This window comes from Lissotriton vulgaris, unplaced genomic scaffold (assembly GCF_964263255.1).
Source record: "Lissotriton vulgaris unplaced genomic scaffold, aLisVul1.2 SCAFFOLD_454, whole genome shotgun sequence".
Classification (NCBI taxonomy): domain Eukaryota; kingdom Metazoa; phylum Chordata; class Amphibia; order Caudata; family Salamandridae; genus Lissotriton; species Lissotriton vulgaris.
The window spans coordinates 833,983-1,122,340 of record NW_028241547.1 but is presented as its reverse complement, the minus strand read 5'-3'; the positions used below and the strand labels follow the sequence as shown (position 1 = coordinate 1,122,340).

The following is a 288,358-nucleotide window of genomic DNA, read 5'->3' as shown; positions in this document are numbered from 1 at the left end:
AGAGACAGACCCTTGTGACAGCGGTGCTGCCCCTCAGTGTACACTCCTCAGAGACAGACCCTTGCGACAGCGGTGCTGCCCTCAGTGTCCACTCCTCAGAGACAGACGCTTGTGGCAGCGGTGCCGCTGCCCTCAGTGTACACTCCTCAGAGACAGACCCTTGTGACAGCGGTGCTGCTGCCTTCAGTGTACACTCCTCAGAGACAGACCCTTGTGACAGCGGTGCTGCCCTCAGTGTACACTCCTCAGAGACAGACCCTTGTGACAGCGGTGCTGCTGCCCTCAGTGTACACTCATCAGAGACAGACCCTTGTGACAGCGGTGCTGCCCCTCAGTGTACACTCCTCAGAGACAGACCCTTGCGACAGCGGTGCTGCCCTCAGTGTCCACTCCTCAGAGACAGACCCTTGTGGCAGCGGTGCCGCTGCCCTCAGTGTACACTCCTCAGAGACAGACCCTTGTGACAGCGGTGCTGCTGCCTTCAGTGTACACTCCTCAGAGACAGACCCTTGTGACAGCGGTGCTGCCCTCAGTGTACACTCCTCAGAGACAGACCCTTGTGACAGCGGTGCTGCTGCCCTCAGTGTACACTCCCCAGAGACAGACCCTTGTGGCAGCGGTGCCGCTGCCCTCAGTGTACACTCCTCAGAGACAGACCCTTGTGACAGCGGTGCTGCTGCCTTCAGTGTACACTCCTCAGAGACAGACCCTTGTGACAGCGGTGCTGCCCTCAGTGTACACTCCTCAGAGACAGACCCTTGTGACAGCGGTGCTGCTGCCCTGAGTGTACACTCCTCAGAGACAGACCCTTGTGACAGCGGTGCTGCTGCCCCCCGTGTCCACTCCTCAGAGACAGACCCTTGTGACAGCGGTGCTGCTGCCCTCAGTGTACACTCCTCAGAGACAGACCCTTGTGACAGCGGCCCTGCTGCCCTCAGTGTACACTCCTCAGAGACAGGCCCTTGTGACAGCGGTGCTGCTGCTCTCAGTGTACACTCCTCTGAGACAGACCCTTGTGACAGCGGTGCTGCTGCCCTCAGTGTACACTCCTCAGAGACAGACGCTTGTGACAGCGGTGCTGCTGCCTCGAGTGTACACTCCTCAGAGACAGACCCTTGTGACAGCGGTGCTGCTGCCCTGAGTGTACACTCCTCAGAGACAGACCCTTGTGACAGCGGTGCTGCTGCCTCAGTGTACACTCCTCAGAGACAGGCCCTTGTGACAGCGGTGCTGCTGCTCTCAGTGTACACTCCTCAGAGACAGGCCCTTGTGACAGCGGTGCTGCTGCTCTCAGTGTACACTCCTCTGAGACAGACCCTTGTGACAGCGGTGCTGCTGCTGCCCTCAGTGTACACTCCTCAGAGACAGACCCTTGTGACAGCGGTGCTGCTCCCTCATTGTACACTCCTCAGAGACAGGCCCTTGTGACAGCGATGCTGCCCTCAGTGTACACTCCTCAGAGACAGGCCCTTGTGACAGCGGTGCTGCTGCCCTCAGTGTACACTCCTCAGAGACAGGCCCTTGTGACAGTGGTGCTGCTGCCCCCCGTGTCCACTCCTCAGAGACAGACCCTTGTGACAGCCGTGCTGCTGCCCTCAGTGTACACTCCTCAGAGACAGACCCTTGTGACAGCGGTGCTGCTGCTCTCAGTGTACACTCCTCAGAAACAGGCCCTTGTGACAGCGGTGCTGCTGCCCTCAGTGTACACTCCTCAGAGACAGACCCTTGTGACAGCGGTGCTGCTGCCCTGAGTGTACACTCCTCAGAGACAGACCCTTGTGACAGCGGTGCTGCTGCCCCCGTGTCCACTCCTCAGAGACAGACCCTTGTGACAGCCGTGCTGCTGCCCTCAGTGTACACTCCTCAGAGACAGACCCTTGTGACAGCGGCCCTGCTGCCCTCAGTGTACACTCCTCAGAGACAGGCCCTTGTGACAGCGGTGCTGCTGCTCTCAGTGTACACTCCTCTGAGACAGACCCTTGTGACAGCGGTGCTGCTGCCCTCAGTGTACACTCCTCAGAGACAGACGCTTGTGACAGCGGTGCTGCTGCCTCGAGTGTACACTCCTCAGAGACAGACCCTTGTGACAGCGGTGCTGCTGCCCTGAGTGTACACTCCTCAGAGACAGACCCTTGTGACAGCGGTGCTGCTGCCTCAGTGTACACTCCTCAGAGACAGGCCCTTGTGACAGTGGTGCTGCTGCCCCCCGTGTCCACTCCTCAGAGACAGACCCTTGTGACAGCCGTGCTGCTGCCCTCAGTGTACACTCCTCAGAGACAGACCCTTGTGACAGCGGTGCTGCTGCTCTCAGTGTACACTCCTCAGAGACAGGCCCTTGTGACAGCGGTGCTGCTGCCCTCAGTGTACACTCCTCAGAGACAGGCCCTTGTGACAGTGGTGCTGCTGCCCCCGTGTCCACTCCTCAGAGACAGACCCTTGTGACAGCGGTGCTGCCCTCAGTGTACACTCCTCAGAGACAGGCCCTTGTGACAGCGGTGCTGCTGCCCCGAGTGTACACTCCTCAGAGACAGGCCCTTGTGACAGCGGTGCTGCTGCCCTCAGTGTACACTCCTCAGAGACAGACCCTTGTGACAGCGGTGCTGCTCCCTCATTGTACACTCCTCAGAGACAGACCCTTGTGACAGCGGTGCTGCTGCCCTCAGTGTGCACTCCTCAGAGACAGGCCCTTGTGACAGCGGTGGTGCTGCACTGAGTGTACACTCCTCAGAGACAGACCCTTGTGACAGCGGTGCTGCTGCTCTCAGTGTACACTCCTCAGAGACAGGCCCTTGTGACAGTGGTGCTGCTGCCCCCCGTGTCAACTCCTCAGAGACAGACCCTTGTGACAGCGGTGCTGCTGCCCTCAGTGTACACTCCTCAGAGACAGACCCTTGTGACAGCGGTGCTGCTCCCTCATTGTACACTCCTCAGAGACAGGCCCTTGTGACAGCGATGCTGCCCTCAGTGTACACTCCTCAGAGACAGGCCCTTGTGACAGCGGTGCTGCTGCCCTCAGTGTACACTCCTCAGAGACAGGCCCTTGTGACAATGGTGCTGCTGCCCCCCGTGTCCACTCCTCAGAGACAGACCCTTGTGACAGCCGTGCTGCTGCCCTCAGTGTACACTCCTCAGAGACAGACCCTTGTGACAGCGGTGCTGCTGCTCTCAGTGTACACTCCTCAGAAACAGGCCCTTGTGACAGCGGTGCTGCTGCCCTCAGTGTACACTCCTCAGAGACAGACCCTTGTGACAGCGGTGCTGCTGCCCTGAGTGTACACTCCTCAGAGACAGACCCTTGTGACAGCGGTGCTGCTGCCCCCCGTGTCCACTCCTCAGAGATAGACCCTTGTGACAGCCGTGCTGCTGCCCTCAGTGTACACTCCTCAGAGACAGACCCTTGTGACAGCGGCGCTGCTGCCCTCAGTGTACACTCCTCAGAGACAGGCCCTTGTGACAGCGGTGCTGCTGCTCTCAGTGTACACTCCTCTGAGACAGACCCTTGTGACAGCGGTGCTGCTGCCCTCAGTGTACACTCCTCAGAGACAGACGCTTGTGACAGCGGTGCTGCTGCCTCGAGTGTACACTCCTCAGAGACAGACCCTTGTGACAGCGGTGCTGCTGCCCTGAGTGTACACTCCTCAGAGACAGACCCTTGTGACAGCGGTGCTGCTGCCTCAGTGTACACTCCTCAGAGACAGGCCCTTGTGACAGTGGTGCTGCTGCCCCCCGTGTCCACTCCTCAGAGACAGACCCTTGTGACAGCCGTGCTGCTGCCCTCAGTGTACACTCCTCAGAGACAGACCCTTGTGACAGCGGTGCTGCTGCTCTCAGTGTACACTCCTCAGAGACAGGCCCTTGTGACAGCGGTGCTGCTGCCCTCAGTGTACACTCCTCAGAGACAGGCCCTTGTGACAGTGGTGCTGCTGCCCCCGTGTCCACTCCTCAGAGACAGACCCTTGTGACAGCGGTGCTGCCCTCAGTGTACACTCCTCAGAGACAGGCCCTTGTGACAGCGGTGCTGCTGCCCCGAGTGTACACTCCTCAGAGACAGGCCCTTGTGACAGCGGTGCTGCTGCCCTCAGTGTACACTCCTCAGAGACAGACCCTTGTGACAGCGGTGCTGCTCCCTCATTGTACACTCCTCAGAGACAGACCCTTGTGACAGCGGTGCTGCTGCCCTCAGTGTGCACTCCTCAGAGACAGGCCCTTGTGACAGCGGTGGTGCTGCACTGAGTGTACACTCCTCAGAGACAGACCCTTGTGACAGCCGTGCTGCTGCTCTCAGTGTACACTCCTCAGAGACAGGCCCTTGTGACAGTGGTGCTGCTGCCCCCCGTGTCCACTCCTCAGAGACAGACCCTTGTGACAGCGGTGCTGCTGCCCTCAGTGTACACTCCTCAGAGACAGGCCCTTGTGACAGCGGTGCGGCTGCCCTCAGTGTACACTCTTCAGAGACAGGCCCTTGTGACAGTGGTGCTGCTGCCCCCGTGTCCACTCCTCAGAGACAGACCCTTGTGACAGCGGTGCTGCCCTCAGTGTACACTCCTCAGAGACAGGCCCTTGTGACAGCGGTGCTGCTGCCCCGAGTGTACACTCCTCAGAGACAGGCCCTTGTGACAGCGGTGCTGCTGCCCTCAGTGTACACTCCTCAGAGACAGACCCTTGTGACAGCGGTGCTGCTCCCTCATTGTACACTCCTCAGAGACAGACCCTTGTGACAGCGGTGCTGCTGCCCTCAGTGTGCACTCCTCAGAGACAGGCCCTTGTGACAGCGGTGCTGCTGCACTGAGTGTACACTCCTCAGAGACAGACCCTTGTGACAGCGGTGCTGCTGCTCTCAGTGTACACTCCTCAGAGACAGGCCCTTGTGACAGCGGTGCTGCTGCTCTCAGTGTACACTCCTCTGAGACAGACCCTTGTGACAGCGGTGCTGCTGCCCTCAGTGTACACTCCTCAGAGACAGACGCTTGTGACAGCGGTGCTGCTGCCTCGAGTGTACACTCCTCAGAGACAGACCCTTGTGACAGCGGTGCTGCTGCCCTGAGTGTACACTCCTCAGAGACAGACCCGTTTGACAGCGGTGCTGCTGCCTCAGTGTACACTCCTCAGAGACAGGCCCTTGTGACAGCGGTGCTGCTGCTCTCAGTGTACACTCCTCTGAGACAGACCCTTGTGACAGCGGTGCTGCTGCTGCCCTCAGTGTACACTCCTCAGAGACAGACCCTTGTGACAGCGGTGCTGCTCCCTCATTGTACACTCCTCAGAGACAGGCCCTTGTGACAGCGATGCTGCCCTCAGTGTACACTCCTCAGAGACAGGCCCTTGTGACAGCGGTGCTGCTGCCCTCAGTGTACACTCCTCAGAGACAGGCCCTTGTGACAGTGGTGCTGCTGCCCCCCGTGTCCACTCCTCAGAGACAGACCCTTGTGACAGCCGTGCTGCTGCCCTCAGTGTACACTCCTCAGAGACAGACCCTTGTGACAGCGGTGCTGCTGCTCTCAGTGTACACTCCTCAGAGACAGGCCCTTGTGACAGCGGTGCTGCTGCCCTCAGTGTACACTCCTCAGAGACAGACCCTTGTGACAGCGGTGCTGCTGCCCTGAGTGTACACTCCTCAGAGACAGACCCTTGTGACAGCGGTGCTGCTGCCCCCCGTGTCCACTCCTCAGAGACAGACCCTTGTGACAGCCGTGCTGCTGCCCTCAGTGTACACTCCTCAGAGATAGACCCTTGTGACAGCGGTGCTGCTGCCCTCAGTGTACACTCCTCAGAGACAGACGCTTGTGACAGCGGTGCTGCTGCCTCGAGTGTACACTCCTCAGAGACAGACCCTTGTGACAGCGGTGCTGCTGCCCTGAGTGTACACTCCTCAGAGACAGACCCTTGTGACAGCGGTGCTGCTGCCTCAGTGTACACTCCTCAGAGACAGGCCCTTGTGACAGTGGTGCTGCTGCCCCCCGTGTCCACTCCTCAGAGACAGACCCTTGTGACAGCCGTGCTGCTGCCCTCAGTGTACACTCCTCAGAGACAGACCCTTGTGACAGCGGTGCTGCTGCTCTCAGTGTACACTCCTCAGAGACAGGCCCTTGTGACAGCGGTGCTGCTGCCCTCAGTGTACACTCCTCAGAGACAGGCCCTTGTGACAGTGGTGCTGCTGCCCCCGTGTCCACTCCTCAGAGACAGACCCTTGTGACAGCGGTGCTGCCCTCAGTGTACACTCCTCAGAGACAGGCCCTTGTGACAGCGGTACTACCCTCAGTGTACACTCCTCAGAGACAGACCCTTGTGACAGCGGTGCTGCTGCCCTCAGTGTACACTCCTCAGAGACAGACCCTTGCGACAGCGGTGCTGCTGCCCTCAGTGTACACTCCTCAGAGACAGACCCTTGTGACAGCCGTGCTGCTGCCCTCAGTGTACACTCATCAGAGACAGACCCTTGTGACAGCGGTGCTGCTGCCTTCAGTGTACACTCCTCAGAGACAGGCCATTGTGACAGCGGTGCTGCTGCCCTCAGTGTACACTCCTCAGAGACAGACCCTTGTGACAGCGGTGCTGCTGCCCTCAGTGTACACTCATCAGAGACAGACCCTTGTTGTGACAGCGGTGATGCCCTCAGTGTACACTCCTCAGAGACAGACCCTTGTGACAGTGGTGCTGCGTCCCTCAGTGTACACTCCTCAGAGACAGACCCTTGTGACAGCCGTGCTGCTGCCCTCAGTGTACACTCCTCAGAGACAGACCCTTGTGACAGCGGTGCTGCTGCCTCAGTGTACACTCCTCAGAGACAGACCCTTGTGACAGCGGTGCTGCTGCCCTCAGTGTACACTCCTCAGAGACAGACCCTTGTGACAGCGGTGCTGCTGCCTCAGTGTACACTCCTCAGAGACAGACCCTTGTGACAGCGGTGCTGCTCCCACAGTGTACACTCCTCAGAGACAGACCCTTGTGACAGCGGTTCTGCTGCCCTCAGTGTACACTCTTCAGAGACAGGCCCTTGTGACAGTGGTGCTGCTGCCCTCAGTGTACATTCCTCAGAGACAGACCCTTGTGACAGCGGTGCTGCCCTCAGTGTACACTCCTCAGAGACAGACCCTTGTGACAGCGGTGCTGCCCTCAGTGTACACTCCTCAGAGACAGGCCCTTGTGACAGCGGTGCTGCTGCCCCGAGTGTACACTCCTCAGAGACAGGCCCTTGTGACAGCGGTGCTGCTGCCCTCAGTGTACACTCCTCAGAGACAGACCCTTGTGACAGCGGTGCTGCTCCCTCATTGTACACTCCTCAGAGACAGACCCTTGTGACAGCGGTGCTGCTGCCCTCAGTGTGCACTCCTCAGAGACAGGCCCTTGTGACAGCGGTGGTGCTGCACTGAGTGTACACTCCTCAGAGACAGACCCTTGTGACAGCGGTGCTGCTGCTCTCAGTGTACACTCCTCGGAGACAGGCCCTTGTGACAGTGGTGCTGCTGCCCCCCGTGTCCACTCCTCAGAGACAGACCCTTGTGACAGCGGTGCTGCTGCCCTCAGTGTACACTCCTCAGAGACAGGCCCTTGTGACAGCGGTGCTGCTGCCCTCAGTGTACACTCTTCAGAGACAGGCCCTTGTGACAGTGGTGCTGCTGCCCTCAGTGTACACTCCTCAGAGACAGACCCTTGTGACAGCGGTGCTGCCCTCAGTGTACACTCCTCAGAGACAGACCCTTGTGACAGCGGTGCTGCCCTCAGTGTACACTCCTCAGAGACAGGCCCTTGTGACAGCGGTGCTGCTGACCCGAGTGTACACTCCTCAGAGACAGGCCCTTGTGACAGCGGTGCTGCTGCCCTCAGTGTGCACTCCTCAGAGACAGACCCTTGTGACAGCGGTGCTGCTCCCTCATTGTACACTCCTCAGAGACAGACCCTTGTGACAGCGGTGCTGCTGCCCTCAGTGTGCACTCCTCAGAGACAGGCCCTTGTGACAGCGGTGCTGCTGCACTGAGTGTACACTCCTCAGAGATAGACCCTTGTGACAGCGGTGCTGCTGCACTGAGTGTACACTCCTCAGAGACAGACCCTTGTGACAGCGGTGCTGCTGCTCTCAGTGTACACTCCTCAGAGACAGGCCCTTGTGACAGCGGTGCTGCTGCCCTCAGTGTACACTCCTCAGAGTTTGGGTATACATTTTTCGGAAAGTAGGATTGCTCCTGTATTTTGAGATGCCCTCTGTAGAGTAGGGATTGACAGTATAACCTGTGCTCATGCACCAGCTTGCGTTTGGGGGTGACAGATGTCACCATATCTGGCCTGGTAAATGCGTCCTCAAGAACCACCTGCACACTGACCGTGCTACCCAGAATTCCCAATTCCGGCAGAATCTCCCATTTCAACCAATCTGGGTTTTCCATGTATCTCATCCTGAGAGCCCTGGCGCCTTCACTGAGGACTGGGGAGTTCACCCCTACCCAAGGTTTCACCACAGATGCAAGGGCGAGTGATGACCCCTGAAAGAGGCCAGTGACCTCTTTGTCTAGCACCTTGGTGGCCTCCGCCTTGAAGGTGCTCCTGCTGGTCCCATCAAGGCCTGGAGCCCTGGAGTCTGCCTGGCCCCCCAGGGCTCTGCCATACCTGGGCCTGCTTCTGCCTCTGCTGCAGCTGCTCAGGGGGCTTCATAGAGGTTAGACTCTGGTGGTCTCCGCCTTGAAGGGGCTCCTGGTGGTCCCCTCAAGGCCTGAAGCCCTGGTGGCCAGTGGGACAGTCTGTCAGGGTCCTTCCGGGCTCTGCCATGCCTGGACCTGCTTCTGCTGGTCTCATCAAGGCCTGGCGGCCAGTGGGACAGTCTGTCGGGGACCTTCAGAGCTCTCATTTAAAATAAGAAACCCCTTCAGAAGGGAAAGGTTTCGGGGGGAAAGGGAGCTGGTTCCGGAGGTCCAGGAGCTCGTGCTCCTTGTAGCAATTACAAAATTCAATAACAGGGCTGGTGTTCCTTGGTAAAACTAGAGTGTGGAGAGTGCCTGTGCCGGGGTAATGAGAGTGGACACCAGTGGTGACTTGGAAACTATCTTTTGATCTACTTACTTATTTGATTTCCGATTTAGAATTCAGATTTTGATTTTAAAGCTACAAGCTTCTCATACAGTTGTAAGTTGAGCAATATTGTGTTCATGTTATTTATTTTGGGTTGCAGCCCTGATGAAGTCATTGATGCACTAACTTGTGCATGACGAAACACATGTTGGCTGCTGTTAGAATTGGAGGTCTCTGGTTGGCGCCAGTATTCACTTGTGACAAGCAGGGACCCTCTCCTCTAAACCAGGGCAAGGGACTTACTCTCAGAAATAAACCCTGCTCACCCTCTAGGCGGCATGGCACGAGCAGTCAAGGCTAAACTTCAGAGTACAAAGGGTTAAGCATTTAGTGCAGCACACACAATCAATCATCAACACACCACACAAGGACACAAGACTGTAGTTTTGTAAAAATATATACTTTATATATAAATTCTTAAGCAGGCTTGTAAATACAGCCTTTAGGTTTCAGACACGATTCCAGTTACTCTTTAAAATGTTGCCACACTGCCTAAATATAATGGACAGTACTAAAAATGGCTTCAATTACTTGAAAACGACTTCACGGTACTTAAACAGTTCCAGCTTAGGGTTAAAAAAGGATTCCACAATATTTAGATCAAGATGCGGTGCTTTTTGGCAATGTTTGTTAAGGTTGTACACCTCGCAGAGCTCTTGTGCGCCTCGTACGATTACCTGCAAAAGGCCCTACTGAACCTCACGCATCCCGTGTGAGACGCGTACGCTGCCAGCGAACCAAACTGGGTGTACAAGTCGTACCAGACTTGTGCGACTCGTTCTATGGCAGTTCTGAGCACACGCGCCGGACGGACACTGCAGTCCGGAGCGCGGGATACGACCAGGCATACTGGGGACTAATTTGCGCAGAGCGAGGCAGGGAGAGCTGTTGGCAATGAGTGAGACTCGCCCCTGGTTATGGCGTACAGTACCTTTTGATCATAGGTGTGCGGGCGGACACAAGCAGGCTTAGGGGGGTCGTCCCTCATCGCGGTGCGGTCTTCCTTTGTTGGCGAGCGACGTCTCGTGGCTTGGGAGGGGTGCGTTGCGTAGCGGGCCGGGTCTTTCCTGCAGTGTGCTCCAGTCCTGAGAAGAGGGGGCAGGGCCCCGGGAAGCGGTGTGATGGGCGAACAAAGGTCTCCAAGAGTGCGGCGCATACTCCTTCTCTCCACGCGCCGCTGCTGTTCACGAACGGCGGCGGCTGCGGATTTCAGGCCAGTTTCACCTCGGGGAAGACGGGCACAAGGCGGGTCCGTTCTTGCGGTGCAGACCACAGTTAGGCATGTGGCAGTCACTGTGCTTGGGCCAGCGGGGCTGGTCTTTGCGGTGTAAGCTGGGGCTTGTCACATAGTAGTTGCTTTGCTCGGCGGGACGGGGGTGCCCAAGGCCTTTCAGAGGGCACAGCGATTTCCTCACGGTGCGCTCAGCTTCTCCTTGGTAGAGCTGCGGGGACCATCCAAACTCACAGCAGCTTCTCTTTTCAGAGGTGGTAGCGCCCAATGTTCCTGGGGTGCAGTTCATGGGGCAAGTTCACCAGCAAGCCCTTGGAGATTGTTCAAATGCACAAGTTGAATTTCAAAAGTCTCTCAGTCTTTTCTTCCTCTCTCCTTCTTGCAGCAAGGCACCCACCACAGGCCAGTCTCTCAGGATTAGAGACAATAGTCCTCCATGCAGCTTTTCCAGGCCCTTCTCTTCAGGCAGAGTTTCTTCGTGGCGTAAACAGGATCTGATTTCTTAGGAGCAGGGCTCCTACTTTTATACACCATTTCTTTTGTTCTTGCAGGCCAGGGGGGCCTTTGCCTAATCCAGTCAGTCTCTTGTTTTTCAGGCCCTGGCTTCTTCTTTCAGTGTGCAGGGCAGGGACATCATACGCTACGCAGGAGGTGGAGAAAGCATTGTGATGAGAAGTATAGTCAGGAGCACTCTGTTGACAGTCTTCCCTCTTCCTGGGCCAGGTGCAGGGCAGAGTCATCAGTCGCTCCCCAGGGGGCGGAGCCAGCATTGTGGTGGCAGAGCACAGTCCTATTCAGAGTCAAGGGGCACTCCCACCACCCATCCTGGTGTAATCTCTCTATTCACCACCTGTCAACCCCAGCCTGTCCCCTGGAATTCCCCAGCCCTGTCACACAGAAACCAGACAGCAGATACACATCAGAGCAGAGGCAGGCTGAAATGGTTAGGCAAGCAAATACTAACTTTCTAAAAGTAGTATTTGCAAACACAGGATATTAAAATAAACTTTAATAAAATAAGTATTTTATTATTCTGAGTTCAGGCATACTAAACTTGACTTTCTACCATGCTCTCTGAGTCTGTTGGGATTATAGAGTGTAATAATTCCAGCAGCCCATTCTGGCCTATCAGAACAGGTAGCCTTACAATAGTGAAAAACGAAAAGGCTGTAATTCACTATTAGGACATGCCACACTCATCAGGGCTTGTCCTACCTTATGCTTACAATGCACCCTGCCCTAGGGCCTACCATAGGGGTGACTAATATGAAGTTACGGGAAGGTTTAGGGACTGGCAAGTAGGTGTACTTGCACAGTTAGCATGACAGTACCAGACTGCACGCAGGTTCTGCAATGGCAGACTTTAGGCACATTTTACTAGGCCGCTTCTGTGGGTGGCACAACCAGTGCTGCAGGCCCACCAGCAGCATTTGTATTTACAAGCCCTGGCACTCCTGGTGCACTTTACTGGGGACTGACAGTAAACCACATAATTCAATCATGGAAATCAATCACATATACATTTTTATACAGGGAGAGCTGTAATAAATTGAAGTCCATAAATCCAGTATATGTAACAATTTAGGTTTATTGTAGAATAAAATCAGGTCAGGTAGATAAATAGAATAAGATTGTATAATGATAGGAAAGACCCCACCAGGAGCAGATGGACTTCAGCTCAGCCTCTAGATGTAACTGTTCCTGCTTTCAAGCAAATACAATTGGAACACAGATGACATCATAGAGACATGCAGAGATAGAAATGAGAAACACTAAGGAAGGACAAAGAAGAAATGAAAGCAGGATGTAACACATCTCCCCCCTTGACAAAATAAAATAAGATAAGAAAACAAAAGAGAATAAAACATTGATAATAGAACATATAGCATATACACAGGAAGAATTATGGTAAAGTAAAAGAAAGAGATAGAACAACAAAAAGCGAAAGTACAATAGAAAATACTGTAACCCTCATGGTACAGAATCCATATCACAGAGCAAAAACACAGCTCTTAAAACACACAACAATATGAACACCTCTAAACTTAGAGCACTTAAAAGTGGTTCAATAACTAGATAAAAGATAGCGAACACAAGAAATTCTACAAAAGAGCAACCTGCGGCTCTTTAAACATCAAAGATAGCAAACACTTGCTATTCTACAAATGAGCAACCTGCGGCTCTTCACATTGAAAATAAATGAAACTCCTCCAATATAATAGAGCGCTAAAGCGGTACACATCCAAGTATAGAGCAACTTTCACTCTCACAAAATCTGAATACCTGAACACCTCTAACAAAGTTATAGCACATTGTGGTTCAACAAAAAACTAGAACTCTTCAAAATTATGTAATCTCATGAACATGGCTCATCCTAAGATGCAAGCCGTAAACACATAAAAATACAATGAAAAATGGCAACTCTTCAAAATTATGCAATCTCATGAACATGGCTCATCCTAAGATGCAAGCCGTAAACACATAAAATTACAATGAAAAATGGAGCACCTCAATAAATGAGCACAAAATGTGGCCCCCTTCAAAAATACACATGTACACATCCCATGCACATGTCAAACATGCAATCTACAACGGATTTAAATAAAACACTTGAGCACCTCAAACAACGTTGAGCATAAAAAATGGCTCACTCCATCGAATAACTAACACACCAGAAATCTGAATAGAAATTACAGAGCACCTCAACATACGTTGAGCATAAACATGGCTCTCACATTAAGGACGATACTATCTGACTGTAGTGTAACTAAACACCTTGCAAAATTAAAACGATACTATCTCACTGTAGTATAACTAAACACCTCAAGCATCATGGAACATGTGTGTTCTATCAGTTCCAGAACACACATACAAAGTACACACATGCAAAGTACATACATGCAAAGTACACACATGCAAGCAAATCATATGAGAAGCAATACATGGCAATAAAATGATGCGCAGTCCTCCCCAAAAATACATATATGAACACCTCCCTCTGAAACATAAGAAAAGTAGTCAGATGCAGACGCAGCGATGTCTTTCTGCAAACAACAACACATGAAAAATGTACATCAGCTGTGTACATCAGCGAAGTAATATCTTGTAAAAGAATTGCAGACGTCGAAACCATGAACCAAACTCCCCAAATGGTGAGAAACGATCCTTAGTGTTCCAAAATAAATGTTCCAGAATAACGTTTACACAGATCGTTGTGCCATATCTTCTTACAAAATCTACTTTTTAAATGTGCAGTTCTCTCTTCACAATGTACAAAACAGTACCTTTTCCTTCAAATTCGTATTTCAAGTTGCTGTCAGGATATTATTAAACGCGTTGATGCTTCACGACGCGATGTGCAACAAATATGTCCGCCAATGACGTCATACGTTTTGTTGCGTACGCGGTGCCGCGCACGCAACGTTGATGACATCAGCTGCTGCCATGGACGGAGAGAAAACGGAGAGCACAGCGTTGTCAAGGTGATGACCACGCTCAGAAATCGTTGCGAGCGCTCGAGCCATTGCTCCCGTAAGTCATTGTCATTATTATTTAAAAATCGCCAAAAGAATTGAACAGCAGGAAATGTGCAAAAATCAACACTGGGCCTTAAAACAATACACAGGTTTGAAACATTTGAAAATCCCTTGTCGAAGCCACAGCAGACACCGCACACAGTGCTCTGCTCACAGATGCCAGCGTCGAAAGTACAGCAGACACCGCACTCTGTGCTCCGCACATAAAATCCAGCATTTATCTTGGAGAGCCCAAAGCAAAACTTTATGTCCATTCTCACGCTGTTCAACTTCTTTAAAAGTCTAATACAAATGAATGTTGCACCTCCATTCACCACAGCAGATGGCAAAGGCGTGTCTCTCCCAAACATGGCACACATCTTTCCTTTTAAAAGTTTCTTGACAATTCAGTCCAAATCAGTTTAAATCTTAACATTTTCTTCAAATCATGCAGTTGTAATTCCTTCAAATCAAATCGTGCAGCAAAAATTCTAACATCCTGGGGAAACAGGCTGTCCAGATCACACAGGACACTGGTGGGGTTAATCAGGGTGCTCTCATAAAATACCTTTTCCTCCTCTTTGCTTGAAAAATTCTTCAGTTGCAGTAGTTCAAAAAGTCCTTAGTTCCTTATTCTTTAAGTTCTTTAGTTGCAGATCTCCATTAAATCAGTCTTTTTCCACGCACAGGTTCTGTACCTCGTCGCCAAAATTGTAATAAATTGAAGTCCATAAATCCAGTATATGTAACAATTTAGGTTTATTGTAGAATAAAATCAGGTCAGGTAGATAAATAGAATAAGATTGTATAATGATAGGAAAAGACCCCACCAGGAGCAGATGGACTTCAGCTCAGCCTCCAGATGTAACTGTTCCAGCTTTCAAGCAAATACAATTGGAACACAGATGACATCATAGAGACATGCAGAGATAGAAATGAGAAACACTAAGGAAGGACCAAGAAGAAATGAAAGCAGGATGTAACAAGAGCATATGCACTTTAGCACTGGTCAGCAGTGGTAAAGTGCCCAGAGTCATTATGTAGAAAGGTAGGGCCGTTTTCGACTGAGAACCTTTAAGTATTGCCCGGCGTTAGTCGCCTCTCATACCACTCGGAATTATCAAACAAAGAGGCAGGCGCTGGAGACTGGAAGGCAGGAAACAGGAGTTTATTCCAACGGAGCAGAACACGTCAAATCAGACAACAGTGTATCTTCTCGAGGTGCTCTAAACGCATCTCTGAGGCCTGGCCTCTTATACACAGGTTTATGACCTTTATTACAGTTTATTACATGTAGCACATTCTTGTAAATACTTTGAAGTATGGAAAGACATCCTCGGAATCCCCGCTTCAAGCCCGTTCCCACACACATTTACAGTAGAAGTCCCCACCCTGATCTCAGTAGGTGATGACTGTGGCGCAGCTGGACATTCCGCCGGTTCCCGGAATGTGTGCGGTTGATCGGATCTCATGGGGTGGGGCTCTGATCAGTTGTAGCTCCTTTGAAGAGATAAGCTTCCTACTGTATGGGGGCAATAAACTGCATCCGCAGGGCCAGGTGGTGGCCCGGGAATGAGCAGGACAATCGGGCACAGAGGAAAGGGGGTTCATCAAAGGAAGTATGATCATGAAAGGGATGGAGGGAGGCGTTGACTGGGTACGGGATGTGGCTCCGAGGTCACGCTGAAAGGGAGGTTTATGGCTCAAGCATGTGAGAGCGGCGGCTGTGTGCGTGCGGGGGGATGCTTGGGAGGTTAGAGGGAGAGAGAGAGACACGCTGGCTATCGACAGTGGGCAGAGAGGCCATGGCATTCAAAATGGCTGCTACTTACGTGCACATATGAGCCTGAAAAGAGACAAGATGGTGCTGATAATGTTGATGTCGCAAACTAGATTTTAACAGTCCTCCCTTTTCAACATATTTAGCCAGCTTGTCAATCTATGTTTATCCCCATTATATTCCGGACTTCGACTTCATACATAACTCTCATGCTTTCGGCTTCAAAATCCAAAGTCTTGGGGCAGATACAGTTAGCGCAAAGTGAGCACAGGGGTGGCAAGCATTGAACACCCAGGCAGAATCCACATATTATGACAATCGGTATCAATATGATCATAAACAACCTCCACCCCCAGTCCTTTATAGCATTCCAGAACCAACTCCCAAGCGACCATTCTTCTTGTTCCTGATGAACTTCTGAGGAAAGTCTGTGGGGGTGTTCAATAGCTTTGTTCACTGAGGGTGAATTGTCCTGTATGTAGGTGCAACAGCTGGACCCAATGATACGGCATGCTCCTCCACGATCCGCTAGAACCACATCTAGAACAAGGCGGTTCTGGAGAGCCACCAGGCTGACCGCCTGAAGCTCGGCTGTATTGTTTGTGAGGATGCCAGCTGTAATGTTCATTGTCGTTTCAACTCCCTGGGTCAAATGTCGGAAGGCACGGCTGTTCGCCATCAATCAATCAATCAATCAATCAGTGACACTTATAAAGCGCGCTACATACCCGTAGGGTCTCAAGGCGCTGGGGGGGGGGGGGGGGGGGAGGCGCTACTGCTCGAACAGCCAGGTCTTCAGCTTCTTCCTGAAGGAGAGGTGGTCTTGGGTCAGGCGCAGGTCGGGAGGGAGGGAGTTCCAGGTCTTGGCGGCCAGGTAGGAGAAGGACCTTCCTCCTGTAGTCGCTCTTCGGATGCGGGGGACGGCGGCGAGGGCGTGGTTGGCTGATCGGAGGTGGCGTTTGGGAGCGTAGAAGTTGACTCGGCTGTTGAGGTAGCTCGGGCCTTGGTCGTGTAGGGCTTTGTGTGCGTGGGTGAGGAGGCGGAAGGTGATTCTTTTGTTGACGGGGAGCCAGTGAAGGTCTCTCAGATGTCCGGAGATGTGGCTGGTTCGTGGGATGTCGAGGATGAGTCTGGCTGAGGCGTTCTGGATCCGCTGGAGTCTCTTCTGGAGCTTGGCGGTGGTACCGGCGTAGAGGGCGTTGCCGTAGTCCAGTCGGCTGGTGACGAGGGCCTGGGTGACGGTCTTCCTGGTCTCGGTGGGGATCCACCAGAAGATCTTCCGTAGCATGCGTAGGATGTTGAAGCACGCCGAGGAGACGTTGTTGACTTGCCTGGTCATGGAGAGGGAGGGGTCCAGGATGAAGCCCAGGTTGCGTGCATGGTCTGTCGGTTTGGGTGCGGTGCCCAGGGCGGGAGGCCACCAGGAGTCGTCCCAGGCGGAGGGTGAGGAGCCCAGGATGAGGACCTCCGTCTTGTCCGAGTTCAGTTTCAGGCGGCTGGTCGTCATCCACTCGGCTACCTCTTTCATCCCTTCGTGCAGGTTGGCTCTGGCGGCGGCGGGGTCGTTGGTCAGGGAGAGGATCAGCTGGGTGTCGTCGGCGTAGGAGATTATGCTGAGGTTGTGTTTGCGTACGATGGCCGCGAGGGGGCTCATGTAGACGTTGAAGAGGGTGGGGCTCAGAGATGATCCTTGGGGGACGCCGCAGATGACTTCGGAGGCCTCTGACTTGTACGGTGGTAGGCGGACTCTCTGTGTTCTTCCGTCGAGGAAGGAGATGATCCATTCCAGCGCCTTGTCCTGGATTCCGATGTTGCTGAGGCGCCGTACTAGGGTGCGGTGGCAGACCATGTTGAATGCCGCGGAGAGGTCTAGGAGGATGAGGGCCGCTGTTTCTCCATTGTCCATCAGGGCTCGGATGTCATCGGTGGCGGCGATGAGGGCGGTCTCGGTGCTGTGGTTGGCTCGGAAGCCGGACTGTGATGGGTCGAGGGATCCGTTCGTCTCGAGGAAGGCGGCCATCTGCTTGTTGACGGTCTTCTCGATGACTTTGGCTGGAAACGGGAGGAGCGAGATGGGGCGGTAATTCTTGAGGTCGGTGGGGTCCGCTGTTGGTTTCTTGAGTAGAGCGCTGAGTTCGGCGTGTTTCCAGCTCTCAGGGAAGATGGTGGTGTCGAAGGATGTGTTGATGATGTCTCGCAGGTGTCGCAGGTGGGGTGCGATGACAGCGTCGGCCTTGTTGAAGACGTGGTGAGGGCAGGGGTCGGTCGGTGATCCGGAGTGGATGGAGTTCATCGTGCGGATGGTGTCTTCGGTGCTGATCGGGGTCCAGGCGTGGAGGGTGGTGGTGGGGGGTGGTTGCTCGGTCATGGTGTGCGTTGGTTGGTTGTTGAAGCTGTTGTGTATGTCCGCGATCTTGTTGTGGAAGTATGAAGCGAGGGAGTTGCAGAGGTCTTGCGATGGGGTGATGTCGTTGTTTCCTGCGCTGGGGTTGGAAAGCTCTTTCACGATGTTGAAGAGTTCCTTGCAGTTGTTTGCGTTGTTGTCCAACCGGTCCTTGAATGCTGTTTTCTTGGCGGCGCGGATCAGCTGGTGGTGTTTCCGGGTGGCAAGTTTGAAGGAGGTCCTGTTGTCCGGTGTCGGTTCCCTTCTCCAGACTTTCTCGAGGGCTCGGCAGTTCTTCTTGGAGCTCTTGAGTTCGTCGGTGAACCATGGGGCCTTCTTGCTGCCGGGTCTGCTAGGCGGGGTCCTCAGTGGGGCGAATTCGTCCGCGCAGTTGCTGATCCACTTCGTGAGGTTGTCGGCGGCCTGGCTGGGGTTCGCTGAGCTGGCAGGAGGGTGCTGGCTCAGGGAGGTGGCGAGCTGGTCTGCTGTGATCTTGTTCCAGCTTCTGCGGGCGGCCTGTTGCTGGTGTTGGTGGGTCGTCGTTCTCTTGAAGGTGAAGTGGACGCAGCTGTGGTCCGTCCATTGAAGCTCTGTGGCGTGGCTGAAGTCGATGTCTGTGCTGGAAGAGAAGACTGCGTCGAGTGTGTGTCCGGCGAGGTGGGTGGGGGTGGACACCAGTTGCTTGAGTCCCAGGTTGGCGAGGTTGTCGAGCAGGGTGCTGGTGTTGCGGTCGTTGTTGTTCTCCAGATGGAAGTTGAGGTCTCCCAGGAGGATGTAGTCAGCGGAGGGGAGGGCATGCGGGCTGACGAAGTCGGCGATGTCCTCGCTGAATTGCGTGCGTGGTCCAGGGGGTCGGTAGATCAGGGTGCCTCTGAGGGTGGTGTTCGGGTTGGTGTGGATCTGTGTTGTCGGTGCTGGTCGTGAGACGGATGGTGCTCCTGTGGATGATGGCGATGCCTCCTCCCATCTGGTTGGCGTTGCAGTCCCTCCGGACGATCTTGTAGCCCTCTGGGATGGCGATGGCGATGTCGGGAGCTGAAGAGGCGTTCATCCAGGTCTCCGTGAGGAAGGCAACGTCAGGGGCTGTGGCGTCTAGGAGGTTCCAGAGTTCGATGGCGTGTCTGTGGACGGAGCGGGTGTTGAGCAGGATGCACTTGAGGTGGGTGCTGCTGGTGTTCGACTTGGCGGGTGCTGGTGCGAGGCTGGTCCGGATGCAGGTGAATTTGCAGGCGTGGCAGCTGAAAGGTCCGTGGGTACGTCGTGGAGTGGCTTGATGGCATTCTGGGAGTCGGCCGGTGTTGAGAGCAGTGAGGGTGGCGGCGGAGTACGTCAGGCGGGTCGGTCGGGGTCCTCGTGGGCCAGGGGTCCTGGCACTGGGCGCGGTCCAGGCGCGGACGGGCGTAGACGGGCTTACCTTTGGCGTGCCTTCGGCACACAATCGGCGCGCCCGCTGCGCGTGACCGCTGCGCGTTCGCACGGTCGCCATTTAAGGCGAAGTGCGCGGGTGGGCGGAGCAGCTGGGAGGCGGGAGCGGGGAGGGTACAGAATAGAAAAAGGGGCGGGGAAAAGCGGCGGTGGCGGGAAGGGAGGGCGGAGGGCGGCGAGGTAGGCGGACAACAAGGAAGGAAAACCAAAACACGGGGAAAATGAAATAAAACAAGAGTGGACCAGAGTGGAACAAGTCCCTTCATTGCGTCGAGGAACTGTGCTCCGGTGGAGTCGGCTTGCTCAATGTCTTTTGCTCGTTTTTGTCGGTGATGGTTTGCTGGAGCCACATAGGTCGGAGGAAGGATGAAGGCAATGTAACAGGTACCCCCCCCAGCCTTTGGGGAGCCAGGTGTAGGCTTTCGTACCACAAACAAAGTACATGTTCGGAGAAGTGACAAAAGAGGGTGGATCAGTTGAGTCCAAAGTTCTGGTGATGCGGCAAGCGCTGTGGCCTACCAGCTGTGTCCCAAGGCCTTCAATGCATACAAGGCCCAAGACATTGACGACAGATAGGGCCACAGTCAGGGTGGCAGCTGTTCGTTTCCGGAGGTAGGAGAAGGTGGGTCTTGCTGGGTTGTTGAACACCTGCATCTCAATCCGTTCTTTGGCAGGGATGTCCATATGAATAGAGTCGTTGGATGTCAGAGGACAAAAGGGGGCAGCAGTTCTTACTGTTTTGTTCTGCCAGACCCCATGATAGAAGTGTGCCATAGTTCTGCTGGAAGTGGCATTATCCCTGTAGCTTTCTTGCAAGAGGATCAGCCAAGCAAGGCAGGAACCCTGAACAGAGAAAGGTGAAGGAATGAAGAAGATGGAATGTCCGGTGGCGTGGGGTAACAACCCACAGATCCAGCAGTTTGTGGCATTGGCGGCAAGGTTGTGTTGGTGCAGCAACTGCACGAAGGAGTTGTTCCAAAACTCCTTACGTCTTTCTCGGAGTTGTGGTGAAAGAGAGACCAGGTAGTGTTCTTTCATTGTGGTAGACTGTGCAGTGGTTAGAAATGTCTTATGAGCTGGTGTGCTCTCTTCCACTATCCAGAGAGTGGTAATGAGGAGGAGGCAAAAGAGAAGGGCGATAAAGAGAGCAATAGTCTTTGAGCTGTGTATTTTGTCAGTCTTTGGGTTTCTGTAGTGGGTCTTCGGATGTCCGGTTGCTTCCATCATCTTCGTGTTGGGGGCTTCCATCATCTTCATATCGGGCTCTTCCATCACCTTCAAGGGGCTCGGTAGCGGGCAGAACCACAAACCTTGTTTGGCTTCTCTCCTGGTAGCCTTAGTAGTGTTAGACCACCGCTCTGAGAATTGTAACTTAGTCAGTGGTCTGCTTAACCGAAGCTCCCTCCTTTCGTCGCAGGTTATACCCTTCTCTGGATGGCACAGTGGGATCGGGGAATTCTGCCAGTTCAAGTGTCTCTTTATCAGGGTAACAGCTCAGGGATGGTCGGTCTTTGTTCAGGAGCTCTTCTTGGGTGGCCACGTCTTCGGTCGTCGTCAGGGTTGAGGAGATCTTTTTGCAGTGGTGCGCATGTAGCCAGTTCCGCTTTCCTTCCACTCGAAGAGCTGTTCGGGTGGTGATCAAAACTTGCCAGGGGCCTGTCCACCGAGGTTCCAGACTCTTTGCACGCTGGAAGTTCCTGACTAATACATAGTCTCCGAGTCGGGGCCCCTGGAAGCATCAGGAATGGCATGCAGCACCTGTTGATGGATAACAGACAGTGACTTAGTCAGATTGTACAACTAGTCAGACATTAGGACGTCCGGGACATCGTGAATGGATGTCGGTTTCGGTGCGGACCAAATGCTCATTGGTCGGCCGAAAACGACTTCGTAAGGGATCAAATGGTGTTTTGTGGGGGTGGAACGCATTGATAGCAATGCCAGTGGGAGAGCGTCTGGCCATTTCAGTCCTGTAGTAGCCACTATCTTAGCTAGTTTGAGCTTCAGTGTGGCATTGTGTCGCTCAACTAGTCCAACAGATTGGGGGTGGAAGACTGCGTAGAATTTTTGTTTTACACCCAACCCCTTTAAGATGAGTTGGATAACCTCGGCTACGAAGTGGGGGCTATTGTCGCTCCACAAGATTCGACAAAGGCCGTAGCGAGGGAAGAATTCTTTCAGTAGTACTTTTGCAGTGGCAATGGCAGTGTTGTCGCGAGTTGGATAGGCTTCCACCAGCTTGCTAAATGCGCACACGACAACAAGTACATATTTCAGACCTTGGCATCTTCCTAGTTGGATGTAGTCCATCTGCAGGACTTCAAATGGATGATTGGGGACCCCAAACCCTCCCCGGGGTACTACAGTTCCTTTCCCAGGGTTGTGTTGCAGGCATATCAGGCATTGTTGGACCAGACGTTTAGCTGAATCTGTGATCTTGTCATTGTGCCAAACTTTGGAGACAAGTTTGGCCATAGGGGCAGATCCTATGTGTGCAGGGGAGTGTGCCATGGTCAGTATGAGGATCAGGTACGAGTTGGGTAGCAACCATTTGTTCGTGTCTTTTGTCCGCCAGCAGCCTTCATCGTCTTTCAGTCCCACCCGTGCCCATTCAGTCAATTTGTGTGGTGAGCTGGCCATCTGGATGTCCCTAATAGTTTCCCTAGCGTCCGTCCATTTTTCTGCTTGTGACCTGGTCACATACATACGTGTCGTTGTCCTATTCTCGGCTGTGGTTCAAGCAGTGATGTCGGCCAGTGCATTCCCCTGCCCAATGATGTCTGTCACCTTTTTGTGTGCCTGGCATTTGATTACAGCAAGTTGCTTGGGAAGGAGGACCGCTTCAGTCAGAGCAGAGACTAGATCTCCGTGTAAGATGGGTGTGCCGTGTGAGGTCAGGAATCCCGTCTCCTTCCACAGGAGCCTAAAATGATGAACCACCCTGAAGGCATACTGGCTGTCGGTGTAAATATTTGCTGTGGTTCCTGCTGCTAGGATACATGCTTGTGTGAGGACAATCAGTTCCGCTGCCTGTGCAGATCGCTGTGTGATGCGGGCTGTCTCAACTACAGTTCGGGCTGTGGTAACCGCATAGGCAGCTGAGGTGGTGCCGTCGGGGAGTTTGATTCAAGAGCCGTCCACCCACAGCTCTCCGTCAGGGTCTGGGAAGGCAGTGTCTCGGAGGTCAACCCTACTCCTAGTCTGTTCATCCGTGAGGGTCACGCAGTCATGTATAGGGGACACATTGGGGTCGTTCTCAGGTAGGGGCAACAAAGTGGCCGGATTCAGCGTGGTGCATCTTTTCAGCGTGATGTGGGGTGCAAGCAGAGTCAGTTCGTACCCAGTCAGTCGTGCACTAGTCAGATGTTGCGTTTTAGTCTGGTTCAGGAGGGTGTCGACCGCATGGGGTACTAACACCGTGAGGGAGTTCGAGAGTATGATCCCTTCACTTTGTCGGATAGAGATAGCAGCGGCAGCTACAGCTCGAAGGCAGGCAGGCAAAGCTCTGGCTACAGGGTCAAGAGTGGCAGAGAAGTAAGCGCATGGGCGTTGCTTTGGGCCAATGGACTGGGTCAAAACGGACAAAGCGCATCCCTCCCTTTCGTGAGTCTAGAGGGAGAAGGGCTTTGTGTAATCGGGGGTTCCGAGGACAGGGGGCTGAGCAGAGGGCATCTCGTAGTTCTTTGAAGGAGGATTGGCATTCAGGGCTCCAAGGGAGCGGGAAGGGGACATCTTTAGCCAGCAGGGAAAGCAGTGGTTTCACAATGAGGCTGAAATTTGGCAACCACTGTCGGCAGAAGGAGGTGAGGCCTAGCAGGGAGCGGACTTGTTTCTGTGTTTTAGGAACAGGAGTTTTGAGAATGGTCTGAATTTGATCGGGTGTAAGCTTTTGCCCATCTTTGGACAAGAGGTGGCCTAAATAAGTGACCTGGGGTTGGCAGAATTGCAACTTCTTCTTGGAGACCTTGTGGCCATTTTCTGCAAGGAAGTGCAGGAGTTGGATGGTGGCTGTGACTGCAAGTGGAGTGGTGTCGGCCGCCAAAAGAATATCATCGACGTACTGTATCAACACCACTCCATCCGGTAACTGGACTGCGTCCAGTTGTCTCTTGAGGGCCTGGCTATAGATGCTGGGGCTTTCAGTGCAGCCTTGGGGTGCTCGACAGAATCTATACGAGCGGGCTTTTAGTGTGAAGCCGAAGAGGTATCAGCTGTCTTGGTGGATGGGGATAAAGAAGAAAGCGTTCTGAGGAAATATAAATTTTATGGTCGAGAAATGTTCCCTAACGTACCCCACCGTCTCCATGTACGAACTTAAAGTGCATGTAACTTCCCTCCTGTGCCAGCTATGAAGACACAAACACATTTGCGTCCAACGTTAACATGTCCTCTTTCAGACCCACCCTGAACGGGTTGAATATTCCGTTTCTAAGTATGCCTTGCCAACGTCTTTCTGTGGTGTACTTTACACGTTTTTCCGGCCCAGGCGAAGTAGGCCCTGAATTCTGCCATCGAGCCTTTCCCTGCCTTCAGATTCTGAAATGCCTCAGCCTGGGCCGGCCTCTGTACCCGTGACCTCTGCCTTACTCCCTGCGCGGCTCACGGCGCTTAGCTCAGCCTGTTGCCTGCCAAGACTGTATTCAACCTTCGAATTATCTGTTCCGCTCCTCGAAAATACATTCCTGCCTACTAGTTTAAGTAAACATCCTTCCAGCTGCAGAGCAAAGGGCCCGGCCTCACTGTCTCCGTCCGAGTAATTCATAGTCTCTGTTACCATGGTAGGCCCATGCCCCCTCGCATCTCATGCAGACACCTAGACGCTTATACACGCACTCACAGTCAGTATAGAATAGCCTCTGTCCGAGAAACCTTTTCCTTCTAGATAATATGGTTCCCAAACATCAGATACCAGATATGATATAGGAACGAGTTGATCTGACATGCCAGACTTCTGTCTCTTTCCTCTAGTGTAAATGTCAAGTCCCCTGCACCCTCCAACTTTACGTCAATCACACGTCATGCAGCTGCGCGCGCATCCTAGCTAACGATTCCTGCTGACTCTGCACTATTCTGTCATAGAGCCACCCACTTCTGACACTTACATGTGACGTTTCTAGAACACACCTCTGTGCACGCCTTAGTTCACGCCTTCTGATTACGTATTGCCAACACGTGTGTATTTTTATCTTGTCTCTCTCAGCTGTTTCGCCTTCTGCATTGACTTCTATTGTGTATATTAAGTATAAAAGTAATGTAATGTCAATAAAGTATGCTCTATCCCTTCCTGCACCCCAGTGGTGGCAGGAACCCGATATCCAGTACCTGACCCATTCCTTTTTAAGGAATAAAACCCCTAAGAACTCTAACACCACGGACTCTGCCTCTTTCTTTCCGATTGAGTTATTTTTGTTTAAGTACTTACCTGCATAGAAATTAAGACGGTAAATCAAATATTTACCACATTATTCTGGCGCCCGAATAGGGACCCCTCCCCCACCCCACGCGCCGGTTGGTGCGTTGCAGCTTTGGTCCCCTGCCACAGTCGTGACGGACACTACGCGTACCCGCAGGATTTCCTGTATCTCCCTCAGGCCTACGGAGGTGACGGAGACTGCGATCAGCACCCAGACGAGGCGGTGAGGAGTGCGGAGGATCCCGACCAGAGCCTAGCCGAAAGAAGCAAAGTCCGAGGTGTCAAGAGGCCCACCAGTTCCGAAGTTCCGAAGTATTCACGTATCGAGTCGAGTTGAGTCCAGTCCGGTCCAGTCCAGTCGAGTTTTCCGAGGCCTTCTGTTCCGTGCTTCCCGGTGAGTACCGTTGCTGGGGACGCATCTAGACGGGTGCATTATTATGTATCTGGTAAAGACGGGTTTGGGTACGCAAACGCGGTCTGCACTGTTTTAGACAGTGTATCTGTGCTGTTTAGCAGTACATCTAGCATCCAAGTTCTTGCACTGTTCTCAACAGTGTATCTGTGCTGTTTAGCAGTACATCTAGGATAAAGGGTAGTAATATGGGTTACATTACTGTTCAAAATGTTTCATGTGATTAATGTCGTGGTATGAGTGACTGTTTTGTGTACATTACTGTGTTTTTGTGTAACTAGCTGTGTTCAGAAGTAAGTAACAAGTATCGAGTATCCAGCACTAAGTAACAAGATGCCGCTTTTCAATAAGTTAAGACAGATAGGAACTAGGAAAGGGATGCTAGAGGAAGAAATTCCTATCCCCCCTAGGGACACTCCTGGAAATTTTATGTATCATAAGCATGGCTTAGATGCCATACTGTACCTAGATTTATGGGCGATTATACTAAGCACCTAGAAGAAAGACACAGATGGCCCGTTACAGGAACATGGGATGCCGAGTGCATCCTGAAAGTAGAAGAAGCGCTATGGAAAAAGAAAGCCAGACAATCTCAGAAAGATGCCATAGAATTTTGGCGTAAAGAATCACATAAACGTGCCGAAAAAGCACTCCGAAGAGAAGACAGACATAGAGAAGAGTCGGATAAAGTCCGAGAAAACGAATTAGTTAATGAGGGGATCCGAGTAAAGGCAGAACAAGTAGACCGCATGCGAAATAACCTTGTAAATGGCATGTACTTAGTGACCGAGGGTTCGCCTGAAGCCACTTCAGAAATACCGAAAGATCTGCCACCGCCATTGGTTCCAACTAAAGTAACTCACAGAACTACAAAGGACATATTCCTTGCCTCCTATCTAGATGATGTAGCTCCCGCTTACACCAATCCACCTGCCCAGGTACCACCTGCTGATGGTGACGGAGGTGGCAACCCACCCCAAGACCATATCCCGCCCTTACCACAACAAAGTTCACCCGTCCGGAATCCTATTCCACCTATTCCTCCACCACTTCCTACACCTAAGATGGATACTCTGAATCCGTTTAGGCCTGACCCTGGAAGAACACCAGTTCAGTTACTTACACAGTCCCCACAGACAAGTCTTGCTCAAGCCTCCGCCTCTGGAGGTGCGACAGGAGGTCACCAGACCCCGCCACCACAACATAGGTTAAACATAAGGGACATATTAAAGAGCCGTACACCCCGAACTTCAAATTTCGACATGCTTAAAGAACCCCTCCCAGTTTGCAGATATGATCCAGTACCCGGTAAAGACGATAGGATGTTATTAGCATCTCTACGCTTACGAAAAGTCACAGATTACTTAATGCTATTCCCAGGAATGACTGATCACCTAGATAGAATATACCATTTTATCCAGACTGGGGAAGATCCTGACTGTATTAAAGAGGCCCTGGCTTACCAGAAAGCTGACACTCAAGCTTGTATATTACGCTTCTTCATAAACTGTCTAATAAGAGAACGAGACAGGCCCGGGGTAGACCAGGACGAATTGGATGCACTAAACAAATGGGGCCAGAACATAGCCGAGGGAAAACACGATAAACAGAATTGTATAGCAAGTATGTACAAAAAGATCAGGAAAGAAGTAAAAGAGATACACGAAAGAAAGAAACAAGAAAGTGAAGCAGATAGCAACCGGCTTGATTCCTCCGAGGAGGAAGACCAAGAGGAACCCGAACAACAACCTAAAGAAACGATAGCGTACGTAGGTAAGGGAAATTACCTTAGGAAAGGTATCCGCCCAGAAAGCAAGAGAGTTTTTATGTCTGGTATATCAAAACCGAATTCTTCTGAATATCTGTTTCAAGATACTGATAAAATGCTTCAAGAACGAATGGGGTACCATGTACTCAATTCTATGGATGAACAAGAACTAGCCCGGTCAGCAGTACTATGGGCTGACAATCCTAGCATATACAATGATGACACCGTAGCACAGACATTTCTGAATCTTTCCCCAGACGAGCAGAAATTAGCGAGTGTATACATGATCCAGCATCTTCTCATGTTATACAGAAACGAACATTCGGACCCAGGTCCCTTACCTGATACATTAGAAGCACTACTTATGAATAGATGGAGAGGTCTAAGTACCAAGTTGATTCAAATAATTCTAGAACAACGACACAGATATAACGCTTTCTTAGGCCCACAACACGTTTCAGCTCCGCCCCCAGAAAGAAAAATGTTTCATTTGGAGCATTTGGACAGACAGAATCCTTTACGAGAAGTACACCCAGTCATGGGTACTGATAATACTCTGAAACGCGTGTATGTGTACACACCTTTGACGAAGTTAGAATTGTTAGAAATGAAGAAACTAGTACCCTGTAACGATAAAGACCCTGCAGGTTTTCACCGAGAACTTAAGGATATGTTACTCATGGGAGACTACACATATACGGATATTATGAAATTGTTAAAAGTACTGTTGCCTACTGGCATCTACGAGAAACTCAAAGAAAAAGAATGGGAGAGAAAAAGATTATATGGGCTGAAATAGAGGACGAGGAAAAACTCCGTACTCCAGGGCTAGGCCTTGGGGAGAAAGCTAAAGCATTACCAGGTCTGATAGTACAGGTTTTGCCAAGATTATTGACAACTAAAAAGGAAGACTGGGACGCGATCTCAGCCTGTAAACAGAAACACGATGAAGATACTAGTGACTTCTATTCAAGATTCGAGAAATGTTTCATTATTAATAGTGGCCTGAAACCAAGTAGCGAGTCATACCCACACCTTTTTGTAAGTAAATTAGTAGAAAATTCCCTAACACAGGTTAAGAATCGTGTATATAAAGTCGAAAGCACATGGCAAGCGAATACGCCATCCCAGATGTTACAAATGTTACAATATCATCAGAATAGAATTAGAGAGGAACAAGAACATGAACAAAAACGTATGAAAGACACGAAAATGAAAATACTAGTTGCCCAGACAGTCCCAGCTGACGGTCAGAAAAAGGGTGGGACGCAGACAAACAATTCAGCAGCTCCCGTTAAAGGGACATGCAACTATTGCAAGCAGCCAGGCCACTACGTAAATGAGTGTCCAGTCCTGAAACACAATATAGCGACAGGTAAAACTAAAGAAAGACCGCGTCAGCCTAGACAAGACCACCACAGACAAGGTCCAGCCACAGACTTCACAGAACACACAGCCTATGCATGCTTCATCACACACCGCCCAGACCGTAGCGGTATCACAGCCACAGCCCATTGCCGCGACTCAGCAAGTTTCACAACAAATGTATCAGTATGCCCAATCTGATTATCCCGATTATCAGCGATACACATGAAACAGCCTAGAGAGGGAGGTTGGCTTGCCCCTTATCGAGATTCCTGTAGATCAAGAGGGTCCTTACGTACATAGTCAGGTATTGGGAAAAGACAGAAAGCTTTTAATTGACACAGGGGCAAGCCGCACAACAAACAGCCATGATGAAGTCCCAGGGGCACCCCTCTCAGGCTCACAGAATGTTTCCCTTGGTTTTTCAGGAAAGACTATTGTAAATGAAGTATCAGAACCCGTCCCCCTAGCAGTAGGTCCATTATCACGTGTTACAGACTTGTTACTCACGAAATCATGTCCAGAAAACTTGTTAGGAATAAAGACACTGAAGGCTCTAGGAGCTGTGATATGTTGTTCTCCGGAAGGAGTTAGACTTTTCCTGCGTGACTTTAAGGGTCACTATGTATTACGAGATTTTGATGTCAGATTGAAAAATTTACCAGAACACCTGTGGGCACAAGGCCCAACCGATGTAGGTTGCATGCACATTACACCATACCGTGTTACACTCAAACCAGGAGTTGTTTTACCCCGAATCAGACAATACAAGTTACCACCCGATGCTGTAGTGGCTTTACTGGAAATCATTGAAGAGCTTATTGCCCAAGGAGTGGTCGTAGAGACCGACTCCAATATCTGTAATTCCCCTATCATTCCGATTCTTAAACGTACTGATCCCAATGCACCGCCAGTATATCGGCTGGTGATTGATTTACGAGAACTGAATAAATGCATTGTTCCACAGTACCCTGTGGTTCCCGACATCTCATCTTTATTGACTGCTATTGATTCAGAAGCGACGTTCTTTACTGTAATTGACCTCAAGAACGCCTTCTTCAGTGTGCCTATCGATCCGGAGAGCCAATATCTCTTCGGATTCAGTTTAAATGGACGAAGTTTCAAATTTTCACGCGCACCTCAAGGATTCACAGAAAGCCCCAGCATCTATAGTCAAGCACTGAAAAGACAACTTGATTGTATCCAAATGCCAGTTAACACTGCCTTACTCCAGTACGTCGATGATCTGCTGATCACCGCACGAAGTGAACCCGAATGTGAACAAGCATCATTGACAGTTTTACATTTTCTGGCCGACAAGGGACACAAGGTGTCTCCTTCGAAGCTACAATTCTGTGTTCAGCAAGTTGTGTACTTGGGTCACTTGCTGTCCAAAGTGGGGAGACAGCTCACTCCTGACCGCATCCAGTTAATTGTAAATATACCACAACCCCAGACACAAAAGGAAGTGCGGGCCTTTATAGGCCTCACCTCGTACTGCAGACAATGGATTCCCCAGTATGCATTTCTAGCAAAACCACTCATTCAGTTGACAACACAGGAGGCAGCGACTTCGACTGCCCTTCCTTGGACTCAGGAACATACACAGGCTTTTGAGGAATTAAAGAAAGCTTTATGTCAAGCACCAGTTCTAGCAACACCATGTTACAGCAAACCTTTTACACTTTTTGTTACAGAACGTGATGGTACAGCGTTGTCTGTCCTCACTCAAGACCAAGCAGGTTCACATAAGCCTTGCGCTTATTTTTCGAGTACATTGGATTCAGTAGCCCAGGCACTCCCTGCGTGCTTAAAGTCAGTCGCAGCGACAGCCTTAGCAATCAGACAGAGCGACTCAATTGTATTAGGACATCCATTGACAGTACAAGTTCCACATTCTGTAGAGGTCCTTCTAAACCGAACCCAGACTCAACACTTGACTATAGCACGGTTGACAGGTTATGAATTGACACTATTCCAGCCTCACATAGAAATCAGACGCTGTAACATTCTAAATCCTGCCACATTGTTACCTTCGATTATAACAGATTCAGCCCCGCATGATTGTATAGAGATCATTAATGCAGTAACAAAGCCCCGACGAGACTCAACAGATGTTCCACTGACCAACCCAGACCTGACACTTTATGTGGACGGTTCATGCATGAGAACAAGTACAGGAGAGTTAGTGGCCGCGTACGCAGTAACCACTGAAACCGAAGTCAAAGAAACACATCGTATTGACACACTGTCCGCTCAAGCAGCAGAGCTCATCGCTCTGACCCGAGCCTGTATACTAGCCAAGAACAGAAATGTTAACATATACACTGATTCTCGTTATGCTTTCGGAGTCGTACACGACTTCGGAATGTTATGGCAAGAACGAGGTTTCTTGACTTCCCACGGAGCCAAGATTCAACACGGTCTCCTCATTCAAGCACTGTTAGAAGCAATACATCTGCCTTCGGGCATATCCATCATGAAGTGTAAACGACATACTAAAGTTACAGATTCTGTTTCCCAGGGTAATGACCTGGCAGATCAAACAGCAAAGCATACAGCATTGACTCACACCCAGACAACTGATGTGACAAAGATTATAGTACCGACACATTGTATGACTGTTAAGGATCCCACACTGGATGTAATCGATATTCAGACACATGCCACTGCAGATGAAATCAAGAAATGGACTGAACTAGGAGGGATCCAGACAGATCAGGGATGGATGACGAAGGGAAAATCTACATGGTTTCTCCCCGATTCTATGGTTCAAGTCATAATAAATACAGCACATAGCCCAGCTCACCTAGGAGAAAAAGCCATGTTAGACAGTTTACAGAATCTCTGGTACAACAAACATTTACGAGCAGCAGCAAAACAGAAAGTGCGTACTTGCATGATCTGTTGTCAGTTCAATCCAGGTAAAAGCGTCCCTGTAGAGCAAGGTGGATTTCATCCTCCCGATCACCCTTTTGAAGTCCTCCAGATGGATTATATCCAGATGGACCGATGTCGAGGATTTAAGTATGTCCTCGTAGTTGTTTGTGCACTTTCCCGTTGGACCGAAGCATATCCAGTTCCAGACTACACTGCTCCGACCACTGCCAGGCAGCTGGTTCGAGAATTCTTCCCACGGTACGGCTTGCCTCGTATCGTGTACTCAGATAACGGACAGCCCTTCTCGTCCGAGCTCATGAAGCAGGTTTCACTCCTGCTAGGATATCAGTGGAAATTCCATTGCGTCCGACATCCCGAGGCAGCTGGCCTTGTAGAAAGGCATAATCAGACACTAAAGACCCGCCTTGCTAAAGTTTGTAAAGAGAAAGGGGTCGACTGGATAGTCACCCTGCCAGTAGCATTATTCTACATGAGGCTGGTTCCTCATTCGAGATCAGGGCTATCCCCGTATGAGGTGGTTTTTGGCAGGCCACCAAATATGTGGGGGACGCCCATGCCTAAGAAAATAACTGATGTTGATTGCAATATGCTGACAGATTACCTTGCCTCCTTGATGTCTGCACTCCAATCATGTCGTTCACAGGTTGCTGCAGCCTTTCCCGACAACACTGATGTAAAGCCACACGATGTCCGTCCAGGTGACACAGTGTTGATCCGCAACTTCGATAGGAGGAGTCCGCTGGAGCCCCGCTGGCAGGAGCCGAAGCTCGTCCTTCTGACCACGAGGACCGCTATCAAGGTTGAAGGCCGCAAGGGGTGGATCCACACGAGTCATATAAAAAAATGCAATGAACTTTTACCCGAAACTGACTCTTCCACCCCCTCAAAGGACTGCCTAGAATCTAGTGACTTTAAAGTTGCCAAAAGAGAAAAAACTCCGCAAGAGGAGTACAGAACTAAATTATGATCTAGCAAGTCAGACAGTTTAATTGTTTAAGTCCTCCCCTAGGTGAATCGGTTAAATTAGTTTCTGACATGTATCCCCTAGATCGAGATAGAGAGAGAGAGAGACGACTCAAGAAACGTGCATATTGTAAATCACTCCGTAGTCACTGTATAGTGACATTATTGATTTTGTTTTTTCTGAGCCTTCTGATTATTGCTGCTAGTATATTGCTGCCTGTATATTACCCTATCTTCAAGCATACACAATCTGCTTACAATGTCTCTGCCGAACATTCTTTTAGTGAATTACCATTACATGAGTTATCTTACAGACTTGCGCTGCGCAACAATACATTCATTAGTATGTTACATCACTCCCATCAGACTAACAATGCTACCAACTGTTGGATATGTGGCCGACTCCCTCCCTACCAGAAATACAAGGGAGTTCTGCCTCTTTGTCCGTACCCGTTCACTCACAATGGCTCCTGTGGTGCATGGTTCAGATTAATTAATTCTTTAGATTCTGATATTGCTATTTTCGAAGGAAATTGGGTTTGGGGAAACCTGAACTTAGTCTTGCTTAACGCCTGCTACCCTGACAAGTAGGGACTTCCCACTAGGACAGGAACCGATCTAGAAAATGAAGTATATGGTTTAGGTAATTACACAATTAACCTCATGATTCTTACTGTTGAATCCGAAGCTGCACCAGTTCTCCCTGCTATGTCAGTATTACCAGTCACTGGTGATTTATGTCTCAGAAAGAAGGGTTCAGTACACTTAGGTCATAGTAAATGTACCACTGTGGTCGAATTCAGTGATCAGGGCAGATCTACATTTAGAGCTACTCGTCATTCCTATTTTGTTTGTGGCCATACCGCATACATACGCTTACCTCTAGATTGGGATGGTACCTGTTACATTGCCTTCCTTCTGCCCCCTGTTTTCCTAGCTCCTCCTGATTATCACAGAAATACAAATCTAGTGAACAGTAGACTCAGAAGAGATCTCCCAATTGTCGACTATACTGAAATGGCATGGGAGCAATATACAGACTTTAATAAAGGTTTCTTCCCCTACTTAGGTGCTGTTTTTCAATAGTAAACTGATACGCAAATTAACTAGAACCCTCGAAGCAGTAGTGAATGAAACTACCTCCGCTCTAGGCAACTTAACAGAAGAGCAGTCCGCCATGCGGGTTGTTGTTCTTCAGAATCGTCTCGTTATTGACGTCATCTTGGCAGATAGAGGCGGAGCTTGTAAGGTCATCGGGTCAAGTTGCTGTGTTTTCATTCCACAAAACGCGCCAACTGTATATAAAGCTATCACACGTCTTCATAAAATTGCAAGTTTGATACATCAGAATCCAGGCACCTGGACTTGGTCCGGTTGGTTCTGGACAACGTTGACTGCTTGGGGATGGAAGATCCTATCCTTCCTAGGCATTGCCCTTCTCATAGTATTCAGTTGTTGCCTATGTCTACAATGTGGGCCAGCGATTTGCGGTCTGTGCGCCACATCATGTATTCCGCATTCCAGTTTTCATGCCAAACGCGAAAAGAAGAAAGAAGAGCAAATGATGTTACGTGAACAGACTGATCGGTTCATGAGGATCGATATATCATGAAGGGTCCGTAGGGAACAAGGAGGGAATGAGGAAATATAAATTTTATGGTCGAGAAATGTTCCCTAACGTACCCCACCGTCTCCATGTACGAACTTAAAGTGCATGTAACTTCCCTCCTGTGCCAGCTATGAAGACACAAACACATTTGCGTCCAACGTTAACATGTCCTCTTTCAGACCCACCCTGAACGGGTTGAATATTCCGTTTCTAAGTATGCCTTGCCAACGTCTTTCTGTGGTGTACTTTACACGTTTTTCCAGCCCAGGCGAAGTAGGCCCTGAATTCTGCCATCGAGCCTTTCCCTGCCTTCAGATTCTGAAATGCCTCAGCCTGGGCCGGCCTCTGTACCCGTGACCTCTGCCTTACTCCCTGCGCGGCTCACGGCGCTTAGCTCAGCCTGTTGCCTGCCAAGACTGTATTCAACCTTCGAATTATCTGTTCCGCTCCTCGAAATACATTCCTGCCTACTAGTTTAAGTAAACATCCTTCCAGCTGCAGAGCAAAGGGCCCGGCCTCACTGTCTCCGTCCGAGTAATTCATAGTCTCTGTTACCATGGTAGGCCCATGCCCCCTCGCATCTCATGCAGACACCTAGACGCTTATACACGCACTCACAGTCAGTATAGAATAGCCTCTGTCCGAGAAACCTTTTCCTTCTAGATAATATGGTTCCCAAACATCAGATACCAGATATGATATAGGAACGAGTTGATCTGACATGCCAGACTTCTGTCTCTTTCCTCTAGTGTAAATGTCAAGTCCCCTGCACCCTCCAACTTTACGTCGATGTGGAACGGACCCTGCCCCTACCTCTATTGGGCGGTGGCTCAGTACCGATTCTTTGGGCTCCGTTGATGGTCCCACCGCGTCCCTGGCAACCCGGCATACTCCCCTTTCTCTTTCCATGCAGGAATCGAGTACGAGTGACGACAACCCGGAAGCAACTATCGCTGACCCCGGAAGTCCCGCCTACGATCCCGGACCGGAACACGGAAAAGGACGCCGCAGAGAAGGAACAGAGTTCTTGACGGCGGACTCGTGGCAGGAGACAGCAAACCAAGAACTGGAGGCGGTGGACGGAGATAGCGGAGGCCAAGGAGAAGTGAAGACCGGAGGCGAGGAGGAAGAGATCTGGAGCGAGGACTGGTGGAGTCCCCAGGAGGTGGCTGGAGAGCGGCCGCAACTCGGAGAAGAGTTGCGGCGGGGCATGTGAGTACCCTGTCTCCTGAACTGCAGGTCGACTTGTATCATAGTGTATATAAGAAATCCCCTCACTGTATAGCACTCCTAGGAACACTGTATATACGCGCACTTCCCGAGCCACTGTATATAGAGAATACCGCCACCGGACCCCTCACTACTTTCACCCTTTTCCTTTCCCGCTTGTATCCCCTTCCGTCTTCGACCCTTCCGAACCCTCCTCACTCTCTCCTCTGTCCCATCACAAACCGGGTGTTGGTGTCATCGGTCAGTACTCAACGTCGAGCACTAAACGGCCCTATTTTGTCTCTCTTTAACTCCGAGGGCCACCGGAATCTCAAGTCGGAGAGAAGAAGACGTACCACGCCAGCTCATCGCGGATCACTCCTCCCTGACGACTACCTTCCAGGACCTTCCCTCTCCAATCCTTTGGTGCCTCTACCTCTGCAAACTCTATATCTGTGTGTGTCAATAAAAACAGCTAAAGACATAGCTCACTACATACGGCCTCCACGCCTGTTATTCCGGTCCGCCCATACCCAAAGCCCACAGGTGGTGTCAGAAGTGGGATACACCGGAAGCATGGAGGCTGCAGTAAAGAAGCTGGCCGAATCCCAGGAGCAGATGGGAAAGCTCATGGAACAATTCCTAAAGACTGCCGAAGAGGATCGTGGACAATTACACGATGTCCTGAAGGGTCAAGGTACGGCCCAAGACCAGGCCCTAGGAAAACTCACTGACGTGTTGGGACAACAGAGGCCCGTTACTTCCCTTCCGTCGGTGGTGCTTCAAAAGTATGTTCCAGGCGAAGACCCGGACTTTTTCTTTACAAACTTTGAACGCCTGGCCCACGCTGCTGCTTGGCCAGCCGACCGCTGGGGTCACTATTTGGGTCCTTTGCTTACTGGGGAGTTACAGGCGGCCTACCAGCAGGCCAACATCCAGGGGCAGACCCCGTATGCTGATATAAAGGCATGCATTCTGGAGCGGCTAGGAATCGACGATGAAACTTATAGGATACGCCTCAGACAAGTGAAGGAAGGGCCACAAGAAAACCCCAGAGCTCTTTCCTTCCGTATCCAGGATTTGGCTAATCGTTGGCTGAAACCCGCCACCTCCTCCAAGGACGATATTTTGGCTAAAATATATCTGGAGCAATTTTTGGCTTCCTTGCATCCCTCCACGCAGCAGTGGGTACGCCAGCACGCCCGCCTAACGCTAGATGCGGCCGTGGAAATCGCCAGCGCTTTCAATCGTGCCCAGGAGACTCAGAGGATAAAGGAGGAGCACCCAACCCGAGGTCATCACCCCAATCACATCCGAGCCCAAAGATCTCCACTACCTAGAAAACCAGAACCAACTCCCCTATTTCCTTACCCCGTCCTACCACGACCACCGAACCCCGGACCCCAATGCTACCATTGTGGGGGTTATGGGCACATCGCCAGAGTTTGCCCCCAGAGAGAGGAACCCATGGAGGTGGGGCTGGTTAGGAATCTGGTATGTGACACCCCGGGGATGGAACCCCCTCGTTTTCACTGTCCGGTGAGAATAGACGGTCAACCATTACGCGCTCTGGCTGATTCCGGTTGCCGGCAAAGCGTGTTGCGCCCTCAGGAACTACCCACTCGCATAGGACCAGTGACCGGTACAGTTGCCATCCAGTGCGTACACGGCGACACCAAGACTTATCCCACTGCTAGGGTGCGGGTACAACATCATGCAGACCAAGGAAGCCTTCTGAACGTAGGCTTAGTACCCAATTTACCAGAACAAATAATACTGGGCAGTGACTATAGCGGACTTCCTCATCTCCTCCAGAAAACAACCGATTCCCTTGAGAAATGGTGGGCAGAAGCACCATTTCCCCAAACCAGTAATGATGCAAACCTACCGATCAAACCGTACAAAACCAAGAGCCAAAAGAAGAAGGAGAAAAGAAATCACACCACCGCGTATCCCGTTCAAGTGAACGACCATCCTTGGGAATCTGATAGGGAGTTCCGGGCGGCTCAACAAGAAGATCCCATGTTACAGAATGCCTGGAACCGGGCTCTGGACAATGAAGACCCTCTTCAAGTAGGTCCCTACTTCTATAAGCGGAATGGACTATTATACAGGAAGGGCATCCCTCAGCAAGCTTCGCAGTTGTTAATCCCTGGTCCCTTTCAGGAGAAAGTGTTGTTCCTAGCCCACAGCCACCTACTAGGGGGACATTTTGGTGACGTAAAAACGGGACAATCCATCCTCGACCGGTTCTATTGGCCGGGGGTCTATCAGCAGATAAAACGATACTGTCAAGAATGTCCCGTGTGCCAGAAAAATAGCCGATATCGCCCTCCCCGGGTACCCCTCCAGCCTATGCCCCTCATAGACATTCCTTTTAGTCGGGTTGGCATGGATCTTATAGGTCCTCTGCTTCCTTCCAGAAGTGGGTGTCGATACGCCCTGGTTTTGGTAGACTATGCCACTCGTTTTCCAGAAGCAGTGGCCTTAAAACAGCCTACCACCCAGAACATTGCAAAAGCACTTATTTCAATATTTTTCCGAGTAGGTTTTCCCCGAGAGATCCTAACGGATCAAGGGACACCCTTTGTCTCCTCCCTTATGAAACAGGTATGTTCACAGCTTGGTGTAAAACAGATAAGGACCTCGGCTTATCACCCCCAGACCGATGGCCTAGTCGAACGATATAATGCCACCCTAAAGACTACGCTTAAGAAACTGCTGGCCCTCGAAAGCAAAAGATGGGAAGAGATGCTGCCCCTAGCCTTGTTTGCAATCCGATGCAAGGTCCAAAGTAGTACAGGTTTCTCCCCCTACGAACTTTTATATGGGAGGGCTCCCCGAACCCTGTTGGACATGGCAAAAGAAGCCTGGGAGGCCGAACCTGATCGCACCAAACCCCTCCCAGAATATGTTGCTAACCTAAAAACCCACTTAGGACAAATACGAGAGATTGTGCGTCAGAACCTGTTAACAGCACAGGCCTCTCAAAAACGTCAATATGACAAGGGAACTAGGTCACGTTCATTCAACCCAGGTGATCTGGTACTTCTCCTTCTGCCATCCTCAGACCATAAACTACTGGGTCAGTGGCAGGGCCCTTTTGAAGTCCTACGTCAGGTAACCCCTGTGACCTATGAAATTGAGTTGGATCCTCAACGAGGGGTTACCCAGATTTACCAAATAAATCTTCTAAAACGATGGGAAGGACCCCGTCCTGTTCTGTCCGGTCTTGCTACGCCAACAGTCCTCCCTTATGAGGTCTGTTTTGATCCCGACTTACGGGAGCCCCAAAAAGTAGATCTACGTGCTGCCTTGACCTCCCTTCAGCAGGTGTTTTCCTCCTTACCAGGCCATACCTCGGTTATAGAACACTGTATTCGAACTGAACCTGGGAAAACCGTGAGACAACGGCCCTATCGAGTTCCAGAGGCTCGAAGGACGGTGATCAAGGAGGAGACCGACATGATGCTAAAAATGGGCATCATTGAGCCGTCCACCAGTCACTGGAATTCCTCTATTGTCTTGGTACCGAAGCCGGATGGCTCGGTACGATTTTGCATAGACTTCCGGGAGGTCAACAAAGTCTCCTGTTTTGATACATACCCGTTACCCAGGGTAGATGAAATGGTAGAACGCATAGGCAAGGCTAAGTTCATCAGTACCCTTGACCTCTGTAAAGGCTATTGGCAAATCCCCCTCCGCGCAGAGGACAAAAAGAAAACAGCCTTTTCAACCCCGGATGGCCTGTTTCAATTCAAAGTGATGCCCTTTGGCCTTCACGGTGCCCCCGCCACCTTTCAGAGGGCCATGAATCAGGTCCTCCAACCTCATTCCCAATACGCCGGGGCGTATCTGGATGACATTATCATCTATAGCGACACCTGGACCCAACATCTACAACACTTACAGAAAGTCATCTCCTCGCTGGGAAGCCATGGCTTTACCATCAATCCCTCCAAGACCACACTGGCAGCACAAACTGTAAAATATCTGGGTTTCCTCCTGGGCGAGGGTGTCATCAGACCCCAAAACAAAAAAATAGATGCCATACAGTCCATCCCCTTCCCACAAACACGGAAAGAATTAAGGGCTTTTCTGGGCCTCCTGGGTTACTACAGGAGGTTCATTCCCCGTTTCTCCCAAACAGCTGCTCCCTTAACCGATCTCCTCAAGAAGTCCACAAAAGCCGAAGAGGCCCTCTCCCATCCAACCCCGGAGTTGCTACATGCCTTCAGCCAACTGAAGCAGTCTCTGGTTTCCGAACCCGTTCTAATCAGTCCCGACTACACCAAGGCGTTTATCCTTCAAACGGATGCTTCAGACCAAGGTATAGGGGCCGTACTATCCCAGAAAGACCGGGACGGTAATGAGAGACCAATCCTCTACCTAAGCCGAAAACTCTTTCCCCGGGAGCGGAATTATGCAGTAATCGAAAAGGAGGCCTTGGCTATCAAATGGGCCGTAGAAAGCCTTCGTTATTACCTGGATGGTCGTGAATTCATCTTATATACGGACCATGCGCCATTAGAATGGATGGCCAGAAACAAAGGACACAATGACCGTGTTCTGCGGTGGTTCCTTACTCTTCAGCCCTACAGATTTAAAACACTACACAGAAAAGGGGTGGAGCAGGGAAATGCCGACTACTTGTCTCGTTACCCACCCCCAACAAACTCTAGTAGAAAGATGGCTAGGGGAAAGGGATGTGGAACGGACCCTGCCCCTACCTCTATTGGGCGGTGGCTCAGTACCGATTCTTTGGGCTCCGTTGATGGTCCCACCGCGTCCCTGGCAACCCGGCATACTCCCCTTTCTCTTTCCATGCAGGAATCGAGTACGAGTGACGACAACCCGGAAGCAACTATCGCTGACCCCGGAAGTCCCGCCTACGATCCCGGACCGGAACACGGAAAAGGACGCAGCAGAGAAGGAACAGAGTTCTTGACGGCGGACTCGTGGCAGGAGACAGCAAACCAAGAACTGGAGGCGGTGGACGGAGATAGCGGAGGCCAAGGAGAAGTGAAGACCGGAGGCGAGGAGGAAGAGATCTGGAGCGAGGACTGGTGGAGTCCCCAGGAGGTGGCTGGAGAGCGGCCGCAACTCGGAGAAGAGTTGCGGCGGGGCATGTGAGTACCCTGTCTCCTGAACTGCAGGTCGACTTGTATCATAGTGTATATAAGAAATCCCCTCACTGTATAGCACTCCTAGGAACACTGTATATACGCGCACTTCCCGAGCCACTGTATATAGAGAATACCGCCACCGGACCCCTCACTACTTTCACCCTTTTCCTTTCCCGCTTGTATCCCCTTCCGTCTTCGACCCTTCCGAACCCTCCTCACTCTCTCCTCTGTCCCATCACAAACCGGGTGTTGGTGTCATCGGTCAGTACTCAACGTCGAGCACTAAACGGCCCTATTTTGTCTCTCTTTAACTCCGAGGGCCACCGGAATCTCAAGTCGGAGAGAAGAAGACGTACCACGCCAGCTCATCGCGGATCACTCCTCCCTGACGACTACCTTCCAGGACCTTCCCTCTCCAATCCTTTGGTGCCTCTACCTCTGCAAACTCTATATCTGTGTGTGTCAATAAAAACAGCTAAAGACATAGCTCACTACATACGGCCTCCACGCCTGTTATTCCGGTCCGCCCATACCCAAAGCCCACAGTCAATCACACGTCATGCAGCTGCGCGCGCATCCTAGCTAACGATTCCTGCTGACTCTGCACTATTCTGTCATAGAGCCACCCACTTCTGACACTTACATGTGACGTTTCTAGAACACACCTCTGTGCACGCCTTAGTTCACGCCTTCTGATTACGTATTGCCAACACGTGTGTATTTTTATCTTGTCTCTCTCAGCTGTTACGCCTTCTGCATTGACTTCTATTGTGTATATTAAGTATAGAAGTAATGTAATGTCAATAAAGTATGCTCTATCCCTTCCTGCACCCCAGTGGTGGCAGGAACCCGATATCCAGTACCTGACCCATTCCTTTTTAAGGAATAAAACCCCTAAGAACTCTAACACCACGGACTCTGCCTCTTTCTTTCCGATTGAGTTATTTTTGTTTAAGTACTTACCTGCATAGAAATTAAGACGGTAAATCAAATATTTACCACAGTTCTTGAGGTCAATGACAGTGAAGGGGGTGGCAGTGGAAGGAATCAGAGTCAGAATAGTGGTGATGTCTGAGACTACGGGGTAACTGTGGTACAACTACTTTGTTGACCTCTCGTAGGTCGATGATGAAGCGGTATGCTTTCTCATCTCCCTCACCTTGCTTCTTTATAATGGGTAGGATAGGGCTGTTGCAAACATTGCTAACTACTTCCTCTACCACTCCTGCATCTATCAGGGACTGGATAATCTTTACCAATGCCTTCTCTCCCTCGGGCGAGATCCGATATTGTGGAATTTTTGGGAGTATTGCGTCTTGTCGAACAGTTATGTGCACTGGGTCGATCATCATGCGTCCTACGTCCGAGTCAGTCTTGGCCCACAGATTTGGAGGTAGAGTGTCAAGTAGGGACAAGTCAGCATCAGAGATGGAAAACATGCGTCGGGTGGGACAAAGTCTGAGCAGAGTCGGGTTATCATACAAGAAGACTCGAACTCCGTCTTGTGAACACCTAATAGTAGCTCGGAAATGCTTCAGTAAGTCAACTCCCATAATGGCATCAGGGGTGTTGGATGAGAGCAAAAACGTCGTGCCAATGGTGTTATTTTCCAAGTCAAAGGAGATCGGTGTAGACAAGGGATTAGTGGATGGCGTTCCATCGAAACCTATCGATGTTTTTTGTGAGCCAGACAAGGGTGCCCTTGGAATCAGTCGTTTAGATAACGTACTACGTGTTGCGCCAGTGTCTACCAAAAATGGAGACTTCGTACCTAGGAACTTAGCTGTGACATAAGGACCTTGCTGGTCAACATAGAGCTCGACTGGATCCCTCCCTTGCCCTTGGCAGTCCTATGCGAAGTCGTGAGTGTTGTCGCAGTCAGACTGCTGGTACTGGTTCTGTTGGGGACGGTCAAATGTGTTCGGTCTGCCTGGCCTGTCGTTATTGGTGTCGTTCGTAGACTCTCGTCCCTGTCCTCTGTTTCTAGGCCCACCCGCTACATCTCTTGTGTCCCTATTCTTATTCATTTCTAACTGGACCGGACACTGGGATTTCCAATGGCCGAATCCCTTGCAAAATGCACACTGGTTCTCGTCAATGTCTTTACGTCCAGCATAGGGTGCGGGCGTACGGTCTTTAGGGGGTGGATTTCAAGGAGCATTCAACTGGTAATTTCCATTGTACTGCTCCCTTCCTATAGTCATTCCCTGCAACTGTGCGATCATCACCCTTTCCTTCAGGTCCTTTTTCTTTTTCTCAGTCGCCCTATCATTCTCGTTCTTCTGATGCTCATAATACTGGGCCATCTGAAGGATAGCCGCAGGCTTGGAGGCCGCCCAACTACTCTCGCTAGCCTGTAGTTTCTGTGAGACCTCCTGTGACAGACTTTTAACATAGTTCTGGACAAACAGATGATGTCCGGTTGCAGTGGTCATGTCCTGGCCACTGTAATCGGAAAACACCGTCTCAAACCGGGAGAAGTATTGTCCGAACAGCTCAAGGTGGTCGACTTTCCGGATTTGCTTCCACACATCAGCTGGCAGACATAACCCGAAAAACAAATTGATGTCAGCCAGGGTCATAATCGTTGAACCTAAAGCTGTACCTAATTCAGTGTAAAAGGCCGTGGGGTTCTTGCGTAAATCAGGTAGGGATTTTCGGAACGTCAGGATATCTTGTCGATCCCATGGTTGGTAGACCCAGTTATAAACTACCCTCCCTCTCGCATCTTGATGGTTAACGTCATCATGCGTTCCCAGTCCTCGTGGGGGAACCCAGTAAGGAGCGGCCTCCCTTATAGGCATCGTTGTATTAGCTTGTTCTATTCGAGGTTCGGTCGCTACAGGAGTCGTAGTTTTAGCTTCCAACCTCTGTTCAGTGAGATGGCGGAAAACTTCAAGCGTGCGCGTGAAGAGGTCCGTCACGTCACACTCGCCCTCATCCCCAATGTCAACCTTTCTATACAGAGTTGTTAGGCTCTCGGGACCTTTGTCTCGGTATCGGTCCTCATAAGCATTGAGGGTGTGATAACAAAATCGCATTACAAAGTGTCGTCTGTTGCTATCGGCACATGAATTGTACATGACCATTACGTACTCCTCGCGCTCTTTCCGTTCCACCAGTGTCTTTACTATCTTATCGATCCCTGCTTGCTCCTCCTTGCTCAACCTGTTCATTCTAGTGGAATCTTTCTTTTGAGTTTCAGGGTTGTCTAATGCTGTTGCTTGCGCTGCGCTGAGTACGAGGGGTTCGGCCGGCACGGAGGCCGTGAGGACCGAGGCCCTGGCACTATCCTCATCTGTACTTGGGGGCTGCGGGTGCTGTACTAAGGGTTGGGAAGGGGCGTATGGAGGGGGCATGTAGATGATTGGAGGACCTAGTAATAGGTCATCGTTCGCTCGCTGTTTTGAGGGTAACTCGGGGTAGAGCGTAGAGGGTGTTCTAACGGGACACTGGCTCGATGTTTCTGACTCTTGCTTCTGCTTGGCTTCCTCTCTTTCCTTAATCTCTTCGTCTAACTTTTTGGCAGCTAGGTGAGCTGCTTTTCATAGCTCTTTCTCTAATCTAACTTCGTTTCTCTTTTTTCGTTGTTCTGTTTCTTTGCGCCACATGCCGAGGCTATCAAGTATAGTGGGCGTTGTCTTATTGTTTCGAAGGGCTGTTTCCAGCACGTTTATCTTATCTTCGTCGAAGGATCCCATCAGTGGCCACTGACTTTCCTGATCCTTTCTCGTATACTTGTGCCATAGCTTGTTATAGGCTATAGCGACTAGTCCATGCTTCATGAACATGTCCTTATTAGGGGTGCCTTCCAGTGGAGCTGGATGGTTCATCTCTAATAAGCGGTCCGGGCTGAACCAACTACCAATCAGTGGGGAGAAGATAGGCATGACAGATTACAATGGGGGACAAAGGTCTGCACTACCTATCCTTCACTACTTGCAAAGACTAGACAGAATATTTCTATTCTACGTTATTTGCAAACAGAGAATATCTCAAAGAACCAACTTCGAACAATCAATGTTCGGACAATCAATCAATCAGTGGGGAGAAAAATAGGCATGACAGATTACAACGGGGGACAAAAGTCTGCGTTACCTACCCTTCACTATCTGCAAAGGAAGAGAGAATATCTCTATTCTTCCCCGTTTGCAGACAGAGAATATCTCAAAAACAATCAATGAGCAATACTAGTATTTTCAAACAATCGTTTCGCAATTTGTCGTGTTACACAACCTTACCCGGACCGCATTGACAGTTTCTCGTTTTCCGCTTCCAGAGCCCGATCGTCCTCTATTCTCCGTAATTGTCACGGCACTCCTGATGGTTCCCAGTCAGGACCGTAGATCACTCGAGAGAGGTCTGCTCGGAACCGGTGAAGTTCGGATGATCGGCTGCCAGACGAGGGTCTATCGGGCAGGTGCACTTCCCAATCGTTGCAGTCGTTCACTCTGTCGTCAGGACCTCTCCCACTGGACCAGCGTGTCGCTGATGGGCCCCACGTTTGGGACGCCAATTGTAGAAAGGTAGGTCCGTTTTCGACCGAGAACCTTTAAGTATTGCCCGGCGTTAGTCGCCTCTCATACCACTCGGAATTATCAAACAAAGAGGCAGGCGCTGGAGACTGGAAGGCAGGAAACAGGAGTTTATTCCGATGGAGCAGAACACGTCAAATCAGACAACAGGGTATCTTCTCGAGGTGCTCAAAACGCATCTATGAGGCCTGGCCTCTTATACACAGGTTTATGATCTTTATTACAGTTTATTACATGTAACACATTCTTGTAAATACTTTGAAGTACGGAAAGACATCCTCGGAATCCCCGCTTCAAACCCGTTCCCACACACATTTACAGTAGAAGTCCCCACCCTGATCTCAGTAGGTGATGACTGTCGCGCAGCTGGACATTCCGCCGGTTCCCGGAATGTGTGCGGTTGATCGGATCTCATGGGGTGGGGGCTCTGATCAGTTGTAGATCCTTTGAAGAGAGAAGCTTCCTACTGTATGGGGGCAATAAACTGCATCCGCAGGGCCAGGTGGCGGCCTGGGAACGAGCAGGACAATCGGGCACAGAGGAAAGGGGGGTTCATCAAAGGATGTATGATCATGAAAGGGATGGAGGTGTCATATGGATACTTCATTACATATATTGCGTTAAGTTAGCATGAGTGTATTACATGTTTAAACAGCCGGTTTGCCTTCGGCTTCAGTTTTGCACACGACACATACTTGTTGTTGTAGCTTTCACCCTAGAAGCGGTGAGGTGGTTTATTTGAGAATAATATGTTATTTCTATGCTATCAGCTTTGCCTGGTACACTTGGTACAACTGTCTGCACACTGAGAGCTGCACACTCTAAGATTAACCTAACACAAGGTTGCTGAGAGGCCTGATCCTCGCACCACATTAGACATAACACAAATAATGTTGATGCCAACATTTTGGGCTCTACGCGGGTTTAAGATAGAGTTACACGGAATGAACGTAGACACTTGGTGCTGCGCATGGAGAGAGCTGGTAGCTGTTGATGTGAACTGCTCCTACTGACATTGAGAGGTATGGGGCCGCCCTGCTAAAGCCCGAATGAGACCTTCTTAGATATAAAATAATATGCTAGATAGGGTGCGCGAAATATAGGTGATATCGATTTCTATAGGTTTTGCATTATAACATGCTAGCACCTTTTGCTTACTATGGATTAGTGACTATGCTGCTGACTCTGATTATTATAATCTGCATTTTGGTATTATACAAGATACTGCGTTTGAGAACTTTGCATTGAATAATAAATATTTCAAACTTGCACTTGTGTTCTTTGACTCCCAGTTTTGGTTTGAAATGATTATATAATGAAAGAGTGTTCATGTGTTCCACGATTCCTGAGGTATTCTAAAGATCATGTTCTGGTTTGTCTAAGACATGGTTCATTCCATAATGATCCATGAGACACTGTAGCTAGCTAGGTAAGGAGATTTCTGACACTGAGATGAGTTTTGGATCATCCTAACTCACTGAGGTTCTAGATCTCTATGCACAGTTCTGTGGGAGAACGGAAACCCTGCTACATGGCGCCCAACGGATTGGTTGGCCGTATTTCATGACACTCGAGTAGTATATCATTCAAACCTTAACACCTTCATTCCAGTTTCCGGTAAACGGTGGTGTCGGAAAAACCTACCTATTTTTGAAATAGGTCTTTTCAAGCTTGAATTCTACTTTAAACGGTTTCTTTGAATTACTACCCAGTTGTGCTACAAAGTGTTCTTTGTCTCTTTTTTTTCACTTCCGGTGCTACCATGGCCGTGGACATAGCGCAGCATAGCCGTGTCGCGGTTCGCGACCACTTGCGGGCATATAATGTCCCGGCGGAAGGTTTGGCTGTGGTTCTAGTGGTGAGTGCGGAACACGCGTACCCGTACGAATTGTTTTATTCCTGGGTGACGTTTCCGGAAGTAAACGCTAATTCGGGCGTCTACCATTCATACACTGCCTCGGCTGTACCGGCGGCTTATGCTCCGTACAGGGCACTGGAAGTACCTATCGATGCTTGGCAGCACGGAGTTTGGTTTGGTGGCGTCCTACCCCACTCTTTAACGGCTCCGAGGTTAGGTCCGTTGTCCATTCCGGGCACAGCCTGGCCCGCCTTGGGCGGATTTACTCCTCATCCTAATCGCGCCACTTGTAATGTGGGTGATTTGCGGCGTCTGCATGATGTCGCGGTTGACGTGATTAGAGCGCTTGTTCATTACATTGGTCGTAATATACATGGCGCAGCCCCCGCAGGTGCGCAGCTTCGAGCGGAACAGGCTGGTTTGAAAATCAGTCCTGTCATGGTGAATTCCGTAATGGGCAGAAAGCCAGAAAATAAGGATGATTTTCCTTACTGGCTTGCCGAGAAATTCGACCAGCTGGAGGCTGTGTTTCCTAATACGACTCCGGGTGAAAAACACCGGATTCTTACGCTTAGTTTACCGAAGGATTTAGCCCCTGAACTTGCTGACTGTGAATCATGGGGTAAGACTTTTGCAGCGGTTTACTCGAGGTGCTTTGGCACACCGACAGTGTCGAACCTGTCTGCGATCCTCAAACGTGTTCAAGGTGATCACGGACCTGAGTCGGCGGTTGAGTTGGGTATGCGCCTGAACGGTTCATTTGAGACAGTTTGCGGTATTATCCTTGCCAATGTAAAAGGGGATGCTGTGAACTTTCAGGTGGCCAATGGTCTGGCGTTAATTCCCGATGCCGAGAAACCCCGTCAGCTGGCAAAAATTATTGTGGCGGCTTATAAAACGGTTGGCCGCAATTCTAAGGGTGCAAAGGTTTTTCTTGAAAAAGAAAAGGAGCAGCCCCAGGGACAGTCTTCGGAAACAGGTGGACAGCCCAAGTCCAAAAAACAAAATTGGCCTAAAAAGCAGAATCAGGGTAAGCAACAACAACAACAGACACAGGTTTCGAGTCCGGCGCCTTCACAACCTGCGCAGTCAGAGCGAGTTTATGAATTGCGCGATCGCGCTACGATTAAATCGCCTGAAAGATATCAGGCATCTGACCAACGCTCTCCTCGTTCCTTTCAGGACTCATCGGCTCCGTCAACCGGTGGTGGAGGGGGCGGCAGGGGCAGGGGTGGCCAGCAAGGACGTGGCCAGCCCCGCACACGAAGTGAAGGGGATCGGCGGGACGACTCTACGCCAAAGAGACCGCAGTTTGCCAAGAAGAAAGTCGCTGCCTTAACGGCGCATCGATATGCCCCAGATAGTGAGAACGCGGCTTCGGAATCTGACGTGGGCTCTGACCTTGCTGGACAGCGCGGCGGAGATTACCATAGTGAGAGAGGCCCTCCGTCCACTGTTGAAGGTGACAGCGACTGAGACTTTTATTGTGATTGAAACAGCTGATACACATGTTGCTCCCCCTGAAAGACTTTTTGAAATTGTCCTGTTACTTGAAGGTGACATGCAGCGAACTGTAAAAGGGGTATTTTGGGAAAATCTTTCGGATACGTGTGACATTTTGCTTTCGGAGGCTGACTGGCCCCCACCTTTTGTTCTCGCAGCTCCGCGAGGGGAGGAGGTAATCCTCCCCAGTTTCGCGCACACTGTGCCGAGAGTGGAAGCGCTGCATTTTGCAGAAGAGTGGGCTCTGGCGCTTGCGCCAGCTGTGTACCGGAATCAATGTGGCTGGGATAAATTGTCCCCTAGCCATGAGATTCCGTTACGGTCACAGCCGCAGCCACAACCCCAATATCCCATACGGCGTGAAGCTAAAGCTTCGGTCGCGGCTATCCTTGAACAATTGGAATATCAAGGTGTAATTGAAACGTGTGTGTCACCGATGAATAATCCCCTTTTTACTGTTAACAAGCCGGACGGCTCATATCGTCTGGTTTTGGATTACCGGCATTTGAACTCGCATTGCCGTAACTGTGCAGTACAGAATACTCACGGCTCTGCCCTAGTGAATAGTCTTGAGCGTAAACGGTTCAAAACCACGCTTGACATTTCCAATGGTTTTTATGCACATAGATTAGATGGTCTAAGTTCCCAATGGACCAGTTTTACGTGCGGCGGCGTACAAAAAAAGTTTAATCGACTCCCAATGGGATATAAAAATAGTCCTGGAGTGTTTTCCGCCCGCATAGTCTCTCTTTTAGAGAGTTTCGATCCAGTTGCATGTTCATATGTGGATGATATTTCTCTCACAGACGACGAGCTTTGGGTGCATCTGTGTCGAGTAAACAGCATAATTTGTAACTTTGCAGACATGGGTTACAAGTTTAACTTTGCAAAATCGCACATTGCGGAGTACACAGTGTTGTTTCTAGGTTATGAACTTAACCATGAAGGAAAGGGATTGGCTCCTCAGTTCCTGGAGAAGTGCGCGCAGTTGCGCTCTCCGACAACGCTGAAAAAATTACAGTCTTTGCTGGGTTTTTTAAATTTCGGGAGGACATACATTCCGGAATATGCCCAGCGTATCAAGCCTTTATATGCCTTGGTACAACCATCTTTTTCCAAATCATGCTGGCTGCCTGAGCATTCAGCCATTCTGCAGTCCTTGCAGGCTGATATGCTAGCTTCTGACTACTTACAGACTCGTGATAACCAGACCAACCTGGTGATAAGAATTATCCCTGGGACGGTGGGTTTCACGTACCTGACTTTTAATGAAGGGGATACTGTACCTATTGCTTACAAGTCACACTTGTACACTTCGGCTGAACTGCGTTTTTCCACTGTGGAGAAAGTTTTAACGGCTGTGCAGATGGCAATTCTTAAGGAACGTGCCCTGTCGCAGGGAAAGCGCATGTTGGTTGTGACCCCGTGTCCAGCCTTGGAGGCGGTCACGAAAGCCAGTGTACCTAATTCTAAAGCTTTGCACCCTCGGTGGATTCAGTGGGCTACATCCTTGACATCTCAGGATGTCACGTTTATTTTTGACGCCGCCTTACGGTCGCAGGAGTATTTACAGTATGAATTTGTTCATCCTGCTCCTTTAGCAATGCGGCCGTTGGAGGATTTCCATTGTATCATTTACACGGATGGTTCGGCGCAGGTTGCGCATGGCTCTAAACACGCCTACGTTTCCGCTTGCGCCATTGTGGTCGGTGCCATGGTGAACGATGAGTTCAAGTCCAGTGTTGTGCACACGCAAACGCTAGGGGACTGCACCGCACAGTTGGCAGAGCTTCGTGCTCTTATGCTTGCATTGGAGTACGCTGATCCTTGTGTGACGACTTTAATCGTAAGTGATTCTTACTACTGTGTCCAGTCTTACAATGAGAACTTGTTCTTTTGGATTCAGAATGATTTTCGTGATTCCAAGGGTAGCACAATAAAACATAAAATGATCTGGGTCCGAGTGGCGGAACTTAAAGAGAAACTGCCGCTCGTGTTTGTGATTCATACTCTCGGTCACCAGCGCGTGGGGGTCCACGCTGTTGGCAACTCGCTTGCTGATGAAGCAGCGAAGTCAGCGGTATCAAAATACTTAGTTGCAGCAGTCACGAGGTCCAAAAGCAAAATAGATGATGACATCTTGGCGGCTGTTGCTGCCACGGCGAAGGGAGGTAAATATCCTGCGGGGTTCCCTTCGAAGTACACATACCACTTAAGTCCCGATAAGGTTCCTTATGTGAAAATTCCTGAAGTTGGAGAGCGTTTAGTTCCTAACTCGGATCGCAGAGCTTCTCTGATTACAGCGGCTCATGAAGGTGTGGCGTCTGCGCATGCGGGCGTCTCAGCCACTGTATCTCAGCTACAACAGAGGTTCTGGTGGCGGGGACTGTACAAACAGACGCGCGATTATGTCCTTATGTGTGACATTTGTCAGCAGATCAAGCCTTCTACTGCTGCGCGTCCGCCTCAGACACAGTTGTACATCTCTAATAAACCACTTGGATGTGTTTATTTGGATCACTGCGGTCCTTTTTCTTCTGATACTGCGTATAAATACATCTTAGTAGCAGTTGACTCATGCACACGCTTTGTATGGGTATGGCCGAATCGAAGCGCTGATTCGCGAACTGTCATTAAGGATTTGCGTGTCTTTGTGGGAATCTTTGCTTGTGGTACTTTCCATTCGGACCAGGGTCCGGCTTTCGCCTCTAAGGCGTATAAGGATGCTATGGTTTCGTTGGGAGTACAGGTGAAGTTTTCAAGCCCCTACAGGCCTGAGGGCAATTCTGTAGTAGAAAGAATGAACCGCGACTTAAAGCAATCTTTGACAGCCCGTGTTATAGGCACTGGTAGAAACTGGCTGACCCACCTCTATGGCGTGCAGCGTGCGCTTAATAATCTCCCTAGAAGGTCTCTGGGTGGGCGGACCCCATACGAAATGCTCTTTGGTATCAAGATGTACGTCCCTGACCTTGATGGTGCAGACTGCCAGGCCCAGGCCGCGGCCTTTGACGTAGATGAACATTGCAATGTTTTACAGGATCTACAAAAGACCAGAGACAGTCTTGCAAAGGAACACTTGCCCTCCACATCGGATGATGCGTTGCAGATCCCGGTAGTTGGCTGGCTACCCCAAGTTGGAGAACTGGTTCGAGAGAAGATCGATAACAAGAAAGAGTTTGGTCCCTCATATCGACCCCCGGTTCGAGTCCTTGGAGTGAAGGGCACAAGAACAGTCATTTTACCGCCACTTCCAGGTCGTAAAGAAAACAGATTTATTTCTATTGACAATGTCAAGACACACAGGGTGGCCGATTCTTCATAGCATGACACCGGCTGCATCCTGTCCTTCCATGGTGAGGAACTCTGTGCTGGCTATTACATCTGGTACAGATCAGGAGGTGTCCCTCGAGATGCCTGCTTTATCCAGTCCTTTATTAAATACTATTCCTCTTGCTAACATTGATGAGCTGACCTATGCAGATCCTGCTGATTTATCTATGTCCGACCTACATGCCCGTTTGGCTAACCAGTCCAGATTCTCTTTTGACTCTGATTCGGAACTTTCAAAGAAACCATCGACTATTGCAAAATATGCCACGTTGTTTAAAAAACATTTTCTAATTCCACCTTGGACATACGTTTGGCTGATACTATTTTCATTTTATCTTTTTATGTCAATTGGTTTTGTGTTTTATTTTTTCCGCTTGATCGATGGCCATTATGTGATAGAAAGAACAGGAATTCGGTACCTTAATGGAACATTGGCCCCTCTGTCCTCCTCACATTCAGTACACAGACTAAAGAGAGACTTACATTCAGTACAGATTACTGCTTGGCCAGTCCTTGATGGGATTGTGTGGGATGCGGTTAGGTTTCAGATACATGGCCCCACAGAAGTTATTAATGTTCCTAATGTGCTTAGAGTAAACATGGGAGATGTGATTAAGCAAAATGTTCGTTCTGATGACTGGGATCTTCAGGCTGTAGAAGCATTGTTCTCTGATTTGAAATATTATGCGGCCTTTGATGCTGAGGATTTGTACTTAGATTCTGTCAATTATGGTGATTTGTTTTGTTATCAACATTATGGGAATCATTTCTTACACAAGACAAGTTCCAGGAGGGTTCCTGTGAATTACACTCAGTGGGAACATTGCCCTACTCCCTTACAGGGGAGCTCAAGTACATTTCTGGGAAAATACTCTTATTTTACAGATTTTAATCAATCAAATCCTGAATCGTTTTATTTTAAAGTGAACCAGAAATTCATACCCAAAGTTAGACTTACAGATACAAAATTGCTGTATTCAAAGTCCTTTTTAGATAGGTTATCTGTGGATGGCTATGAGTTATGGAAGGATGCTATTGACCTTAAATCGGTTTGGGGTACCAAAGATTGGCAGGTACAAGGCACTGAGGCTTTGCATCGTGCATGTCTCATCCCGAATCACATGTTGTTTTTAAATTCTACTGTTTCTCAAACAACGTGTTTTGGATTGGCTACATCTAAAAAATTAAATACCCCTACTATCCCTGACTTAGAAGAATATTCAGGTTGGAGTAATTTCACTACAATATCCATCAATGAGGTACAAGCACTTTTGCAGAATTCCTCCTTTAATATTTCCCATTTTGATCCGGAGGGGTGGCTTTTGTGGCAAAGAAGCACTGATGCTTGCCAACGTAGGTTTTTGGGTTTGTCTGAAGGTTTTACACACATCAGGCCGGATCCCAGGTTTGAAACGGATCACACTGTTACTACTTATTCAGTAGGCAAATTGTGTCAGAACTGGTTACAACATTCCACTTTGGCTGCAGTTAAGCTGCATCTGTCCCAGTTGAATGAAAATATTGACCTAAATGATTTTATAAAAGGCCCAGCTAGGGGTAGATCTAAACGCTTTCTTTATTCTATATACAATGAGATTTGGAAATTTTCACAAGTTGAGGCAGCTAAACGCCTGAGAGCTATTGATCAAGCAAATTTGGAAAAGGTGCTTGCAGTGGTCGATAACAGTATTAACATGCTTTCTTCCAGAATTTACACATTGGATAATATTGTTTCTTCTGTTGTTGATATTGTACATGATGAAGTGTCCACGTTATACCATGGTCAAAATCAATTGCGTTCTGTAATGCAGTTTGCCTGGACTCTACAGACTATTAAGGCTGGTCGAGTTCCCTGGACCTCATTGAACGTTTCATCCCTTTTCGCCCCTTTTAATCTTACTGAAAAACAGCGCATGCTTTCAATGCGTGATGCATCATTTTCTATGTTACATATTGAGAAGCTAGAATCCTTGCCTTTTTCTGTTGCTGAAACCACTACTGCCACGTGGCTTGTTCATGGTTTAATTACATTACCATTTCCTTTATATAAATTTACTAACTGTATGCGGTATATTGCTATAGGACGATATGAACCACTAGGCAATGCATTCCTACATGAGGCATGGTCATTACCATACACATACAGATGTCTGAAGGATGGGAAAGAAGTGAATCTTAATGGTGAGGAATGCACACAGTCACCTGACCATTCATTAATATGCAGACACATTCAGTTACACGGTTCTTGTAATCAGGACCGCCCAAATTTAGCATGTGTTTTAAAAGGCACGCCAGTTCCAGCAGTGGTTCCCACATTTACATTATTAGCTAATGGTAGTTATTTGCTTTTAAACAACGAATTATGTTGTGGTTTATTAATTGGTGTGGCATATGTGGTAACTGTATCAGAGCGTGTAGTGTGCTGCAAGAATGTTCTATACCCACCCACGCATGGTTCTTCAGATGTCTCCATCTGGCCACGGATTCCAACCTTGGAAGCAAAATTCAATGGTTTAAGCAGAATAAGGGCCCTTTTGTCTCAAAAACAAGTGACCCTGAGTTCGGCCCGGGAAACTTATGTCCTTCACATAGCCAACACCCGCACAGAGGTGCAGGCGCTTTTAAATACTGATTTGCCGTTTCATTTCTGCGAGCTGGTACACCAGATATTTAATGCTTCTTCAACGACTGGGCTGGCACATTTTTTCAAGTTAGTCAGCAGTGGCCTCGTGACTACGTTTGAAAAGGTTTTTGGTATCATTCCCACGTTTTTCCACACTATTTTTTCGAGTTTGTTTGGTGGATTACCTGTGTTACTGGCTGTAGCCGCAGGCATTCTGTTGGTGTTTTTCTTCATAAAACATGGATGCCCATCCTGCGCAAGACGCCGTTCAACGCCTCCTGACACTGTGCCGTAATCGGATGCTCAATTACTATGGAACATTGCCGCTTGCAGCATTAAGCACGGCCTATAGATTGTCATTTCGGTTCACCGACTTCACGTGTGTCCAACCTGTGTTTCACTGCCTGAGCTGCGAGTTCGATTGGGCCATTGATTTGTGCCTATGCTTGAGAACTGCTCCTGACGTCGATTTTGATCAGCTAATGCGTCCTGTGGTGGCTCATGAGCTGATCTGTTCTGGCGAGAGAGTTATGGCCTTGGCAGCGATAAATGGAGTTCTGGGCCAATGGGAGATTTCTGCAGCGGCGGATGCCTTTCTGACACACAGCGATCTGGTGAACCCACCGAGTTGTCCTCTGACGTTACAGGAGGATCCGATGCTGGAGGAGCACGTATGTTCTTTCCCATTGCTAAATTGGATTGCTGAACTATTTTCGGATGATGGCAGTGATTTCATGCTGGAGGCTGTGGCAACTTTCTTTGCATATACTTTCCAATCGTGAGATGCCTGGGAGGAATACTTTGTTGTGAAATATGAGTTTCCCCTCGCTGGATAGGAGGGATGGACTATGTTCAGCTGATGGAGAGTACAATCATGTGATGTCGCTGGGGATAACGTCAATGTGGCACATGACTTTGGAAATCGGATACGTGCCTTGTTTTTTCTCTTCCAAACATTTGAATTGATGAAACCTGGTCCTACGTTTCATATTTTTGAGACCTGGTGGATGACTTTTGGTTCAAAAGTTTTGTTTTTATTTTTAGATTTGAGGCCACTGTAGGCATTCATACATATTCATTCATACATATTTTTAGCTTATTTTAGCTCAAGATTATTGAACTTTGCTTTCAATTGTTGTGTCTGATTTAGTATTGCCTTTTCCCTTATGTTTGACGGTGCTCGGACCAATGGGGGGGTGTCATATGGATACTTCATTACATATATTGCGTTAAGTTAGCATGAGTGTATTACATGTTTAAACAGCCGGTTTGCCTTCGGCTTCAGTTTTGCACACGACACATACTTGTTGTTGTAGCTTTCACCCTAGAAGCGGTGAGGTGGTTTATTTGAGAATAATATGTTATTTCTATGCTATCAGCTTTGCCTGGTACACTTGGTACAACTGTCTGCACACTGAGAGCTGCACACTCTAAGATTAACCTAACACAAGGTTGCTGAGAGGCCTGATCCTCGCACCACATTAGACATAACACAAATAATGTTGATGCCAACATTTTGGGCTCTACGCGGGTTTAAGATAGAGTTACACGGAATGAACGTAGACACTTGGTGCTGCGCATGGAGAGAGCTGGTAGCTGTTGATGTGAACTGCTCCTACTGACATTGAGAGGTATGGGGCCGCCCTGCTAAAGCCCGAATGAGACCTTCTTAGATATAAAATAATATGCTAGATAGGGTGCGCGAAATATAGGTGATATCGATTTCTATAGGTTTTGCATTATAACATGCTAGCACCTTTTGCTTACTATGGATTAGTGACTATGCTGCTGACTCTGATTATTATAATCTGCATTTTGGTATTATACAAGATACTGCGTTTGAGAACTTTGCATTGAATAATAAATATTTCAAACTTGCACTTGTGTTCTTTGACTCCCAGTTTTGGTTTGAAATGATTATATAATGAAAGAGTGTTCATGTGTTCCACGATTCCTGAGGTATTCTAAAGATCATGTTCTGGTTTGTCTAAGACATGGTTCATTCCATAATGATCCATGAGACACTGTAGCTAGCTAGGTAAGGAGATTTCTGACACTGAGATGAGTTTTGGATCATCCTAACTCACTGAGGTTCTAGATCTCTATGCACAGTTCTGTGGGAGAACGGAAACCCTGCTACAGAGGGAGGTGTTGGCTGGGTACGGGATGTGGCTCCGAGGCAGGGTCGCGCTGAAAGGGAGGTTTATGGCTCAAGCATGTGAGAGCGGGGGCTGTCAGCGTGCGGGGGGATGCTTGCCAGGTTAGAGGGAGAGAGAGACGCGCTGGCTATCGACAGTGGGCAGAGAGGCCATGGCATTCAAAATGGCTGCTACTTACGCGCACATATGAGCCTGAAAAGGGACAAGATGGCGCCGATAATGTTGATGTCGCAAACTAGATTTTAACAATTAAACCAACAAAAACAGGTCAGAGAGAATGTTGGAGGAAGGCAAAACGTTCAGGGATGACCCTGCCAAGAGGGCCAAGTCCAACAGCTGCAGTTCGGGATTATTTGGCTACACTTTGGAATTTTATATATATCTTTATTGGTTGAATATTTTGGACCATTATATACACTTCGATTGGAAGAAGATTTTTTGTTGGACTCATCTACATTTCGAAATATGATTAACTAAGAAGGACTTGTTGTGGAACTGATAATACGGCTGTACCTATATTAGAAATGTATGGACTGATAAGCAAATGTATTACTATTTGATGATGTTTGATGTTTGTTTATTTTAAGTGTGCTCAGGGAGGAATATATTAGAGTCATACTATGGACGAGATGCTTCTGATCTTATGAATCTTTTTGCACAGATCATTTCTACTAAATATGATGGTTGAGACGGACAAATCAAATAGAGCTTTGTTAAGTCGGACATTCCAATAGAATCTCCAACTACTTCTGTGCCCTGAAGAAATCCATTTGCATATGGACCAAAAATGTTGGCTGGTTTTTGCTGTGTACATATGAAGCAGCAATAAAGAGAAGAATTCTTACGGATTCTGGAATTTTTTGATACATGTCTAGCTTTTATAAATATTGCAAATGTGATCCACATTTAGTGTTTATGTTTACTGGCACAGTAGACCATGGTTATAGCGAAGATAAAAAGATGGCCCTGTTAAAGTATCAGTTAAAGGAAACTCTTACAGCCAGCCAGGCTGAGCTGAAGGAATGGGACAGCTAGAAAGATAGTTTTGGTCGATGTTTTCAGGTTCAGAAGATCCGACCCACAAGCTCATTTTCTGACCTCTTTCAGTCAAATAACCTCTGTATGAAGGTGGAGTCTGACTACATGGTTGCCCCCACTTGTTTCCTGGTGTTTTGATGGTTTTTAGCTTAGTTTGGCAGGGAACCTGCAATTCAGGTCCCCAGCCTATCTGCTTCCTCTCTAAAAGGATTCCATGTACTTTAGGTACATCCCAGTTTGGTTACTGGGTTACCCTTGTGAGCCCCTTGTATATGGTACCTTAGGTACCAAGGGCATAGGTACCCCATAGGCCTACCAGGGGCTGCAGCATGTATTATGCCACCCCTGGGCAGCCTTCCAAAATGACACCACAGGTCTGCTACTGCAGCCTGGGTAAAGTGGTGTATGCACCCCTTTCTTAGTTATAGGTTACCTATATCTACCTTAAATCACTACACATATAAACCTATCAGTCACCCCTATGGCAGGCCTTATCAATCCTGAAGGGAGGGTGCTGGGTTTTGTGTGAGAGGGTGCCCATGCATGAGCAGGGTCCCTCTGCTTCCTTCAGAATATATTCTCTGGGGTTGTTCTGTGATGCAGCCAGACCATATACTCTTAAGTGCATTATAACCTTGCAATAAATGCTAACTTTGGAATGGCTGCATGGAAACATGTTGTTTTTGGTTTTAAACACTTTGGTATCATTCCCCCCGCCAGTCCTGGCGGCAGGGGTATGATTCCACCCTTCTAGAGGGAGAGACATGTACACACTAGTACACCCGGTACCATTTTAAAAGAACCCTGGCATCACAAAATGGATGCTATAGCCACAGACACGAGTCTGACCTCCTGCTGCTGGACCAAACTCCGGCAGGGGAGGCATGGACAATAAGATTCCTGTCACAGGAGGGTGTCATCACTCCCAGACAGGCTATAGTGTATTAGGGCTGGGTGGGTTCACTCCAAGAGTGCTTTGAAGTGTGCACTGGGGGCACATTTGGTGTCCCGGTGCATAGTCCAGTTCAAGCCGGTTGCAGGGGCACTCAGCCCCTGCTCTGACATGAAACTGGATAAAGGAAATTGGTGTAGCCACCCCTCTTTCCAAACCCTCCCACAGGTGGGTCCACAGAGTATGTCTGACTCCTTCCTTGGGTATAAGAAAGGAACCCCTGACTACAGGACTTTAGATTACACCTGGATGAAACTCTACTACAGAAATCCTGGAACGTCGATGATCTACATGACTAGATGACTGAAGAATCTCCCTTGGAGTAAAGGAGTTACTCCCCTGCTTGGCAGCAACAAAGACGCATCTGACCGGTTGGCATCTCTGAAGCTCCTGCCGGACTCCGAAGTATTTGCAACACAGGAGGTGAGTTCCCAGACTTCCCTGAGACTGACCTGAGTCCCCAGCAAAGCTGAGACCCGCAGCCTTCGTGGGTACTGTGGAACTGGAACCCCTGGACACCATGCACATTTGCGAGTGCATCTGCTTCTCAATGTTCCTTGAGGCTGTGCATTTGGTTACTTGTAGCCCAGACTCCAAGCACCTTTTCCACTGAAGATTGCTGACCTACACTCCACAAGTGTTCCGTGAGCCAGCCCTTTGTGATTTTGCTTGAGGTACCTTCGCGATCCCTGGTCCATTGACTGATGGGTCCCTGAGAAGGCAACCCAGACTTTCTTGGGGCTTCCCTGGTTGCTCCCGACGTGCCCTGACTCTCCACCACTTGATGAGTCCCCCAGACCTTGCTGATCCACACCGAAGCATCTTTCCTCTTCCTGCGTGGGTTGCTGTTGCTAAGGCTTGTTGGGTCCAATCCAGGCACCAACACTGCAGCACTCGACATCCTTTGGCGGGACAGCTTGAATCCAGCTACTAGTTGTTGTCAACGCCTCCTGGTCCTCGTGGCTGTAGAGACAAGCTTCACCTCTTCACACCTGGATCACCAGACATCTGTGGGCATTCATCTATTGTGCCCCTGGTCACTGGCTAGTGACCTAGACTCTGTCCCTTCTGCTTTTAGGTTACTCACATCTTCGATCCAGGCTGGGATCACACCGGACACTTCTCTCCTCGACAGCAGCAGCCCTTTGCAGATCACCATTGAAAACTACAACGATTCCCGACACCAAAAGACACCTATGCACCCAGCTTCCTTGGGTGAGGTAACACGAGTACTATGGTACTCTCGTAGGTGTTGGCCCTAGAACCCCATAAGTCTAAAGGGGTTTGCTCAAAGTCCTCTCCTTAGTGTCCCTAATGATTACATTTCAAACCGCAACTTTTCCCATAGCAGCCAGCGGCGAATCACGGCTTTGTTCTCACACTGCAAACGTCCCCGTGGGTCCCCTGTGTCGCTACCTTGGGTGGTTCCTTGTGGTCCCAGTGATTCTAAAGGCTCTAGGCCTTGTGTCCAGTCAAGTTTTGATTCTTATACCACTTTCTTAATATATGGTTTGGTTCGCCCCTAGGGCCTAACATATATTGTGCTAATTTACTGTGTGATATTAAGTGTAACGTATGTGCTTTTACCTCTAGCCTCATAAAGAGACTAGTAGGGTGTGTTTAGAATAAATACATATATTTTATATATATACCTGTTGTGGTTCTCCTTTCATTTAGCCATTCAAGAGATTATAGACTGGTAAAACAAGCTGCTTTACATTCCTTCAAGACTTAGCCTGAAGGCTGCTCTCCACAGCTACCACTAGGATAGCTTTCAAATAAGGTTGTCTTCAACCTACCATCGATAAGGGGTTGTTTCGACTGGTGCAAGGTGCCCACTATAACTAGTGGACAGCATATGCCAGGCCATCTTCTCACAACCTCACCCTGAACTGTCTTGAAAAGGCTCCATAAAGGCAACAATCACATTGATACCTCAGCTGCTAGTAACCCTGCAGGAGGATTCCCTGAACATCGGGTCTAGCCATACCTCCGGAAGGATTCCCTGATCGGGTCTAGCCATACCTCCAGAAGGATTCCCTGATCATTAGGTCTAGCCATACCTCCAGGAGGATTCCCTGATCATCGGGTCTAGCCATACCTCCAGGAGGATTCCCTGATCATCGGGTCTAGCCATACCTCCGGAAGGATTCCCTTATTATAGGGTCTAGCCATACCTCCAGGAGGATTCCCTTATTATCTGGTCTAGCCATACCTCCAGGAGGATTCCCTGATCATCGGGGCTAGCCATACCTCCAGGAGGATTCCCTGATCATCGCGTCTAGCCATACCACCATGAGGATTCCCTGATCATCGCGTCTAGCCATACCACCATGAGGATTCCCGGATCATCGAGACTAGCCATACCTCCAGGAGGATTCCCTTATTATCTGGTCTAGCCATACCTCCAGGTGGATTCCCTGATCATCGGGGCTAGCCATACCTCCAGGAGGATTCCCTGATCATCGGGGCTAGCCATACCTCCAGGAGGATTCCCTGATCATCGCGTCTAGCCATACCACCATGAGGATTCCCTGATCATCGCGTCTAGCCATACCACCATGAGGATTTCCGGATCATCGGGTCTAGCCATACCTCCAGGAGGATTCCCTTATTATCTGGTCTAGCCATACCTCTAGGAGGATTCCCTGATCATCAGGACTAGCCATACCTCCAGGAGGATTCCCTGATCATCGGGGCTAGCCATACCTCCAGGAGGATTACCTGATCATCGGGGCTAGCCATACCTCCAGGAGGATTCCCTGATCATCGGGTCTAGCCATACCACCAGGAGGATTCCCTGATCATCGGGTCTAGCCATACCTCCAGGAGGATTCCCTGATCATTAGTACTAGTGTTAGAAATGGGATCCCTGGCTGGCCAAGGCTAGCGCCAAAGTCAGTCAGAGGCCACCACTCTAAGTCAGGGCAAGGGAGTTACACGCCAAGATAACCCCTGCTCACCCTCTAGGTAACGTGACGCGAGTAGCAAGGCTAAAGTTGGAGGCTATGTGAGTTAAGTATTTGCGCACGTACCCCAGCAACAACACCCAAGACCCACCACAAAGGAAACTCCACACAAGGTTATATATAAAAATAGCTTTTGTATTACACCAAAACACATTAGATAAAACACATACTTTATAATGTGCCAACAGGCACGGGCAGAATTTACAAGGGATATGTACAAGACAGGGCCGCATGGACCACTGTCAGGAATAGTCACTTTTAGAACTAGCACTTAGAACATAGAATTTAAATCACTGTAGCACAAAATAGAAAATAGCGCACACAACCAGTAACTACTGGTAACAGGTAAGGACCACCTATGCAACTCTAACCACCTTAGGAGAACATTACGCAGGGAACCTGGACCTCACTAGCAACACCTGTACTAGCAAGAACAACCACCTAAGTATCACCATACATTTAGGGGTATAGGCAAGAACACATAGCACATTACGCATCAAAACACATTCAGAGGTGCAGGGAGGGAAAACACATGATGCCTAAAAACATTCAGAGGTGTAAGAACAATTGCGCAGACATCACATTAGTCACCACCTGTGACTGTCCCTAGGCCAACTGGCCTTGCAGGGGCTAGGACGCCCTGTGTCCCAAATGTCAGGGGCCTAAACGTAGCAGCTGCCCACTAAGTGCTGGGCAGCTGTGAAGACAATGATGGGCCAACGCTGGAGCCTCACAGGCTCTGGCCAAAGTACTCGTGTCCCCCAAGAGCCTTGTGGCTCTAAACAAACAGATTGGCACTCCAGAGCCACTCTGGGGCTCTAAATCAACTGTGGGCTGGGAGCCTCGCAGGGCTCTACAAATATGCCCCCAAGAGCCTCTCTGGGCTCGCACACGAAATGCCGCCTTTTCGAGCCTCTCCGGCTCGTAAACCAACTATGCCCCCGAGCCTCTTCTGGGCTCCAACCAACTGTGGTGGGGCAACAGGGGAGCGGCCCTCTGGCAACCGGGGCCGCTCTACCCCTTCTCGATATTGCCCCCAACCAACTAGCAACACTGGGGAGGGGCGGGCACCGGCAATGTGCCCCGACGCCCTCCTCCCTTTGAAAGCACAAACGGCCCCACTCACCGGCTCGGCTTCCCGGCTCCTGATCTCGGTGGTGGCTGCAGGGGAAGCTCTCTCTCCGCTCGGCTCTGCAACTCTTCTCCGCTTCCCGGTAAGCTTCTGGGTGAAGGCTCTTCTCTGGGGCCGCGGGGCTCTCTTTGAACTTCCGAGAGCCCTGCGCACGCCTCCCTCACTTCTCTGTTTCCTGGGTGTGTGCAGGGAAGCCCTCGGGGCTTGGCCAATCCCTGTGCGGCCCAGGAATGGCGCAAAGAGAGTCCCTGCGGCCGAGGACCAATCACAGCGCGGCAATACTTTCTCCGGGGCCGCCAATGGCAGCGCGGCCCTAGGGGGATGGAGGCGGGACAGCGCCTCACAGCAGATCCACGGGCCGGCGGCGATGATTTTTGAGGGGTAGGCTCCCTCGGGAATTAAATCATAAAACAGGGCAAATAAGCAGCAGGAACGCGGGGTGGGCTCCCGCTAGAGAAGTAAAGAAAGGAACTACGGCAAAACACGGCAAATGAGCGGGTTGGGCTCCCGCGCCGTGAATCAGGAAAGGGGAATGCTCACACCGGGGAATTCCTCGTAATGGGGATCCCGCACCAGCGGTGCCACGCGCTAGTTCAGGAGGGGGAGACCAGCACTCCCCAGGTGGAAGTCCCAATTGTCCAGGGACCAAGTAAAAAATGCCAAAATTCAGGTAGGGGGCAAGGGTGGGGCCAGGGGCCAGCTCACAGGGCCCTCCAGGCAGGGAGGCAGTCCCAGTGGCGGTCCTCCTGGCCTCCAGCAGCAGCAGGCCCCCCTCAGGATAGGATCCAAGAAGAGAACATCTTGTAAGGGGACACAGCCCCTTCTTATACTAGAAAATCATTTGTCTGGCTTCAGGGTGAGGGGAAAAACCAGTTGCAGCTGGTTTGTGAGCACTCTTGATGTGCTCAGCCCCTCACTCTATTCACTGGCAGGGCTAGGGACATTAGACGCACCACAGGGGGTGGAGCCAGCATTGTGTGGGGAAAGCCCAGCCCTATTCAGGACCCAGGTGCACCCCTCCCTCACATCAGCATGCTAATCTCTCCATTCACCACCGGGGCAGACCCATCCAGACTCCTGGAGCCAGGCTCACCAGCCAGCTCCAGCCAATCACGTGCCAGCACACTCACTGCACACGCACACCCATGTCTAGAAGCGGCACTTCTACACTAGACACATTCATGCTGCACATATCATTGCGCAGCATTCAATCACACGAGTCCGCACATACCAAACTCGAGCCTGCACATCTCACGCATCAGGAACTACCAGGGACACAGACATTCCCCATGCATTCCTACGGGAGGGCAGGCCAACCTTACTCCACGCACTCAGAGTACGCACGCCCTTTCCACTGGGACACAGTGAAAGTGCGCAGAAACCAAAAATCACTACCACCAATTCACATTCAAAAAGCAAAAGGTTTAGGGGTGAACCTGCCAGAAGGGCCAAGTCCAACAGCTAGCCATACCTCCAGGAGGATTCCCTTATTGTGGGTCTCGCCATACCCCCCGGAGGAGGAGGAAACAGCATTTGTTAGGCACTGACCACGCTGCAAGGAAAGGGAGCCGCTCTCGACCTCTATATAGTTTGAAACAAGGATGGCTCCGTGGAAGGAGCAGACCTCACCTTGCTTTGGACTCTCCGACATCAAGCAGAGTGCACGGCTGCAGCATTGTGTTTGCACTTGCACTTGCACGGCTGTGGCACTGAGGCTTCAAGTTCCTTTGGTGTGCAGCTAAGGCACTGAGGCTTGAGGCTGCCTGCCTGTGAAGAGCAAGATATACAGAATGTCAGAGAAGGTTCACGACTACGTCAAGTTGGGGCGGTCCGGACACTAGCCCTAGGAGTTTGTAAGGCCTTGACAAATCCTGGGCACACGTATAACGTCAACAGTTAATACAAATTTGTAAATAGGATACAGTCGACACCTTTGGTTTTTTTCTTAAGGGATGTTTATGTGGAGATGTTCATGAGAAAAACAAACGCCAGCCGACACCTGTCGAAGGAGTGTGTCCTCCGACACACTCCTTCGGCGAAAGACGAGCAACGACGTGGTCCCTGCACCTCCAGTTTCCATCCCATACGGACGTACCCGCCCGTTTTATCCCGCCAAATTTCAGACAACCGCATTTCGGCTGTCTTGACACCCGCGAACCGTGTTGGAAGTATCACGGTACTTCAATACCCGCACTACACGCTTTAAGCCCTGAAGAGTCACAGGCTTTTGACCTGTTGATGAAACACGTGTCGGCTGGCGTTTGTTTTTCCTCATGAACATCTCCACATAAACATCCCTTAAGAAAAAAAACACTGGTGTCGACTGTATCATATTTACAAATTTGTATTAACTGTTGATGTTATTTGTGTGCCCAGGATTTGTCCATGATTGTTTGGTGAAGGGCTTTTAGCTCCTCCCTCATTCAGGGGTTTTGGGTCTACCTCTGACCTGGAAGCACCACATGCTTTTGTTCCTCGCTGTGTCAGTACACGACAAGGTTACCTGCCTGAGCGCCACTTTCCTGCTACCCTAAAACCCTGTGCAGAACTAGTTTGTAAGGCCTACCAGTCTCTGGGCAAACCCAATTGTGGTTGTTTCTAAACAAAGGTCAACGGACAACATTTTGCATTCACTATGAGGCCTGAACGTTATTACCAAGACTGAAACCCGCTTCTCACCTCAAGGGAGTGAGCTTGTAGCTCAGTCAGGCACAGCAACTCCTGAGGTTCCCTTGGCCAGACGAATGGTCCTGGCAGATAAACCTTCCAACTGGAGCAGGGCAGAAAGTGGCATTCTATGCTCAGAAGAAAAACAGTACAAATGGGTGATGATCACCACAAAAAACAAGCATTGCTAAATGCATTAGGTTTCCCCTATGTGATTAATAATAAGCTGCTTTTTGGTCCAAGTTGAAGCTTGCTGAATAGTTGCACAATATAAGTTACAGAAAGTCTGGTAAAGTGTTATGACTTGTTTATGTACAAAAATGCAATGTATTGTGCTGTTATTAGTGGTACAGTGCGGATATGTAATAGTAACATTTTGAAAAATGAATGGAAAGAGGGAAATAATTTAATTTATTGATCTAATAGCAATATTATGTACAGCACCTGCTGCACCATTCAAATCAGTAAAATATTACAATATTTGCTGTTTAAAGGGGCTCCTGGAGCTTTGGTCCCTGATGTCACTGCACCTGCTGCACCATTCAAATCAGTCAAATATAGCAATATTTGGTGTTTAGAGAAGTTCTGACAACTTTAGGCCCCGGTGCCACTGCACCGGCAGCACCATTGAAACCATGCCATAGTGCTTGCAAGATAACGTAATTTGTGATTGCCTGTTTAGTAGCAAACTACAGCAATATTTGATGTTTAGAGGAGTTATGATGACTTTTGGCCCCGGTGCCACTGCACCTGCTGCACCCTTCAAATTATGACCCTATACCGGTAAGGTAACTGCACTTGTGACTGCCTGTTTAGTAGTAAAATATTGCAATATTTGGTGTTTAGAGAGCTTTTGGCCCCGGTGACATTGCACCTGCTGCACCATTGAAATCATGACCCTGGTGCCTGCAAGGTAACTGCACTTGTGACTGCTTAATTAGTAGTTGAATGTAACAATATTTGGTGTTTAATGGGGTCCGCAGATCTTTTGGCCCTGGTGCCACTGCACCTGCTACACCATTCAAATTAAGCCCCTTTTAACTGCAACATAACTGTAATTGTGTCTGCCTCTATAGCAGTAAAATATAGCAATATTAGGTTTTAGAGGAGTTCTGACAAATGTTAGGCCTGGTGCCACTGCACCTGCTTCACTATTCAAATATTGACCCTGTTGTCTGCAAGGTAACTGCACTTGTGTATACCTGTTTAGTAGTAAAATATAGCAATAGTAGGTGTTTAATGGGGTGCCTAGAGCTTTTTGTTCTGGTGCTACTGCACCTGCTACACCCTTCAAATCATGACCCTATTACCTGCCAGATAAATGCACTTGTGAGTTGTGACTGTCATGTTTAGTAGTAACATTTTGCAATTATCTGGATTTAGTGAGGTTCCCTAGAGCTTTTGGCCCCCGTGCCACTGCACCTGTTGCACCATTCAAAATCAAGTCTCTTTTAATGGCAAAGTAACGGCAATTGTGACTGCTTGTTTAAAAGTCAAATATAGCAATATTATGGGTTTTGGGGAGCTCTGACAACGTTTTGGCCCGGTGCTACTGCACCTGTTGCACCATTCAAATCATGACCCTGTTGTCTGTAAGGTAACTGCACTTGTGGTTGCCTGTTTAGAAGTAAAATATAGCATAACTCTTGTATATTAACGGTTATTTATTTATATGTGCAATGTTTACTTCAACACTTAGAATTTGATCATACTGATCAAATAGATTAAGTTGAAAAAATCAATCCAATAATACCTACGAACATGCAACGAAAGGTACTGAGGCATGAATGGGAAATGCCACAAACGTTCTATGGCTAAAACATCTGTTTTACACAACGAAGTAATAAAAATCAAGCATTTCAGCATTCTGTTAGAAGCTGCCCGCCTTTTCTGTGGGAAGAGATTTTATCTTGACAGTAAAGGGGGCTTTAACGGTGTATACAGCTTTAGTAGAAGCATTCTAAATGCGTGTAGCCAGGGGAAGTTAACAAAAAAAGTTCCACACAAAAGTGAATGAACACAGTAATTCGGCTATGGGAACTGATAAGAGCTGTGCAGGCGAAACATAAGGGACTGAATGAGTGGTGAAGCATCCTTCACTCTTTAATACCTCTTTTATATATGATTCAAACAGGAACAAGAATCGACTTCATCTTGGATTGGAACCTGAAGCATAGCTCTCGGGACTGACCACCATCTTGGATTGGGAACCTGAAGCATAGCTCTCTGGACTGACCACCATCTTGGATTAAGAACCTGAATCATAGCTCTCTGGACTGACCACCATCTTGGATTGGGAACCTGAATCATAGCTCTCTGGACTGACCACCATCTTGGATTGGAAACCTGAAGCAAAGCTCTGTGGACTGACCACCATCTTGGATTGGGAATCTGAAGCATAACTCTCTGGACTGACCACCATCTTGGATTGGGAACCTGAAGCATAGCTCTGTGGACTGACCACCATCTTGGAAAGGTGCAATTCATAAGGTTTGATCACAGCCCTCTCTCCTAGCTTATGGCGACAGATAAACATGAAAGGAAAAGGTCAAGTTTGACATCTTTCCTCTGATGCAGAACTCTGTGGTCCTGATGCTGCTGCTCCTGCCCAGTGCTCAGCGTGTCATGGAGCTGCCCTGCGGATGAGTTGTAAGACGCAAGGAGGTCCAGTCGCGAGTGGATCCCAGCATCCTCCATCAAGCTGCCTGACCTAGTGATGGCGCTCTGCCTTCTCCTGGAGTGGCCTCCTCCGATGACCTCTCCTGGCTCTCACAGTCTACAGATGGCGGATAGGGGTGCTTTCTGTAGTGTGCCTTGGACACCAGGGTTTATATTAGACATGGCGCCCTAGGGATGCAGTGGGAGAATCACCCTTTATTGTGCCCCAGGGGCTCTTTGGCAAGACAGAATGGGCATCGGGTGCTTCTGCAGCGTCTTCTGTAATGTATGTTTGTTTGCAAGAAGTATCTGTATAGCGCCAACTCAGTCAAAAGCCAGCGGAGCGCTGCACCAGGTCAAAAACCAACGTAAGGCCAACGAGTGATAGGACAGGAAGCTGGTTTGTGGATGATTAATTCATTGTGACGTGGTGTTCTCTAAAAAGACACCTTTCCAACCATTTCCTGAGCTCCGGCAGTCCCGCTGGCACAGTCAGGGTATTTCAGACCCTGAGGGCACAGATGGGGTGAGAGCGCCCTTGGCTGGCAGTCCCGCTGGCACAGTCAGGCTATTTCAGACCCTGAGGGCACAGATGGGGTGAGAGCGCCCTTGGCTGGCAGTCCCGCTGGCACAGTCAGGCTATTTCAGACCCTGAGGGCACTGATGGGGTGAGAGCGCCCTTGGCTGGCAGTCCCGCTGGCACAGTCAGGCTATTTCAGACCCTGAGGGCACAGATGGGGTGAGAGCGCCCTTGGCTGGCAGTCCCGCTGGCACAGTCAGGCTATTTCAGACCCTGAGGGCACTGATGGGGTGAGAGCGCCCTTGGCTGGCAGTCCCGCTGGCACAGTCAGGCTATTTCAGACCCTGAGGGCACAGATGGGGTGAGAGCGCCCTTGGCTGGCAGTCCCGCTGGCACAGTCAGGCTATTTCAGACCCTGAGGGCACTGATGGGGTGAGAGCGCCCTTGGCTGGCAGTCCCGCTGGCACATGGGGGCTCTCTCAGACCCTGAGGGCGCAGATGGGGTGAGAGCGCCCTTGGCTGGCAGTCCCGCTGGCACATGGGGGCTCTCTCAGACCCTGAGGGCGCAGATGGGGTGAGAGCGCCCTTGGCTGGCAGTCCTGCTGGCACAGTCAGGCTATTTCAGACCCTGAGCGCATAGATGGGGTGAGAGCGCCCTTGGCTGGCAGTCCCGCTGGCACAGGGAGGCTCTCTCAGACCCTGAGGGCACAGATGGGGTGAGAGCACCCTTGGCTGGCAGTCCCGCTGGCACAGTCAGGCTATTTCAGACCCTGAGGGCACTGATGGGGTGAGAGCACCCTTGGCTGGCAGTCCCGCTGGCACAGTCAGGCTATTTCAGACCCTGAGGGCACAGATGGGGTGAGAGCGCCCTTGGCTGGCAGTCCCACTGGCACAGTCAGGCTATTTCAGACCCTGATGGCACAGATGGGTTGACTGTGCCCTTGGCTGGCAGTCCCGCTGGCACAAGGAGGCTGTTTCAGACCCTGAAGGCACAGATGGGGTGAGAGCGCCGTTGGCTGGCAGTCCTGCTGGCACAGTCAGGCTATTTCAGACCCTGCGGGTACAGATGGGGTGAGTGTGCCCTTGGCTGGCAGTCCCGCTGGCACAGGGAGGCTCTCTCAGACCCTGAGGGCACTGATGGGGTGAGTGTGCCCTTGGCTGGCAGTCCCGCTGGCACAGGGAGGCTGTTTCAGACCCTGAGGGCACAGATGGGGTGAAAGCGCTCTTGGCTGGCAGTCCCGCTGGCACAGGGAGGCTGTTTCAGACCCTGAGGGCACAGTTGGGGTGAGAGCGCCGTTGGCTGGCAGTCCTGCTGGCACAGTCAGGCTATTTCAGACCCTGCGGGTACAGATGGGGTGAGTGTGCCCTTGGCTGGCAGTCCCGCTGGCACAGGGAGGCTCTCTCAGACCCTGAGGGCACTGATGGGGTGAGAGCGCCCTTGGCTGGCAGTCCCGCTGGCACAGGGAGGCTCTCTCAGACCCTGAGGGCACAGATGGGGTGAGTGTGCCCTAGGCTGGCAGTCCCGCTGGCACAGGGAGGCTCTCTCAGACCCTGAGGGCACTGATGGGGTGAGTGTGCCCTTGGCTGGCAGTCCCGCTGGCACAGGGAGGCTCTCTCAGACCCTGAGGGCACAGATGGGGTGAAAGTGCCCTTGGCTGGCAGTCCCGCTGGCACAGTCAGGCTATTTCAGACCCTGAGGGCACTGATGGGGTGAGAGCGCCCTTGGCTGGCAGTCCCACTGGCACAGTCAGGCTATTTCAGACCCTGATGGCACAGATGGGGTGAGAGCGCCCTTGGCTGGCAGTCCCGCTGGCACAAGGAGGCTGTTTCAGACCCTGAGGGCACAGATGGGGTGAGTGTGCCCTTGGCTGGCAGTCCCGCTGGCACATGGGGGCTCTCTCAGACCCTGAGGGCGCAGATGGGGTGAGAGCGCCCTTGGCTGGCAGTCCTGCTGGCACAGGGAGGCTCTCTCAGACCCTGAGGGCACAGATGGGTGAGAGCGCCCTTGGCTGGCAGTCCCGTGGGCACAGGGAGGCTCTCTCAGACCCTGAGGGCGCAGATGGGGTGAAAGCGCTCTTGGCTGGCAGTCCCGCTGGCACAGGGAGGCTGTTTCAGACCCTGAGGGCACAGATGGGGTGAGAGCGCCCTTGGCTGGCAGTCCCGCTGGCACAGGGAGGCTCTCTCAGACCCTGAGGGCACAGATGGGGTGAAAGCGCCCTTGGCTGGCAGTCCCGCTGGCACAGGGAGGCTGTTTCAGACCCTGAGGGCACAGATGGGGTGAGAGCGCCCTTGGCTGGCAGTCTTGCTGGCACAGTCAGGCTGTTTCAGACCCTGAGGGCACAGATGGGGTGAGTGTGCCCTTGGCTGGCAGTCCTGCTGGCACAGTCAGGCTATTTCAGACCCTGCGGGCACAGATGGGGTGAGTGTGCCCTTGGCTGGCAGTCCCGCTGGCACAGGGGGGCTCTCTCAGACCCTGAGGGCACAGATGGGGTGAGAGCGCCCTTGGCTTGCAGTCCCGCTGGCACAGGGAGGCTCTCTCAGACCCTGAGGGCACAGATAGGGTGAAAGCGCCCTTGGCTGGTAGTCCCGCTGGCACAGGGAGGCTGTTTCAGACCCTGAGGGCACAGATGGGGTGAGAGCGCCCTTGGCTGGCAGTCCTGCTGGCACAGTCAGGCTGTTTCAGACCCTGAGGGCACAGATGGGGTGAAAGCGCCCTTGGCTGGCAGTCCCGCTGGCACAGGGAGGCTGTTTCAGACCCTAAGGGCACAGATGGGGTGAGAGCGCCCTTGGTATTCTTTCACTCTTCGTTGTTTCCGCACATGCGCCGAGACTCATCTCAGTAAGGACGTGAGTCCCCCAGATTGGTAGGGGTACCGCCATGATGGTTTTGTAGATGATGAGGCGGATTTAGAAGACAGTATGTGGACCGCCAGTATGCTTCCATCAGGATGGGGGTGGCGTGATGATACTAAATGGTCATATTAGATTCCATCTGTACAAAACAGTCACTGAATGCACCCCAAGGGAGCGCTCACTGACAGGCACTATGGCATTGCCCCCTGCCAACAAGTGAGCACCTTTCCATCCACACTAAGTCTGGGCGGTGGACTCCGCTCCGCTCATGGAGCTTGTGAAGTTTTCCGCACTCCCCGTTATGGGGAGATTGCGGAGTTCCGAAAAACTCCACTTCGCGTTGCGGAGCTGAGTTTTTTTCCTCTCTCGCGTTTGTTAATGTCATGTTGCCGAGTGCGTGCAAGGAAAATCCACCTCACGGCGAAATTCTTCCTCGTTCGTGATCATCATCATCAAGTTGACGAGCGTGAGCGTGGAAACTCCACCTCCTGGCGAGAGTTCTCAATACGGGCGGTCAGATTTCTCATTGCGAGTGGTCGATTATGTTCGTGACCGCTCGTGTTGAGAAACCATTCGTTTGCGTTAACAAAGCTGCTGCTCGAGTAAAAATCTACTGGAGCGGCCGATAGGAAGCAGCGCCCGCTTGCGCTGTGCATTGCGCCGTTTGCGATGATTTCACAGTGCAGACAAGCACCTGGCACTGAAAAGCACCACAAACAGCATTTATTTAAGGTACTCCGCTGCTCGCGGAGCTACACGTGGTGCGGCGGAGTGTTCTTTGCACTTCCGTTAATTCTGCCAAGGTTTAATTCACTTTATTACAGACGTAAAGGCACAGACACTGTCAGAAGGCGCACTATTTGTTGCCACATCGGAAATAAAATAGATGGCTGCTTGTTGCGCCATTTCCTTTGCCAATGCTTGTTTCAAATTGGACGAGTTTTGGCAAAGGCAATACTGGGCAATACAAGGCAAGAACTGTCGTCTTTGCAGTGCTTGTCCCGGTTTTGTTGTGAGTCGCACGTGCAGAAGTTTGAAGACGGAGCTTTGATGAGCGTCATCGGTCTGCAGAGGATCACACCTGGCGAGAGGCTGCCCCGGAGCAGCCGGGCTCTTGGGGGCTGCGGGATGAAGGTGGCTGTAAACGCTGGAAGACCCTCGTTCAGGGGCTTCAGATGGGCGTTCACAGCTAGTTTACTTCTTGGCGGTGATTAATTATCGAGCCTGGTAGTTTTGCTACCAGAAGTGCTTCCGGTGATCATCATCTGATGAGCATCAGATGAGCATCAAACGCTCTGGGAGCCGTGAATCAACTCTCCCCGGCGCGCGAGCTCTGGGCCTTTCACAGGAGCCGGTGACGCGGCAGAAAAGCGCATTTTAATGGTGAAATTCCAAGTGTCTCCTGTTTGTGCTCCTGATAATCACTTCCAGCCTCGAAGTTTCTTTCCTTCTGGGCATGCTGTGATGACGTCAGCTGATGTCTGTAAGTCTCTGCTGGGCCCGCCGCCCCCCCCCCCCCCCCCGCCCTGCCCGACTGCCATCCTTTCAAGGCCCTGTTTCTACCGCAGACACCAAGCTGGGTGTCTGTCTGTCTGTCTGTCTGTACCACAGAAGGCTGAGTTAGTGTCTGTCAGTCTGTACCCGCAGAACCCTATATGGGTGTCTGACTGTCTATACCACAGAAGGCTGAGTTAGTGTCTGTCAGTCTGTACCCGCAGAACCCTATATGGGTGTCTGACTGTCTATACCACAGAAGGCTGAGTTAGTGTCTGTCAGTCTGTACCGCAGACACCTATATGGGTGTCTGTACTGCAGAAGACTAAAGTAGTGACTGTCAGTCTGTACTGCATAGCCCTGGGTGTACCTCTGTCAGTCTGTACCGCAGAGCCCTGGGTGTACCTCTGTCAGTCTGTACCGCAGAGCCCTGGGTGTACCTCTGTCAGTCTGTACCGCAGAGCCCTGGGTGTACCTCTGTCAGTCTGTACTGCATAGCCCTGGGTGTACCTCTGTCAGTCTGAACCATAGAGCCCTGGGTGTACCTCTCTCAGTCTGTACCGCAGAGCCCTGGGTGTACCTCTGTCAGTCTGTACCATAGAGCCCTGGGTGTACCTCTCTCAGTCTGTACCGCAGAGCCCTGGGTGTACCTCTGTCAGTCTGTACCACAAAGCCCTGGATGTACTTCTGTCAGTCTGTACCATAGAGCCCTGGGTGTACCTCTGTCAGTCTGTACCGCAGAGACCTGTGTGTACCTCTGTCAGTCTGTACCGCAGGGCCCTGGGTGTACCTCTCTCAGTCTGTACCGCAGAGCCCTGGGTGTACCTCTGTCAGTCTGTACCGCAGAGCCCTGGGTGTACTTCTGTCAGTCTGTACCATAGAGCCCTGGGTGTACCTCTGTCAGTCTGTACCGCAGAGCCCTGGGTTTATCTCTGTCAGTCTGTACCACAGAGCCCTGGGTGTACCTCTGTCAGTCTGTACCGCAGAGCCCAGGGTGTACATCTGTCAGTCTGTACCGCAGAGCCCTGGGTGTACCTCTGTCAGTCTGTACCGCAGAGCCCTGGGTGTACCTCTGACAGACTGTACCGCAGAGCCCTGGGTGTACCACTGTCGGTCTGTATGGCAGAGCCCTGGGTGTAGTGGTGTACCTCTGTCAGTCTGTACCGCAGAGCCCTGGGTGTACCTCTGTCTGTACCGCAGTGCCCTGGGTGTACCTCTGTCAGTCTGTACCACAGAGCCCTGGGTTTGTCTCTGTCAGTCTTTACCGCAGAGCCCTGGGTGTACCTCTGTCAGTCTGAACCATAGAGCCCTGGGTGTACCTCTGTCAGTCTGTACCGCAGAGCCCTGTGTGTACCTCTGTCAGTCTGTACCGCAGAGCCCTGGGTGTACCTCTGTCAGTCTCTACCTCAGAGCCCTAAGTGTACCTCTGTTAGTCTGTACTGCAGAGCCCTGGTTGTACCTCTGCCAGTCTGAACCGCAGAGCCCTGGGTGTACCTCTGTCAGTCTGTACTGCAGATCCCTGGGTGTACATCTGCCAGTCTGTTCCGCAGATGCCTGGGTGTACCTCTCTCAGTCTGTATCGCAGAGCCCTGGGTGTACCTCTGTCTGTACCGCAGAGCCCTGGGTGTACCTCTGTCAGTCTGTACCGCAGAGCCCTAGGTATACCTCTGTCAGTCTGTACAGCAGAGCCCCGGGTGTACCTCTGTCAGTCTGTACCGCATAGACCTGGGTGTACCTCTGTCAGTCTGTACCGCAGAGCCCTGGGTGTACCTCTGTCAGACTGTACCGCAGAGCCTTGGGTGTACCACTGTCTGTCTGTATGGCAGAGCCCTGGGTGTAGTGGTGTACCTCTGTCAGTCTGTACCGCAGAGCCCTGGGTGTACCTCTGTCTGTACCGCAGAGCCCTGGGTGTACCTCTGTCAGTCTGTACCGCAGAGCCCTGGGTGTACCTCTGTCAGTCTGTACCGCAGAGCCCTGGGTGTACCTCTGTCAGTCTGTACCGCAGAGCCCTGGGTGTACCTCTGTCAGTCTGTACTGCATAGCCCTGGGTGTACCTCTGTCAGTCTGTACCGCAGAACCCTGGGTGTACCTCTGTCAGTCTGAACCATAGAGCCCTGGGTGTATCTCTGTCAGTCTGTACCATAGAGCCCTGGGTGTACCTCTGTCAGTCTGTACCATAGAGCCCTGGGTGTACCTCTCTGAGTCTGTACCGCAGAGCCCTGGGTATACCTCTGACAGTCTGTACCGCAAAGATCTGGATGTACCTCTGTCAGTCTGTACCGCAGAGCCCTGTGTGTACCTCTGTCAGTCTTTACCGCAGAGCCCAGGGTGTACATCTGTCAGTCTGTACCGCAGAGCCCTGAGTGTACCTCTGTTAGTCTGTACTGCAGAGCCCAGGGTGTACCTCTGCCAGTCTGTACCGCAGAGCCCTGGGTGTACCTCTGTCAGTCTGTACTGCAGATCCCTGGGTGTACATCTGCAAACCTGTTCCAGGTTCTGAGCTGGGATGGTGCAGTGAGATAAATAACGGTGATGGATCAAGCCCTGATCTTTGGACTGGGTAAGAGTGGTCTGCTTAATTCAGACACTCTGTTCATCACCACCCCCTTTTCTGAATCGTTTTTGGCCACTATAGGTGTGGCAGGGTATACTCAGACATGAGTCCCTTTCTCACTGCACCATCAGGATTCAAGCAAGCCGGGCCGAAGACGGCTGAAATGCCAGAAACCGGTCCCCGGTAGCTTGTCTCCTTTCTGGTGAAGAATTGGCTTGGTAGTTTAGTCTGCCCTGTTCCCATGATGCACTGGGCCAGGGACAGACTGATTTGCATATAGCCAGGTTCTGAGCTGGGATGGTGCAGTGAGATAAATAACGGTGATGGATCAAGCCCTGATCTTTGGACTGGGTAAGAGTGGTCTGCTTAATTCAGACACTCTGTTCATCACCACCCCCTTTTCTGAATCGTTTTTGGCCACTATAGGTGTGGCAGGGTATACTCAGACATGAGTCCCTTTCTCACCGCACCATCAGGATTCAAGCAAGCCGGGCCGAAGACGGCTGAAATGCCAGAAACCGGTCCCCGGTAGCTTGTCTCCTTTCTGGTGAAGAATTGGCTTGGTAGTTTAGTCTGCCCTGTTCCCATGATGCACTGGGCCAGGGACAGACTGATTTGCATATAGCCAGGTTCTGAGCTGGGATGGTGCAGTGAGATAAATAACGGTGATGGATCAAGCCCTGATCTTTGGACTGGGTAAGAGTGGTCTGCTTAATTCAGACACTCTGTTCATCACCACCCCCTTTTCTGAATCGTTTTTGGCCACTATAGGTGTGGCAGGGTATACTCAGACATGAGTCCCTTTCTCACCGCACCATCAGGATTCAAGCAAGCCGGGCCGAAGACGGCTGAAATGCCAGAAACCGTTCCCCGGTAGCTTGTCTCCTTTCTGGTGAAGAATTGGCTTGGTAGTTTAGTCTGCCCTGTTCCCATGATGCACTGGGCCAGGGACAGACTGATTTGCATATAGCCAGGTTCTGAGCTGGGATGGTGCAGTGAGATAAATAACGGTGATGGATCAAGCCCTGATCTTTGGACTGGGTAAGAGTGGTCTGCTTAATTCAGACACTCTGTTCATCACCACCCCCTTTTCTGAATCGTTTTTGGCCACTATAGGTGTGGCAGGGTATACTCAGACATGAGTCCCTTTCTCACTGCACCATCAGGATTCAAGCAAGCCGGGCCGAAGACGGCTGAAATGCCAGAAACCGGTCCCCGGTAGCTTGTCTCCCTTCTGGTGAAGACTTGGCTTGGTAGTTTAGTCTGCCCTGTTCCCATGATGCACTGGGCCAGGGACAGACTGATTTGCATATAGCCAGGTTCTGAGCTGGGATGGTGCAGTGAGATAAATAACGGTGATGGATCAAGCCCTGATCTTTGGACTGGGTAAGAGTGGTCTGCTTAATCCAGACACTCTGTTCATCACCACCCCCTTTTCTGAATCGTTTTTGGCCACTATAGGTGTGGCAGGGTATACTCAGACATGAGTCCCTTTCTCACAGCACCATCAGGATTCAAGCAAGCCGGGCCGAAGACGGCTGAAATGCCAGAAACCGGTCCCCGGTAGCTTGTCTCCTTTCTGGTGAAGAATTGGCTTGGTAGTTTAGTCTGCCCTGTTCCCATGATGCACTGGGCCAGGTACAGACTGATTTGCATATAGCCAGGTTCTGAGCTGGGATGGTGCAGTGAGATAAATAACGGTGATGGATCAAGCCCTGATCTTTGGACTGGGTAAGAGTGGTCTGCTTAATTCAGACACTCTGTTCATCACCACCCCCTTTTCTGAATCGTTTTTGGCCACTATAGGTGTGGCAGGGTATACTCAGACATGAGTCCCTTTCTCACTGCACCATCAGGATTCAAGCAAGCCGGGCCGAAGACGGCTGAAATGCCAGAAACCGGTCCCCGGTAGCTTGTCTCCTTTCTGGTGAAGAATTGGCTTGGTAGTTTAGTCTGCCCTGTTCCCATGATGCACTGGGCCAGGGACAGACTGATTTGCATATAGCCAGGTTCTGAGCTGGGATGGTGCAGTGAGATAAATAACGGTGATGGATCAAGCCCTGATCTTTGGACTGGGTAAGAGTGGTCTGCTTAATTCAGACACTCTGTTCATCACCACCCCCTTTTCTGAATCGTTTTTGGCCACTATAGGTGTGGCAGGGTATACTCAGACATGAGTCCCTTTCTCACTGCACCATCAGGATTCAAGCAAGCCGGGCCGAAGACGGCTGAAATGCCAGAAACCGGTCCCCGGTAGCTTGTCTCCTTTCTGGTGAAGAATTGGCTTGGTAGTTTAGTCTGCCCTGTTCCCATGATGCACTGGGCCAGGGACAGACTGATTTGCATATAGCCAGGTTCTGAGCTGGGATGGTGCAGTGAGATAAATAACGGTGATGGATCAAGCCCTGATCTTTGGACTGGGTAGGAGTGGTCTGCTTAATTCAGACACTCTGTTCATCACCACCCCCTTTTCTGAATCGTTTTTGGCCACTATAGGTGTGGCAGGGTATACTCAGACATGAGTCCCTTTCTCACTGCACCATCAGGATTCAAGCAAGCCGGGCCGAAGACGGCTGAAATGCCAGAAACCAGTCCCCGGTAGCTTGTCTCCTTTCTGGTGAAGAATTGGCTTGGTAGTTTAGTCTGCCCTGTTCCCATGATGCGCTGGGCCAGGGACAGACTGATTTGCATATAGCCAGGTTCTGAGCTGGGATGGTGCAGTGAGATAAATAACGGTGATGGATCAAGCCCTGATCTTTGGACTGGGTAAGAGTGGTCTGCTTAATTCAGACACTCTGTTCATCACCACCCCCTTTTCTGAATCGTAATCTGTACCACAGAGCCCTGGGTGTACCTCTGTCAGTCTGTACCGCATAGACCTGGGTGTACCTCTGTCAGTCTGTACCGCAGAGCCCTGGGTGTACCTCTGTCAGACTGTACCGCAGAGCCTTGGGTGTACCACTGTCTGTCTGTATGGCAGAGCCCTGGGTGTAGTGGTGTACCTCTGTCAGTCTGTACCGCAGAGCCCTGGGTGTACCTCTGTCTGTACCGCAGATCCCTGGGTGTACCTCTGTCAGTCTGTACCACAGAGCCCTGGGTTTATCTCTGTCAGTCTGTACCACAGTGCCCTGGGTGTTCCTCTGTCAGTCTGTACCGCAGGGCCCAGGGTGTACCGCTGTCAATCTGTACGGCAGAGCCCTGGGTGTACCTCTGTCAGTCTGTACCGCAGAGCTCTGGGTGTACCTCTGCCAGTCTGTACTATAGAGCCCTCGGTGCACCTCTGTCAGTGTGTGCAGCAGAGCCATGGGTGTACCTCTGTCTGTCAGTACCGCAGAGCCCTGGGTGTACCTCTGTCAGTCTTTACCGCAGAGCCCTGGGTGTACCTCTGTCAGTCTGTACCGCAGAGCCCTGGGTGTACCTTTGTCAGTCTGTACCGCAGAGCCCTGGGTGTGCCCTCTCCCCTCAAGGTGTCCACGTGTCCTGAGTGTGCCCTCACCCCTCAAGGTGTCCACGTGTCCTGAGTGTGCCCTCACCTCTCAAAGTGTCCATGAGTCCTGAGTGTGCCCTCACCTCTCAAGGTGTCCACGTGTCCTGAGTGTGCCCTCACCCCTCAAGGTGTCCACGTGTCCTGAGTGTGCCCTCATCCCTCAAGGTGTCCACATGTCCTGAGTGTGCCCTTCGCCCCTCAGTGTGCCGTCATTCCTCAAGGTGTCCACGTGTCCTGAGTGTGCCCTCACCCCGAAGGTGTCCACGTGTCCTGATTGTGCCCTCATCCCTGAAGGTGTCCACGTTTCCTGAGTGTGCCCTCACCCCCGAAGGTGTCCACGTGTCCTGAGTGTGCCCTCGCCCCCGAAGGTGTCCACGTGTCCTGAGTGTGCCCTCGCCCCGAAGGTGTCCACGTGTCCTGAGTGTGCCCTCACCCCCGAAGGTGTCCACGTGTCCTGAGTGTGCCCTCGCCCCCGAAGGTGTCCACGTGTCCTGAGTGTGCCCTCATCCCTGAAGGTGTCCACGTATCCTGATTGTGCCCTCACCCCCGAAGGTGTCCACGCGTCCTGAGTGTGCCCTCGCCCCTCTGTGTGCCCTCATTTCTGAAGGTGTCCACGTGTCCTGAGTGTGCCCTCGCCCCTCAAGGTGTCCACGTGTCCTGAGTGTGCCCTCCCCCCCCAAAGGTGTCCACATGTCCTGAGTGTGCCCTCGCCCCTCAAGGTGTCCACTCGTCCTGAGTGTGCGCTCGCGCCTCAAGGTGTCCACGTGTCCCAGTAAGCATGCGCAAATTTTGCGAATCTGGCGTTCGCGAATTTGCGTATTTGCGAACTCACAATCCGCAAAATCCGGGAATTCTCGCGAATTTACGGATTTTTTTGTTTTTATAGTGTTCGCAAGGGTTTCTGCCAGTTCGCGAGGATTTTGTACCAGTTCGCGATTGCAAACTTACTTGTCAGCACGCAACGGTCGCGACTATGTTGTTTCTACGTCTGGTTCATCATCACAGGTTCACAGCACCCTCTGTTTCAACACTGCCACCCTCTGGTACATCAATGCCACCCTCTGGTTCATCATCATCACTGTAGATTATGGGGGGAAAAAGCAAGCACACCTGCCCTGCTTCAACTGACATGAATTAATTTGGGGTTGATTTATTAATGTGTCACTGTTTTAAAATTCCAGTCTAGCACCTGCTTCCTTATCTGTAATTTGCTTTCTGTTGCAGTGCAAATTTTTTTTCCAGGACCTTTGTGGCCTACTTGTAGCTATTCTATGATCGACTGTGAGGGTCAGAGCAGGGTCATACAATTGTTGGCGGAAAAGGTGGTCAATACCCAAATTATGAAGCACGTGGAAGAAAGGGGGCTGCTCCATGCGACGCAGTTTGGCTTTAGGCCACGACATTCAACCGAGTCCGCCCTTCTCATGGCTACGGAACATCTGAGAGAGGGCGTGGATGCAGGCCAAACTATGGCTTTGATCCTGCTGGACCTCAGCGCGGCGTTCGACACTGTAGCACATAACATCCTGCTACAGTGTCTGAACAGAGGTGGCATCTCTGGCACCGCGCTGAGATGGATCCAAGACTTCCTCAAGGGGAGAAGCTTTCGAGTCAGGCAGGGAGACTGCTATTCGAAGGGGGTGCCTTTGGGCCAAGGCGTGCCGCAGGGCTCGTCATTGAGCCCAACCCTCTTTAATATGTATGTCGCGCCTGTTGCCTCGATTGTGAAGAGCCATGGCCTCCAACTGGTCTCTTACGCCGACGACACGCAGCTGGTGATCTCCCTATCGCATGCGCCCTGTCTTGCTGCCGATGGCTTCCGTTCGTGCATGAAAGATCTTGCCGAATGGATGGCCATCAATTGTTTGAAGCTGAACGGCAGCAAGACAGAGGTGCTGGTGGTGGGGAGAGCCCAGTCTGCCTGGTCGTCGGCGTGGTGGCCTTCCTGCCTTGGACCTACCCCAACCCCCTGCCAAGAGGCACGCAATCTGGGGGTGTGGTTTGACGCGGGTCTCACATTCGGCCCCCAGATTAATCGGGTGGTGGGAGTCTGCTTCGGGATTCTGAAGAAGCTGAGAAAAGTCCTGGACTTACTCCCGATTGAAGCCCATCAAACCCTGGTCCATGCCCTGGTGACAGCTAGGTCGGACTATGGGAACCTGCTGTACCTGGGGGCTCCAGAAAAAAGCATGGCGCGCCTGCAAGTGCTGCAGAATGCGGCAGCGCGTCTGATTCTCAGACTGCCTAAAAGGGCGCCTTCTAAGGCGGCCCTCCAGCAGCTACACTGGCTCCCTGTGAGGAGAAGAGTGGAGTATAAAGCCCTCTGCACCTGTCATCGCATCTTGAATGGCAGGGCACCCGACCCTCTGACTAAACTGATCGAAGTGTACAAACCAACACGTGCGCTTAGATCCACAGGGGGCGGCCTACTGAAGATTCCAAGAATTAAGAAGGCCCGCATGGGAGGCAGGTCCTTCAGATGCCTAGCGGCTACTAACTGGAATAAACTGCCAGTGGACTTGCGCCTGGATCCAGAGGAGGCTAGCTTCCGAGCGAAACTAAAAACATTTCTTTATACTAAATAAACGGCCCGCGCAGTTTTCTTGTGTCCCCTGCTTTCTGCCTCTCCCACTTTCAGCGCGTGGACACGCCGGTGTGCGTAATCGCAGCGCTCTACAAATGTCCCAATAATAATAATAATAATAACTAGCAACTGAACTCTGGAGGGGCCCCAGTCAGGAAGCACTACAGGGAATGGTTACTAATGATGAATTTGAACTTTTGCACCTGCTGCTGAGTGCTTTCAGTTTAGCAAAACTCGTTTTTCTGCAGAACAGCAAATGTAATGCCCCAAACAAACTTACTTGTGAAAGTTTATTTCTAATCCAAAAGTGATCCAAAGAAAGTCAAAAGGTCTCAAATCCAAAAAAGGCAGGCAAATGTCAACCTGAGGAGTTATTCTGATAAAAATCATCATTTTCAGAAGGTCTATGCTGCTTACTAGTGGATTTCTTGTGCAGAATTGCAAATTTTGTAATTTCGCGAGTGCGAGATTGTTGCTGCCCGCCGCACCTACAAATTTGCAATTGCGAACTTACACCGCACGCCGCAAAATTGTATCACCAAGAAAAAAAAATCCGCTGCGTGCGAATTTGCGGATTTTCTGTAAATTCGCGAGCGTTCACGGATCGCGAATTTACCGAAAATCCGCAAAATCCGCGAGCGTAACGGATTTTCCGCCCATGCTTAGTCCCGAGTGTGCCATCGCCCCTCAAGGTGTCCACGTGTCCTGAGTGTGCCCTCGCCCTTCGGTGTGCCCTCACCCCTCAGCTCCCTCGCTGCGGAAGCCTGAGAGTCTTCTGTCCGAGTGACGTCATTCTTAAAGGAAGGGGCACCTCGGCATCCCTCAGAGCGGAGCTCCCGTCAGGCCTCAATCCCACGTTAGGCATTGCAAGCGGGCGTTTTTCCTTTCCCCTGTCTTTTCCCATCCCCCATGTGTTTTTCACTTTGCACCGTGTATATTTGTCTTCATTTTCAATAAAAATTACTGAAATAAAAAAAAAAAAACCCACGAAGCAGCAAATAACAGACAAAGAGGCAAGGGTATCAAAAATAGATATTTATTTACACAACTCCACACTAGGAAAAAAGAGTCACAGATATTTTACAATCGGGTGGGGGGGGGGTGTAAAATCTAGAAAAGAGGCGAGCACGGACTGCTCTGTGTGTGCCCGGGGGGGGAGGGGGCATGGCAGAAACCTGTGGGGGTCCGAGTATGTGCTGGGCACGGGTCAGCAGTCAGTACCCACTGGGGGGGAGGCGTGGGGGGGCAGGGCTCAAAGTGTTGTGTTTAATAGTGCTCCGAGGCTCAGGAGAAGAGGACTGTGGGAGCTGTACCGACTCTCTCACGGTGAGTGCACGAGCCTTCACTGGCATCAACAACTGTGAACCCCCAAGAGCAAAGGGTGGGACCGGGCACGCCTCTCTGCACCCGCCTGGCATCCATCTCCCGGGCAGAGGGCTCGGTGTGTGTGCACATGTGAGTGTGTGAGGGAGCGTGTTCACCTGTGTGAGGGTGCATGTGCATGTTTGAGTGTGTGAGAGAGTGTGTTCACCTCTGTGTGAGGGTGCGTGTGCACCTGTGAGTCTGCGAGGGTGCTTGTTCACCGCTGTGTGAGGGTGCGTGTGCACCTGTGAGTGTGTGAGGAAGGGTGTTCACCTCTGTGTGTGAGGGTGCGTGTGCACCTGTGAGTGTGCGAGGGTGCATGTTTTCACGGGGATCAGCAAAGACGTGTTAGTTCACCTTAGGGACTGCACCGGGGTCTGGGGTCTGGGGTGTTGGGGGGTGGGGTATCGGGAGCAGGGTCACCTTAAGGTTTTTGGGAGCCCGGGCAAGACATAGTTTTGGGGCCCCTGTATGGAACAACTTTGGATTTGAATACCCACTTCCATCTCATTCAAACCCACATGAACTAATTTAAGACAAATCCCTAAACTTACTACCCTTTTGGTATTCACAGAAGAAGGCACTTACTCATTTTGGTATTCACAGAAGGCACTTACTCATTTCGGTATTCACAGAAGTTAGTAGTCCTAACTTTAGGACTCCTAAATGCCTTCTGTGAATACCAAAAGTCTTAAAGTTAGGATTTTTCTCAGTTTAGGAGTCCTAAAGCTAGTAGTCCTAACTTTACTACTCCTAAACTGACAAAAATCCTAACTTTAAAACTTTCGGTATTCACAGAAAGCATTAAGGAGTCCTAAAGTTAGGACTCCTAACTTCTGTGAATACCGAAATGAGTACGTGCCTTCTGTGAAAACCAAAATAAGTAAGTGCCTTCTGTGAATACCAAAATGAGTAAGTGCCTTCTGTGAATACCGAAATGAGTAAGTGCCTTCTGTTAATACCAAAATGGTAGTAAGTTTAGGATTTTGTCTTAAGTTAGTTCTGTCAATCGGGCCTGATGCCTATTAATATTAAATTATATGTTAAAACTTATAAAGGGTCTTAGAAAAAATGAAATGTATCTTCCCCGGGACCCCAAAAATCCTTACGATGGTAGTGTGCAAAGACACATAGGCAGAGGTAGAGGTAGGCGTAATGTGGAGAGAGGTTTAGATCGAGAAATACAGAAGAGCGCTCAAATAGACAGAACTTGGGGGCACATCATCAAGAACCGGCGATAATTATCGCTAAACGTACTTAGCGCTAGGATAATTATCGCTTGTTTTTATCGCGGAGATAGCGCGCTATCAGCGACGCTTATCTCCAAAGCGATATAAATACACTAGTTAGCTGCTAAATGTGCAATTATCGCTGGGATTCCAGCGATAATCGCGCATCGTTTAGCGCTATGTTGTTGATAGGGCCCGGCATACTTAACCATGATATCCACCTTCCATTGGATATCATGGCTAAGTCAAGCTAACATGTGATTTTGCATGTTAGCACCCTGTTGTTGATAGGGCGATAGTTTTATCTCCGCTTTTTTGGCTTTTAAAGCCAAAAAAGCGGAGATAAAGCCCTTGCTGATATGCCCCTCGGTTTTCCTAGCGGGCCCTTGGAAGATGGGGCCCCAGGTTAATTACCATCTTTGCCCATGCCTTGTACATCTGCGCTCATGATGTGAGGAGGCCAAGCCCTCCCCTGGGCCGAGGATCTCGGGCCTCATGCATGGATTCCGACAGCTTGTTTCTTGCGTCCCCACAAACGCTGAACTCTACAGGGGCCTTCAGGGGCCCCCTGTGCCCTCTGGACCTGTGGTTCTGAACCTGTAGTCCGGGGGCCCCTAGGGTCTGTGAAGCTCCCCTGGGGGTCTGCGACTGCTTAGAAAATTAAATATTATTAACAGATTAATAAAGTGTACACAAAATGTACAATTGGAAAATTTAAAGCATTCTTTAAATGTGAAGGAATTTGAAATTGGAGGCTAAAAATTAAGGGGCACATCAGCAGGGGCTTTATCTGCGATTTTTTAGCTTTAAAAGCCAAAAAAGCGGAGATAAAACTATTGCCTTATCAACAACAGGGTGCTAATATGCAAAATCGGCTGCCTTCCGATCTCAGGTCACATGATACACACTGGTCCTGAACCTGCCCATGGATTGCAGGTCGTTTGATACAGACTGGTCCCGTTTCTGCCTGTCGATCTCAGGTCACTTGTGGTACAGACTGATCCCGTACCTGCCTGTCGATCTCAGTTCACAGTGGTACAGACTGATCCCGTACCTGCCTGTTGATCTTAGGTCACGTGATAAAGACTGACCCCGTACCTGCCTGTCGATCTCAGCTTTTGTGATACAGACTGATCCCGTACCTGCCTGTCGATCTCAGTTCACATGTGGTACAAACTGGTCCCGTACCTGCCTGTCGATCTCAGGCCACGTGATACAGACTGGTCCTGTACCGGCCTGTGAATCTCAGGTCACTTGTGATACAGACTGATCCCGTACCTGCCTGTCGATCTCAGGTCACTTGTGATAGAGACTGATCCCGTACCTGCCTGTCGATCTCAGTTCACATGTGGTACAGACTGGTCCCATACCTGCCTGTCGATCTCAGGTCACTTGTGATAGAGACTGGTCCCATACCTGCCTGTTGATCTCAGGTCACGTGATAAAGACTGACCCCGTACCTGCCTGTCGATCTCAGGTCACATGTGGTACAGACTGGTCCTGTACCTGCCTGTCGATCTCAGTTCACATGTGGTACAGACTGGTCCCATACCTGCCTGTTAATCTCTGGTCACGTGATACAGACTGACCGCGTACCTGCCTGTCAATCTCAGGTCACTTGTGATACAGACTGATCCCATACCTGCCTGTTGATCTCAGTTCACATGTGGTACAAACTGGTCCCGTACCTGCCTGTGAATCTCAGGTCACTTGTGATACAGACTGATCCCGTACCTGCCTGTCGATCTCAGGTAAATTGTGATAGAGACTGATCCCGTACCTGCCGGTCGATCTCAGGTTTTGTGATACAGACTGATCCCGTACCTGCCTATCGATCTCAATTCATATGTGATACAGACTAGTCCCATACCTGCCTGTTGATCTCAGGTCACGTGATACAGACTGATCCCGTACCTGCCTGTCGATGTCAGGTCACATGTGGTACAGGCTGGTCCTGTACCGGCCTGTCGATCTCAGGTCACTTGTGATACAGACTGGTCCCGTACCTGCCTGTCTATCTTAGGTCACATGTGGTACAGACTGGTCCCATATCTGCCCGTCGATCACAGGTCACATGTGGTACAGACTGGTCCCATACCTGCCTGTCGATCTCAGATCACATGTGGTACAGACTTGTCCCATACCTGCCTGTCGATCTCAGGTCACATGTGGTACAGACTGGTCCCATACCTGCCTGTCGATCTCAGATCACATGTGGTACAGACTTGTCCCATACCTGCCTGTCGATCTCAGGTCACATGCAGTACAGACTGGTCCCGTACCTGCCTGTCGATCTCAGGTCACATGTGGTACAGACTGGTCCCGTACCTGCCTGTCGATCTCAGGTCACATGCGGGACAGACTGGTCCCGTACCTGCCTGTCGATCTCTGGTCACATGCGTTACAGACTGGTCCCATACCTGCCTGTCGATCTCAGAACATGGGATACAGGTTGATCCCGTACCTGCCTGTCGATCTCAGGTCATGGGATGCAGACTGATCCATGTCTGCCCTTTGACCTCAGGCCACGCGTGGTCCCGACAATGTTTTCTCCTCACCTCTTACTTCAGCTTGGGAGCCTGGTCTGCCTCAGACTGGCTGTTTCTCATCTCTAGCTAATTTTTTAGGTCTTGCCTACGCAGCGCACATGCGCTGCATAAGAGACCTTTATCCGTCGTTCAGCTCTTTTCGAAGCACATACTAGTGCTTGTGGCGGCATACACCTTGCGGGAGCGCGAAGGGGCGTGCCACAGGCGCGAGTATGTGCTTTGAAAAAGAACAAACAGCTGCTGCTTTGCGTGCGTGCGCCTCGCTCCACCTCTTCGTCTTGCTCGCGCTTCTTGTTGTCATTAGTATTAGCAATACTGCAACGATTAGCTTGGGGTGTGTTTTTGATCAGCCATATCTCTGTATTGCAAGGCTTTTTTTTTGACAAAAGAGAGAAGACCCCACTTGTTCCAGGGAACAGGGTACTACCAACAGTCAAAGTCAGAAAAGATTTCCCTGGATCAACTATTGAGAATAAGCTATCTAAACTCATTCACAATTCACAGAAACTTAATTATATATTTTTTTAAAGAATTTGGCCACAAACAAAAATGTAACGTTTACACTCTTTTTTTAATTAAAAGTTCTCTTACTTCTCAAAAATGTTTTCCTTCGTGTAGGGAAACATACACTGAATTAAAATTATAGAAAAAATAATTTTTTCTGAAAAACAATGTTAAAAACATCTCATAGTTTACAATGAAAATGAATAAAGCATTCAATAATACAATGAAAAATATACAGTATACATGAAAAACATTAATCACAACCTAATCATACAGGACTTATAGAATTGACAGACAAAAATCAACCCTATTTTCAATGAATCAACTGATATTGTTACAAGTTAACCAGATCCAATAGCCTTTATATCACTTTTATGAGGCTTCCAATGTCCAAAATTGGGGTATTTATGGAGACCCCCAGGCTTTATGTGGATTCTACACAGTGTGGTGCGTTGACGTGTTTCGGTGTTTTAGCCGTAGATATGGTTACACCTTCTTCAGGACAAATTTAATTGGGGTAATCAGTATCTTGATGGTGTTATTTTTTCAAGAGGTTTAGACTTTCGACATATTAGGAAAGGAAACGGTCACATAGAACTAATATAAGCTCCAAAAGGACAGTCCCCCAATTACTCCGAGCGAAGTGACGGGGATAGTTCCCCAAATCCGAAAGAGTTCGCATACTTTCCTACGTAATATGTCGAAAGTCTAAGACCTCTTGAAAGAACAACACATCAAGATACTGATGACCCCAATTAAATTTGTTCTGAAGAAGGTGTAACCATATCTACGGCTAAAACACCGAAACGCGTTGACGCACCACGCTGTGTAGAATACACATAAAGCCTGGGGGTCTCCATAAATACCCCAATTTTGGACATTGGAAGCCTCATAAAAGTGATAAAAAGGCTATTGGATCTGGTTAACTTGTAGCAATATCAGTTGATTCATTGAAAATAGGGTTGATTTTTGTCTGTCAATTCTATAAGTCCTGTATGATTAGGTTGTGATTAATGTTTTTCATGTATACTGTATATTTTTCATTGTATTATTGAATGCTTTATTCATTTTCATTGTAAACTATGAGATGTTTTTAATATTGTTTTTCAGAAAAAAGGATTTTTTCTGAAATTTTAATTCAGTGTATGTTTCCCTACGCGAAGGAAAACATTTTTGAGCAGTAAGAGAACTTTAAATAAAAAAAAGAGTGTAAACGTTACATTTTTGTTTGTGGCCAAATTCTTTAAAAAAATATATAATAAGTTTCTGTGAAGTGTGAATGAGTTTAGATAGCTTATTCTCAATAGTTGATCCAGGGAAATCTTTTCTGACTTTGTCTGTATTGCAAGGCACAAGATGGCCACTGTTTCTCTACAGCCATTTCGATGGTCCCTGGACTCTGTTTAATTATTGTTCATTAATTTTTCGGAAAGAGTGAAATTGGCAGTGTTGTGACACTTCCCTACTTCGTATCCCTTCTGCAGAGGAGGTTTGCAGTGGGCGGGACTGCGGACTCCAGCCTGGGGTACTCACTTTGGCTGTCCCACCGAGGGGCTTCTTGGCTGAGTGAAGCCAGTCTCTGATGCTCGCAGAGCCTGCCACCCTGGTCAATGGGAATGATATAATGAGGATAATTTTCCACCCTTCATCATCACACGGTTCCGCAGGAGCATTTAGCAAGGGCCATATTGCTGCTTTAGCAGCACTTTTTGCCACTAAAGCAGCAATATTTTTATCGCCCTATCGGCAAGCTGTCTCTAACAGCTGTTAGCGACAGCTTTCTGTCAAAAGCAACTATTTTGGGGGCCGCTTTGCATGTCAGCGATATTTGTTAGAATGGAATTTATAGAGCGCACGTACACCGGAGAGGTTTCAAGGCGCTAATCTGGTAGAAATCCAAGCTCTAGAGAAAGTTTCAGAAAGCCTGGCGAAAGAGCCAAGTCTTTAAAAGACTTCTAAAGCCGAAGAGATTAGTGCAAGAACGGATTTCAGAAGGAAGAGAATTCCAAAAAGTGGGGGCCAGGATTGAAAACCTGGCACCACCAGTGCGCTTTGATCTGAAGTGAGGGGTAAGTATTAGATTTTTTTGGGCAGAGCGAAGATTCCGCGTTGGAACATATTTAATTAGCATGTTGTTAACAAACTTCGGGCTCCTACCGTGGAGTGCCTTAAAAATAAGGAATCCAATCTTGAAAACACACTTCTTGACAACCGGAAGCCAGTGTAGGTTCTTCAAAAGAGGGGTAATATGCTGACGCCTGGGAAGATGAACAATCAGGCGAGCAGCCTGATTTTGTATTATTTGTAGTTGTTTGGAAAGATAGAGAGGGATTCCAAAGTATAGGGAGTTGGCATAGTCAACATGGGACATAACCATGGCGATGATCACCTGCGTACGGGCATCATGAGTGAGGAAACTACAAATCTTTTTTATTCTACAGAGTTGAAAAAAGCAGGTGGAGATCACTGAGTTGATCTGAGACTTCAGCGTGAGGTCCTGGTTGATAACCACTCCAAGGCTTTTGGCCGAGCTAGAAGGGACAGGGGACTGACCCAACTCCCTAGGCCAAAAGTGGGGTCCCCATGGGCTCCTATCAAGGCCACCAGTTAAAACCAGCTCCGTCTTGTCCAGATTAAGCTTTGAATGATTCTTGTTCATCCATTCACTGATGAACAGCATGGTGGATTGAAAAGCATGAACCGATTTCGGGGAGTCACTGATGGAAAGAATGAGTTGGAAATCATCTGCATAATTGAAAGTGCAGACTTTGCGCTCCTTCAAAGCTCGGACAAGAGGGAGGAGGTAAAGATTGAACAGGAGGGGAGAGAGAGAGGAGCCCTGAGGGACTCCACGTGAATTTTAACTCTACGAGCAGTAAACTGGCCAGTGCAAACCGCTTGAGAGCGGTTTTCCAGAAAGGAGGTAATCCAACTTCAGGCGAGGCCAGAGATTCCTGTATCCCTCACACGGCCGACCAAAAGGGAATGGTTGACCGTGTCGAAGGTAGCGGAAAGGTCGAGCAAAACAAGGGCTTGTGGGAAGCCCCTATCAACCTCACTACGCAAGGTTTCGAGGACTGTTAGTATTACTGCCTTATGGAGTGGTGTGGCTCACTGGTTAGAGGCGGCAGACCCGGAAGCAGAGAACGGCCCGGGACATGAGTTCAATTCCCGACGCGGCAGGGTCGTGGACCAGGGTCAGCGGACTCGATAATTCTTGCCTCGGTGCCTACTCTAACTAGGGATCACACTTGGCAACTCTGGGCATTAGCTTGCCTCATCTCTACAACGGCCCCCCACATTCGCCGGGGATGCCTGGTTTCACCTTGGAGATACCCAGGAGGGAACATCTCACAGGGAAAGCCAGGACGGGTTCCCCAGCTATCTACAGCGCCACGACGCCTCAGGGCAGCTGTGCGCTTTACAAGACACATACATTTACATTTACATTTTAGTGGAATGTGCCGCCTGATGGGGATCAAGGAATTCAGATTCCTCCAAGGAATTTGTGAGACAGTCTGTGACATAGGCTTCCAAAATCTTTGCTAGATAGGGCAGAAGGGAAATGGGACGATAATTAGACAAAGTGAGTGGATCAGATCCCACCTTCTTTAAGAGGGGATAACGATTGCCTCTTTGAAGGTTGCCGGAACAGTACCCTGAGACAGAGACTCATTTAGAAGATTGAGAGCAGGACTAGGAAGGGTAGTGAAGATTTCCTTCAGAATACAGGGGGGGGGAACAATCGGTGGGAGACCCAGATTTAACTTTGGAGAGAAGATTTCTGAAAGTGTGCTCACGTATAGCAGGAAAGTGCGAGAAAGTGCTATGGTTAGGAGTGGGATGAGGACTAAGGTCCGGGATTTGACAAACCGGAATACTAGATTTGATTTTGTGAATTTTATCAATAAAAAAGCGATTCAGTGCATTGCAGAAGGTTTGTGAGGGGGAGGTTTGCGCAAAACTATCGGGGTTAGAGAGCTCATTCACGATGTGAAAGATCTTCTTTGAGCGATTCGCTGCTGACAAAAGTTTGGATGAGAAGTGCACCGCTTTAGCCTTTTTATAAGCTTTCAAAAAATCTAAGAAGGCTTGTTTATCTTCAGGTGTAAAGTTGCTGCGCCACTTTCTTTCCAATGGCCTTAAGGCGAGTGTTTGATGTTTCAGCTCGTTAGAAAACCATTTCTGAGTATCATGGCGGTGTGGAGTGTGAATCTTCCTTAGAGGAGCAAACCTGTCACTGGCAGTTAGTAACCAACTGGTGAACTGAGTATCGGCCAGGTCGATTGAGGAGTTGCATGTCATTTATCGCTAATGACATTGAAAGTAGGCGTACCCGACTAAAAGACCACGGAAACAGCAGCTAACAGACCTGGGGGGCATATTACCAAGGGGGGCGATAGGCAATTATCACCAATTTAGCGGCCGTTTTCGGCTGCTAAGCGGCAATAATTCTATCGCCCTATTAGCAAGCTGTCGCTAACTGATGTTAGCATCAGCTTTGAGGCGATAGCAAGTGGTTAGGGGCCCGCTTTGCATGTCAGCGATGTTTATCGCTAATGACATGCAAAGTGGGCGTACCCAACCAGTTAGCGACTGAAAGCAGTCGTTAACGTTGCTATTGCCTATTAGCAAGGCAGGCGTAGCGTTGGAAATATTCCCGCTATCGCCAAATACTAACGCCTGCTTAGACCAGTTCTTAGCCATGTTATCCAATGGGAGGTGGATAACATGGCTAAGAGCATTTCATCGCTAATGCGTGAATAGTGCTGTATTCTCAGCGATATTCACACATTCGCCGCTGTCACTGGATATTTTAGCACAATAGAGAAAAACGTTGCTAATAGCATGTTTTCTCCGCTAACATATCCAGCGATAGGAAGCGATCAAAAAATTGTCGCTAAGCCTATTTAGCGATAAATATCGCTACTTGTTGGTAATATGCCCCTTAATGCCTAGTAGCAATGAGGCCGCGGGCCCGGTTAGCGATATAAAAAGTATCGTTAACCGGGGTTATCGTAGGAATTTTTACACCTGAAAAAATCCTGACTTAGTCATTATTCTCAATGGGAGGTGGATTCTAAGGCTGAATCCACCTCTGCCTATTAGCAAGGTTTACGCTAGTGATCCATTTTTTATCGCTGTTTTACTTGGGTTTTTGGTAGACTTTGCCGCTATCGCTGGATCTAATATCGCATTGGAGAAAAACGTTGGTAATAACGCGCTATCTCCGCAATAAGATCCAGCGATATGAGGCAATAAAAAAAATCGCGCTAAGCGCAGTTTGCGATAATTATCGCAAGTTGGTGCTAATATGCCCCGCAGTGTTTGCTAAATTTTTGTAAAGGGCAGCTGTGAAAAAGTACCTATAACAACTGCACCTTTTGGTTAAAAACCTTCAGCTGAAGTGTTAGAACAGAAAGAATCAGCGGTATGAAGACACCGTTGCCCTGGAAATCCTCGTCCTTTCCTTCCCAGGCAGGGACTTTGAGGCAGAGTTGAAGATCTTAAGGATGCAGCTGCTCGTGGCTGTTCTTTTCGATGGGAGTGTCTTTCTCTTTTCAAAGTTTAGCAGCTGTGAATAAGTGCCACTCACTCCCGGCTTCACGAGGGGTGCTGCATTTCAGAGGGTCACCCCCTCTGTCACTTTGAAATGTGTTGTTGGCTTTATTGATGGAGCCTTCCTTTGGCGCTTGTGTTTTCTGGCTTAAAATATCCAAGTGAAAGACACCAGAGTTGGTTCTAAATCTATCGCCGTTGGCCTCAGTGTTGTGTCGGTGAGATGCGCCCTGCATCCACCTTTCCTCAAATGATGCCGGATTCATTTGTTGTTCTTCTTGCGGTGAACTTTTTAACTTTGTAATTGTCAAATATCTTTTTGTGGACCTTGCTTTGACTATTGTTTAGGGCAAGATTTGCATTCCAAGAACCCTAAAGACGGAATAATACCGTTTCTGAAGCACATATGGTTAGATATTATTATACAGTTAGCATATCGCGTGGGTGGAATCACTGACGTTTATTCTTCTCGGATCTCTAGGTCATGATGACAGAAGTGGAGAAAGACTGGAGTTCCAACTCTGCAACTTTGTCTAAAGCAAGGCCAGTGATTTGATCCTAAGTTAGGGAACACTAGGGGGATACTCTTGCGGTGCACACTTACCACTGGGCAGAGCTTTACACAACAGTAATGTAGTATTTGGAAATGCATATGCATTGAGAGGGATTGAGAAATCAGGTAAACCGAAGGAAGAACAGGGGTAGAGGCAGAGTTGACACAGATAGAAATGGTGCAATTGTCCATTAACTGTACAGAAGGCAGCCAGGTGTGTTGTAAAATTGGCATAGCCAATGGGTCTCGCCTTTGGGACCTTATAAGTGTTTAGTAATCCAGCACAATATCCTTGGTGCAACATCAAGTGTTGCATGGCTAAGCACTTATAAGGTCCCAAAGGCGAGACCTGTTGTCTATGCAATGCTTGTTTTCCTAGCTCCAGTCGAAGTTGATTGGCGGTATCCCCGGCCTGCGCGTATGCACTAACAGCCGCCACAGGAGTCCTTGGTCAGCGAGTGGGGGTCAGAGGCATCCGATTTAGATTTCAATCAAAAATCCCTTCCACCACTATACATTCGACCAAGGTGTATTTAGAAATGTTTTCACTTAAAGCGCATTTTTCACAAGAGTCTGTACTAAAAGATCTAGGCGAAGATTCACTAATGGCTTCTGTTACGCAAGGCGACACAAAGAAACACAAGCTCTTGAGTCAGATTGGCTTAGGACTTACGCTACACATAGCGACACAGGGAAACGCAAGCCCTCCTAGTCTGACCTGAGCAGACATCCTGGCCTGACCTGAGCAGACATCCTGGTGTGACGTGAGCAGGCATCCTGGTGTGACCTGAGCAGACATCCTGGCGTGACCTGGGCAGGCATCCTGGTGTGACCTGAGATCCTGGTGCGACCTTAGCAGACCTCCAGGCCTGAGCAGACCTCTTGCCTGACATGAGCAGACCTCCTAGACCGACCTGAGCAGACCTCCTGGACTGACCTGAGCAGAACTCCTGGTTTGACCTTAACAGACATCCTGGTGTGACCTGAGCAGACTTCCTGATCTGACCCGAGCAGACCTCCTGGTCTGACCTGAGACCTCCTGGTCTGACCTGAGCAGACATCCTGGTCTGACCTGAGCAGACATCCTGGCCTGACCTGAGCAGACATCCTGGCCTGATCTGACCAGACACCCTGGCCTGATCTGACCAGACACCCTGTCTTGACCTGTTCAGACATCCTGGCCTGACCTGTGCAGACAATCCCGTTGCATCTCTCCTCTTGCTTATCCATAGCTAAAATCTCCATAAAGTGTTCTAACCCCGAAAAACAAGTGAAAGGCTACTGCGTGCATGCCTTGAACATGGGTGACTTTAAAGCAGTTCCCCATAGGTATCCGGTGGCCTGAGACACCAGAATAGAAGTTGAAATAATAGTGACAGAAGTGCAAGACCTACAGAACAGAGACCCGCCGGGAGTAATGGCTACCACTGCGGGGAGTTAAAGTGCTTGGTCCAAGCTCAGACAAAAGGTCACAAAATGAGCCGGGTTTTACCCACTATTGTTGAGTCGAGACCCCAACCCCATATGTCCTACTCACACGACCATGCATAAGAAACATACATTGCCCCTCACGTGGTGCTCCGGTGCATGGGATACCATGAGACCCCTCTTAGAAGTACGGCTGATGCCAGTGAGTGAGGAATCAAGATCATTTAGCTAGTGTGATCGGGTCAGTCACAATCACGGAGGTGTGATGATGGGCTTAGGTGTCGGGATCATGGAGCTGGTGGGATCGAATGATGAGTCAGGATCATGAAGGTGGTGTGATCGGCTGAGGTGTTGGGATCACGGAGGTGGCGTGATCGGCTGAGGTGTTGGGATCACAGAGGTAGCGTAATCGGCTGAGGTATTGGGATCACGGAGGTGGTGGGATCGAGTTAGAGACTGGGATCAGGGAGCTGCTGTGATCGACTGAGATTCGGATCAAGGACCTGGTGTGATCGAGTTACAGATTGGGATCAGCGAGCTGGTGTGATTGAGTGAGAGACTTTCTAGCTGGTGTGATCGAGTGAGAGACTGGGAGTTGGGAGCTGGTGTGATCGAGTGAGAGACTGGGAGTTGGGAGCTGGTGTGATCGAGTGAGAGACTGGGATCAGGGAGCTGGTGTGATCGAGTGAGCGACTGGGATCAGGGAGCTGGTGTGATCGAGTGAGAGACTGGGATCAGGGAGCTGCTGTGATCGACTGAGATTGGGATCAAGGACCTGGTGTGATCGAGTTACAGATTGGGATCAGCGAGCTGGTGTGATCGAGTGAGAGACTGGGAGTTGGGAGCTTGTGTGATCGAGTGAGAGACTGGGAGTTGGGAGCTGGTGTGATCGAGTGAGAGACTGGGATCAGGGAGCTGCTGAGATTGAGTGTGAGATTGGGATTAGCGAGCTGGTGTGATTGAGTGAGAGACTGGGATCTGGGAGCTGGTGAGATTGAGTGAGAGACTGTGATCAGGGAGCTGGTGTGATCGAGTGAGAGACTGGGATCAGGGAGCTGGTGTGATTGAGTGAGAGTCTGGGAGTTGGGAGCTGGTGTGATCGAGTGAGAGACTGGGATCAGGGAGCTGGTGTGATTGAGTGAGAGACTGGGAGTTGGGAGCTGGTGTGATTGAGTGAGAGACTGGGATCGGGGAGCTGGTGTGATCAAGTGAGAGACTGGGAGTTAGGAGCTGGTGTGATCGAGTGAGAGACTGGGATCAGGGAGCTGCTGAGATTGAGTGAGAGATTGGGATCAGGGAGCTGCTGAGATTGAGGGAGAGATTGGGATCAGGGAGCTGGTGTGATCGAGTTAGAGATTGGGATCAAGGTGGTGGCGTGATCAAGTGGGAGGTTAGGACCAGAAAGGTGGCATGATTGAGTGAGAATTTGGAATCAGATAGATGATGTGATTGAGTGGGACATTAGGATCAAGAAGCTGGCGTGATCATGTGAGAGATTGGGATCAACGAGCCAGCGTAATTGAGTGAGAAACTGGGATCGAGAAGGTATGATTGAATGAGTGATTAGAGCCAAGGAGCTGGAATGTTTGAGTGAGAGATTGTGATCAGGGAGCTGGCGTGATCAAGTGGGAGATTTGGATCAAGGAGGCGTGATTGAGTGAGGAGTTGGGTTTAGCTTCAGGGCTCCTAATTCGGAGTACTGACTCTCTGCTGAAACTGTGCACCTTCGGCCCTATCAGCTCATGTGCAGGTCTCCCTCCTGCCTGCAGCTTACAAAAAAGTTAACCCCCCCCAACAAAAAATGTGTTTGATTGATTGATAATGATGGCCTGGTCTTCATTTATCCAGATACTAATCCACAGCCTGACATATGGTTTCTCCTCTTCACATTTCAGAAACAACATGAGGACTTGTTAAAATTAAATATTATTATTTTCTTCGCAGTCAGGACCACCACCAGTATGATTACGCAGGAGGAAACGTATATACAGTAGCGTAAACTTCACAGAGTCTCAATTGTACATTCATCAGGAAGGCAGACCATGCTCCTTCTGATCAGGAGTTCATGATGCCCTGTCATCAGGTGCTGTCCTCTGAGGCTATCTTCGGAGCTGTGATATGGGACAGATCACGGTGACTGGTCTCCGGGACTGTCCTCGTGTCGCGCCTCAGGATGTCAGCACACACAGTGTGATCTCAAGTCACAGTGGTTCAAATTAACTCCAAGTAGAGTTTCTCACACCTGCAGTGCTGTGCAAGGGCTGAGCAGTAACACTCCGGCTCCCAGCTGGATCACCACTGTCCACGAAGGCACTGATTGGTTTAGAGTCCGCGCAGGCTCGAGTCTATGCACTTGGTATATGATGGGCCGTGGCATGGTTCGATGAGGGAAGGTATGATCTGGATGTCTTGTTGCTGCTCTTGCCGTCCTCTGCTGAAGAAAGAAGAGGGCAGCAGTTTAGAAGGATTGTCTACCAGGTGGGGCTGCGCACAAATGTACAAATTAGTTTTTCTGTTCAATAAGTTTATTAGTTTTTAAGAAGCATATAAATAGTTGAATACAATAAAATAGTGATACAATTGATGGAAAGTGAAGAAGAATAATAGCATATATGGTCTAGTCCCCAATAAGTCTTCTTAAATATTGCATAAGGATAATATGAAAGAAAAAAGTATTACGCAAAGGAATTTTAATAACCATCAAAAGCATCACCATAATATAAGACAAGAAAATATGTAGAAAGAAAAAGGAAACAGGAAAAACAAGACAGTGAGAGAAAGGAAGTGAGAAAAAAGAAAGGAAGACAAAGGAGAAGGGGAGCGAAGAGTGAAGAGGAAAAAAGGAAGGAAGGAAGGAAGGAAAGATCTCCTGCAGTGCTCCTTATATATAACAATCAACTAGACGATGCAAAGGGATACTGATAGACCAACCCTTTCGAGAGCAAATCCATATATGTATCCAAAGCTCTCCAAACACTACTAGAGATAGTAGGGGAAAGATGAGCCTACTTCATTGAACCAATGTACAAATGAGTTAACCAAATCAGTCCAGTCTGTAAAGCCCCATGACTACCCATCATAAAGAACTAAAGGGCAACAGAAGCGGGCAGGGACATTCCACCCCACAATCCCCCAGCCAGCCTTGCCAGTCACTGGTGATACCAAAGCCACCTCTGCCGGTAACTGGTGCTCCCTTAGCCATCCCTGCCAGTCACTGGTGATATCATAGCCACCTCTGCCAGTCACTGGTGATACCATAGCTACCTCTGCCAGTCACTGGTGACCCCTTAGTCACCTCTCCCAGGCACTGGTGATCGCTTAGCCTTGCCTGCCACTCACTGGTGATACCATAGCTACCTCTGCCAGTCACTGGTGATATCATAGCCACCTCTGCCAGTCACTGGTGATACCAAAGCCACCTCTGCCAGTCACTGGTGATACCAAAGCCGCCTCTGCCAGTCACTGGTGATACCATAGCTACCTCTGCCAGTCACTGGTGACCCCTTAGTCACCTCTCCCAGGCACTGGTGATCGCTTAGCCTTGCCTGCCACTCACTGGTGATCCCATAGCCACCCCTGCAAGTCACTGATGATCCCAAAGCCGCCTCTGCCAGTCACTGGTGAACTCTTAGCCAGCCCTGCCAGTCACTGATGATACCAAAGCCGCCTCTGCCAGTCACCAGTGATCTTTTAACCACCTCTGCCACTCACTGGTGATACCATAGCTACCTCTGCCAGACCCCTAGTCACCTCTTCCAGGCACTGGTGATGCCAAAGCCACCTCTGCTGCCAGTCACTGGTGCTCCCTTAGCCACCCCTGCCGGTCACGTATGATCCCTTATCTAGCCCTACCAGTCACAGGCGATCCCATAGCTACCTCTGCCAGTCACTTGTGATCCCTTAGCCAGCCCTGCCACTAACTGGTGATACCATAGCTACCTCTTCCAGGCACTGGTGATGCCAAAGCCACCTCTGCTGCCATTAGCTGGTGACCCCTTAGCCACCTCTGCCAGTCACTGGTGATCCCTTAGCCACCTCTGCCAGTCACTGGTGATCCCATAGCCACCCCTGCCAGTCACTGATGATACCAAAGCCGCCTCAGCCAGTCACTGGTGAACTCTTAGCCAGCCCTGCCAGTCACTGATGATACCAAAGCCGCCTCTGCCAGTCACTGGTGAACTCTTAGCCAGCATTGCCAGTCATAGGTGATCCTTTAGCCAGCCCTACCTGTCACTGGTTATCTATCAGCCCCCTGCCAGTTACTGGTGATCCCATAACCACCTCTGCCAGTCACTTGTAATCACTTGGCCACCTCTGCCAGGCACTGGTGATCCCTTAGTCACCTCTGCCAGTCACTGGTGACCCCTTAGCCACCTCTGCCAGTCATCGGTAACTCAATGCGAGCACACACTGGTACCTCCACACGGGTACACATGAATACGCCCACGTGAGCACACATCAGTATGTCCATGAGAGCACACATCAGTACGTCCAGGTGATCACATATCCATACCTCCATGCAAGCACACAACAGCACCTCCAAGCGAGCACACATCAGCACCTCCATGAGAGTACACATCAGCACCTCCATGCAAGCACACATCAGCACCTCCATGCGAGCACACATCAGCACCTCCACGCGAGCACACATCAGCTCCTCCACGCGAGCACACATCATCACCTCCACGCGAGCACACATCAGTACCTCCATGCAAGCACATATCTGTACGTCCACGTGAGCACACATCAGTACGTCCAGGTGATCACACATCCATACCTCCATGCGAGCACACATCAGCACCTCCAAGCGAGCACACATCAGCACCTGCACGCCAGCACACATCAGCACCTTCACATGAGCACACATAAGTACGTCCATGCTAGCACACATCAGTACATCCGCACAAGCACACATCAGTACGTCTGTGCGAGCACACATCAGTACGTCCGCGCAAGCACACATCAGTGCGCCCTCGGCGAGCACACATAATACCTCCAGTCAAGCATACAACATACCTCCAAGTGAGCACACATCAGTGCCTCCATGCAAGCACACATTAGCACCTCGACATGAGCACAAAACCGTACCTCCAAGCGAGCACTCATCCGTCCCTTCACACGAGCACACATCAGCACCTTCACTTGTGCACACATCCGTACCCCCAGGTGAGCACATAACCATACCTCCAAGCGAGCACACATCAGCACCTCCACACGATCTGTACCTCCAAGCAAGCACAAAGCAGCACCTACAACACCTCCATGCTAGCATATATCTGCACCTTCATGTGAGCACATATCTGTACCTCCATGCAAGTCCACACTGTACCTCTTCACGACCATACACCTTTACCTCTGCGTGAGCACACATCAGTACATCCAGGCGAGCACACATCAGTACCTCCACATGAGCACACATCTGTACTTTCATGCAAGTCCACACTCTACCTCTGCATGACCATACACATATACCTCTGCGTGAGCACACATCCGTACCTCCAGGCGAGCACACACCAGTACCTCCATGCGATCACACACCAGTACATCAGCACAAGCACACATTAGTACCTCTGTGTGAGCACACATCAGTACCCCAGCATGAGTACACATCAGCACCTCAACACAAGCACACATCCAAACATCCATGCAAGCCCACATCAGTAACTACACTCGAGAACATGCCAGTACCTCTATGTGAGCACAAATCAGCAGCTCCACGTAAGCACACATCAGTACCTCCGTGCGAGCCCACACCAGTACCTCCGCGCCAGCCCACACCGGTACCTCCGCACCAGCCCACACCGGTACCTCCGCGCCAGCTCACACCGCTACCTCAGTGCGAACCCACACCGCTACCTATGCGTGAGCCCACACCGCTACCTCTGTGCGAGCCCACACCGCTACCTCCGTGCGAGCCCACACCGCTACCTCCGTGCGAGCCCACACCGCTACCTCCGTGCGAGCCCACACCGCTACCTCCGCGTGAGCACACACCGCTACCTCCGCGCGAGCACACACCGCTACCTCCGCGCGAGCACACACCGCTACCTCCGCGCGAGCACACACCGCTACCTCCGCGCGAGCACACACCGCTACCTCCGCGCGAGCACACACCGCTACCTCCGCGCGAGCACACACCGCTACCTCCGCGCGAGCACACACCGCTACCTCCGCGCGAGCACACACCGCTACCTCCGCGCGAGCACACACCGCTACCTCCGCGCGAGCACACACCGCTACCTCCGTGCGAGCACACACCGCTACCTCCGTGCGAGCACACACCGCTACCTCCGTGCGAGCACACACCGCTACCTCCGTGCGAGCACACACCGCTACCTCCGTGCGAGCACACACTGCTACCTCTGCGCGAGCACACACTGCTACCTCTGCGCGAGCACACACCGCTACCTCCGCGCGAGAACACACCGCTACCTCCGCGCGAGAACACACCGCTACCTCCGCGCGAGAACACACCGCTACCTCCGCGCGAGAACACACCGCTACCTCCACCCGAGCACACACCGCTACCTCCGCCCGAGCACACACCGCTACCTCCGCCCGAGCACACACCGCTACCTCCGCCCGAGCACACACCGCTACCTCCGCCCGAGCACACACCGCTACCTCTGCCCGAGCACACACCGCTACCTCCGCCCGAGCACACACCGCTACCTCCGCGCGAGCACACACCGCTACCTCCACCCGAGCACACACCGCTACCTCCGCCCGAGCACACACCGCTACCTCCGCCCGAGCACACACCGCTACCTCCGCCCGAGCACACACCGCTACCTCCGCCCGAGCACACACCGCTACCTCCGCCCGAGCACACACCGCTACCTCTGCCCGAGCACACACCGCTACCTCCGCCCGAGCACACACCGCTACCTCCGCCCGAGCACACACCGCTACCTCCGCGCGAGCACACACCGCTACCTCCGCGCGAGCACACACCGCTACCTCCGCGCGAGCACACACCACTACCTCCCCACGAGCACACACCGCTACCTCCGCACGAGCACACATCGGTACCTCCAGGTTAGTCCATATCTGTACCTCCATGCTAGCACACATTATCACCTACACGTGAGCACATCTCAGTACCTCCGTGCGAGCACACATCAGTACCTTCACATGAGCACACACCGCTACCTCCGCGCGATCACACACCGCTACCTCCGCACGAGCACACACCGCTACCTCCGCGCGAGCACACACCGCAGCCTCCGCGCGAGCACACACCGCAGCCTCCGCGCGAGCACACACCGCAGCCTCCGCGCGAGCACACACCGCAGCCTCCGCGCGAGCACACACCGCAGCCTCCGCGCGAGCACACACCGCAGCCTCCGCGCGAGCACACACCGCAGCCTCCGCGCGAGCACACACCGCAGCCTCCGCGCGAGCACACACCGCAGCCTCCGCGCGAGCACACACCGCAGCCTCCGCGCGAGCACACACCGCAGCCTCCGCGCGAGCACACACCGCAGCCTCCGCGCGAGCACACACCGCAGCCTCCGCGCGAGCACACACCGCAGCCTCCGCGCGAGCACACACCGCTGCCTCCGCGCGAGCACACACCGCTGCCTCCGCGCGAGCACACACCGCTGCCTCCGCGCGAGCACACACCGCTGCCTCCGCGCGAGCACACACCGCTGCCTCCGCGCGAGCACACACCGCTGCCTCCGCGCGAGCACACACCGCTGCCTCCGCGCGAGCACACACCGCTGCCTCCGCGCGAGCACACACCTGTACCTCCGCGCGAGCACACATCTGTACCTCTGTGCGAGCACACATCTGTACCTCTGTGCGAGCACACATCTGTACCTCTGTGCGAGCACACATCAGTACCTCTGTGCTAGCACACATCAGTACCTCTGTGCTAGCACACATCAGTACCTCAATGCAAGCACACACCAGTACCTCAATGCAAGCACACACCAGTACCTCAATGCAAGCACACACCAGTACCTCAATGCAAGCACACACCAGTACCTCCTTGCTAGCACACACCAGTACCTCTATCGGTGCACACACCAGCACCTCCTTGATAGCACACACCAGTACCTCCGCACGAGCACACACCAGTATCTCCACACAAGCCCACACCAGTACCTCCACGCGAGCACACACCAGTACCTCCACATGAGCACACACCAGTACCTCCACGCGAGCACACACCAGTACCTCCACGCGAGCACACACCAGTACCTCCACAGGAGCACACCAGTACCTCCATGGGAGCACACATCAGTACCTCCACGGGAGCACACATCAGTACCTTCATGCGAGCACACATCAGTAGCTCCACGAAAACACACATCAGTACCTCCATGCGAGCACTCACCAGTACCTCCACGTGAGCACACACCAGTACCTCAACTCGAGCACACACCAGTACCTCCACGTGAGCACACACCAGTACCTCCACGTGAGCACACACCAGTACCTCCACGTGAGCAGACAACAGTACCTCAACGCGAGCACACACCAGTACCTCCACGCGAGCACACACCAATACCTCCACGGGAGCACACATCAGTACCTCCACTGCAGCACACATCAGTACCTCCAGGCAAGCACACATCAGTACCTCCAGACAAGCACACATCAGTAGCTCCACATGAGCACACATCAGTAACCCAGTGCAAGGACACATCAGCACCTTCTCGTGAGCACACACCAGTACCTCTACATGAGCACACATCAGTACCTCCATGCAAGCACACATCGATACCTCCACATGAGCACACATCGGTGCCTCCAGGTGAGCACACATTGATGCCTCCAGGCGGGCATTTATTGGTACCTCCAGGCGAGCACACATCAGTGCCTCCATGTGAGCACACATTGATACCTCCAGGCAAGCACACATCAGTACATCTCAGCGAGCACACATCAGTACCCCCCACACAAGTGGGGATTGAGGGGCCTTGGCTGGTGACAACCAAACCTGGATTGAGGGCCACAATATCTCCATTCCTGTGCCCACAGCAGACTGGTCACCCCCAAAGTGGTAAGGAGCCTTGGCTGGTCAGAACGCACACTGGACTGAGTTCCACTGAGTGCCACAATATCTCCTTCCTGTGTCCCCGATCATGCCGTGCACCCCGGGGGTTTTGAGGGGCCTTGGCTGGTGGGAACGCATTCAGGACTGTGGGTGAATTATTTATTTATTTGTTTGAACAGTTTTATAAAGTGCGAACATGACCCTTATGGGCATCAGAGCACTGCACAAAGTGGCGAAAGCAAGAATAAAACACAATGGAACAAATGCGGTAGTTAAATAATCACACGGTCAAACGAAGGGGAGGAACAATCAAGGTCAAGGGGCGGGAGAGTCAGCCCGACTGGAGGGACCAGTACAGGTTCGGAAGGATCATAGAACGAGATAACAAGTGAACAGAAAGCATAAAATTCGAACAAAACAGTATAAAAGAAGTATCAAATCCGGATAGAGAGGAGTCTAGGGGAGGTAACCAGGTTAATGCTGTTGATGTTCACTCAAGATTAGCCATTTGACGTGTTTCTTGAAAGATGCGGACAATGGGTTTCATCTGAACTCTGGAGGAAGAGGGTTTCAAATTCTTGGAGCAAGACCGATGAAGGCACAATCGTAAGTTTCAAAAGTAGGGTGGTTGAGCTTCTTAAGTTCTGACTCAAGCCAGATAGTTCAAGATTTTTAGCCAAGTCAACCGGGGTGCTGTAATGTATGGCTTTATCCGTCAAGCAAGCTATCTTGAAACATTTCCTGACTTCTATAGATAGCCAATTTAGTTGAATTAGGTCTGGCGTGATGTGGTCATGCTTTCTGGAGCCTGTGATGAGCCTGTCAGATGCATTTAGAGTGGGTCTGAGCAGAGCCAAACTAGCTTTAGGAAGCCCCGCAAGGGTCACCAAACAATATTCCAGTCGAGGGATAGCCAGGGATTGTACTGGCGGCCGGGGGTCCTCGGGCGGAAGGAAAGCCTTGATTTTCTTAAGGGTGTTGAGATGAAGATTGGCTCTCCTAATAGTTGCACTGATGTGAGCTTGCATATTTAGGTATTAATCCAAGGCAATACATACCACTTTAGCAGAGTCAACAACATGAGAGGTGCAGTTAAGAGCAGTGAGTTGTTTAAGCCAGTCCAGGGTAGGTTGAGTACTAGATCTCCTTCCTGTGTCCGCGAGCGGGCTGGGCACCCCGGGGCATTGGCTGGCGAGGAAGGAGCAGCCAGAGGACACTGCTATCCACACAGAGCCTCGCGTGGGGGGCAGGGCGGGAGCTGTCAGTGTGACAGCGCCTTGGACCCGGAATGAGCATCGGTAAACAGCCTCCGAGCTCGGGTAGAGGGTGTGGCGGCCTGGCTCTGTTTGCTTGTCTTCTCTGTTGATTTTCAGTGATTTTAACATCCACTCGCACACATTTCAAAAGTTCATGTTGGTCGTGGATAAATATATCATTGGGCAGTTTTGGTATTTGTTTAAACTTGTGATTAATGAGCTGTCTCAGCAGAGATTCCCAGCTGCCCTGGGAACCAGAGACCAACCCCACGGAGGCAGAGGAGCCGGCACCTGTTTGGCAGAGGGGCCATTGGGGCTGCCAACTCCTTGGGGCATGGGAAGCGCGGTGGAGGTGGTAGGAAGGACAGCGGGCTGTTAGGCCATACCTTCTTACCAACGGCGAGGCCACACTCCCTACCCAGGCCGAAAAACCCTCCTGTCACTCAAAAACAGCGGCTCTACCTACCACAGGCCTTCTGACCTTCAGCAACTCTAGCGACCCTTGTGCTTCTAACGCTTGTTCCATACCCCAGCACCTCTTGTTCCATACCCCTGCACCTCTTCTTCCATACCCCTGCACCTCTTGTTCCATACCCCAGCACCTCTTGTTCCATACCCCTGCACCTCTTGTTCCATACCCCTGCATCTATTGTTCCATACCCCTGCACCTATTGTTCCATACCCAAGCACCTCTTGTTCCATACCCCTGCATCTATTGTTCCATACCCCTGCACCTATTGTTCCATACCCCTTCACCTCTTGTTCCATACCCCTGCATCTATTGTTCCATACCCCAGCACCTCTTGTTCCATACCCCTGCACCTCTTGTTCCATACCCCTGCACCTCTTGTTCCATACCCCTGCATCTATTGTTCCATACCCCTGCACCTATTGTTCCATACCCCTGCACCTCTTGTTCCATACCCCTGCACCTCTTGTTCCATACCCCAGCACCTCTTGTTCCATACCCCTGCACCTCTTGTTCCATACCCCTGCACCTCTTGTTCCATACCCCTGCACCTCTTGTTCCATACCCCTGCACCTCTTGTTCCATACCCCTGCACCTCTTGTTCCATACCCCTGCACCTCTTGTTCCATACCCCTGCAACTCTTGTTCCATACCCCTGCACCTCTTGTTCCATACCCCTGCACCTCTTGTTCCATACCCCTGCACCTCTTGTTCCAAACCCCAGCACCTCTTGTTCCATACCCCTGCACCTCTTGTTCCATACCCCTGCACCTCTTGTTCCATACCCCTGCACCTCTTGTTCCATACCCCTTCACCTCTTGTTCCATACCCCAGCACCTCTTGTTCCATACCCCAGCACCTCTTGTTCCATACCCCTTCACCTCTTGTTCCATACCCCAGCACCTCTTGTTCCATACCCCTTCACCTCTTGTTCCATACCCCTTCACCTCTTGTTCCATACCCCTTCACCTCTTGTTCCATACCCCTTCACCTCTTGTTCCATACCCCAGCACCTCTTGTTCCATACCCCTGCACCTCTTGTTCCATACCCCTGCACCTCTTATTCCATACCCCTGCACCTCTTGTTCCGTACCCCAGCACCTCTTGTTCCATACCCCAGCACCTCTTGTTCCATACCCCAGCACCTCTTGTTCCATACCCCTGCATCTATTGTTCCATACACCTGCACCTCTTGTTCCATACCCCTGCACCTCTTGTTCCATACCCCTGCACCTCTTGTTCCATACCCCAGCACCTCTTGTTCCATACACCTGCACCTCTTGTTCCATACCCCTGCATCTATTGTTCCATACACCTGCACCTCTTGTTCCATACCCCAGCACCTCTTGTTCCATACACCTGCACCTCTTGTTCCATACCCCTGCATCTATTGTTCCATACCCCAGCACCTCTTGTTCCGTACCCCTGCACCTCTTGTTCCATACCCCTGCACCTCTTGTTCCATACCCCTGCACCTCTTGTTCCATACCCCTGCACCTCTTGTTCCGTACCCCAGCACCTCTTGTTCCATACCCCAGCACCTCTTGTTCCATACCCCAGCACCTCTTGTTCCATACCCCTGCATCTATTGTTCCATACACCTGCACCTCTTGTTCCATACCCCTGCACCTCTTGTTCCATACACCTGCACCTCTTGTTCCATACCCCAGCACCTCTTGTTCCATACACCTGCACCTCTTGTTCCATACCCCTGCATCTATTGTTCCATACACCTGCACCTCTTGTTCCGTACCCCTGCACCCCTTGTTCCATACACCTGCACCTCTTGTTCCATACACCTGCACCTCTTGTTCCATACCCCTGCACCTCTTGTTCCATACACCTGCACCTCTTGTTCCATACCCCTGCACCTCTTGTTCCATACCCCTGCATCTATTGTTCCATATCCCCTGCACCTCTTGTTCCATACCCCTGCACCTCTTGTTCCATACCCCTGCATCTATTGTTCCATACCCCAGCACCTCTTGTTCCATACCCCAGCACCTATTGTTCCATACCCCAGCACCTCTTGTTCCATACCCCTGCATCTATTGTTCCATACACCTGCACCTCTTGTTCCATACCCCTGCATCTATTGTTCCATACACCTGCACCTCTTGTTCCATACCCCTGCATCTATTGTTCCATACCCCAGCACCTCTTGTTCCATACCCCAGCACCTATTGTTCCATACCCCAGCACCTCTTGTTCCATACCCCTGCATCTATTGTTCCATACACCTGCACCTCTTGTTCCATACCCCTGCATCTATTGTTCCATACACCTGCACCTCTTGTTCCATACCCCTGCACCTCTTGTTCCATACCCCTGCACCTCTTGTTCCATACCCCTGCATCTATTGTTCCATACACCTGCACCTCTTGTTCCATACCCCTGCACCTCTTGTTCCATACACCTGCACCTCTTGTTCCATACACCTGCACCTCTTGTTCCATACCCCTGCACCTCTTGTTCCATACACCTGCACCTCTTGTTCCATACCCCTGCACCTCTTGTTCCATACCCCTGCATCTATTGTTCCATACACCTGCACCTCTTGTTCCGTACCCCTGCACCTCTTGTTCCATACCCCTGCATCTATTGTTCCATACACCTGCACCTCTTGTTCCATACCCCTGCATCTATTGTTCCATACACCTGCACCTCTTGTTCCGTACCCCTGCACCCCTTGTTCCATACACCTGCACCTCTTGTTCCATACACCTGCACCTCTTGTTCCATACCCCTGCACCTCTTGTTCCATACACCTGCACCTCTTGTTCCATACCCCTGCACCTCTTGTTCCATACCCCTGCATCTATTGTTCCATATCCCCTGCACCTCTTGTTCCATACCCCTGCACCTCTTGTTCCATACCCCTGCATCTATTGTTCCATACCCCAGCACCTCTTGTTCCATACCCCAGCACCTATTGTTCCATACCCCAGCACCTCTTGTTCCATACCCCAGCACCTCTTGTTCCATACCCCAGCATCTATTGTTCCATACACCTGCACCTCTTGTTCCATACCCCTTCACCTCTTGTTCCATACCTCAGCACCTCTTGTTCCATACACCTGCACCTCTTGTTCCATACACCTGCACCTCTTGTTCCATACCCCTGCACCTCTTGTTCCATACACCTGCACCTCTTGTTCCATACCCCTGCACCTCTTGTTCCATACCCCTGCATCTATTGTTCCATACCCCAGCACCTCTTGTTCCATACCCCAGCACCTCTTGTTCCATACCCCTGCATCTATTGTTCCATACACCTGCACCTCTTGTTCCATACCCCTGCACCTCTTGTTCCATACCCCTGCACCTCTTGTTCCATACCCCTGCATCTATTGTTCCATACACCTGCACCTCTTGTTCCATACCCCTTCACCTCTTGTTCCATACCTCAGCACCTCTTGTTCCATACACCTGCACCTCTTGTTCCATACACCTGCACCTCTTGTTCCATACCCCTGCACCTCTTGTTCCATACACCTGCACCTCTTGTTCCATACCCCTGCACCTCTTGTTCCATACCCCTGCATCTATTGTTCCATATCCCCTGCACCTCTTGTTCCATACACCTGCACCTCTTGTTCCATACCCCTGCATCTATTGTTCCATACACCTGCACCTCTTGTTCCATACCCCTGCATCTATTGTTCCATACACCTGCACCTCTTGTTCCGTACCCCTGCACCCCTTGTTCCATACACCTGCACCTCTTGTTCCATACACCTGCACCTCTTGTTCCATACCCCTGCACCTCTTGTTCCATACACCTGCACCTCTTGTTCCATACCCCATCACCTCTTGTTCCATACCCCTGCATCTATTGTTCCATATCCCCTGCACCTCTTGTTCCATACCCCTGCACCTCTTGTTCCATACCCCTGCATCTATTGTTCCATACCCCAGCACCTCTTGTTCCATACCCCAGCACCTATTGTTCCATACCCCAGCACCTCTTGTTCCATACCCCTGCATCTATTGTTCCATACACCTGCACCTCTTGTTCCATACCCCTGCATCTATTGTTCCATACACCTGCACCTCTTGTTCCATACCCCTGCACCTCTTGTTCAATACCCCTGCACCTCTTGTTCCATACCCCTGCATCTATTGTTCCATACACCTGCACCTCTTGTTCCATACCCCTGCACCTCTTGTTCCATACACCTGCACCTCTTGTTCCATACACCTGCACCTCTTGTTCCATACCCCTGCACCTCTTGTTCCATACACCTGCACCTCTTGTTCCATACCCCTGCACCTCTTGTTCCATACCCCTGCATCTATTGTTCCATACACCTGCACCTCTTGTTCCGTACCCCTGCACCTCTTGTTCCATACCCCTGCATCTATTGTTCCATACACCTGCACCTCTTGTTCCATACCCCTGCATCTATTGTTCCATACACCTGCACCTCTTGTTCCGTACCCCTGCACCCCTTGTTCCATACACCTGCACCTCTTGTTCCATACACCTGCACCTCTTGTTCCATACCCCTGCACCTCTTGTTCCATACACCTGCACCTCTTGTTCCATACCCCTGCACCTCTTGTTCCATACCCCTGCATCTATTGTTCCATATCCCCTGCACCTCTTGTTCCATACCCCTGCACCTCTTGTTCCATACCCCAGCACCTCTTGTTCCATACCCCAGCACCTCTTCTTCCATACCCCAGCACCTCTTGTTCCATACCCCAGCACCTCTTGTTCCATACCCCTGCATCTATTGTTCCATACACCTGCACCTCTTGTTCCATACCCCTTCACCTCTTGTTCCATACCTCAGCACCTCTTGTTCCATACACCTGCACCTCTTGTTCCATACACCTGCACCTCTTGTTCCATACCCCTGCACCTCTTGTTCCATACACCTGCACCTCTTGTTCCATACCCCTGCACCTCTTGTTCCATACCCCTGCATCTATTGTTCCATACCCCAGCACCTCTTGTTCCATACCCCAGCACCTCTTGTTCCATACCCCTGCATCTATTGTTCCATACACCTGCACCTCTTGTTCCATACCCTTCACCTCTTGTTCCATACCTCAGCACCTCTTGTTCCATACACCTGCACCTCTTGTTCCATACCCCTGCACCTCTTGTTCCATACACCTGCACCTCTTGTTCCATACCCCAGCACCTCTTGTTCCATACCCCTGCACCTCTTGCTCCATACCCCTGCATCTATTGTTCCATACCCCAGCACCTCTTGTTCCATACCCCAGCACCTCTTGTTCCATACCCCTGCATCTATTGTTCCATACACCTGCACCTCTTGTTCCATACCCCTTCACCTCTTGTTCCATACCTCAGCACCTCTTGTTCCATACACCTGCACCTCTTGTTCCATACCCCTGCACCTCTTGTTCCATACACCTGCACCTCTTGTTCCATACCCCTGCACCTCTTGTTCCATACCCCTGCTCCTCTTGTTCCATACCCCTGCACCTCTTGTTCCATACCCCTGCACCTCTTGTTCCATACCCCTGCATCTATTGTTCCATACACCTGCACCTCTTGTTCCATACCCCTTCACCTCTTGTTCCATACCTCAGCACCTCTTGTTCCATACACCTGCACCTCTTGTTCCATACACCTGCACCTCTTGTTCCATACCCCTGCACCTCTTGTTCCATACACCTGCACCTCTTGTTCCATACACCTGCACCTCTTGTTCCATACCCCAGCACCTCTTGTTCCATACCTCAGCACCTCTTGTTCCATACACCTGCACCTCTTGTTCCATACACCTGCACCTCTTGTTCCATACCCCTGCACCTCTTGTTCCATACACCTGCACCTCTTGTTCCATACACCTGCACCTCTTGTTCCATACCCCTTCACCTCTTGTTCCATACCTCAGCACCTCTTGTTCCATACACCTGCACCTCTTGTTCCATACACCTGCACCTCTTGTTCCATACCCCTGCACCTCTTGTTCCATACACCTGCACCTCTTGTTCCATACCCCTGCACCTCTTGTTCCATACCCTAGCACCTCTTGTTCCATACCCCAGCACCTCTTGTTCCATACCCCAGCACCTCTCGTTCCATACCCCTGCACCTCTTGTTCCATACCCCAGCACCTCTTGTTCCATACCCCAGCACCTCTTGTTCCATACCCCAGCACCTCTTGTTCCATACCTCAGCACCTCTTGTTCCATACACCTGCACCTCTTGTTCCATACACCTGCACCTCTTGTTCCATACCCCTGCACCTCTTGTTCCATACACCTGCACCTCTTGTTCCATACACCTGCACCTCTTGTTCCATACCCCTTCACCTCTTGTTCCATACCTCAGCACCTCTTGTTCCATACACCTGCACCTCTTGTTCCATACACCTGCACCTCTTGTTCCATACCCCTGCACCTCTTGTTCCATACACCTGCACCTCTTGTTCCATACCCCTGCACCTCTTGTTCCATACCCTAGCACCTCTTGTTCCATACCCCAGCACCTCTTGTTCCATACCCCAGCACCTCTCGTTCCATACCCCTGCACCTCTTGTTCCATACCCCAGCACCTCTTGTTCCATACCCCAGCACCTCTACTGGAGGCTGTTTCCTCTCCCACCACCTCACGTCTTCTGGAGGCTGTGCTGTATTGTTACCCCTGCCTGCGCTCTCATGTGCTACAGAATTGGGACAATGCACTGGTGAGACTTTTCCTTGACTGTCTCTGAGGAGTCGTAGGCCCAGATCTTCCAAGGCCTTGGGTCATGCAAGGTGATGCACGGGTAAACCAAGACCTCAAATGAGAGTTACTACGCCACGCGGACCCACCTTTTGTGGCTTTGCGAGACAGTAAATCTTGAATAAAGCAAGGAAGCCGGCTTACGTCACTCTGTCCTGGACAGCGTTCCTTGGGTGGGGTGTGTATGTTCCCACTCATCCACCCATGGTTTTTGGCTCGTTCCCGGATTTACTAACAATAGTTAGTAAACACCTAAGCCTTCCCAGGTGAGGCGCAACGAGGAGAAATATCTTTACTTCTCCTCATTGTTTTCTTTCAATGCATGCGGCATTCTGCAGCACTCATAGAGAGCGGAAAACACCTCCGCAGGCAGTTTTTGTGCAGCAAGGTGTCCCTTCCTGCACAAAACTATGCTGCCTGCAATGCAGCCACCCTTCCACCAGGGTACAAGGTTGCCTGCACTGGTGCTTGACAGCTACTAGCCCCCAGCAGAGAGAGAGCAGGAGTGTGTCATATTTCAGTAGATAGGCACATTTCTGCCCTCTTCATGTGGCACAGTGCAGCGAGTTGTCTCACTTCTTTGCCCTGCGTCAAAGGTTATTAAATCTGCCCCTTAGTTTCTATCTTTATAGTAATTATAATTATCAGTATGACGTCACATTCTGAATTTGAAATCCTCTGGGTTTACAAACCTTCTGTCTGTGCTCCTGAGAAGACAGCAGAAATACACCAGTATCACGTCCTGAAGAAGGCCACATGCAGAGCACTATGGCAACAGCGCCACGTCATTTCTGCACTAAATCCTGTTCTTACAGAGCTGTGCCTTTGCTTGTCCTAAGCAATCACAGGGCAGTAAGGCCTCCCTTATAACGTGTGATGGTAGATGTGTCTTGGCACCCCAGTGCCACCCTGTGATATATATGAGTTGCAAGTGGTCCTCGGTATGAAACCAGAGGAGTGTCCGAGTATCATGCCATCAACCGTCCTGACAAGTTCAATGACCAATGCACAGGATATAAGTGACCTCAGTGTGTCACGTATATGGTGAGTGGCAGACAGCAGTCGCAACATCAAACCCTGCCTCACCCCATACACGTGGTAAGCAACTCTAGCTCCCTGAAGAGAATGCTGGGTGAGAGAGTGGGTGGATGAATGAATGAATAGGAGCATATCTGCCAAAGTAGCACAAAGGACAATGTTTGAGATCCACGGTGGATTATATACGGTATTTGTTGGATACGATGATGGTAGCTTCCTCCACCTTTTTCATTTGATGTAAACAATTATCTGCATTATCTACAACAACACAAGGCTAGCTGAGTTTCTAAAGGGCTGTGATATTTTTATTATTAGATTAGACAGGAGTACAGTTCTATTTTTTATTATAAAAGAAGTCCTCCTCTTTGTGGATTACAAAGGAAAAAAGGCCAACACGTGTTTCACAACTTTTACAAACCAATATGTGGCTTCATCAGGGCAAAAACCCGATATAAGTTGAAAAGTCAATATTTCACAAATTTCGTTTGTCAATTAAACAAAAGAATATCAAAGAAGTGATGTTCTTCACATAGAAGCTAAAGGAGCTTGGTAGTCCAATAGTACAATATTATAATGAATACAATTTTAGCACGGAGCTCGGCATGACAACTACACTTCGACTTGCGTTTCCAAGTCATAGTGACCTGGAGGTGTGGTTCATAGTGTGGTTATCTACCACAATTTCTTCTTTATAATAAAAAAAGGCCTGTACTCCTGTTTATAGAAACTAAACTAGTTATGTGTTGTTTTAAATAACACAGATAATTTTTTACGTCAATAGAAGAACTTGTAACAAGCTACCATCACCGTAACTATCAAATACCACCTGTGTACCTCAAACATTGTCCTTTTATGTTTTCGGTTTGACAATGCTATAGGGCAGGCAGTGCAAATAAACGTCGCCACACCGCATACCGAGGCTGGTCATCATTGATCTACTACCAGACACTCCCCGCCCCTTTTTTTCTCACTCTTCAGGGCTCCTGTTTTCTTCCTTTGTAATGATTTTTTCATCTTTCTTGTCATCCATCTTTCCGATCGGTGGGTCCGATTCACAGAACTAACTTAAGGCAAAATCCTAAACTCACTAGCATTTTGGTTTTCACTGACGGTACTTACTCATTTTGGTATTCACTGAAGTTAGGAGTCCCAACTTTAGGTCTCCTAAATGCCTTCTGTGAATACCGAAAGTCTTAAAGTTAGGATTTTTCTCTGTTTAGGAGTAGTAAAGTTAGGACTCCTAACTTTAGGGATAATCAGGCCTGTAAGGGAGTGCGTTGCAGAGTCCAGGGTCGGATGGTCCGGGGTCAGATGGAGGTAGTAATGAAGAGGGATTCTCCCTGAAGTCTCGCACAGAGGGAGCCCGAGAAGTGTCACTTGCCTGATACTCTCACCTCAGAAACCCCCTCTTCCCATCAAAGGAACATTACATGGAAAAAACAAGTTTTGAGAGTGATAATATTTAGAAAGAGAGTTGGAAAGGAGTGCGTTTTACTGGGCCTTGTAAGACTAAGAAGAGATAAAGGAGGGGCCAGACATATATGCAACAAATCAAGCCCGCGGTGGCCCACCCAAATGCACCCTTGACCCACCTAAATAAAAATTTGTGGAGCCGAGTCTGAATAAATGTGGCATGGAGAGTTGTTTCTTGGTCATTAAATGTGGCCCAGAGGGCCGAGTCTTGATCATTTCTTTGACTCCTGTAATGGGTCTGTGGTCGGCGGACCTTGAAAGAGTTGTTGAGGAGGGACACGACCCCAGCACCTCCACCTGCTCCCTTTCCCACCATCAGTGAACCCCACACACTCTCCCACTGCAGGCGAGGATGCCATGAGGCTTCAGAGTCCATGGGGTACCCCCTCGACCCATGGGGACCACCACTGCTTGGGGCGATGAAGTAGCTCCTCAAAGAGACTCCTGGCAGTTCTGGCCTCACTGCCCAGCCTCCAAACTGCCCCCTCTTGCCTCTGCCCTAGAGTAGTAATGCCAGCCTGGCAGGGTCTCTGGGAGTCGATGTACACTGTCCCAGAGCCTCACGTCCATACCTTCTCTGGCTGTGTGCATGCCTTTGAAGGCCAGCGCGGCTGTGATGTCACAACTGTGTGCCGTGAGTGCTGCACCCCCTCCATGCTGCCAACCATGTCCCGTCACATAACCGGTAGAAGCGGCTGCGCTGTACGTCATGTACGGTGAGACTGGAGATGTCGTTGGGTAGGGGCCCATCCCTGGCGCCGCCACAAAACCGCTGACCGCCGAGAGGCCATGTGCCTAGAAAAGAGAAGGCAAAAATATTAGCAGCAAATGACAACTATCATCAAGTATTGATAATAACTTGTGCTCACACAGTACAAACCATTCTATGAACTTTAGATTAAGAACATATTATATGAAATAGTATTTCAGAATTACATGTAAAGTACATACGGTTTCATTATAAAATGGACTAGTGTTATCATGAAACCACGAGGGCTTATTGGGAAATTAAAGGCATTACAGAAAGCAAAATACATGGGAAGGTGTCAGTCATTCATCATACGGGATTACTGCACTACATCTCTTGGACCTCTCGGCTGCCTTTGACACGGCTGAGCATTACACTCTGACACCCCTTGCAGCCATCGCACGCAAACACAACCTCAACATCATCTCCTACGCTGACGACACCCAGCTGATACTCTCACTCACCAACGACCCCACCACCGCCAGAACTAGCCTCCACGAAGGAATGAAAGACGTCGCGGAATGGATGAAGCTCAGCTGTCTGAAACTGAACTCAGACAAGACGGAAGTCCTCATCCTGGGACCTTCCCCCTCTGCCTGGGATGACTCCTGGTGGCCCCCTGCCCTGGGCTCCGCCCCAAGCTTACGGACCATGCACGCAACCTGGGCTTCATCCTGGACTCCTCGCTTACAATGACCAAACAAGTCAACGCCGTCTCGTCATCCTGTTTCAACACCCTGCGCATGCTCCGTAAGATCTTCCGGTGGATCCCCCTCGAAACCAGGAAGACGGTCACCCAAGCCCTCGTCACCAGCCAACTGGACTACGGGAACACCCTCTACGTGGGAACCACAGCCAAACTCCAGAAAAGACTCCAGCACATACAGAACGCTTCGGCATGACTCATCCTGGACATCCCCCGCTACGACCAAATCTCGGCCCATCTGAGAACCCTGCACTGGCTCTCCGTCAGCAAGAGGATCACGTACAAGCTCCTCACCCACGCATACAAGGCTCTCCACGACACGGGCCCCAAATACCTCAACAGCCGCCTCACATTCTACACACCCACCCGCCAGCTTCGATCCGCCAGCCTCGCCTCCATCCCACGAATCCGCAGAACCACCGCCGGAGGAAGATCCTTCTCCTACCTGGCGGCCAAGACATGGAACTCCCTCCCCACCCACCTTCGGCTGACCCAGGACCATCTTTCCTTCAGGAGGCAACTCAAGACCTGGCTGTTCGAGCAGTAGCGGCTCCCTCTCCTCCCAGCGCCTTGAGACCCTAGCGGGTGAGTAGCGCACTTTACCAATTTTGCTGATTGATTGATTGATACAAAGACTCCATGAAGCCGGCATAGAGGGAACTGCTCTACACTGGATCACATCCGACTCTTGTAATAGAACTACTGTCATCCATACCCCACCTTTCACGTCCAAACCGTACTCCACAAAAGCAGGGGTCCCTCAAGGCTCTATCATCTCACCCATGCTTTTCAACATCTACATGAAGCCATTACCGGCACTGATCAATCAATTTCACCTCACACACTATAACTATGCAGATAACATACAAATACTCCTTCAACTGGAGTGCCCCAAAGACTTTGTAAAATCCCCAATTTTCAGTTGCCTCAGAGCCGTGGATCAGTGGATGACTTGGAGCCATCTCAAATTGAATGCTTCCAAAACGGAAATACTCACGTGTGGCAATTGGAAACATTATGACTTGCTTGCCACATGGCCTGATGAACTGGGATCACTAAAGTATCGAAGGAAGTAAGAAACCTCGGAATGACCATGGACTCCAAGCTGTCGATGAATGCCCAAGTGGATAAACTAGCAAGTTCAAGCTTTGTCACTATAAAAACACTGCAACAAATTTTCCCTCATTTGGGATTTCCATACAAAGTCCAAGCTACCATCTCCGTTGTTCTCTCCAAACTCGATTACGCCAATAGCCTCTACCACGAATCACCTTTAACGACCATGAAAAGACTACAAGGGATTCAGAACTCGGCTGCCAGACTACTCTTGCATATCAAACCGCGAGACCACATCTCCCCTGCCTTGAAAGCCCTGCATTGGTTACTGGTTGCCAGAAGATCCACGTTCAAGCTGTTTTGTATCACACACAAAGCAATGCATGGAATGGGACCGCTCTTCATCAGGAATAAAATCACCAAACGCATTCAACAAAGGATCCTCCGCTCTAAAGGAGCATCTCGCCTCAAAATCCCACCATACAAGAAATAAACCATGGGTGACACATCCTTCTCTGTTCAAGTAGCCAAACTATGGAACTCTTTACCCCCCAACAAAGGATCCACCGACAACCACCTTATCTTCAGAAAACTACTCAAGAATTGTCTCTTCCCCACATAAGCGCCATACGCAAACAGAAATTTACAGCATATCCCTCTGTATATAAGCATTTATTTTCACTATAGATATGTACTTATCTTTGTGTAGTGCTTTGTATAAACATGTAGAATAATTATGTTGTAAAAAAACCCAGCTTTGGTCTACATGTACTTGCTTCCATTGTGCATCTATGTACCTTCCATGTACTTGGATCTGTGTGTCTGTTAGTTTCTCTTGAAAAAGCATATCCAATGCACTACCCTATTTCTCATCCTGTGCCTCTATCAATATCTTTAATCTACATATACCTACCTCCTTTATGTATCTATATACTTTCAATATTCTTATGGATCTATATATTTATCACTTTTTTCTTATTTGGCATTTCCAATGCACTGCCCTATTACTCAGCCTTTACTTCTCTCAATATATCTTCTAGCCCAACCTTCTGACTCCTCTCAAACTTCTTTCTATTACTATTTCCAAAGCACTACCCTATCTCTCACCCTATACATCTATCAATATATCCTCTACATCCACTCTCTCATTTATCTCATACCCCATACCACTACTATGATCCCCAAAATAACCCTTTCTAGACTCTCCCCATCTCTACCCCTCCTTGCAGCATCTGACACCTCTTTTACTATACCCATCCTCCAAAACAAACCTTTCTAAACTCTTCCCTTTGGCTCCTCCCCTCCAAAAACCATTTATACTCATCCAAAAGCCTCCTCCCACCGCTCTGACCTACAAAAATAAATAAAAAAATAAAAAATGAAATCCTTCACTCTTATATCCCTCCACAATCCTTTTCAATCAAAATAACAGACTTACATGTTCACTTCTCTCTTTTCATATTCCACTATACTAATTCACCACTAATCCTTTATGGGTTCCAGAGTAGCGTGCTACTCGCCAATAAAGCGTTTTAACACCCTATCAGGGTTAAAAGCGCTATATAAATGCATACCTTTTTCCCTTTTCTACCCCTCCCCAACACTTCTCAATCTGACTAACAAATCCACCACTAAAATTGCTCTCATGTTTCATCATGGTAACTCAACACTAATCCCTATGGGTTCCACAGTAATGTGCTACTCGCCAAAAAAGAGCTTCAAAACCCCCCCAGGGGTAGCAAGCGCTATATAAATACAAACCTCTCTCCCTCTTCTATCCCACCACCTACCCTTCTCTACCCAAATAACTGAATAACATATCCACTACTCAAATACTTCTTATTTCACTATACTAATTTTCAACACTAATCCTTGATGGATTCCGGAGTGGCGTGCCACTCGCCAGAAAAGCACTTCAACATCCATCAGGGGTAACAAGCGCTATATAAATACAAACCTTTGCCCTCCTCTATCCTTCTGCTATCCTTCCAAATCCAAATAACTGACTAACCTATCCACCACTTAAAATGTACTTGCATGTTTCACTATACTAATTCAACTAATTCAACACTAATCCTCTATGGGTCCCGGAGTAGCGTCCTACCCGCCGAAAAAGCGTTTTGACGCCTCGTCAGGGGTAGTAAGCGCTATATAAATACAATTACAATAATACATCAATGCAGGAAGCTCAGAATGAAACAGCAAATCGTGAAATAGCAGAAGAGATTATAATTAGGTCTGGCAATGGGTCATCGAGCAGAGATCTGTCCCACTGAGTGTCGCCTTCTAAGGATCAGGGGAGAGGGGGCCCAGCAGCTCTGGGGAAATCTCCTGTTTTATAGGGTAAAATACAATGTCTTACACGTCTTGGAGTGAACACGGAAGGCCTAAAGATCCCACCCGATTATATAACTGAGAGAGCGACACAGGTTGAAATCGCATTCGTCATCCCCGTCCCACAGACTTTTACTCTACGGTTTCATCCCCGTAGCTCCTGCCACACTGTGTAGTAAGAACAAATTCTGATAAAAGCCAAGATTGAGTTCTCATGAGGATCCCACTGGGGTCCCAATAGGTGAGGACTTGAGAAAGCTTTCCCAGGATGACAACAAAGCTCGAGAACGAAGCAACATGTTGTACATAAGAGAACAGCATAATATTTCAAAACTTTATTTACACACTAACAATCGTGTGGTGAATTCATGGTGGGGTTAGACAGAGGGGTGACTGTGTGCAAGAATATGGCGTACAGCAGTGCTCAATTTGAGCCGGGGGTTTGAGGGGCTCGAAACCCGCACTTAATTGTCAACACCGGCACTGATGACAGCTACCACATGGCGGCGCTGCTTGTGTAATTTAATACCTGCCACCCAAGCCATTTTCATAGCTTTGGGGGTCTAGAACAGTCTGCATTGTCAGACGAACAACGAGCTGGTTAGTAGTTGTGTAGGTACTGTCACTGACAACGCCATGCAGGGGCAGAGGCCTCAGATGAGAGCCCTGGCAAATATTTTTTTAACAAATTAAGCACTAGGTGAAAGGCATCAACAAGCATCTTGAAATCAAGACATACATTATTAAAGTTAAAATAAACGCAGCTTATGGGCGAAATATCTTGAATTTATTGTATGGTAATTACATTATGTGAAAACAATTATGCATTTTCATTAAACACACTACACCGCCTTTCAGTGCCCACACACGCCCCTCTTCATAATCAGAACCCGTACTCACAAAGGGCTTGGTTGCCTCAGTGTGGTAGTTGAGTGTTATTCAATCATAGAGAACAGAACATGTACCAGCAGCCATCTTGGATTGGGAATCCTGCTCTTTACATGAACCTCCATTAGCATGGAAACCGCGACACAAAGCGGCAATTCACATACAGAACAAGTTTACTGACATTTTGGAGACTAACAGGCACATGCATCAACCATTTTTGTTAGCGCAAACAGTGCGATTTTCAAAAATCGTCCGATTGTGCCCGAAAAAACGGCATTTGCGATGCATCAAGGTTCAAGTCACTCACAAATTGAGACTTTGCAAACAATTGCGATTTCTAAAATTGCAATTGCATTTAAGAAACAGCAATTTGCGATACCTTAAATGCAATGCAAGAACCACTTTAAAATAGTGATTTTGCTATTAGGGGGCGCAAATTACCATGAAGTTGAACTTGATGGTAATTTGCAACAACTTTGAAAAATGCACTAAAGTGCATTTTTCAAAGTTGTAGGTTACACACACACATGTCCTTGGGGCATGTGTGTACGCAACATGTGTGCAAACAGCAATTTTAGGGGTGCAACAGGGTGTCCTTTGGACAGCCTTGCACCCTTGAAATTGTATGCGCAATTTGCGAGTACCTATTGGTGCTCGCAAATTAAGCTTGCAATCTCCCATTCATCCCTATGGGCCGGTAGGTCCGTAGGAATTAATTGGAAGGCATTCCTTAATTGCAACTCGCAATTTGCAAGTCGCAATTTTGGAATGTTTAGGAATCATTATTTTAATAGCGATTCCTACATGCATAGGCTTTGCGATTCCTTTAATTGCGATTCCTTAATAATAGCAATTAAGAAATCGCAAAAGCCTACCTTGATGCATGTGTCAGTAGAACTTTCCGAGCAGAATGCGGATTGCCAGCTTCCAAGGAAAAAGAGCGACTGAAGCTTTCAAATGTTTACGCTGAATGTAAACCCCACTCACAGATATTCCTCTGACTTTGCAAAGGCCGAGGAACTGATCATTGCACATCAATCATTCATGGCCCCAACATTCATCATTGTACAAGACAAACCCGCTAATAATTCAACACATCTTGTATGGAGAAATATGAATATTTTACAAAACAGTACAGTCCTGATTCTTTTCCAAGAGGAATGGCAGCTTGTATTTAAAAACCTCATATTTATGTTAATAGGAGTAAATATGAGTTTTCAGCCATTTTTTTTATCTGATCGCATTTAGATAAACACCGCACTCTGGGGACAACACTCCTCCCAGAACAGGTCTTTGGATGTTACAGACTGTTGAGCCCCCAGAATGTTTACCTTTAGAGAATGAGGGGCGCATTTAGAAGCCCCTTGTGCCGCTGTTGCGTCACTTTTATTCACTCATCAGCAGGGCAATGGGCTTCCCCATATTCACAACGCCACGTAAAGTCACCCTGCGTGGCTGTTAATGACCTTGTAAATGTTTCGCGTTCATGCATAACTCTGCATGAAAGGGGCGTTCCATGGGCGTTGCTGTGGGTGTTCCTATGCAACACCCAAGGAACCCGACGCACTCCTAGATTTACAACATTTTGTAAACCTAGGAATGCGCCTTCCTAGATGAGGCGGGAGGAGGCTCAGCCAGGAGTAATACTTTCATTTCTCCTCCTTCTTTCCCCGTTCTATGCGTGCTGCAGCAAAATGCCGTCAGTTATTGTTTTTGTGCCGAAAGGTGACCATCTGCACAAAAACAATCACCTCCTCAGCACAAACACCCTTTCAAAATGACGCAAGGGTGTCTGCGCGGCGCACAGCGGCTGGGTGCGCCCTGGCACAGGGGAGACGGACAGGAATGCGCTGTATCTTGCATATGTGGAGCATTCCGGCCCTTTTATTTCAACGCTGGGCAGCGCAGCGGGAGGGCTTGCTATGCTGCCGTGAGTCAAAACATTGCGAATGAGGGCCTGTGTATTTCTAGGTGGGAAGCAACACAAAAAGCAGAGGAAATTTGACATCTATCTTCGCAGTGAGTTCTTCTGCGTTTAGGTTTCCAACTGAATTCTGGTTCTTTAGTGTTGCAAAATTGTTTGGCAGGAAGTAACAGAATAGAAACAACAACGGGGATGGATGATCCTGTTACATCTAAGAGGAGAAAATGATGGGCCTCGTATATGAAAACTGTTGCATCGCTGCAACAGAACAACAATGCAACAGTTTTCAGTGCGCCCTCCTTGCGACACAATGGATGCACCATATTCAATGTATGGCGATGCATGTCGCAGGGAGTAACAGATGCATCAGGATTACGGACGTACCTGTAGATGCAAATCTGGCACCTTGCTGAGGTGTGTCTGAAAACAGACGCAACGCCAGCAGCAATGCGTCCTCTTACATGGGGTCAGCCCCGCGTGAAAGGGCCCGCGTCAGTCTTACTTGTGCTGTGAGGTCGGTGTAAGGTTTTGATGCTGTGGCGTCCTAGAAGTGTGGTAGTGAAATCACATAGATATCACTGCGCCGCTTCTACGAGGCATTTTACCGGGGAACGCCCACCCTGCATACATTATACCTGATGCAGGTGTATTGTAGCGCAGGGCTTTACAAAATGACCTATCTACTTAGATGCGATGCGTCATTTTTAAAATACATCGCATTATTTACGCCATTGCTGTGTCACAAAAAGTGACAAACCAGTGACGTAAAAGTGTTGCAGGCCTTCATAAATAAGGTCCGATATCTATAGCAGACACACTGACCCACTGAGCTGTCTCACCTGTTTATACTATCAGGAATCCTAAGTGGTCCCTTGAGGACATACACCTCTCTATTAACCCTGGATTCCTGGGTCACAGTAAAATGAAGTCTGGTTGGTGTAGTTTGACTTTGTCAATATCGATGAAGGAGGAGTCTCTTTGGCAGCACTTACTCATCACTTTCATCCATATATTAGTTAGTAGGATTTGAGCTACACCACCACAAAAATATTCATATCACTTTATTATCACTATACACTGTTTGATTTAAAAAATCTAATTTTATTAAACCTAATCAAATATTAAAATGCCATAAAAATCATTCCTGAATATTAAAAAACTTATTGCACACTGTTTCATCATTTTTACAATTATATAAGTGATACAATGTTTATCGTAGAAACTTAAAAACCCTTTATCACACCACGTGTAATATTCATCAATATTTGTTTAAAAACGTTTGAAAAACTGCAAAAATAGAAAATAAGTACAGAATAAATCAAGTCTTAGTAAAGTCCGTATTTCTTGCCTTAGCATGCTGGTCTCCTGTCAGGCCAAGAGCTGATTGATGCTCTAAACTTCCCCCTTATCTCTTTCCATTGATCTCTGATCCCCTTCCTATGCCTCTTTCGATTCACTCTCTAATCCTCCTCCCATGCCTTTCAGAGGAGTGTGTTGTGCCTTCCAGAGGAGTGTCTCATTTCTTCCAGAGGAGTGTGCTATGTCTTCCAGAGGAGTGTGTCATGCCTTCCAGAGGAGTGTGTCATGATTTCAGAGGAGTGTGTCAAGCCTTCACAAAAGTGTGCCCATGCCTTCCAGAGGAGTGTATCCATGCCTTCCAGAGCAGTGTGCCATGCCTTCCAGAGGTGTGTGTCATGCCTTCAGAGGAGTGTGCCATGTCTTCAGAGGAGTGTGTCCATGCCTTCAGAGTAGGGTGTCCATGCCTTCCAGAGGAGTGTGTTGTGCCTTCCAGAGGAGTGTGCCATGCCTTCCAGAGGAGTGTGCCCATGCCTTCAGAGGAGTGTGTCATGCCTTCCAGAGGAGTGTGCCATGCCTTCCAGGGGAGTGTGCCATGCCTTCAAAGGAGTATGTCATGCCTTCCAGGGGAGTGTGCCATGCCTTCCAGAGGAGTGTGTCATGTCTTCCAGAGGAGTGTGCCATGCCTTTCAGAAGAGTGTGTCCATGCCTTCCAGAGGAGTGTGTCGTGTCTTCCTGAGGAGTGTGCTATGTCTTCCAGAGGAGTGTGTCATGCCTTCCAGAGGAGTGTGTCATGCTTTCAGAGGAGTGTGTCAAGCCTTCACAAAAGTGTGCCCATGCCTTCCAGAGGAGTGTATCCATGCCTTCCAGAGCAGTGTGCCATGCCTTCCAGAGGTGTGTGTCATGCCTTCAGAGGAGTGTGCCATGCCTTCAGAGGAGTGTGTCCATGCCTTCAGAGCAGGGTGTCCATGCCTTCCAGAGGAGTGTGTCATGCCTTCCAGAGGAGTGTGCCATGCCTTCCAGAGGTGTGTGTCATGCCTTCAGAGGAGTGTGCCATGTCTTCAGAGGAGTGTGTCCATGCCTTCAGAGTAGGGTGTCCATGCCTTCCAGAGGAGTGTGTCATGCCTTCCAGAGGAGTGTGCCATGCCTTCCAGAGGAGTGTGTCATGTCTTCCAGAGGAGTGTGCCATGCCTTTCAGAAGAGTGTGTCCATGCCTTCCAGAGGAGTGTGTCATGTCTTCCAGAGGAGTGTGCCATGCCTTCAGAGGAGTGTGTCATGCCTTCCAGAGGAGTGTGCCATGCCTTCCAGAGGAGTGTGCCATGCCTTCAAAGGAGTATGTCATGCCTTCCAGGGGAGTGTGCCATGCCTTCCAGAGGAGTGTGTTGTGTCTTCCAGAGGAGTGTGCCATGCCTTCCAGAGGAGTGTGCCCATGCCTTCCAGAGGAGTGTGTTGTGTCTTCCAGAGGAGTGTGCCATGCCTTCAGAGGAGTGTGTCATGCCTTCCAGAGGAGTGTGCCATGCCTTCCAGAGGAGTGTGCCATGCCTTCAAAGGAGTATGTCATGCCTTCCAGGGGAGTGTGCCATGCCTTCCAGAGAAGTGTGTCATGTCTTCCAGAGGAGTGTGCCATGCCTTTCAGAAGAGTGTGTCCATGCCTTCCAGAGGAGTGTGTCGTGTCTTCCTGAGGAGTGTGCCGTGTCTTCCAGAGCAGTGTGTCATGCCTTCCAGAGGAGTGTGTCATGCTTTCAGAGGAGTGTGTCAAGCCTTCACAAAAGTGTGCCCATGCCTTCCAGAGGAGTGTATCCATGCCTTCCAGAGCAGTGTGCCATGCCTTCCAGAGGTGTGTGTCATGCCTTCAGAGGAGTGTGCCATGTCTTCAGAGGAGTGTGTCCATGCCTTCAGAGTAGGGTGTCCATGCCTTCCAGAGGAGTGTGTCGTGCCTTCCAGAGGAGTGTGTCATGCCTTCCAGAGGAGTGTGCCATGCCTTCCAGAGGTGTGTGTCATGCCTTCAGAGGAGTGTGCCATGTCTTCAGAGGAGTGTGTCCATGCCTTCAGAGTAGGGTGTCCATGCCTTCCAGAGGAGTGTGTCATGCCTTCCAGAGGAGTGTGCCATGCCTTCCAGAGGAGTGTGTCATGTCTTCCAGAGGAGTGTGCCATGCCTTTCAGAAGAGTGTGTCCATGCCTTCCAGAGGAGTGTGTCATGTCTTCCTGAGGAGTGTGCCGTGTCTTCCAGAGGAGTGTGTCATGCCTACCAGAGGAGTGTGTCATGCCTTCAGAGGAGTGTGTTGTGTCTTCCAGAGGAGTGTGCCATGCCTTCCAGAGGAGTGTGTCATGCCTTCCAGAGGAGTGTGCCATGCCTTCCAGAGGTGTGTGTCATGCCTTCAGAGGAGTGTGCCATGTCTTCAGAGGAGTGTGTCCATGCCTTCAGAGTAGGGTGTCCATGCCTTCCAGAGGAGTGTGTCATGCCTTCCAGAGGAGTGTGCCATGCCTTCCAGAGGAGTGTGTCATGTCTTCCAGAGGAGTGTGCCATGCCTTTCAGAAGAGTGTGTCCATGCCTTCCAGAGGAGTGTGTCATGTCTTCCTGAGGAGTGTGCCGTGTCTTCCAGAGGAGTGTGTCATGCCTTCAGAGGAGTGTGCCATGCCTCCAGAGGAATGTGTCATGCCTTCAGAGGAGTGTGCCATGTCTTCAGAGGAGTGTGTCATGCCTTCAGAGGAGTGTGTCCATGCCTTCAGAGGAGTGTCTCATGTATTCCAGAGGAGTGTGTCATGCCTTCAGAGGAGTGTGTCATGCCTTCAGAGGAGTGTGTCCATGCCTTCAGAGGAGTGTCTCATGTATTCCAGAGGAGTGTGTCATGCCTTCAGAGGAGTGTGTCCATGCCTTCAGAGGAGTGTCTCATGTATTCCAGAGGAGTGTGTCATGCCTTCAGAGGAGTGTGTCCATGCCTTCCAGAGGAGTGTGTCGTGCCTTCCAGAGGAGTGTCATGCCTTCCAGAGGAGTGTGTCATGCCTTCAGAGGAGTGTGTCCATGCCTTCCAGAGGAGTGTGTCATGCCTTCTAGAGGAGTGTATCGTGCCTCCAGAGGAGTGTGTCATGCCTTCCAGAGGAGTGTGCCATGCCTCCAGAGGAGTGTGTCATGCCTTTAGAGGAGTGTGCCATGCCTTCAGAGGAGTGTGTCCATGCCTTCCAGAGCAGTGTGCCATGCCTTCCAGAGGCGTGTCTCATGCCTTCAGATGAGTGTGCCATGTCTTCCAGAAGAGTGTGCCATGCCTTCAGAGGAGTGTGTCCATGCCTTCAGAGGAGTGTCTCATGTATTCCAGAGGAGTGTGCCATGCCTTCAGAGGAGTGTGTCATGCCTTTAGAGGAGTGTGCCATGCCTTCAGAGGAGTGTGTCCATGCCTTCCAGAGCAGTGTGCCATGCCTTCCAGAGGCGTGTCTCATGCCTTCAGATGAGTGTGCCATGTCTTCCAGAAGAGTGTGCCATGCCTTCAGAGGAGTGTGTCATGCCTCCAGAAGAGTGTGTCATGCCTTCAGAGGAGTGTGTCATGCCTCCAGAGGAGTGTGCCTCTCGCCCCCTGGGAGCCGGTGAAGCCCGTTGAGGGCCACTGAGGCGGCTTCTGAGGTCGCCATATTCAGCGGAGGACCGGCTTCTTCTAGATGCTTTTCACATTCTGATGATTTCCGTCTGTTATTTGCCCTGTTTCCTTTGTTTTTTGCTGGCAGTTATCCATATTGACTTTTTGTTCCGTGAACAATACATTTGTAAATAGTGTTTTTCCACACGTAAGCAGACCATAGCTGTGCATGACACCTGTGATATGTGTATTACATGTGGCTAAAGACGCTTTCTGGTGATACATTTCTAAGGCATCCATCACGTGGCTATTACTTCTCACTGAAAGTGAAAGCCTCCTCTACCTACGAGCTGAAAGCTCTGCAGAAATGTTTTTCCCACCAGTCCCTCTCACAGACAAACCCAGGAACAACCACAACGTTGTTCTTTTTGTAAAACAAACAGTTTCAATTCAACTTTCATTTACAAATTCCAGCGGGGAGGCCACCTGCGGGTTTCTTGAAAATCAGGTTTCAAAGGTGCATGAAAGGCGCAGGGAGGACGACTGCAGAGGCGGCTCCAGGAGCGAGAACCTGTGTCCTTGCTCCTGTGAGATCCTATGACTCACTCTTGTGAGATTCTGAGTCTTCGCTCGAGTGAGATCCTGTGTCTTTTCTCCTATGAGATCCTATTACTCACTCCTGTGAGATCCTGTATCTTCATTCGAGTGAGATATTGTGTCCTTACTCCTGTGAGAGCCTGTGTCCTTCCTCCTGTGAGATCGTGTGACTCACTCTAGTGAGAGCCTGTGTCCTTCCCCCTGTGAGATCCTGTGACTCACTCGAGTGAGATCCTGTGTCCTTGCTCCTGTGAGATCCTGTGACTCACTCTAGTGAGATCTTGTCTTCGCTCGAGTGAGATCCTGTGTTTTCACTCCTGTGAGATCCTGTGGCTTCGCTTCTGTGAGATTCTGTGTCATCACTCCTGTGAGATCCTGTGTTCTCCGTCCAGTGTACACAGGCACTGGCCTCAGTCATCTGACCAGTACTGGGTGCTAAATTCCCCTGGCTCCGTGGTCAGGGTGGGCCTGGAAGTCTTGTCCCCTCGGGCCCTGTTCAGGGTGTGTCTGGTAGCATAGACCCTGGGTCCGTAGTTAGGGTGGGTATGTGTATGTATGTATGTATGTATTTGCACTTATAAAGCGCACTGTAACCCTGCGGGCAGCCTGGCGCTGAGACACCGTAAAAAGAGTTAAAGACACAGCTGCAGAAACTGACCAGACAGCTGGTTATACTCTAAGAAAAAGCCAGGTCTTGACTTTCTTTCGGAACAGCAGCAGATCCTGTATTTGCCTCAATTCCGGGGGGGGGGGGGGGGGGGGGGGGGGATGGGCTATTCCATAAGCGAGCTCGTCCTCCCATTGTAGATCTCATACTCCTCTGAACGATTGCCAGATTAGCTGCTGAAGAACGCAACCTACGTGCAGGTACATACCCTCCAAACCTAGCCTGAAGCGGTTTGGGTCCAAGTCCGTGAACGCTCTAAAGGCGAAGCACAAGGACTTGAACAATAGCCGTTGTCTCACCGGGAGCCAGTGCAGGTCAGGCGAGGCCTGAGATGTGGAAGACCCGCGCGTTCTCATAAGAACAAGTTTTTCTGCTGCCGCCTGGATACTCTGGAGCCGCGAGATCAAATAACTCAGGACTCCAGTAGCAAAGCATTACAATAACCCAGGCGGCGGAGAACAACACTCCTAACCGCGAAGCCTCGGACCAGGGGCGGCAGTAGTGGGTGTACCTTACGGAGTCCTCTGATAAGCATGTACCAGTGCCTAACTACTTTATTTACATGCCATTCTAGGTTGAGCTTCTCATTGAAGCTAAGCCCCAGATGGCAACACTGTCGGCACTATGCCCACCCCACAGTGCAAAATCTCCGTCTTGTCACTATTAAATTGCAGAGCGTTGTTTCTCAACCAAGACACCATTTCACGCATACACTTATGGAATGTTTCTTGGGAGTCCGCATGGTCGCCATCCAAGGACACAATCAGTTGAGTGTCGTCAGCGTAGTTAACCACACTTTTTTTATTGGCTTTAATAACATCCAGCAATGGCCGCATGTAAACATTGAATAAAATGGAACTGATCGAGGAACCCTGAGGGACCCCATGCTTATTGACAAAAAAATCTGAGCAAAAAGGGGGCAGAGCGACGGCCTGCCGTCTACCTGCCAGATAGGACTGAAACCACCACAGAGCCACGTTTGTCACCCCCACTTCTTCCAGTCTTGCCAGTAAGACAGCGTGGTTCACAGTATCGAATGTGGCAGACAGGTCCAACGAGAGCATTCGAAGGTTGTCCAGCATGGTAACCAACGCTGTCTCAGTCCCATGACCTGGCCGGAAGCCAAATTGATCTTCCCCCAGCTTGTTATTACTTTCTAAAAAGCCAGCGAGAGCTCGGCTGACCATGTGCTCCACTGTCTTTACAGGAAACGGTAAGAGGGAAATAGGTCTATAATTCCAGAGGCAGCCAGGGTCCAGTGTGGGTTTTTTAAGCAGGGGGTTTCTATTGCCTCCTTCCAACACAATGGAACCACCCCACTGCTGAGTGATTTATTACACAGCTGGTGAAGTAATGGAAAGATCTCAGAACCCAGCTCTTTCCAAATTTTTTTTTTAATGTTTTTTTTTAAACCTTTTGTGCATCGTATGAATACAGTTACGGGCCTACAACCATCCTGGCCGGCCTCAAAATCAATTTGTAGCACGTTCGTCAACCAGAGAGCACCTCAGTAGTTCACCATTACAACATACTGCATATATTACAAAAAGCACTTCGAATAGACGTGACCACTGAGTTAAAGGATCAGATAAGGTTCATTTTAAAATATATAATAAAAAGGATCAGATGGCATACAATCAACCTAAGGGCACAGAGTGGGCAATGCACGCGTCAGGATATCCACAGAGCTAATAAATCATTATCGGAGTGCCGGTGCTGAATGTACACATATCAGGATAAAGGAATATCTAATCACATTTGGCACCAGTCATCGCCCACCCCATGAACGCAAGACCACCTTAATAAAGTTAGCAATATCCCAGAGTACAGATACGACAAGAGGCGCAATACTTGACCTCCATACTGACCCAGGAAAAGAAAGAAAAGATAAAGGGAACAAAGAAATAGATAAGTGCGGGAAAAAAGGACCCATAGAAACTAAGAAAGGACAATAAAACAAAAAAGAGGACCCTCCCCCTACCCCCCATCCTGCACGCCTGCAGAGGCTATGGCTTACCCCCCCTAGCAGAGTGCCTGTCGCCCGTAAAAAGAGTACCCGAAATATAGTTACAGAAAGGAGAAAGAAAGAACCATTTAGACAGAAAAGTAACCCAGTGTACTACTCAAAGGAAAGAAAAGAGAAAAGAAGGAACAAAAAGGCCATAGAAATGAAAAACCGGACAAGACCCCCCACTCTGCACCCCTGCAGATGGCTACAGCCTAACCCCTAGCAGCGTGCCTGTCGCCCCAAAAATAAAAAGAAACCCCTCCCAAAGATAGGAAAATCCCCCCCGCCCAGCCCGGAGGCCAGTAAGGAAAGAAAGCGGAGGAGGGCCATTCTAATTGGCCCCCGGCCCCCGCGCACTATGAACGTCCTAAAAGCAGAGCCAAATCGTGGAAGATAAACTCAAAACAGTATACAGACAGGTTATGAGAGTCCTGGGCACTAGCATGAGCTCCGTAAAAAACATGTTTCTACCAGCCAATTATCAGTCCCGGTGCAGCACACAGTTTTCAACCCTGTCCCCTTCTATCCGGCCCTTCCTTATGCGTCAGCTGATCGAGCAATATTCGATAACATACATTTAAGCCTAACCGCCCGGGCAAACAAAGCCGCTCCACCCCCCCCCCCCCTCATTTGCAAACAATCGAGAACCAACCGTCCATGTCCTGCAAGGATCGAGCCATGCCATTGTTGTCCCTTCATAACTCCTGCGGTCCAAGTGTAGACTACAAAGTATTGAAGAAAGAAACACTGTAACGGGCCGTATCAGTCGCGATGTCCGGGGAATATTAGGAGCGGTCTGGTGATAGTCGAACATCTGGAAAGTAGATCTAGACTCTGTAGAGTCGTCCGCACAGCACCTCGGGTCAGTCAGTACCACTGGGAAAGATGAAACACTCCGCGCGGAGAATGGTGCAATTCCAGCATTATGCCATCGCGGGCAGCGCAAGTCTTCCTGTCCCAAGGAAGAAGCAATGGCGTCCAGCCTCATTTCCAAAGCACAGGCGCCACCGATTAGAGCCACGCGAAGGGAGTCCAATGCAGCCATGAGATCGTTCAAATCGGGCTCCTTCCCATGTGTGTGTGGAGCAACACCATGAACCACAGCACTCTCCCTCCCGGACGGAGGTCCTTGACTTAGGGCGCAGCCTCCCGGCATAGCTACCCTGATGTAATTTAGCCCCGTAGTGCCCCGGGCTGGGTCCAGAACAAAGGAGCGTAGAACGGCCTGATGTCTTCCGGAACAGCCAATGCCAGGGATAGTGGACTGCAGGACAAACGACTCTGGCAGGAGCCCTTGATGTGGAAGGCAGGATCTCGTCTCGCACACTGGGCTGCCCACAAGTCTCGGTGGTGGACCAACACAATGGCCGCGCTCGGCGACAAAGAAGGACAGGACGATCTCAGCTGTCCCCCAACACACAGGGCCGTGCGTCTCGCGATGTCGTCCCACGAAGTGGGCTGGACAATTGCCCCAGGAGACGGTCAAGCGGACTTCTAATGCAGGCCGGCCGCTTCTGCCACCCGCTCATGGCCGAGATAGCCACGTTGGGGGCCGGCCTCACTGCGCACTCGAGGCCCCGGTCTCAGCACCTTAACGGCCGGAAAGGCCGAGGGGAAATTTCTGCATTTCTAACGCCGGCCGGGACCTCCGGAGCATATTGCCGGTGACCACAGCACATCGCCTCCACGAATCTGCGGTATCCGCTCACGATAGGAATCAGGATGTCTGCGCACGGAGAGAAGGAACCCGGAGCCGGGAGCCTAAGCGGCCATCACGGTCGCCAGCTTGGCTCCTCCTCCCTTTCCAAATTTTTGGGGGGATGGGATCCAGTGGAGAGCCAGAAGAGACCCCCTTTGCCACCCTGACAAACTCATCCTTCCTAGGCAGATCCCAGTGGTCAAGGGTAATCCCCTCCCTGGCTCTGGCCCCACATTCTCAACATCCATTAAGTTAGCTAGTCCTGTTTCCCCCTTTCCCGAGTGCCTAGTGGGGTGTCTGGTTTCAGACCCTCAATGATCCTGTTAGTTTTATCCTGAAAAAAAGCTGCCAGGCCATTACAAGGTTCTTGTGACGGAGTAATCGTATTACTCGTACAGTCAGGATTGGCCATATCTCTCAGTATGTTAGAAACACATTTGGAGATTTTAGAATAAGATCCCTAAAGTATGCTGCCTTGGTGGTTACTATCCCTTTTTCATACTTTGCTAAGCATTCCTTCCAAATGGCTGTGTCATCGTTAGCATAATGCAACCTCCACTGTCTTTCAGCCGTTTGCAGTGTAACTTGTGGGCTCTCAGTTCCTACGAGTACCACGGGGCAGAGGGTTTCCCCCGATTTTTGATCTTCTTCATGGGATCGAGCTGATCGATTATGCTGGTTAATTGCCCACAGGGAGCTGTATAATTCTTATCCAACACCTTCCCCGGGTCGAAAAGAGACTCTCTGTGGAAAAGAAGGGCCATTTTAGCTTTCCTCACTAGGGCCTTCCAGCCCCTACCCAGAACACACCTCTCCTCCATGGGTGGACCTAGTCCTTCTAATGATTCACTTGGAATTGAACCAGGTGATGATCGGACCATCCAACTGGTAAAATGATACCAATTATGACCAAGTTATCCTCCGAGAATACCAGATCCAAGGCATGTCCTGCTATGTGGGTTGCTTCTTGCACCCGTTGTACCTGGATAACATTGTTATAGATAATATCCATCTTCCCGTTAGGCCAAAGATGAAAATCTCCTCCTATCAGCAGTCTACGATGGGTGGGCGTCAGATTACTAATCACCTCCACTGGCTGCTGCTGCTATTGAGCATTCACTGCCCTGGGGGTCTATAACAGACCATGCCCGTCAGGACATACCCAGTCCTGTCTTGCAACAAAAAAACAAGAATTTCTACATGTGCAACCTCATCGATGTCCAGAGGAGCGAAGTCCTAGGAATCTTTAAACATGACCCCGGCCCCCACCCCCTCTGGGGTCCCACCCCCTCTGGGGTCCCACCGGGTCTCGGATTTGGAATGCTTTATACCCTGCAGGGCAGGCTAACCCCAGCTCGAGATCCAGCCCTGCATCAGTCCACGTCTCAGTCATGAACGGGACGTCCAGCTTATGCATTCCGATCAGGAGTTGGGTTTCCGTGGAGTGTTTAGGGAGTGACCTCAGATGAAGAAGGCCACAGTTCAATTTACCCATTTGTGTCGAATCAAGATCCCTCCCCTCTAGGTGGTCCAAAGCAAGTGCCCTGAGTGCGTTGCCCCGCTCACCTGTATCATACAACTGCTTTCTTGTGTAGCGATATCTGGGAGTTTCTGTAGTAATTTGATCAAAATCGTCTTGATGGCTGGCGCCACGCGCTGCCGGTGCGCGCACGGACGCCGACGGGCTTGCCTTTGGCGCGCCCGCTGCGCAGACGCTCCAGTCTGACGCTATATAGGTGCGCTAGACTCGGACTGAAGCTGTAACCCCCCCTCAGCGTGATGGAATCACTTGACAGGTCAGCGCCGCCAAAGTTTAAAAAGATTTATTAAACAAGCATTTACAATGCAACGGTCTCGCCTTTGCAAAAGTTAGAGCATTTGGCATTGTAAATGACAAACTTTTTATTTATGTGTTGGTTTTGAAAACAGATAAATGCCATTGTCATTTACAATGCCAATAGAGTGAGTAGTAGTGAGTAGTGCAGTGAGTAGTAGAGAGTGAGTAGAGAGTAGTAGTGAGTAGCAGAGAGCACCAGAGTTTAGTAGAGAGTGAGTATTAGAGGGTAGTAGAGAGTGAGTAGTGTCTGGGGGCACCTTGAAGTAATTCAATGTACAATCCGCTAAACCACAATGTCACTTATATATATATATAATTAAAAAGCAAATAATGTTGATCAACTTGTAACAACAACATTGGCCACATATACTATGTATATAACAAATATACTCCTTGCCTCACTTATGACGACGTCCTCAGGGCATATGTATATTCGTGAATGCTTATAAGTTCATGTTTAGAAAAGATTACTTTAAAAAAAAGGCACACACTACAGACGTATAATCTAATGCACATAAATGAAAGGTTAAAGAAACTGTTCTAATTTCTAAGAGTCTTCATCATACTTTTAGAGGACGTTTGTTGCATGCTTTACTTGCTGAATCTTTTGCTGTCTCGGCTCGTGCTTCGGCTCTTAGAGCCAAGCCAGAGCTCTGGCTCCAAACTGGCTAAGTTCTCTATGAATTTGCCCATCTGCCCAGCTCTATTTTGGAAAGCTGCTAGGTCTACTCCATCCAATGCCGGCTCTGCAGTGACAGGCGGGACTGTCCAATCACTGTTTCCAAATGCCCAACAGCTACATTCACACACTCATACATATTAAGCAATGTTTCAGGAAGAAACAAGTCAAAAACCCTCGATTTTTCAAAATTACAGCATTAATTCACATTGACAAATGCAGAGGAATGAAAAGTCATGTACAGCAAAGGAGCATATAGAAAATAATTAATAGGGTGCTGAAGGATTATGAATTATTAATGGCATCAAATTGTATTTATTATCTAGATTTAATTGTGTAACATGCATTATTAATAACACAAATGCAGCATAGTTCCACACTTATTATACATTCCTGCTGTTGTGGTGCATTTCTGGCTGCTGCTTGGTGTGTCTTGTTACTTACTACGCTGGCGTTTCTGATCTGTCCCTGGTTACACGAGTTTATAGCAGATTTAGCTTTTCTGGGAGTGGACCAAGTGCAGCGATGCCTCTGTCGATCCACGTTATTGATTGGGACGTCTTCTTTCAGCCCCTCCACATCCTCACATTTGTCACAGCAGATGAGGTCAACAGAGGAGGGTGAGCTTGGAAAGTGGTGGGGGCTGCCAGGGGAGATGTGCCAATTTAAAGCCCTCTCTCTCTATTGAGATCCTATCCTCCCAAATAAAGTCCCAGGGGATTGTACTGGCAATATCGTCCTTGGCTCTCCCTGGCCACGACGCAAGGCATTGCTGCGCGAGGAGACATTTTGAAAAATCCTGTCAGGGTTTATGGGCAGCGATAAAGTTCTGCGAGGCTGGACACTGTGTAACTGCCTTTAACTGCTAAGACAAACCAATTTTGTTACAGGCAATTGGAAGTGCCGGTGTACAGCGCGCGAGCTGAACGTTCCAACAGGGCAGCCGACCCGGTGAGTCCCGAATAGGGAGGAGGGGCGTCGGGGCACATTGCCGGTGCCCGCCCCTTCTCTCCAGGCCAAGACTTTTTGTGCCATGAGGCCCGTGAGGCCTCAACGAACATCGAGTCCCCCGAGCGGGACTCCGCCCATGCCTTACCGCCGCAGCCCCGAGAGGCCCCCAACCAAAACCGAGTCCCCCGCGAGGGACTCCGCCCATGCCCTGCTGTTGCCCTGAGCCCCGAGAGGCTCCAACCGCGTCCGACGGGGCCCCCTGAGTATTATCAGACCCTCGCAGAATGCCCGTGGTGGCCTCGCAGTAGCACGTGGGGGCTGTGTATCGCTACAGTATGTATGCGGCGGCCGGGGGCGCTTCTATGTAGGCGGCGGCGGCGGGGGGGGCGGGGGTGGTGTCTCTGTATGTGTGTGTGTGTGCGTGTGGGCCTTCCTGCCTGCGTGTGCATGTGTGTGTCTGTGGCAGGGGACGTGCACGGCGCCGGGCTGGGCGTGCGCGCTCACGAGGTCAAATCTCCGGCAGGAGAAGCTCGTGACAGTCTGCTGTCCACATTCCCCCAAAAGTGATTACATAAGTTGTCTCGCCCTAGACAGCAAAGCTTTGCTTTGCTTTCGTCTAGGCGAGACCTAAAAAGATTCAGACAGTTTTAAAAGAGTATTTCATTTTAAGTATTTCAAATCACACAGCTGCCACTAAACATCTGCAAAATACGCAAACAGTAAAGCGCACCACAAGATTTATTAAAAGAAAATTCAGGAAATTTTAAAAGAGTATTTCGTTTTGAATATTTCTAATCACACAGCTGCCGCTATACACGAGCCTAGATTCACTGTGTCAACAGCGATGAGCACCACGAGTCAATTCCTGCCGTTTCAGCCCTCAACCAACAATTCACTGTGTCTTAGGCACAGACCCCTGGTCTGTGGTCAGAGTGGGTCTGTGGTCAGGGTGGGTCTGGGAGCATAGACCCCTGGTCTGTGGTAAGGGTGGGTCTGGTAGCACGGACCCCTCTGTGGTCAGGGTGGGTCTGGTAGCATAGACCCCTGGTCCATGGTGAGGGGGGTCCTGGTAGCACAGACCCCTGGTCTGTGGTCAGGGTGGGTCTGGTAGCATAGACCCCTGGTCTGTAGTCAGGGTGGGTCTGGTAGCATAGACCCCTCTGTGGTCAGAGTGGTTCTGGTAGCACAGACCCCTGGTCTGTGGTCAGTGTGGGTCTGGTAGCATAGACCATTCTGTGGTCAGGGTGTGTCTGGTAGCAGAGACCCCTGGCCTGTGTTCTGGGTGGGTCTGGTGGCACAAACCCCTGGTCTGTGGTCAGGGTGGGTCTGGTAGCATAGACCCCTGGTCTGTGGTCAGGGTGGGTCTGATTGCACCTCTGGTCTGTGGTCAGGGTTGGTCTGGTAGCAAAGAAACCTGGTCCTTGGTCAGGGTTGGTCTGATTGCACCCCTGGTCTGTGGTCAGGGTGGTTCTGCTTGCACAGACCCCCTCTGGATCAGCCACGCTGCTCAGCCTCGCTGCTGGGGGTCTCGTGTGGAGGCAATAAAAGGATAAATGAATATAGAAACACAGGACAAGGGGCTGCATTCTTTAGCAGAGCCCCCTCCCCGGGAGGTGGGGGGGGGGGGGCTGCAGTGAGCTCGGCTGTAGCGTGAGAGCAGGGTCGAGGCTGCACTGACAGGGAAAGAGTGAGTGTGAGCTGTCACCGGAGCAGAAGGGAGTGAATGTAAGGTATTACAGGAGCAGAAAGGAGTGAATGTGATCTGTCACAGGAGCAGAAGGGAGTGAATGTAAGGTATTACAGGAGCAGAAGGGAGTGAATGTGATCTGTCACAGGAGCAGAAGGGAGTGAATGTAAGGTATTACAGGAGCAGAAGGGAGTGAATGTGATCTGTCACAGGAGCAGAAGGGAGTGAATGTAAGGTATTACAGGAGCAGAAGGGAGTGAATGTGATCTGTCACAGGAGCAGAAGGGAGTGAATGTAAGGTATTACAGGAGCAGAAGGGAGTGAATGTGATCTGTCACAGGAGCAGAAGGGAGTGAATGTAAGGTATTACAGGAGCAGAAGGGAGTGAATGTGAGGTATTACAGGAGCAGAAGGGAGTGAATGTGATCTGTCACAGGAGCAGAAGGGAGTGAATGTAAGGTATTACAGGAGCAGAAGGGAGTGAATGTGAGGTGTCACAGGTACAGCAGGGAGTGAATGTGAGGTGTCACAGGTACAGTAGGGAGTGAATGTGAGGCGTCACGAACAGAAGGGAGTGAATGTGAGGTGTCACAGGAGCAGAAGGGAGTGAATGTGAGGTGTCACAGGTACAGTAGGGAGTGAATGTGAGGTGCCACATGAACAGTAGGGAGTAAATGTGAGGTGCCAGAGGAACAGAAGGGAGTGAATGTGAGGTTTCACAGGTACAGTAGAGAGTGAATGTGAGGTGTCACAGGTACAGTAGGGAGTGAATGTGAGGTGTCACAGGAGCAGAAGGGGGTGAATGTGAGGTGTCACAGGAGCAGATGGGAGTGAATGTGAGGTGTCACAGGAGCAGAAGGGAGTGAATGTGAGGGGTCACAGGAACAGAAGGGAGTGAGTGTGAGGTGTCAGAGGTACAGTAGGGAGTGAATGTGAGGTGTCACAGGTACAGTAGGGAGTGAATGTGAGGTGTCACAGGAACAGAAGGGATTGAATGTGAGGTTTCACAGGTACAGTAGGGAGTGAATGTGAGGTGTCACAGGTACAGAAGGGAGTGAATGTGAGGTGTCACAGGTACAATAGGGAGTGAATGTGATCTGTCACAGGAGCAGAAGGGAGTGAATGTGAGGTGTCACAGGTACAGTAGAGAGTGAATGTGAGGTGTCACAGGTACAGTAGGGAGTGAATGTGAGGTGTCACGGGAGCAGAAGGGGGTGAATGTGAGGTGTCACAGGAGCAGAAGGGAGTGAATGTGAGGTGTCACAGGAGCAGAAGGGAGTGAATGTGAGGTGTCACAGGAGCAGAAGGGAGTAAATGTGAGGGGTCACAGGAACAGAAGGGAGTGAGTGTGAGGTGTCACAGGTACAGTAGGGAGTGAATGTGAGGTGTCACAGGTACAGTAGGGAGTGAATGTGAGGTGTCACAGGAACAGAAGGGATTGAATGTGAGGTTTCACAGGTACAGTAGGGAGTGAATGTATGGTGTCACAGGTACAGAAGGGAGTGAATGTGAGGTTTCACATGTACAGTAGGGAGTGAATGTGATCTGTCACAGGAGCAGAAGGGAGTGAATGTGAGGTGTCACGGGTACAGTAGAGAGTGAATGTGAGGTGTCACAGGTACAGTAGGGAGTGAATGTGAGGTGTCACATGAGCAGAAGGGGGTGAATGTGAGGTGTCACAGGAGCAGAAGGGAGTGAATGTGAGGTGTCACAGGAGCAGAAGGGAGTGAATGTGAGGTGTCTCAGGAGCAGAAGGGAGTGAATGTGAGGTGTCACAGGAACAGAAGGGAGTGAGTGTGAGGTGTCACAGGTACAGTAGGGAGTGAATGTGAGGTGTCACAGGTACAGTAGGGAGTGAATGTGATCTGTCACAGGAGCAGAAGGGGGTGAATGTGAGGTGTCACAGGAGCAGAAGGGAGTCAATGTGAGGTGTCACAGGAGCAGAAGGGAGTGAATGTGAGGTGTCACAGGTACAGTAGGGAGTGAATGTGAGGTGTCACAGGAGCAGAAGGGAGTGAATGTGAGGTGTCACAGGAGCAGAAGGGAGTGAATGTGAGGTGTCACAGGAGCAGAAGGGGGTGAATGTGAGGTGTCACAGGAGCAGAAGGGAGTGAATGTGAGGTGTCACAGGAGCAGAAGGGAGTGAATGTGAGGGGTCACAGGAACAGAAGGGAGTGAGTGTGAGGTGTCAGAGGTACAGTAGGGAGTGAATGTGAGGTGTCACAGGTACAGTAGGGAGTGAATGTGAGGTGTCACAGGAACAGAAGGGATTGAATGTGAGGTTTCACAGGTACAGTAGGGAGTGAATGTGAGGTGTCACAGGTACAGAAGGGAGTGAATGTGAGGTGTCACAGGTACAATAGGGAGTGAATGTGATCTGTCACAGGAGCAGAAGGGAGTGAATGTGAGGTGTCACAGGTACAGTAGAGAGTGAATGTGAGGTGTCACAGGTACAGTAGGGAGTGAATGTGAGGTGTCACAGGAGCAGAAGGGGGTGAATGTGAGGTGTCACAGGAGCAGAAGGGAGTGAATGTGAGGTGTCACAGGAGCAGAAGGGAGTGAATGTGAGGGGTCACAGGAACAGAAGGGAGTGAGTGTGAGGTGTCACAGGTACAGAAGGGAGTGAATGTGAGGTGTCACAGGTACAGTAGGGAGTGAATGTGAGGTGTCACAGGAACAAAAGGGATTGAATGTGAGGTTTCACAGGTACAGTAGGGAGTGAATGTATGGTGTCACAGGTACAGAAGGGAGTGAATGTGAGGTTTCACAGGTACAGTAGGGAGTGAATGTGATCTGTCACAGGAGCAGAAGGGAGTGAATGTGAGGTGTCACGGGTACAGTAGAGAGTGAATGTGAGGTGTCACAGGTACAGTAGGGAGTGAATGTGAGGTGTCACATGAGCAGAAGGGGGTGAATGTGAGGTGTCACAGGAGCAGACGGGAGTGAATGTGAGGTGTCACAGGAGCAGAAGGGAGTGAATGTGAGGTGTCTCAGGAGCAGAAGGGAGTGAATGTGAGGTGTCACAGGAACAGAAGGGAGTGAGTGTGAGGTGTCACAGGTACAGTAGGGAGTGAATGTGAGGTGTCACAGGTACAGTAGGGAGTGAATGTCATCTGTCACAGGAGCAGAAGGGGGTGAATGTGAGGTGTCACAGGAGCAGAAGGGAGTCAATGTGAGGTGTCACAGGAGCAGAAGGGAGTGAATGTGAGGTGTCACAGGTACAGTAGGGAGTGAATGTGAGGTGTCACAGGAGCAGAAGGGAGTGAATGTGAGGTGTCACAGGAGCAGAAGGGAGTGAATTTGAGGGGTCACAGGAACAGAAGGAAGTGAGTGTGAGGTGTCACAGGAGCAGAAGGGAGTGAATGTGAGGTGTCACAGGTACAGTAGGGAGTGAATGTGAGGTGTCACATGAACAGAAGGGAGTGAATGTGAGGTTTCACAGGTACAGTAGGGAGTGAATGTGAGGTGTCACAGGTACAGTAGGGAGTGAATGTGAGGTGTCACAGGAGCAGAAGGGGGTGAATGTGAGGTGACACAGGAGCAGAAGGACGTGAATGTGAGGTGTCACATGTACAGAAGGGAGTGAGTGTGATCTGTCACAGGAGCAGAAGGGAGTGAATGTGAGGTGTCACAGGAACAGAAGGAAGTGAATATGAGGTATAACAGGAGCAGAAGGGAGTGAATGTAAGGTGTCACAGGAGCAGAAGGGAGTGAATGTAAGGTATTACAGGAGCAGAAGGGAGTGAATGTGAGGTGTCACAGGAACAGAAGGGAGTGAGTGTGATCTGTCACAGGAGCAGAAGGGAGTGAATGTGAGGTGTAACAGGAACAGAAGGGAGTGAATATGATGTATTACAGCAGCAGAAGGAGTGAATATGAGGTGTCACAGGAGCAGAAGGGGTGAATGTGAGGTGTCACAGGAGCAGAAGGCAGTGAATTTACGGTATTACAGGAGCCGAAGGGAGTGAGTGTGATGTGTCACAGGTACAGAAGGGAGTAAATGTGAGGTGTCACAGTTACAGAAGGGAGTGAGTGTGATCTGTCACAGGAGCAGAAGGGAGTGAATGTGAGGTGTCAAAGGAGCAGAAGGGAGTGAATGTGAGGTGACACAGGAGCAGAAGGGAGTGAATGTGAGGTGTCACAGGTACAGAAGGGAGTGAGTGTGATCTGTCACAGGAGCAGAAGGGAGTGAATGTGAGGTGTCACAGGTACAGAAGGGAGTGAATGTGAGGTGACACAGGAGCAGAAGGGGGTGAATGTGAGGTGTCACAGGTACAGAAGGGAGTGAATGTGAGGTGACACAGGAGCAGAAGGTAGTGAATGTGAGGTGTCACAGGTACAGAAGGGAGTGAATGTGAGGTGACACAGGAGCAGAAGGGAGTGAATGTGAGGTGTCACAGGTACAGAAGGGAGTGAGTGTGATCTGTCACAGGAGCAGAAGGGAGTGAATGTGAGGTGTCACAGGAGCAGAAGGGAGTGAATGTGAGGTGTCACAGGTACAGTAGGGAGTGAATGTGAGGTGTCACAGGAGCAGAAGGGAGTGAATGTGAGGTGTCACAGGAGCAGAAGGGAGTGAGTGTGAGGTGTCACAGGTACAGAAGGGAGTGAATGTGAGGTGTCACAGGTACAGAAGGGAGTGAGTGTGATCTGTCACAGGAGCAGAAGGGAGTGAATGTGAGGTGTCACAGGAGCAGAAGGGAGTGAATGTGAGGTGACACAGGAGCAGAAGGGAGTGAATGTGAGGTGTCACAGGTACAGAAGGGAGTGAATGTGAGGTGACACAGGAGCAGAAGGGAGTGAATGTGAGGTGTCACAGGTACAGAAGGGAGTGAATGTGAGGTGACACAGGAGCAGAAGGGAGTGAATGTGAGGTGTCACAGGTACAGAAGGGAGTGAATGTGAGGTGACACAGGAGCAGAAGGGAGTGAATGTGAGCTGTCACAGGTACAGAAGGGAGTGAGTGTGATCTGTCACAGGAGCAGAAGGGAGTGAATGTGAGGTGTCACAGGAGCAGAAGGGAGTGAATGTGAGGTGTCACAGGTACAGTAGGGAGTGAATGTGAGGTGTCACAGGTACAGTAGGGAGTGAATGTGAGGTGTCACAGGAACAGAAGGGACCGAATGTGAGGTTTTACAGGAACAGAAGGGAGTGAGTGTGATCTGTCACAGGAGCAGAAGGGAGTGAATGTGAGGTGTCACAGGAACAGAGGGAGTGAATATGAGGTGTCACGGGCACAGAAGGGAGTGAATGTGATGTGACACAGGAATACAAGGGAGTGAATATGAGGTGTCACAGGTACAGAAGGAAGTGGATCTGAGGTGTCAGAGGAGCAGAAGGGAGTGAATGTGAGGTGTCACATGTGCATAAGGGAGTGAATGTGAGGTGTCACCGGAACAGAACGGAGTGAATGTGAGGTGTCACAGGTACAGAAGGGAGTGAATGTGATGTGACACAGGAACACAAGGCGGTGAATATGCGGTGTCACAGGTACAGAAGGGAGTGAATGTGAGGTGTCACAGTAACAGAAGGGAGTGAATGTGAGGTGTCACAGGAACTGAAGGGAGTGAATGTGAGGTGTCACAGGAACAGAGGGAGTGAATGTGATGTGTCACAGGAACAGAAGGGAGTGAATGTGAGGTGTCACAGAACAGAAGGGAGTGCATGTAATCTGTTCCAAAGTAGCAGAAGGGAGTGAATGTGAGGTGTCACAGGAACAGAAGGGAGTGAATGTGAGGTGTCACAGGAGCAGAAGGGGGTGAATGTGAGGTGTCACAGGAGCAGAAGGGAGTGAATGTGTGGTGTCATAGAACAGAAGGGAGTGAATGCAATCTGTCACAGGAGCAGAAGGGAGTGAATGTGAGGTGTCACAGGAACAGAAGGGAGTGAATGTGAGGTGTCACAGGAACAGAAGGGAGTGAATGTGAGGTGCCAGAGGAACAGAAGGGAGTGAATGGGAGGTGTCACAGGAACAGAAGGCAGTGAGTGTGAGGTGTCACAGAACAGAAGGAAGTGAATGTGAGGTGTCACAGAACAGAAGTGAGTGAATGTAATCTGTCACAGGAGCAGAAGGGAGTGAATGTGAGGTGTCACAGGAACACAAGGGAGTGAATGTGAGGTGTCACAGGAGCAAAAGGGGGTGAATATGAGGTGACACAGGAGCAGAAGGGAGTGAATGTGAGGTGTCACAGGAACAGAAGGGAGTGAATGTGAGGTGTCATGGGAACAGAAGGGAGTGAATGTGAGGTGTCACAGGAACAGAATGGAGTGAATGTGAGGTGTCACGGGAGCAGAAGGGAGTGAATGTGAGGTGTCACAGAACAGTATGGAGTGAATGTAATCTGTCACAGGAGCAGAAGGGAGTGAATGTGAGAGGTCACAGGAACAGAAGGGAGTGAATGTGAGGTGTCACAGGAGCAAAAGGGGGTGAATGTGAGGTGACACAGGAGCAGAAGGGAGTGAATGTGAGGTGGCATGGGAACAGAAGGGAGTGAATGTGAGGTGTCAGAGGAGCAGAAGGGAGTGAATGTGAGGTGTCACAGGAGCAGAAGGGAGTGAATGTGAGGTGTCACAGGAACAGAAGGGAGTGAATGTGAGGTGTCACAGGAACAGAAGGGAGTGAATGTGAGGTGTCACAGGAGCAGAAGGGAGTGAATGTGAGGTATCACAGGAACAGAATGGAGTGAATGTGAGTTGTTACAGGAACAGAATGGAGTGAATGTGAGGTGTCACAGGAACAGAAGGGAGTGAATGTGAGGTGTCACAGGAACAGAAGGGAGTGAATGTGAGGTGTCACAGGAACAGAAGGGAGTGAATGTGAGGTGTCACAGGGGTAGAAGGGAGTGAATGTGAGGTGTCACAGGAGCAGAAGGGAGTGAATGTGAGGTGTCACAGGAATAGAAGGAAGTGAATGTGAGGTGTCACAGGGGTAAACGGGGGTGAATGTGAGGTGACACGTGAGCAGAAGGGAGTGCATGTGATGTGTCACGGGTGCAGAAGGGAATGAATGTGAGGTGTCACAGGTACAGAAGGGAGTGAATGTGAGGTGTCACAGGAACAGAAGGGAGTGAATGCTAGGTGTCACAGGAGCAGAAGGGAGTGAATGTGAGATGTCACAGGAACAGAAGGGAGTGAATGTGAGGTGTCACAGGAGCAAAAGGGGGTGAATGTGAGGTGACACAGTAGCAGAAGGGAGTGAATGTGAGGTGGCACAGGTACAGAAGGGAGTGAATGTGAGGTGTCAGAGGAGCAGAAGGGAGTGAATGTGAGGTGTCACAGGAGCAGAAGGGAGTGAATGTGAGGTGTCACAGGAACAGAAGGGAGTGAATGTGAGGTGTCACAGGAGCAGAAGGGAGTGAATGTGAGGTGTCACAGGAACAGAATGGAGTGAATGTGAGTTGTTACAGGAACAGAATGGAGTGAATATGAGGTGTCACAGGAACAGAAGGGAGTGAATGTGAGGTGTAACAGGAACAGAAGGGAGTGAATGTGAGGTGTCACAGGAACAGAAGGGAGTGAATGTGAGGTGTCACAGGAACAGAAGGGAGTGAATGTGAGGTGTCACAGGGGTAGAAGGGAGTGAATGTGAGGTGTCACAGGAGCAGAAGGGAGTGAATGTGAGGTGTCACAGGAATAGAAGGAAGTGAATGTGAGGTGTCACAGGGGTAAACGGGGGTGAATGTGAGGTGACACGCGAGCAGAAGGGAGTGCATGTGATGTGTCACGGGTGCAGAAGGGAATGAATGTGAGGTGTCACAGCTACAGAAGGGAGTGAATGTGAGGTGTCACAGGAACAGAAGGGAGTGAATGTGAGGTGTCACAGGAACAGAAGGGAGTCCATGTGAGGTGTCACAGGAACAGAAGGGAGTGCATGTGAGGTGTCACAGGTACAGAAGGGAGTGAATGCTAGGTGTCACAGAAACAGAAGGGAGTGAATGTGAGGTGTCACAGGTACAGAAGGGAGTGAATGCTAGGTGTCACAGAAACAGAAGGGAGTGAATGTGAGGTGTCACAGGAACAGAAGGGAGTGACTGTGAGGTGTTACAGGTACAGAAGGGAGTTAATGTGAGGTGTCACAGAAACAGAAGGGAGTGACTGTGAGGTGTCACAGGTACAGAAGAGAGTGAATGTGAGGTGTCACAGGAACAGAAGGGAGTGAATGCTAGGTGTCACAGAAACAGAAGGGAGTGAATGTGAGGTGTCACAGGAACAGAAGGGAGTGAATGCTAGGTGTCACAGAAACAGAAAGGAGTGAATGTGAGGTGTCAAAGGAACAGAAGGGAGTGAATACCCTTAAGGAGATGGGTACAAGCAGAAAGTATCTTCCAGGAGATGGGTACACGCAGGATTGCCCTTAAGGAGGCGGGTGCAAGCAGGAAGTGTCTTTTAGGAGATGGGTACAAGCAGGATGTGTCTTTTAGGAGAGAGGTACAGGCAGGAATGCCCTTAAGGAGATGGGTACAAGCAGGAAGTGTCTATTAGGAGACGGGTACATGCAGAACATTTCTTTCGGGAGATGATGACAAGCAGGAAGTGTCTTTTAGGAGATGTGTACAAGCAGGAATTGTATTTTAGAAGGCGCGTACAGTCAGAAAGTGTTTTTAAGGAGATGGGTACAAGCAAGAAGTGTCTTTTAGGAGGCGGGTGCAAGCAGGAAGTGTCTTTTAGGAGGCGGGTGCAAGCAGGAAGTGTCTTTTCGGAGATGGGTACAAGTGAAGTGTCTTTTTGGAGACAGGTACAGGCAGGAAGTGTGGTACAGGCAGGAAGTGTCTTTTAGGAGACAGGTACAGGCAGGAAGTGTCTTTTAGGAGACAGGTACAGGCAGGAAGTGTCTTTTAGGAGACAGGTACAGGCAGGAAGTGTCTTTTAGGAGACAGGTGCAGGCAGGAAGTGTCTTTTAGGAGACAGGTACAGGCAGGAAGTGTCTTTTGGGAGACAGGTACAGACAGGAAGTGTCTTTTAGGAGACAGGTGCAGGCAGGAAGTGTGGTGCAGGCAGGAAGTGTCTTTTAGGAGACAGGTGCAGACAGGAAGTGTCTTTTAGGAGACAGGTGAAGGCAGGAAGTGTCTTTTAAGAGATGGGTACAAGCAGCAAGTGTCTTTTTGGAGACAGGTACAGGCAGGAAGTGTCTTTTAAGAGACAGGTACATGCAGGAAGTGTCTTTTAGGAGCTTTTATGAGACAGGTACAGGCAGGAAGTGTCTTTTAGGAGACAGGTACAGGCAGGAAGTGTCTTTTAGGAGACAGGTACAGGCAGGAAGTTTCTTTTAGGAGCTTTTATGAGACAGGTACAGGCAGGAAGTGTCTTTTAGGAGACAGGTACAGGCAGGAAGTGTCTTTTAGGAGACAGGTACAGGCAGGAAGTGTATTTTATGAGACGGGTACAAGCAGAAAGTATCTTTTAGGAGGCGGGTACAGGCAGGAAGTGTCTTTTAGGAGACAGGTACAGGCAGGAAGTGTCTTTTAGAAGACAGGTACAGGCAGGCAGGAAGCGTCTTTAAGGAGACAGGTACAGGCAGGAAGTGTATTTTAGGAGATGGGTACAAGCAGGAAGTGTCTTTGATGAGACGGGTTGAAGCAGGAAGTGTCTTTGATGAGACGGGTACAGGCAGGAAGTGTCTTTTAGGAGCTTTTATGAGACAGGTACAGGCAGGAAGTGTCTTTTAGGAGACAGGTACAGGCAGGAAGTGTCTTTTAGGAGACAGGTACAGGCAGGAAGTGTATTTTATGAGACGGGTACAAGCAGAAAGTATCTTTTAGGAGGCGGGTACAGGCAGGAAGCGTCTTTAAGGAGACAGGTACAGGCAGGAAGTGTATTTTAGGAGATGGGTACAAGCAGGAAGTGTCTTTGATGAGACGGGTTGAAGCAGGAAGTGTCTTTGATGAGACGGGTTGAAGCAGGAAGTGTCTTTAAGGAGAAGGGTATAGGCTGGAAGTGTCTTTGTTGAGACGGGTTAAAGCAGGAAGTGTCTTTTAGGAGACAGTCACAGGCAGGAAGTGTCTTTTAGGAGACAGTCACAGGCAGGAAGTGTCTTTTAGGAGACCGGTAGAGGCAGAAAGTGTCTTTAAGGAGAAGGGTACAGGCTGGAAGTGTCTTTGATGAGACTGGTTAAAGCAGGAAGTGTCTTTGTTGGGACGGGTTAAAGCAGGAAGTGTCTTTGTTGGGACGGGTTAAAGCAGGAAGTGTCTTGCAGACGAGTGGTATCAGCAGACAGTGACCTAAATAAGAATGAAACAAGCATTGAATATCTTGCGTGAGACTTGGTCGGAGCAGAACATTTCCCGCAGGACAGTGAGAAGAGCAGGGGAGGTCTCATGGGAGGGGCGTCTTCTCCTGAAGTCAGTCCCTTTGCTTGTGTCTGGTGTGACTTTTGATCCTAAGTGATGAGCTCACCTTCAATTTTCACATGCAATACCATGAAGTCAATTTCTCAAAATGTATACAATTACATGTCATTTTCTGGAATTTCCGTCAAACAATTTGCAGCTTTGCACACCTGACAACATCAAAGACACGCCTGACCCGATTCCAGGTGGTTGTAAATGTAGCAGTTCTAGACGGGTCTGGTTTGAGGTCATTGCGGGGGCAGCCCAGATGCCAAACGAGCCATGAACGTCCTTAACAACAGGTCGGCCCTCAGCTTCAGGCAACTGTGAGTGACCAGACACACAAGGATGGACAACACACAAAGACACACACACACACCCCTTCCCCACTCAAGACGTCACGCCTAGAGGTGCAAAGCCAGCTATGGTCAACCCCCCCCCCACCTCCATCAATATTACTGACTTAGCTTACAAATTCACAAACCAAGTCACAAATGCCCCCCTCCCCCATTCACAGTGGGCAGCTAAAACATGTGAAGACACAGAGGAACTTTAGGCCACCTGGAGTCCCTCCAAAGCCGACCGTCCCACATCAGCAGAGGTCTTCGAACATAACCTCATTTCAAAAAGATTGTTGGTCCTGATTATTGGTGCAAAAATATTGTGATGACCAGAATACTTTTTTCATTTTATTAATAGATTTGAAATAAATATTTAATATATTTTTATTGAACATAGTTGTATGATATATATATATATTTATATATATAGATAGATAGATAGATAGATAGATAGATAGATAGATAGATAGATAGATAGATAGATAGATAGATATATTCTATTAGTTTGAGTGTTGTAAATTAATATTATTCTATATTGAATATTTGTAATTACTTTTTACTACAGTTTACATTTTTTGGGTTTGGTAAAATATTCAAGCAATTATATGATATTTGATTTAATTTTACTTCATTTGTTGGTAGGTTTAATGTAAATCAATTAATTTGAATATATACTTTTTATGCATTTTTAATGTATTTTTGTTATTAATTCAAATGTTCTTGTATAATATCCGTTTTTTTTATTTTTTTTATTTGCATTTGAAATTTATAAACAATATTACCCCCCCACCCCCGCAGGACAGGTAGCAGAATCTTACATTTTATTGATTATAGAAGATATGAAGAAAAGTATATACATTTGTTCAGTGGGCATGAAGCTGAGCTAATAAAAGAAGAAAAAAAAAAGGGGGGAGGAGAAGAGGGACAGTAAATATAAAACCTAAGTAATTCAATCATTTCATTCCTCTTGCATCCAGTCTAGCAGAGGTGCCCATATCATAATGCCCTTATTCCGCTTAGTCCTCCCTTTGCTTCTATAAATCGCCACTTCCAGGTTGCAGGTTGCAAACAGCCTGGTTCTCCATTCTACAAAAGAAGGTGCTAATGGATCTATCCAGGCAATGCACAATCTTAGAACAGCCATAGCCACGAAGATCAGCCCATGCATAGAATGTGGTCGTGGTATGTTAGACGTACCTAATAAAATTTCTTTGGTTGAAATATTAATGCGGCAATTTGCGAGGTTGGAAAGAAAGTCAGAAATTGTTGATATGATATTCCCTAATATAGGACATGTAGCAAACATGTGGGTTAGATCTGCTGATGAAAGTGAACACCTAGGGCAGTGTGGTAAATTTCTGCTCCCCCATTTTGCCATTTTTTCTGGGGTGTAATAAAGTGAAAAAAATGTTTTATAAAATTGTACTTGGAGTTTCATGGACATTAGGGTTGATATTGACATCTCCAAGGCTTCCAAGGAGGTTCGTGGAGAGATGCCAAGTCTGCTTTGCCATGCCTCCGTATGTTTCTCCATGTCTTCTGGCAAAAGTAGATTAAGTCCTTCATATATCTCGCCAATTCTAGGGGTTCTTATAGATAATAATTTGTCCATCGTTTGCCACGATTGGAATTTGATGCGACCTCCCCCTTTCTTTAAAATAAAATCCCGCACTTGGAGGTATTTGAAGAAATCTCTATTAGATAATTTGAACTCTGTTTTTAGTTCTTCAAAAGACTTGATACCATTCTCAGAAAACAAGCACCCTAGTTGTTTTATCCCTAATTCTGCCCATCTATTCGATATTGAATCTCAAAATATTTCCGGGAGATCCAGATTCTGTATTGTAGGTGTATAAAAGGAATATCGACCTAGACCAACTAGTTTTTTAACATTCCGCCATACTTTAACAACGTTAGAGATAGTCTTGAATTTCACCTTTTTAAAGTAGTCATCGTTAGAGTGACGCCATAAACAACCTGCACAACCATCTCCTAAAATAAGTTCTTGCGGAGTGGGAATATTATGGACATCGGTGTCTTCTTTCAAAAGGTATGCACTAAATCTTAACACTGTTGCCCAATAATACAGTTTAAAGTTTGGCAGTGCCCATCCCCCCCGATCTCTAGGTAAAGTGATCCATTTGAGTGCTCTTCGTGGTTTATGATATCCCCATATAAAACGTGAAAACATATTGTCTATATTTTTAAAAACTGTTTGGGAGAATTCTAGGTTTATTGTGCGAAAAAAATAAAGAAACTTCGGAAAAAAAAAACATTTTGATTACATTAACTCTCCCCCCAATAGTGAGTTGTAAATTGTGTAGGCGTAGTAGTTCCTTCTTAGTGCGACTAATGAGAGGGTTAAGATTATCTTCAACCATTTTTTCGATATTAGCATTAATACTCACGCCTAAATAAATTGCTTTATTAATTATACGTGGATCTTGCATCGTAATTTTATTATTTATGATGATCTGAGTTTTACTACGATTTAATTTATACCCCGAGACTTTGCCAAAGGCATGGGCTTCTTGTTCTATCCACTTAATCGCGTTATTGGGGTCACCTGTGATAATAGCTATATCGTCGGCATATGCCAGACATTTAGTTTCTACGTTGCGAGCTTGGATTGGGGGAATTAAATTGTATAATATCCGAGTGTATTTTCTGTCATAAATATCTACTTTAATATTTTTGATTGAATAATTTATTTTAATTGGCTAATTTGAAAAATAAATATATACATTACAATATTGTTATCACATGAATAGTTGCTTGTTATGAAAAAAAATATGTTATATATTTTTTATTATTTGAGTTAGGTAACATTTTTAATTAAATTGTGTTTGTGTTTATTTTGTTTGCAAATATTTTATGATTACTATTATTTTCTTTTTTGGTGCATTGTGTTTGGATGGAACTAGGATTGGTTGTGTTTATAAATATATGTTTATTCCTAAACAGCTTTATTCGATTTCCATGTTAAAATCATAAAAGCATACGAAGTGCATTACATCATTATGAATACATAAAACATATATATATTTTTAAAGATAAAAAAGGCCAGTAAAAACCACAAAACAAGCATAATGTGATCAACCGGTGCAAATAGCGCAATATACGTAAACTCACGCTCGTGCAACGGCGTCTTTAGAGCCAGGCGCAAACTAGAGACCCGAGGTACAGTAGCAGAGTACAACAGGTTGGGAGAGCAGATAAAGAACGCAAAAAAAAGAGTCGGCAGGCGACCTTGTGCAAAACTGTGGCTACGTGAAATGGTCCGTATTAAGCGTTTCCAGCTGTGTCTGCTATAAATGGAGCGCCAAGTTCACAATGACAGACCCACGAGGCGCTACTCCTCGGAATTCACTTTTTAGATTCGTTTATTAATTTAGTAAATTATCTGATTGAATGATTTATATTGAATTCATAATGTTATTGCATATTCGGTTACAATCTACAATTCATTGAAATGTGTAATTAATATTTACCGTTGATGTATATTTTATGTTTTGTATAGGTATAAAGATATATTTTTAAAGTATTTTCATTCATTTTTTATTTTGGGAATTTTTTTATTGGTGATCGTTAATGTATACTTTTTTAATTAATTACTATATTGTATTAAAAAATCACTGTAAATAATTTTTGGTATTGTTACATTAAGTTAGAGGAATCTTATGTAATTTATTTTTGTATCTAATACTGAGCATTCGGAATAGTAAATGTGATTTTTATAAAGTCCAAACGTTTCTACTGCAGGACAGTCTGGACTGGAAGCAGTGGTGCCCTCCCTCCAAAGGGGGGCTTGCTTCCCTGCTGTGACTCTGACCTCTGCAGAGTCTGATCACTTCCGGCTGTTGCTCGACTTGGAGCTGGAAAAGTACATATGACCCTCCAAAGACAAGCACCCTCCTACCGTTGCCCGGGTTGGAGTTCGACCGTCGGTCTGACCCCTAAGAAGTCCAGCGCTGCTGCCGCTGCGGCTCGGGCTGGGGGCGCTTCGGGTGTCTCTGTCTGAGTTATAAAGCTGTGTTTCATGTGCATTTATTCTGGCAGTGGTGTGTACATCGTAAAAATGTCCCCACTTGTATTCAGCTCCTATATATTATGTTGATGTTTAATGAATTTTAGTATAGTAGTGTTTGTGAGTGTTTGAATATTTTTTTTATGTTTTTATAGTTTTCATATATTTGTTTCTTGCAATGTCATTTTTTTATATATATTTTTTATGTTAGATTTTATTGATGTAATTTTTGATGTTTTGTTTGACACATTCTAGTGTTAGAAGACAATGTTTTCATTTTAATGATGTCAACGATTTAATACTTATATAATAATATATATAATGTACAGATAATATATACAAATGTGTGTGTATGTAAATATACACATATATGTGTGTGTGTATATATATATATATATATATATATATAATAATCTGATCTCATCTGAGGAATATCTATTTCTACACAATGAAAATCCTGTGATGCCGCACCTTTATTTAATACCAAAGGTGCACAAAATGAGGCAACCAACACCTGGCCGACCCATCATCTCCACGATAAACAGTCTGGGTGAGAACATTTCACGCCACATTGACTTTTTCCTTCAATGCCATGTGCAGGGCCTTGCTAGTGATATCAAGGATACTGGGGATTTTTTTGTCTAAATTGGGCACCCTACAATGGAAAGATAATTGGTGTATGATCACTTTAGATGTCGAATCTTTGTATACCTGTATAAAGCACACTAAAGGTATTGAAGCCATCCAACACTATTTGGGTAACAAATCTTGTGAATATTACGGTCATAATTCAATATTATGTGAACTGGTGATGTGGTGCCTCAACAACAATTTTTTCATGTATGGCAAGAACGTCTGGAAACAAATCAGAGGTGTTGCGATGGGATCCTGCTTCTCCCCCACCTATGCGTGTTTACACGTTGGCAGTGGGAGGAGCGGGATCTCATCGACACACCCGGTTTTAACAATGTTAAACACTGGATGCGTTTTATTGATGATATTTTTTGCATATGGGAGGGTGATATTGTAAGTGCAGGCCAGTTTGTGCAAACCCTCAACATCAACACCAGCAATTTATTCTTCACGTCCAGTGTCGGCAAGGTATCGGCCCAATTTCTGGATGTCCAGATCGACATTGAAGGAACCAATGTCATCACCTCATTATACCGCAAACCCACTGCTGGCAACAGTATATTACATGCCAGCAGTGGACATCCCCGCCATGTGATCGAAAGTATACCTCTGGGGGAACTTTTGCGGTTGAAAAGAATATGCAGTAACACTGAAAAATTTGAGCAGGGAGCGAGTCAGATGATGACCCGTTTGAAAGCTCGGGGGTACAGTGAATCAACGCTGTCTAAAGCACTGCTGAAGGCTAAAGAAAGATCTCGGGAATCATTGTTGACGCCCAAGCCTGTGGAGGATAACACTCAAGAGCAGCCCCCCTGACTAACTATTACCTATAGTCAGCAGCACAAACAGATTAAAGCAATTATCAACAAGCACTGGTCGATTCTTAAAACTGACGGTGTTTTGTGTTCAAGAGTCCCTGACAAACCCATTGTCACCTTCAAAAGAGCCTATAGCATGCACAGTAGACTTGTAAGATCCAGTCTGGAACTAGCCTTAGACAGCAACTGGCTAAATAGAAAAGGTTTCTACAAATGTAGTTCCTGCTGCGCATGCAAATTTGGACAAAATATGACCCGTTATGTCAATCCTTTCTCTGGGGCTAAGATTCTGATTAAAGGCAATTACAACTGCCGCACGGAGTTTGCTGTGTATGTTCTGGCGTGCACCTGCAGCCTGTGCTACGTTGGCAGCACGAGATCGCAGGTGCACGTCAGGATCTTGCAGCATCTCCGGGCGATTGTGAACCATGACCAAGCCTACCCCATGGCACGGCATTTTAACTCAGTACATGACAGGGACCTGTCATGTTTGAGTTATTACGTCATTGATGCAGTGCCACCACTAAAACGGGGAGGCGACAGGGATAAAGCACTAAGAAAGTTGGAAACCCAATATATCATAGCGTTGGATAGCAAACAGCCTTATGGGCTCAACGCTACGGAAGACCTTCACAACTTTCTGTAAACTTCGGTTTTTGTCCTCTGCATGCATTTCTTTTGTGTCCTTTGTGGCCATGTTTTACATCTGTGGTTTTGAGTTGGGTAGTACCCCACTCCCGAATTACTGCAACAAACACTATAATTGACCTATCCGGCTAGACACTACTACATTTCAGGCGTGCAACATGAAATTAGCACATCTGACTCAGTAAAGTAAAGTGTTGTATCAAAGTGAATCTTTTATCTCTCTTTTTGTATACTTTGTACATAGGTTGTATAGCACTTTTATATCAGTATCCTTTATTTTTATGTTGGGTTATTTCCAGGGTTTTCCTCACAGTTTTTTCCTCATTCACAATTCAGCACATGTACATAAAACAACAGCACTGTTACTTTGATAGAGGAAGAATATCATTACTTTTCTTTTGCATTAGTATGTACAGTGTATATAGTATTAATATTTATGATGTTTATAAATTCAAGGATTTTTGAATTATCAACTAATATTTAGTACATCAGCTGGGGGTTTCATGGTTTAGTTCCAACTCATTTAGACTTTAATGTCACATGGTGGTTTCACGAGTAGGCAGAAATAATATGCACAAGTCTGATGTTTGTAACAATAAATCATTTTTTCGTTACTGGCTTTTTTGCACTCATGCAGTATGGATATAGCACTAGTCACTTTATCAGCAGCGATGCTGTTATGCATTTCTGCAGGCACGATAAAAGAACAGCAGTAACAGCACTAGTCACTTTATCAGCCGTAAGGCATTTTCTGCATTCATGCAGTCATGATAATTTTTGTTTACAAAACTTGTTATTTGTGCAATAGTAATTAATGGAGGCTATCAATGTTTTTATATGCCATATTTTAGCATTATAAAATTACAAAATTGTACATAATTGGTATAAATGAAAACAACTATGTATAAAGCATTGTTTCAGGCTAAAGGTTATTGCTTTTTTAAACAGCAAAAGTGTATAGCAGTCTGTTTTTCATTCCATTATGACCCAAATACCCTTTCCATGCATATGTTTTTAAAGTAATCATGTGATGCACTTTTGGAGGTGTGGCCCATAGGAGGGGTCAGGGAAAACTAGCATTTAAAAATGACAGGCTGACTTATCCATTGGTGTGTGATCAACAGTACCAGCTACTCGAAACCCGTCGCCAGGAAGGTATCAAATAAAGCAACATCTTTCCTGAAGCCGTGGGGTCTGTCTCCTTCTTTCGCCGCGCCGTTGGTGTGGAGGTTAGAGGATTTTCCTTCATATATATATGTATATATAAATATATATATATATATATATATATATATATATATATATATATATATATATATATATATATATATAGATCCTCAAAATTCGTTTTCCAGAATGAAAACCCCAGCGCTCCTGGCCATTCCTGCAGCTTATTCTGAATTCCCTGGCTCAAGCAACAACATCGACGCCATTCGGCCGGCGAGACGGCCATCTGTTTCTATAATATAGATACATATGATTTTTATGCCAAAATCTTAATTTATCTATTGTGAATCTTTCCATTATTTGGTAGATATACATCACCAAATGTTTCTTGCAGGCAGCCAACCAGAAGAAAGCCCTCTCCCAGATCAACCTGGAGCCGTCCAATCAGATACACTAAGATGTGTCTCCTGAAAAAATGGTCCAACCCACACAAAGCCAGTGTCCAGTGTCCACCTGAGCCACTGGTTGAACTGGTGGCTTTGATGGCCATCAGAGTCCCTTCCACGTCAGCTACAAAGTCACGCCAGGGACCGGTCAACATGGTTCAGGAAGCGAAACCCAAACCCAATCCACATTGTTGATCCAGGCCATGGAGAAGCTGAAAGTGCCCGTGAGGGGGGTATTTGCAGATGGAAGCCACTGTCACAAAACCATCATGTGCCGCAAAAGACCCAACACTGATCCCACCAGGCTGACCTCCGCGGAGCCCGATGCCGGGTCCCAACAGCCGTCCCTTCGTGAGGGTCTGAAGAGCCTGGCCCCCTTCCCTCCACATATCGCAAAGACCAGGTAAACAATGCTGAGCTTCTCCCTATAGTTCGCTGCAGAGTCGGTGCCTAATTTGTTAAAAAGGAAGTGCCAGGGCCCTTCTCGGGAGACCACTACAGCCCGCACCACCCATTGCCCCCGCCAGCGCGGCCAATCACAACTACGAACCACCACACTCCTCCAAGTGAGACAATTCAGACTATTCCAGGCCCCGAAGCAATAATAACGGGGATGGCGGCCAATAATATTCTTTTTCATGGATATTGACTTGTTAAAGTTAAACACTGCTGTTGTGCTCATCTCAAAGCTGGATAGACATCGCCACCATGTGGTGGACTATCACCAGAGCCGGTGCTAACAATTAAGTGCAGGTGCCGAGCACCCAAAACCACCGGCTCAAATTAAGCACTGTGCAGAGTGCTAACTCAGAGAAGATTTCTGGGTTGCCGGGGGAGCCAGTCTTGGTGCAGACACTCTGATGCATTGCACACCAGAGAGACACCACCATGAATGCATGAAAATAGTGCTGAAACGGCTGCAGGAGAATGGATTCACAGTGCCTCGGAGTATGTGTGAGATCATGAAGCACAGAATTCTGATTTTCAGACAAGCCATTAGTGTCTTTGCAGAGGGTGAATGATACGAAAGTGGCAGCTACCCCTAAAAGTAGCCTCCACTTTCTGTGGCAGGTTCACCCCCAATCTGGCCGCCCTAACAGAGCCACTGCGTAAGCTGGTATGAGCCTAGTGAGTGTGATCCGTGGCGAGCGGACGCGCTGCAGGGGTCCCACGCCGTGCTTATCTGAGGCTCATAGGGGAGCCTTAGAAAGGCAGTGCCGTGGGAGTGCCGCTGTACATTCCTACACGGGAAGGAAAGCATCATGTCATGCTTTCCTTTCGGTGCAAGAACTGGGGCTGCAACAATACAAGGGAGCGCAACACGTGTCGCCCCTGCATGCAAATCCATACACAGAGGCACAAGGAGACCTGTTAGGGCCAGCTTTGTTACCTCGCCGCCTTACTTTTCATGCCAGTCTCACCGCCAAGAAAAGGATGGTGGTGAGGCAACTCGTAATATGCTCGGCAGTGCCACAGAGGCACCGCCAGCAAATTGGCAACTTTGACCGCTGCGCAAGCACTGCGGGATCACGGATCCCCGACAGTTGCAGCGGTCCTGTGGCAGTCGAACCGCCAAAGTCATAATACGGCGGGTGAATGCCAGTCTGGCCGTCCATCGACTGCGACCGCAATTACAGTGAACCAATGGACGCCCGTCGTTGTAATCAGACCCATAGTGTCCAGGGGGTGGAGCGGGCGTGGGCGTCTGCTCTCAGTTAGTGACTCATTTGTTAAAAAGTAAGTGACAGGGCCCTTGTTAGGAGGCTACTTCAACTGGACTACCTGCACCCCCTGCCAGCACTGCCAATGACAATATAAACACAACGGGTAACCATCACACTCCTGCAAGTGTGCAGTTCTCGATTCCAGGCTCCTAACGCCATTAGAATGGCATGGGCGGTGAGTATTAGTCATTTGGAATTTACATTGAATTTATTAACAACTGTTGTTGTGGTAAGCTCTAAATAAGATAAACAGCACTGCCATGTGGCAGGCTATAATAGGTGCCGGTGCCGAGCACCAGAAACCACTGGCTCAAATTAAGCACTGCTTTTAGCACCCCCTGAGTACAGTGCTATTACAGAAGGGGCCGCAGACGCTTGTGCAGCCCTTTCTGTAATACGGATAGCGCTGTTGCGGATGTAGCGCCAGCTCTGTCTTAAGAGGGCGTTCCCTCATTTGCATGGGGCGTGGCCCCCTCAAATGAGAGCGTCACTTTGCTTCTGCTCCCGGCTGTGCTATGGACACGAGTACAGAGGGCGAACAGGCCCTTAGAGGGCACACGGACAGAGTGTCACAAAAAGGTGCACCTCCGGAGGGCAACCCTCTGGAGAGGGAAGAGGGGGTCTCATGAACCCCCACATATCACCCTGTAAGCAGGTGCCGTCACTCACTGCATCTGCTACCGGGGGTTCTCTCTCCTCTCTTCAAATCGCAGGCTGCATGCCGAATGCACGGTGAAACACGGAGCGACTTATAAAAAGCAGGAGAGAGCAGTGATCATTGCAAACCACAAAGAAGACAACATCCATACTCTGCGGGGTGCCTTCTCTGTCATCCCTGTGACTATGAACACCCCCACGCCATGCTATCCATACTGTCGTCCGGCCCTTCCATGGACACCCCCACGCCATGCTGCCCATACTGTCGTACGGCCCTTCCATGGACACCCCCACGCCATGCTGCCCATACTGTCGTACGGCCCTTCCATGGACACCCCCATCCCATGCTGCCCATACTGTCGTCCGACCCTTCCATGGACACCCCCACGCCATGCTGTCATACTGTCGTCCGGCCCTTCCATGGACACCCATCCCATGCTGCCCATACTGTCGTACGGCCCTTCCATGGACACCCCCACGCCATGCTGCCCATACTGTCGTACGGCCCTTCCATGGACACCCCCATCCCATGCTGCCCATACTGTCGTCTGGCCCTTCCATGGACACCCCCACGCCATGCTGCCCATACTGTCATCCAGCCCTTCCATGGACACCCCCACGCCATGCTGTCATACTGTCGTCCGGCCCTTCCATGGACACCCATCCCATGCTGCCCATACTGTCGTACGGCCCTTCCATGGACACCCCCACGCCATGCTGCCCATACTGTCGTACGGCCCTTCCATGGACACCCCCATCCCATGCTGCCCATACTGTCGTCTGGCCCTTCCATGGACACCCCCACGCCATGCTGCCCATACAGTCGTCCAGCCCTTCCATGGACACCCATCCCATGTTGCCCATACTGTCGTCCGGCCCTTCCATGGACACCCCCATGCCATGCTGCCCATACTGTCGTCCGGCCCTTCCATGGACACCCCCACGCCATGCTGCCCATACTGTCGTTCGGCCCTTCCATGGACACCCCCATCCCATGCTGTCCATACTGTCGTCCGACCCTTCCATGGACACCCCCACGCCATGCTGCCCATACTGTCGTCCAGCCCTTCCATGGACACCCCCACGCCATGCTGCCCATACTGTCGTCCGGCCCTTCCATGGACACCCCCACGCCATGCTGCCCATACTGTCGTCCGACCCTTCCATGGATACCCCCACGCCATGCTGCCCATACTATCGTCCGGCCCTTCTATGAACACCCCCACGCCATGCTGCCCATACTATCGTCCGGCCCTTCCATGGACACCCATCCCATGCTGCCCATACTGTCGTCCGGCCCTTCCATGGACACCCCCACGCCATGCTGCCCATACTGTCGTCTGGCCCTTCCATGGACACCCCCACGCCATGCTGCCCATACTGTCGTCCGACCCTTCCATGGATACCCCCATCCCATGCTGCCCATACTGTCGTCCGGCCCTTCCATGGACACCCCCACGCCATGCTGCCCATACTGTCGTCCGACCCTTCCATGGATACCCCCATCCCATGCTGCCCATACTGTCGTCCGGCCCTTCCATGGACACCCCCACGCCATGCTGCCCATACTATCGTCCGGCCCTTCTATGAACACCCCCACGCCATGCTGCCCATACTATCGTTCGGCCCTTCCATGGACACCCATCCCATGCTGCCCATACTGTCGTCCGGCCCTTCCATGGACACCCCCACGCCATGCTGCCCATACTGTCGTCCAGCCCTTCCATGGACACCCCCACGCCATGCTGCCCATACTGTCGTCCGGCCCTTCCATGGACACCCCCACGCCATGCTGCCCATACTGTCATCCAGCCCTTCTATGAACACCCCCACGCCATGCTATCCATACTGTCGTCCGGCCCTTCCATGGACACCCCCACGCCATGCTATCCATACTGTCGTCCGGCCCTTCCATGGACACCCCCACGCCATGCTGCCCATACTGTCGTCCGGCCCTTCCATGGACACCCCCACGCCATGCTATCCATACTGTCGTCCAGCCCTTCCATGGACACCCATCCCATGCTGCCCATACTGTCGTCCGGCCCTTCCATGGACACCCCCATGCCATGCTGCCCATACTGTCGTCTGGCCCTTCCATGGATACCCATCCCATGCTGCCCATACTGTCGTCCAGCCCTTCCATGGACACCCCCACGCCATGCTGCCCATACTGTCGTCCGGCCCTTCCATGGACACCCCCACGCCATGCTGCCCATACTGTCGTCCGGCCCTTCCATGGACACCCCCACGCCATGCTGCCCATACTGTCGTCCGGCCCTTCCATGGACACCCCCACGCCATGCTGCCCATACTGTCGTCCGGCCCTTCCATGGACACCCCCACGCCATGCTGCCCATACTGTCGTCCGGCCCTTCCATGGACACCCCCATGCCATGCGGCCCATACTGTCGTCCGGCCCTTCCATGGACACCCCCACGCCATGCTGTCCATACTGTCGTCCGGCCCTTCCATGGACACCCCCACGCCATGCGGCCCATACTGTCGTCCGGCCCTTCCATGGACACCCCCATGCCATGCGGCCCATACTGTCGTCCGGCCCTTCCATGGACACCCCCACGCCATGCTGCCCATACTGTCGTCCGGCCCTTCCATGGACACCCCCACGCCATGCTGCCCATACTGTCGTCCGGCCCTTCCATGGACACCCCCACGCCATGCTGCCCATACTGTCGTCCGGCCCTTCCATGGACACCCCCACGCCATGCTGCCCATACTGTCGTCCGGCCCTTCCATGGACACCCCCACGCCATGCTGCCCATACTGTCGTCCGGCCCTTCCATGGACACCCCCACGCCATGCTGCCCATACTGTCGTCCGGCCCTTCCATGGACACCCCCACGCCATGCGGCCCATACTGTCGTCCGGCCCTTCCATGGACACCCCCACGCCATGCTGTCCATACTGTCGTCCGGCCCTTCCATGGACACCCCCACGCCATGCGGCCCATACTGTCGTCCGGCCCTTCCATGGACACCCCCACGCCATGCTGCCCATACTGTCGTCCGGCCCTTCCATGGACACCCCCACGCCATGCTGCCCATACTGTCGTCCGGCCCTTCCATGGACACCCCCACGCCATGCTGCCCATACTGTCGTCCGGCCCTTCCATGGACACCCCCACGCCATGCTGCCCATACTGTCGTCCGGCCCTTCCATGGACACCCCCACGCCATGCTGCCCATACTGTCGTCCATCCCTTCCATGGACACATCCATCCCATGCTGCCCATACTGTCGTCCGGCCCTTCCATGGATACCCATCCCATGCTGCCCATACTGTCGTCCGGCCCTTCCATGGACACCCCCACGCCATGCTGCCCATACTGTCGTCCGGCCCTTCCATGGACACCCCCACGCCATGCTGCCCATACTGTCGTCCGGCCCTTCCATGGACACCCCCACGCCATGCTGCCCATACTGTCATACAGCTCTTCATCAGAATCCGAGAAACAACAGTGAAAGGTATACCGGCCAGAGATGGACCTTAACCCGGGGCTGACCACCCGCTGGCTATCTGTCAGCAGTGAACCCGCGACAGGAAGTGCTTGAAGGAGCCACGCCCACATTGTTCAAGTTGTGGGCCGTCAAATAGCATTGGTCCTCTGTAAAGACAGCCCTCGAGTGGAGAAACAACCTAGTAAAGACCACCAATGAGTAATCACTCACAAGCTCCAATAAACCGAGGCAAGATCGGTCTGTGATTGGTTCCTCCTCTGAGACGATGACCGTGTTCTAATAGAGTCACTCTCAAGAAGGACAGAGCGCGCGTCACCATCAGGAGTTGTGACTACAACGGGCACTGGAGACAGGATCGGGCACTACTGACCCAAGACTAGATGCCACAGGAGAAGACTTGATGGCCAAGCATCCAGTGAAGGGCACAGAACCATCGCCATCAGCACGGAAACACATGACATGCAGCCCACCTTGATGGAAGGCAACGCCTGGCCATGGAAGGTCACCTGGTCATAGTGGGTCACCAGTTCCAACATACAGGAGTCGCGGTGGTTGAACCTAAGTCAGCGAAAGAAAAGAAAATGCTAGCCACGCGTGGGACCTCGAAAGAGACCAAGACAGAGACACCCATCCTTCAAAGAAGAGAGCGGTGGTCCTTGTCATCCAATCGATGGTCCACCAGCCGGCCTAGGACCCCAGGGGATCTGGAGGGGTTTGTGACTCCAGGGTGTGGACATGGAGAAGCCTGCTTGGTATCAGAGGGAGCAGGATCACCCGACCCTCCCAGACTCCTCTCAAGGCTCGGAGGCACGTCATATAGACAGACTGGGGAGGGGTGGAGAAGAGGTCAGAACATAGCGCCACTATAGGCAACACTCCCCACCCACTGCCAAAGCATGCATGACGAATAAACACACAACGCAACTTTTGTTTGGGAAAATAATGCTGCAGGTTTATTCTATACAAAAGTATGCAAATATGGTGGGTTATCTTACGGGTGATCCAAGGGCAGGCAGCGGTACCAACCTATGCTGCCCGGCCCTTGCACTAAGCGAGGCGCCTTTTTGACGTTATCGGAGAGCAGGTGGATGGCTGTCATCTGCCCTGGTGAGATGCTACAGGGAAGGACCCGCCTCTGGACACTCCCACTGATGCAACACCGCGGAGGAGGTGACGGGGTGACTGCGCCGGAAGTGACAACACTATGTCAAAAACAAGATGGCCGACACAAGCGAGGTTGTGCCGCGACCTCAGCTGAACACACAGCACTGATGCCAGCACCCCCTCACGTGACTGGTACTTCCATAATTACCAGAAGACATGGACACCAGGGGGCAGATTTACAAGCCTCTTACGCCACTTTTGCGTCATTTTTGACATGTTAAAAATGACGCAAAAGTGGCGCAAGGGGCTTGTAAATCTGCCCCCAGGAGTTTATCTGCACTTCAACATTTGATCTGGATTGGGCATACAAAGTACGTTGGGGTCACTGGAAGGAGGGTGATGACATCACACCAATAGCGAATAGAAGGCTCCATGTGATACTCGAAGCGCTAACAATCTCTCCTCCCTTTTCTTTTCTCCCCCCCCCCCCTTGCAGCTGATCCACGGGGCCACAGAGGCGACGAGGGCGGGACACTGTGGCATGTATCGGGGACCCCTCTGGGGTCTCCTGTGAGATGCCTCCTCTTATGTTATTTAAACGGTGCCGCGGTGGTACCACAGCCCACGTGCAGCAGGAGACACGACCCAGGCTTCCGAGGCGGGGGCCCCTCACTGTCCCCTGACCCCAGGGATCATACAAGCAGCGGAAGGAGGGCCCACCCCCTCAGCATCCAAAGTGGTAACACTGGGATGCCATCTGTGGTCAAGCGGTGTGTGATGTCACTTCCTGTACTCTTGACACTTTGGTGAACTGAGATCAACGGAGGGCCCCCTGGGGGGCTCGGTGCACACACACATATCTGAGTGCCTGAGGCGCCCTGTGCCACCCTGTGCCCGGCCCCAGCAGGCACCAGCACAGGTGAACAGACCAGGGCTGGACAGGGGCAGGCGGCGGAGAGGCCAGGCATCGGCGGGGAGGGCACAGAGATACCAACTGCAAAACAAAACCACATGGGCTGCTTCTTGGGCCCTGTGGGCGGAAATGTAAACAGCGTGCGAGAAATGTAATCAAAAACCCATTTGTTTAAAACAGATTTTTTTTTGCCATTTTTCCCTCCGGTGAAGAATAAGCCGCGCAATTAGGGATCCAAAGCCGCTGGTTCGGGTCCTGAAGAAAAACACATTTCTGACCGCCCGGGGAGGCCCATGCGGCCGGGGCCCCCTGCACAACCGCCCCCTCCCCGCCTGGGCCCTCTGTACACCCGCCCCCCGCAAACACCCGACCCTCGCCCGAGAGGCTGCTGCAGCCGGGGGGCCCCTGCACACCCGACCCCCGCCCGGGGCCCTCTGTACACCCGCCCCCCCACCCCCGCCTGGGCCCCCCGCAAACACCCGACCCCCGCCCGAAAGGCCGCTGCAGCCGAGGTCCCCTGCACACCCGACCCCCGCCCCCGCAAACACCCGACTCTCGCCCGAGAGGCCGCTGCGGCGGGGGGCCCCTGCACACCCGACCCCCGGCCGGGGCCCTCTGTACACCCGCCCCCCGCAAACACCTGACTCTCGCCCGAGAGGCCGGTGCAGCCGGGGAATGCAACACCCGACCCCCACCCGAGATGCTGCTGCGGCCGGGGTTCCCCGCAAACACCCGACCCCCGCCTCGCAAACCACTGGAGCTTTGTAGCGCCTCCTACCCTTGTGAGGGGCCCCTGCACACCCGACCCCTGCCTTGCAAACCGCTGGAGCCGATATAGCGCCTCCTACCCCTGTGAGGGGCCCAACAGCGCTCTTTGCTGCACTGTGTGGGGTGCGTGGCAGGGGGTATGTTTGTTGTGATCCTGTGAGAGGTGTGTTTTGGTGCGTGAGTGGCCCGAAACATATTGTCGAGGGACGAAGCGCTTAGAGTTTGATGGGTGAGAGACAGGCGCATGGCATCTGGCTTTTAGAGGGCTGGCGCTGGGTTAGGACCTACAGGGCCCCTTTTTATGGTTATGGTAAGAGGCTGGATTAGTACATAATGCTCACTTATGTAAGTGTTGCACCCTGCACCAATACAGACAACCCGTATGGTGATTTTAGGGGTCTTAGACAACCTTATAAAACTCTCCAAGTGGTAGCTGTGGAGAGCAGCCTTCAGGCTTAGTCCAGAAGGACTGCAAAGCAGCATGTTTTACCAGCACTTAATCTTATGGTGTAGGTTAGGTGAGAAAGAACCACACAGTGTACTTATAAAAATATGTATTTATTATAAACACTCACTAACACCTTGGTATATCTCCTACCTGGAGATATACCCACAATACACATGATACTTTAGTAATAAAAAACGTAAGTAGCACAAATACACAGTGGTCTCCAGGGAGAGACCAAACCATATGCGAATAAAGTGGAATGCGAACCACAACCTACGTCGAGACTGGACCAAGAAGACGTAGAAGTGCCGGGGACCCAAGGAACCACCCAAGGTAAGTACCCAAGAACCCCACGGAGGCCGGGTGCAGACTGGGAACAGGACCACGTGCTCAACACAAGTCAATGGATAAGTCGAGTTTGGAATGGAGGACGTCAGAAAAGATGCCGCTGGCGAAGAAGGTTAAAGTGTCTGGTGGAACCCAAAGGTGTATTCAAGATGAGAGGTACCTGCAGCAGGGGGGGGGCAGAGTCCATGCCACTAAAGTGACCAGGAGGCACGGGAGACGAATACCCACCGATGTCGGAAGATGCAGGAGAGTTGATGATGACCTTGGTGCTGCAGCTGTGTGGTCCCGGCGATGTTGTGGAAGACCAAACGCCATTCACCAGCTGTCCCATGTTGGATGTCAAGAGCCAAGGGGCCAGTGTCTGTCGGGAGCGCCAGCAAGCCTTGGCAGTGGCAACAAATGTAGTAGACAAAAAAAGTGTAGTGTCGGGGCCAGCAAAATCCAAGTGACTCCACGAGCTGGTAAGTCAGAGCAGGCCCCAAGCAGGAGAGCCCACTGGAGCAAAAGAAGACCCTCAAGAGAACCCACAGGCTGAAGGCACAGGAGTCGCAAGAGGACCTCGAGCAGCTCGCCAAGGATGAAGGCCCACAGTGCAGAGGATGCAGTGAGGATGAAGATCTTGGTAGCAGGAGATGCTGGAGGCTGGAGCTTCTTGGAGCCCGAAGATCTCTGGAGAAAAGAGTCAACATGCTTTGGCAATGGCAAGTCAATGAGGTCCGCAGGGGCACTGCTCCAGTGGTTCCAACGAGGGATACTGGCTTCAAACTTGCAGTGAAGACAGTTGAGGCCTCGAGGGAGTGCTGTGATGGCAGTGCAGGTCTCAAGAGAGTTTCAGAACCACCACCTGTGTTGCTGAACCTTTCGGAGTCCGTCTGAGCTCAAAAAAGCAGACCTGTCAGCATCATTGCGGTGCCTGAAGATGCAGGGAAGTGACTCCTTCACTCCGAGGGAGATTCCTTCTGGTGTCTTGGAAGTCCACAGGCCTGTAGGAGAACCTGTATGGAGCACAGGCACAGGCGATGCAGAAGACTGGCAGGATGACAAGACCAGGAGCAGCAGGAGTCTTCCCAGTTGCAGTCTTGGTTGCCGAAGCGAAGTCCAACGAAGTCTCAAGTGCCCGGATGGTTGACGATGAAGTGGCTTCAGGTCTGAATCTTGTCACACGACGAATCTAAGGAACCACCCACAGGTAAGCCCTTAAGTACCCCAAAGAATACCACCTGATCAAGCTTGAGAGAGTTAGACGCAGGCTCAGGCAAGATCAATTGGGCCTTGACAAGGATCCCTGGAAGTACAAAAATCTAGGAAGAAACTGGGACTAGAGTCCCATGGGGGCAGCAATGGTGTACCTTGAATCAGGGAAACATCCTTTGACACTAGGAATCCAAGCAGGATAGTCCGTCCTTACCAGGAGGGGGATGATATCCATAGATGGATCACTGCCTTGGAGAGAACCTATAAAGGTTCAGACGGCCCCTCAAGGACAATGGGCAGCCATCCCGTGGCTCTCCTTTGCTTCCAAAGGTAGAGACAAGCTCCTCACTGCTAGAGAAGAGGATGACGACAATTATTCAGCCCGAAGAGTGCAGCCATAGATGGGTTCGGCTTAACCACTGAACAATACAGAATTAAGTTCAGAGACACCCAGAAGGCACACACCCAGGACTGCGTAGACTTCATCGATAGCGCTATTAAGGCTCTGGAAGGCTGGCTTCATGGAAGCAAGGTACAGGACTATGAAGGATTGTACAATTTGATCATGAGGGAGCCCGTCCTTCATAACTCTCAGAACCAACACCTGCAGCAGTACCTAGTAGACTCTGATCTGACCTCTCCCCAAGAACCGGGAAAGAACGCAGACAAATGGGACCGCAACAGGGTCAAGCAGAAAAACCATGGTGGTGGAGGTGACCAGAAGAAGCAAGATTCTCCTGAACCCCAGGAGAAGGGTGGGGAGTAGGGCAAAGACAAAAAGGAGTCTTCTCAAGGTCCCCAAAAACCTTCATCTGGGGGTGAGTCCAAAAGCTCAAAGAAGGGTAAAAAGAACCCTTGGTGTTATTTATGTAAAGTAAACACTCATTGGACAAGAGATGCTGATTGTCCAAAGGCCAAGGAACCGACTAAAACTGTCCCCAAGGCAACCGCTCCTCCTAGCACCAGTACAAGTAGTAGTAGAGCAACCAAGGTATTAGTAGGGTTAACCTTGGGTTCAGAGGTGGGTTCTGGCCTAATCAGGACTCCAACTTAGGCTGTTCTAGTCTGTGATGACGGCATAGATCTTGCCACCTTACTGGTAAGTCCCACTAACTTGGGCAAGTACAGCAACAACAATGGAAAAGAAGCTACGGCTTTCAGGGACACAGGGGCCAAAGTCACTATGGTGGCAGAGAAATTGTGTCCCCTGAACAGATGGAACTTGGTCAGTTGTACCAAGTGACCAATGCTAGCAATGTCAGGACTGATCATTTTTGGCAGTTTTGAATCTCAGCTGGGGAGAGGTGACTGGCCCTAAAAGAGTTGTGGTTTTTCCAGACCTACCTGTAGATTGTTTGTAGGGCAATGATCTAGAAACTTCAGCCTGACGTGAAGTGGAGTTCAGGAATCATACAGAGGTGATGGGAAACTCTGCCAGTGTGTTTTTGCTGTCACCAGGGCTCAGGCCAAACAGCTCAGCACTGAGGGGGCACTGGATCCTGGAAAAATTGACCAGATTGCTCCTAAGAGAAGGAGCAGGATGGGTAAGGAATTATCCTCCTCCCAAACTCCCAGTGAGTATAAAGCTCCTGAGAGAGATAGATGATCTTAGTCCCTGTGAAGGAACTGTCCCAGACGAACTTCGGCCAGACCAGGCAGAGTTCTTGTGGGCAGGGGGCCCTTCCAGGGCAGACAAGTTTGGAGCAGAAATCCTGCCCCTCTCATGAACAGCTCAGACAACAAGCTGCTGCTCAGCAGGCAGGGAATGTCAGTGGGTCCCATAGGGTCTATTGGGAAGAGAGGCTCCTGTATTCTGAAGGTAGAGACCCCAAGCCTGGTGCTACCAGGAGGTTAGTAATATCCAGATGTTCAGAGGTGGTCTTCTCTCCCTGGCTCATGAACTTCCCCTTGCAGGACATCTTAGGCAAAGCAAGACTTGGGAAAGGATTGTCCTTCATTTTCACTGGCCAGATATGTCTGAGGACACCAAGGACTTTTGTCACTCCTGTGTCACTTGCCAAGCCTGTGGAAAGTCAGGTGATAGTACAAAGGCCCCCCTAATTCCACTCCCAGTGGTTGGGGTTCCCTTTTAGAGGGTAGGAATTGACATTGTTGGTCCCTTGATCCCTCCAACTGCATCTGGACACAGTTATATCTTAGTAGTGGTAGACCATGCCACTTGGTATCCAGAGGCTATTCCCCTTAGAACCACTACAGCTCCTATAGTGGCCAGGGTTCACTGGCAATCTTTTCCAGGGTGGGCTTCCCTGAAGTGGTCTTAACAGAGGTACAAACGTCAAGTCTAGTTACATCACTGCAATGTGGAAAGAGTGTGGATTAAACTATAAGTTTACCACACCATACCATCCACAGTGCAATGGACTTGTTGAAAGGTCCAACGAGACCCTAAAGGGTATGATCAAGGGATTCCCAGAAAAGCTCAAGAGAAAATGAGATGTCTTATCACCCTGCCTTCTCTTTGCCTCCAGAGAGGTTCCACAGAAGGCGGTTGGCTACATCCCATTGAAACTTCTGTTTAGGTATCCAGTTAGGGGTACATTGTGTCTAGTAAAGGAAGGCTGGGAGCAACCTCTCAAATCTCCTAAACAGGATTTTGTGGATTATGTCCTTGGCCTGCATTCACATTTGGCACAGAATATGAAGAAGGCAAGCATAAGCCTTGAGGCTAGCCAGGAGCTTCAGAAAGCTTGGCATGACCAAAAGGCTGTACTGACAGTTTACCATCCAGGACAGAGAGTGTGGGTGTTGGAGCGTGTGGCCCCAGCAACTCTCCAAGACAAGCAAAATGCCCCCCACACCTTAAAAAGAAAGGTGATGTCATCTACTTGGTGGACCTAGGTACTCCCAGAGGTCTCCACAGGGTACATTATGTGAGTTGCCTAAAACCTTTGTAGACAGGGCTGACATGAGCTTGCGCATGGCCACTGACGAGGTACAGGAGGAAGGGATCGAACCTCTCCCTGATCTCCTCTGTCAGAACCCTGTTGATGGGTCAGTTGAAGGAGTAGCTTTGGCAGGCAGCCTCACTGACCAGAAGAAAGCTAATTGCAGGAAAGTCCTCAATCAGTTCAACTACATGTTCTCTCTGCCACCCAGTCAAACCACTTGGTGTACCCATGAAGTAGACACAGGTGACATCAATTGATTATAATGTCTTTTGGCTTGAAAAATGCACCTGCCACATTCCAAAGGCTGGTGAATAAAGTTCTCTCAGGTCTGGATGACTACCGTGCAGCATATCTTGATGATATTGTGTCTTTAACTCCACCTGGGAGATCATCTGGTCCACCTCAGAAATGTTCTGGAGCCCTGCAGAAGGCAGACCTAACTATCAAGGCTACTAAGTGCCAGACAGGGCAGATCAGGGTTGTATACTTGGGTCACCTGGTAGGTTGAGACCAAGTTCAGTAATTGAGAGCAAAATCCAGACCATCATGGACTGGGCTCCTCCCACTACCCAGACTCAGGTCAGAGCTTGTTTGGGCCTGACTGGGTAGGACGGGATGTTTGTTCAGGGATATGGGTCCATTTGGACTCCCCTGAAGGATCTCACTTCCAAAAGAATGGCAGAGAGGGTTCTGTGGACAGTTAGCTGTCAAAAGGTGTTTGATGACCTGAAGCAGGCCATGTGCACTGCTCCCATTCTGCAAAGTCCTGACTATTCCGAAACCTTCATTGTTCAGACAGATGCTTCAGAGATAGGGGTAGGAGCTGTTTTGTCACAGCTTAATGCAGAGGGCCAGGTCCAACCAGTAGCTTTTCTAAGCAGAAGGCTGACCCCTAGAGAGAATCGTTGGTCAGAGAGGGAGGCCTTTGCTGTGTTCTGGGCCTTGAAGAAGCTGATGCCATACCTGTTTGGTACTCACTTCCTTGTTAAGACAGACTATAAGCCCCTCTTATGGCTAAAAAGGATGAAGGATGAAAGGCCCAAACTTTTGAGGGGGTTCATTTCCCTACAGGGGATGGACTTTACAATGGAACATAGGCCTGGGAGTAACCATGCCGAGGCGGATGGACTCTCTAGATATCCACTTAGAAAATGAAGACTCAACTGGACAAGGTTAGTCTCATCTCCTTACGTTTAGGGGGGGGAGGGGTTGTGTAGTAAAAGTGGGATCTGCTTTCTTGGTCACCCAAACTTTTTGCTGGTGTCAATATGTTTTTCGGACTTGTCTGACTGGGATCCTGCTAACCAGGACCCCAGTCTCTGTGCTTCTTCCCTAAATTGGACATGTTGAGTACTTAGGTACACCCCAGATTGGCTACTGGTGTACCCTTGTAAGTCTCTAGTATATAGTACGAACATACCCAGGACATAGGTATACCAGGGGACTCCCATGGGCTGAAACATGTATCATGCCACCCATGCGAGACCACTCACATTTTGCCAACAGGCCTGCCATTGCGGCCTGTGTATGGTGGAGCTAGCACCACTTACGACAAATATAAGTATGCCAGATATGTTTTCTTATCTCTGAGGTCACTGCACGTATAACCTATAAGTGATGCCGCCAGTGATGCCGCGACCTGCACCGAGGCCAGGGGCACAGCTCGTGAAGTGCACAATGCACCGCTTGCCTCCCATACAGCTCTGACACCCTTCGACTGATGCAATTATTGGCTTTCCTAAACCCAGTGCTTGCACCGTCAACGCCAGCGCCCGCATCCCGCTATTGCAGAGTCGATTACCGATGAGGGTGACTTCATGAACTCTTTGACTTTGCATCGCCCCGCTAGAACTGACAGCTCACCACCGATGCCACTGTCTTCCCCTGTCCTGGCTCGACAGGTCGCCCCCTAGCGGACCCGACGCCTCGCCTCCCCCATGGCAACCAGGGAACCAGTCTCAACCTCTTCACCGACGCCTCATCTCCATGACGCCGTGCATCATCCATAGACTTCATTTTCCAAGGTACTGTTGTTTGGGGTTCCCTGTGACTCCCAGCACGATGCCGCGCACCTCGTGGTAGGCACCGTACTTTGGGATTCATGCCTCTCACAATGTCTTACTAGCCACTGGAGGAGCTATTTGTTTCTGCAAGTGCTATTCCTGTTAGTAACTGTTTTTAAGTGCTATTTTGAGATATGTATGTTGGATTTCTGTCGCTTTGGTCTGGCTTGGTTTAGATAGAGATACTTTATTCTAACCTGGTGTAGTGTCCACTGTATTACTGTGTGTTTTGATTACAAATACTTTCCACATTACCTTTGGGATAAGCCTGTCTGCTCGTGCCAAGCTACCAAGGGGGTGAGCAGGGGTTTTCTAAAGTGTGTATTCCCCTTACCCTGACCAGCAGCAAGGGTCGCTACTGGGACAAAGGTACCTACCTCTGCAACTAGAGATTCCCATTTCTAACAGTCACGATAACAAGTGACGTCAAGAGGACCGCCATAGCAGGTGACGGGAAGGGGACCGCCATAGCAGGTGATGGGAAGGGGACCAGCATAGCAGGTGATGGGAAGGGGACCGCCATAGCAGGTGACGGGAAGGGGACCGCCATAGCAAGTGACGGGAAGGGGACCGTCATAGCAGGTGACGGGAAGGGGACCGTCATAGCAGGTGACGGGAAGGGGACCGTCATAGCAGGTGGCGGGAAGAGGACCGCCATAGCAGGTGACGGGAAGGGGACCGCCATAGCAGGTGACGGAAAGGGGACCAGCATAGCAGGTGACGGGAAGGGGACCGCCATAGCAGGTGACGGGAAGGGGACCGCCATAGCAGGTGGCGGCAAAGGGACCGCCATAGCAGGTGACGGGAAGTGGACCGTCAAAGCAGGTGATGGGAAGGGGACCGCCATAGCAAGTGACGGGAAGGGGACCGTCATAGCAGGTGACGGGAAGGGGACCGCCATAGCAGGTGACGGGAAGGGGACCGTCATAGCAGGTGACGGGAAGGGGACCATCATAGCAGGTGGCGGGAAGAGGACCGCCATAGCAGGTGACAGGAAGGGGACCGCCATAGCAGGTGACGGGAAGGGGACCAGCATAGCAGGTGACGGGAAGAGGACCGCCATAGCAAGTGACGGGAAGGGGACCGTCATAGCAGGTGACGGGAAGGGGACCAGCATAGCAGGTGATGGGAAGGGGACCGCCATAGCAGGTGACGGGAAGGGGACCGCCATAGCAAGTGACGGGAAGGGGACCGTCATAGCAGGTGACGGGAAGGGGACCGTCATAGCAGGTGACGGGAAGGGGACCGTCATAGCAGGTGGCGGGAAGAGGACCGCCATAGCAGGTGACGGGAAGGGGACCGCCATAGCAGGTGACGGAAAGGGGACCAGCATAGCAGGTGACGGGAAGGGGACCGCCATAGCAGGTGACGGGAAGGGGACCGCCATAGCAGGTGACGGGAAGGGGACCGCCATAGCAGGTGACGGGAAGTGGACCGTCAAAGCAGGTGATGGGAAGGGGACCGCCATAGCAAGTGACGGGAAGGGGACCGTCATAGCAGGTGACGGGAAGGGGACCGCCATAGCAGGTGACGGGAAGGGGACCGTCATAGCAGGTGACGGGAAGGGGACCATCATAGCAGGTGGCGGGAAGAGGACCGCCATAGCAGGTGACAGGAAGGGGACCGCCATAGCAGGTGACGGGAAGGGGACCAGCATAGCAGGTGACGGGAAGAGGACCGCCATAGCAAGTGACGGGAAGGGGACCGTCATAGCAGGTGACAGGAAGGGGACCGCCATAGCAGGTGACGGGAAGGGGACCGTCATAGCAGGTGACGGGAAGGGGACCGCCATAGCAGGTGACGGGAAGGGGACCGTCATAGCAGGTGACGGGAAGGGGACCGCCATAGCAGGTGACGGAAGGGGACCGCCATAGCAGGTGACGGGAAGGGGACCGCCATAGCAGGTGACGGGAAGGGGACCGCCATAGCAGGTGACGGCAAGGGGACCGCCATAGCAGGTGACGGGAAGGGGACCGTCAAAGCAGGTGATGGGAAGGGGACCGCCATAGCAAGTAATGGGAAGGGGACCGTCATAGCAGGTGACGGGAAGGGGACCGCCATTGCAGGTGACAGGAAGGGGACCGCCATAGCAGGTGATGGGAAGGGGACCGCCATAGCAGGTGACAGGAAGGGGACCGCCATAGCAGGTGACGGGAAGGGGACCGCCATAGCAGGTGACGGGAAGGGGACCGCCATAGCAGGTGACGGGAAGTGGACCGTCAAAGCAGATGATGGGAAGGGGACCGCCATAGCAGGTGACGGAAAGGGGACCGCCATAGCAGGTGACGGGAAGGGGACCGCCATAGCAAGTGATGGGAAGGGGACCGTCATAGCAGGTGACAGGAAGGGGACCGCCATAGCAAGTGACGGAAAGGGGACCGTCATAGCAGGTGACGGGAAGGGGACCGCCATAGCAGGTGACGGGAAGGGGACCGCCATAGCAGGTGACCGGAAGGGGACCGTCAAAGCAAGTGACGGGAAGGGGACCGTCATAGCAAGTGACGGGAAGGGGACCGTCATAGCAGGTGACGGGAAGGGGACCGCCATAGCAGGTGATGGGAAGGGGACCGCCATAGCAGGTGATGGGAAGGGGACCGCCATAGCAGGTGACGGGAAGGGGACCGTCAAAGCAGGTGATGGGAAGGGGACCGCCATAGCAAGTGACGGGAAGGGGACCGTCCGAAGGGGACCAGCATAGCAAGTGACGGGAAGAGGACCGCCATAGCAGGTGACGGGAAGTGGACCGTCATAGAAGGTGACGGGAAGGGGACTGCCATAGCAAGTGACGGGAAGGGGACCGCCATAGCAGGTGACCGGAAGGGGACCGTCAAAGCAAGTGACGGGAAGGGGACCGTCATAGCAAGTGACGGGAAGGGGACCGTCATAGCAGGTGACGGGAAGGGGACCGCCATAGCAGGTGACGGGAAGGGGACCGCCATAGCAGGTGACGGGAAGGGGACCGCCATAGCAGGTGACGGGAAGGGGACCGCCATAGCAGGTGACCGGAAGGGGACCGTCAAAGCAAGTGACGGGAAGGGGACCGTCATAGCAAGTGACGGGAAGGGGACCGTCATAGCAGGTGACGGGAAGGGGACCGCCATAGCAGGTGATGGGAAGGGGACCGCCATAGCAGGTGATGGGAAGGGGACCGCCATAGCAGGTGACGGGAAGGGGACCGTCAAAGCAGGTGATGGGAAGGGGACCGCCATAGCAAGTGACGGGAAGGGGACCGTCCGAAGGGGACCAGCATAGCAAGTGACGGGAAGAGGACCGCCATAGCAGGTGACGGGAAGTGGACCGTCATAGAAGGTGACGGGAAGGGGACTGCCATAGCAAGTGACGGGAAGGGGACCGCCATAGCAGGTGACAGGAAGGGGACCGCCATAGCAGGTGACGGGAAGGGGACCACCATAGCAGGTGACGGGAAGGGGACCGCCATAGCAGGTGACGGGAAGGGGACCAGCATAGCAGGTGATGGGAAGGGGACTGCCATAGCAGGTGACGGGAAGAGGACCGCCATAGCAAGTGACGGGAAGGGGACCGTCATAGCAGGTGACGGGAAGGGGACTGCCATAGCAAGTGACGGGAAGGGGACCGCCATAGCAGGTGACGGGAAGGGGACCGCCAGAGCAAGTGACAGGAAGAGGACCGCCATAGCAAGTGATATTTTGCACATACAGTAAATGTCAGAAACATTATTTACTAGGCGTGAGCGTAAATCGCATAATTGCATGCAGTTTAAACACGGAGAATTACCCAGGAATTACGCAAAATTATGCTTGAAGGACATGAGAAGAGAAATTCTGAGTTTAGAGCGACTTCTTCGCACACAAATGCCCACTTGGTTGAAAGCCTGGATTTTGTGCGCAGAAATACTGATGATTGCATCAGCGGACGGGTGCGAGCACGAGCACCCGCCGGCACGCGCTGAATGTGCTCTCGGGTCCGATGTTTCCCAGACTTACTCCCAGCATTTACCCCCACATGCATCATTGTTTCATTTTGCACTTCCTAATTTGCGATTTTTAGGGAATCGCAAATTAGGAAATGCAAAATGGGATGCATGTACATTTTTGCAAAATATTTGAGAATCGGTAAAAACCGCAATTTTTACCGATTCTCAAATATTATGCGAATTCCAAAGTGCGAATTCGCACTTCCCATTGTTTCCTATGGGCCAAAAGGCCCATAGGGATCAATGGGAAGGCTTTAACAAATTGCGATTTTCATTTTGAAAATCTCAATTTGTTAATGCATTTCATGGGTGCAGGGGGGGGATCCAAAGCACCCCTGAAATGTATTTTTCGCATTATGTTACACATATTATGTGTCCGTAACATGACTGCTTAAAAAAAGTATTTTTAAGCATTTTAACACCTTTTTCCAAATTTACCGAGTGGTTCAACCACTCGGTAAATTTAACCCCCTAATTGCGAATTCGCAATTTGAAAAATATTCATGCATTGCTTTTAAGAAATCGCATATTTGCGATTTCTTAAAAGCAAATGCAATATTAGAAATCGCAAAAATGATGCAAATTCTAAAATTGAATCATGCATTCCAAAAAGCTATTTTGGAATCGCAAACGGCCGATTTTAAGGAATCGCACCGTTTGCGATTCCAAAATACTTTGATGCATGTGGGGGCAAGTGCTGTTTTCTTAGCGCCAAGTGCACCCAGGCATCCTGAGCGCGCGATCGGATTCATGTTGCGCGAGGAGACACGTGAACTGCGAGCGCGAGCAGCCGCCAGAGCGCTCTGAAGCAGCTCCTGCTGAAGATTTCCCCCATAATTACTCTTAATTATGCAAGGAGGAGTAATTGCGTAATTATCGGTAATTGCATGTCCAAGAGTAATGTGGAGTTACGGAAACTGTTCTGATTACTCCGGCGTAATCTGCCCTGGCCTCATATTTACCACACGTGGTAGCTGTTGATACTTATACCAGGCGTTATTTAATACCTGTGGTAAACATTGCATAGGGAGAATACAGTGCAAGTCCAGCACGCTGAGCTACAGTAACACTGGGGCGTCTGCCTCTGAAAACACCTTTACTCATACGCGGGGGTTCATTCACACAAGCATCCATCCAGGTCCAAGTAAAACCAGTGACCAGCAACGACCAGCAATGAGGGGCAGTGACACCCCCGCCCCCCCAGTACAGAGGACTGTTCAAGCAACACTGTGCCCCACGCTCTGTGCCACGCCACACCTGGGCCATTATTATAACACTGTGCCCCACACTCTGTGCAGGCAACACCTGGGCCATTATTATAACACTGCGCCCCACGCTCTCTGCATCAGGCCACACCTGGGCCATTATTATAACACTGTGCCCCACACTCTCTGTGCCAGGCCACACCTGGGCCATTATTATAACACTGTGCCCCACACTCTCTGCGTCCCACGCTCTCTGCGTCAGGCCACACCTGGGCCATTATTATAACACTGCGCCCCACACCCTGTGCAGGCCACACCTGGGCCATTATTATAACACTACGCCCCACGCTCTCTGCATCAGGCCACACCTGGGCCATTATTATAACACTGTGCCCCACACTCTCTGCGTCAGGCCACACCTGGGCCATTATTATAACACTGCGCCCCACACCCTGTGCAGGCCACACCTGGGCCATTATTATAACAATGCCCCCCATACTCTCTGCATCAGGCCACACCTGGGCCATTATTATAACACTGCGCCCCACACCCTGTGCAGGCCACACCTGGGCCATTATTATAACAATGCCCCCCATACTCTCTGCATCAGGCCACACCTGGGCCATTATTATAACAATGCCCCCCATACTCTCTGCATCAGGCCACACCTGGGCCATTATTTTAACACTACGCCCCACGCTCTCTGCGCAAGGCACACCTGGACCAATATTATAACACTGTGCCCCACTCTCTCTGCGTCAGGCCAAACCTGGGCCTTGATTATACCACTGTGTTAAAATAATGGCCCAGGTGTGGCCTGATGCAGAGAGTATGGGGGGCATTGTTATAATAATGGCCCAGGTGTGGCCTGACTCACAGAGCGTGGGGCACAGTGTTATAATAATGGCCCAGGTGTGGCCTGACGCAGAGAGTGTGGGGCACAGTGTTATAATAAAGGCCCAGGTTTGGCCTGACGCAGAGAGAGTGTTATTTTAACAATGCGCCCCACACTCTCTGCATCAGGCCACATCTAGGCCATTATTTTAACACTGTGCCCCACGCTCTCTGCGCCAGGCCACACCTGGACCAATATTATAACACTGCGCCCCACACCCTGTGCAGCCCACACCTGGGCCATTATTATAACAATGCCCCCCATACTCTCTGCAGGCCACACCTGGGCCATTATTATAACAATGCCCCCCATACTCTCTGCGTCAGGCCACACCTGGGCCATTATTATAACAATGCCCCCCATACTCTCTGTGCCAGGCCACACCTGGGCCATTATTATAACACTGCGCCCCACACTCTCTGCGTCAGGCCACACCTGGGCCATTATTATAACACTGTGCCCCACGCTCTGTGCGTCAGGCCACACGGGACCAATATTATAACACTGCGCCCCCACACCCCGTGCCAGGCCACACCTGGGCCATTAATAAAACACTGTGCCCCACACTCTCTGCATCAGGCCACACCTGGGACATTATTATAACACTGTGCCCCACACTCTCTGCGTCAGGCCACACCTGGGCCATTATTATAACACTGTGCCCCACACTCTGTGCCAGGCCACACCTGGGCCATTATTATAACACGGTGCCCCACACTCTCTGTGTCAGGCCACACCTGGGCATTATTATAACACTGTGCCCCACACTCTGTGCAGGCCACACAAGGGGCGTTATTATAACACTGTGCTCCATACCCTCTGTGCCAGGCCGGGCCATTATTATAACACTGTGGCCCATGCTCTCTGCGTCAGGCCACACCTGGGCATTATTATAACACTGTGCCCCACACTCTCTGCGTCAGGCCACACCTGGGCCATTATTATAACACTGTGCCCCACGCTCTGTGCAGGCCACACAAGGGGCGTTATTATAACACTGTGCTCCATACCCTCTGTGCCAGGCCGGGCCATTATTATAACACTGTGGCCCATGCTCTGTGCGTCAGGCCACACCTGGGCCTTTATTATAACACTGCACAGCCCACACTCTGTGCCAAGCCACACCTGGGCCATTATTATACCACTACGCCCCACACTCTCTGCGTCAGGCCACACCTGGGCCATTATTATAACACTGTGCCCCACACTCTCTACGTCAGGCCACATCTAGGCCATTATTTTAACACTGTGCCCCACGCTCTCTGCGTCAGGCCACACCTGGACCAATATTATAACACTGCGCCCCACACCCTGTGCAGGCCACACCTGGGCCATTATTATAACAATGCCCCCCATACTCTCTGCGTCAGGCCACACCTGGGCCATTATTATAACAATGCGCCCCACACTCTCTGAAGGCCACACCTGGGCCATTATTATAACAATGCCCCCCATACTCTCTGCGTCAGGCCACACCTGGGCCATTATTATAACAATGCCCCCCATACTCTCTGAGCCAGGCCACACCTGGGCCATTATTATAACACTGCGCCCCACACTCTCTGCGTCAGGCCACACCTGGGACATTATTATAACACTGTGCCCCATACTCTCTGCGTTAGGCCACACCTGTGCCATTATTATAACACTGTGCCCCACACTCTCTGTGTCAGGCCACACCTGGGCCATTATTATAACACTGTGCCCCACACTCTGTGCCAGGCCACACCTGGGCCATTATTTTAACACTGTACCCCACACTTTCTGCATCAGGCATTCCTGGGTGTGAGAAGTTGGCCTGATATGTAGTGTTTCCAATTCTGGAACCACTTGGTATCAGTCCAAACAAACCCCAAAGATGTCAGGTTGTAAGTCAACCTTGTTAGACAAGCTATCCTAGTGGTAGCATGGACTAAGCAGCCTTAAAGGCTTAACTTAAGAGGTCGTGTTAAGCGAGCTGTTTTACCACATACAATCCTGTAATCAAATGAAAGGACACCACACAAGTATATATTATAAAAATATATGTATTTATTTCTAAATTACTCCCCAGTACTCTTTATGAGGAAAGGGGCACAAGCGTTAAATCAAAAGCACAGTATAACATACAAAATTGCACAATTTTGGATAAGGGCCGGTGGCCACTCAAACCATATACTAAGAAAGTGGTATAAGAGATACCAATCGAACAGTGGTTAGGCCTAGGGCCTAGAGATTCGCTGGGAGCAGTCAGGACTAGCAATGCTGAAGTCGGGAGTAGCCCACAGGAGACGGGTGCAGCACGGAAAGTGCGGCTCGCACCAATGCAATGTCAATGGTGCGTAAAAGTTAGATAAAGTGAATTAAAAGATACTTCCGCTGAACCTAGAAGAACAAAACTTTAGACACAGACCGTAGAGGTGTGTACCAGTGTGGGAACACCGGCGTTGCAATGTTACCTCACCCACAGGCCGTGGGTGCACAGGGTCGAAGTGGCGTCGGGTTTTGACACGCAGGCTCTTGGTGCTTGAAGCTGTTGCAGCTGCAGGCGATGGGAAGCAGAAGTGTCCGGTGCGATCCAAGGGTGGATCGAAGTAGAAAAGTACCTGAAAGCAGAGGGGACAGAGTCTGGGTCACTCAGCAGTGACCAGGGTGGAACCAGGACGGAACCAGGCAATGTCGGGCGCAATCAGGTGGTTGTCGATAGGCTTCTCTCCGCTGTCACGTGGGCTCTGGGGCATCTGCGACGTCCAGGAGCAGGTCACGATCTGTCCCACGTAGGCTCTTGCCGTCAGCACCGTCGGCTTCAAGATTGCAGCAAACAGCACTTGGCAAAAGCAATCCACGCGGAACCGGGAGATTGCTTATCACTTGAACCAGGAGGGTCAGAGTGGGGGCTCCTTTTTACAGGAGCTGGTGCAGATCTGGAGCAACCAGAAAAGCAAGTTGTATTTGAAGTTTCGTCGGCACAGGGGCCACAAGCCAGCTGGCAAGTGACCGGGCCAACGCGTCGAGCCGCCACAAGCAGAAGGGCCCCACGCAGCACTCGTCAAGTGTGGAGGGGGTAGCTTTGGTGCAAGTGTAGCTCGGGGTGGGGGCTTCTCAAACCCCGGTGCACAGCTTCGAGGATCACTCGTGGGCTGCACGGTCAGCGTCTCGTGGCCTTTTCAAGATGGCGTGCCCCACGCTTCCGGTCGCCTCCACTGGTCTCAGCTCTGCAGGGACTGTGGATCGGGCAGGGAGAAGGCAGGCAAGCTTGATCTCGTCGATCTCTGTCGCTTGAGTTCCGGCGGGAACTGCAACAAAGCATGGGTCGAGGGCTGGATGTTGCCTGTTTGCACAGGGTGGTCACTCCTTGACCACAAGGGAGATTCTTCAGTCTTCTGCGTTGAGTAGAAAGTCGAAGGGTCCAGAATTCGTTTCTTATGTTTCTTCAGGATGATCTGAGTTGCATTGGCACTGCTCCCACTCTTATTCGAATCTGGTGGGCTGGACATCCTGCTAGGTCCCCTCCTATGGGTGGGACCCAGGAAGGGGGTGGTTACACCCCTTTCCTTTGATCCAGGCCGTGCTGGGACGGGGGCTGGAAGGCCCCAGAACCGGTTTGGCCGGATTATGCAAGGGGCAGCCTTGTGCTCCCCAGGCAGTGTCTGGTTTCTTTGAAACCTCCCTACTCCAATCCACTATCTCCTGTCTGGGGTGGTTTGACACCGCCCTGCGACAGGAAACCCTTTGTCCAGGCCACCATATGCTGAGTTTCGGTCAGCAGCAGGAGGCCAGACCCGTGTCTGTGGCAGGGGCATCCATTTTGTGGATCTGAGGCTCATTTTAAATCAACCGCGTTTCAGTAAAGTAACATGTCTTATCCCTCTAGAAGGGTGGAATGCTACCCCCGTCGCCAGAACTGGCGAGGGGGTAGTATTCCAATTCGTATGACACCTTACACGACATGTTTTGATAAAGCCAAACCAAAGTTGCTATATAACCGCGAGGATTATAAGGCGCTTAAGAGTATATGGTATGGCATTATCCCGGATCAGCTTATGGAGTTGTTCCCGACAGCTGCAGACAGGCTCAGCTCATGCCAGAGCTCCATCTCACATGAAACCACGCACTCTGCCTCCAGGATTGATGAGGCCTTCCATAGGAGTGGCTCACAGGCTATATATGTGTCCAGCTATAGGTTTAGATATAGGTATACTATATCTAAGCAAGGGGTGATTACACCCACTTGCCCCAGCTGAGTGATCAGCCAGTTGTGTCAATTTAAGAACCAGCCAGGGGTGGCAAAAGCTATGCTTCAGCCCCTGGTAGGCCTTGGTGGCACCTATGCCCTGAGCACCTATAGTGCATGGTACAGGGGCTGACAAGGAGTCCATTTCCAATTGTGGTATGTACCTAGGGTACATGGAATCCATTTTACAGAGAGAGCAGATAGCCTGGGGCCCTGATTGGCAGGGAACCAGGCCAACTAAGTCGAAAACCAGCTAAACACAAGGCAAAAAATCTGGGGTAACCATAGTCAGGTAGCCACCTTCCTACACTGGGCCATTATTTTAACACTGTGCCCCACGCTCTCTGCGTCAGGCCACCCCTGGACAAATATTATAACACTGCGCCCCACACCCTGTGCCAGGCCACACCTGGGCCATTAATAAAACACTGTGCCCCATAGCCTGTGCAGGCCACACCTGGGCCATTATTATACCACTACGCCCCACACTCTCTGCGTCAGGCCACACCTGGGCCATTATTATAACAGTGTGCCCCACACGCTCTGCGTCGCGTCAGGCCACACCTGGGCCATTATTTTAACACTGTGCCCCATGCTCGCCGCGTCAGGCCACCCCTGGACCAATATTATAACACTGCGCCCCACACCCTGTGCCAGGCCACACCTGGGCCATTAATAAAACACTGTGCCCCATACCCTGTGCAGGCCGCACCTGGGCAAATAATATACCACTACACCCCACACTCTCTGCGTCAGGCCACACCTGGGCCATTATTATAACATGGTGCCCCACACTCTCTGCGTCAGGCAACACCTGGGCCATTATTATAACATTGTGCCCCACACTCTCTGCGTCAGGCCACACCTGGGCCATTATTATAACACGGTGCCCCACACTCTCTGCGCCAGGCCACACCTGGGCCATTATTATACCGCTACGCCCCACACTCTCTGCGTCAGGCAACACCTGGGCCATTATTATAACAATGCCCCCCATACTCTCTGCATCAGGCCACACCTTGGACATTATTATAACACTGTGTCCCACACTCTCTGCGTCAGGCCACACCTGGGCCATTATTATACCGCTACGCCCCACACCCCCTGCGTCAGGCAACACCTGGGCCATTATTATAACAATGCCCCCCATACTCTCTGCATCAGGCCACACCTGGGCCATTATTATAACACTGTGCCCCACACTCTCTGCGTCAGGCCACATCTAGGCCATTATTTTAACACTGTGCCCACACTCTCTGTGCCAAGCCACACCTGTGCCATTATTTTAACACTGTGCCCCACGCTCTCTGCGTCAGGCCACACCTGGACCAATATTATAACACTGCGCCCCACACCCTGTGCAGCCCACACCTGGGCCATTATTATAACACTCCACCCCACACTCTCTGCAGGCCACACCTGGGCCATTATTATAACAATGCTCCCCATACTCTCTGCGTCAGGCCACACCTGGGCCATTATTATAACACTGTGCCCCATACTCTCTGCGTCAGGCCACACCTGGGCCATTATTATAACACTGTGCCCCACTCTCTGCGTCAGGCCACACCTGGGCCATTATTATAACACTGTGCCCCACTTTCTGCGTCAGGCCACACATGGGCCATTATTATAACACTGTGCCCCACACACTCTGTGCCAGGCCACACCTGGGGTATTATTACAACACTGTGCCCCACACTTTCTGTGTCAGGCCACACCTGTGCCATTATTATAACACTGTGCCCCACACTATCTGCGTCAGGCCACACCTGGGCCATTATTATAACACTGTGCCCCACACTCTGTGCCAGGCCACACCTGGGGCATTATTTTAACACTGTACCCCACACTTTCTGCATCAGGGATTCCTGGGCCATTATTTTAACACTGTGCCCCACGCTCTCTTCGTCAGGCCACCCCTGGACAAATATTATAACACTGCGCCCCACACCCTGTGCCAGGCCACACCTGGGCCATTAATAAAACACTGTGCCCCATAGCCTGTGCAGGCCACACCTGGGCCATTATTATACCACTACGCCCCACACTCTCTGCGTCAGGCCACACCTGGGCCATTATTATAACACTGTGCCCCACACTCTCTGGGTCAGGCCACACCTGGGCCATTATTATAACAGTGTGCCCCACACTCTCTGCGTCGCGTCAGGCCACACCTGGGCCATTATTTTACCACTGTGCCCCACGCTCGCTGCGTCAGGCCACCCCTGGACCAATATTATAACACTGCGCCCCACACCCCGTGCCAGGCCACACCTGGGCCATTAATAAAACACTGTGCCCCATACCCTGTGCAGGCCGCACCTGGGCCATTATTATACCACTACACCCCACGCTCTCTGCGTCAGGCCACACCTGGGCCATTATTATAACACAGTGCCCCACACTCTCTGCGTCAGGCCACACCTGGGCCATTATTATAACACTGTGCCCCACACTCTCTGCGTCAGGCCACACCTGGGCCATTATTATAACACTGTGCCCCACACTCGCTGCGCCAGGCCACACCTGGGCCATTATTATAACACTGTGCCCCACACTCTCTGTGCCCGGCCACACCTGGGCCATTATTATAACACTGTGCCCCATGCTCTCTGCGTCAGGCCACACCTGGGCCATTATTATAACACGGTGCCCCACACTCTCTGCGTCAGGCCACACCTGGGCCATTATTATAACACGGTACCCCACACTCTCTGCATCATGCCACACCTGGGCCAATATTATAACACTGTGCCCCACACTCTCTGCGTCAGGCCACACCTCGGCCATTATTATAACACTGTGCCCCACTCTCTGCATCAGGCCACACCTGGGCCAATATTATAACACTGTGCCCCACACTCTCTGCAGGCCACACCTGGGCCATTATTATAACACTGTGCCCCACACTCTCTGCGTCAGGCCACACCTGAGCCATTATTATAACATGGTGCCCCACACTCTCTGTGCCAGGCCACACCTGGGCCATTATTATAACACTGTGCCCCACACTCTCTGCGTCAGGCCACACCTGGGCCATTATTATAACACTGTGCCCCACACTCTCTGCGCCAGGCCACACCTGGGCCATTATTATAACACTGTGCCCCACACTCTCTGCGCCAGGCCACACCTGGGCAATATTATAACACTGTGCCCCACTCTCTGCATCAGGCCACACCTGGGCCATTATTATAACACTGTGCCCCACACTCTCTGCGCCAGGCCACACCTGGGCAATATTATAACACTGTGCCCCACTCTCTGCATCAGGCCACACCTGGGCCATTATTATAACACTGTGCCCCACACTCTCTGCGCCAGGCCACACCTGGGCATTATTATAACACTGTGCCCCACACTCTCTGATCAGGCCACACCTGGGCCATTATTATAGCACTGTGTCCCACACTCTCTGCGTCAGGCCACACCTGGGCCATTATTATAACATGGTGACCCACACTCTCTGCATCAGGCCACACTTGGGCCATTATTATAACACGGTGACCCACACTCTCTGCGTCAGGCCACACCTGGGCCATTATTATAACACTGTGCCCCATGCTCTCTGCGTCAGGCCACACCTGGGCCATTATTATAACACTGTGCCCCACTCTCTGCGCCAGGCCACACCTGGGCCATTATTATAACACTGTGCCCCACACTCTCTGCGTCAGGCCACACCTGGGCCATTATTATAACACTGTGTCCCACACTCTCTGCGTCAGGCCACACCTGGGCCATTATTATAACACTGTGCCCCATGCTCTCTGCGTCAGGCCACACCTGGGCCATTATTATAACACTGTGCCCCACGCTCTCTGCATCAGGCCACACCTGGGCCATTATTATAACACTGTGCCCCACACTCTCTGCGTCAGGCCACACCTGGGCCATTATTATAACATGGTGACCCACACTCTCTGCATCAGGCCACACTTGGGCCATTATTATAACACGGTGACCCACACTCTCTGCGTCAGGCCACACCTGGGCCATTATTATAACACTGTGCCCCATGCTCTCTGCGTCAGGCCACACCTGGGCCATTAATATAACACTGTGCCCCACTCTCTGCGCCAGGCCACACCTGGGCCATTATTATAACACTGTGCCCCACACTCTCTGCGTCAGGCCACACCTGGGCCATTATTATAACACTGTGTCCCACACTCCCTGCGTCAGGCCACACCTGGGCCTTTATTATAACACTGTGCCCCATGCTCTCCGCGTCAGGCCACACCTGGGCCATTATTATAACACTGTGCCCCACGCTCTCTGCATCAGGCCACACCTGGGCCATTATTATAACACTGTGCCCCACGCTCTCTGCATCAGGCCACACCTGGGCCATTATTATAACACTGTGCCCCACGCTCTCTTCATCAGGCCACACCTGGGCCATTATTATAACACTGTGCCCCATGCTCTCTGCGTCAGGCCACACCTGGGCCATTATTATAACACTGTGTCCCACACTCTCTGCGTCAGGCCACACCTGGGCCATTATTATTACACTATGCCCCACACTCTGTGCCAGGCCACACCTGGGCCATTATTATAACACTGTGCCCCACACTCTCTGCATCAGGCCACACCTGGGCCATTATTATAACATGGTGACCCACACTCTCTGCATCAGGCCACACCTGCGCCATTATTATAACACTGCACCCCACACTCTGTGCCAGGCCACACCTGGACCATTATTATAACACTGTGCCCCACACTCTGTGCCAGGCCACACCTGGGCCATTATTATAACACTGCGCCCCACACTCTCTGCGTCAGGCCACACCTGGGCCATTATTATAACACTGTACCCCACAGTCTCTGCGTCAGGCCACACCTGGGCCATTATTATAACACTGTGCCCCACTCTCTGCATCAGGCCACACCTGGGCCAGTATTATAACACTGTGCCCCACACTCTGTGCAGGCCACACCTGGGCCGTTATTATAACACTGTGCTCCATACCCTCTGTGCCAGGCCACACCTGGGCCATTATTATAACACTGTGCCCCACACTCTCTGCAGGCCACACCTGGGCCATTATTATAACACTGTGCCCCACACTCTCTGCGTCAGGCCACACCTGGGCCATTATTATAACACTGTGCCCCACACTCTCTGCGTCAGGCCACACCTGGGCCATTATTATAACACTGTGCCAAACACTCTCTGCAGTCCACACCTGGGCATTATTATAACACTGTGCCCCACACTCTCTGCGTCAGGCCACACCTGGGCCATTATTATAACATGGTGACCCACACTCTCGGCATCAGGCCACACTTGGGCCATTATTATAACACAGTGACCCACACTCTCTGCGTCAGGCTACACCTGGGCCATTATTATAACACTGTGCCCCATGCTCTCTGCGTCAGGCCACACCTGGGCCATTAATATAACACTGTGCCCCACTCTCTGCGCCAGGCCACACCTGGGCCATTATTATAACACTGTGCCCCACACTCTCTGCGTCAGGCCACACCTGGGCCATTATTATAACACTGTGTCCCACACTCCCTGCGTCAGGCCACACCTGGGCCTTTATTATAACACTGTGCCCCATGCTCTCCGCGTCAGGCCACACCTGGGCCATTATTATAACACTGTGCCCCACGCTCTCTGCATCAGGCCACACCTGGGCCATTATTATAACACTGTGCCCCACGCTCTCTGCATCAGGCCACACCTGGGCCATTATTATAACACTGTGCCCCACGCTCTCCGCATCAGGCCACACCTGGGCCATTATTATAACACTGTGCCCCATGCTCTCTGCGTCAGGCCACACCTGGGCCATTATTATAACACTGTGTCCCACACTCTCTGCGTCAGGCCACACCTGGGCCATTATTATAACACTGTGCCCCACACTCTGTGCCAGGCCACACCTGGGCCATTATTATAACACTGTGCCCCACACTCTCTGCATCAGGCCACACCTGGGCCATTATTATAACATGGTGACCCACACTCTCTGCATCAGGCCACACCTGGGCCATTATTATAACACTGCACCCCACACTCTGTGCCAGGCCACACCTGGACCATTATTATAACACTGTGCCCCACACTCTGTGCCAGGCCACACCTGGGCCATTATTATAACACTGCGCCCCACACTCTCTGCGTCAGGCCACACCTGGGCCATTATTATAACACTGTGCCCCACAGTCTCTGCGTCCGGCCACACCTGGGCCATTATTATAACACTGTGCCCCACTCTCTGCATCAGGCCACACCTGGGCCAGTATTATAACACTGTGCCCCACACTCTGTGCAGGCCACACCTGGGCCGTTATTATAACACTGTGCTCCATACCCTCTGTGCCAGGCCACACCTGGGCCATTATTATAACACTGTGCCCCACACTCTCTGCGTCAGGCCACACCTGGGCCATTATTATAACATGGTGACCCACACTCTCTGCATCAGGCCACACTTGGGCCATTATTATAACACAGTGACCCACACTCTCTGCGTCAGGCCACACCTGGGCCATTATTATAACACTGTGCCCCATGCTCTCTGCGTCAGGCCACACCTGGGCCATTAATATAACACTGTGCCCCACTCTCTGCGCCTGGCCACACCTGGGCCATTATTATAACACTGTGCCCCACACTCTCTGTGTCAGGCCACACCTGGGCCATTATTATAACACTGTGTCCCACACTCCCTGCGTCAGGCCACACCTGGGCCTTTATTATAACACTGTGCCCCATGCTCTCCGCGTCAGGCCACACCTGGACCATTATTATAACACTGTGCCCCACGCTCTCTGCATCAGGCCACACCTGGGCCATTATTATAACACTGTGCCCCACGCTCTCTGCATCAGGCCACACCTGGGCCATTATTATAACACTGTGCCCCACGCTCTCCGCATCAGGCCACACCTGGGCCATTATTATAACACTGTGCCCCATGCTCTCTGCGTCAGGCCACACCTGGGCCATTATTATAACACTGTGTCCCACACTCTCTGCGTCAGGCCACACCTGGGCCATTATTATAACACTGTGCCCCACACTCTGTGCCAGGCCACACCTGGGCCATTATTATAACACTGTGCCCCACACTCTCTGCATCAGGCCACACCTGGGCCATTATTATAACATGGTGACCCACACTCTCTGCATCAGGCCACACCTGGGCCATTATTATAACACTGCACCCCACACTCTGTGCCAGGCCACACCTGGACCATTATTATAACACTGTGCCCCACACTCTGTGCCAGGCCACACCTGGGCCATTATTATAACACTGCGCCCCACACTCTCTGCGTCAGGCCACACCTGGGCCATTATTATAACACTGTGCCCCACAGTCTCTGCGTCAGGCCACACCTGGGCCATTATTATAACACTGTGCCCCACTCTCTGCATCAGGCCACACCTGGGCCAGTATTATAACACTGTGCCCCACACTCTGTGCAGGCCACACCTGGGTCGTTATTATAACACTGTGCTCCATACCCTCTGTAAGAGGCCACACCTGGGCCATTATTTTAACACTGTGCCCCACACTCTCTGCAGGCCACACCTGGGCCATTATTATAACACTGTGCCCCACACTCTCTGCGTCAGGCCACACCTGGGCCATTATTATAACACTGTGCCAAACACTCTCTGCAGGCCACACCTGGGCATTATTATAACACTGTGCCCCACACTCTCTGTGCCAGGGCACACCTGGGCCATTATTATAACACTGTGCCTCACACTCTCTGCGCCAGGCCACACCTGGGCCATTATTATAACACTGTGCCCCACACTCTGTGCAGGCCACACCTGGACCATTATTATAACACTGTGCTCCATACCCTCTGTGCCAGGCCACACCTGGGCCATTATTATAACACTGTGCCCCACACTCTGTGCCAGGCCACACCTGGGCCATTATTATAACACTGTGCCCCACGCTCTCTGCAGGCCACACCTGGACCATTATTATAACACTGCGCCCCACACTCTGTGCCAGGCCACACCTGAGCGATTATCAATTTAATTCTGTGCCGTAAGCACTGCGCAGGGCACAGCTGGGCCATTATTGAAACGCTAGACGTCATCTACTGTGTTATGATTGCAACTTTGGCACATACAGTGTGCCTGGCACCACGGGGCCATTATTACAACTCAGCGCCTCATTCGCTGGATCGGGCATAGGCGGGCCATTATTGCAAACCAGGGAGAAGTGAGCAGAGCGGGGCTGGGCCTCAAGGCCTGCTTCTTGTTGTGACTGTGTCATGGCTGGTGCAAGACCCACCAGGACTTGTGATCTGACACACACACACAGTCACACACACAGACACACACACCCTCACCATGGCGGGTGGTGTGGAGGCGCAAAGACCACCTCCTGTGGCCCGAGGTGGGGCCGCGGCTCTGCGTCTGTCACTCAAGGGGAGCAGGGAAATGTGCAAAGTGGAGGAAACCGCGGGGTGAATGGAACAACCCACTGCGTCACAGGCCCCCCACGAAGAGGAGGGGGGGCAGATGAGAGGTAACACACACAGGCAGGCACTCACACACTCACCAGTATGCACATACATTGATAAACACCATGACACACGCGCACACACACACACAGATACACACCCTAACACGCACACAAACACACACTTTGGTACACAACCTGACACACACACACACAAACACACCAATACACACACCCTGACACACGTGCACACACACAGACACACACACACACTGGTACACACCCTGACACACACACAAAAACACACCAATACACACACCCGGACACACGTGCACACACACACAGACACACACACTGGTACACACCCTGACACACATACACAAACACACCAATACACGCACACACACTAATACACACCCTGGTATACAAACACACACACAGACACACACACTGACACACAGACACAAACACACCAATACACACACCCTGACACACGTGCACACACACAGACACACATAATGGTATACAAACACACACACAGACACACACAAACACACCAATACACACACACCCTGACACAGGCTCACAAATACAACCACACCTGTACACACACACACACCCTAACACATGGGTACACACACTGATACCCTGACACACATACATAAATACACCAATGCACACACACACACCCTAACACACACACGCCAACTAATATACACCTTGGCACACATACACAAACACACCAATGCGCACACACACACACTGATACACACCCTGGTACACACACACACACTGACACACATACACAAACACACCAATACACACACACCCTGACACAGGTACACAAATACAACCACACACACACACTCTAACAAACGGGTACACACACACTGATATCCTGACACATATATAAATACACCAATACACACTCACCCTGACACCCACACACCAACTAATATACACCCTGGCACACATACACAAACACACCAATACACACACACTCACACACTGATACACACCCTAACACACAAACACACGTACACAACCTGACACACACACACAAACACACCAATACACACACCCTGACACATGTACACACACACAGACACACACACACTGATACCCTGACACACATACATAAATACACACACACCCCCTGTGGGTGCAGTTTAGTAGCAGACTAGTTTTTGCCTTAATCGTTTTTGCCTGAATTCCACGGTTTTAATGGAATGTGTAGTTAACAAATCTCCCTGGTGGAATTTATTGTTCAGGGTTAACCCTGACACACTTACCAACACCCATTGATTCACTGGTGTTCAACGGGTGGCAATGAGTGGCCTTCAAGAGTCCAATGTTGGCACGGTTCAAGATTGGTCACGGTTAAGCAGTGGAGGGATGGAGGGCTGACCAAGGATTGGGATGCACTGTAGGGTGTAGGGACGACCGAGGATTGGGGTGCACTGGAGGGTGTAGGGACGACCGAGGATTGGGGTGCACTGGAGGGTGGAGGGACGACCGAGGATTGGGGTGCACTGGAGGGTGGAGGGATGACTGAGGATTGGGGTGCACTGGAGGGTGGAGGGACGACCGAGGATTGGGGTGCACTGTAGGGTGGAGGGACGACCGAGGATTGGGGTGCACTGGAGGGTGGAGGGACGACCGAGGATTGGGGTGCACTGGAGGGTGGAGGGATGACCAAATTCCAGGATGCACTTTAGGGTGGAATGATGACCAAGGATTGGGGCGCACTGTATTTTTATTTGTTTATTTATTTTATTTTATTTAGAGAGTTTTGTATAGCACGAACGTGACCCTTGGGTATCAGAGCGCTTTACAGTTACATGAGGTAGGATTAGATATACATTTTATATGGCAAAACCATTCAACAATATGAGAGGTGTAAAGCTATATAGTGAGCTTTACACAGTGATATGGGGTAGGTTTCACATACATCTTATACAATATTCATAAGTATGTACAATGACGAGGTATAAGGAGGCCATTACATGAAATCAGGTCTTACATAATTCTCTAAAACACCTCTCTACGTCTATCTTCAAAGTTACCATCAATGTTATTCTACTGCTTCCTGTACTATAAATAATATTCCAGTTCAATAGTTCCGAATTGTCTTTTTCCGTGCATTCTTCATCCATAAGTCTGGTTTAGTAAAGTACCGCCAGGTTATCCCCCGTGTAGCTGGTGCCTTTCTCTTTACTTACATTTGTTGTACAGTTTTGGAATATCTATGTCGCGGTCGCAGCGATGTCCTTTCTTGCCTAAGTAAGGAACTTACTCATTCGGAATGTCTTAGCTTCCCTTTTGAGTGTTGCCGAGTTTGGAATTTTCCTAATGTTTGAAGGGAGTGAGTTCCATATTCTGGGGGCTGCTCCGGAGAAAGCCCTGTCATATGTTTTCTTCTTCCTGAAGATGGGTGGTCTCAGCAGCAGCTCCTTGGCACTCCTGGCTGGTCCGCATCCTCCAGATATCTCTATCTTCTGGGCCAGGTATCTTGGTGTTTTGTAGTGGAGCGCTTTGTGGGTGATGCGTGCCATTTTAAGTTGGATTCTGGCTTCGTATGGTAACCAGTTTAATGACTTCAGGTGTGGCGAGATATGATCGAATTTTCTCGATCCAGTGATGAGTTTTGCGGCTGCATTGAGACATGCTTTTAATGGTGCTGTGGAGATTTTTGGTAGCCCTGCTAAGGTTGTACAACCGTATTCAATCCTTGAGATAACTAAGGATTGCACTGCCAGTTTGAGATCCGTTGTAGAAATGAATGGTTTCACTTTCCTAATGTAGTTCAAGTGAAAACAGGCATTTTTTGCATTGCTTTGATGCGGGCTTTCATGTCTAGGTTCTTATCGAGCGTGATTCCTTGAGATTTAGCTGAGTCCACTAGGGTAGGGGTGCCGTTTAGTGCTGTGATCAGTTTGGTCCATTCCTTCACTTCTGTGTTGTTCTTAGGTGGTGAGATTAATAGGAATTCCGTTTTTTGCGCGTTTAACTTCAGATGAATGCTAGTTAACCAGCATAGAGACATTTTTAAGGCCTCGTTCATTAATTTAATGTCATCCAGAGATGCGATCTTGATGTAAATCTGCGTGTCGTCCGCGTACATGTGATAGGATATGTTAGCGTCTCGTAGAATTTCTGTAAGGGGTTCGACATACAGGTTGAAAAGTGAGGGAGATAGTGTAGATCCTTGAGGGACTCCGATTGAATTATCATCTGACTATGTATTGTAAATAAATGTATATAGTTAGTAACTGATGTATATATGGCATAAATTGTATAAATTGTCCATACAATACGCAAAGGTGTCTATCATCACTGCTCATGAAAAAATTGAAATAGCAGTTTTTTGTTTTGGTTGCCATTCATGAATTGTCACATTGATTTTGCCTATGCTGATTGAATAATTTATTCACTGATGATATAAACTCAATGAATATACAAATACAATCTCCAGTTGTTTATTGAATGATGTTCATTTTTATGTCATTTTTATGACATTCTTATAAATTGCTAAATAATAGGAAATAATTCCTTCAGGAACGTTTTTGCTGTTGTCATTGAATATACCCAGTTCCGGGGGAATATTGGGTTGCCCTTTCTTGTGGTTAGTCCGATTAAATTAGGACAGGATGGGGATAGCGTCTGGTTGACCAAAACTCTTTGCATTCTATTCTGAAGGAAGGATTCAAACCATTTCAGTACATTTCCTGACAATCCCATCCTGTCATGAAGCCTGCTTAGTAGTTTTTCATGATTTACCGTGTCGAATGCGGCCGACAGGTCAAGCAGGACTAGTAGACATGTTCGATTGTGATCTAGGGCATCATCTACGATATGTAGGATGGCTGTTTCCGTGCTGTGTCCTGTTCTGAATCCTGATTGGCAGTCGTCCAATAGCATGAAATTAGTGATGTGATGGTTCAGTTGATTTTGCACACATTTCTCGATTAATTTGGCCAGTATTGGAATATTGGTGACTGGACGAAAGTTATTAGGATCTGCTGGGTCCGCAGTAGGTTTTTTGATGATGGGCATGGCGTGGCCTGTTTTTAGACATTCTGAAAGGATCCCTTGGGATAGCGAGTCATTTATTATATTGGCCCATACTGGGATGACGTTATGGTTGATTTTTTGTAGACATTTAGAAGGGAGTGGGTCATTGTAGTGGTTATTCGGTTTGATATCCGAGAGCGTTTTGGCGATATTACTCTGGTCATATAGCTTGAAGGTATCCCACTGTGCTTTGTTTTTTTGCCCTTTCATGGTTGATAGTCGAGGTGGTATTATTCAGTGAGTGTGGTTGATTGGGCATGTTATCAGCTGCCATCTTGAGCTCTCTTTCTAGCGTGTTGGCCTTGTCAGTGAAGAAATTTGAGAATTCTTCACAACTCAGATGAGTTTTAGTCGATTCTTGTGCCGATTTGGCCAACTTGTTGGATTGCTGCTTTAAGATCTCGAATAGTTTCTGTGGTCTGTTTTTAGCATTATCCAGTTCTGATCTAATAAATTCCTTTTTGGAATTTAGGATCATTTTGTTGTACTCCCTTCTGATTTTTCTGAGAGATTTCAGCTCGGGGATGATGGGTGTTGTCTCCATTTTCTTTCAGCAAATCTTAGTTTCCGCCTATCTTCATTCAGAGCCCCATTAAACCATGGGTTTTTATCCTTTCCTGTGACTCTTTTCAGTTTTAGTGGCATGGTAGAGATGACTATATTTGTAACTGATGTAGTGTAGTGATTGGTTAGATCATTCACATTCTGCAAGTTGTTAGGCGGATTCAGTTCCTTCTCACAACTTTCTACCAGTAGTTCAATATTCGAGTCTTTAGTGTCCCTGGTCCATTTTTTGATTTTGATAGGCTGCATGGTCTTGTTCTTTTTCAAGGTGGGCATAAGGAAGGATATGGCATAGTGATCCGACCAGTCACACAGAACAATTGAGTGGATTGCTATGTTCTTGTTTCTTGAAATAAACTAGTCTAGAGTTGCTCCTTTCGAGTGTGTGGCTGGGGGCAGGCTTGGGTAAAGTTTAGCTCATTTAAAAAGTCTTTAAGAGCGTTGACCTGTTTGTCTGTTTTGTCGTCCCAGTGTAAGTTAAAATCGGCTAGGAATATGTGGTTAGAGTGAGTGTTAGAGTTATCTGTGATGATCTCCATTAACTGGTGTATGAAAGTGGCATTATTTCCTGGAAGATGGTTCAGCGCATGCAGGTTGCATCTTTGACTGTCTGTCGATCTTATATTAAGACCTGGGTATTCACAGGATTCGAGAGGGTCGGATTGTATTTGGTTGATCTCTATATCTGATCGGTGTATGCAGGCTATACCGCCTCCTATCTTTTTTAGTCTATCTAGTCTCACAATGTTAGGGTGGAGGGATGAACAAGGTTTGGGATACACTGCCGGGTGGAAGGATTACCAAGTTCAGGGATGCACTGTAGGGTGGAGGGATGTTGGGATGACCAAGGTTTTGGATGCATTGGAGGGTGGAGGAATGGAGGGATGAACAAGGTTTGGGATGTACTGTGGGGTGGAGGAATGGAGGGTTGGCCAATGATTGAGATGCACTGTTGGGTGGAGGTATGAACAAGGATTGGGATGCATTGGATGGTGGAGGGATGACCAAGGTTAGGGGTGCACTGTGGGGTGGAAGGAAACCCAAGTTCCAGGATGCACTGTAGGGTGGAAGGATGACCAAGGATTGGGATGAACTGTAGGGTGGATTGATGACCAATGTCAGGGGGTGCGCTTTGGGTTGAAGGGATGAACATGGTTTGGGATGCACTGTAGGGTGGAAGGACGACCAAGGATTGGGGTGCACTGTAGGGTGGAGGGACGACCAAGGATTGGGGTGCACTGTGGGGTGGAGGGATGGTTGGATGAGTAAGCTTTGGGATGCAGGGTTCCAAGAGGAATAAGTTCAGTGCTGACGTGTTAAGGGGGGCCCCGGGCCCTTGTCCAAGTTCCTGATTAAAAGATAACAAAAAGCTCAATCCTTTTAGTGAAAGGAGGACGGCGAGAGAACCCAAGAAGGCATGGGAGCCCCGCCCCAACTCTGGAGCCAAGGTTGCATGTATTTGGGGGTGTCCCGCTAGAGCAAGAAAGGGCCGTCGGGAGAGGTGGGGGGGGGCGGGAGGGGGAAGGTCTATAATGAGAGCACTAATGGGACGGGAAGGAGCGCGCGGCGCGGCCCCGCACGTTAAACCCCGGGGGTGCGCGGGGCAGGAGCCCCCCCTTACTCTCTCTGCCGCTTTCATGTGGTTTCTCTTTTAAAGCTTTTCAAGATGCAAAAGAAATCCGTGTTCAAGGCACCAGCGATTTTGTAGACGTGAGAATTTTACGATATGAAACAGCTAAAGTAAAAGCTAATTTCCAAGCGGTAAATACCCCCCCCCCCCTCCCCCCCCTCTTTAGCACCGTGTCCTTTCCATATAAAGGGCCGGGGCGCCCTCATTACTGCATTTACAAACTTTACCTAATGAGGACATTTTAATTCGAGCAGGTGAGACACCTCTCCGGTCGCTTTTGTGTTTTAAGCGGAAATGGTCTTTGCGAGGCCTTCCGGGTGCGGGACAGGTGGGGTGGGGGGGCTCTCTGGGCGGGGCAGGAGCTCTACCTCTCTTAGTGGGGGAAGGCGGGGGGAGCATGTCAGAACATCCACAGGAAGTATATTATTGGCTATAGATATAGTGGGCTAAATGCCGCCCAATGGGCGTTGCTCTTCTGTTCCTGACTGCAATGGAGCAGGTTTTTAGTGAACAGTATTTTGTTAAAATAATTGCATTGGACAATATTACTACGACCCATCCCATCTCAGCTCGGATGTGTTGTGAGCTGACCTCTGCTAGCTATGATGGGTTGAAAATGTGTCCAGTGTCCTTGCTGCGGACTGTTAACTACTCTGGGTAACTCACACTTATTATACCCAAAGCAGTGAGGAGGCTCTGGCGTGTTATATTGTAACCCGTGAAGCTCTTATGTGCTGTATCTAACCTGTGAGGAGCGTCTCGTGTGTTCTACTCTAACCTGTGAGGAGGCGCTAGCGTGTTGTACTCTAAACTGTGCAGATCTCACATGGTGCACTCTACCCGGTGACGAGACTCTCGCGTGCCTTACTCTGACTTGTAAAGAGGCTCTTGTGTGTCATACTAAAACTTGTTTCTATACAAATTACACAGCACCTTCCATTACACAGAACTGGTTGTACTCATTTTTGCACCAATTACTCAATCCTTTTCACATACTTAGTTGTACTTACTTTTGTGCCCGTGTTACTGTGCATTACACATACCTGGCTGTAATTGTTTTTGTATCACTACGCATTGCATTACACACACCGGCTTGTACTGGTTTTTATATCAACTATAGACTTCATTACACATGTTTATATTTCAGTACAAATTAAACTACACATACCCGGCTGTACTAGTTTTGCACACATTATTTTGCACATTTCATTACACACACCTCACAGGTACCCGTCTTTGTTCCAATTACACTACACATTGCATTTCACATAATCAGCTACACCTGTCTTTGCAACACTAATACCACCCATTTAAATAAACATACCTACCTGTACTTGCGTTTGCACTAATTACACTGCACATTGTATTACACACACCCGGATGTAGTTGTGTTCGAACTAATTATACTGCACATTGCATCAGACACACCTGCCTGTACTTGTTTTTGCATGAATTACACTTTATATTACATTATGCACACCTGGCTGCACTTGTGTTTGCACTAATACAGCACACCGCTTTACACACACCCGGCTGTACCTGTTTTTGCATTAATTAAACTTCATATTGCATTACAAACACCGGTCTGTACTTGTGTGTGAACTAATTATACTGCGCATTACATTACACACACCGAGCTATACTCATGTTTGCACTCGCAATATTGCAGATTGATTACTCACCTCCAACTGTACTTGTGGATGCACTAATTATACTGCACATTACATTACACATACCTGTCTGTACTTATCTTTGCACTAATTATACTGCATATTACATTACACATACCCAGCTGTACCTGTTTTTGCATTAATTATACTGCACAGTGCATTACACATACCTGTCTGTACTTGTGTGTTCACTAATGATACTGCACATTGCATTACACGTACCTGTCTGTACTTGTGTTTGCACTAATTATACTGCACATTACATTACACATGCCTGTCTGTAGTTGTGTTTGCACTAATTATACTGCACATTACATTACACATACCTGTCTGTACTTCTGTGTGCACTAATTATACTGCACATTACATTACACGCACCCGGCTATACTTATGTGTGCACTTATAATATTGCAGATTGATTACTCACACCTGACTGTACTTGTGTTTGCACTAATTATGCTGCACAGTGCATTACACATACCTGTCTGTACTTGTGTTTGCACTAATTATACTGCACATTACATTACACATACCTGTCTGTACTTCTGTGTGCACTAATTATACTGCACATTGCATTACACACACCCGGCTATACTTGTGTGTGCACTAATTATACTGCACATTACATTACACACACCCAGCTGTACCTGTTTTTGCATTACTTACACTGCACAGTGCATTACACATACCCAGCTGTACCTGTTTTTGCATTACTTACACTGCACAGTGCATTACACACACCCAGCTGTACCTGTTTTTGCATTACTTACACTGCACATTGCATTACACATACCTGGCTGTACTTGGCCTCCGGCTCCACGGGGGGCTTGTCCAGGCCGCTGAGGAGGTGCTGGGGGGAGGGGTGCTGGAAATGGTTCCGCCCTAGGCTGCTCCACTCCTCAAGCTTTGGACTGTGGTAGGGGGCGCCCTCGTTCACTGTGGAGAGAAGACAACACTGGTGAGGTGACTGCGCAGTGGTGAACAGGAGCCTGGTGAGAGGGCGTTTCACTACTGGAGCAGAGGAAGGCTGACCTATGAAAACATCCTTATCGGGGGTGTCAGGCACTACTTGCCGTCTCCGCGTCCTACAAACAAGCATGAGGCCCCCACAGAGTTTAGTGGGGTCACCAAACCGTGGGACCCCCCCCCCCCCCCCACCAGTGAAAAATGCTTCCCTCTCCTTTGATTTCAATGAGCTCCTCAGCAAACGCCCCTCAGTGTCCCCCTTCTTGGGGACTCCAAGGGTTGAGAAGTGGTCAAAGGACAGCAGTGAGGGGGTCGTGATGGGCGGGGCCAGAAGTATTGTATTGTATTGTATTTATTATTTGTAACACGCAACTGTCACCCTACAGAAGTGACAGGAGAAAGGGGCCCATGATGGATGGGGTCGGTAGTGAGGGGGGCCATCGGGGGACAAAGGACAGCCGTTAGAGGGGGCTCTGCACATGCACAGTCTTTTGATCAATTCTGTCATTTCAGATGTTGCAGTGATGTTATCAATGATGTCACAGACTTCCTCATGAGTGATGTCATATGTGAGGTGTAGGAAGGTGGATATCTGACTATGGTTACCCCCAAACTTTTTGCCTGGTGTTTAGCTGGTTTTTGACATAGTTGGCCTGGGATCCTGCTATTCAGGGCCCCAGGCTGATTGCTCTCTCCTTAAAATGGACTCCATGTACCTTAGGTGCATTACGGATTGGAACTGGTTCACCTTATTGGCCCCTGTAACAGTGTACCCTAGGTACCCAGGGCATAAGTGTTTCCAAGGCCCTCCAGGGGCTGCAGCATGTATTGTGCCACCCCTGGCCTTGCCTCCATATTTGACACAACTGGCTGATCCCTCAGCTGGGGTAAGTTGGTGTAATCACCTCTTACTTAGATATAGTATCCCTATATCTAACCTTAAACTGGACACATATGTTCCTATCAGCCACTCCTATGGAAGGCCTCATCAATCCTGGAGGCAGAGTGCTTGGAAATATGTGAGATGGTGCTCTAGCATGAGCTGAGCCTGTCTGCAGCTGTCGGGAACCACTCCCTTAGCTGTTCCGGGATATTGCCATACCATATACTCTTAAGTGCATTATAATCCTCGCGGTTATTTGCTATCTTTGGTTTGGCTTTATCAAAACATGTCGAGTAAGGTGTCATACGAATTGGAATACTATCCCCTCGACAGTTCTGTCGACGGGGATAGCATTCCACCCTTCTAGAGGGACACGACATGTGTGTAGCCTTAACCCCGGTTAAAGTTAACCAGAGCCTCAGCATCACAAAATGGATGCTGCCACCACAGACACAAGTCTGACCTCCTGCTGCTGGGAGTCCTTCCAGCGAGGGAGGCTTGGACAAAGGGTTTCCTGCCTTGGGAGGTGCGAGCACCACCCCAGACAGGGTTTTGTGTATTGGGTAGGACAGGGCTGAATAGATTGAGACATGCCCGGGGCACACAAGGTGTCCCCGTGCATAAGCCAGTCCAAACCGGTCCTGGGACTTTCCAGACCCAGGCCTGGCGAGGAGCTGGACAAAGGAAAGGGGGTGTAACCGCCCCCCTTCCTGGTCCCACCCAGAGGAGGGACCTAGTGGGTGATCCACCCCTCAGATTGGGAATAAGAGTGGGAGCAGTGGCATTGCAAAGCAGACCATCCTGAAATCAACTTTAAACAAAGAAGAAGACTGGACTTCGACATTCTGCTGCTCAGAGGACTGAAGAGAATCTCCCTTGTGGCCTAGGAGTGGCCACCCTGTGTACACAGGTACCAACCAGCGAATCGACGTCTGCTTTGCTGCCGCCTCCCGCCGGAGCCCGAGCCCAGAGCCTGACAAGACCCAGACTCCTAGACCTCTCATAGCCCGATCCACAGTCCCTGCAAAGAAGGGACCCGTGGAGGCACCGAGTGACGTGGGACCGGACCTCTTGGAAGACACTCGAAAAGCTGACTGCGCAGCACCAGAGGCATCCTCGATGCTGTGCTTTGGGGACTGAGAACCCCCACCACCGAGCAGCCCTTGCACCGAAGATCAGCCCCCCAGCATCTCCACGATCTGAGCCCTAGGGGCCACCTAAACCATATACTAAGAAAGTGGTATAAGAGATACCAATCGGAAATCAAACAGGCCTAGGGCCTTGGAAATCGCTGGAGCTATTCGAGACTAGCAGTGATTAAGTCGGGAAAGGCCCGCGGGACTCGAGTGCAGTGTTTAAAGTGCACGCACTCACCAATGCAAAGTCTATGGTGCGTAAAAAGTACAAAGTTAGTTAGTTCGGAACCTTACGAGTGACCTAGAAAGCTGAAACTTGAGACACAGGCCCTAGAGGTGTGTACCAGTGTAGGAACACCGGCGGAGCTGAGTTACCTCACCCACAAGAAGCGGGTGCACAGGGTCGAAGTAGTGTCGGGTTTCGTCACGCTGGTCGATGGTGCTTGGAGCTGAAGATGCTGCAGGCGGCTCGATGTGAAGAGTTCCGGTGGATCCAAGGGTGAATCTGAAGTTGTGAAGACCTGAAAGCAAAGGGGACAATGTTCAAAGTCACTAGCCAGTGACTACCGTGGAACCAGATTGGAACCAGGCGATGTCGGGTGCAAACAGGCGTTGAGGTGTAGCTTTTCTCTGCAGCCACGTGGACACCGGGGGTCGAGGACATCCAGGAGTCCGTCACGAGCTGTCCCACGCAGACTTCTCGTTGTTGGGGGTGTCAGCAACTTGGCAGGAGCAAATAGGCCTTGGCTAATGCAAGCCACGCAGGGGTCGAAAAAGGCTTAACACTCGGACCAGCAAGGTCAGAGCGGGTGCTCCTTTTCACAGGAGCTAGGGCAAGTCTGGAGCAACAAGACCCGCAGTATAGTTCTTCGGTTTCGTCGCCAAGATGGCCGCTGACCACGTGGCTAGTGGCCGGGATGGCGCGTCGAGTGGCACAATGCAAAAGGGCCATTTTCTTGTCCCAACCTTTTGATGCATGCAGTCTATATCCTGGGTCACATGTCTAGGTGTGGCTGGCAGTGGTCTCTGTGTATTGCTCCCAGACAGTGAGTGGGAATTGGTGTTGGCAGGATGGGCCATCTTTGACGTGACCGAGGAAGGAGCATTCACCTACCACACTTGCACTTCACAAAGGCTTTGCCTCAGCACATTCACAAAAGGGTTTCACACTAGTTTAATTTGATCCCAACTTTCTAAAAGTGGTATTTTTAGAACTGGGACTTAAAATCTGACTTTGAAGTACAATGCTTTAGCCATTAAAATTGATATCTCTAGCTGCTCCTAATTGAAAGTTATCACTTACGAAATGTAATAAGGTAACCCAATATGATCCCATGGGAGAGAAAGACCTTTCAGTAGTGAAAAACAAACTTACAACGTTTTTTGATAGCAGGACATGTAAAAGTAAAAAGTACACGTCCAATCTTTTAGACACAGTGCACCGTACCCTAGGAGTTGTTTAGGGCACACCCTAGGGGTGACATATATGTATTAAAACAAAAGGTCTGAGCCAGGCGAGAGGCTTATTTTGTTATGCCGAAATGAACACACAGGCTGAAATGACAGACTTGAGACATGTTTTAAGTGCTACTTAAGTGAGTAGCGTGAGGAGTACTTCAGGCCCACTAGTAGCATTTTATTTACAGGCCCTGGGCACAGATATTGTCTCTTTATTAGGGGCTTACAAGTACAATACATTTGCCAATTTAATTTACTATGTTTTTGGGAGTTAGCACTGGTTTACAGTTCCAAGGCCAACAAAAGCGAGGTCAACAAAAATGGAGGAATAAGACAAAAGGTTTGAGAGAAGATCCCCTAAGGCCGACAGGTCGAACAGGGCACCGGGTGCATCCACTGTGGGTTATGTGGGCTTCAAGGATCAGGGCACAGGTGTGAGATTGGCCCTAGACTCTCGGCTCTCACAGGCTGTGTGCGGTACAGACCATGTCTGCATCAGCGTGCCCCTATGAGACCCATCTCATGTCTGCGGCCTATGTAGTCTCACAGGCTTTGTATGGCACATGCCCTGTCTCAATACCCCACACCTGTGAGATTCAAACATGGCTCTCTGCTCTCACAGGCTGTGCACAGTACAGGCACTGTTCTCATCAGCGCACACCTGTGAGATATGCCCAAAGGCTCTGTACTCACGGGCTGTGCACAGTACAGGCACTGTTCTCATCAGCGCACACCTGTGAGATATGCCCAAAGGCTCTGTACTCACAGGCTGTGCACGGTACAGGCACTCTTCTCATCAGCCCACACCTGTGAGTTCCAATCCTAGGCTCTGTACTCACAGGCTGTGCGCGGTACAGGCACTGTTCTCATCAGCGCACACCTGTGAGTTCCAATCCTAGGCTCTGTACTCACGGGCTGTGCACGGTACAGGCACTGTTCTCATCAGCGCACACCTGTGAGTTCCAATCCTAGGCTCTGTACTCACAGGCTGTGGACGGTACAGGCACTCTTCTCATCAGCGCACACCTGTGAGTTCCAATCCTAGGCTCTGTACGCACAGGCTGTGCGCGGTACAGGCACTGTTCTCATCAGCGCACACCTGTGAGTTCCAATCCTAGGCTCTGTACTCACGGCTGTGCACGGTACAGGCACTGCTCTCATCAGCGCACACCTGTGAGTTCCAATCCTAGGCTCTGTACTCACGAGCTGTGCACGGTACAGGCACTGTTCTCATCAGCGCACACCTGTGAGTTCCAATCCTTGGCTCTGTACTCACGGCTGTGCACGGTACAGGCACTGTTCTCATCAGCGCACACCTGTGAGTTCCAATCCTAGGCTCTGTACTCACGGGCTGTGCGCGGTACAGGCACTGTTCTCATCAGCGCACACCTGTGAGTTCCAATCCTAGGCTCTGTACTCACGGCTGTGCACGGTACAGGCACTGTTCTCATCAGCGCACACCTGTGAGTTCCAATCCTAGGCTCTGCACTCACGGGCTGTGCGCGGTACAGGCACTGTTCTCATCAGCGCACACCTGTGAGTTCCAATCCTAGGCTCTGTACTCACGGCTGTGCACGATACAGGCACTGCTGTTCTCATCAGCGCACACCTGTGAGTTCCAATCCTAGGCTCTGTACTCACGAGCTGTGCACGGTACAGGCACTGCTCTCATCAGCGCACACCTGTGAGTTCCAATCCTAGGCTCTGTACGCACAGGCTGTGCGCAGTACAGGCACTGTTCTCATCAGCGCACACCTGTGAGTTCCAATCCTAGGCTCTGTACTCACGGCTGTGCACGGTACAGGCACTGCTCTCATCAGCGCACACCTGTGAGTTCCAATCCTAGGCTCTGTACTCACGAGCTGTGCACGGTACAGGCACTGTTCTCATCAGCGCACACCTGTGAGTTCCAATCCTAGGCTCTGTACTCACGGCTGTGCACGGTACAGGCACTGTTCTCATCAGCGCACACCTGTGAGTTCCAATCCTAGGCTCTGTACTCACGGGCTGTGCGCGGTACAGGCACTGTTCTCATCAGCGCACACCTGTGAGTTCCAATCCTAGGCTCTGTACTCACGGCTGTGCACGGTACAGGCACTGTTCTCATCAGCGCACACCTGTGAGTTCCAATCCTAGGCTCTGCACTCACGGGCTGTGCGCGGTACAGGCACTGTTCTCATCAGCGCACACCTGTGAGTTCCAATCCTAGGCTCTGTACTCACGGCTGTGCACGATACAGGCACTGCTGTTCTCATCAGCGCACACCTGTGAGTTCCAATCCTAGGCTCTGTACTCACGAGCTGTGCACGGTACAGGCACTGCTCTCATCAGCGCACACCTGTGAGTTCCAATCCTAGGCTCTGTACTCACGTGCTGTGCACGGTAGAGGCACTGCTCTCATCAGCGCACACCTGTGAGTTCCAATCCTAGGCTCTGTACTCACGAGCTGTGCACGGTACAGGCACTGTTCTCATCAGCGCACACCTGTGAGTTCCAATCCTAGGCTCTGTACTCACAGGCTGTGGACGGTACAGGCACTGTTCTCATCAGCGCACACCTGTGAGATATCCCCAAAAGCTCTGTACTCACAGGCTGTGGACGGTACAGGCACTGTTCTGATCAGCGCACACCTGTGAGTTCCAATCCTAGGCTCTGTACTCACGAGCTGTGCACGGTACAGGCACTGTTCTCATCAGCGCACACCTGTGAGTTCCAATCCTAGGCTCTGTACTCACAGGCTGTGGACGGTACAGGCACTGTTCTCATCAGCGCACACCTGTGAGATATGCCCAAAGGCTCTGTACTCACAGGCTGTGGACGGTACAGGCACTGTTCTCATCAGCGCACACCTATGAGTTCCAATCCTAGGCTCTCTACTCACGGGCTGCGCACAGACCTGTGAGTACCACCGGGTGTCCGCGGCGCTTTCGCAGCCCATAAGCTGTTTCGTTTAATTAGAATAACATTTTTTGTACAAGGCTCCACCGCTGAGAGTTTCTTGGCGCTCATTCACATAAAAACTGGGCCAACTGGGAGAAATCTAATAGGGCTCGGCTGAAGCCAGGTTTTCATCGAGCGCCTAAACGGGCTGACGTTGCACTTGGCGCAGACCTTGCTGGCCCGGCCCTGCGCTGTTTGGCAGCGCGGACGAGAACCCCTCGGCATCTTCCTCCGATGCTATTACATTTCTGAGAGTTATTGGATGCCGGAGCCGAGCGGCAGCTCTGGTCGGTCACGTTTAAGAGGCCCGAGAAGAGGGCGGGGCCAAACCACAGAGGGATGGATGTGAAACTGCACACGCCCCTCATTGGGGGACAGGGTGTGGGGGGGGGGGGGGCTGGTACAACCCCCAAGGACAGGAGGAGATAGGGATGTGAGGGTTTACAATCTCCAAGGAGGAGTGAAGGGGGAGAGGGAAGAGAGGTCTGAGAGTTTACAACCTTCATGGACCTGAGAAGCAGAGAAAGGGAAGAGAGTTCTGGGAGTTTACAACCTCCAAGGACCAGTGATGGAGAGAGAGAAGATGGGTCTGGGAGTTTACAACCTCCAAGGACCAGTGATGCAGGGCGAGGAAAGAGAGTTCTGGGAGTTTACACCTACAAGGACCAGTGAAGGGTGAGAGAGAAGAGGGGTCTGGGAGTTTACAACCTCCAAGGACCAGTGAAGGGGGGGAGGGAAGAGGGGTCTGGGAGTTTACAACCTCCAAGGACCAGTGAAGGGGAGAGGGAAGAGAGGTCTGTGAGTTTACAACCTCCAAGGACCAGTGAAGGGGAGAGGGAAGAGAGGTCTGGGTGTTTACAACCTCCAAGGACCAGTGAAGGTGAGAGGGAAGAGAGGTCTGGGAGTTTACAACCTTCAAGGGCCAGTGAAGGGGAGAGGGAAGAGAGGTCTGTGAGTTTACAACCTCCAAGGACCAGTGAAGGGGGGGAGGGAAGAGAGGTCTGGGAGTTTACAACCTCCAAGGACCAGTGAAGGGGAGAGGGAAGAGAGGTCTGGGAGTTTACAACCTTCAAGGGCCAGTGAAGGGGAGAGGGAAGAGAGGTCTGGGAGTTTACAACCTTCAAGGGCCAGTGAAGGGGAGAGGGAAGAGAGGTCTGGGAGTTTACAACCTCCAAGGACCAGTGAAGGGGAGAGGGAAGATGGGTCTGGGAGTTTACAACCTCCAAGGACCAGTGAAGGGGAGAGGGAAGAGAGGTCTGGGAGTTTACAACCTCCAAGGACCAGTGAAGGTGAGAGGGAAGAGAGGTCTGGGAGTTTACAACCTCCAAGGACCAGTGAAGGTGAGAGGGAAGAGAGGTCTGGGAGTTTACAACCTCCAAGGACCAGTGAAGGGGAGAGGGAAGAGAGGTCTGGGAGTTTACAACCTCCAAGGACCAGTGAAGGGGAGAGAGAAGATGGGTCTGGGAGTTTACAACCTCCAAGGACCAGTGAAGGGGAGAGGGAAGAGAGGTCTGGGAGTTTACAACCTCCAATGGCCAGTGAAGGGAAGAGGGGTCTGGGAGTTTACAACCTCCAAGGACCAGTGAAGGGGAGAGGGAAGAGAGGTCTGGGAGTTTACAACCTCCAAGGACCAGGGAAGGGGAGAGGGAAGAGAGGTCTGGGAGTTTACAACCCCCAAGGACAGTGAAGGGGAAGAGGGAAGAGGGGTCTGGGAGTTTACAACCTCCAAGGACCAGTGAAGGGGAGAGGGAAGAGGGGTCTGGGTGTTTACAACCTCCAAGGACCAGTGAAGGTGAGAAGGAAGAGAGGTCTGGGAGTTTACACCCTCAAAGCACCAGTGAAGGGGGGGAGGGAAGAGGGGTCTGGGAGTTTACAACCTCCAAGGACCAGTGAAGGGGAGAGGGAAGAGAGGTCTGGGTGTTTACAACCTTCAAGGGCCAGTGAAGGGGAGAGGGAAGAGAGGTCTGGGAGTTTACAACCTCCAAGGACCAGTGAAGGAGAGAGAGAAGATGGGTCTGGGAGTTTACAACCTCCAAGGGCCAGTGAAGGTGAGAAGGAAGAGAGGCCTGGGAGTTTACACCTCCAAGGACCAGTGAAGGGGAAGATGAGAGACGGTCTGTGAGTTTACAACCTCCAAGGACCAGTGAAGGTGAGAAGGAAGAGAGGCCTGGGAGTTTACAACCTCCAAGGACCAGTGAAGGTGAGAAGGAAGAGAGGCCTGGGAGTTTACACCTCCAAGGACCAGTGAAGGGGAAGATGAGAGACGGTCTGTGAGTTTACAACCTCCAAGGACCAGTGAAGGTGAGAAGGAAGAGAGGCCTGGGAGTTTACAACCTCCAAGGACCAGTGAAGGCGAGAAGAAAGAGAGGCCTGGGAGTTTACACCTCCAAGGACCAGTGAAGGTGAGAAGAAAGAGAGGCCTGGGAGTTTACACCTCCAAGGACCAGTGAAGGGGAAGATGAGAGACGGTCTGTGAGTTTACAACCTCCAAGGACCAGTGAAGGGGAGAGAGAAGAGAGGTCTGGGAGTTTACAATCTCCAAGGAGGAGTGAAGGGGAGAGGGAAGAGTCGTCTGTGAGTTTACAACCTCCAAGGACCAGTGAAGAAGAGCAAGGGAAGAGGGGTCTGAGAGTTTACAACCTCCAAGGACCAGTGAAGGGGAGAGGGTAGAGAGGTCTGGGAGTTTGCAACCTCCAAGGACCAGTGAAGGGGAGAGAGAAGAGGGGTCTGGGAGTTTACAACCTCCAAGGACCAGTGAAGGGGAGAGGGAAGAGAGGTCTGGGAGTTTACACCTCCAAGGACCAGTGAAGGGGAAGATGAGAGACGGTCTGTGAGTTTACAACCTCCAAGGACCAGTGAAGGGGGGAGGGAAGAGGGGTCTGGGAGTTTACAACCTCCAAGGACCAGTGAAGGGGAGAGGGAAGAGAGGTCTGGGTGTTTACAACCTCCAAGGGCCAGTGAAGGGGAGAGGGAAGAGAGGTCTGGGAGTTTACAACCTCCAAGGACCAGTGAAGGAGAGAGAGAAGATGGGTCTGGGAGTTTACAACCTCCAAGGGCCAGTGAAGGGAAGAGGGGTCTGGGAGTTTACAACCTCCAAGGACCAGTGAAGGGGGGAGGGAAGAGGGGTCTGGGAGTTTACAACCTCCAAGGACCAGTGAAGGTGAGAAGGAAGAGAGGTCTGGGAGTTTACACCCTCAAAGCACCAGTGAAGGGGGGGAGGGAAGAGGGGTCTGGGAGTTTACAACCTCCAAGGACCAGTGAAGGGGAGAGGGAAGAGAGGTCTGGGTGTTTACAACCTTCAAGGGCCAGTGAAGGGGAGAGGGAAGAGAGGTCTGGGAGTTTACAACCTCCAAGGACCAGTGAAGGAGAGAGAGAAGATGGGTCTGGGAGTTTACAACCTCCAAGGGCCAGTGAAGGGAAGAGGGGTCTGGGAGTTTACAACCTCCAAGGACCAGTGAAGGGGAGAGGGAAGAGGGGTCTGGGAGTTTACAACCTCCAAGGACCAGTGAAGGGAAGAGGGGTCTGGGAGTTTACACCTCCAAGGACCAGTGAAGGGGAGAGGGAAGAGAGGACTGGGAGTTTACACCTCCAAGGACCAGTGACGTGGTGAGAGGGAAGAGGGGTCTGGGAGTTTATGACCTCCAAGGACCAGAGAAGCAGAGAAAGTGAAGAGGGGTCTGGGAGTTTATAACCTCCAAGGACCAGTGAAGGGGGAGAGGGAAGAGGGGTCTGGGAGTTTACAACCCCCAAGGACCATTGAAGGGAAGAAGGGTCTGGGAGTTTACAACCCCCAAGGACAGTGAAAGGGAAGAGGGAAGAGGGGTCTGGGAATTTACAACCTCCAAGGACCAGTGACGTTGTTAGAGGGAAGTGGGGTCTGGGAGTTTATAACCTCCAAGGACCAGTGAAGGGAAGAGGGGTCTGGGAGTTTACAACCTCCAAGGACCAGTGAAGGTGAGAAGGAAGAGAGGCCTGGGAGTTTACACCTCCAAGGACCAGTGAAGGGGAAGATGAGAGACGGTCTGTGAGTTTACAACCTCCAAGGACCAGTGAAGGTGAGAAGGAAGAGAGGCCTGGGAGTTTACACCTCCAAGGACCAGTGAAGGTGAGAAGGAAGAGAGGCCTGGGAGTTTACACCTCCAAGGACCAGTGAAGGGGAAGATGAGAGACGGTCTGTGAGTTTACAACCTCCAAGGACCAGTGAAGGGGAGAGAGAAGAGAGGTCTGGGAGTTTACAATCTCCAAGGAGGAGTGAAGGGGAGAGGGAAGAGTCGTCTGTGAGTTTACAACCTCCAAGGACCAGTGAAGAAGAGCAAGGGAAGAGGGGTCTGAGAGTTTACAACCTCCAAGGACCAGTGAAGGGGAGAGGGTAGAGAGGTCTGGGAGTTTGCAACCTCCAAGGACCAGTGAAGGGGAGAGAGAAGAGGGGTCTGGGAGTTTACAACCTCCAAGGACCAGTGAAGGGGAGAGGGAAGAGAGGTCTGGGAGTTTACACCTCCAAGGACCAGTGAAGGGGAAGATGAGAGACGGTCTGTGAGTTTACAACCTCCAAGGACCAGTGAAGGGGGGGAGGGAAGAGGGGTCTGGGAGTTTACAACCTCCAAGGACCAGTGAAGGGGAGAGGGAAGAGAGGTCTGGGTGTTTACAACCTTCAAGGGCCAGTGAAGGGGAGAGGGAAGAGAGGTCTGGGAGTTTACAACCTCCAAGGACCAGTGAAGGAGAGAGAGAAGATGGGTCTGGGAGTTTACAACCTCCAAGGGCCAGTGAAGGGAAGAGGGGTCTGGGAGTTTACAACCTCCAAGGACCAGTGAAGGGGAGAGGGAAGAGGGGTCTGGGAGTTTACAACCTCCAAGGACCAGTGAAGGGAAGAGGGGTCTGGGAGTTTACACCTCCAAGGACCAGTGAAGGGGAGAGGGAAGAGGGGACTGGGAGTTTACAACCTCCAAGGACCAGTGACGTGGTGAGAGGGAAGAGGGGTCTGGGAGTTTATGACCTCCAAGGACCAGAGAAGCAGAGAAAGTGAAGAGGGGTCTGGGAGTTTATAACCTCCAAGGACCAGTGAAGGGGGAGAGGGAAGAGAGGTCTGGGAGTTTACAACCCCCAAGGACCATTGAAGGGAAGAAGGGTCTGGGAGTTTACAACCCCCAAGGACAGTGAAAGGGAAGAGGGAAGAGGGGTCTGGGAATTTACAACCTCCAAGGACCAGTGACGTGGTTAGAGGGAAGAGGGGTCTGGGAGTTTACAACCCCCAAGGACCAGTGAAGGGAAGAGGGGTCTGGGAGTATATAACCTCCAAGGACCAGTGAATGGGGAGAGGGAAGAGGGGTCTGGGAGTTTACAACCTCCAAGGACCAGTGAATGGGGAGAGGGAAGAGGGGTCTGGGAGTTTACAACCCCCAAGGACCAGTGAAGGGGAAGAGGGAAGAGGGGTCTGGGAATTTACAACCTCCAAGGACCAGTGACGTGGTGAGAGGGAAGAGGGGTCTGGGAGTTTATGACCTCCAAGGACCAGAGAAGCAGAGAAAGTGAAGAGGGGTCTGGGAGTTTATAACCTCCAAGGACCAGTGAAGGGGGAGAGGGAAGAGAGGTCTGGGAGTTTACAACCCCCAAGGACCAGTGAAGGGGAAGAGGGAAGAGGGGTCTGGGAATTTACAACCTCCAAGGACCAGTGACGTGGTGAGAGGGAAGAGGGGTCTGGGAGTTTATGACCTCCAAGGACCAGAGAAGCAGAGAAAGTGAAGAGGGGTCTGAGAGTTTACAACCTCCAAGGACCAGTGAAGGGGAGAGGGTAGAGAGGTCTGGGAGTTTGCAACCTCCAAGGACCAGTGAAGGGGAGAGAGAAGAGGGGTCTGGGAGTTTACAACCTCCAAGGACCAGTGAAGGGGAGAGGGAAGAGAGGTCTGGGAGTTTACAACCTCCAAGGACCAGTGAAGGGGAGAGGGAAGAGAGGTCTGGGAGTTTATGACCTCCAAGGACCAGAGAAGCAGAGAAAGTGAAGAGGGGTCTGGGAGTTTATAACCTCCAAGGACCAGTGAAGGGGGAGAGGGAAGAGAGGTCTGGGAGTTTACAACCCCCAAGGACCAGTGAAGGGGAAGAGGGAAGAGGGGTCTGGGAATTTACAACCTCCAAGGACCAGTGAAGGGGAGAGGGAAGAGGGGTCTGGGAGTTTATGACCTCCAAGGACCAGAGAAGCAGAGAAAGTGAAGAGGGGTCTGGGAGTTTATAACCTCCAAGGACCAGTGAATGGGGAGAGGGAAGAGGGGTCTGGGAGTTTACAACCCCCAAGGACCAGTGAAGGGGAAGAGGGAAGAGGGGTCTGGGAATTTACAACCTCCAAGGACCAGTGACGTGGTGAGAGGGAAGAGGGGTCTGGGAGTTTATGACCTCCAAGGACCAGAGAAGCAGAGAAAGTGAAGAGGGGTCTGGGAGTTTATAACCTCCAAGGACCAGTGAAGGGGGAGAGGGAAGAGGGGTCTAGGAGTTTACAACCTCCAAGGACCAGTGAAGGGGGAGAGGGAAGAGAGGTCTGAGAGTTTACAACCTCCATGGACCTGAGAAGCAGAGAAAGGGAAGAGAGTTCTGGGAGTTTACAACCTCCAAGGACCAGTGATGGAGAGAGAGAAGATGGGTCTGGGAGTTTACAACCTCCAAGGACCAGTGATGGAGAGAGAGAAGATGGGTCTGGGAGTTTACAACCTCCAAGGACCAGTGATGGAGAGAGAGAAGATGGGTCTGGGAGTTTACAACCTCCAAGGACCAGTGATGCAGGGCGAGGGAAGAGAGTTCTGGGAGTTTACACCTACAAGGACCAGTGAAGGGTGAGAGGGAAGAGGGGTCTATGAGTTTACAACCTCCAAGGACCAGTGAAGGGGGAGGGGGAAAAGGGATCTGGGGGATTACAACCTCCAAGGAGCAGTCATGAACCATGATTGTGAGTGACCGGAAGTTCTTGGCGTGAGTACCCGGGGGCTCCACCACAGAGGGAGTCTGTGCGGAGCTTTTAAGGGCCGAGAGTCCGTCTAATGCTGTCATTATTTAAGAAGGCAGTTTCCCTTAAGCAGTTTTAAATGCAAAGTACATTTGGAAAGGAGTGAGGACATGTACCCGCCGATGAGAGCGTAGGGTCAGGTTTTACTACCGAGCTCTTGGCTATGGGCAGGGTGGGGGCTGTGGTGGGGGAGCTGTGTACAGAGTGAGGGGGCTATGGACAGGAAGAGGGGTTGTGGGCAGGGGGAGTGGGCTCTGAACAGTTTGAGGGGGTGTGGACAGGGTGGAGGGGCTGTGGGCAGGGTGGGGGGACTGTGGACAGGGTGGGTGGCTGTGGGCAGGGTGGGGGCTGTGGGAGAGTGGGGTGGGGCTGAGGACAGGGTGGAGGGGCTGTGGGCAGGGTGGGGGCTGTGGGAGAGTGGGGTGGGGCTGAGGACAGGGTAGGGGGCTGTGGACTGGGTGAGGGGACTTTGGGCAGGGTGAGGGTTTTTTTTGGGGTAGGGTGAGGGTCTGTGGGCGAATGTTTGACATTACAAGGCAAACATTTACAACGCATGCCTATACAATGCAGTTTTTACATCACAACATCCATTATAACGTGTGATTTTACATTGCATTCCGTCACATTGCATTTTTAGAAACTACATTTACATTGCATTCCAAAACAATGCATTTTTAGAAACTACATTTACAACGCATTCCATTAAAATGCATACCATTACAATACATACCATTACAACGCATATTACTTTTAGGACAACAGTAGGGTAAGTGTTGGATAGTGTAGGGGTAAAAATTACTATTCTAATTCCAGGGGGGTGCAACAGTAGGGTAAGTGTTGGATAGTGTAGTGGTAAAAATTATTATTCCCACTTCAGTGAGTGCAAAAGTAGGGTAAGTGTTGGATAGTGTAGGGGTAAAAATGACTATTCCCACTTCAGTGAGTGTAAAAGTAGGGTAAGTGTTGGATAGTGTAGGGGTAAAAATTACTATTTCTACACCAGTCAGTGCAACTGTACGGAAAGTGCTGGATAGCCGAGGGTTAAAAATTACTATTCCCACTCTAGTGAGTGCAACAGTAGGGAAAATGCTGGAGGGGTAAACATTACTATTCCCACTCCAGGTAGTGCAACAATAGGGAAAGTGTTGGATAGCAAAGGGGTAAAAATTACTATTTAATAACACAAAGGGAGTTACCCTTATGCACAATAGGGACAGGGTGATCACAGTGCGAAAGAGCACAGTAAATAAATAAAAATAAACAAAAAAAAGTAAATAATTCCATTAACATTTATTCTATGCAATTATACAATGCAAAAGTTTAAAAAAAAATCATAAACAAACTAAAAACAGTACACAATACATTTTTAGAAAATGAAAGTCGACGCAGCGTTTCGGTGAATGGTCAATTGATCACCTTCTTCAGGACAGTTTTCTATACAGTCAGGACAGTACCGAACGTTCTATTTCCTAAAGACAGCAAATATGTATGTCTTAGAAGATAGGGATCTTGATGCTGTCCCTCACTTTTGAACCTCAATGTCTAAACAAAAAAGATGCATGTTGTACACGTTGGAGGCCACCGTTTAATAATTGTTCATTTATAACAAACAACAATTTTGATAAAAGAACAGCTAAGTCCACGCCAAATGATGTGTTGTGAGTCGAGGTGAACACTGCTTAATATAGTCAGGTGTGGAATATTCATTCACTGAATTGGTTGGTAAATGTATTTTGGCCAGGAATAAGTTCAAGGGCTTGAAAATAAAATTGCGGCCTTCCTGCGTCCAACGGTACAGCTTCCAGGTTAGGAAACAGCCTAACCTGGAAGCTGTACCGCAGGACGCATGGAGGCTGCGCTTTTATTTTCAAGCTCGTGAACGTATTATTTGGCGTGGACTTAGCTGTTCTTTTATCAAAATTGTTGTTCGTTATAAATGAACAATTATTAATTGTGGCCTCCAACGTGTACACATACATCCTTTCTGTTTTGACATTAAGGTTCTAAAGTGAGGGACAACATCAAGATCCCTACCGTCTAAGCCATACATATTTGCTGTCTTTAGAAAATAGAATGTTAGGTTACTGTCCTGACGGTATAGAAAACTGTCCTGAAGAAGGTGATCTATTGACCATTCTCCGAAACGCTGCGTAGACTTTCGCTTTCTAAAAATGTATTGTGTACTGTTTTTAACTTGTATATGATTTTTTTTTTTACTTTTGCATTGTATAATTGCATAGAATACATTTTAATGGAACTATTTCGTTTTTTAAAAGTTTTTTTATTTATTTACTGTACTCTGCTGACATACTGTGATATTTTAATGCTGATTTGTTTTCATGCTCTTTTAGTGCTAAGTTGCAATTGCCCATGACGTAGGTTTGGCATAGTTTCTGAATGAACTATGCCACTTATTAGGGACTTTCTGTTTTTTGCATAAAAATGACTATTCCCACTCCAATCAGTGCAACAGTAGGGAAAGTGTTGGATGGCAGAGGGTTAACAAACAGTCAGTTCAAAATGAAAAAAACAAAATATATATTAATAGTTTCATGTTTTCATTTATAATATCATTTTTTTTAGATTTTTTTATGGTATATACATGTAGAACGAAAAATCCTGGCCTGTCACTGCTTCCAACAGGACTTCCCAGGTACGAACCACAGCACACAGAAGAAAATGCAGCAACTCCAATTCATGTTTTCGGGTGCAGCAATTTATTATCAAAGCTTAGAGACTCCAATATAGCTCAGGCATAATGCCTGCCACAACGCGTTTCGATCGCAAATTGCGATCTTGCGCACATCAAATGCCACATGACATGTAACCATTTAAATGGAAAGTATGCACTATCAGATGTAAAAAATAGTCCAAATGGAAAGTAAACAATAAAACCAGACTAATGGACCATCATAAATAATCCACATACATCTCCTAAGCCATACATGTGGATATACATACAATACAAATATATAAAAAACAGTATTGAAAGAGACAACAATAACATTTGCCAGTGCTAGGTTAACCTAACGATTCAGTATCTTGCATTAAAATAGACACCTGAAAAATGGGGGGAATAAATAATCATGGAGGGAGAAAAAAAGTATAAGACAGTACAAAATAGCAAATAGCAAATGCAACAATTTATATATGATATGAGTTCATAAATCTCTCAAATAGAAACAATTGCCAAGATATAAGTAAATTATCCTACCCTGAACAAAATTCTGGCTGATAAATTCGGACTGGCGTCCAGATAGTCAATAAAGTGCAATGTGAATGTGAATGTGAAAATGATGACGACCCTAGTTGAAAAAATACAATGTAAATAAATCAAGAAGCCTCGTGGAGGTATCAATCTTATAAGCCGACAAAATCCTCTATAAAGTGCTAATGCTCAATACGCATAATCATAAAGTGCTAATGATAGAATGATATAGTATAAAGGCAGCAATCAATATGTCGCTAAAAATTGGGAGAGATACAACATTTTTTGTTGAAAATAACATAATAGTGCAATAATGTTCAACAATGTGCCAGACCTGAACCAATTCAAGGGCCTGTAAGAACGTTCAGAAACTAAAGACGTCAGTTTGTTAAAAAAAGGTTTAAAAGTCCATTCTATTATGTAGAAAATTGTAGGTGATACCAAGAATGCAGTACCAGACATGGTTTGAGGGCATGTGCTGGATGGTTCAAAGGGAGTTATGCAGGTCTTCCCCCGTATTCAGACCGTTCGGCCTTTTAGTATCTAGTGCCAGGATGAAATTAGACTCAAGTTGGCAGAGATTTTTTTCCACGATTATCCCCTTATTTGAGGGCCGTGACAACTCCCAATACAGAGTGATGAAAATCTTTTATATTGTTCTGGTGCACCAACTTGAAATGCCTCGCTACGGGATAGCTGGGGTCTGAATTAACAATGGCCCGTGCTGTAAAATACGTTTGTGTACGGGGAGCCGAGTACTACCAATGTACTGGAGTCCACATGTGCATTGTAAAATGTAAACAGCATATTCAGTACGGCAGGTTAAATATTCCTTGATGGGAACAGGATTGGGACTAAATGCCGTCAGATATTCCTGTAAATTCAAGCCAAATTTACAAGCGCAACATGTATTACACTTGTAAAATCCTGTCTTCGTTAACCAAGTGGATTTAACAATTACCTCAGGACTAGTTCTAGCCAAAGCATCCCTCATAGAGGGAGCCATCCTGAACGTAATAGAGGTAAATCAGGGAGCAAAGGTTTTAACGTCATGTGAGTAAGTACAATTGACCATTGAGAATAGATAATCGGACGGATTTTCCGTTCCTGCCTACTAAAACTAGTGATGCACCTGACGCCACTGTCAATACCTTCGGTCGGGGATGCCTGATTCTTTTCTTGGTGTCAGTATTTCCTCCCTGGGATGTGAGTTTGCTGTACTCAAGGCTTTGTTAAGTGCAGATTTACAATACCCTCGACTTACAAAACGATCAAATGCTTCACTTGTACATTTCTTCATGACCGTTCAGTATTTGAAGACTGGTCGCTCCTGGGCATTGCCCCCATATGGGTCTATATATATTAGACACGTCTTACGTGATCATCTCGCTCGAAGACTCACAAACATTGTAAATACACTACATTATGAATTTTCCTTTATATTTTTCCAAGTATGTCACCTGGGTTGTTATGGAGTAATTACTCCAGAGGAACATATATAGGTGTAAGGTAGAAGAATGCCACACAGTAACAATTACGAATTGCTTCACATAGCAATAGAGGCCATGCCTTATCCGCTTTTAAATGTAGTTTATGCTCATGGATAGGACCCATTCGACAGTAATCTTTTCAGGAATTACTTACTTCGGCGCGTGAATTCCCTGAGTATTTTGATATTAAATAAGCACTTGCTAAGTAGAATAACAGAGTTTTGCATAAATTATGGAATATGAGTGAATAATACATACTGTCTCGTGGGGGAACTTGTATAGTTACACTATTGAAATGTGCCTGAAATGCCACTAGGACTGGACTAATAGCGAAAAATCTACTCGGCGCTTCCAACGCAGCCTATAACTGGGACAGAATTTGTCGAAAGCCCTAGGGAATGGGGAGATAGACACAGACTGACCCACTTTGTTACCCCGCCCCCAGAAGATCTCCTAAAAATGTGTAGATCCGTGAGGTCGGGTTCTCCACGGGACCCGACCACACCTAAACGTCTGGCAGATAGTCTGGTGGTATTAGAACCTTACATCAGACATCTATTAGACGTGTCTTTTAGTACCATGACAGTACCTAAAGACTGGAAAAAGGCGGTGGTTCTACCTCTAAGGAAGAAACCAACCATCAGTTTTGAGAAACTAGAGAACCTGCGTCCAATCTCACTCCTACCATACCTGGCCAAAGTAGCCGAAAAAACGGTCAATCTGCAATTGATGGACTTCGTGGAAAAAACTGCCTTATTACACGATACTCAATTCGGCTTCCGTCCCCGTCATTCTACAGAGTCTGCACTCCTAACAGCGGTGGAGACCCTACGTCAGGGGGTGGATGAGGGTCACACCATGGCCCTCATCCTATTGGACCTGAGTGCAGCATTCGACACTGTAGCTCACGCCAACTTGCTACAGTGTCTGAATAACGGAGGAATATCTGAAGCTGCACTCCAATGGATCCAATCCTTCCTGACTGGGAGAAGCTTCCAAGTCCGCCAGGGTGATCACTACTCTAGAGACATAGGATTGGGACAGGGCGTTCCCCAGGGATCGTCCCTGAGCCCAACTTTGTTTAATCTTTATGTCTCTCCAGTGGCTTCGATTGCCGTGAGTCATGGATTGAACATCGTGTCATACGCCGATGACACGCAGTTGGTTATCTCCCTCTCACGTGCACCCGGACTTGCTATGGACAGTTTCAGGGCTTGCATGCAAGATCTTGCAACCTGGATGTCCACCAACTGCCTTAAATTAAACGGCAACAAGACCGAGGTGCTCGTGGTGGGGGGGAGTCCATCTGTTTGGTCATCGGCATGGTGGCCTCCATGCCTAGGTGAGGCACCTATGCCCCGTCAGGAAGTCAAAAACCTTAGTGTATGGCTCGATGCTGACCTGTCTTTTGGACCCCAAATAGACCGAGTGGCGGGTGTCTGTTTCAGCGTTTGAAAAATCCTACGGAAGGTCCTTGCTCTCCTTCCTATGTCTGCCCGGAGAACGCTGGTACATGCCCTCGTGACATCGCGCCTAGACTATGGCAACCTATTGTACTTGTGAGCCACCTGCAAGGCAATAAACCGCCTCCAGGTATTACAGAATGCGGCAGCCCGCCTCATCCTAAAAACCCCAAAAAGATCGGATTCTAAAGCTGCCCTTCAGACTCTCCACTGGTTGCCAGTGAGAAGCAGAGTGGAATTTAAAGCCCTCTGTACCTGTCACCGTATTCTTGCTAGGAAAGCGCCTACACCACTTCAGAACCTAGTTACCAAGTATGTACCATCACGCGCTCTGCGCTCTTCACACGGAGGTCTACTTGTGGTCCCTAGGGTCAGAAGGGCCCGCATGGGTGGACGCTCTTTTCGCCATTTGGCAGCGAAGCGCTGGAACGCCCTGCCTCTTAATCTCCGCCTAGACCCATCGGAGTCCAGCTTCCGGAAGAACTTAAAAACACACCTATTTTCAAGATAATCGGGCTCACTCCTCACTACTGCTCTGAGTTTTTCAGGTGTAGCGCGGGGACACGCTTCCTAGCGTAACCAAGCGCTTTATAAGCCTCCCTTAATTAATTAAAATAATAGTGGAATAACACCACATTGAATCGTATCTATCCGCATGTTTGTCGATCTATAAATTAAAAGTGGCATAAATGGCAACTATGGGAATTTTCCCCCAAAAATGCACAAAAAATGCACAATTTTATTATTCCAGATACAATGTATTAGAAGTTGTAGATTGGGGCAACGTGAAGCCGTATGTGATTGTCAATATGGAATGAATTTTGTTTATGTTGACGCTTCTTTTATTTTAGCGGCAGCTATGTTTTTGCAAGATTATAATAATGCTTTACCTTTCCGATTGGAACTGGTATTACATGAAATACTTTCTAAGATGAATTGGATATATAATCGTTATTTAAGGAATTATGTAATGCACAGCGCAATAACTTTTCTATGTCTATTGTGACATCACCGGCATAAAATGGTGATTCAGGAAGTACTTGGTAACTTGACAAAGGGCGTTTGAGGCTGAAACACGTTGCCATTTTTTTGGCCAATAAACTATCCGTCTGGAATTGGTGTACTGCCTCATTCCTTAAAGTGTGGAGCGATTTATGGATGTATATATATATATATATATTTGTGCATTTTTTTCCCTTCTAATGTTAAACAAATAAATTCAAATTAATAATTTATTAATTGTTTTAAAGTAAATATGTAAATATATTATTATGTATATGTTTAACTTTTTAGCAGCTAAACAACTGAATGATGTGGACTGCCACCATAACCTCTTCGGAAAACTATTGGCGTGGAAAAGTCTCTGCCTTTTTGAACCTACAGGAGTATAAATACCTCAAAAAGGAAAATCCAACTATCCCCCTTTCATATTTTGTTCCTAAGGTGCACAAATGAACACAAAAACTGCCAGGTAGGTCTATTGTTTCAGCCAGTGATGGACCAATAGAGAACATGTCCGTTTACATTGATTCATTTTTCAAGGTCATGTGGGATCATTGGCCCTGCAAAAGAAATAGTGATGGAGTCAAAGCAGTGGACCATTTCCTGGTCAACAGACCAATGAGATACACCAAACATAATCTGATGTTGATAGACGTATTGACATTTTGTTTTGAGAATAACTTGTTTTTATACAAAAATCAAGTGTACCAACAAATGCAAGGTGTGGCAACGGGGGCCAGCTTCTCCCCAAGCGATGCCTGTCTCTTTGAGGCAGAGTTATTCAAACTGTGGGGCGCGCCCCCCTGGGGGGGGGGGGAGGGGCGACACCATCTCAGGGGGGGCGCACACTCCACCAGCACCATCAAATTTCACCTTTCATTTTTTCCCACGGCGGCGAGGCAGAGTGGAGCTGCAGGGGCCCTAAGAAGGGGTGAAGACTATCAACACCTCATTAACCTAACCTGCACGCACTTTCACCCTCCTGAGGCGGAAGCCGGGAGGTCTCTCACCTTTTCTATAATTTTAATTGATTTTAAAAATTAAAATTCGTGTATTTGTTTATTTGTTACACCTGACTGGAATAGGTGTTCTACGACCCCCCTGTGACTTCCCTTGCGCTCAGTGGCGCCTCAGACCCCTGTTACCCCCGTTATTCTCGATCCGGACCTGCTCTCGGCCGAGTATTGATGCCGAGAGCAGAGCACCGGTTTTGGCGGCCATCTTGGGTCGGTCTCTACTTCGTGACGCGATTCCCAGCAGTATAAAAGGGACGCGTAGGGAGAGTGCCAGTAATTCCTAACCTGCACGCACTTTCACCCTCCTGAGGCGGAAGCCGGGAGGTCTCTCACCTTTTCTATAATTTTAATTGATTTTAAAAATTAAAATTTGTGTATTTGTTTATTTGTTACACCTGACTGGAATAGGTGTTCTACGACCCCCCTGTGACTTCCCTTGCGCTCAGTGGCTCCTCAGACCCCTGTTACCCCCGTTATTCTCGATCCGGACCTGCTCTCGGCCGAGTATTGACGCCGAGAGCAGAGCACCGGTTTTGGCGGTCATCTTGGGTCGGTCTCTACTTCGTGACGCGATTCCCAGCAGTATAAAAACGGGCAGGGATGACTCCGCGCAGCGGACGCGGTCAGCGGGCGCGCCGGATCTGCGCCGGAGTCGTGCCAGAGTCATGCCCGTTTGCGCCCGTTCACGCACAGTCGGGCTTAGGGCCCAAAACTCTTGATATCATCACCTCAGGTCCCATAACATACTCCCGCCCGCATTTACTTACGCTCAATAGGACACTTCCATCACCTTGCAGCCATTCGATCGACCTTGGCCTCGGCCCCTCCTCTTGTAATAACTGCCCTTTCAGTACCACCGAGGCCGTTATTAAAACTACGCCAGCACAAAATAAGAAGACAGTAGATACTGCTCTAAAGATTGCACTAGTTAATTGCCGTTCCTTACCAAGGCACTCCACAGAAATAGCTCTTCTGATTGAAGATCTAAACGTGGATGTTCTGTTTTTAACAGAAACGTGGCTAGGCCCGTCCTCCGGCCCCGATATCACACAGGCCCTACCCGCTGGATACCTGATCCAACATAAAGACCGAGAAATTAAAGTTGGCGGAGGAATCGCCATTTTGTACAGGGAACACCTAACCTGTCGCCTGACTAACACGACCATCCTAGATTGTGAGAGCACATTATTCTCTATCTCCTACTCTCCAGAACTTTCTATCTCCGGTCTCTTAATCTATCGCCCCCCCGGCCTGGTTGGCCAATTCATAGAAGGACTAATCGAAACTATTCTGGACTCAGCCACTAAGGTATCCAATTTTATAGTATTAGGAGACTTGAATCTCCATTTTAACAACCCTTTGGACACTATCACCATGGAATTAATTAAAGACCTAGCCGCATGCCAACTCAACTTGATTGTTCAACACCCTACTCACTCTAAAGGCAACCTTTTAGACCCAATATTCTCTAATGTCGCAAATCTGTCTACATCTGCACCTTATTCTATCCCCTGGTCAGACCATATGGTAGTACCATTCTTATGGAAAATTAACAGACCTCGTACCAATCAACCCCTTCAAAAAACTCTAGGCAGGCGTTGGACAAAGTTAGAGCCTAATGATTGGATAGACTCGCTGAAACAGAACGAACCTATAAATAATCAAAATATCGACAAAGCCAACACAGATTTTAATCAATGGATAGACCAATCATTAGACAGTGTGCTTCCTAAAACACGCATTTCTAAGAAAAAAGGTCCGAACAAACAGCCCTGGTTCAATTCAGAGCTGAGACTCCTTAAACAGGAGTGTAAACGAGATGAAAGACAATGGCGAAAACTTTTTGATGAGGAGAAAAAAATTAAATACAAACTCACAATCAAGAAATTCAAGATGGCACTCAACGCAGCCAAATCCACCTTCTATGCCGAAAAAGTTGAGAAATCCACCAATGCTCCGAGAGAAATGTTTCGAATAGTAAAAAGGCTGATTAAGGCCCCTGACCCCCCCACATCCGAACTTTCCCCGGAAGAATCTGGTGCTCGTTGCAACGAACTAGCAAACTTCTTTGCCACGAAAATTTAAAAAATCCTACTTTCCCTCCCCCCATCCCCAGTAGTAGAGCCCAATCCCCCATCGAGGGACGATATCAATTCCACCTCACCTCATTTAGCATTTTTTCACCCCCTCAGTGATGAACTTTTCCCCTCCCTTTTCAACTCCATAAAGAGTGGTTCCCCTCTTGACCCCGCCCCTATGTCCATCTTGAAATTGGTCCTCCCCCATGTTAGTAGAAACATCATTGATCTTGTTAACACCTCCTTGGACTCCGGGATAGTACCTCAAGATTGGAAACTAGCCATGGTAAAGGCCTTGTTAAAAAAACCAAATCTTAACCCTGATGACTTCTCTAATTACCGCCCCATTTCCCTCCTCCCCGGTATCAGCAAGCTTGCTGAAAAGTGGGTCAACAAACAACTGGCATCATATTTGGAGTCTCAAAACCTGCTCCATTCCACACAAACAGGCTTCCGAAAAGGACAGGGAACTGAAACAGCTTTGCTGAGGGTGGTTGAGGTATCCAGGAGGATTCTGGACGCAGGTGGCAGTGCGGCCATTATCCCCCTGACCTCAGCGCCGCCTTTGACACGGTTAATCACCGTGTCCTACTCGCCCGCCTAGAAAGAATTGGAGTCACAGGCAAAGCTCTTGAATGGCTTGAATCTTTTCTCAGTAATAGATTCTTCAAGGTCTTTTCAGATACCAACTGCTCCCTCCCAATACCATTACAGTGTGGGGTGCCACAGGGCTCCTCCCTTAGCCCCACACTGTTTAATGTGTATATGGCCCCCTTGGCAGAGGTAGTAGCCCCCTTCGGAATCCAATTGGTGAGCTACGCTGATGACACCCAGCTAGTAGTCTCCTTCACCCAGACAGACTCCCCTCAGAACAATCTCTGTAGCTGCCTGGGTGAAGTCGCAGGATGGATGGATGCCTCCCATCTAAAACTGAATGGAGGAAAAACCGAGCTGATGTTGCTCGGAAGAAAGGCCTCCTTTAACACCCCCTCTATGTGGCCTTCCTGCATGGGACCCGGGCCCACCCCCAAAACGGAGATAAAAAGCCTAGGGTTTTGGCTCGACACGGAGCTCTCTTTTAAAACTCAGGCAAAAAAGACAGTGGCTACGTGCTTCGGTCTAATAAAAACCATCCGGAAAATTCTTCCCCAGCTACCGGAAACTGCGAAGAAAACCATAGTCCAGTCCCTCATTCTATCCAGGCTGGACTATGGAAATGCTCTCTACTTAGGAGCCCCCACCTCAGTCATCCGTCAACTGCAGATAGCTCAAAACTCCGCAGCAAGGCTACTCACCGGAACCAGCCGTCGTATCACCGCAGCCCCTGCATTAAGGGCCTTACACTGGCTCCCAATAAAGGAGCGAATCCATTTTAAGACTCTTTGTCTGGTCCATAAAACTCTCTATGGGGACGGCCCCCTCATTCTGAAGGATATGATCAGACCATACATTCCATCTAGGCACCTTCGCTCTAACCATCAAAATCTCCTTATAACGCCCAGGACCAACAAAGCCCGGTCTGGGGACCGCCTCTTCTCCCGAAATGCAGCAAAACTGTGGAACGCCCTACCGCTATCAGTTCGTTTAGAACCCAGCTTGCTGGTGTTCCGAAAACAACTAAAAACATTATTGTTTCCTAGGCCATAAACCAGTCTTCCCCATCTTCTAATCTCTGCATCACCTTCTATCTATCTTCAAGCGCTGGGATGCTTCAGAGTAGCCATGCGCTATATAAGAGCCTTCCAAAAAAAAATAAAAAAAATAAAAAAAAATTAATATGTCAAAAGGTCTTTAAAAGACGGGAAACACCCATTACATCGATGTCAAAAGATCGCGGTGCCATCACACCACGACTTTTTCATCGCAGTATCGTTTGAATCGCATGCATTCACTCTGCATGCGACAACGGCGCGATGCCGTTAACATCGCATGCGATTACAACGCTTACCGTGACTGTCAACTTATTGTAATGCCGTAACTTATTGTAATGCGGTGTCAAATGCCAAACACAAGCACAAGGCTAGGCTCCTGCAGTGTCAACTTATTGTAATGCACAAGAGGGTCCTGCTCTGGTCGAGGCTTTGGAAACATGCAAGTACGGCATGAAACACAAAACACAAGCACAAGGCTTTGTGAAATAACTATAATTATGCATGAAATAAGTATAATTCTGCATTACATTATTGTGTGCCAAGAGGTTGCCGGTGGATGTATGGGTGATGGGATGGATGGATGGATGGATGGATGCCTGATGGATGGATGGGTGCATGATGGATGCATGGATGGATGATGGATTGGTGGATGGTGTATGGGGGATGGATGGATGGATGAATGATGGAATATATGGATGGATGGATGCATGATGAATGCATGGATGGATGATGGATGGGTGTCTGGTGTATGGGGGGGTGGATGGATGGATGAATGATGGAATATATGGATGGATGGATGCGTGATGGATGGATGCATAATGGGTGGATGGATGGATGGGTGGATGTATGGGTGCATGGATGCATGATGTGTGGCTGGTGGATGTATGGGGGGATAGATGGATGGATGGGTGCATGATGGGTGGATGGGTGAATTATGGATGGATGCATGATGGATGGATGGGTGCATGTGGATGTATGGGGGGTGGATGGTTGGATGCATGATGGGTGGATGGATGAATGATGGATGGATGTATGATGAACGGATGGATGGATGGTAGGGTGGGTGGATGGATGGATGAATGATAAAGGGATGCATGATGGATGCATGGATGTATGATGGATGGGTGGAAGGATGGGTGAATGGATGCATGATGTGTGGGTGGTGGATGTATGGGGGGATGGATGGATGCATGATGGATGAATGGATGGATGGATGAATGATGGATGGATGGATGCATGATGAATGGATGGATGTATGGGGGCTGGATGGATGGGGGCATAATGGATGGGTGGGTGCATGATGGATGGATGGATGGGGGCATAATGGATGGGTGGATGGGTGGGTGCATGATGGATGGATGGATGGATGGATGGATGGATGGATGGATGGGTGGGTGGATGGATGGGTGGGTGGATGGATGCATGGATGCTGCGATGCCAAACACAAGCACTAGGCTTTAAAAACATGCAAGTACGGCATGAAAAACTCAACACAAGCACAAGGCTTTGTTCCTGAGGTTCCTGCGATGCCAAACACAAGCACGAGGCTTTGGAAACATGCAAGTACGGCCTGAATAAATGCGGTGAAATAAAAAATGCAGTGAAATAAATGTAACTACAGTGCTTCTCAGTGGAGAGCATAGTCTTTGAATGGTACTCATTTTATTGACCACAGAAGTTTCTTTGAGGAGGCTTTGCAAGAATTAAGTGGAGAATCCATTACAATTTGCACACATTTTATCTTGAAAAATGTAGTTTTGGACTGTGTAGTAAGCCTCTGTCATTTCACCGCACCAACTCGCAAACCTGCAGTTTTCTAAACACTCTTATTGTGTTTAACATTATTAGCCAGATATGGACTGGGAAATGCGGATGACGGTCGATTATGTAGAATACCAGGTTCCAGAATTTTTTGTCAAGTGGTGGGGGGGGGGGCGACATCTAAATAAATTCAGCTGGGGGGGATCAACCTAAAAAAGTTTGAAGACCTCTGCTTTAAGGGATGGTGGGAGGAGCTGGCCCTCATGAAACAATATGCCCAGAGTTTCTCTGATAAGATAATGGCTTGGTTACGCTTCATTGATGATCTCTTAGTTGTCTGGAATGGGTCAGTACAAAGTGCACAAGAGTGTATTGCAGATATCAACATAAACAATCTGAATCTCAAGTTTACATGTACCATCAGTTGTGAAACTATTACATTTTTAGATACAGAAGTGTACATTTCCCACAATGGTCTGGCAATCTCACTTTACAGAAAACCAACAGCTGGAAATTCGATATTGACCGCAACAAGCGCACATCCACCCCACCTTATACACAGCATCCCCTACGGGTAGATGCTGAGAATAAGGAGAATCTGTAGTGAGGATCATGACACTCAAGTCAAACAACGTGAATGTAAAAATAGATTCATCGAGAGAGAGAGGGGGTACAACACTCAAACCATTGAAGCGGCAATATCTACATCCAAGGGTGAGGCCAGGCGGGATTTGCTCCAATACAAACCTAAGCCCAAGGATGCAATTGGTACACCCTTTAATGAACCAACCAGGCTGATATTAGGGTACAAAAAGGGGTGGGGACGCACACTACTCACACACCTTTTTGTAACTTAAAGCTCCCTTGAGCAGCGGGCTGACGAGCCTGGGATCCCGCACCTACGCGCAGGAGTGGTACTATACCTGGCAGATATTGGCAGCCATCGGCGACCCCAGAACACTGCCTATCCCTGCTGACGAGGGTTGAAAACCCGAAACACGTGTCCAGGGATGGCGAAGACAGCGAAGATAGCAAGATCGAAAGATGATGCATCGCGAACACTCTACTACCATGACCAGAGTCCTTAGGGGCAACTTCCGCCGGTGTGTGAGTAGTGTGCGACCCCACCCCCTTTTTGTAACTTAAAGCTCCCTTGAGCAGCGGGCTGACGAGCCTGGGATCCCGCACCTACGCGCCGGAGTGGTACTATACCTGGCAGATATTGGCAGCCATCGGCGACCCCAGAACACTGCCTATCCCTGCTGACGAGGGTTGAAAACCCGAAACACGTGTCCAGGGATGGCGAAGACAGCGAAGATAGCAAGATCGAAAGATGATGCATCGCGAACACTCTACTACCATGACCAGAGTCCTTAGGGGCAACTTCCGCCGGTGTGTGAGTAGTGTGCGACCCCACCCCCTTTTTGTAACTTAAAGCTCCCTTGAGCAGCGGGCTGACGAGCCTGGGATCCCGCACCTACGCGCTGGAGTGGTACTATACCTGGCAGATATTGGCAGCCATCGGCGACCCCAGAACACTGCCTATCCCTGCTGACGAGGGTTGAAAACCCGAAACACGTGTCCAGGGATGGCGAAGACAGCGAAGATAGCAAGATCGAAAGATGATGCATCGCGAACACTCTACTACCATGACCAGAGTCCTTAGGGGCAACTTCCGCCGGTGTGTGAGTAGTGTGCGACCCCACCCTCTTTCTGATATTAGGGTACTCAAGACAGGAAGGACAGATAAGGGCAATCATACGCCGGAATTGGCCAATAGTAATGGGGGGTCCCATTATAGGTGGAACAATGCCGAAAAAAACTGCTATCACCTTTAGAAAAACTGCAACTATGGGTAATGCTCTAGTGAAAAATAACCCGGAGGACGCTGATTCCAGTTCATGGCTCACGTCAAGGACAAGTTTTTTCAAATGTGTCAATTGTAAGGCGTGTCAATTTGGTATTAATACCAAGACATATCAAACGCCACTTAACCACAAGACACATTCCATCAAGAAATGTCTGTCCTGCAAAACTGAATTTGCCGTGTATGTATTAGTATGCAGTTGCAATTTACTTTACATCGGCAGCACCAAACTTGCAGTGCATGAAAGAATTTTGCAACATACACGTGCTATTGTCAAAAATGACCCTAGCTACCCTGTGGCAAGGCACTTTAGGGAACACCAGCAAAGTAGCCTTAAACACCTTAAGTACTATGTGTTGGATTCAGTGCCTGTTCACAAAAGAGGTGGAAACACATAAGCCAGACTCCAGCGCTTGGAAACCAGATATATTCTAGAACTGGATACCAAGCAGCCAGGGGGTCTGAACACCAGCGACGACATGTATACTTATCTGTGATAAGTTCTACTAAATATTTATTTAACTATTTATTTATTTATATATTTATTCATTAAGAGAATATGTTCTGATTCATTACCTGTTTGATACGGGTTCCCATCCATATATATATTTTTATTAATGGATGCTGTGATATGGTCTCTAGGGACGTGTAATTTTTATCCATTAGTGATACAGTGTTAATATTGATCCATTACACTTATGAATCACAATTACTACTTTGTGATAGAGTAGAATGATTTTTTAACAATCTTACAAATCATTAATATCAGGAGTTTTTAGCTAATTTATTGGGATTTTAGGTTGAAATGATTTTATACCATTTTTATATTGTGAATTCATTTCTTGGAATCAACCTTATGCCTCTCCCATTTATTAGCCTATTCACCTCATCTCCTCTGCCGTAAGCACTAAGTCTTGTCATCTTGTTTACATTCTGGCCCGCCATTAGAAATAGGCATTTGCCTTTATTTTTGGCTGCTAGCAACTCTTTGCACATTGGACTAATGTTGCACATATAAAGCACTGTTTTGCACAAATTAGAAACTTTTTTGAGGGACTTGAACATTAGGATGATGGGGGGATACATATTATGCCCTTAGCCACTTTTAACCACATATAGCAGCAAGATTGACTGAGATCTATAGCAAGGATATGAACATATGCATAAATTGGGGGGTATTCGATGCATTTACACGAGCATTTATTGCTGAATGTATTAATATTGAATTTAGTAAAAATGTATTTTACTGTGATTTGATATTATTTATTTTATTTATTTTTTAGAGTTTTCTATAGCGCGAACTTGAACCGATTAGGTTATCAGAGCGCTTTACATAGCACCAGTTCCGTTACATGTTATCACAGCAGTTTACATAGAATCAGTTACGTTGCACATTTCAGGATCTTGAACCGATTAGGTTATCAGAGCGCTTTACATAAGACAGCATCCTGGATGAATTTTTATACATATTGTATATCATTTATTAAGGCATTATGTCACAAATTGCATGATCAACGCAGTATGTTTACTATGTCTATTGCTGTAATTGTTAAGTACTTGCACTTTAAAAAGAGGTAATCCAGCCCCAGGCACTGACATGTGATCAAAGATGCCCTTTCCAGCCGAAACGCGTCATGGCGACATGGTGATTGCCGATTAAATCATCACTGCAAAAAATATGGGTCTACTCTTGCCTTATTTCGTATGGATGTGAAGTGGTGGGCAAGCTTGCAGTTATATATATATATATATATATATATATATATATATATATATATATATATATATAGAGAGAGAGAGAGAGAGAGAGAGAGAGAGAGATTGGTGCATTTTTATTTCCTTTTAATATTAAGCAAATAAATTCAAATGAATAGTTTATTAATTGTATAAAAGTAAATATGTAAATATACTAATTATTATGTATGCGTTTAACTTTTTTAATGAAGTTTATTTGTTATATTTGTTAAAAGTTATATTAAATCTACTTTAGTTTTATATAAATGTTATGTATCATATTTAATATTTATTATTTTATATTATATATATATATGAATCGATATTTTGTTCAACTATATTTTTTACATTTTGTGCAGTCTATGTTTTTTACATCGATATTGTGTCAGTGCACCACCCTCATCACTGGGAAGTAGGGAAGACACACCTGAAGCCCTCATTTGAGGGAAGTAAGGACAACATTTCCCGACTGAGGGAAGTAAGGAAGACACATCTGAAGCCCTCATCTAAGGGAAGTAAGGAAGATACATCCAAAGCCCTCTTGTGAGGGAAGTAAGGAAGACATATCTGAAGCCCTCATCTGAGGGAAGTAAGGAAGACACATCTAAATCCCTCATCTGAAGGAAGTAAGGAAGGCACATCTGAAGCCCTCATCTGAGGGAAGTAAGGATGACATTCTCATCTGAGGGAAGTAAGGAAGACACATCTGAAGCCCTCATCTGAGGGAAGTAAGGAAGACATATCTTTATCCCTCATCTGAGGGAAGTAAGGAAGACATATCTGAAGCCCATCTTCCTCAACATGGAGTGAGGAAGACACATCCGAAGCCCTCATCTGAGGGAAGTAAAGATGACACATCTGAAGCCCTCATCTGAGGGAAGCAAGGAAGACATATCTTAAGCCCTCATCTGAGGGAAGTAAGGAAGACATATCTCATCTGAGGGAAGTAAGGAAGACACATATGAAGCCCTCATCTGAGGGAAGTAAGGAAGACATTTCTCATCTGAGGGAAGTAAGGAAGACACATCTGAAGCCCTCATCTGAGGGAAGTAAGGAAGACATTTCTCATCTGAGGGAAGTAAGGAAGACACATCGGAAGCCCTCATCTGAGGTAAGTAAAGAAGACATTTCTCATGTGAGGGAAGTAAGGAAGAAATATCTTAAGCCCTCGTCTGAGGGAAGTAAGAAAGGCATTTCTCATCTGAGGGAAGTAAGGACAACATTTCTGATCTGAAGGAACTAAGGAAGACACATCGGGGTGGCAGAGTTTCCAGATTAGGTGGCGGTGACACGTGCCAGAGGGAGGGGGGGGGGGTAGCACTGGTGCCAGGCGGGGCGTAGGTGGGTGAGAGGAGGGCGGAAGGCAGTTGTGTCAGGGAACTTCATGCGTTTCCAGGGTACCACGGGCGCCAGCAGCGGGGAGGGGGGGATGGGGGGGGGGAGGGAGTGCACGTGCGTCGAGTTCAGTACGCGCCTCAGATGGGGGGGGGGGGTGGCAGGGCTCAGAGCCCCTTCCCGGTTCATGGCGACACACCCTGAGAAAATCATTTTAAGAGAGCCGCCCCGCACTATCACTGTTGGGGTCGCCGTCTGTGTTTGGGGGTCGTCTGTCAGGTGGGAAGGATGGGGGTGCAGCTGTTTGTGGGTGTGAACTCCGCGCAGATCCTGACGCGCCTAAACAGGTGACACCCCCTCAACCCCCTCGCCCCCCTCCATTTCGCATCTCTCGGCGCTCACCCCTCCCTCCCGGTCCCGCGCCCCCCTCCCCTACTTGGGGGGGGGGGGGGGAGGGGGGGCTCTCCCTACACCGGACCCTCGCCCCGTGGCCCCCCCTCCCCGGACAGCGGACCTGGCGCCCCCTGGTCCCGCGGCTCTACTTCTCTTATTTTGCGTCTCGTTTTTCTTTATTTCTTATTTCCTTTCTTCATTTCCTTTCTTCCTTCATTCCACTTCTTACGTCATTCCCCCTTCCTTGCTTCGCTTCCTTTCTTCTTTAATTTCTCTATTTTGCTGTCAGGCTTCCTTTTCTCTCTCGCTCCTCGTCGTCCCGACCTCCGTCCGTCTGCTCGTTCTTTTGTAGCTCGTCTTTCTCCCGTTTTCCTCTTTCCTTGTTGTTTTCCTTCTTTGATGTTCTTCTTATCTTTCTCACTCTCGCTCTTTCTTTCTTTTTGTTTGCCGGTTTCCTGTATTCTTTCACCCGCTGTATTTTCCGTTCCATTTCTCGTTACTCCCTTTCGTTTTACTCTACCGGTTTCTCTCGCTCCCTTTCATGAACCCCATTAAACCCATTAACACAAATCATACCATAACATTCACTGCCTGTTTTTGCTTCTTTGGTCCACTCCGTATTGTTCCTGTTTCTTTCATTATATTCGCCTCTTTCTCGCGTTTTCGTTGTGTATCCATCATCAGTTTCCTCACTGGCATCTCTTCTCTTCTGGTTTATTCCTGCGCCTCTTCTACTTCCTTCATGTTATTCTGTCTTTTTTCATGTTATTCTTCATTTCGTTGATGGTTACTTAACTTTCTATTTTCTCTGTCTCTTATCGTGATTCATTTTAATTTTTATTTGGCGTTCTTTATTTTCCAGTCTTTGACTGCTCACTTTCTCTTTTCCTTTTCTTTCCTGCTTTTTCGCTCTTATTTATTCATTTTCCTACTTTCTTCTCCTTTCGCTTTTTCTTTCTCTGTAAGACAGCCTCTCATTATTTCGTTTACTTTACTTCGGATTCCATCTTCTGATGATGTCTCTTCAAGTTTCCTTACGCGTTTCCATTTCTTTTCTCACAGCGTTTTTTCTCTTTTAATTCCTTTCTAATACTCTGCATCTCTCTCTTTTTTCATTTTTATATTCTTTCATTGTTTTTATAACTTTTATTTTTATTTTCCCACCTTATTTCATTTCACATTTCCGTAGCCGGTTTACTTTCTTTCTTTCGATTTTCTTCTTTGTTTCAATGCGTTCTATTCTATCGATTCTTGCTTATTTTGTTTGCGTTTTCCATTCATTTTTGCTTTTTTGAATGCTGTCACCTTTTCCTGTCATCTATTCTTTTCTCATTTTCTTTCATACTTTGTTTTTTTCTTTAATTGTGAAATGTTCTTTTTTCTTTTTCTGTTTCTTCCTTTATTTTCTTCTTTTTTCTGTAATATTTTTGTTTAATAATATTTTCTTACATTCTCTTCATTCTCTTCGCATATCGCTTTATTTTTCCCTTGTAATTGTTTATTCCCTTTCTGCCCCTTTCGTGTTATTTTCTTTTATTCTTTCACCCTTCCCCCCCTTTGGTTCTACCTTTCAATCTTCATTATTTTTCTAGGTGGACGTATGTTTACCTTGTGCGCATGAGGCCTCTGCCAGCCTCAGAGAGCAGCCTGTGCCCTGTGACAGGCAGAGCGGGTGGCTTAGCACGGCTATAGGGCAGAGAGAGGAGTGGCAGTCCTGTGACAGGCAGAGAGGCCGGTCTGTGGATTCCTACAGGCAGAGAGGATCGTGCCTGTACTGTGACAGGCAGAGAGGCCGGTCTGTGGACTCCTACTGGCAGAGAGGATCGTGCCTGTACTGTGACAGGCAGTGAGGCCGGTCTGTGGACTCCTACAGGCAGAGAGGATCGTGCCTGTACTGTGACAGGCAGTGAGGCCGGTCTGTGGACTCCTACAGGCAGAGAGGATCGTGCCTGTGCTGTGACAGGAAGAGAGGCCGGTCTGTGGACTCCTACAGGCAGAGAGGATCGTGCCTGTACTGTGACAGGAAGAGAGGCCGGTCTGTGGACTCCTACAGGCAGAGAGGATCGTGCCTGTACTGTGACAGGCAGTGAGGCCGGTCTGTGGACTCCTACAGGCAGAAAGGATCGTGCCTGTACTGTGACAGGCAGAGAGGACGGTCTGTGGACTCTACAGGCAGAGAGGATTGTGCCTGTACTGTGACAGGTAGAGAGGATCGTGCCTGTACTGTGACAGGCAGAGAGGATCGTGCCTGTACTGTGACAGGCAGAGAGGATCGTGCCTGTACTGTGACAGGCAGAGAGGACGGTGTGTGGCAAAAGTCTGAGACCTCTAAAAGAAAAGAGGGGCTCTGAGGTCTGTGTGAGGCACTGTGAGGGTTGTAACAGGGGGATCTAGTGCCTGTGACAGGCAGAGAGGGGCTCTGAGGTCTGTAACAAGGGGTCTAGTGCCTGTGACAGGCAGAGAGGGGCTCTGAGGTCTGTAACAGGGTGTCCAGTGCCTGTGACAGGCAGAGAGGGGGGCTCTGAGGTCTGTAACAGGGGGCCCAGTGCCTGTGACAGGCAGTGAGAGGGGCGCTGAGGTCTGTAACAGGGGGTCCAGTGCCCGTGACAGGCAGAGAGGGGCGCTGAGGTCTGTAACAGGGGGATCTAGTGCCTGTGACAGGCAGAGAGAGGGGCTGTAAGGTCTTTAACAAGGGGTCCAGTGCCTGTGACAGGCAGAGAGGGGCGCTGAGGTCTGTAACAGGGGGATCTAGTGCCTGTCACAGGCAGTGAGAGGGGCGGTGAGGTCTGTAACGGGGGTCCAGTGCCCGTGACAGGCAGAGAGGGGCTGTGAGGTCTGTAACAAGGGGTCAAGTGCCTGTGACAGGCAGTGAGAGGGGCGCTGAGGTCTGTAACATGGGGTCCAGTGCCCGTGACAGGCAGAGAGGGGCTCTGAGGTCTGTAACAGGTGGATCGGTGCCTGTAACAGGCAGAGAGGGGCTGTGAGGTCTGTAACAGGGTTCCAGTGCCTGTGACAGGCAGAGAGGAGCTGTGGGGTTGGGTTCTAGTGCCTGTGACAGGCAGAGAGGAGCTATAGGTTTGAGAGAGGAGCTATAGGTTTGGGTTCTAGTGCCTGTGACAGGCAGAGAGGAGCTGTGGGGTTGGGTTCTAGTGCCTGTGACAGGCAGACAGGAGCTATAGGTTTGAGAGAGGAGCTATAGGTTTGGGTTCTAGCGCCTGTGACAGGCAGAGAGGAGCTGTGGGGTTGGGTTCTAGTGCCTGTGACAGGCAGAGAGGAGCTATAGATTTGGGTTCTAGTGCCTGTGACAGGCAGAGAGGAGCTGTGGGGTTGGGTTCTAGTGCCTGTGACAGGCAGAGAGGAGCTGTGGGGTTGGGTTCTAGTGCCTGTGACAGGCAGAGAGGAGCTGTGGGGTTGGGTTCTAGTGCCTGTGACAGGCAGAGAGGAGCTATAGGTTTGGGTTCTAGTGCCTGTGACAGGCAGAGAGGAGCTATAGTTTTGGGTTCTAGTGCCTGTGACAGGCAGAGAGGAGCTGTGGGGTTGGGTTCTAGTGCCTGTGACAGGCAGAGAGGAGCTATAGGTTTGGGTTCTAGTGCCTGTGACAGGCAGAGAGGAGCTGTGGGGTTGGGTTCTAGTGCCTGTGACAGGCAGAGAGGAGCTGTGGGGTTGGGTTCTAGTGCCTGTGACAGGCAGAGAGGAGCTGTGGGGTTGGGTTCTAGTGCCTGTGACAGGCAGAGAGGAGCTGTGGGGTTGGGTTCTAGTGCCTGTGACAGGCAGAGAGGAGATGTGGGGTTGGGTTCTAGTGCCTGTGACAGGCAGAGAGGAGCTGTGGGGTTGGGTTCTAGTGCCCGTGACAGGCAGAGAGGAGCTATAGGTTTGGGTTCTAGTGCCTGTGACAGGCAGAGAGGAGCTATAGTTTTGGGTTCTAGTGCCTGTGACAGGCAGAGAGGAGCTGTGGGGTTGGGTTCTAGTGCCTGTGACAGGCAGAGAGGAGCTGTGGGGTTGGGTTCTAGTGCCTGTGACAGGCAGAGAGGAGCTGTGGGGTTGGGTTCTAGTGCCCGTGACAGGCAGAGAGGAGCTATAGGTTTGGGTTCTAGTGCCTGTGACAGGCAGAGAGGAGCTATAGGTTTGGGTTCTAGTGCCTGTGACAGGCAGAGAGGGGCTGTGGGGTTGGGTTCTAGTGCCTGTGACAGGCAGAGAGGAGCTGTGGGGTTGGGTTCTAGTGCCTGTGACAGGCAGAGAGGGGCTACAGGTTTGGGTTCTAGTGCCCGTGACAGGCAGAGAGGAGCTGTGGGGTTGGGTTCTAGTGCCTGTGACAGGCAGAGAGGAGCTATAGGTTTGGGTTCTAGTCCCTGTGACAGGCAGAGAGGGGCTGTATGGTTGGGTTCTAGTGCCTGTGACAGGCAGAGAGGAGCTATAGGTTTGGGTTCTAGTGCCTGTGACAGGCAGAGAGGGGCTGTATGGTTGGGTTCTAGTGCCTGTGACAGGCAGAGAGGAGCTATAGGTTTGGGTTATAGTGCCTGTGACAGGCAGAGAGGGGCTGTATGGTTGGGTTCTAGTGCCTGCGACAGGCAGAGAGGAGCTATAGGTTTGGGTTCTAGTGCCTGTGACAGGCAGCCCCCTGAGCTCCAAGGGGACAGCAGGAGTCAGCCGTGCAGACAGCCCCCCGAGCGAACCCCTGGCCCTCCGCTGCCAATGTGGAGTTAATAAGAGCGGAAATGGCCGAGGCACCTAGAAACAAACTCAATTTGTAATTCAATTTCCCCTGCAAGGTCCGCTCACTCTGAGCATGACAAGTGCCGGGGGCTGAGAACCTGAGCTTCGGGGGGGTTCAGAGCCCAGCAGCTGGGAGGGGCTCTGGAGGGGCCGCTGCGCCCTCAACCCTCATCCTTTCCATGGCCATATCCCCCCAACAGCCTTCGGCATGCACACTGCACCCCGAAATACACTCCCACCAGCTCCCCCTGAGAATCGGAACCCGGGGTGTCCTGCCCATTCCACACACTCAGTGGCACCCCGAAAGAAGGAAGAGGCTGTGGTGCCATGGCCAGAGCTGCCGACTGAGGAACCAGGCTCGAATCTCGGCGTCGGATCAACATCCTGTGATCCTGGGCAAATCACTTGATCTCCCCGTGCCGACAGGAAGTGAATCTGATCCCGTGCGCTGTAACTGATGCTCACTTAAAGCGCTTGGGTTGAGTTTGCGCTGCAGAAAACCGAACAAAAGAGTCGGCTTAATCAGGGAACTGGGAACGCAATCCGGCCTTGGCAAATGAGTCGGACAGGCTCTGGGTGGGTGTGTGTGTGTGGAGGGAGGGGGGGGGGGGTGTGGATGTGCCTGAAAAACACTGCAGAACTAGCCCCCGTAACAAAAACGGCCCCCATGGGTCCAAAACCGCTGCCCACCCTGGTGGCCCACTGGGAAAACGCCCAGTGCCCGCTTGGGCCAGTCCGGCCCAGGCTTCATTCACCCATAGGTCCAAATGTCCTAAAATTTTGCACAGTTGTTGCGTCACTTTTTTGTGCACGCAACGCCAATGCACAATGATAGTCAGGATTTACCTAGACACACAAGGGACAATTTGCGACACCGTGCATGGGTTTGCAAAAAAAAAGAAAAAATGTAACAAGTTCAAGTTCAGTGATTTGTATAGCGCACTACTCACCCAGAGGGTCTCAAGGCGCTTGGGGGAGGGGGGGTCCTTTATTTATCAAATATCCAAGTTTCTAGTTGCTTTCTGAAGGAGAGGTGGTTCTGTGTAAGGCGGAGGTGGGTGGGGAGAGAGTTCCAGGTTTTGGCCGCCAAGTAGGAGAAGGATCTTCCCCCCATGGTGGATCTATGGATGCACGGAATTGCGGCGAGGGCTTGTTTGGATGAGCGTAGTTGGCGGGTGGGTGAGTAGAAGGACAGTCGTTTGTTGAGGCATTCGGGTCCTAGGTCGTAGAGGGCCTTGTGTGCGTGGGTGAGGAGGCGGAATGTTATTCTCTTGTTGATGGGGAGCCAGTGGAGGTCTTTCAGGTGACCGGAAATGTGAGCTTGACCGGGGATGTCCAGTATGAGTCTGGCTGAGGCGTTTTGGATGCGTTGGAGTTTTTTCTGTAGTTTGGCTGTGGTTCCGGCGTAAAGGTGTTTCCATAATCTAGTCTGCTAGTGACTAGTGCGTGGGTGACTGTCTTTCTTGTTTCGGTGGGGATCCAGCGGAAGATTTTTTGGAGCATGCGTAGGATGTTGAAACATGATGATGAGACAGCGTTGACTTGTCAGAGGGAGGAGTCTAGGATGAAGCCCAGGTTACGTGCGTGATCTGTAGGTATGGGTGCTGTACTCAGAGCCGGTGGCCACCAGGAGTCGTCCCATGCAGAGGGGGATGATCCTAAGATGAGGACTTCCGTTTTGTCCGAGTTCAGTTTTAAACGGCTGTTCTTCATCCATTCGGCTACTTCTTTCATTCCTTCGTGTAGATTGGTTTTGGCGGTGTTAGGGACGGGTCTTTGGTGAGGGAGAGGATCAGCTGTGTGTCGTCTGCGTAGGAGATGATGTTGAGGTTGTGTTGTCGCGCGATTGATGCGAGGGGACTCATGTACACGTTGAAGAGGGTGGGACTGAGTGAAGATCCTTGTGGTACGCCGCAGATGACTTCGGTGGCCTCTGATTTGAATGGGGGGAGGCGGACTCTCTGGGTTCTTCCGGCGAGGAAGGAGATGATCCAGTCCAATGCTTTTCCTTGTACTCCGAAGTTGCTGAGGCGTAGTATGAGGGTGTTATGACAGACAGTGTCGAAGGCGGCGGAGAGGTCAAGTAGGATGAGGGCAACTGTTTCTCCGTTGTCCAGTAGTGTTCGGATGTCGTCTGTAGCGGCAATGAGGGCGGCTTCGGTGCTGTGTTTGGCTCGGAAGCCGGACTGTGAGGGGTCGAGTGAATTGTTGGATTCAAGGAAGGCGGCGAGCTGACTATTGACGGCTTTCTCGATGACTTTGGCCGGGAAGAGGAGGAGTGAGATGGGCGGTAGTTCTTAAGTTCAGAGGGGTCCGCTGTGGGTTTCTTCAAAAGGGCGCTGAGTTCGGCGTGTTTCCAGCTTTCTGGAAAGGTGGCAGAGTTGAACGAGCAGTTGATGACATCGCGGAGATGGGGTGCGGTGATGGAGTCTGCTTTGTTGAAGATGTGGTGGGGACATGGGCCGGTTGGTGAACCTGAGTGGATGGAGTTCATCAGGCGGATGGTGTCATCAGTAGTGATTGGGTTCCAGGCGCAAAGGTTGTGAGAGAGCGGTTTTGGTTCGGATGTGGGTGGAGTGGATTGTTCTTTGGACAGGTTTTCAAAGCTGTTATGAATGTCGGCGATTTTGTTGTGGAAGAAAGAGGATAGAGAGTCGCAGAGGTCTTGGGACGGAGTGATGTCGTTGGTGCCGGCGGTGGGGTTGGTAAATTCTTTGATGATGTTGAATAATTCCTTGCTGTTGTGGGCGTTGTTGTTGAGTCGATCCTTGAATGCTGATTTCTTGGTGGATCGGATCAATTGGTGGTGTTTGCGGGTGGCGTCCTTGAAGGTGATCAGGTTGTTAGTGGTAGGGTTTTTTCTCCAGGTTTTCTCGACGGTACGACAAAGTTTCTTGGATTTCTTAAGGTCATCGTTGAACCAGGGGGCCTTTTTGCTACCTTGTTTGTTCTGTTCGTTTTTCAAGGGTGCTAATTCGTCAGCACTGTGGGTGATCCATTGTGTGAGTTTGGTGGCTGCTTGGTTTGGGTCCGATGATATGGCAGGAGGGTTTTGGTTTAGCCATGTGAAGAGTTGGTCGGTGGTGATTTTGTTCCAGTTTCTACAAGGGATAGGTTGTGGTGGGATGTGGGTCGTGGTCTTTTTGCAGCTGAAGTTAACGCAGCTGTAATCCGTCCAATGGAGAGCTGTGGTGTGATCGAAGGAGATGTGTTTGCTGGAGTTGAAGATAGGGTCGAGTGTGTGTCTGGCTAAGTGGGTGGGGGTGTCAAGAAGTTGTTTGAGTCCGAGATGGGCCAAGTTTTCCAGAAGGGTGGTGGTTTTGCTGTTGTTATTCTTTTCCAGGTGGAAGTTGAGGTCTCCCAGTAGAATGTAGTTTTCGGAGGTGAGGGCATGTGGGCTGATGAAGTCAGTGATGTCTTCGTTGAATTGTGTACGGGTTCCTGGTGGTCTGTAGATGAGGGTGCCTCTAAGTGTGGTCCTGGGGTCGGTGTGGATCTGGAAGTGAAGGTGTTCGGCGGTCGCGAGGTTATCGTCGGAGTAGGTCGTGATTCGGATGGTGTTCTTATGGGCGATGGCGATGCCCCCTCCTGTTTGGTTGGTGCGGTCTTTTCGGATGATCTTGTAAGTGTCCGGGATGGCTATGGCGATGCCGGGAGCTGATGAGGCGTTCATCCAAGTTTCTGTAAGGAAGGCGACGTCCGGCGATGTAGTGTCGAGTAGGTCCCAGAGTTCAGTGGCGTGTTTGTGGACCGAGCGGGTGTTCAGCAGGATGCACTTCAGGTGGTTAGAGTCGGAGCTGTGTTTGGAGGAGGAGGATTTGATGTGGGTCCTGGTGCAGGTGAACTTGCATGAGTGGTATGAGAATGGTCCGTGGGTGTGTCCTGGGGTAGCTACGCAGCATTGTGGAGAGCGTCCGGGGTTAAGGGCAACGAGAGAGGCAGCGTCATACGTTAAGCGAGTGGAGTGGGTATTGCGGGGACCAGGGAGTCTGGCGCTGGGCGCAGTCCAGGCGCGGACGGGCGTAGACGGGCTTACCTTTGGCGCGCATAGGGCGCGACCGCTGCGCGTGAACCTTGCGCGTAAAAGCATCTGTCATATGTTGATAGTGGAAGGGGAGGGGCGAGGGAGGGGCAGCTGGGAGGCAGGTGCGTGGTGGATATCCGGCCAGGGGGGCACAGCAACAACAACAAAATGGCTGCAAGCCAAAACCGAAACAGGATTGGGGTATAGACACAGTGGGCGCAATGCAAATGCCAGTGGCACCGGCACAATCAGGCACAGATGATTTAAACAGGCAGCACTACACAATTGACAATATTGTAAAAGCGCTCTATGGCAATCTAGCGCTACGATTAAAATCGGATTGGCAAATATGAAACACACGGGTAATTTAGCGCTGCGATGTTATTCAGTTTAGCAAATATTAAACAAAACAGGCAATCTAGCGCTGCAATAACTTCTAAATATCAGTCAGGCAATAGCAAGTCTTGCGGTGTAGCGCTACGATACCAGTTGGTAGGTAGAGTAGGGAGCAGCGTGAGGAGCGGCCGCTTCTGATGGGAATCAGGGCGGTCACAGCTAAACACACGGGAGAGCGGCACTTACAATGTTAGTGGGAGGGAGGAGCAGCTGGGAGGCGGGTGCGTGGTGGATATCCGGCCAGGGGGGCACAACAACAACAACAAAATGGCTGCAAGCCAAAACCGAAACAGGATTGGGGTATAGACACAGTGGGCGAGATGCAAATGCCAGTGGCACCGGGACAATCAGGCACAGATGATTTAAACAGGCAGCACTACACAATTGACAATATTGTAAAAGCGCTCTATGGCAATCTAGCACTACGATTAAAATCGGATTGGCAAATATGAAACAAACGGGTAATTTAGCGCTGCAATGTTATTCAGTTTAGCAAATATTAAACAAAACAGGCAATCTAACGCTGCGATAACTTCTAAATATCAGTCAGGCAATAGCAAGTCTTGCGGTGTAGCGCTATGATACCAGTCGGTAGGTAGAGTAGGGAGCAGCGCGAGGAGCGGCCGCTTCTGATGGGAAACAGGGCGGTCACAACGCAGTGCAAGGGGTCAGGGAAGCACCGGGAGCATCACACGCGTGGAGCACGGGTTTCCCAGTCATCCACCCATGTACAGGGACCTAATCCAAGACTTCCCGACGGCAGTAATCTTGGCTGTGCAAATTGGTGCGGAAAGATGTGCCACAAGAAGAAGTATCTTCATGTCTCATCGTTGCCTCCGCTCGGCAATCCGCAGCCACATGGTACGGGCAACGCTCCTTTTCATTCCTTGCACCTGCCCTTTGGAATAAGTTGCCTCCCCACCTTCTCTCCACTGAGGAGTATCAGCAATTCCGTAAAGCCTTGAAAACTTGGCTCTTTCCCTAGCTTGTGACCTGCTTTCCTCTGGTTTGACGCCCTTTTAGTTTTTTTCTCCCCCCGGTTCTTATGCTACAAGCGCCTTGAGACCTTACGGTGATAATGGCGCTATACAAAAACTTTTGACATTGACATTGACATGGAAGGGGCGATGCAGCTCTCGGATAGTTTTTGTACAGGAAGGGTTCTCTTTCGGGGGAAATGTGGCTGGAGAGTCTGAGCTTGGGATTAGTTACAAGAGAGCATGAGCAGGCGCAGAGCAGTTAGACGAAAACACCACCCAGGGGAGAGTCATTATAAGACAGCACGACCCAAGTTTGGAGTGGGTACAAGAGAGCGCTGCCCCCGGATGAGCGGCTACACGAGAGCAAGAGCAGCGGGTGAAGAGCTGCGAGATGTCATTACCCGCGGTTGAGGAGCCGCAAGACGTCATGATCCGCGGGTGAGGAGCTGCAGGACGTCATGACCCACATATGAGGAGCTGTAGGACGTCATGACCCGTGGGTGAGGAGCTGCAAGTCCTCAAAACCCGCGGGTGAGGAGCTGCAAGACGTCATTACCCATGGGTGAGGAGCTTCGAGACGTCATGACTTGCGGGTGAGGAGCTGCAAGACGTCATGACCCGCGGGTGAGGAGCTGCGAGACCTCAAAACCCGTGGGTGAGGAGTGTTGTGTCCTAGCTGACACAGTTAAGGGTTAAGAAATGTAAGCCTACACTAAACACCCACCCACCACTGATGTCACAACATCACATGACACAGTTAATAAAAGGAGCCGAGCGCACGTGCTCGTGGCTCACTAACCATCTACCTAACTGGTGTCTGTGACGCAGTCCTTCCACCATGTGGGCCTAGGGCCCCACGACATAACATTTGGCGACGAGGAGTGGCTAAGCCCCAGCGTGCCACAGCCACCTTCTTCGTGGGTGAAGGGGGAGAATGCTGCCCGTGTGAAGGGCACCCCCTGACGAGGCGGCGCCGGCCGCCGAGAGGCCCGAGGGGTGTGTGCCTTGCCCGGGCCTAGCCGTCGATGAGAAGGTGACCGAAGCCCCACCGGGCGCTGCCGTGCTGCAGGAGTGCCCACGGAGAATAAGCTGACCGACTGGAGCCCACCCGTGTCGGCTGCGACTCTGCCCCGGAGATGAGTGCTGGCCGGGCGGAGCCCACTCGCCACGGCCACAGCGGAAGAATAGGCCCTTAGGCCGGAGGTGAGCCCGGGTGCTATGAATGGCCATGGGGGGTCGCGGATGCCAGAAGCGACCCCCCTCATGTGAATGCACCAAGCGGAGCCCACCCGCATGACCAGCGCGCCTCGCCGGACGAGAGTGTGACCCCAATAAACTTTAGAATAAGCAGCGCCTGCGGAGCCCACCCGCGGCCTACCTGCAGCGTTCCCCGCCGCGCAGCGTGTGAGAAGTGCGGCGGCGGGGTGACTGAATTAAGGGGCAAAACACTTGCAGCGTGTGGGGAGCTGCCGGGAGAGAGAGCATGGCTAGCAGAGCCCACCCACTGTATGGAGTGACCGCGAGCTGCATGCGGCCAGCGGGCATCCACCCCGCAACAGAAGAACCGGCCCGTCGCAGGGCCGAGACATGAGGTGAGCCTGGTTGAGGGCAGAGGCCCCAAGCCTAGCCGACAGCGGAGCCCACCCGCGGCGGCCAGAGCTGTAGTTATGAGTGAGGGGAGGGGGTGGAGTAGCTAACCACCTTCCGACCCCCTCTTACAAAAGTGCCCAGGAAGGAAAGTGAAAGCAAGTGGGGCCGGACTGCCACGACGCCGGCCGCCGCTGCCTACCCCCGGGAGAGAGTGAGGAGCCTCGGAGCAGCGCGTGGAAGAGCTGCTGGGCGGTGACACAATAAAGCGGAGCCCACCCGCGATCACCACAAGTGCCCCAACCAAAGCACACTGACAAACCCCCGCGCAACACACAGCAAGGACCCTGCCGTGGGTGGAGGACAACAAGAGAAATTACAGTCCCTGGGCAGACATTCCCGGAACACAGGGCAAACCCACGTGGGACACCAGTAATGCAGCCTCGGCAGGTACCCTCCCACATCGCACCATAAACATTCTTGAGCCCCCCCCCCCCACCCCCCCCCATGTTTCAAAAACAAAAAATGAAAGAAAGGAAACAGAACTTACCTGCAGTCAGCAGTGACTCCAGCCCCCTCCTATCCTGCACACTCCAGGGAAGACAGCAGATTCTACAAGCCCGGGACTTCAGGAGGAAACAAGATCTCAGTGGACCGACCAACACACTTCCACGGCGCAAGTCCACAAGCGCACGCCCACCAAGGACCAAGACGTCAAGCCAAGAAGAAACAAAGTTTCAGCAGCAATTTCCACCGTCAGCATCAAGCAAGCAGCTGAAGAGACTCAATGTAAATCTGTAGTTATTGTATATTTGTGTATTTTCTCCCACAGGTTCGGACTTTTGTCTTTCCTTAATTTTTATCAAATTTTGGGAGGAATGTTGTGCCCTAGCTGACACAGTTAAGGGTTAAGATATGTAAGCCTGCGAGACGTCATTACCCACGGGTGAGGAGCTTCGAGACGTCATAACCCGCGGGTGAGGAGCTGCAAGACGTCATTACCCATGGGTGAGGAGCTTCGAGACGTCATGACCTGCGGGTGAGGAGCTGCAAGACGTCATGACCCACATATGAGGAGCTGCAGGACGTCATGACCCGCGGGTGAGGAGTGTTGTGTCCTAGCTGACACAGTTAAGGGTTAAGAAATGTAAGCCTACACTAAACACCCACCCACCACTGATGTCACGACATCACGTGACACAGTTAATAAAAGGAGCCGAGCGCACATGCTCGTGGCTCACTAACCATCTACCTAACTGGTGTCTGTGTCGCAGTCCTTCCACCATGTGGGCCTAGGGCCCCACGACAGAACAAGGAGCTGCAGGACGTCATGACCCGCGGGTGAGGAGTTTAGAGATGTCATGACCCGCGGTTGAGGAGCTGCGAGACGTCATGACCCGTGGGTGAGGAGCTGTAAGACGTCATGACCCACGGGTGAGGAGCTGCGAGACCTCAAAACCCGCGGGTGAGGAGCTGCAGGACGTCATGACCCGTGGGTGAGGAGCTGCACGACGTCATGACCCGCGTGTGAGAAGCTGCAAGAAGTCAAAACCCGCGGGTGAGGAGCTGCAGGACGGCATGACCCACGGGCAAGGAGCTGCGAGATGTCATGATCCACATATGAGGAGCTGCAGGACGTCATTACCCGCGGGTGTGGAGCTGCTAGTCCTCAAAACCTATAGGTGAGGAGCTGCGAGACGTCGTTACCCACGGGTGAGGAGCTGCGAGACGTCATTACCAGTAGCAGCCCATGGTGGGAGTGCTGCTGGGCGCTGATGTGGGGCGGAGGAGGGAAATGGTGGTCGGTAGTACAACATGTTTACCAAAGAGCAAGACACAACCCTGGAAAGGAACAAAGCCCACTGATGTGTGCTCTGTTACAAGAATGCATGAACTGTGGATGCCTGAGCCACTCAAGAGAGCCAGACGCACACATGAGATACAAGACAGCGTAACATCGATGCACGAGCTGTTAGAAGAGATGAATATTCAATCACGAGCCAATAAAAGATAGAGTAACATTGATGCATGAGCTGTTAGAAGAGATGAATATGCAATCATGAGCCGATAAAAGACAGCGTAACACGGATGCATGAGCTGTTAGAAGAGATGAATATTCAATCGTGAGCTGATAGAAGACAGCGTAACATCGATGCATGAGCTGTTAGAAGAGATGAATATTCAATCATGAGCCGATACAAGACAGCGTAACACGGATGCATGAGCTGTTAGAAGAGATGAATATTCAATCGTGTGCTGATACAAAAGAGAGTACCATCAATGCATGAGCTGTTAGAAGAGATGAATATTCAATCGTGTGCTGATAGAAGACAGCGTAACATCGATGCATGAGCTGTTAGAAGAGATGAACATTCAATCATGAGCCGATACAAGACAGCATGACATCGATGCATGAGCTGTTAGAAGAGATTAATATTCAATCATGAGCCGATACCAGACAGCGTAACACCGATGCAAGAGCTGTTAGAAGAGATGAATATTCAATCATAAGCCGATACAAGACAGCATAACACTGATGCAAGAGCTGTTAGAAGAGATGAATATTCAATCATGAGCCAATACAAGACAGCATAACACAGATGCATGAGCTTTTAGAAGAGATGAATATTCAATCATGAGCCGATACCAGACAGCGTAACATTGATGCAAGAGCTGTTAGAAGAGATGAATATTCAATCATAAGCCGATACAAGACAGCATAACACTGATGCAAGAGCTGTTAGAAGAGATGAATATTCAATCATGAGCCGATACCAGACAGCGTAACATTGATGCAAGAGCTGTTAGAAGAGATGAATATTCAATCATGAGCCAATACAAGACAGCATAACACAGATGCATGAGCTTTTAGAAGAGATGAATATTCAATCATAAGCCGATACAAGACAGCGTGACATCGATGCACGAGCTGTTAGAAGAGATGAATGTTCAATCATGAGCCGATACAAGACAGCGTAACATCAATGCATGAGCTGTTAGAAGAGATGAATATTCAATCATGAGCTGATACAAGACAGCGTAACATCGATGCACGAGCTGTTAGAAGAGATGGATATTCAAACATGAGCCGATACAAGACAGCGTAACATCAATGCACGAGCTGTTAGAAGAGATGAATATTCAATCATGAGCCGATACAAGACAGCGTGACATCGATGCACGAGCTGTTAGAAGAGATGAATATTCAGTCATGAGCTGATATACAAGACAGCGTAACATCGATGCACGAGCTGTTAGAAGAGATGAATATTCAGTCATGAGCCGATACAAGGCAGAGCGACATCGATGCACGAGCTGTTAGAAGAGATGAATATTCAATCATGAGCCGATACAATACAGAGTAACATTGATGCACGAGCTGTTCGAAGAGATGAATGTTCAGTCATGAGCCGATACGAGACAGCGTAACATCAATGCATGAGTTGCTAGAAGAGATGAATATTCAATCATGAGCTGATACAAGACAGAGTAACATTGATGCACGAGCTGTTCGAAGAGATGAATGTGCAATCATGAGCCGATACAAGACAGCGTAACATCAATGCATGAGTTGTTAGAAGAGATGAATATTCAATCATGAGCTGATACAAGACAGAGTAACATTGATGCACGAGCTGTTCGAAGAGATGAATGTTCAATCATGAGCCGATACGAGACAGCGTAACATCGATGCACGAGATGTTAGAAGAGATGAATATTCAAACATGAGCCGATACAAGACAGCGTAACATCAATGCACGAGCTGTTAGAAGAGATGAATATTCAATCATGAGCCGATACAAGACAGCGTGACATCGATGCACGAGCTGTTAGAAGAGATGCATATTCAGTCATGAGCTGATATACAAAACAGCGTAACATTAATGCATGAGCTGTTAAAAGAGATGAATATTCAGTCATGAGCCAATACAAGGCAGAGCGACATCGATGCACGAGCTGTTAGAATAGATGAATATTCAACCATGAGCTGATACAAGACAGCGTAACATCGATGCATGAGCTTTTAGAAGAAATGAATATTCAATCATGAGCTGATATAAGACAGCGTAACGTTGATGCATGAGCTGTTAGAAGAGATGACTATTCAGTCATGAACTGCTACAAGAGAGCATAAGCCACTGATGCACGAACTGTTACTTGAGAGTATAAGCCACTGATGCATGAGTTGTTACAAGAATCACCACACAATCATGAGCTGCTACAAGAGAGCATAAGCTCCTGATACTTGAGCTGATACAAGAGAGCATAAACTACTGATGCATGAGCTGTTGCAAGAGAGCATAAGCCACTGATGCATGAGCTGATACAGGAGAGCATAAGCCATTGATGCACAAGCTGATACCAGAGAGCATAAGCCCCTGATGCATGAGCTGTTGAAAGTAAGCATAAGCTAATGATGCATGAGCTGGTCCATAAGAGCATAAGCCCCTGATACATGAGCTGTTACAAGAGAGCATAAGCCAACAATGCAAGAGGTGATACAAGAGAGCATAAGCCCCTGATGCATGAGCTGTTGCAAGAGAGCATAAACCCCTGATGCATGAGCTGTTACAAGAGAGCATAAGACAATGATGCACGAGGTGATACAAGAGAGCATAGGCCCTTTATGCATGAGCTGTTGCAAAAGAGCATAAGCCAATGATGCATGAGCTGATACAGGAGAGCATAAGCCACTGATGCATGAGCTGATACAGGAAAGCATAAGCCACTGATGCACAAGCAGATACAAGAGAGCATAAGCCCCTGATGCATGAGCTGTTGCAAGAGAGCATAAGCCCCTGAAGCATGAGCTGACACAGGAAAGCATAAGCCACTGATGCACAAGCTGATACAAGAGAGCATAAGCCCCTGATGCATGAGCTGTTTCAAGAGAGCATAAGCCCCTGATGCATGAGCTGTTACAAGAGAGCATAAGCCAACGATGCACGAGGTGATACAAGGGAGCATAAGCCCCTGATGCATGAGCTGTTGCAAGAGAGCATAAGCCCCTGATGCATGAGCTGTTACAAGAGAGCATAAGCCACTGATGCATGAGCTGATACAAGAGCGCATAAGCCCCTGATGCATGAGCTGTTGCAAGAGACCATAAGCCAATGATGAACAAGGTGATACAAGAGATCATAAACCCCTGATGCACGAGCTGTTGCAAGAGAGCATAAACCACTGATACATTAGCTGATACAAGAGAACATAAGCCACCAATGGATGAGCTGTTAGAAGAGAACATAAGCCACCAATGAATGTGCTGATACAAGAAACCATAAGCCAATGATGCATGAGCTGATACAGGAGAGCATAAGCCACTGATGCATGAGCTGATACAGGAGAGCATAAGCCACAGATGCACAAGCTGATATAAGAGAGCATTAGCCCCTGATGCACGAGTTGTTGCAAGAGAGCATAATCCCCTGATGCATGAGCTGTTACAAGAGAGCATAAGCCAACGATGCACAAGGTGATATAAGAGAGCATGAGCTACTGATGCATGAGCTGATACAAGGGAGCATAAGCCAATGATGCACGAGGTGATACAAGAGAGCATAACCCCCTGATGCATGAGCTGCTACAAGAGAGTATAAGCCAACGATGCATAAGCTGATACAAGAGAGCGTAAGCCAACGATGCACAAGGTGATACAAGAGAGCATAAGCTCCTGATGCATGAGCTGTTGCAAGAGAGCTTAAGCCACAGATGCATGAGCTGATACAAGAGAGCATAAGCCAACGATGCACAAGCTGATACAAGAGAGGATAACCCAGCATAATCCAGAGGTATGCACGTATGAGCCAGTACCAGAGATCATGACCAAAGCATGAGCTGCTACAAGACAACACAACCCATAAACCATGCATGAGCAGTTATAAGACAGCATGACCTGTACACACCTGAGCAATTACAAGACAGCATGACCTGTACATGCATGAGCTGTTATAAGTCAGCATGACCTGTACACGCATGAGCAGTTATAAGAGATCATGACCTGTACAGGCATGAGCAGATATAAGACAGCATGACCTGTACACACAAGAGCAGTTATAAGACAGCATGACCTGTACACACAAGAGCAATCATAAGACAGCATGACCTGTACACGCAAGAGCAGTTATAAGACAGCATGACCTGTACATGCATGAGCAGTTATAAGAGAGCATGACCTGTACACACATGAGCAGTTATCAGACAGCATGACCTGTACACACAAGAGCAATCATAAGACAGCATGACCTGTACACGCAAGAGCAGTTCTAAGACAGCATGACCTATACACACATGAGCAGTTATAAGACAGCATGACCTGTACACGCAAGAGCAGTTATAAGACAGCATGACCTGTACATGCATGAGCAGTTATAAGAGAGCAAGACCGGTACACACATGAGCAGTTATAAGACAGCATGACCTGTACATGGAAGAGCAGTTATAAGACAGCATGACCTGTACATGCATGTGTAATCATAAGACATCATGACTTGTACATGCATGTGTAATCATAAGACATCATGACTTGTACATGCATGAGCAGTTATAAGAGAGCATTTTCTGTACATGTATGAGCAGTTATAAGAGAGCATGACCTGTACATGGAAAAGCAGTTATAAGACAGCATGACTTGTACATGCATGAGCAGTTATAAGACAGCATGACTTGTACATGCATGAGCAGTTATAAGACAGCATGACCTGTACATGGAAAAGCAGTTATAAGACAGCATGACTTGTACATGCATGAGCAGTTATAAGACAGCATGACCTGTACACGCAAGAGCAGTCATAAGACAGCTTGACATGTACACGCATGAGCAGTTATAAGACAGCATGACCTGTACATGGAAGAGAAGTTATAAGACAGAATGATCTGTACACGCAAGAGCTGTTATAAGACAGCATGACCTGTACACGCATGAGCAGTTATAAGACAGCATGACCTGTACATGCATGTGTAATCATAAGGCATCATGACCTGAGCAGTTATAAGAGAGCATGATCTGTACATTGAAGAGCAGCGATAAGACAGCTTGACCTGTACATGTATGAGCAGTTATAACACAGCACGAGCTGTACATGCATGAGCTGTTATTAGACCGCATGACCTGTACACGTAAGAGCAGTTATAAGAAAGCATGACCTGTACATGTATGAGCAGTTATAAGACAGCATGACCTGTACATGGAAGAGAAGTTATAAGACAGCATGACCTGTACGCGCATGAGCAGTTATAAGAGAGCATGATCTGTACATTGAAGAGCAGCGATAAGGCAGCTTGACCTGTACATGTATGAGCAGTTATAACACAGCATGACCTGTACATGCATGAGCTTTTATATTGAGCATGACCTGTACATGTATGAGCAGTTATAACACAGCATGACCTGTACATGCATGAGCTTTTATATTGAGCATGACCTGTACATGTATGAGCAGTTATAAGACAGCATGACCCATACACGCAAGAGCAGGCATAAGACAGCATGACCTGCTTACGCAAAAGCAGCTCTAGAGAGCATGACCTGTACATGCATGAGTTGTTATATTGAGCATGACCTGTACATGCATGAACCCTTACAAATTAGCTCGACGATGAGGCTATTTAGTGGGCCCGGGTGAAATTATATTGAACCATCGTAATTTCGGGATTTTCAAATTATTCTTTTTATGCACATTTCCTGAAATGACTCCATCCTTCCACTTCACATAATATGCGCCATTCATGGCACCAATTTACCATGAACCCACAATTTGTGATAAAAAATACACGTGCGCAGGAACAGCAGAACACGAGATGCTGTGGTCCACGGTGGTTTGTTTGAATGTGTCCTGGCGCCAAAACGTACAAAGACGTATATGGTGCTAAAATAAAGCACAAAACTCGGCATTTGTATTTCAAATAGTTGCAGACTATTTTGCCTAATTTTTATGTACTTTTGTGTAATTATGCAAAGTCAAAGTATTCGAATTTCGCACACGCTTGCTACTTTTCTTTTTTACAGAGTTTTATGTAGCGCAAACTTGACCCGAATTGAGTATCAGAGGGCTTTACATAGCACCGGTTACGTTACATGAGGACACACATTCATTTTAGTTAGGCACGGGGAGATTAAGTGCTTTGCCCAGAATCACCGGATGTTAAGTGGTATAGCCGAGACTCGAACCAGGGCCGGACTGGGAACCAGAACCGGCCCTGGCAAAGTGCTCGGCCGGCCCCCGTCCCCCCCTCCGGGAGGAGAGGGGAGGGGGGAGAGGTGTGACCACGCTGTGACAGGGCCGGTTTTCGGCCGTTTTTGTTACAGGGCTGTTTTTTGCAGCATAACGGCCCTGTAACAAAAACGGCCCCAGGGGCCCAAAACCGGCCCCCAACCATGCGGCCCACCGGGGGATTGCCCGGTGCCCTCAACGGCCAGTCCGGGCCTGACTCGAACCCAGTTCCCAAGATTCGAGGTCGACCACCCGAGCCGTTAGGTCAACTCCTCTCCCCAACTTAGATCCTTTCGAAGTAGAGAAGGGAAGGCTTGTGCGAGTCATTCTAGTGTCGGGGTGCATTGTATATAGGTGAGTGTTTGCAGTGAGAGGATAACAGTACTCGTATCTAATGTGAATCTATGCACATACATGCACACATGCGTACTGTATGCGCGTGCTTGTATGTGCATTCACTGTCAATATGTATATGCGCATCCTTACACAATGATGTTACAAATGGCGGGCGGCCATCTTGGCAAGGTGACGCTCTAGCTTTCCTAGGAACCTAATCTATATCAGGGCATATGATGCTGTCGTGCAGCAGACACGCGCAGCGAGTGCACCGCAGATGCGTCGAAGAGGCGCCTAAGAGAAGCCAGTCTGCGCAAGTCCGCGTCCAGCCGCGCCCAGAGCCCCAGACCCCTGGTCACACAGCCATAAGCCTAATTACCTATGAACCCTCACGTTTACGTGAGTTAAGACCTGCTGTTAACCTTAAATGTTTACATTCCCTGCGTCCTGACACGATGACCTATTGTAAACATTGTAATTTGAAGTTATCACCTAATACCTTCGGGAGACGCACTACTCACAGGCTATGGAAGATGTTTCTTCTTAATTGTAGATCACTGCCCAAACACTATACCGAGTTAGCCCCACTAATAGAAGAATTTAAGCCTGACGCTCTTTTTTTAACGGAGACCTGGCTCCAATCGGAAGCCGACCCAGCCATTGTGTGGGCAACTCCGCAAGGTTATACTATAAAAAGAGCTGATCGTACTACTGGCAGAGGAGGTGGTCTGGCGATTATTTATTGAGATGTATATCAATGTCGTATTATCCCCACTACACTCTCAGACTGCGAAAGTATGTCCTTTGCACTAGAATTTGCTCCGACAAATACCTTTTCGGGTATCCTGGTTTATCGCCCACCAGGAACCCTAGGTCAGTTTATTTCCAACATGGTCGACCTAGTTGCTGACTCAGCTCTTACATCGGCTTATTTTACGGTACTGGGCGACCTAAATTTACATCTGGATAGTTCTCTTGATCCCTAGGCCAACAATTTTTGGCTGAGTCTTTAAGCGATTGATCTAGCGCAAAAAGGATTTGCCCCGACACACAACAAGGGTCATTTACTGGATTAGGTTTTCAGTAATATCGACACCTTAACTACTGAAACGCCTCTCCCTCTGCCCTGGACAGATCACTACCTAATTCCCCTGAGTTGGGTAACGGGGAACCCCCTATCTATCCAAGAGCCAAAAAAACAATGGTGGAGGAAATGGTCGAAACTTTTCTCCAGTCAATGGGAGTCGGCTCTTGCTGAGCTTAAGCTCGTGCATGTTCCCAACCCCATCTTGGCCAGTAGAAACTTTGATAACTGGATCCAAAACTCTCTTTACCTAGTCCTTCCCAGGGAACTTCTACAGTGTATAAAGAGGCAAAAGGTAGCCCCATGGTTTACATCTAAACTGAGGGACATGAAACAATCCTGACGTAGGCTAGAAAGGGTATGGAGACGGGACCATTCCCAGTGCAAGAAAGCAGAATACAGAACGGCAATTAGACTTTATAAGATCGAAATCAAAGCCGTGCAAGCTCTTTTCTATGAAACAAAATTTAATACAGCTGACAATACACCTAGGGAAATCTTTCAGATAGCCAAATCACTGATTTCCCCTCCCCAAGAATTAGTCTCTTCAGAAGGAGCACTGTCACGCTGTAACAATTTCGCAACCTTCTTTCACCAAAAGATTCAGTCCATCTATGCCTCCTTTGCTCCTGACATCACTGAACCAGACGCAGCTGGAACGGTGAGTTTTAACTCCCCGGCCACCGGCGTGCTGGAACAATTGACCCCCCTGGATCCTGTTTCCCTGGATAAAATAATTCCTACGGTCACCTCGGGCTCTCCAAGGGATCCAGCGCCTCCCCAATTTCTCACTTCAGTCATTGATTTGCTTCGTCCAGTAATCCTTGATGTTCTTAACACCTCAATTGCCTCGGGCATAGTTCCCACAACATGGAAATGTGCAATGGTCAGGGCTCTTTTAAAGAAGCCCAATTTGGACCAAGGCAATTTATCCAACTACCGCCCTATTTCCCTTTTGCCCTGGAGGAGCAAACTGGCTGAGAAGCACATCAACAACATATTAGTCGAGTATCTGGAATCTAATAATCTGCTGTCCACATCCCAGACGGGGTTTCGTCCCCAGCATGGGACTGAGACAGCTCTGCTGGCTGTGACAGAGGAGACAAGGACCGTGCTGGACCAGGTAGGGAAGGCGGTCATTATCTTGTTAGATCTCAGTGCTGCGTTCGACACGGTTAACCATGCCATCTTACTACATCGTCTCAATGGCATGCGGGTGTCGGGTGTCGGGCGCAGCACTGACATGGCTGACCTCCTTCCTGGAGGAGCGCTTCTTCCAGGTCTTTGAGGGAGAGGTTGTCTCCGCTAAGCAGCCACTCAGGTGTGGGGTTCCCCAGGGCTCTGCCCTGAGCCCCACGCTTTTTAATGTTTATATGAGGCCCTTGGCGGAGGGAATCCACCCTTTCGGCATCAGAATTGTCACCTATGCAGACGACACCCAGCTTGTGGTCTCGTTAAACCAAGCTGAGGGGTCGTCTAGCACTCTGGGTCCCTGTCTGGAGGCAGTCGCCAGATGGATGGAACTTTCCTGCCTCAGACTAAATGGGGAAAAAAACGAAATCATGTTATTGGGTAATCCACCACCCAATATTCTTGCCACCTTGTGGCCTAAATGCCTGGGACCCCCCCCAACCTCCCTCCCAAGACACAGATAAAGAGCCTTGGAGTTTGGTTGGACAGTTCCCTCGACTTCAAGGTCCAGGCCAATAAGACCTCATCCACCTGTTATGGTCTGATGAGAATGCTTCGGAAGATTCTTCCCCTGCTTTCCTTCCAGGCGAGGAGAATCATGGTTCAGGCTCTGATACACTCTCGCCTGGATTACGGCAACGCTCTCTAGTTGGGAGCTCCAAAGGCCACAATCAACAAGTTGCAGGTCACGCAGAACTATGCCGCTCGACTTCTCTACCAAATTCCACGTAGGCAATCCGCCAAACCTGCTCTCAAGAAGCTGCGCTGGCTTCCTATTGCAGCAAGGATACAGTTCAAAGCCATGTGTCTCACTCAGAAAGCAATTTGGAGGACCGGTCCAGCTATAATGCATCCTTTAGTCATTCCCTATCTCCCCCACAGAGCTTTACGCTCTAGCTCATCACACCTGGCCACATTGCATAAGATAAACAAGGCCCGTTGGGGAGGACGTTCGTTCTCTTTTAATACCACAAAAATCTGGAACTCCCTTCCTCCTGCTCTCAGAAAGAATAACAACCTGATGGCATTTAGAAAGCTTTTAAAAACGCATTTGTTCGGAACATCCTGCTAGCACGCCAACCTGTTCTCTGATTCAGACACCAGCGCTGCGAGGCCTCAGGGTAGTCTATGCGCTATATAAATGTAATTTTCATTTCATTCAAGATAGATAGATAGATAGATAGATAGATAGATAGATAGATAGATAGATAGATAGATAGATAGATAGATAGATAGATAGATAGATAGATAGATAGATTCTATGCTCATGGTCAATATTGACATCAACGAGCTTCGATGAACTCAAATAAACCAAGGGGCGGAGCGGCAGTTATCAAATAAAAGCTATTTTATGCAAAGTGCAGCTAACAACTGGGAGACTGAATTGAGGATGCTTAAGTTATGTTTACCTTTCATGATTAAGTTGTTGATATAATATTTGACAAGGGCCAGGGCCAACAGATGTTGAAGTCATCTGTACCTGCAGCTTTTACCAGCCACGATCGTTACAGGTAACAGCGGTGGGGCCACATTTGGGGGGACTTCGAGGGACGATGCTGAGGGGAAATTAAATAAATAATTAATTTTCCCTTGGCATCGTCCCTTGAACTCCCCCCAACGTGGCCCCACTGCTGTTACCTGCACGGACCACGGCTGGCTTTTACCGCCCAATTATGGACTTACTAGATATGACACATCATTTTTAGCATAATTTGCATATTTTCTCAAAAGATTGTGCTTCTAGCTCAAATCAATAGAAATAATTCTTTCAAAGCATGAGCCGCATAATTTACATTTCTTGCCACGTAATTCAAGTGATTTTCAAAATATTTTACTCCGCCATACCGCATTATCCTAATAGCCCTGATAATGGTAAAGCCCTGTAGATTAGTTGGGGGGGGGGGGGGGGGGGTCTAATGCTATGATGATGAAATCAATATCTCCCGGGGTAGCATAAAATATTTTCATATTTCACATTCCCCAATCAGTTTTGGGTTTTATATCATTGTATGTTGTGTGTTAAAAGCACCAAAACATATATATTTTTTCCCCAAAAATTCTTATGTTCTAGAGAGGAAAACAATTACCGCATGGGGGTTTGTACAATACTCTGTACATTTATAATGTTAGGTTTGTGACATATTTTGGTCCAAACACAGACTTTCTTAGGACACGTCGGACATATTTGTATTAACGCTATGCAAATACAAATAAAATCTGGTTGGTCAGCGGAGTTAAAAAAGTGAAAAGACACTCCAGTGCATGCCAGTTTGCTCTGATTTGATCAGAGAACAGACTGCCTTCATTCATATTGAACTTATATATAAATTAAATGTACCGAAAAAAAAGGTTAAAGCGGTGCTATAGTTAGGTGAAAATATCAGCTTAAATATACACAAAACCGTTGAAATTCACCATTTAAATGTAACTCGAGTAACTATAACTTGTGCCCCGCCATGCAGGGTGTTATCTGCGATGATGTCATCAGGGGTTTCATCGAGGCAGTCACCGAACATGTCATGAGTGATGCAGTGTGCGAGGGTGGGAGAGCCCAATCTACTGTCTTTCCGCAAACAGTTGAAAACCCTGCTTTTTAACAAATCAGACTAGTATTCAACTGTTCATCCACACGTGTTTGTCTGCAGCGCTAGGACGCCTCAGGGTAGCTATTGCGCTCAACAAATCGTCATTTCATTTCACGAGAGCGCAAGTTATAGTTTCTTTAGGCACACAAGCCTTTGAATATTTTTTTGTGCTTCTGTGAATACATCACAAAATACTCCCCTGAGATATATATATATTACCTACTGGCGGTCGCCAGTAGGTAGTTATAGTTAGTATTTTTTTCAATGCAAGATCTCAAAATTCTATTGTGAATAACTTTGGCGCCGGTTGACGAATCTGCCTGAAAATGTCCTCAAATTTGCCTCGTCGAGCTCCGGTCCTTCCCTGAAAGTTTTGGGGGGATTCGTCAAGCGGGGGCCGAGATAAAAGGGGGTCCCAAAACGTGTTTTCCCCATGTTAATTTCCATAGGGCGGTCAAACTCACTTTTAGCCCGAACGGCTGAATGGATTTGCACCAAACTTGGCAAAATTGTAGGGGCTGGTAGCCCGATGTGCCTTTGCTATGTCTCAAGATATGTGCTCCAGTGGTTTTTGATGTCACTGACCATGTCATGAGTGATGTAATATGTGACGTCATCAGCAGTGCATTGCAGGCGCGCAAGTTATAGTGAGTCCAACTAACTATAACGTGGAATTTCAATGGTTTTATGACAGTAAAATTTCCAGTTAACTATAACTGGTGTAAAACCTATGGTTTTTTCAGTGAATATAGATATATATACACATACATATGTGCATGAATTAATAAAGAACACAACAGCTGACCCAGGTCAAGCACTTCAATTCAACTAGTTTCATAAATCAAACGATAAGTGCAACAACTGCCAGCATCCACCGCTGAGAGATGCCAATTTAGTATAAAAGTCCACACAAGAGGAAGGTGCACTGGATAGAAGTCAAGCAGGAGACACGTATTCCGAAAAAGTTCCTTCTTTTTATTTAATCTTGTTTATTTTAAAACCGGCATATAGCCAACGCGTTTCGTCACGGCTTTCTGGAAATATCAATTAATATATGTAAGACTGAAATATTTGAAGATAGGTCAAATTCAGATGTTCACAGCATGTGTATGATTCAATGATATTGAGCCGTCCACATAATTCTTAATAAAAATTAAATAACAGTCACCAGGTGGAAGTATGGACTCGTAAGTATAAATACACCCGGGTAACTATGAGTAAGGCCCGTTGTCAATATCTTAATAAACTGAAACCTATATCCAGCGAAAATCACAACTTTGGAACATGGAGTCATAATTATCAGGGCACACGGGTGTAAGTCAAACCCGCTGTCAATATCTGAATAGAAATGAAACCCATATCCAATGGGAGTCACAGCAGAGAAATATAGACGCATAAATCTAGGGACCCACAAGTATAAGTAGGACCCGCTGTTAATATACAAAAAACGAACAAACGGCTACCGGGCAGCGTGGTGGCTTGCCGCGGCATAGATGTAACGCTCATGTGCATGTGTACATATATACACACACACACACACACACACACATCTACCTAGATGCATAAAGTGAATATTCTGAGACGGTATTACGTCATGTTAATGTATGTTCTAAGTGCAGATACATACTGTATCCGCACACACACTGTTGTTATGTATACATATATATTATGCAGACTGTACATATTCAGACTCAGTCTCATGGAGAGAATATGTTTGCACAAACCCAATAAAACAACATGTATTTGTAAAGTGCACGCTCGCCCCATGGGGCAGGTTGACACTTAATAGCAGATTTTTAGAGCCCCTCAAGTCAGTGGTACTCTCTTTATCTATTTCAGAACCCTTTCGGACCCTTTCTTATTTATTTTATTTATAAAGTTTTATATAGCGTAAACTTCACCCTAGAAGGGTATCAGAGCACTTAACAAATAGTTCAATAAGTAGAGAATAGATCCTTTAACCTGTGCTCATGAGATCAAACAAAGGCCAGGGCGCTTAAGCCGGCGCATTAGCCCACTGAGATGCCAGAAAGGGCTAGTTCTAGAGATCTAGAGGGCTAGTTCTTGTTAGATCTCAGTGCTGCGTTCGACACGGTTAACCATGCCATCTTACTACATCGTCTCAATGGCATGCGGGTGTCGGGCGCAGCGCTGACATGGCTGACCTCCTTCCTGGAGGAGCGTTTCTTCCAGGTCTTTGAGGGAGAGGTTGTCTCCGCTAAGCATCCACTCAGGTGTGGGGTTCCCCAGGGCTCTGCCCTGAGCCCCACGCTTTTTAAAGTTTATATGAGGCCCTTGGCGGAAGGAGTCCACCCTTTCGGCGTCAGAATTGTCACCTATGCAGACGACACCCAGCTTGTGGTTTCGTTAAACCAAGCTGAGGGGTCGTCTAGCGCTCTGGGTCCCTGTCTGAGGCAGTCGCCAGATGGATGGAACTCTCCTGCTTCAGACTAAATGGGGAAAAAACGAAATCATGTTATTGGGTAATCCACCACCCAATATTCTTGCCCCCTTGTGGCCTAAATGCCTGGGACCTCCCCCCCCCCTTCCAAGACACAGATAAAGAGCCTGGGAGTTTGGTTGGACAGTTCCCTCGACTTCAAGGTCCAAGCCACTAAGATCTCATCTACCTGTTATGGTCTGATGAGAATGCTCTGGAAGATTCTTCCCCTGCTTCCCTTCCAGGCGAGGAGAATCATGGTTCAGGCTTTCATACTCTCTCGCCTGGATTACGGCAATGCTCTCTATTTGGGAGCTCCAAAGGCCACAATCAACAAGGTGCAGGTCACGCAGAACTGTGCCGCTCGACTGCTCTACCAAATTCCACGTAGGCAATCCGCCAAACCTGCTCTCAAGAAGCTGCACTGGCTTCCTATTGCAGCAAGGATACAGTTCAAAGCCATGTGTCTCACTCAGAAAGCAATTTGGAGGACCGGTCCCGCTATAATGCATCCTTTAGTCATTCCCTATCTCCCCCACAGAGCTTTACTCTCTAGCTCATCACACCTGGCCACTTTGCATAAGATAAACAAGGCCCATTGGGGAGGACGTTCGTTCTCTTTTAATGCCACAAAAATCTGGAACTCCCTTCCTCCCACTCTCAGAAAGAATAACAACCTGTTGGCATTTAGAAAGCTTTTAAAAACCCATTTGTTCGGAACATCCTGCGAGCACGCCAACCTGTTCTTCTCTGATTCAGACACCAGCGCTGCGAGGCCTCAGGGTAGTCTATGCGCTACATGAATGTAATTTTCATTTCATTTCAAGATAGATAGATAGATAGATAGATAGATAGATAGATAGATAGATAGATAGATAGATAGATAGATAGATAGATAGATAGATAGATAGAGTGAGGGCGATAGATCGAGTGAGGGCGATAGATCGAGTGAGGGCGATAGATCGAGTGAGGGCGATAGATCGAGTGAGGGCGATAGATCGAGTGAGGGCGATAGATCGAGTGAGGGCGATAGATCGAGTGAGGGCGATAGATAGATAGATAGATAGATAGATAGATAGATAGATAGACAGATAGATAGATAGAGTGAGGGCGATAGATAGATAGATAGATAGACAGATAGATAGATAGAGTGAGGGCGATAGATAGATAGATAGATAGATAGATAGATAGATAGATAGATAGATAGATAGATAGATAGATAGATAGATAGATAGATAGATAGATAGATAGAGTGAGGGCGATAGATAGAGTGAGTGATTTTTTTTGTCTCTGGTGGCCATCTTTAACATATATATAGCCCAATGTAGCCCAATATATATTTTTTCAAAAGTTAATTTTCGTAAAAACCACTGGAGTATATATCTTGAGACATAGCAAAGGCACATCGGGGTACCAGTCCCTACAATTTTGCCAAGTTTGGTGGAAATCCATTCATCCGTTCGGGCTAAAAGTGAGGTCGACCGCCCTATGGAAATTAACATGGGGAAAACATGTTTTGGGACCCCCCTTTTATCTCGGCCCCTGCTTGACGAATCCCCCCCAAACTTTCAAGGAAGGACCGGAGCTCCGCGAGGCAAATTTGAGGAAATTTTCAGGCAGATTCGTCAACCGGCGCCAAAGTTATTCACAATAGAATTTTGAGATTTTGCATTGAAAAAAATCCTAACTATAACTACCTACTGGCGACTGCCAGTAGGTAATATATAGATCGATAGATAGATAGATAGATAGATAGATAGATAGATAGATAGATAGATAGATAGATAGATAGATAGATAGATAGATAGATAGATAGATAGATAGATAGATAGATAGATAGATAGATTCTATGCTCATGGTCAATATTGACATCAACGAGCTTCGATGAACTCAAATAAACCAAGGGGCGGAGCGGCAGTTATCAAATAAAAGCTATTTTATGCAAAGTGCAGCTAACAACTGGGAGACTGAAATGAGATGCTTAACCCCTTCGAAGCTAATGACGAGCTGGGCTCGTCATGGAGCTTACCTGCCGTGCGCGGATGACAAGGCCAGCTCGTCATGAATTATGGTGATTTTGGAGCTTCAGCGCCGGACGGGAAAACCCACAGCAGCTAAGGTGTTAAGTTCTGTTTACCTTTCATGATTAAGTTGTTGATATAATATTGGACAAGGGCCGGGGCCAACAGATGTTGAAGTCATCTGTACCTGCAGCTTTTACCAGCCACGATCCGTACAGGTATCAGCGGTGGGGCCACATTTGGGGGGATTTCGAGGGACGATGCTGAGGGAAAATTAAATAAATAATTAATTTTCCCTTGGCATCGTCCCTTGGAATCCCCCCAACGTGGCCCCACTGCTGTTACCTGCACGGACCACGGCTGGCTTTTACCGCCCAATTATGGACTTACTGGATAGGACGCATCATTTTTAGCATAATTTGCATATTTTCTCAAAAGATTGTGCTTCTAGCTCAAATCAATGGAAATAATTATTTCAAAGCATGAGCTGCATAATTTACATTTCTTGCCACGTAATTCAAGTGATTTTCAACATATTTTAGTCCGCCATACTGCATTATCCTAATAGCCCTGATAATGGTAAAGCCCTGTAGATTAGTTGGGGGGACGGGTCTAACGCTATGATGATGAAATCAATATCTCCCGGGGCAGCATAAAATATTTTCATATTTCACATTCCCCAATCGGTTTTGGGTTTATATCATTGTATTTTGTGTGTTAAAAGCACCAAAACATATATATTGTTTTTCCCCAAAAATTCTTATGTTCTAGAGAGGAAAACAATTACCGCATGGGGGTTTGTACAATACTCTGTACATTTATAATGTTAGGTTTGTGACATATTTTGGTCCAAACACAGACTTTCTTAGGATACGTCGGACATATTTGTATTAACGCTGTGCAAATACAAATAAAATCTGGTTGGTCAGCGGAATTAAAAAAGTGAAAAGACGCTCCAGTACATGCCAGTTTGCTCTGATTTGATCAAAGAACAGACTGCCTTCATTCATATTGAACTTATATATGAATAAATGTACCGAAAAAAAAGGTTAAAGTGGTGCTATAGGTAGGTGAAAATATCAGCTTAAATATACACAAAACCATTGAAATTCACCAGTTAAATGTAACTCGAGTAACTATAACTTGTGCCCCACCATGCAGGGTGTTATCTGCGATGATGCCATCAGGGGTTTCATCGAGGCAGTCACCGAACATGTCATGAGTGATGTAGTGTGCGAGGGTGGGAGAGCCCAATCTATTGTCTTTCCACAAACAGTTGAAAACCCTGCTTTTTAACAAATCAGACTAGTATTCAACTGTTCATTCACACGTGTTTGTCTGCAGCGCTAGGACGCCTCAGGGTAGCTATCGCCCTCAACAAATCGTCTTTTCATTTCACGAGAGCGCAAGTTATAGTTTCTTTAGGCACACAAGCCTTTGAATATTTTTTTGTGCTTCTGTGAATCCATCACAAAATACTCCCCTGAGATATATATATATATATATATATATATATATAGGTATTATATCTATTACCTACTGGCAGTCGCCAGTAGGTAGTTATAGTTAGGATTTTTTTCAATGCAAAATCTCAAAATTCTATTTGGAATAACTTTGGTGCCGGTTGACGAATCTGCCTGAAAATGTCCTCAAATTTGCCTCGTTGAGCTCCAGTCCTTCCCTGAAAGTTTGGGGGGGATTCGTCAAGCGGGGGCCGAGATAAAAAGGGGGTCCCAAAACGTGTTTTCCCCATGTTAATTTCCATAGGGCGGTCGAACTCACTTTTAGCCCGAACGGCTGAATAGATTTGCACCAAACTTGGCAAAATTGTAGGAACTGGTAGCCCGATGTGCCTTTGCTATGTCTCAAGATATGTGCTCCAGTGGTTTTTGAGTAATTTAGGTTCTAAAAAATATATATGTCTATGGCAGCGCCCCGGTACGTGCTCCGGGGAGCGCACTGGGCGCGCAGCGCGACTTGCGCACGGAAAGCTGATTGGCTCTCGGGTGTCTGTAAACATTCTAAACAGTCCGGAGCGGCCGCCATCTTGTGTCTCGGTAAAATCTAGACACAAGAGGTGGCAAAAACAAAGGGGGAAATGACCATTCGATGTGCGCGGGGGGAGCGCCCGGTACGTGCACCGGCGAGCGCACCGGGGAGCGTACCATGGGGAAAAAAGAATGACAGATTTTTTTTTAAATTAGCATTTTTTTTAGAAATTGGAGGTAGTTCTAAAAAGAACTGTTTTTTTATTCTTTTTGTTGTTTTATATTTTTTTATTGGTTTTTTAACATTTTTTTCTTTTTTTGGCTTTTCTGAACATTTTTTGTTTTTTTGTATTTTTTAAGGGGAGAAACAAAAAACAGGGAATTCTAAAGGGCTCAACAGGAGCAAAAAAAAAGCGGAACAAATTAATGTTTCCTTGGGCACTTGTGGTTATCCCAAGCACGATTAATAAGTGTGATGCATTGCTCTCCATAGCATATTGTTTGTCCACAAAAATTACAATTTTAAAATTGGAAAATTTGGTTTGTATGGTGGAGCATAGCTCCCTAACTTCTGGTTGCGATGGGGTGCAAACATTAGTTTGGGAGGTGCTGGCAGAAGATTGGACAGGGTTTCTGGCCAGTTCCCTGACCTCTGCCCTAGCATAGTTATTTGGATGCTTTCGAAGCATATGTCTGATCATCGTGTGGTTGCCGAAGGAGTATTTTTTTTTGGGATTCCCCCTTGACAGCTCCTGATGACAGATTAAGCAGGTTGCCTTAGGTGCATTTACTTTTTTTTTGTCGTTGGGGATTGAAAAAAATTGCCAGATGATGTGCTCTTTTGGTTTGTAGGTAATATTGTCCTCTCGGACGAATCTACTCTCCTCCTTTTCCTCATCCTCCTCCTGTTCTTGATCTCCACCACTGTGAAGTTGTGGAGGTCCTTGTGGTGGTGGTGGTGGTGGTGGTGGTGGTGGTCCAGAAGATCCAGCAGCTTCAGCTAATGTAGCCATTTTCGACTGATATAACTGCAGGTCTACCTCTCTCAAAGCACAAAGGTAGAATAAGGAAAAAAGGTGGGGGCTTTCATCATTTGGAAGAAAAAAAAGATCCTGAACCAATGAAAAGTGTTATTTTCAGGTCACATGACCAGGGGTTTCATCATTATGAAACCAAAACTGTTATGAACCAATGAAAAGTGTTATTTTCAGGTCACATGACCCGACACGCTTACGCTACGCGCCCCGGGGCGCGTCCCGGGGCGCGTTGTGTAAGTGCGTCAAATGCTTACGGGTGCGTTTACGCCATGCGTATCACGCGGGCGCGGCTACGCGATACGTCACGATTATGTTTTCGTTCGTGGCATTGGCGCTAACGGGACGCTTCCCGGTTTGCGCACTGGGGCGCTTCAAAATACTACGCTTTCCGGGGCGCTCACCGGGGTGCGCACCCGGAGCGCTCCAGGGCAAAAAAAAACACAAAAAACCAACAATATACTAAAAAAAAATGTGGAAAAATTGTAGGGACTGGTAGCCCGATGTGCCTTTGCTATGTCTCAAGATATATGCTCCAGTGGTTTTTAAGAAAATTAACTTTGAAAAAATATATATTGGGCTACATTGGGCTATATATATGTTAGAGCCCAAATGTAGCCCAATGTAGCCCAATGTAACCCAATGTAGCCATAAGATGGCCACCAGAGACAAAAAATACAAATGTAGCCCAAATATCAGCCAGATGTAGCGCAATTATAACCCAATGACAGAATGTACCAGAGTGTTCTAAAGAACAACTAGAGCGCTAACAGTCTTACTTATAAAAGTGAGACTTATAGTTAGGAATTAGCATTAAAAAAACCTTTGAAATTCACTGAAAAAAACCATAGGTTTCACACTAGTTATATTTAGGAATTAGCATTTAAAAAAACCTAAGAAATTCACTGAAAAAACCATAGGTTTCACACCAGTTATAGTTAGGAATTAGCATTTCAAAAACCTATTAAATTCACTGAAAAAAACATAGGTTTCACACCAGTTATAGTTAACTGGAAATTTTACTGTCATAAAACCATTGAAATTATACGTTATAGTTGGTTGGACTCACTATAACTTGCGCGTGCAATGCACTGCTGATGACGTCACATATTACATCACTCATGACATAGTCAGTGACATCACTCATGACATCACTGATGACACCATCCTTGTGACAGAGTGACAGACCTCCTTTCAGTGTAATGTAACCCTTGAAACACATATTCGAAAATAGAAACTAACATTTTCAAAAAAATGGAGATACCCATACCAGTTACAACAACCAATTCAGAAATTACACCATCTATATACACATCCACTCATTCACCAACAGTTCTATATAGTCACTCATACATATACTCACTCATCATATGTAGTGATACACCTATACATCCTGTTACACACCGACAGTCATCCAAATGTTACTCACACATGCAAATAAACTATTGAACATCCATTTATTTGCATATACAACTATACACAAACTACTACCTTACTTCTAAGGAAACTTATACATACTTACTCACTTAAACCATCACTTATAGAAACACATACTTATTTAAAAAGGAACTCTTACAATCTCTCACTCTCTCATATACTCACTTATATACATCAATACTCACATATACTAGAGTAAAACATATCTTGTTACTGATAAAGACACTAGTGAGACAGCCATTCACTCACTAACACACACATATACACACTCATCCACCCATACAGTCCTGCACATATGCTGTTTTCAAAACACATACAAACAGTGAGTCAGTCATTGATGCATCTATGTGCTAAGTAATACCCCCACCAAACCATAGACACTCATACTGATACTAAAAAAACATCTAATAACCCATATACACACACACATGTAGCTACTCACCAACCCATGCACCCACTTATACACAAAGTGAAACACTGATACATATATTTAAATATTTAAACATTACTCGCTAATATATGTATTCACTAAGATACACTTAATAAGCCAGTTAACCAATCAATTTTTTTAAATATCTTTTTAGACACTTATTTAAACATTTATTCTTCCATCGACCTTTACGTATACATATATAAAACATATTTATTTTTCAGAAAGACACACATTCACTGGATGGTGTCATCAGTGATGCCATGAGTGATGTCACTGACCATGTCATGAGTGATGTAATATGTGACGTCATCAGCAGTGCATTGCACGCGCAAGTTATAGTGAGTCCGACTAACTATAACGTGGAATTTCAATGGTTTTATGACCGTAAAATTTCCAGTTAACTATAACTGGTATGAAACCTATGGTTTTTTCAGTGAATATAGATATATATACACATACATATGTGCATAAATTAATAAAGAACACAACAGCTGACCAAGGTCAAGCACTTCAATTCAACTAGTTTCATAAATCAAACGATAAGTGCAACAACTGCCAGCATCCACCGCTGAGAGATGCCAATTTAGTATAAAAGTCCACACAAGAGGAAGGTGCACTGGATAGAAGTCAAGCAGGAGACACGTATTCCGAAAAAGTTCTTTCTTTTTATTTAATCTTGTTTATTTTAAAACCGGCATATAGCCAACGCGTTTCGTCACGGCTTTCTGGAAATATCAATTAATATATGTAAGACTGAAATATTTGAAGATAGGTCAAATTCAGATGTTCACAGCATGTGTATGATTCCATCGATATCGAGCCGTCCACATCATTCTTAATAAAAATGAAATAACAGTCACCAGGTAGAAGTATGGACTCGTAAGTATAAAAACACCCGGGTAACTATGAGTAAGGCCCGTTGTCAATATCTTAATAAACTGAAACCGATATCCAGCGAAAATCACAACTTTGGAACATGGAGTCATAATTATCAGGGCACACGGGTGTAAGTCAAACCCGCTGTCAATATCTTAATAGAAATGAAACCCATATCCAATGGGAGTCACAGCGGAGAAATATAGACACATACGTCAAGGGACCCACAAGTATAAGTAGGACCCGCTGTTAATATACAAACAACGAACAAGCGAGTACCGGGCAGCGTGGTGGCTTGCAACGGCATAGATGTAACGCTCATGTGCATATGTACATATATACACACACACACACACACACATCTACCTAGATGCATAAAGTGAATATTCTGAGACGGTATTACGTCATGTTAATGTATGTTCTAAGTGCAGATACATACTGTATCCGCACACACACTGTTGTTATGTATACATATATATTATGCAGACTGTAAATATTCAGACTCAGTCTCATGGAGAGAATATTTTTGCACAAACCCAATAAAACAACATGTATTTGTAAAGTGCACGTTCACCCCATGGGGCAGGTTGACACTTAATAGCAGATTTTTAGAGCCCCTCAAGTCAGTGGTACTCTTTTTATCTATTTCAGAACCCTTTCGGACCCTCTGGTATTTATTTTATTTATAAAGTTTTATATAGCGTAAACTTCACCCTAGAAGGGTATCAGAGCACTTAACAAACAGTTCAATAAGTAGAAAATAGATCCTTTAACCTGTGCTCAGGAGATCAAACAAAGGCCAGGGCGCTTAAGCCGGCGCATTAGCCCACTGAGATGCCAGAAAGGGCTAGTTCTAGAGACGGAGCTAGTGCTTTGAGGACCTGGTGGCCTGCGGGTGGCCAGCAAACCCTGCAGCCAGTCCCTGTCCCCGCAGTGAGTGTCTCTGTGCCGGATTGTTATGTATATATCTGACACCAATGCCTCATTTCTATAAATATACCTTTCTGTATTGATCTAGTCGTTTCTCCCTTTCAATGTGCGATGGTGAGGGGGTGAACATAACCCCTATTTACATAATATGGTCCAAAATTGCATCTATTGGTTCTGGGACATCAGAACCCGTCGGCGGAGCATGACCACAACAGTATTATACAGGATAACGTATCTTCCTCTTCAAAGACACAGAACCCCTACGTCTTAATACATCAGATTATATCAGTGCATTGAGAAGTTTTTGTTAAAAGAGATCGTTTTCGAAATTGAATTTAGAGACATTCATGCGCCCCCCACCCCGACAACAAGGGCAACAGTGGCATCAGAGGTAAGTCGGTTCTCTGGGCGCCCTCCGGGCGGCCTGGACGGCTCTTCTACATCAACAACATTATAATATTTGAAATCAAACACAGGAGAAGGGTTTGACAGCCCCCCTCCTGAAGCCATGTACCTCGAGGTGCTCTTATATGTGATAATGAAGAAAAAAGAGGGACAATTAAAGGCAGCAATCGCCGAGGGTCACATCATTTGGTGAAGCTGGGATTGAGCCCAGGTTTCCTGGTTTCACATTGTGCAATTCAGCCACTAGATTTACATGCTTCACTTCCTGTACAATCACCCCGCCAAGCCGCCACCGTGCTGCCATCAATGTGGCCGACCGTCACACCACAGACCTCGCAAAGTCGCCACCCTGCTGCCATGTGTGGCCGACCGTCACAGCACAGACTCTGCCAAGCCGCCAAACTGCTGCCATCAGTGTGGCCCACCGTCATAGCACAGACTCTGCTAAGCCGCCACCCTGCTGCCATGTGTGGCCGACCGTCACACCACAGACCTCGCAAAGCCGCCACCCTGCTGCCATTAATGTGGCCCACCGTCACACCACAGAGAAAACTTTGTGGCCTCTCACAAAGTATTTGTGAGTCTCCATGCGCTGCTTGAACAAAATGTTGGCACAAAAATGCAGAAGGGGGAAGGCCAAGGGGTTTGTGCACTTCTGTGGCTGCAGCACTCAGCACAGAATAATGGATTTACTGTATTTACGGCAAAATCTGCAACATTATTTTCATATTAGGGAAGTGGAGTTGGCCTTAGGGCTGGGGCGCTCGACCTCGAACCTGGGGAGCCGGGTTTGAGTCTCGGCAATGACGCTCAACATCCTGTGATTCTGGGCAAATCACTTAGGGGCATATTAGCAAGGGCTGTCGATATCGCTGCTTTAGCTTCTGTTTTTGGGTGAAAAGCGGCAATAATTATATCGCAATATCATCAAGGACACGCTAGCCCGTGTTTCCTTGATGTAGGGCCCGTTTTTCCACAGCCTCGCATCGCTAAAGAGATGCACAGAAGGCGTGGCTGTGAAAACAACACACGTTAATATCGTGAAGGCAGCTTCGCAATATCAAAAAGGAGGTGCAGCGATACCAAAAATCGCGCTACCTCAGCCTTAACTCAGGAATTCAACGGCTGATAAATTCCAGACTAAGGCATACTTTTAATGGGAGATGGATTATGCTGCTAGGACCGCAGGGTCGTATCTGCAATGTTATCGCTGTTTTTAATGGAACATCGCTGGAAAACTAGCAATGTTCCATTGCAAACACCGGTATCACTGAAATATTATTGCCATAGCGCTATGCGTTGTAAATATAGCGTTATCATGGCGATAATATTTAGCGATAGCCAGCGATAATATTTCTGGTGCTATGTACGTTATCGCTGGCCATTGATAATATGTCTAATTAAAGAGAGGGACCCCAAAAGCCAAAGGGGTAGGGTTCCAAAAGGCAGTATGTCACAATATAACGTCCCCTTTGGACAGATTATAAGCAGACAAAAAAACTTGAATCTATAACACACACTAGCCAGTTCATACTTTCAATTTGAGCAACAATCAAGATGATGTAAAAATAGTCAGAAACTATAAAAGAGTATACAATTTATTATACCATTAAAAAATTACACGATAAAAGGGGATACACAATATATCCTAATATAATACATGCAGGTAATAATCACAAAGAGGGAACAAAACAACACATTGGTTAAAAAATAGAACGGGATACTGTAGTCCGACTTATGTAAATCATACTCCAATTTTGCATGAATATCTTTGAATTGGAGACATTGTATAATCCAATGATTTAGTGTATCCCAATACACAAGGGCATCGACGCGTTTCGGTTTTGGCAACTTGGTTTACAAGCCAACACCTTCATCAGGGTAAAAATGTATACATCTCCACAATATAAGGAAAATCTGCAAGAATATAAAATGTAGAGTATCAAACATATTATCACTAATATATTGTCACTAACTGCTTATTACAACATCATCAATTTGTTACACCTTTGGAAACACACAATTATACGTTCAACATAGTCATTTACACATTAACCTAATAATTAGACATTGTTGTTCAACAGAAAGAACATACAGAATCATACACATTGGCTTAGACTGCAAGATGATACAGTAATACTACCCAGTTCCAAGCCTAACATGGTAAGCGGAGTTATAGTTAAGCTCATTCACATTTATAAACAAAAATGCATTTATAAGGTAAATCGTCTTGTGAATAAGATCGCCTTAAAAGTATAATTTCTTCTCTCATGAGGACCACAAAAATGTGTTTAATATTTGACCTCACTATTATGATAGTGCCAGGCCTTTCTAGGCCCTTCCAATCTTTGATCTCGAATTAGGTGATCAATTGACGAAGCTCCCACCGCTGCCGCCTATAAAATGTATGCACAGTTTTAGTCAACTAAAAGTGATGGTAGACGCTCCAGTCACGAGTATTATCACACTTTTGATAAAGCTCACCCGTTGGGACTTTAATATGATTTCCGTCTCTTAGTGCTTTGCCCGGGATATATTTGTAGACACTTTTTCGGGGGTCTGAAAATAAATCACGAAATGAGATACTCGAGTTCGATGTGGAAAATAAATCGAACAGCGTCTGGCTCATGCATAAGATAATTTATTATAAGCACGACACCGGTACTAGCCTGACAGTCAAGGGACCTATTTGAATTTATTAGGTCCCAAAGTGTTTGCCATCTTTAATAAATGCGCTTTGCCTGGACTTAAACAGCACAAACCACGCAGAAACATCAATAACGCACTCAAGAAGTTTGCGTGGACTTTAAAGGGCACTGCCCTGGTTGGGACACCCACTCTTAGTTTGGTATTTTAACCACGAACAACGTAATTATTGTACGCAAAAGACAGTGTGATAAGATAGATATGTAGAGTTTTGAGGGCATGCGATCAGTAAGCATTGTACCTTAATTTATTCGTAATTGCACGGGGGTAACGTTGCCGGCACTCATTAATATTGAAAAAGAGGCCATCGATAAGTTGGAATTAGAACTCAAAAACTGTCCAGCCTTGGAAGAAGCTAAAAAGTAACTAGAAGCTATAAATAGGGATGTTGAAGGATATAGTGAGTACCTAACAAATAAGAAAACCAACAAACTCAGAAAAGATATCGTGAGCTTTATCAAAAGTGTGATAATACTCGTGACTGTAGCGTCTACCATCGCTTTTAGTTGACTAAAACTGTGCATAAATTTGATAGGCGGCAGCAGTGGGAGCTGCGTCAATTGATCACCTAATTCGAGATCAAAGATTGGAAGGGCCTAGAAAGGCCTGGTACTATCATAATAATGAGGTCAAATATTAAACACATTTTTGTGGTCCTCATGAGAGAAGAAATTATACTTTTAAGGCGATCTTATTCATAAGACGATTTACCTTATAATTGCATTTTGTTTATAAATGTGTATGAGCTTAACTATAACTTCGCTTACCATGTTAGGCTTGGAACTGGGTAGTATTACTATATCATCTTGCAGTCTAAGCCAATGTGTATGATTCTGTATGTTCTTTCTGTTGAACAACAATGTCTAATTATTAGGTTAATGTGTAAATGACTACGTTGAACGTATAATTGTGTGTTTCCAAAGGTGTAACAAATTGATGATGTTGTAATAAGTAGTTAGTGACAATATATTAGTGATAATATATTTGATACTGTACATTTTATATTCTTGCAGATTTTCCTTATATTGTGGGAATGTATAAATTTTTATCCTGATGAAGGTGTTGGCTTGTAAACCAAGTTGCCAAAACCGAAACGCGTCGATGCCCTTGTGTATTGCGATACACTAAATCATTGGACTATACAACGTCTCCAATTCAAAGATATTCATACAAAATTGGAGTATGATTTACATAAGTCGGACTACAGTATCCCGTTCTATTTTTTAACCAATGTGTTGTTTTGTTCCCACTTTGTGATTATTACCTGCATGTATTATATTAGGATATATTGTTTATCCCCTTTTATTGTGTTATTTTTTAATGGTATAATAAATTGTGTACTCTTATAATTTCTGACTTTTTTTTACATCATCTTGATTGTTGCTCAAATTGAAAGTATGAACTGACTAGTGTGTGTTATAGATGCAAGTTTTTTGTCTGCTTATAATCTGTCCAAAGGGGACGTTATATTGTGACGTTGATAATATGCCCCCTAATCTCCCCGTGCTTCACAAAAATGAATGTGTCCTGAAACGCAACTGGTGCTATGTAAAGCGCTCCGATATCCGATTCGGGTCAAGTTCGCGCTATATAAAACTCTGTAAAATAAAAAAATGTAAAAAGAGTAAAAATATTATGAAAGTACTGTTTCTCACTCCCACTAATGATCAAGACAAGGCGGCTGCCATATTGTGCCGCATAATGAGGCGAGTTGTTTACTCGCTCCATATTTCAGATAATCTCGCTATAAGATGTGCCCTCCATTGCTGTCCTGGTACCCTGACCGGGGGGCTCTGCCAGGGGGTTATGGGCGGTCGCCAGTGTAGCCCCAACCCTCCCAGCTCGGGGCGTTAGAGCCGCGCTCATGTGTACCCAGCCTCACGGTCGCGGTGCGCCCCTGCGTCGATGCACCTACATGGGGGCACATTATATCTGCTTTATTTGTCGAGCTCTGAGTGTGGACCCCCGGTGCTCGAGGCTTCGGGCATTGAACAGCGGTGATGCGGCCGCAGGGGCAGTTGTATTTTCCTTTTCAGCAGAGCGGCCTCTGCACTCTCTTCCTCTTCGACCTCCACTTGGATGTTTTTATTTTTTCGCATTTTGTTTTCTTTGACTGGCATGTAATTGTGGACACTTGTATAATGTACGTTTGAACTATATATGCAGATGGTGTCTTTTATGCTGTATTATATATATATGTTTTCACTGCATGTCTGTGGGATTTCACCCAGTGACAGTCGCCTAAATTATGATTATACATAATCCGGAGCACATATGTGGTCATTTCACGCGATTATAACTTTCACTTGTAAACTCTGGGGCCAGCTCGCTTCCAGATGGCGCTGATTTCCACAGCCATATTTATATTTCCGTCATTATAGCGACTTTATAGTGGACTATGAGGTCATGTGATTAAGGTCAAAGGTAAAAAGGTATTTCACAGAAATAATTGCACCGGGTTACATGTGTGCAGGGACATAAAGTCACGGTGAAGACTCCTTCTGACTGTCACCCCTTGTAAGTCTTCGTAAAATGCACTGTGGGCGGCAGGAAACGGGGTTCGCGCACGTCATTTCCGGTGCACGCTAATGTTAATGTGTGTTTAATCGCTCAGTGGCTCTAAATAACATGTTAATAGGATGCATTTATCGTCAGTGCCCTGACACGTACATTTATCTATAGACACACGCACACACATATTTTATTTTACCATCGATAACAATCCGTGCCTAACAAACACGAATGTGTCCGGAAACGAAACTGGTTCTCCTGTAAAGCGCTCTGAAACCCGATGTCTCGGCTCTAGGCAGCGCTATATAAAACTCTTAAAAAAGACCCCTGTCTCGGCAAAGACTTCACGCCAGGACCATCTGCCCCGCGCCCTCCCTGGCGCTCATCCCGGGGACCTTTGAACCCCAATAAATATCCCGCTGGGGTGGATCGGGTGCCATCGCAGACATTTCATAATTATGCATAAAACAGTATGCGCATAATTCGAGGGGTCTTGGATAAACTGAAAACCAAACGGGCGCAGTCAGACAGACGTAAAACACGCAAATAGAAAGGCCTGGGTGAATTTAAACGATACTCGAGTAATTCACGCATCTTTCTTGTGCTTATTACATGAAATTCCTCAAATTACACCATCATGCCACTTTGAATAAATTCACGCCATTCCCGACACGCATTTCCCATGAAGGCGCCACGAGTAACCGCGAACCACCAGGCGCCCCTCCCCCCCGAGCGGCGGTGGCTCGCGGGGCGAGGGTTTATTTGCACCACTTTTAGCTCGAACCGCGTCGAACCCTGACGCGAGGACACATTTCGATTCCACATCTAAAGCTTAGAGAGGGATTTCCATTCTGCTTAATCACATGCGATGTTGCGGGCATGTTCTGTCATTACACACAAGCAAACGGCGCGACGCCCTAAACGTAGTGCGAATAAACACACACAATATATAGATTGTGAATACACACATGCGTGGTACAATACATGCGTACACATTCACCCCTGCTATGGACATACACACCCACGCACAATGTGGGAATATATGTGCCCACACTTATACATACGTATATTAAAATCAAACCTATATAAACCTATACAGTAGACGTTATACCGCGCTCCAGACACATTCAACCCTTTGCAGCCGGTTTTGATTACACAGATTGGTTTAAAAAATGCACATGAAAAATGCCAAGGCGCAAACCAAGCATGCACATGACCGAGTGGAACATTAGAACTGCAAATTACATGTATGTAGCGCTTAGTACCCCCGATGAGGTGCTGCGGCGAGGACCACGCTACTCCGAAACCCAGGATTAGGGGAGGATAGCAAATTAATCACACATATATATATATATATATATTTCGCTATTTATTAGCGTTCCTGCGGGAGGAGACTCACCACGACCCTCTCTCACCACCCATGACTCACCACGAGCATCTCCCACCACCCATGACTCACCACGACCCTCTTCCACCAGGACTCACCACGACTCTCTCCCACCAACCAGAACTCACCACGATCCTCTCCACCACCAGGACTCTCACCACGACCCTCTCCGACCCCAGGACTCACCACGACCCTCTCCCACCACACGACTCACGACGACCCTCTCCCACCACCCAGGACTCACCACGACCCTCTCCCACCCCAGCACTCACCACGACCCTCTCCCACCAGGACTCACCACGACCCTCTCTCACCACTAGGACTCGCCAAGACCCTCTCCCACCCCCAGGACTCACCACGACCCTCTCCTACCCAAGGACTCACCACGACCCTTTCCCACCAGGACTCAGCACGACCCTCTCCCACCACCAGGACTCACCACAACCCTCTCCCACCACAGGACTCACCACGATCCTCTCCCACCAGGACTCACCACGAAATTCTCCCACCCCAGGACTCACCACAACCCTCTCCCACCACAGGACTCACCACAACCCTCTCCCACCACAGGACTCACCACAACCCTCTCCCACCAAAGGACTCACCACAGCCCTTTCTCACCACAGGACTCACTACGACCCTCTCCCAACCCAGGACTCACCACGATCCTCTCCCACCCCAGGACTCACCATGACCCTCTCCCACACCAGGACTCACCCAGACCCTCTCCCACACCAGGACTCACCCAGACCCTCTCCCACACCAGGACTCACCACGAAATTCTCCCACCCCAGGACTCACCACAACCCTCTCCCACCACAGGACTCACCACAACCCTCTCCCACCACAGGACTCACCACGACCCTCTCCGACCACAGGACTCACCGTGACCCTCTCCCACCCCAGGACTCACTACGACCCTCTCCCACCCCAGGACTCACCACGACCCTCTCCCACCACAGGACTCACCATGACCCTCTCCCACCACAGGACTCACCACAACCCTCTCCCACCACAGGACTCACCACGACCCTCTCCGACCACAGGACTCACCGTAACCCTCTCCCACCCCAGGACTCACTACGACCCTCTCCCACCCCAGGACTCACCACAACCCTCTCCCACCCCAGGACTCACCAAGTCCCTCTCCCAACAGGACTCACTACAACCATCTCCCACCACAGGACTCACCACGACCCTCTCCCACCACAGAACTCAATACGACCCTCTCCCTCCACCAGGACTCACCACAACCCTCTCCCACCCCAGGACTCACCACAACCCTCTCCCACCCCAGGACTCACCACGACCCTCTTCCACCACAGGCCCACACACAGCCCGTACACACACACACACAGCCAGTGTACAGACACACAGTCAGTACACACACACAGTCAGTATACAGTCAGCATACACACACAGCCAGTATACACACAAACACAGTCAGTACACATACACATTCAGTACACACACAAACACATTCAGTACACACACAAACACAGTCATTACACACACAAACACAGTCAGTACACATACACACAGTCAGTAACACACACACACAGTCAGCCGACACACACGCACGCACAGACACGCCCGCTGTAACTGCACACCCGCCTCCACACGTGCACAGGCCCACACACAGCCCGTGCCCCCAGCCAGGGCTGTGCACATTGAACCGAGCCGTGCAAAGGCCTCTCGGGCGGAAACACATGTTTAACCCGAGAAGGAAAACAATTTGTCTCGGAGGCGGAAGGAGCAGTTACAGATCTGCAGGAGTAGGGGGGGAGGGGGGGGGGGGCGGAATGAAAACACCAGAATTGGACCAATTATGCGCTCTGTGCACTTCCTGTCTGGGAGCGGGGCTGATTGCGAGGCTGGGGGCCCCGGGGTCTCGGAGTGGGAGACCCCCCTCCGAAGCAGCGCTAGGCCTGGAGGGTCCAGAATAAAGTCCAGCTTGGAGGGGCGGTGAGAGGGGTCTCAATTTGGGACCCTCTGCAACGCCCATGCTCGGCCAGAGGGGCTTCACTTTGCCAAGCCCAGGGAGGGGGGGGGGGGGGCTAAGGGAGGGTGGGGGCCCTCTTTTTCCTGGTGGTCGTCTGTGATGCCCCCCAGAGCCCCCTCGGCCTCGGTGGAGGTCTGAGCATCCGACCCTTTCCTCCGACTTTAAAAGCGGCTCTCAACGTGTGGCCGTGCACTCTAATCCCCCCCCCCCCCCCCCCCCCCCCCCCTCGGAGCCTTGTGTCTGCCACGGTGTGGAGCATGAATCTTTCGGTTATGTTATCATCGGCTGATTCCTGGCGTCACACGCGTGACTAGAGTGAGTTCACGCGACACTCCTTTCATCCACAGCTCACGGGTCTTTTCCGCTCTGGCCCTGGACTCTGCCCTGATAACATCTGCCCAGACTAGAGCACCCAGCTCTTCGTCTCACAGGCACCCCCCAACCAAGCCCTACACCCCTGAACCTAGCGCCGAGACTCACCTGCCAAGCGCGAGCAGAGCATCGGCGAGCGCGCACTTAGGACCCGGCCTCCCGGCCCCCGCCCCCTACCTTTTCTAGATAGGGGCGGCCGGTCTGCCCCAATGGGCGACCGGCCGCTTAACACTTCCGGGGCAGGAGGACGCACTGTTATCGGACATCGGTACATAGAGCTGGGTTAGAGGATTAGGGTCTTTCATTCAGAGCGCAGGTGGGGAAGGTGACGGACCTGTGGGCCCGGATCACCTTTGTGGCGGTAGAAAGACCTTGGAACAGTACAATTGACCGACGGAATGGACGGGAGTCCGCCTTGCGTACTCCCTAGGCCAGCACTGAGGGGGGAGACGGTAAACTCTCCGCTGTGAAATAGGGCCCCGGCTGGGGAGGCTAGGGCGACAGGTTACAAACCTCCTGGGTTCCTGGTCAGCCTGGTGGTCGGAGGGTGGGCCCCTGGAGAAGGCGGACAAGGATCAGAGGTTGGGGGCCCACTCCTCATGGGGCGCAGGTGGGTTCCACCTCGCGTGGCTGCACGGCATGGAAGAGGGGTGCCGGAAGCCCCCTTAGTGCTGGAGGATTAGAATCTTAATCTGGCGAAAGAAGATCACGAAGTCAAGAATAAAATTGTGTTGATAACTGTATATAATGAATTTTGAAATGCCTTGTCATGTTTATGAAATATCAAAATATTAAACATGGCCGTTTTACACCCACACAAATCTCGGTTGTTGATTCTCATGTGGGTTGTCAGGTTATCAGGAGGGAGCGGGGAGCATGCTGGGGGATCCGGGTCCTAAGGAAAGACTCCCGGCGCATCTGGCTCCAAGCGCTCTAAAACAGCTTGAAGTGGGCAAGGGACGTGTCTGTGGAGGGCCTGGGTTACTTGTAAGGACAGGGAACGCATCCCGGGTCACTTGTGATGAGGCGGGGCACGTCCACAGAGGGCCTGGGTCACTTGTAAGGACGGTGAACGCATCCTGGTTCACTTGTAAAGACGGGGAATGCGTCCTGTGTCACGTGTGATGAGGAGGGACGCGTCCACAGAGGGCCTGGGTCACTTGTAAGGATTGGGAACGCATCCTGGGTCACTTGTGATGAGGAGGGACGCATCCACAGAGGGCCTGGGTCACTTGTAAGAACGGGGAACGCATCCTGGGTCACTTGTAAGGATGGGGAACGCATCCTGGGTCACTTGTAAGGATGGGGAACGCATCCTGGGTCACTTGTAAAGATGGGGAACGCGTCCTGGATCACTTGGGATGAGGAGGGACGCGTCCACAGAGGGCCTGCGTCACTTGAAAGGACGGGGACCGCATCCTGCGTCACTTGAAAGGACGGGGAACGCGTCCTGGGTCAATTGTAAGGATGGGGAACGCGTTCTGGGTCACTTGTGATGAGGAGGGACGTGTCCACAGAGGGCTTGGATCACTTGTAAGGATCGGGAACACGTCCGTGGTGCAACCAGAGTCACTTGTATAGATGGGGATTAATCTTCCTTGGGGGGGGCCGGGGTCCCTTGTAAGGGTAGGGACCATGTCTTGGGTCACTTGTGAACACAGCGATGCGTCTCTGGCATGGCCTGGGTCACTTGTGATGACGAGAGACACTACATATACCACATTCACCACAGACGCCGCAAATACCACGTATAACACATATCGCATATACCACACACACACCACATATAACACATATTGCATATACCACACATACACCACAATTAACATATTGCATATACCACACATACACCATATATTACACATATCACATATACCACACATGCACCAAATATAACACATATTGCATATACCACACATACACCACAATTAACATATTGCATATACCACACATACACCATATATAACACATATCACTTATACCACACATGCACAAAATATAACACATATTGCATATACCACACATACATCACATATAACATATTGCATATACCAGACATACACCACATATAACACATATCACATATACCACACATGCACCAAATATAACACATATTGCATATACCACACATACACCAAAATTAACATATTGCATATACCACACAAACACCATATTTAACACATATCACATATACCACACATGCACCAAATGTAACACATATCGCATATACCACACATACACCACATATAACATATTGCATATACCACACGTACACCATATATAACACATATCACATATACCACACATATACCACATATAACATATTGCCTATACCACACATACACCAGATATAACACCTATTGCATATAACATGCATACACCACATATAACACATATCGCATATACCACACATACACCACATATGACACATATTGCATATCCCACACATACACCATATATAACACATATTGCATATCCCACACATATACCACATATGACACATATCACACATACCACACTTACACCACATATAACACATAACGCTTATTCCACACATGCACCACATATAACACATATCGCATATACCACACATGCACCACATATAACACATATCGCATATCCCACACATACACCCCATATAACACATATCGTATATACCACATATAACACATATTGCATATACCACATATACACCAGATATAACACATATCACATATCCCACACATACACCACATATGACACATATTGCATATACCACACATACACCACATATGACACATATCGCATATCCCACACATACACCACATATGACACATATCGCATATACCACACACACCACATATAACACATATTGCATATACCACACACACACCACATATAACACATATTGCATATACCACGCATGCACCACATATAACACATATCTCATATACCACACATGCACCACATATAACACATATCCCATATACCACACACACACCACATATAACACATATCGCATATCCCACGCATAAACCACATATAACACATATTGTATATACCACAAATAACACATATTGCATATACCACATATACACCAGATATAACACATATCACACACATACACCACATATGACACATATCGCATATACCACACATACACCACATATCCCATATACCACACATACACCACATATAACACATATACCACACATACACCATATATAACACATATTGCATATACCACACATACACCACATATAACACATATCACATATGCCACACATACACCACATTTGACGCATATCGCCTATATCACACATGCACCAGATATACCACTTATACTACATATACCACATACACCGCATATAGAACATATAACACATATTGCATATACCACACATTCCCCCACATACAACACATATTGTATATACCACATATAACACATATTGCATATCCCACACATACACCACATATGACACATATCGCATATACCACACATGCACCACATATAACACATATCGCATATACCACATATGCACCACATATAACACATATTGCATATACCACATATGCACCACATATAACACATATCGCATATCCCCCACATACACCCCATATAACACATATCGTATATACCACATATAACACATATTGCATATACCACATATACACCAGATATAACACATATCACATATCCCACACATACACCACATATGACACATATCGCCTATATCGCACATGCACCAAATATACCACTTATACCACATACATCATATATACCACAACCACCACCTATACCACAGACACTACATATACCACATACACCACATACACAGCATATAGAACATATAACACATATTGCATATACCACACATTCCCCCACATATAACACATATTGTATATACCACATATAACACATATTGCATATCCCACACATACACCACATATGACACATATCGCATATACCACACATGCACCACATATAACACATATCGCATATACCACACATGCACCACATATAACACATATCGCATATACCACATATGCACCACATATAACACATATTGCATATACCACATACGCACCACATATAACACATATTGCATATACCACATACACACCACATATCGCATATACCACGCATGCACCACATATAACACATATTGCATATACCACGCATACACCACATATAACACATATCGCATATCCCGCACATACATCCCATATAACACATATTGTATATACCACATATAACACATATTGCATATACCACATATACACCAGATATAACACATATCACATATCCCACACATACATCACATATGACACATATCGCCTATATCACACATGCACCAGATATACCACTTATACCGCATAAACCACATACATCATATATACCACAACCACCACCTATACCACAGACACTACATATACCACATACACCACATATAGAACATATAACACATATTGCATATACCACAAATTCCCCCACATATAACACATATCGTATATACCACATATAACACATATTGCATATCCCACACATACACCACATATGACACATATTGCATATACCACATATGCACCACATATAACACATATTGCATATACCACATATACACCACATACGACACATATCGCATATACAACACACTCACCACATATATACCACACATGCACCAGATTTGCCACTTATACCACATGCACCACAAACACCCCCTATACCACAAACACTACATATGTTATTATTTGATTCGATCAAACATAGGATCATTCACATCGTAAAAAAGCAGCGTATCCGAATAAAAACGGTTAATATTACATTACAAGAATGCTCATAGAAATACCCATTAAAAACAGAGTTATAAGTCCTGTAAACACACAATAGGCAGAATCACCCACCGAGACAGATTGAGCTAAAGAGGCGCCGCAACGCTCGGAGACTGGTCTGCACATCTCGACCTCCTCCGCAGGGCAAAGAGCAAACATTAGCCAAGGTGTGGTATCAGGTTTAAAGGTGCGCGCCGCTTCCGAATGGCACAGGACAGACAGGAGCTATCCAGGTTCTTCTAATACCACCATAGGTGCCCTCCCGCCCCCACCTCGCGCCCCAGTGCCCCCCACACCAGTGCCAGCCCCCTTACCTTGCTCTGTGATGGAGCGGATGCCCAGGATGTCTGTGACGGAGTGCGAGGAGGGCCAGGCCCTGGGCACCGCCATGCCGCCGGGCATGGAGTGCATGCCGTGGTGCCCGGCCCCCTTGAGGGGCCCCGGGTAGGAGTAGAGGTGGCCGTAGGAGAGGCCCGGCGGTGGCGGCGGCTTGCCGTGCCCATCCATTTGCAGGCACGGCTGCTGGGACAGCGCGCCGATCTTGTTGCGCAGGATGCGGCTGATGGAGCTGACCGAGGGCACGTTGTACTTGTCGCAGACGCCGTCGGCCAGCAGCCGGTCCCGGATCTCCCAGGCGAAGATGCCCGGGTCCCGCTGCTTGTAGGAGCGGATGTGCTTGACCACGGTGGGGGTGGTGACCCGGGGCTTGCTGCCCCCGATGGCCCCGGGCAGGATGGAGCCCGTCTCGTTGTAGCGCGCCAGGATCTTGCTGACGCAGCCGTGGGACACCCGCAGCTGGCGACTGATGTCACAGGGCCGGATACCCAGCTGGGCCAGCTCCACGATCCGCAGGCGGATGGCGTTGGGCAGGGGTCTCCCGTTCACGAAGACCCCGCCCAGCTGGTTCACCTCCCCGAAGGCGGGCTCTGCAAGGCAAGAGAGAGAGGGTCAGAGAGGGCAGAGCGCCTCGAGGCAGAGCTAGAACGGGTCAAATATACACTCTGGACCGATAGGGAGAGAGGGGTCGGCGGTGGTGAGGGTAGAGAGCATAGCGCTTCGAGGCAGAGAGAGAGAACGGGCGAGAGGAGAGAGGGGCCAGAGAGGGCAGAGCGCCTCGAGGCAGAGGGAGAACCTGAAGATAAACACTCTAGACCTGTAGGGCGAGAGAAGAGAGGGTCAGAGAGGGCAGAGCGCCTCGAGGCAGAGCTAGAACGGGTCAAATATACACTCTGGACCGATAGGGAGAGAGGGGTCGGCGGTGGTGAGGGTAGAGAGCATAGCGCTTCGAGGTAGAGAGAGAACGGGCGAGAGGAGAGAGGGGTCAGAGAGGGCAGAGGGCATAGCGCATCGAGGCAGAGCGAGAATGGGCGAGAAGAGAGAGGGTCAGCGGTGGAGAGGGCAGAGCGCATTGCGCCTCGAGGCAGAGGGAGAATGGGGCAAGAACAGAGAGGGGTCAGGGAGGGCCCAGCGCATAGCGCCTCGAGGCAGAGGGAAAATGGGCGAGAGGGGTCAGAGAGGGCAGAGCGCATATCGCCTCGAGGCAGAGCGAGAATGGGCGAATATAGAGTCGAAATACACACTCGCAGAGCGGGCCTGTAAGGCACGAGAGAGGGGTCAATGGCAGATCGCATAGCGCTTCGAGGCAGTTCAAGAATGGGTGAAATATAAAGGCGCATTCTGGAGCACCAAGGAGAGAGCGGGGTCATAAATCTATAGAGCAGCACGTGTAGCGCCTCGAGGCAGCACAGTAATGGGTGGCATATAGTGAGTTGACACACAACATAGGGTGTGAGACGTACACAAATCTGAAAGGTAATTGAAGAGTAGGCAGTGTGTGCTGCAACGGACTGGCAGGTGATATGTACAGTGCCTGGAAGACATTGAAGAGTAAGCTGTATACGGAGCACTTAGTGGTAATATGTGGTATGTGCAGTGCTTGGAACAGGCTTACATGGCCGATGCATAGCGCTCTTAGAGGCCCCATATGTATATAGCGCTTAGACTTACCTCAGAGCGGTTTTCTGTATGCAGCGTTTAAATGCGGTGCACAGCCGAGAGGTTGGTATAGCGCCTAGAAGCGGCGCAGAGCATCTAATCGAATCTTGTCCCTAACGTACTCGCTGTGTACCCCGGGGGACATCCTTTGAACATGTGTGACCCATGTGCAGCGAAGGGGGCTCGCACGTGTGAACTCACGAGCGCTCCGGACCCGGGGGCAGGGAGAGGGGAGGGGGGGGGAGGGGGGCGGCGGGGGCGCCTCGGGAACCGAAACCCATTCGGAAAAATAACAAGAATGCGCCCCCCCCCCTGCCGCGGCGGCCTGAGTCAGGCCTCGGCTAAGGTAAAGCCCACGAAAAACTCATGTTTTTCTTCTTAATGTATTCGCCTCACCAGACCAATAATTGTTTGAATCTCTCGCCTCTAGGCGTTTATTTGTGGGGGGGGGGGTTTGTAGGGCGCTGCTCCTCTCTGCTCCTTAGACCCTCTCCAGCGCCGCGAAGTGTTTCATGGACCCGTTTAATGTGAGCGCCTGGTGCCCAGGCCTCAGCCCCCCTCGGTGGGGCCGGTGCCTCCCCCTCCATGGCTCTTAGGCCCCCTCGGTGGGGCCGGTGCCTCCCCCTCCATGGCTCTTAGGCCCCCTCGGTGGGGCCGGGGCCGGTGCGTTCCGCTGCCAGTTCAAGCCGCTCTTTCAAGCCTCTCCCTGAGACCTCCGCGCATTGGTTTCGGTTTCACTTTGGCGCGCAGTGGAGGCGCTTTGCGCGGTCCTCAGGGCGCACGGGCGCCTTTCTTTGCGCCTAGAGTCGGGCCGCCTTGATGGTCCGGAGTCGGCTGTGGGGTGCCCAGGAAGGCCGAAGACTCCCGCAGGGCTGTGCCCCCCCCCATCACCCCGCTGCCACGAACACCAGAAACCCTTCAAATGACCCTTTATATCTGCCTCAGCCTGGACCCCCGGGGCGCCCTCGCCTCTCCCGTGTGCCGCCCGGGGCGGAGGCCCAGGGCGCCCTCGCATCTCCCCTGTGCCGCCCGGGGCGGAGGCCCAGGGCGCCCTCGCCTCTCAGCTCTCTCAGTTAGGATTTCCTTATATTATTTTTGTTATTCGTTATTTTTCCTGTACTCGTAACCTGCGCTGTTGACAATTTTTTGGGGTGGCGTTTAGAGAGGTAAATAAAGTCACTATAAATATTTCATAAATTCCCCCCTCCCAAAGAAATAAAATAATAATAACTGAACCGTCCTCAGAGGTGATGAAGAAGGGAATGCAGGCCGAGCTAATAGATCGATTGTGCAAAAGAAATGCAGGGGTATCTAATAGACACAGTGCTTAGAAACAATTGCATTTATATAGCGCTTACTACCCCTGACGAGGCGTTGTGCAGGAATCTCTAACAGACACAGTGTTTAGGAGGAATGCGGGGATATCTTTTAGACACAGTGTTTAGAAGCAATTGTATTTATATAGTGCTTATTTCTTTATTTTTATTTATTTTATTTAGTTTGTATAGCGCAAACAGCTACCCAACAAAGGGTTTCCCTGCGCTGTGATTCAGGAGTAGCTGGCCGGACGAGGCGGTTTGCAGAATCTCTAACAGACAAAGTGCTTAGAAGCAATGCAAGAACTGGTGAGATTGACAAAGCGCTTAAAGGCAGTGCAGGGATTCCAAATGTAGGCACAGCGCTTAGAAGCAATACAAGGATTAATAATAGACATAGTGTTTCGAAACAATTGCATTTATATAGCGCTCGCTACCCCTGACGAGGCGTTGTGCAGGAATCTCTAACAGACACAGTGTTTAGGAGGAATGCGGTGATATCTTTTAGACACAGTGTTTAGAAGCAATTTCATTTATATAGCGCTTACAACCCCGACGAGGCGGTTTGCAGAATCTCTAACAGACAAAGTGCTTAGAAGCAATGCAAGAACTGGTGAGATTGACAACGCGCTTAAAGGCAGTGCAGGGATTCCATATGTACGCACAGTGCTTAGAAGCAATACAAGGATTAATAATAGACACAGTGTTTCGAAACAATTGCATTTATATAGCGCTTACTACCCCTGACGAGGCGTTGTGCAGGAATCTCTAACAGACAAAGTGCTTAGAGGCAATGCAGGAACTGGTGAGATTGACAAATTATTATAATTAATTATTATGAATTATGACAAAGCGCTCAAAGGCCGTGCAGGGGTTCCATATGGACGCGCAGTGCGTAGAAGCGATGCATGAGGAAACTAGGCACCTAGTCATGAGAGGGAATTCGAGAACTGGTTACTGAGCGCAGAGCAATGCAGGGTTCAGATGTAATGTAGGCCGTGTGGAGCCGGGTGGCAGAGATAGCGCTTAGAGGCCACAAATGAATGGATCATTTACATTGCGTTTAGCTGCAACAACGACAGGCAGACCTTACAGCACGAATGAGTGATAGAGTTAGTGCTTAGAAGCAATCAATACAGCGCCTGAAGGCAACGCTGGAATGAAGGTACAGATGAGTGGGAAAAGAGCAGGAAGTTTGAACATTCATAGCTCCCAGAGGCAGCTCGAGAGGAAGCGCTATTCTCTTCTCATATAAAAGAGATGGTTACGTATAAGTTATAGGTGTGACCCCCCAGGGGAGGGGGGGGGGTCTGGGGTTTCAAGGTATCCTGAGGTTCGCGGACTGACAGAGTGGGGCGCTCTCTGCGACCAGGTTAGGCGCTACATTAGGGTTGATGGGCACAGCAGAGCTGACCGCGGTGCCTCAGGCCTGGGGGGTCGGGTATGGGGTGGGGGCACGGGTGACGTCATGCCACGTTTGTAGAGGGTCTGAAAGCGGACTTTCCTGCTCCTCCAGAGCTCGCCTTGAGCTGCACAGACGAGTCTTTCAACGAAAACAAATAGATTTATTTTCCTATTTCCGTCTTTGTCTGGGAGGGGCTCTCGGCGAGTCCTGCGCCCCCACCCTCCATGGATTGCTGGGGGGTGGGGGGGGGGGGGGCTGCCGCCTCTCGTCAGCGGAGCCCGAAGAGAAAACATGTTAAAGTCAAGTTGTGTTGCGTCCTCTGGCGGGTGGGGGCAGAGGTCGTGCCCCTGGGGTGGGGCGCTAATGGGGCCTTGACCCTGAGGTTGGAGGGGGGGGCAGGAGAGACAAGGGCGGGGTCAGTGAGCTGCAGGGGGCTCCCAGGCTGTCTTGGACGTCGACTGCACCAGGCGAGTCTATGGAGGGGGGTCGCCGTTTTACACCCCCCCCTTCCCCCCGCCTTTACTCACCCAAAGCAGGCTCTGGGGGTCCCCCCCGTACCCCCACACCCCCTCAGTCTCCCCCAGCAGTCTCTGTTTGCCTCGCCCTTCAGAGCTGTCACTCCACCCACCCCTGGCGGCAGCTCTCTCTCTGGGCTCTCACCCCCACTCACCCTGACGGTCTCCCCTCAAAGGCTCCCCCCTCCTCACCCATGGCTGTCCCTGGGATCTCTCCTGGGGGTCTCGCACCACTGCAGCCAGGCAGCCTCGGCTGTCTCCCAGTCCAACCCCGGAGCAGAGAGTGCCCCCCTGGGTGGTCTCCCCCCCCCCTGGGGCTCTCATCCCTGCACCCTTACTCACCCATGGCTGCCCCTGAGGTCCTGGGGTCTCTCCTAGGGGTCTGGCACCCCTGCAGCCAGCCCCCCTCGTCTCTCTTCCTCCCCATAGCAGGCGCGTCTCTCTGCACAGTGCCTTCCCCAGTACCTCCTCAAGTGGTCTCCCCCCAGGGGCTCTCCCCCCTCCCCCCCCCCGGGCTCTCACCCCTCCACCCTTACTCACCCATGGCTGTCCCTGGGGTCTCTCCTGGGGCGTCTCGCACCCCTGCAGCCAGGCACCCTCGTCTCTCCTCCACCCCGGAGCAGGCAGTCTCTCTCTTCCCAGTGCCTGCAGTGCCTCCCCCAGTGGTCCATCCAGGAGCTCTCACCCCCTCCACACACACCCCTACTCACCCATGGCTGTCCCTAGGGTCTCTCCTGGGGGGTCTCGCACCCCTGCAGCCAGGCACCCTCGTCTCTCTTCCTCCCCGGAGCAGGCAGTCTCTCTCTGCCCAGTGCCTGCCTTCTGCCTCTCAAGCTGAGAGCAACGTGTGCTGGGCAGGCTGGGGGGCGGGGCCAGAGCTGTCATTCAGGGGCCTGGGCGCCCATTGGCCAGGGCCGTGACAGGCAGGCTGCTGTTGGCACCGGGTGCCAGTACCTGGCCCTGGAAGGGTGCCTGCTGGTGGAGGATGTGCGCGGAGCAGGGTGAGTGCCAAGGCTGTGGTGGGCACCCCCTTAATGAGGCTTTCTGGGGTCCCTGGGGTGGGGGTAGGGCCCATGAACCCCTCCCCCCTTTACAGGGCCCCCACGATCTCACAAATCCTGCAAGGCTGTGCGTAATGTGCGCGCGCAGAGGGGGCTTTCTGCAAAATGTGTCCCATGGTGCCGGATAAGGGGAGGGGGGGCATGTACTGGGGGGAGCCCATCTCCCCGGACCCTCGCAGTGAGTGTGGGACCAAGGGGGGGGGAGGCATATACTGGGGGGAGCCCATCTCCCCGGACCCTCGCAGTGAGTGTGGGACCAAGGGGTGGCGCATATACTGGGGGGAGCCCATCTCCCCGGACCCTCGCAGTGAGTGTGGGACCAAAGGGGGGGGGGGGGCAGGGGAGTAAAAGGGACTCCCCGAAGTACTGTCCAAGTTTACAAGAGTTGTCTCTGTTTATGCGCTTGAAAGGTGAATTAAAGGCCCATTCCTGCCCCCCCCCCTTCCTCCGAAGTTCATGTGGCCCCAGCACAGGATGGGGCCCGCACGCACGCCCACTGCGGGCGTCGTCCTGTTAGCGACCCGACTGCAAAGAGCGTGCGGGCGCCCTGTGCGTGCACGTGAAGGGGGGGGGGGGGGGTGGATAACAGTTACAAACTTAACCCTTAACCTGCCTGAGAGCAACTGTCAAGTGTGCACGTGACTGAAAAGGAACCTCGCGCACGCACACACGCACCCAGACACGCACACGCCCTCTCA

General features: G+C 49.4%; 1 protein-coding gene across 1 annotated transcript; it reads right to left on the bottom strand.

Moving 5' to 3' along the window:
• Nucleotides 1-96,205: 96,205 nt before the first annotated feature.
• On the bottom strand, nt 96,206-287,498 carry PAX9 (paired box 9). The gene is made up of 5 exons (XM_086948117.1): nt 287,310-287,498; nt 281,683-282,294; nt 198,329-198,471; nt 114,788-115,010; nt 96,206-96,697 (listed from the first exon to the last, which is right to left on the bottom strand). Exons 1-5 carry the CDS (start codon nt 287,482-287,484, stop codon nt 96,609-96,611), a joined length of 1,242 nt encoding a protein of 413 aa, XP_086804243.1. The 5' UTR covers nt 287,485-287,498; the 3' UTR covers nt 96,206-96,608.
• Nucleotides 287,499-288,358: the final 860 nt, after the last annotated feature.

Bases quoted from the DNA above. Each gene is read 5' to 3' on its own strand.
- PAX9 (XM_086948117.1), bottom strand. From the start codon at position 287,484: ATGACAGCTCTGGCCCCGCCCCCCAGCCTGCCCAGCACACGTTGCTCT. The intron at 115,011-198,328 runs GTATGTGTAATG...TCTCTTTTCTAG, and splicing joins CGGAGGCCAAGTACAGCCAG to GCACATGGCCTCTCGGCGGT. The intron at 96,698-114,787 runs GTATGGACGTGA...TTCTTTCTTCAG, and splicing joins CATGCACACAGCCAGAGAAG to CAGAGGACGGCAAGAGCAGC.